This window comes from Ambystoma mexicanum, chromosome 7p (assembly GCF_040938575.1).
Source record: "Ambystoma mexicanum isolate Mex_15411 chromosome 7p, UKY_AmexF1_1, whole genome shotgun sequence".
Taxonomy (NCBI): domain Eukaryota; kingdom Metazoa; phylum Chordata; class Amphibia; order Caudata; family Ambystomatidae; genus Ambystoma; species Ambystoma mexicanum.
In genome coordinates this window covers 2,818,804-3,107,161 of record NC_090939.1, presented here as the reverse complement: position 1 = coordinate 3,107,161, position 288,358 = coordinate 2,818,804, and positions in this window count along the sequence as shown.

Below are 288,358 nucleotides of genomic sequence, written 5' to 3'. Positions count from 1 at the left end.
GAGGCAGGGACACACTGGCAGCAAGGCAGGTGCCATCACTTACCCCAGAGGCAGGGAGTCACTGGCAACAAGACAGGTGCCATCACTTACTACAGAGGCAGGAACACACTGGCAACAAGACAGGTGCCATCACTTACTACAGAGGCAGGAACACACTGGCAACAAGGCAGGTGCCATCACTTACCCCAGAGGCAGGGACACATTGGAAAGAAGGCAGGTGCCATCACTTACCCCAGAGGCAGGGACACACTGGCAACAAGACAGGTGCCATCACTTACTACAGAGGCAGGAACACACTGGCAACAAGACAGGTGCCATCACTTACTACAGAGGCAGGAACACACTGGCAACAAGGCAGGTGCCATCACTTACTACAGAGGCAGGAACACACTGGCAACAAGGCAGGTGCCATCACTTACCCCAGAGGCAGGGACACGCTGGCAACAAGACAGGTGTCATCACTTACCCCAGAGGCAGGGACACACTGGCAACAAGGCAGGTGCCATCACTTACCCCAGAGGCAAGTGCACACTGGCAACAGGCAGATGCCATCACTTACCCCAGAGGCAGGGACACACTGGCAACAGGGCAGGTACCATCACTTACTACAGAGGCTGGGACACAATGGCAACAAGACAGGTGCCATCACTTACTACAGAGGCAAGGACACACTGGCAACAAGACAGGTGCCATCACTTACTACAGAGGCAGGGATACACTGGCAACAGGACAGGTGCCATCACTTACTACAGAGGCAGGCATACACTGGCAACAAAACAGGTGCCATCACTTACTACAGAGGCAGGTGCCATCACTTACCCCAGAGGCAGGGACACACTGGCAACAATGCAGGTGCCATCACTTAATACAGAGGCAGGTGCACACTGACAACAAGACAGGTGCCATCACTTACTACAGAGGCAGGAACTCATTGGCAACAAGGCAGGTGCCATCACTTACTACAGAGGCAGAGACACACTGGCAACAAGACATGTGCCATCACTTACTATAGAAGCAGGGATACACTGGCAACAAGTCAGGTGCCATCACTTACTACAGATGCAGGGATACACTGGCAACGAAGCAGGTGCCATCACTTACTACAGAGGCAGGTGCACACTGACAACAAGACAGGTGCCATCACTTACTACAGATGCAGGAACTCACTGGCAACAAGGCAGGTGCCATCACTTACTACAGAGGCAGAGACACACTGGTAACAAGACAGGTGGCATCACTTACTACAGAGGCAGGGACACACTGGCAACGAGGCAGGTGCCATCACTTACCCCAGAGGCAGGGAGACACTGGCAACAAGACAGGTGCCATCACTTACTACAGAGGCAGGGACACACTGGCAGCAAGGCAGGTGCCATCACTTACTACAGAGGCAGGGACACACTAGCAACGAGGCAGGTGCCATCACTTACCCCAGAGGCAGGGACACACTGGCAATGAGGCAGGTGCCATCACTTACCCCAGAGGCAGGGACACACTGGCAACGAGGCAGGTGCCATCATTTACCCCAGAGGCAGGGACACACTGGCAACAAGACAGATGCCATCACTTGCTACAGAGACAGGAACATACTGGCAACAAGGCAGTTGCCATCACTTACTACAGAGGCAGGAACACACTGGCAACAAGGCAGGTGCCATCACTTACTACAGAGGCAGAGACACACTGGCAACAAGACATGTGCCATCACTTACTACAGAGGCAGAGACACACTGGCAACGAGACAAGCACCATCACTTATACAGAGGCAGGGACACACTGGCAGCAAGGCAGGTGCCATCACTTACCCCAGAGGCAGGGACACACTGGCAACAAGGCAGGCACCATCACTTACCCCTGAGGCAGGGAGACACTGGCAACAAGGCAGGTGCCATCGCTTACCCAAGAGGCAGAGACACACTGGCAACAAGACAGGCGCCATCACTTACTACAGAGGCAGGGACACACTGGCAGCAAGGCAGGTTCCATCACTTACCCCAGAGGCAGGGAGTCACTGGCAACAAGACAGGTGCCATCACTTACTACAGAGGCAGGAACACACTGGCAACAAGACAGGTGCCATCACTTACTACAGAGGCAGGAACACACTGGCAACAAGGCAGGTGCCATCACTTACCCCAGAGGCAGGGACACATTGGCAAGAAGACAGGTGCCATCACTTACCCCAGAGGCAGGGACACACTGGCAACAAGACAGGTGCCATCACTTACTACAGAGGCAGGAACACACTGGCAACAAGACAGGTGCCATCACTTACTACAGAGGCAGGAACACACTGGCAACAAGGCAGGTGCCATCACTTACTACAGAGGCAGGAACACACTGGCAACAAGGCAGGTGCCATCACTTACCCCAGAGGCAGGGACACACTGGCAACAAGACAGGTGTCATCACTTACCCCAGAGGCAGGGACACACTGGCAACAAGGCAGGCGCCATCACTTACTACAGAGGCAGGGACACACTGGCAGCAAGGCAGGTGCCACCACTTACCCCAGAGGCAGGGAGTCACTGGCAACAAGACAGGTGCCATCACTTACTACAGAGGCAGGAACACACTGGCAACAAGACAGGTGCCATCACTTACTACAGAGGCAGGAACACACTGGCAACAAGGCAGGTGCCATCACTTACCCCAGAGGCAGGGACACATTGGCAAGAAGACAGGTGCCATCACTTACCCCAGAGGCAGGGACACACTGGCAACAAGACAGGTGCCATCACTTACTACAGAGGCAGGAACACACTGGCAACAAGACAGGTGCCATCACTTACTACAGAGGCAGGAACACACTGGCAACAAGGCAGGTGCCATCACTTACTACAGAGGCAGGAACACACTGGCAACAAGGCAGGTGCCATCACTTACCCCAGAGGCAGGGACACACTGGCAACAAGACAGGTGTCATCACTTACCCCAGAGGCAGGGACACACTGGCAACAAGGCAGGTGCCATCACTTACCCCAGAGGCAAGTGCACACTGGCAACAGGCAGATGCCATCACTTACCCCAGAGGCAGGGACACACTGGCAACAGGGCAGGTACCATCACTTACTACAGAGGCAGGGACACAATGGCAACAAGACAGGTGCCATCACTTACTACAGAGGCAAAGACACACTGGCAACAAGACAGGTGCCATCACTTACTACAGAGGCAGGCATACACTGGCAACAAGACAGGTGCCATCACTTACTACAGAGGCAGGTGCCATCACTTACCCCAGAGGCAGGGACACACTGGCAACAAGACAGGCGCCATCCCTTACCCCAGAGGCAGGGACACACTGGCAACAAGACAGGTGCCATCACTTACTACAGGGGCAGGGACACATTGGCAACAAGACAGGTGCCATCACTTACTACAGAGGCAGGGACACACTGGCAACAAGGCAGGTGCCATCACTTACCCCAGAGGCAGGGATACACTGGCAACAAGACAGGTGCCATCACTTACTACAGAGGCAGGGATACACTGGCAACAAGACAAGTGCCATCACTTACTACAGAGGCAGGGACACACTGGCAACAAGACAGGTGCCATCACTTACTACAGAGGCAGGAACACACTGGCAACAAGGCAGGTGCCATCACTTACTACAGAGGCAGGAACACACTGGCAACAAGACAGGTGCCATCACTTACTACAGAGGCAGAGACACTGCCAACAAGACAGGTGCCATCACTTACTACAGAGGCAGGGACACACTGGCAACAGGGCAGGTGCCATCACTTATTACAGAGGCAGGGACACACTGGCAACAAGACAGGTGCCATCACTTACTACAGAGGCAAAGACACACTGGCAACAAGACAGGTGCCATCACTTACTACAGAGGCAGGGATACACTGGCAACAGGACAGGTGCCATCACTTACTACAGAGGGAGGCATACACTGGCAACAAGACAGGTGCCATCACTTACTAAAGAGGCAGGTGCCATCACTTACCCCAGAGGCAGGGACACACTGGCAACAAGACAGGCGCCATCCCTTACCCCAGAGGCAGGGACACATTGGCAACAAGACAGGTGCCATCACTTACTACAGAGGCAGGGACACACTGGCAACAAGACAGGTGCCATCACTTACTACAGAGGCAGGGACACACTGGCAACAAGGCAGGTGCCATCACTTACCCCAGAGGCAGGGATACACTGGCAACAAGACAGGTGCCATCACTTACTACAGAGGCAGGGATACACTGGCAACAAAACAGGTGCCATCACTTATTACAGAGGCAGGGACACACTGGCAACAATACAGGTGCCATCACTTACTACAGAGGCAGGAACACACTGGCAACAAGGCAGGTGCCATCACTTACTACAGAGGCAGGAACACACTGGCAACAAGACAGGTGCCATCACTTACTACAGAGGCAGAGACACTGGCAACAAGACAGGTGCCATCACTTACTACAGAGGCAGGGACACACTGGCAACGAGGCAGGTGCCATCACTTACCCCAGAGGCAGGGAGACACTGGCAACGAGGCAGGTGCCATCACTTACCCCACAGGCAGGGAGACACTGGCAGCAAGGCAGGTGCCATCACTTACTACAGAGGCAAGAACACACTGACAACAAGGCAGGTGCCATCACTTACCCCAGAGGCAGGGACACACTGGCAACGAATCAGGTGCCATCACTTACCCAGGAGGCAGGGACACACTGGCAATGAGGCAGGTGCCATCACTTACCCCAGAGGCAGGGACACACTGGCAACAATGCAGGTTCCATCACTTAATACAGAGGCAGGTGCACACTGACAACAAGACAGGTGCCATCACTTACTACAGAGGCAGGAACTCACTGGCAACAAGGCAGGTGCCATCACTTACTACAGAGGCAGAGACACACTGGCAACAAGACATGTGCCATCACTTACTATAGAAGCAGGGATACACTGGCAACAAGTCAGGTGCCATCACTTACTACAGATGCAGGGATACACTGGCAACGAAGCAGGTGCCATCACTTACTACAGAGGCAGGTGCACACTGACAACAAGACAGGTGCCATCACTTACTACAGATGCAGGAACTCACTGGCAACAAGGCAGGTGCCATCACTTACTACAGAGGCAGAGACACACTGGTAACAAGACAGGTGCCATCACTTACTACAGAGGCAGGGACACACTGGCAACGAGGCAGGTGCCATCACTTACCCCAGAGGCAGGGAGACACTGGCAACAAGACAGGTGCCATCACTTACTACAGAGGCAGGGACACACTGGCAGCAAGGCAGGTGCCATCACTTACTACAGAGGCAGGGACACACTAGCAACGAGGCAGGTGCCATCACTTACCCCAGAGGCAGGGACACACTGGCAATGAGTCAGGTGCCATCACTTACCCCAGAGGCAGGGACACACTGGCAACGAGGCAGTTGCCATCATTTACCCCAGAGGCAGGGACACACTGGCAACAAGACAGATGCCATCACTTGCTACAGAGACAGGAACATACTGGCAACAAGGCAGTTGCCATCACTTACTACAGAGGCAGGAACACACTGGCAACAAGGCAGGTGCCATCACTTACTACAGAGGGAGAGACACACTGGCAACAAGACATGTGCCATCACTTACTACAGAGGCAGAGACACACTGGCAACGAGACAAGCACCATCACTTATACAGAGGCAGGGACACACTGGCAGCAAGGCAGGTGCCATCACTTACCCCAGAGGCAGGGACACACTGGCAACAAGGCAGGCACCATCACTTACCCCTGAGGCAGGGAGACACTGGCAACAAGGCAGGTGCCATCGCTTACCCAAGAGGCAGAGACACACTGGCAACAAGACAGGCGCCATCACTTACTACAGAGGCAGGGACACACTGGCAGCAAGGCAGGTGCCATCACTTACCCCAGAGGCAGGGAGTCACTGGCAACAAGACAGGTGCCATCACTTACTACAGAGGCAGGAACACACTGGCAACAAGACAGGTGCCATCACTTACTACAGAGGCAGGAACACACTGGCAACAAGGCAGGTGCCATCACTTACCCCAGAGGCAGGGACACATTGGAAAGAAGGCAGGTGCCATCACTTACCCCAGAGGCAGGGACACACTGGCAACAAGACAGGTGCCATCACTTACTACAGAGGCAGGAACACACTGGCAACAAGACAGGTGCCATCACTTACTACAGAGGCAGGAACACACTGGCAACAAGGCAGGTGCCATCACTTACTACAGAGGCAGGAACACACTGGCAACAAGGCAGGTGCCATCACTTACCCCAGAGGCAGGGACACGCTGGCAACAAGACAGGTGTCATCACTTACCCCAGAGGCAGGGACACACTGGCAACAAGGCAGGTGCCATCACTTACCCCAGAGGCAAGTGCACACTGGCAACAGGCAGATGCCATCACTTACCCCAGAGGCAGGGACACACTGGCAACAGGGCAGGTACCATCACTTACTACAGAGGCTGGGACACAATGGCAACAAGACAGGTGCCATCACTTACTACAGAGGCAAGGACACACTGGCAACAAGACAGGTGCCATCACTTACTACAGAGGCAGGGATACACTGGCAACAGGACAGGTGCCATCACTTACTACAGAGGCAGGCATACACTGGCAACAAAACAGGTGCCATCACTTACTACAGAGGCAGGTGCCATCACTTACCCCAGAGGCAGGGACACACTGGCAACAAGACAGGCGCCATCCCTTACCCCAGAGGCAGGGACACACTGGCAACCAACAGAGGAGGTGCCATCACTTACCCCATAGGCAGGGACACACTGGCAACAAGGTAGGTGCCATCACTTACCCCAGAGGCAGGAACACACTGGCAACAAGACAGATGCCATCACTTACCCGAGAGGCAGGGACACACTGGCAACAAGACAGGTGCCATCACTTACCCCAGAGGCAGGGACACACTGGCAATGAGGCAGGTGCCATCACTTACCCCAGAGGCAAGTGCACACTGGCAACAAGGCAGGTGCCATCACTTACTACAGAGGCAGGGACAAACTGGCAGCAAGGCAGGTGCCATCACTTACTACAGAGGCAGGGACACACTAGCAACGAGGCAGGTGCCATCACTTACCCCAGAGGCAGGGACACACTGGCAATGAGGCAGGTGCCATCACTTACCCCAGAGGCAGGGACACACTGGCAACGAGGCAGGTGCCATCACTTACCCCAGAGGCAGGGACACACTGGCAACAAGACAGATGCCATTACTTGCTACAGAGACAGGAACATACTGGCAACAAGGCAGGTGCCATCACTTACTACAGAGGCAGGAACACACTGGCAACAAGGCAGGTGCCATCACTTACTACAGAGGCAGAGACACACTGGCAACAAGACATGTGCCATCACTTACTACAGAGGCAGAGACACACTGGCAACGAGACAAGCACCATCACTTATACAGAGGCAGGGACACACTGGCAGCAAGGCAGGTGCCATCACTTACCCCAGAGGAAGGGACACACTGGCAACAAGGCAGGCGCCATCACTTACCCCTGAGGCAGGGAGACACTGGCAACAAGGCAGGTGCCATCGCTTACCCAAGAGGCAGAGACACACTGGCAACAAGACAGGCGCCATCACCTACTACAGAGGCAGGGACACACTGGCAGCAAGGCAGGTGCCATCACTTACCCCAGAGGCAGGGAGTCACTGGCAACAAGACAGGTGCCATCACTTACTACAGAGGCAGGAACACACTGGCAACAAGACAGGTGCCATCACTTACTACAGAGGCAGGAACACACTGGCAACAAGGCAGGTGCCATCACTTACCCCAGAGGCAGGGACACATTGGCAAGAAGACAGGTGCCATCACTTACCCCAGAGGCAGGGACACACTGGCAACAAGACAGGTGCCATCACTTACCCCAGAGGCAGGAACACACTGGCAACAAGACAGGTGCCATCACTTACTACAGAGGCAGGAACACACTGGCAACAAGACAGATGCCATCACTTACAATAGAGGCTGGTACACCCTGGCAACAACACAGGTGCCATCACTTACTACAGAGGCAGGGACACACTGGCAACCAACAGAGGAGGTGCCCTCACTTACCCCAGAGGCAGGGACACACTGGCAACAAGGTAGGTGCCATCACTTACCCCAGAGGCAGGAACACACTGGCAACAAGACAGATGCCATCACTTACCCCAGAGGCAGGGACACACTGGCAACTTGACAGGTGCCATCACTTACCCCAGAGGCAGGGACACACTGGCAATGAGGCAGGTGCCATCACTTACCCCAGAGGCAAGTGCACACTGGCAACAAGGCAGGTGCCATCACTTACTACAGAGGCAGGTGCACACTGGCAACAAGGCAGGTGGCATCACTTACCCCAGAGGCAGGGAGACACTGGCAACAAGACAGGTGCCATCACTTACTACAGAGGCAGGAACACACTGGCAACAAAGCGGGTGCCATCACTCACTACAGAGGCAAGAACACACTGGCAACAAGACAGGTGCCATCACTTACTACAGAGGCAGAGACACACTGGTAACAAGACAGGTGCCATCACTTACTACAGAGGCAGGGACACACTGGCAACGAGGCAGGTGCCATCACTTACCCCAGAGGCAGGGAGACACTGGCAGCAAGACAGGTGCCATCACTTACTACAGAGGCAGGGACACACTGGCAGCAAGGCAGGTGCCATCACTTACTACAGAGGCAGGGACACACTAGCAACGAGGCAGGTGCCATCACTTACCCCAGAGGCAGGGACACACTGGCAATGAGGCAGGTGCCATCACTTACCCCAGAGGCAGGGACACACTGGCAACAAGACAGATGCCATCACTTGCTACAGAGACAGGAACATACTGGCAACAAGGCAGGTGCCATCACTTACTACAGAGGCAGGAACACACTGGCAACAAGGCAGGTGCCATCACTTACTACAGAGGCAGAGACACACTGGCAACAAGACATGTGCCATCACTTACTACAGAGGCAGAGACACTCTGGCAACGAGACAAGCACCATCACTTATAAAGAGGCAGGGACACACTGGCAGCAAGGCAGGTGCCATCACTTACCCCAGAGGCAGGGACACACTGGCAACAAGGCAGGCGCCATCACTTACCCCTGAGGCAGGGAGACACTGGCAACAAGGCAGGTGCCATCGCTTACCAAAGAGGCAGAGACACACTGGCAACAAGACAGGCGCCATCACCTACTACAGAGGCAGGGACACACTGGCAGCAAGGCAGGTGCCATCACTTACCCCAGAGGCAGGGAGTCACTTGCAACAAGACAGGTGCCATCACTTACTACAGAGGCAGGAACACACTGGCAACAAGACAGGTGCCATCACTTACTACAGAGGCAGGAACACACTGGCAACAAGGCAGGTGCCATCACTTACCCCAGAGGCAGGGACACATTGGCAATAAGACAGGTGCCATCACTTACCCCAGAGGCAGGGACACACTGGCAACAAGACAGGTGCCATCACTTACTACAGAGGCAGGAACACACTGGCAACAAGACAGGTGCCATCACTTACTACAGAGGCAGGAACACACTGGCAACAAGGCAGGTGCCATCACTTACTACAGAGGCAGGAACACACTGGCAACAAGGCAGGTGCATTCACTTACCCCAGAGGCAGGGACACACTGGCAACAAGACAGGTGTCATCACTTACCCCAGAGGCAGGGACACACTGGCAACAAGGCAGGCGCCATCACTTACTACAGAGGCAGGGACACACTGGCAGCAAGGCAGGTGCCATCACTTACCCCAGAGGCAGGGAGTCACTGGCAACAAGACAGGTGCCATCACTTACTACAGAGGCAGGAACACACTGGCAACAAAACAGGTGCCATCACTTACTACAGAGGCAGGAACACACTGGCAACAAGGCAGGTGCCATCACTTACCCCAGAGGCAGGGACACATTGGCAAGAAGACAGGTGCCATCACTTACCCCAGAGGCAGGGACACACTGGCAACAAGACAGGTGCCATCACTTACTACAGAGGCAGGAACACACTGGCAACAAGACAGGTGCCATCACTTACTACAGAGGCAGGAACACACTGGCAACAAGGCAGGTGCCATCACTTACTACAGAGGCAGGAACACACTGGCAACAAGGCAGGTGCCATCACTTACCCCAGAGGCAGGGACACACTGGCAACAAGACAGGTGTCATCACTTACCCCAGAGGCAGGGACACACTGGCAACAAGGCAGGTGCCATCCCTTACCCCAGAGGCAAGTGCACACTGGCAACAGGCAGATGCCATCACTTACCCCAGAGGCAGGGACACACTGGCAACAGGGCAGGTACCATCACTTACTACAGAGGCAGGGACACAATTGCAACAAGACAGGTGCCATCACTTACTACAGAGGCAAAGACACACTGGCAACAAGACAGGTGCCATCACTTACTACAGAGGCAGGCATACACTGGCAACAAGACAGGTGCCATCACTTACTACAGAGGCAGGTGCCATCACTTACCCCAGAGGCAGGGACACACTGGCAACAAGACAGGCGCCATCCCTTACCCCAGAGGCAGGGACACACTGGCAACAAGACAGGTGCCATCACTTACTACAGGGGCAGGGACACATTGGCAACAAGACAGGTGCCATCACTTACTACAGAGGCAGGGACACACTGGCAACAGGGCAGGTGCCATCACTTACTACAGAGGCAGGGACACACTGGCAACAAGACAGGTGCCATCACTTACTACAGAGGCAAAGACACACTGGCAACAAGACAGGTGCCATCACTTACTACAGAGGCAGGGATACACTGGCAACAGGACAGGTGACATCACTTACTACAGAGGGAGGCATACACTGGCAACAAGACAGGTGCCATCACTTACTAAAGAGGCAGGTGCCATCACTTACACCAGAGGCAGGGACACACTGGCAACAAGACAGGCGCCATCCCTTACCCCAGAGGCAGGGACACACTGGCAACAAGACAGGTGCCATCACTTACTACAGAGGCAGGGACACACTGGCAACAAGACAGGTGCCATCACTTACTACAGAGGCAGGGACACACTGGCAACAAGGCAGGTGCCATCACTTACCCCAGAGGCAGGGATACACTGGCAACAAGACAGGTGCCATCACTTACTACAGAGGCAGGGATACACTGGCAACAAGACAGGTGCCATCACTTATTACAGAGGCAGGGACACACTGGCAACAAGACAGGTGCCATCACTTACTACAGAGGCAGGAACACACTGGCAACAAGGCAGGTGCCATCACTTACTACAGAGGCAGGAACACACTGGCAACAAGACAGGTGCCATCACTTACTACAGAGGCAGAGACACTGGCAACAAAACAGGTGCCATCACTTACTACAGAGGCAGGGACACACTGGCAACGAGGCAGGTGCCATCACTTACCCCAGAGGCAGGGAGACACTGGCAACGAGGCAGGTGCCATCACTTACCCCAGAGGCAGGGAGACACTGGCAGCAAGGCAGGTGCCATCACTTACTACAGAGGCAGGAACACACTGACAACAAGGCAGGTGCCATCACTTACCCCAGAGGCAGGGACACACTGGCAACGAATCAGGTGCCATCACTTACCCCAGAGGCAGGGACACACTGGCAATGAGGCAGGTGCCATCACTTACCCCAGAGGCAGGGACACACTGGCAACAATGCAGGTGCCATCACTTAATACAGAGGCAGGTGCACACTGACAACAAGACAGGTGCCATCACTTACTACAGAGGCAGGAACTCACTGGCAACAAGGCAGGTGCCATCACTTACTACAGAGGCAGAGACACACTGGCAACAAGACATGTGCCATCACTTACTATAGAAGCAGGGATACACTGGCAACAAGTCAGGTGCCATCACTTACTACAGATGCAGGGATACACTGGCAACGAAGCAGGTGCCATCACTTACTACAGAGGCAGGTGCACACTGACAACAAGACAGGTGCCATCACTTACTACAGAGGCAGGAACTCACTGGCAACAAGGCAGGTGCCATCACTTACTACAGAGGCAGAGACACACTGGTAACAAGACAGGTGCCATCACTTACTACAGAGGCAGGGACACACTGGCAACGAGGCAGGTGCCATCACTTACCCCAGAGGCAGGGACACACTGGCAGCAAGGCAGGTGCCATCACTTACTACAGAGGCAGTGACACACTAGCAACGAGGCAGGTGCCATCACTTACCCCAGAGGCAGGGACACACTGGCAATGAGGCAGGTGCCATCACTTACCCCAGAGGCAGGGACACACTGGCAACGAGGCAGGTGCCATCATTTACCCCAGAGGCAGGGACACACTGGCAACAAGACAGATGCCATCACTTGCTACAGAGACAGGAACATACTGGCAACAAGGCGGTTGCCATCACTTACTACAGAGGCAGGAACACACTGGCAACAAGGCAGGTGCCATCACTTACTACAGAGGCAGAGACACACTGGCAACAAGACATGTGCCATCACTTACTACAGAGGCAGAGACACACTGGCAACGAGACAAGCACCATCACTTATACAGAGGCAGGGACACACTGGCAGCAAGGCAGGTGCCATCACTTACCCCAGAGGCAGGGACACACTGGCAACAAGGCAGGCACCATCACTTACCCCTGAGGCAGGGAGACACTGGCAACAAGGCAGGTGCGATCGCTTACCCAAGAGGCAGAGACACACTGGCAACAAGACAGGCGCCATCACTTACTACAGAGGCAGGGACACACTGGCAGCAAGGCAGGTGCCATCACTTACCCCAGAGGCAGGGAGTCACTGGCAACAAGACAGGTGCCATCACTTACTACAGAGGCAGGAACACACTGGCAACAAGACAGGTGCCATCACTTACTACAGAGGCAGGAACACACTGGCAACAAGGTAGGTGCCATCACTTACCCCAGAGGCAGGGATACACTGGCAACAAGACAGGTGCCATCACTTACTACAGAGGCAGGGATACACTGGCAACAAGACAGGTGCCATCACTTACTACAGAGGCAGGGACACACTGGCAACAAGACAGGTGCCATCACTTACTACAGAGGCAGGAACACACTGGCAACAAGGCAGGTGCCATCACTTTCTACAGAGGCAGGAACACACTGGCAACAAGACAGGTGCCATCACTTACTACAGAGGCAGGGACACACTGGCAATGAGGCAGGTGCCATCACTTACCCCAGAGGCAGGGACACACTGGCAACAATGCAGGTGCCATCACTTAATACAGAGGCAGGTGCACACTGACAACAAGACAGGTGCCATCACTTACTACAGAGGCAGGAACTCACTGGCAACAAGGCAGGTGCCATCACTTACTACAGAGGCAGAGACACACTGGCAACAAGACATGTGCCATCACTTACTATAGAAGCAGGGATACACTGGCAACAAGTCAGGTGCCATCACTTACTACAGATGCAGGGATACACTGGCAACGAAGCAGGTGCCATCACTTACCCCAGAGGCAGGGACACACTGACAACAAGGCAGGTGCCATCACTTACCCCAGAGGCAGGAACACACTGACAACAAGGCAGGTGCCATCACTTACCCCAGAGGCAGGGACACACTGGCAACAAAGCAGGTGCCATCACTTACCCCAGAGGCAGGGACACACTGGCAACGAGGCAGGTGCCATCACTTACCCCAGAGGCAGGGACACACTGGCAACAATGCAGGTGCCATCACTTAATACAGAGGCAGGTGCACACTGGCAACAAGACAGGTGCCATCACTTACTACAGAGGCAGAGACACTGGCAACAAGACAGGTGCCATCACTTACTACAGAGGCAGGGATACACTGGCAACAAGACAGGTGCCATCACTTACTACAGAGGCAGGGATACACTGGCAACAAGACAGGTGCCATCACTTACTACAGAGGCAGGGACACACTGGCAACAAGACAGGTGCCATCACTTACTACAGAGGCAGGAACACACTGGCAACAAGGCAGGTGCCATCACTTACTACAGAGGCAGGAACACACTGGCAACAAGACAGGTGCCATCACTTACTACAGAGGCAGAGACACTGGCAACAAGACAGGTGCCATCACTTACTACAGAGGCAGGGGCACACTGGCAATGAGGCAGGTGCCATCACTTACCCCAGAGGCAGGGAGACACTGACAATAAGGCAGGTGCCATCACTTACCCCAGAGGCAGGGAGACACTGGCAGCAAGGCAGGTGCCATCACTTACAACAGAGGCAGGAACACACTGACAACAAGGCAGGTGCCATCACTTACCCCAGAGGCAGGGACACACTGGCAACGAAGCAGGTGCCATCACTTACCCCAGAGGCAGGGACACACTGGCAACGAGGCAGGTGCCATCACTTACCCCAGAGGCAGGGACACACTGGCAACAATGCAGGTGCCATCCCTTAATACAGAGGCAGGTGCACACTGACAACAAGACAGGTGCCATCACTTACTACAGAGGCAGGAACTCACTGGCAACAAGGCAGGTGCCATCACTTACTACAGAGGCAGAGACACACTGGCAACAAGACATGTGCCATCACTTACTACAGAGGCAGAGACACACTGGAAACGAGACAGGTGCCATCACTTACTACAGAGGCAGAGATACACTGGAAACGAGACAGGCGCCATCACTTAATACAGAGGCAGGAACACACTGGCAGCAAGGCAGGTGCCATCACTTACTACAAAGGCAGAGACACACTGGCAACAAGACAGGTGCCATCACTTACTACAGAGGCAGGGACACACTGGCAACGACGCAGGTGCCATCACCTACCCCAGAGGCAGGGAGACACTGGCAACAAGACAGGTGCCATCACTTACTACAGAGGCAGGGAGACACTGGCAACAAGACAGGTGCCATCACTTACTACAGAGGCAGGAACACACTGGCAACAAGACAGGTGCCATCACTTACCCCAGAGGCAGGGACACACTGGCAATGAGGCAGGTGCCATCACTTACCCCAGAGGCAGGGACACACTGGCAACAAGGCAGGTGCCATTACTTACCCAAGAGGTAGGGACACACTGGCAACGAGGCAGGTGCCATCACTTACCTCAGAGGCAGGAACACACTGGCAACAAGGCAGGTGCCATTACTTACTAGAGAGGCAGAGACACACTGGCAACAAGACATGTGCCATCACTTACTACAGAGGCAGAGACACACTGGCAACGAGACAGGCGCCATCACTTACTACAGAGGCAGGGACACACTGGCAACAAGGCAGGAGCCATTACTTACTACAGAGGCAGAGACACACTGGCAACAAGACAGGTGCCATCACTTACTACAGAGGCAGGAACACACTGGCAACGAGACAGGCACCATCACTTACCCCAGAGGCAGGGACACACTGGCAACAAGGCAGGAACCATCACTTACCCCAGAGGCAGGGAGACACTGGCAACAAGGCAGGAGCCATCACTTACCCCAGAGGCAGGGAGACACTGGCAACGAGACAGGCACCATCACTTACTACAGAGGCAGGGACACACTGGCAGCGAGACAGGCACCATCACTTACTACAGAGGCAGGGACACACTGGCAACAAGACAGGTGCCATCACTTACTACAGAGGCAGGGACACACTGGCAACAAGACAGGTGCCATCACTTACTACAGAGGCAGGGATACACAGGCAACAAGACAGGTGCCATCACGTACCACAGAGGCAGGGAGACACTGGCATTGAGACAGGCACCATCACTTACTACAGAGGCAGGGACACACTGGCAGCGAGACAGGCACCATCACTTACTACAGAGGCAGGGACACACTGGCAGCAAGGCAGGCGCCATCACTTACCCCAGAGGCAGGGACACACTGGCAACAAGGCAGGCGCCATCACTTACCCCTGAGGCAGGGAGACACTGGCAACAAGGCAGGTGCCATCACTTACCCCAGAGGTAGAGACACACTGGCAACAAGACAGGCGCCATTACTTACTACAGAGGCAGGGACACACTGGCAGCAAGGCAGGTGCCATCACTTACCCCAGAGGCAGGGAGTCACTGGCAACAAGACAGGTGCCATCACTTACTACAGAGGCAGTAACACACTGGCAACAAGGCAGGTGCCAATACTTACTACAGAGGCAGGAACACACTGACAACAAGACAGGTGCCATCACTTACTACAGAGGCAGGAACTCACTGGCAACAAGGCAGGTGCCATCACTTACTACAGAGGCAGAGACACACTGGCAACAAGACAGGCGCCATCCCTTACCCCAGAGGCAGGGATACACGGGCAACAAGTCAGGTGCCATCACTTACTACAGATGCAGGGATACACTGGCAACGAAGCAGGTGCCATCACTTACTACAGAGGCAGGTGCACACTGACAACAAGACAGGTGCCATCACTTACTACAGAGGCAGGAACTCACTGGCAACAAGGCAGGTGCCATCACTTACTACAGAGGCAGAGACACACTGGTAACAAGACAGGTGGCATCACTTACTACAGAGGCAGGGACACACTGGCAACGAGGCAGGTGCCATCACTTACCCCAGAGGCAGGGAGACACTGGCAACAAGACAGGTGCCATCACTTACTACAGAGGCAGGGACACACTGGCAGCAAGGCAGGTGCCATCACTTACTACAGAGGCAGGGACACACTAGCAACGAGGCAGGTGCCATCACTTACCCCAGAGGCAGGGACACACTGGCAATGAGGCAGGTGCCATCACTTACCCCAGAGGCAGGGACACACTGGCAACGAGGCAGGTGCCATCATTTACCCCAGAGGCAGGGACACACTGGCAACAAGACAGATGCCATCACTTGCTACAGAGACAGGAACATACTGGCAACAAGGCGGTTGCCATCACTTACTACAGAGGCAGGAACACACTGGCAACAAGGCAGGTGCCATCACTTACTACAGAGGCAGAGACACACTGGCAACAAGACATGTGCCATCACTTACTACAGAGGCAGAGACACACTGGCAACGAGACAAGCACCATCACTTATACAGAGGCAGGGACACACTGGCAGCAAGGCAGGTGCCATCACTTACCCCAGAGGCAGGGACACACTGGCAACAAGGCAGGCACCATCACTTACCCCTGAGGCAGGGAGACACTGGCAACAAGGCAGGTGCCATCGCTTACCCAAGAGGCAGAGACACACTGGCAACAAGACAGGCGCCATCACTTACTACAGAGGCAGGGACACACTGGCAGCAAGGCAGGTGCCATCACTTACCCCAGAGGCAGGGAGTCACTGGCAACAAGACAGGTGCCATCACTTACTACAGAGGCAGGAACACACTGGCAACAAGACAGGTGCCATCACTTACTACAGAGGCAGGAACACACTGGCAACAAGGCAGGTGCCATCACTTACCCCAGAGGCAGGGACACATTGGAAAGAAGGCAGGTGCCATCACTTACCCCAGAGGCAGGGACACACTGGCAACAAGACAGGTGCCATCACTTACTACAGAGGCAGGAACACACTGGCAACAAGACAGGTGCCATCACTTACTACAGAGGCAGGAACACACTGGCAACAAGGCAGGTGCCATCACTTACTACAGAGGCAGGAACACACTGGCAACAAGGCAGGTGCCATCACTTACCCCAGAGGCAGGGACACACTGGCAACAAGACAGGTGTCATCACTTACTCCAGAGGCAGGGACACACTGGCAACAAGGCAGGTGCCATCACTTACCCCAGAGGCAAGTGCACACTGGCAACAGGCAGATGCCATCACTTACCCCAGAGGCAGGGACACACTGGCAACAGGGCAGGTACCATCACTTACTACAGAGGCAGGGACACAATGGCAACAAGACAGGTGCCATCACTTACTACAGAGGCAGGGATACACTGGCAACAGGACAGGTGCCATCACTTACTACAGAGGCAGGAACACACTGGCAACAAGGCAGGTGCCATCACTTACTACAGAGGCAGGAACACACTGGCAACAAGGCAGGTGCCATCACTTACCCCAGAGGCAGGGACACACTGGCAACAAGACAGGTGTCATCACTTACTCCAGAGGCAGGGACACACTGGCAACAAGGCAGGTGCCATCACTTACCCCAGAGGCAAGTGCACACTGGCAACAGGCAGATGCCATCACTTACCCCAGAGGCAGGGACACACTGGCAACAAGACAGGTGCCATCACTTACTACAGAGGCAAAGACACACTGGCAACAAGACAGGTGCCATCACTTACTACAGAGGCAGGGATACACTGGCAACAGGACAGGTGCCATCACTTACTACAGAGGCAGGCATACACTGGCAACAAGACAGGTGCCATCACTTACTACAGAGGCAGGTGCCATCACTTACCCCAGAGGCAGGGACACACTGGCAACAAGACAGGCGCCATCCCTTACCCCAGAGGCAGGGACACACTGGCAACAAGACAGGTGCCATCACTTACTACAGAGGCAGGGATACACTGGCAACAAGACACGTGCCATCACTTACTACAGAGGCAGGGACACACTTATGCCCACACAGCCTGACCACCACAACCATGCCTTTACAGAGCCACGCGCAGTACAAGTTCTGCATTTAGCCTCTCCTTTGATTGCTTTTGCCTATCTATAATCGCACTTAGCCTACATATGGTTGCTCTGACTAGCCTAGAGGCACCCTGCACCCAGATTTGCATTTAGCCTGTCTTTGACTGCATTTAGCCTATCTCTGATTGCATTTAGCCTGTCTCTGATGGCATTTAGCCTGTCTCTGATTGCATTTAGCCTGTCTCTGACTGCATTTAGCCTGTCTCTGACTGCATTTAGCCTGTCTATGATTGCATTTAGCTTGTCTCTGACTGCATTTAGCCTGTCTCTGACGGCATTTAGCCTGTCTCTGACGGCATTTAGCCTGTCTCTGACTGCATTTAGCCTGTCTCTGACGGCATTTAGCCTGTCTCTGACTGCATTTAGCCTGTCTCTGATTGCATTTAGCCTGTCTCTGACTGCATTTAGCCTATCTCTGATTGCATTTAGCCTGTCTCTGATTGCATTTAGCCTGTCACTGACTGCATTTAGCCTATCTCTGATTGCATTTAGCCTGTCTCTGTTTGCATTTAGCCTGTCTCTGACTGCATTTAGCCTGTCTCTGATTGCATCTAGCCTGTCACTGATTGCACTTAGCCTACATATGATTGCCCTGTCTAGCCTAGAGGTACCTGACTCTTGCAAACCAACTGCTCGCGCCTAAAACCAGGTCACAATGATACTAACTTTTATTTACCTGTCAGCCTTTTGGACCACAATGCCAAAAGTAAACCACCAACCGAGGCCTACACTACAGGGCATACCGTCCGTGGATGAAGGACTCTTAACTCCCCCCTTAGAGCCCAGCCATCAATCCTCACACTCACTTATTACCCACCAATCGCTAACATACCTCCCCTGTGACATTGCAAGTAGAAACGCAAAACTACGTTCAAGATTACCTAGAATTTACGAACCATTAGCTAGACTCAATACCTCTTGCAATAGAAGTAACACTAACATCCGAAACACTCCTCATATAAAGATTGACCTCCATCGCAATAACCGCCCAAATAAGCAGCCCAATGCTAATAATAGCATACCTAAAAAGAAAAGTAATGCCACCCAGGCCACAGCAAAGCCGAACATCCAACTGAAGTGCGCTCTTATTAATGCCAGGTCACTATTAGCACACGCTACCGAAATTGCGGATCTCATTCAAATAGGAGACTATGACATCCTCGCCATAACAGAAACTTGGCTGCACCAAGCTGCAGGACCTGCCCTAATGCTTGCCTTACCCCATAATTACACCATACTCAGAGAAGATAGAGTCAACTCTCGAGGAGGTGGCCTAGCTATTATTGCTAAAAATAATCTCACCCTAAAAATTGAACCAAGTTCAACGACTAACTCCTGCGAATCATTAACTGCTAAACTCCTCGCATCTCCCTCTCAAACTATTACTATTCACCTTATCTATAGACCACCAGGCCCTATTGGCACGTTCGAGGAGGACATTTCCACGATCCTCTCAAACAACCTAAAAACTTCATCCCAAGCTATCCTGCTAGGAGACCTAAACCTAGGCTACAATGACCCTAAAGACCTGCAAGCAACTAATGTCACTAATGTCATCTCAGAACTAGGCTTCTCCCAAAAAATCCTACAACCCACACACGAAAAAGGCCGTATACTTGACTGGGTTGCTGACTATAACTGCAATACAACGATTGTCGATATCACCCCACAAATCTGGACAGATCATGCACTGATAACTTTCCTCCTAAATGTTAACTTGGCCCTACCTATTGAAATTGCTCTGGCTCCCCCCTTGCCAACCAGAAACAAAAAACTTATAACTACAGAAAAACTGCTACCACTCATCCTCCCCAGACTAAACTCTCTACCTGACTTATTGGACACCTCATCACTAGTAAATGAATTCAACTCTTCCATGGCTACAGCTCTAGATACTATTGCCCCACTGAAACTTAGAAAGAGTAAGCCCAGAGCCCACCTAAACACCTGGTTTACTCCTCACCTCAAATCTCTAAGACTTGAAAAACGCAAATGCGAATCTGCCTGGCGACTAACCCCAACAGAGACAAATAAAATTGCACTCATCAATGCCTCCAAGATTTACAAAAATGAAATAAAGAAAGCAAAAAGAGAGAACTTCAACAACAGAATACTGCAGGCCAAATCTGGAACGAAAGAACTATTCCTTATACTAAAGGAACTAGAAAACCCCATTCCTGTCCAGGATAACTGCGACAAAAATAAAATATGGTGCTCGAACATCAAAAAAGCACTAAATGACAAAATTGCCACACTCCAAACAAAAATTGAGATAAAGAAACAGAATATTCCACCCTCAACCAACCTAAGAGGCAAACCTCCAACCAGCACTAAACCAGACCATAAATTTAACTTCTCGAAAGTAACTATACTTGAAACCGAAAAGATAATACTTTCACTCAAGCCATCCAATTGCCGAGGCGACCTATGCCCAGCCCAACTAATAAAAGACGCGGCCAGAGACCTCTCCCCATTCATTTCTAAGCTTATTAATGCCTCCTTTGCCTCAGGCACTATACCAGATAACCTCAAGCAATCTTGGGTCCTCCCCCTCCTAAAAAAAAAAACATTGGACCCATCCATCCCGACTAACTACAGGCCTATCACAACGGTACCCTTCCTATTAAAAATCCTAGACAGGGTAGCCTACCTGCAGATCCAAAAACATCTGGAGCTGCACCACCTTCTAGGCACAAGACAATCAGGTTTCAGACCTCAGCATGGAACTGAAACCGCGCTCATCGATCTTAAAACTCAGGTCGATGAGCTGAGAGACACCGGAAAGATGGCCCTACTCCTCTTACTGGACCTCTCTGCAGCCTTCGACATGGTGGATCATGATGTGCTTTGCACCCACCTAGAAACAGCTGCCCACTTCTCCACACATGCCATCGCATGGATCAAATCATTCCTAACCGGTAGAACTATGAGAGTCTTCTCTACTTCTGCTGCTGCTGACCCTGTATCCATCACATGTGGAGTCCCACAGGGTTCTTGTGTCTCCCCCACTATGTACAACATCTTCACGAAGCCCTTGTTCGATGATCTAGATAATCTGGGTGTCACCTACACTAACTATGCGGATGACACTCAGATTCTCATACCACTCTCAGGGGATTATGAACAAGATTTGGCCTTGGTGAATAAGATTTATCTCATCATTCAGGCATGGATGGCCACCCACGGGCTATGCCTGAATGATGACAAAACGGAACTCATCATACTGGGGAACACACAAAACATCAAAAGATTAAAAGAAGAATACTCCTCCTTCGTCATAGACGGTAACACTATCAAGGTAGCAAAAGAGGTAAAAACATTAGGGTTTTACCTTGATTCCCACCTCTCCCTAACCAAACAGGTGAGCGCAATGGCATCCAGCACCGCATATACCTGCAAGCTGATTAGAGCCGCAAAACCATACCTATCCACTGCCAACTGCCTAACCCTTGCTCGAGCATTAGTGCTGTCGAAATTGGACTACTGCAACGCACTCTATATAGGGGCCAATAAACATACGCTGCAAAAGATTCAAACACTACAGAACAATGCTCTTAGAGCTGCCTTAGGAATTCCAAGAAGGGAGCATATTTCAGAGGCTAGAAGACAATCCAACTGGCTCTCCACAGCGGACAAAATCAAACTCAAGACAGCTTCTCTAACTTTCAAAAGTATCAACCATCTAGCACCCAAATACCTAGCTGTTAGATTCAACAGAAAAATCTCAACTAGACCCACCAGAGAAGCATACTCCAACCAGTTAGTGATACCCCCATTTAAACTAAGTACGGCCGGAGGAAACAGCTTCCCGGTCAAAGCTGCCCAGCTTTGGAACTCCCTCCCGTCCGGCTTGAGATCTCCCCAATCCTACGCTCTCTTCAGATCTAACTGTATCAATTGGATCAAAGAAAATGACCGATAGTCCTGCCCTACACCAACATAACCACTGTTCTACAGACGTACTATGTACATAATTATATACTCTCTATCTTCCTACTGCATATTTCCTGTATATATTATGTTATATGTATATATTATGCACAATGTATATTCTCCTTACTGTCCTGCATTATGTAATTTCTACGATGTATAACTACCACTTGTAAACATGCGTAACCTGTAAAGTTTAAAGTATCCTTGAACAGCGCGCCCGGTTACCTTCGGGTCTGGTGCGCGCTATAAATAATAAACAAACAAACAAACAAACACTGGCAACAAGACAGGTGCCATCACTTACTACAGAGGCAGGAACACACTGGCAACAAGGCAGGTGCCATCACTTACTACAGAAGCAGGAACACACTGGCAACAAGACAGGTGCCATCACTTACTACAGAGGCAGAGACACTGGCAACAAGACAGGTGCCATCACTTACTACAGAGGCAGGGACACACTGGCAACAGGGCAGGTGCCATCACTTACTACAGAGGCAGGGACACACCGGCAACAAGACAGGTGCCATCACTTACTACAGAGGCAGGGACACACTGGCGACAAGGCAGGTGCCATCACTTACCCCAGAGGCAGGGATACACTGGCAACAAGACAGGTGCCATCACTTACTACAGAGGCAGGGATACACTGGCAACAAGACAGGTGCCATCACTTACTACAGAGGCAGGGACACACTGGCAACAAGACAGGTGCCATCACTTACTACAGAGGCAGGGACACACTGGCAACAAGACAGGTGCCATCACTTACTACAGAGGCAGGAACACACTGGCAACAAGGCAGGTGCCATCACTTACTACAGAGGCAGGAACACACTGGCAACAAGACAACTGCCATCACTTACTAGAGATGCAGGGACACACTGGCAACGGGGAAGGTGCCATCACTTACTACAGAGGCAGGGACACACTGGCAACAAGACAGGTGCCATCACTTACTACAGAGGCAAAGACACACTGGCAACAAGACAGGTGCCATCACTTACTACAGAGGCAGGGATACACTGGCAACAGGACAGGTGCCATCACTTACTACAGAGGGAGGCATACACTGGCAACAAGACAGGTGCCATCACTTACTACAGAGGCAGGTGCCATCACTTACCCCAGAGGCAGGGACACACTGGCAACAAGACAGGCGCCATCCCTTACCCCAGAGGCAGGGACACACTGGCAACAAGACAGGTGCTATCACTTACTACAGAGGCAGGGACACACTGGCAACAAGGCAGGTGCCATCACTTACCCCAGAGGCAGGGATACACTGGCAACAAGACAGGTGCCATCACTTACTACAGAGGCAGGGATACACTGGCAACAAGACAGGTGCCATCACTTACTACAGAGGCAGGGACACACTGGCAACAAGACAGGTGCCATCACTTACTACAGAGGCAGGAACACACTGGCAACAAGGCAGGTGCCATCACTTACTACAGACACAGGAACACACTGGCAACAAGACAGGTGCCATCACTTACTACATAGGCAGAGACACTGGCAACAAGACAGGTGCCATCACTTACTACAGAGGCAGGGACACACTGGCAACGAGGCAGGTGCCATCACTTACCCCAGAGGCAGGGACACACTGGCAACGAGGCAGGTGTCATCACTTACCCCAGAGGCAGGGACACACTGGCAACAATGCAGGTGCCATCACTTAATACAGAGGCAGGTGCACACTGACAACAAGACAGGTGCCATCACTTAATACAGAGGCAGGGACACACTGGCAACAAGACAGGTGCCATCGCTTACTACAGAGGCAGGGACACACTGGCAACAAGGCAGGTGCCATCACTTACCCCAGAGGCAGGGATACACTGGCAACAAGACAGGTGCCATCACTTACTACAGAGGCAGGGATACACTGGCAACAAGACAGGTGCCATCACTTACTACAGAGGCAGGGACACACTGGCAACAAGACAGGTGCCATCACTTACTACAGAGGCAGGAACACACTGGCAACAAGGCAGGTGCCATCACTTACTACAGAGGCAGGAACACACTGGCAACAAGACAGGTGCAATCACTTACTACAGAGGCAGAGACACCCTGGCAACAAGACAACTGCCATCACTTACTAGAGATGCAGGGACACACTGGCAACGGGGAAGGTGCCATCACTTACTACAGAGGCAGGGACACACTGGCAACAAGACAGGTGCCATCACTTACTACAGAGGCAAAGACACACTGGCAACAAGACAGGTGCCATCACTTACTACAGAGGCAGGGATACACTGGCAACAGGACAGGTGCCATCACTTACTACAGAGGGAGGCATACACTGGCAACAAGACAGGTGCCATCACTTACTACAGAGGCAGGTGCCATCACTTACGCCAGAGGCAGGGACACACTGGCAACAAGACAGGCGCCATCCCTTACCCCAGAGGCAGGGACACACTGGCAACAAGACAGGTGCCATCACTTACTACATAGGCAGGGACACACAGGCACCAAGACAGGTGCCATCACTACAGAGGCAGGGACACACTGGCAACAAGGCAGGTGCCATCACTTACCCCAGAGGCAGGGACACACTGGCAACAAGACAGGTGCCATCACTTACTACATAGGCAGGGACACACAGGCACCAAGACAGGTGCCATCACTACAGAGGCAGGGACACACTGGCAACAAGGCAGGTGCCATCACTTACTACAGAGGCAGGAACACACTGGCAACAAGGCAGGTGCCATCACTTACTACAGAGGCAGGAACTCACTGGCAACAAGGCAGGTGCCATCACTTACTACAGAGGCAGAGACACACTGGCAACAAGACATGTGAAATCACTTACTATAGAGGCAGGGATACACTGGCAACAAGACAGGTGCCATCACTTACTACAGATGCAGGGATACACTGGCAACGAAGCAGGTGCCATCACTTACCCCAGAGGCAGGGACACACTGACAACAAGGCAGGTGCCATCACTTACCCCAGAGGCAGGGACACACTGGCAACGAGACAGGTGCCATCACTTACTACAGAGGCAGGAACACACTGGCAACAAGACAGGTGCCATCACTTACTACAGAGGCAGGAACACACTGGCAACAAGGCAGGTGCCATCACTTACTGCAGAGGCAGGAACACACTGGCAACAAGGCAGGTGCCATCACTTACCCCAGAGGCAGGGACACACTGGCAACAAGACAGGTGTCATCACTTACCCCAGAGGCAGGGACACACTGGCAACAAGGCAGGTGCCATCACTTACCCCAGAGGCAAGTGCACACTGTCAACAGGCAGGTGCCATCACTTACCCCAGAGGCAGGGACACACTGGCAACAGGGCAGCTGCCATCACTTACTACAGAGGCAGGGACACACTGGCAACAAGACAGGTGCCATCACTTACTACAGAGGCAAAGACACACTGGCAACAAGACAGGTGCCATCACTTACTACAGAGGCAGGGATACACTGGCAACAGGACAGGTGACATCACTTACTACAGAGGCAGGGATACACTGGCAACAAGACAGGTGCCATCACTTACTACAGAGGCAGGTGCCATCACTTACCCCAGAGGCAGGGACACACTGGCAACAAGACAGGCGCCATCCCTTACCCCAGAGGCAGGGACACACTGGCAACAAGACAGGTGCCATCACTTACTACAGAGGCAGGGACACACTGGCAACAAGACAGGTGCCATCACTTACTACAGAGGCAGGGACACACTGGCAACAAAGCAGGTGCCATCACTTACCCCAGAGGCAGGGATACACTGGCAACAAGACAGGTGCCATCACTTACTACATAGGCAGTGATACACTGGCAACAAGACAGGTGCCATCACTTACTACAGAGGCAGGGACACACTGGCAACAAGACAGGTGCCATCATTTACTACAGAGGCAGGAACACTCTGGCAACAAGGCAGGTGCCATCACTTACTACAGAGGCAGGAACACACTGGCAACAAGACAGGTGCCATCACTTACTACAGAGGCAGAGACACTGGCAACAAGACAGGTGCCATCACTTACTACAGAGGCAGGGACACACTGGCAACGAGGCAGGTGCCATCACTTACCCCAGAGGCAGGGAGACACTGGCAACGAGGCAGGTGCCATCACTTACCCCAGAGGCAGGGAGACACTGGCGGCAAGGCAGGTGCCATCACTTACTACAGAGGCAGGAACACACTGACAACAAGGCAGGTGCCATCACTTACCCCAGAGGCAGGGACACACTGGCAACGAAGCAGGTGCCATCACTTACCCCAGAGGCAGGGACACACTGGCAACGAGGCAGGTGCTATCACTTACCCCAGAGGCAGGGACACACTGGCAACAATGCAGGTGCCATCACTTAATACAGAGGCAGGTGCACACTGACAACAAGACAGGTGCCATCACTTACTACAGAGGCAGGAACTCACTGGCAACAAGGCAGGTGCCATCACCTACTACAGAGGCAGAGACACACTGGCAACAAGACATGTGCCATCACTTACTACAGAGACAGAGACACACTGGAAACGAAATAGGTGCCATTACTTACTACAGAGGCAGGGATACACTGGCAACAAGACAGGTGCCATCACTTACCCCAGAGGCAGGGACACAATGGCAACAAGGCAGGAGCCATCACTTACCCCAGAGGCAGGGACACACTGGCAACAAGACAGGTGCCATCACTTGCTTCAGAGGCAGGAACACACTGGCAACAAGGCAGGTGCCATCACTTACTACAGAGGCAGAGACACACTGGCAACAAGACATGTGCCATCACTTACTACAGAGGCAGAGACACACTGGCAACAAGACAGGCACCATCACTTACTACAGAGGCAGGGACACACTGGCAGCAAGGCAGGAGCCATCACTTACCCCAGAGGCAGGGACACACTGGCAGCAAGGCAGGTGCCAACACTTACCCCAGAGGCAGGGAGTCACTGGCAACAAGACAGGTGCCATAACTTACTACAGAGGCAGGAACACACTGGCAACAAGGCAGGTGCCATCACTTACCCCAGAGGCAGGGATACACTGGCAACAAGACAGGTGCCATCACTTACTACAGAGGCAGGGATACACTGGCAACAAGACAGGTGCCATCACTTACTACAGAGGCAGGGACACACTGGCAACAAGACAGGTGCCATCACTTACTACAGAGGCAGGAACACACTGGCAACAAGGCAGGTGCCATCACTTACTACAGACACAGGAACACACTGGCAACAAGACAGGTGCCATCACTTACTACATAGGCAGAGACACTGGCAACAAGACAGGTGCCATCACTTACTACAGAGGCAGGGACACACTGGCAACGAGGCAGGTGCCATCACTTACCCCAGAGGCAGGGACACACTGGCAACGAGGCAGGTGTCATCACTTACCCCAGAGGCAGGGACACACTGGCAACAATGCAGGTGCCATCACTTAATACAGAGGCAGGTGCACACTGACAACAAGACAGGTGCCATCACTTAATACAGAGGCAGGGACACACTGGCAACAAGACAGGTGCCATCGCTTACTACAGAGGCAGGGACACACTGGCAACAAGGCAGGTGCCATCACTTACCCCAGAGGCAGGGATACACTGGCAACAAGACAGGTGCCATCACTTACTACAGAGGCAGGGATACACTGGCAACAAGACAGGTGCCATCACTTACTACAGAGGCAGGGACACACTGGCAACAAGACAGGTGCCATCACTTACTACAGAGGCAGGAACACACTGGCAACAAGGCAGGTGCCATCACTTACTACAGAGGCAGGAACACACTGGCAACAAGACAGGTGCAATCACTTACTACAGAGGCAGAGACACCCTGGCAACAAGACAACTGCCATCACTTACTAGAGATGCAGGGACACACTGGCAACGGGGAAGGTGCCATCACTTACTACAGAGGCAGGGACACACTGGCAACAAGACAGGTGCCATCACTTACTACAGAGGCAAAGACACACTGGCAACAAGACAGGTGCCATCACTTACTACAGAGGCAGGGATACACTGGCAACAGGACAGGTGCCATCACTTACTACAGAGGGAGGCATACACTGGCAACAAGACAGGTGCCATCACTTACTACAGAGGCAGGTGCCATCACTTACACCAGAGGCAGGGACACACTGGCAACAAGACAGGCGCCATCCCTTACCCCAGAGGCAGGGACACACTGGCAACAAGACAGGTGCCATCACTTACTACATAGGCAGGGACACACAGGCACCAAGACAGGTGCCATCACTACAGAGGCAGGGACACACTGGCAACAAGGCAGGTGCCATCACTTACCCCAGAGGCAGGGACACACTGGCAACAAGACAGGTGCCATCACTTACTACATAGGCAGGGACACACAGGCACCAAGACAGGTGCCATCACTACAGAGGCAGGGACACACTGGCAACAAGGCAGGTGCCATCACTTACTACAGAGGCAGGAACACACTGGCAACAAGGCAGGTGCCATCACTTACTACAGACGCAGGAACACACTGGCAACAAGACAGGTGCCATCACTTACTACATAGGCAGAGACACTGGCAACAAGACAGGTGCCATCACTTACTACAGAGGCAGGGACACACTGGCAACGAGGCAGGTGCCATCACTTACCCCAGAGGCAGGGACACACTGGCAACGAGGCAGGTGTCATCACTTACCCCAGAGGCAGGGACACACTGGCAACAATGCAGGTGCCATCACTTAATACAGAGGCAGGTGCACACTGACAACAAGACAGGTGCCATCACTTACTACAGAGGCAGGAACTCACTGGCAACAAGGCAGGTGCCATCACTTACTACAGAGGCAGAGACACACTGGCAACAAGACATGTGAAATCACTTACTATAGAGGCAGGGATACACTGGCAACAAGACAGGTGCCATCACTTACTACAGATGCAGGGATACACTGGCAACGAAGCAGGTGCCATCACTTACCCCAGAGGCAGGGACACACTGACAACAAGGCAGGTGCCATCACTTACCCCAGAGGCAGGGACACACTGGCAACGAGACAGGTGCCATCACTTACTACAGAGGCAGGAACACACTGGCAACAAGACAGGTGCCATCACTTACTACAGAGGCAGGAACACACTGGCAACAAGGCAGGTGCCATCACTTACTGCAGAGGCAGGAACACACTGGCAACAAGGCAGGTGCCATCACTTACCCCAGAGGCAGGGACACACTGGCAACAAGACAGGTGTCATCACTTACCCCAGAGGCAGGGACACACTGGCAACAAGGCAGGTGCCATCACTTACCCCAGAGGCAAGTGCACACTGTCAACAGGCAGGTGCCATCACTTACCCCAGAGGCAGGGACACACTGGCAACAGGGCAGCTGCCATCACTTACTACAGAGGCAGGGACACACTGGCAACAAGACAGGTGCCATCACTTACTACAGAGGCAAAGACACACTGGCAACAAGACAGGTGCCATCACTTACTACAGAGGCAGGGATACACTGGCAACAGGACAGGTGACATCACTTACTACAGAGGCAGGGATACACTGGCAACAAGACAGGTGCCATCACTTACTACAGAGGCAGGTGCCATCACTTACCCCAGAGGCAGGGACACACTGGCAACAAGACAGGCGCCATCCCTTACCCCAGAGGCAGGGACACACTGGCAACAAGACAGGTGCCATCACTTACTACAGAGGCAGGGACACACTGGCAACAAGACAGGTGCCATCACTTACTACAGAGGCAGGGACACACTGGCAACAAAGCAGGTGCCATCACTTACCCCAGAGGCAGGGATACACTGGCAACAAGACAGGTGCCATCACTTACTACATAGGCAGTGATACACTGGCAACAAGACAGGTGCCATCACTTACTACAGAGGCAGGGACACACTGGCAACAAGACAGGTGCCATCATTTACTACAGAGGCAGGAACACTCTGGCAACAAGGCAGGTGCCATCACTTACTACAGAGGCAGGAACACACTGGCAACAAGACAGGTGCCATCACTTACTACAGAGGCAGAGACACTGGCAACAAGACAGGTGCCATCACTTACTACAGAGGCAGGGACACACTGGCAACGAGGCAGGTGCCATCACTTACCCCAGAGGCAGGGAGACACTGGCAACGAGGCAGGTGCCATCACTTACCCCAGAGGCAGGGAGACACTGGCGGCAAGGCAGGTGCCATCACTTACTACAGAGGCAGGAACACACTGACAACAAGGCAGGTGCCATCACTTACCCCAGAGGCAGGGACACACTGGCAACGAAGCAGGTGCCATCACTTACCCCAGAGGCAGGGACACACTGGCAACGAGGCAGGTGCTATCACTTACCCCAGAGGCAGGGACACACTGGCAACAATGCAGGTGCCATCACTTAATACAGAGGCAGGTGCACACTGACAACAAGACAGGTGCCATCACTTACTACAGAGGCAGGAACTCACTGGCAACAAGGCAGGTGCCATCACCTACTACAGAGGCAGAGACACACTGGCAACAAGACATGTGCCATCACTTACTACAGAGACAGAGACACACTGGAAACGAAATAGGTGCCATTACTTACTACAGAGGCAGGGATACACTGGCAACAAGACAGGTGCCATCACTTACCCCAGAGGCAGGGACACAATGGCAACAAGGCAGGAGCCATCACTTACCCCAGAGGCAGGGACACACTGGCAACAAGACAGGTGCCATCACTTGCTTCAGAGGCAGGAACACACTGGCAACAAGGCAGGTGCCATCACTTACTACAGAGGCAGAGACACACTGGCAACAAGACATGTGCCATCACTTACTACAGAGGCAGAGACACACTGGCAACAAGACAGGCACCATCACTTACTACAGAGGCAGGGACACACTGGCAGCAAGGCAGGAGCCATCACTTACCCCAGAGGCAGGGACACACTGGCAGCAAGGCAGGTGCCAACACTTACCCCAGAGGCAGGGAGTCACTGGCAACAAGACAGGTGCCATAACTTACTACAGAGGCAGGAACACACTGGCAACAAGACAGGTGCCATCACTTACTACAGAGGCAGGAACGCACTGGCAACAAGGCAGGTGCCATCACTTACCCCAGAGGCAGGGACACACTGGCAAGAAGACAGGTGCTAACACTTACCCCAGAGGCAGTGACACACTGGCAACAAGACAGGTGCCATCACTTACTACAGAGGCAGGAACACACTGGCAACAAGACAGGTGCCATCACTTACTACAGAGGCAGGAACACACTGGCAACAAGGCAGGTGCCATCACTTACCCCAGAGGCAGGGACACACTGGCAACAAGACAGGTGTCATCACTTACCCCAGAGGCAGGGACACACTGGCAACAAGGCAGGTGCCATCACTTACCCCAGAGGCAAGTGCACACTGGCATCAGGCAGGTGCCATCACTTACCCCAGAGGCAGGGACACACTGGCAAAAGGGCAGGTGCCATCACTTACTACAGAGGCAGGGACACACTGGCAACAAGACAGGTGCCATTACTTACTACAGAGGCAAAGACACACCGGCAACAAGACAGGTGCCATCACTTACTACAGAGGCAGGGATACACTGGCAACAGGACAGGTGCCATCACTTACTACAGAGGCAGGCATACACTGGCAACAAGACAGGTGCCATCACTTACTACAGAGGCAGGTGCCATCACTTACCCCAGAGGCAGGGACACACTGGCAACAAGACAGGCGGCATCCCTTACCCCAGAGGCAGGGACCCACTGGCAACAAGACAGGTGCCATCACTTAATACAGAGGCAGGGACACACTCGCAACAAGACAGGTGCCATCGCTTACTACAGAGGCAGGGACACACTGGCAACAAGGCAGGTGCCATCACTTACCCCAGAGGCAGGGATACACTGGCAACAAGACAGGTGCCATCACTTACTACAGAGGCAGGGATACACTGGCAACAAGACAGGTGCCATCACTTACTACAGAGGCAGGGATACACTGGCAACAAGACAGGTGCCATCACTTACTACAGAGGCAGGGACACACTGGCAACAAGACAGGTGCCATCACTTACTACAGAGGCAGGAACACACTGGCAACAAGGCAGGTGCCATCACTTACTACAGAGGCAGGGACACACTGGCAGCAAGGCAGGAGCCATCACTTACCCCAGAGGCAGGGACACACTGGCAGCAAGGCAGGTGCCAACACTTACCCCAGAGGCAGGGAGTCACTGGCAACAAGACAGGTGCCATCACTTACTACAGAGGCAGGAACACACTGGCAACAAGACAGGTGCCATCACTTACTACAGAGGCAGGAACGCACTGGCAACAAGGCAGGTGCCATCACTTACCCCAGAGGCAGGGACACACTGGCAAGAAGACAGGTGCTATCACTTACCCCAGAGGCAGTGACACACTGGCAACAAGACAGGTGCCATCACTTACTACAGAGGCAGGAACACACTGGCAACAAGACAGGTGGCATCACTTACTACAGAGGCAGGAACACACTGGCAACAAGGCAGGTGCCATCACTTACTACAGAGGCAGGAACACACTGGCAACAAGGCAGGTGCCATCACTTACCCCAGAGGCAGGGACACACTGGCAACAAGACAGGTGTCATCACTTACCCCAGAGGCAGGGACACACTGGCAACAAGGCAGGTGCCATCACTTACCCCAGAGGCAAGTGCACACTGGCAACAGGCAGGTGCCATCACTTACCCCAGAGGCAGTGACACACTGGCAAAAGGGCAGGTGCCATCACTTACTACAGAGGCAGGGACACACTGGCAACAAGACAGGTGCCATTACTTACTACAGAGGCAAAGACACACCGGCAACAAGACAGGTGCCATCACTTACTACAGAGGCAGGGATACACTGGCAACAGGACAGGTGCCATCACTTACTACAGAGGCAGGCATACACTGGCAACAAGACAGGTGCCATCACTTACTACAGAGGCAGGTGCCATCACTTACCCCAGAGGCAGGGACACACTGGCAACAAGACAGGCGGCATCCCTTACCCCAGAGGCAGGGACCCACTGGCAACAAGACAGGTGCCATCACTTAATACAGAGGCAGGGACACACTGGCAACAAGACAGGTGCCATCGCTTACTACAGAGGCAGGGACACACTGGCAACAAGGCAGGTGCCATCACTTACCCCAGAGGCAGGGATACACTGGCAACAAGACAGGTGCCATCACTTACTACAGAGGCAGGGATACACTGGCAACAAGACAGGTGCCATCACTTACTACAGAGGCAGGGACACACTGGCAACAAGACAGGTGCCATCACTTACTACAGAGGCAGGAACACACTGGCAACAAGGCAGGTGCCATCACTTACTACAGAGGCAGGAACACACTGGCAACAAGACAGGTGCCATCACTTACTACAGAGGCAGAGACACACTGGCAACAAGACAACTGCCATCACTTACTAGAGATGCAGGGACACACTGGCAACGGGGAAGGTGCCATCACTTACTACAGAGGCAGGGACACACTGGCAACAAGACAGGTGCCATCACTTACTACAGAGGCAAAGACACACTGGCAACAAGACAGGTGCCATCACTTACTACAGAGGCAGGGATACACTGGCAACAGGACAGGTGCCATCACTTACTACAGAGGGAGGCATACACTGGCAACAAGACAGGTGCCATCACTTACTACAGAGGCAGGTGCCATCACTTACCCCAGAGGCAGGGACACACTGGCAACAAGACAGGCGCCATCCCTTACCCCAGAGGCAGGGACACACTGGCAACAAGACAGGTGCCATCACTTACCCCAGAGGCAGGGATACACTGGCAACAAGACAGGTGCCATCACTTACTACAGAGGCAGGGATACACTGGCAACAAGACAGGTGCCATCACTTACTACAGAGGCAGGGACACACTGGCACCAAGACAGGTGCCATCACTACAGAGGCAGGGACACACTGGCAACAAGGCAGGTGCCATCACTTACCCCAGAGGCAGGGATACACTGGCAACAAGACAGGTGCCATCACTTACTACAGAGGCAGGGATACACTGGCAACAAGACAGGTGCCATCACTTACTACAGAGGCAGGGACACACTGGCAACAAGACAGGTGCCATCACTTACTACAGAGGCAGGAACACACTGGCAACAAGGCAGGTGCCATCACTTACTACAGACGCAGGAACACACTGGCAACAAGACAGGTGCCATCACTTACTACATAGGCAGAGACACTGGCAACAAGACAGGTGCCATCACTTACTACAGAGGCAGGGACACACTGGCAACGAGGCAGGTGACATCACTTACCCCAGAGGCAGGGACACACTGGCAACGAGGCAGGTGTCATCACTTACCCCAGAGGCAGGGACACACTGGCAACAATGCAGGTGCCATCACTTAATACAGAGGCAGGTGCACACTGACAACAAGACAGGTGCCATCACTTACTACAGAGGCAGGAACTCACTGGCAACAAGGCAGGTGCCATCACTTACTACAGAGGCAGAGACACACTGGCAACAAGACATGTGAAATCACTTACTATAGAGGCAGGGATACACTGGCAACAAGACAGGTGCCATCACTTACTACAGATGCAGGGATACACTGGCAACAAAGCAGGTGCCATCACTTACCCCAGAGGCAGGGACACACTGACAACAAGGCAGGTGCCATCACTTACCCCAGAGGCAGGGACACACTGGCAACGAGACAGGTGCCATCACTTACTACAGAGGCAGGAACACACTGGCAACAAGACAGGTGCCATCACTTACTACAGAGGCAGGAACACACTGGCAACAAGGCAGGTGCCATCACTTACTACAGAGGCAGGGACACACTGGCAACAAAGCAGGTGCCATCACTTACCCCAGAGGCAGGGATACACTGGCAACAAGACAGGTGCCATCACTTACTACAGAGGCAGGGATACACTGGCAACAAGACAGGTGCCATCACTTACTACAGAGGCAGGGACACACTGGCAACAAGACAGGTGCCATCATTTACTACAGAGGCAGGAACACTCTGGCAACAAGGCAGGTGGCATCACTTACTACAGAGGCAGGAACACACTGGCAACAAGACAGGTGCCATCACTTACTACAGAGGCAGAGACACTGGCAACAAGACAGGTGCCATCACTTACTACAGAGATGGGACACACTGGCAACGAGGCAGGTGCCATCACTTACCCCAGAGGCAGGGAGACACTGGCAACGAGGCAGGTGCCATCACTTACCCCAGAGGCAGGGAGACACTGGCGGCAAGGCAGGTGCCATCACTTACTACAGAGGCAGGAACACACTGACAACAAGGCAGGTGCCATCACTTACCCCAGAGGCAGGGACACACTGGCAACGAAGCAGGTGCCATCACTTACCCCAGAGGCAGGGACACACTGGCAACGAGGCATGTGCCATCACTTACCCCAGAGGCAGGGACACACTGGCAACAATGCAGGTGCCATCACTTAATACAGAGGCAGGTGCACACTGACAACAAGACAGGTGCCATCACTTACTACAGAGGCAGGAACTCACTGGCAACAAGGCAGGTGCCATCACCTACTACAGAGGCAGAGACACACTGGCAACAAGACATGTGCCATCACTTACTACAGAGACAGAGACACACTGGAAACGAAATAGGTGCCATTACTTACTACAGAGGCAGGGATACACTGGCAACAAGACAGGTGCCATCACTTACCCCAGAGGCAGGGACACACTGGCAACAAGGCAGGAGCCATCACTTACCCCAGAGGCAGGGACACACTGGCAACAAGACAGGTGCCATCACTTGCTTCAGAGGCAGGAACACACTGGCAACAAGGCAGGTGCCATCACTTACTACAGAGGCAGAGACACACTGGCAACAAGACATGTGCCATCACTTACTACAGAGGCAGAGACACACTGGCAACAAGACAGGCACCATCACTTACTACAGAGGCAGGGACACACTGGCAGCAAGGCAGGAGCCATCACTTACCCCAGAGGCAGGGACACACTGGCAGCAAGGCAGGTGCCAACACTTACCCCAGAGGCAGGGAGTCACTGGCAACAAGACAGGTGCCATCACTTACTACAGAGGCAGGAACACACTGGCAACAAGACAGGTGCCATCACTTACTACAGAGGCAGGAACGCACTGGCAACAAGGCAGGTGCCATCACTTACCCCAGAGGCAGGGACACACTGGCAAGAAGACAGGTGCTATCACTTACCCCAGAGGCAGTGACACACTGGCAACAAGACAGGTGCCATCACTTACTACAGAGGCAGGAACAAACTGGCAACAAGACAGGTGCCATCACTTACTACAGAGGCAGGAACACACTGGCAACAAGGCAGGTGCCATCACTTACCCCAGAGGCAGGGACACACTGGCAACAAGACAGGTGTCATCACTTACCCCAGAGGCAGGGACACACTGGCAACAAGGCAGGTGCCATCACTTACCCCAGAGGCAAGTGCACACTGGCATCAGGCAGGTGCCATCACTTACCCCAGAGGCAGGGACACACTGGCAAAAGGGCAGGTGCCATCACTTACTACAGAGGCAGGGACACACTGGCAACAAGACAGGTGCCATTACTTACTACAGAGGCAAAGACACACCGGCAACAAGACAGGTGCCATCACTTACTACAGAGGCAGGGATACACTGGCAACAGGACAGGTGCCATCACTTACTACAGAGGCAGGCATACACTGGCAACAAGACAGGTGCCATCACTTACTACAGAGGCAGGTGCCATCACTTACCCCAGAGGCAGGGACACACTGGCAACAAGACAGGCGGCATCCCTTACCCCAGAGGCAGGGACCCACTGGCAACAAGACAGGTGCCATCGCTTACTACAGAGGCAGGGACACACTGGCAACAAGGCAGGTGCCATCACTTACCCCAGAGGCAGGGATACACTGGCAACAAGACAGGTGCCATCACTTACTACAGAGGCAGGGATACACTGGCAACAAGACAGGTGCCATCACTTACTACAGAGGCAGGGACACACTGGCAACAAGACAGGTGCCATCACTTACTACAGAGGCAGGAACACACTGGCAACAAGGCAGGTGCCATCACTTACTACAGAGGCAGGAACACACTGGCAACAAGACAGGTGCCATCACTTACTACAGTGGCAGAGACACACTGGCAACAAGACAACTGCCATCACTTACTAGAGATGCAGGGACACACTGGCAACAGGGAAGGTGCCATCACTTACTACAGAGGCAGGGACACACTGGCAACAAGACAGGTGCCATCACTTACTACAGAGGCAAAGACACACTGGCAACAAGACAGGTGCCATCACTTACTACAGAGGCAGGGATACACTGGCAACAGGACAGGTGCCATCACTTACTACAGAGGCAGGTGCCATCACTTACCCCAGAGGCAGGGACACACTGGCAACAAGACAGGCGCCATCCCTTACCCCAGAGGCAGGGACACACTGGCAACAAGACAGGTGCCATCACTTACTACAGAGGGAGGCATACACTGGCAACAAGACAGGTGCCATCACTTACTACAGAGGCAGGTGCCATCACTTACCCCAGAGGCAGGGACACACTGGCAACAAGACAGGCGCCATCCCTTACCCCAGAGGCAGGGACACACTGGCAACAAGACAGGTGCCATCACTTACTACATAGGCAGGGACACACTGGCAACAAGACAGGTGCCATCACTACAGAGGCAGGGACACACTGGCAACAAGGCAGGTGCCATCACTTACCCCAGAGGCAGGGATACACTGGCAACAAGACAGGTGCCATCACTTACTACAGAGGCAGGGATACACTGGCAACAAGACAGGTGCCATCACTTACTACAGAGGCAGGGACACACTGGCAACAAGACAGGTGCCATCACTTACTACAGAGGCAGGAACACACTGGCAACAAGGCAGGTGCCATCACTTACTACAGACGCAGGAACACACTGGCAACAAGACAGGTGCCATCACTTACTACATAGGCAGAGACACTGGCAACAGGACAGGTGCCATCACTTACTACAGAGGCAGGGACACACTGGCAACGAGGCAGGGGCCATCACTTACCCCAGAGGCAGGGACACACTGGCAACGAGGCAGGTGTCATCACTTACCCCAGAGGCAGGGACACACTGGCAACAATGCAGGTGCCATCACTTAATACAGAGGCAGGTGCACACTGACAACACGACAGGTGCCATCACTTACTACAGAGGCAGGAACTCACTGGCAACAAGGCAGGTGCCATCACTTACTACAGAGGCAGAGACACACTGGCAACAAGACATGTGAAATCACTTACTATAGAGGCAGGGATACACTGGCAACAAGACAGGTGCCATCACTTACTACAGATGCAGGGATACACTGGCAACGAAGCAGGTGCCATCACTTACCCCAGAGGCAGGGACACACTGACAACAAGGCAGGTGCCATCACTTACCCCAGAGGCAGGAACACACTGACAACAAGGCAGGTGCCATCACTTACCCCAGAGGCAGGGACACACTGGCAACAAAGCAGGTGCCATCACTTACCCCAGAGGCAGGGACACACTGGCAACGAGGCAGGTACCATCACTTACCCCAGAGGCAGGGAAACACTGGCAACAAGACAGGTGCCATCACTTACTACAGAGGCAGGGATACACAGGCAACAAGACAGGTGCCATCACGTACTACAGAGGCAGGTGCCATCACTTACCCCAGAGGCAGGGACACACTGGCAACAAGACAGGTGCCATCCCTTACCCCAGGGGCAGAGACACACTGGCACCAAGACAGGTACCATCACTTACCCCAGACGCAGGGAGACACTGGCAACGAGACAGGCACCATCACTTACTACAGAGGCAGGGACACACTGGCAGCGAGACAGGCACCATCACTTACTACAGAGGCAGGGACACACTGGCAGCAAGGCAGGCGCCATCACTTACCCCAGAGGCAGGGACACACTGGCAACAAGGCAGGCGCTATCACTTACCCCTGAGGCAGGGAGACACTGGCAACAAGGCAGGTGCCATCACTTACCCCAGAGGCAGAGACACACTGGCAACAAGACAGGCGCCATTACTTACTACAGAGGCAGGGACACACTGGCAGCAAGGCAGGTGCCATCACTTACCCCAGAGGCAGGGAGTCACTGGCAACAAGACAGGTGCCATCACTTACTACAGAGGCAGGAACACACTGGCAACAAGACAGGTGCCATCACTTACTACAGAGGCAGGAACACACTGGCAACAAGGCAGGTGCATCACTTACCCCAGAGGCAGGGACACACTGGCAAGAAGAGAGGTGCCATCACTTATCCCAGAGGCAGGGACACACTGGCAACAAGACAGGTGCCATCAATTACTACAGAGGCAGGAACACACTGGCAACAAGACAGGTGCCATCACTTACTACAGAGGCAGGAACACACTGGCAACAAGGCAGGTGCCATCACTTACTGCAGAGGCAGGAACACACTTGCAACAAGGCAGGTGCCATCACTTACCCCAGAGGCAGGGACACACTGGCAACAAGACAGGTGTCATCACTTACCCCAGAGGCAGGGACACACTGGCAACAAGGCAGGTACCATCACTTACCCCAGAGGCAAGTGCACATTGTCAACAGGCAGGTGCCATCACTTACCCCAGAGGCAGGGACACACTGGCAACAGGGCAGGTGCCATCACTTACTACAGAGGCAGGGACACACTGGCAACAAGACAGGTGCCATCACTTACTACAGAGGCAAAGACACACTGGCAACAAGACAGGTGCCATCACTTACTACAGAGGCAGGGATACACTGGCAACAGGACAGGTGCCATCACTTACTACAGAGGCAGGGATACACTGTCAACAAGACAGGTGCCATCACTTACTACAGAGGCAGGTGCCATCACTTACCCCAGAGGCAGGGACACACTGGCAAGAAGACAGGCGCCATCCCTTACCCCAGAGGCAGGGACACACTGGCAACAAGACAGGTGCCATCACTTACTACAGAGGCAGGGACACACTGGCAACAAGACAGGTGCCATCACTTACTACAGAGGCAGGGAAACACTGGCAACAAGGCAGGTGCCATCACTTACCCCAGAGGCAGGGATACACTGGCAACAAGACAGGTGCCATCACTTACTACAGAGGCAGGGATACACTGGCAACAAGACAGGTGCCATCACTTACTACAGAGGCAGGGACACACTGGCAACAAGACAGGTGCCATCATTTACTACAGAGGCAGGAACACACTGGCAACAAGGCAGGTGCCATCACTTACTACAGAGGCAGGAACACACTGGCAACAAGACAGGTGCCATCACTTACTACAGAGGCAGAGACACTGGCAACAAGAAAGGTGCCTTCACTTACTATAGAGGCAGGGACACACTGGCAACGAGGCAGGTGCCATCACTTACCCCAGAGGCAGGGAGACAATGGCAACGAGGCAGGTGACATCACTTACCCCAGATGCAGGGAGACACTGGCAGCAAGGCAGGTGCCATCACTTACTACAGAGGCAGGAACACACTGGCAACAAGGCAGGTGCCATCACTTACTACAGAGGCAGGAACACACTGGCAACAAGACAGGTGCCATCACTTACTACAGAGGTAGAGACACACTGGAAACGAGATAGGTGCTATCACTTACTACAGAGGCAGGGATACACTGGCAACAAGACAGGTGCCATCACTTACTACAGAGGCAGGGATACACTGGCAACAAGACAGGTGCCATCACTTACTACAGAGGCAGGGATACACTGGCAACAAGACAGGTGCCATCACTTACTACAGAGGCAGGGACACACTGGCAACAAGGCAGGTGCCATCCCTTATTACAGAGGCAGGAACACACTGGCAACAAGACAGGTGCCATCACTTACTACAGAGGCAGGGACAAACTGGCAATGAGGCAGGTGCCATCACTTACCCCAGAGGCAGTGAGACACTGGCAACGAGGCAGGTGCCATCACTTACCCCAGAGGCAGGGAGACACTGGCAGCAAGGCAGGTGCCATCACTTACTACAGAGGCAGGAACACACTGGCAACAAGGCAGGTACCATCACTTACCCCAGAGGCAAGTGCACATTGTCAACAGGCAGGTGCCATCACTTACCCCAGAGGCAGGGACACACTGGCAACAGGGCAGGTGCCATCACTTACTACAGAGGCAGGGACACACTGGCAACAAGACAGGTGCCATCACTTACTACAGAGGCAGGGATACACTGGCAACAGGACAGGTGCCATCACTTACTACAGAGGCAGGGATACACTGTCAACAAGACAGGTGCCATCACTTACTACAGAGGCAGGTGCCATCACTTACCCCAGAGGCAGGGACACACTGGCAACAAGACAGGCGCCATCCCTTACCCCAGAGGCAGGGACACACTGGCAACAAGACAGGTGCCATCACTTACTACAGAGGCAGGGACACACTGGCAACAAGACAGGTGCCATCACTTACTACAGAGGCAGGGAAACACTGGCAACAAGGCAGGTGCCATCACTTACCCCAGAGGCAGGGATACACTGGCAACAAGACAGGTGCCATCACTTACTACAGAGGCAGGGATACACTGGCAACAAGACAGGTGCCATCACTTACTACAGAGGCAGGGACACACTGGCAACAAGACAGGTGCCATCATTTACTACAGAGGCAGGAACACACTGGCAACAAGGCAGGTGCCATCACTTACTACAGAGGCAGGAACACACTGGCAACAAGACAGGTGCCATCACTTACTACAGAGGCAGAGACACTGGCAACAAGAAAGGTGCCTTCACTTACTATAGAGGCAGGGACACACTGGCAACGAGGCAGGTGCCATCACTTACCCCAGAGGCAGGGAGACAATGGCAACGAGGCAGGTGACATCACTTACCCCAGATGCAGGGAGACACTGGCAGCAAGGCAGGTGCCATCACTTACTACAGAGGCAGGAACACACTGGCAACAAGGCAGGTGCCATCACTTACTACAGAGGCAGGAACACACTGGCAACAAGACAGGTGCCATCACTTACTACAGAGGTAGAGACACACTGGAAACGAGATAGGTGCTATCACTTACTACAGAGGCAGGGATACACTGGCAACAAGACAGGTGCCATCACTTACTACAGAGGCAGGGATACACTGGCAACAAGACAGGTGCCATCACTTACTACAGAGGCAGGGATACACTGGCAACAAGACAGGTGCCATCACTTACTACAGAGGCAGGGACACACTGGCAACAAGGCAGGTGCCATCCCTTATTACAGAGGCAGGAACACACTGGCAACAAGACAGGTGCCATCACTTACTACAGAGGCAGGGACAAACTGGCAATGAGGCAGGTGCCATCACTTACCCCAGAGGCAGTGAGACACTGGCAACGAGGCAGGTGCCATCACTTACCCCAGAGGCAGGGAGACACTGGCAGCAAGGCAGGTGCCATCACTTACTACAGAGGCAGGAACACACTGACAACAAGGCAGGTGCCATCACTTACCCCAGAGGCAAGGACACACTGGCAACGAAGCAGGTGCCATCACTTACCCCAGAGGCAGGGACACACTGGCAACGAGGCAGGTGCCATCACTTACCCCAGGGGCAGGGACACACTGGCAACAATGCAGGTGCCATCACTTAATACAGAGGCAGGTGCACACTGACAACAAGACAGGTGCCATCACTTACTACAGAGGCAGGAACTCACTGGCAACAAGGCAGGTGCCATCACTTACTACAGAGGCAGAGACACACTGGCAACAAGACATGTGCCATCACTTACTACAGAGGCAGAGACACAATGGAAACGAGACAGGTGCCATCACTTACTACAGAGGCAGAGACACACTGGAAACGAGACAGGCGCCATCACTTACTACAGAGGCAGGAACACACTGGCAGCAAGGCAGGTGCCATCACTTACTACAGAGGCAGAGACACACTGGCAACAAGACAGGTGCCATCACTTACTACAGAGGCAGGGACACACTGGCAACGGGGCAGGTGCCATCACTTACCGCAGAGGCAGGGAGAAAACTGGCAACAAGACAGGTGCCATCACTTACTACAGAAGCAGGGAGACACTGGCAACAAGACAGGTGCCATCACTTACTACAGAGGCAGGAACACACTGGCAACAAGACAGGTTCCATCACTTACCCCAGAGGCAGGGATTCACTGGCAACGAGGCAGGTGCCATCACTTACCCCAGCGGCAGGGACACACTGGCAACAAGGCAGGTGCCATCACTTACCCAAGAGGTAGGGACACACTGGCAACGAGGCAGGTGCCATCACTTACCTCAGAGGCAGGGACACACTGGCAACAAGACAGGTGCCATCACTTGCTTCAGAGGCAGGAACACACTGTCAACAAGGTAGGTGCCATCACTTACTACAGAGGCAGAGACACACTGGCAACAAGACATGTGCCATCACTTACTACAGAGGCAGAGACACACTGGCAACAAGACAGGCACCATCACTTACTACAGAGGCAGGGACACACTGGCAGCAAGGCAGGCGCCATCACTTACCCCAGAGGCAGGGACACACTGGCAACAAGGCAGGAGCCATCATTTACCCCAGAGGCAGGGACACACTGGCAGCAAGGCAGGTGCCATCACTTACCCCAGAGGCAGGGAGTCACTGGCAACAAGACAGGTGCCATCACTTACTACAGAGGCAGGAACACACTGGCAACAAGACAGGTGCCATCACTTACCCCAGAGGCAGGGACACACTGGCAACGAGGCAGGTACCATCACTTACCCCAGAGGCAGGGAAACACTGGCAACAAGACAGGTGCCATCACTTACTACAGAGGCAGGGATACACAGGCAACAAGACAGGTGCCATCACGTACTACAGAGGCAGGTGCCATCACTTACCCCAGAGGCAGGGACACACTGGCAACAAGACAGGTGCCATCCCTTACCCCAGGGGCAGAGACACACTGGCACCAAGACAGGTACCATCACTTACCCCAGACGCAGGGAGACACTGGCAACGAGACAGGCACCATCACTTACTACAGAGGCAGGGACACACTGGCAGCGAGACAGGCACCATCACTTACTACAGAGGCAGGGACACACTGGCAGCAAGGCAGGCGCCATCACTTACCCCAGAGGCAGGGACACACTGGCAACAAGGCAGGCGCTATCACTTACCCCTGAGGCAGGGAGACACTGGCAACAAGGCAGGTGCCATCACTTACCCCAGAGGCAGAGACACACTGGCAACAAGACAGGCGCCATTACTTACTACAGAGGCAGGGACACACTGGCAGCAAGGCAGGTGCCATCACTTACCCCAGAGGCAGGGAGTCACTGGCAACAAGACAGGTGCCATCACTTACTACAGAGGCAGGAACACACTGGCAACAAGACAGGTGCCATCACTTACTACAGAGGCAGGAACACACTGGCAACAAGGCAGGTGCATCACTTACCCCAGAGGCAGGGACACACTGGCAAGAAGAGAGGTGCCATCACTTATCCCAGAGGCAGGGACACACTGGCAACAAGACAGGTGCCATCAATTACTACAGAGGCAGGAACACACTGGCAACAAGACAGGTGCCATCACTTACTACAGAGGCAGGAACACACTGGCAACAAGGCAGGTGCCATCACTTACTGCAGAGGCAGGAACACACTTGCAACAAGGCAGGTGCCATCACTTACCCCAGAGGCAGGGACACACTGGCAACAAGACAGGTGTCATCACTTACCCCAGAGGCAGGGACACACTGGCAACAAGGCAGGTACCATCACTTACCCCAGAGGCAAGTGCACATTGTCAACAGGCAGGTGCCATCACTTACCCCAGAGGCAGGGACACACTGGCAACAGGGCAGGTGCCATCACTTACTACAGAGGCAGGGACACACTGGCAACAAGACAGGTGCCATCACTTACTACAGAGGCAAAGACACACTGGCAACAAGACAGGTGCCATCACTTACTACAGAGGCAGGGATACACTGGCAACAGGACAGGTGCCATCACTTACTACAGAGGCAGGGATACACTGTCAACAAGACAGGTGCCATCACTTACTACAGAGGCAGGTGCCATCACTTACCCCAGAGGCAGGGACACACTGGCAAGAAGACAGGCGCCATCCCTTACCCCAGAGGCAGGGACACACTGGCAACAAGACAGGTGCCATCACTTACTACAGAGGCAGGGACACACTGGCAACAAGACAGGTGCCATCACTTACTACAGAGGCAGGGAAACACTGGCAACAAGGCAGGTGCCATCACTTACCCCAGAGGCAGGGATACACTGGCAACAAGACAGGTGCCATCACTTACTACAGAGGCAGGGATACACTGGCAACAAGACAGGTGCCATCACTTACTACAGAGGCAGGGACACACTGGCAACAAGACAGGTGCCATCATTTACTACAGAGGCAGGAACACACTGGCAACAAGGCAGGTGCCATCACTTACTACAGAGGCAGGAACACACTGGCAACAAGACAGGTGCCATCACTTACTACAGAGGCAGAGACACTGGCAACAAGAAAGGTGCCTTCACTTACTATAGAGGCAGGGACACACTGGCAACGAGGCAGGTGCCATCACTTACCCCAGAGGCAGGGAGACAATGGCAACGAGGCAGGTGACATCACTTACCCCAGATGCAGGGAGACACTGGCAGCAAGGCAGGTGCCATCACTTACTACAGAGGCAGGAACACACTGGCAACAAGGCAGGTGCCATCACTTACTACAGAGGCAGGAACACACTGGCAACAAGACAGGTGCCATCACTTACTACAGAGGTAGAGACACACTGGAAACGAGATAGGTGCTATCACTTACTACAGAGGCAGGGATACACTGGCAACAAGACAGGTGCCATCACTTACTACAGAGGCAGGGATACACTGGCAACAAGACAGGTGCCATCACTTACTACAGAGGCAGGGATACACTGGCAACAAGACAGGTGCCATCACTTACTACAGAGGCAGGGACACACTGGCAACAAGGCAGGTGCCATCCCTTATTACAGAGGCAGGAACACACTGGCAACAAGACAGGTGCCATCACTTACTACAGAGGCAGGGACAAACTGGCAATGAGGCAGGTGCCATCACTTACCCCAGAGGCAGTGAGACACTGGCAACGAGGCAGGTGCCATCACTTACCCCAGAGGCAGGGAGACACTGGCAGCAAGGCAGGTGCCATCACTTACTACAGAGGCAGGAACACACTGGCAACAAGGCAGGTACCATCACTTACCCCAGAGGCAAGTGCACATTGTCAACAGGCAGGTGCCATCACTTACCCCAGAGGCAGGGACACACTGGCAACAGGGCAGGTGCCATCACTTACTACAGAGGCAGGGACACACTGGCAACAAGACAGGTGCCATCACTTACTACAGAGGCAGGGATACACTGGCAACAGGACAGGTGCCATCACTTACTACAGAGGCAGGGATACACTGTCAACAAGACAGGTGCCATCACTTACTACAGAGGCAGGTGCCATCACTTACCCCAGAGGCAGGGACACACTGGCAACAAGACAGGCGCCATCCCTTACCCCAGAGGCAGGGACACACTGGCAACAAGACAGGTGCCATCACTTACTACAGAGGCAGGGACACACTGGCAACAAGACAGGTGCCATCACTTACTACAGAGGCAGGGAAACACTGGCAACAAGGCAGGTGCCATCACTTACCCCAGAGGCAGGGATACACTGGCAACAAGACAGGTGCCATCACTTACTACAGAGGCAGGGATACACTGGCAACAAGACAGGTGCCATCACTTACTACAGAGGCAGGGACACACTGGCAACAAGACAGGTGCCATCATTTACTACAGAGGCAGGAACACACTGGCAACAAGGCAGGTGCCATCACTTACTACAGAGGCAGGAACACACTGGCAACAAGACAGGTGCCATCACTTACTACAGAGGCAGAGACACTGGCAACAAGAAAGGTGCCTTCACTTACTATAGAGGCAGGGACACACTGGCAACGAGGCAGGTGCCATCACTTACCCCAGAGGCAGGGAGACAATGGCAACGAGGCAGGTGACATCACTTACCCCAGATGCAGGGAGACACTGGCAGCAAGGCAGGTGCCATCACTTACTACAGAGGCAGGAACACACTGGCAACAAGGCAGGTGCCATCACTTACTACAGAGGCAGGAACACACTGGCAACAAGACAGGTGCCATCACTTACTACAGAGGTAGAGACACACTGGAAACGAGATAGGTGCTATCACTTACTACAGAGGCAGGGATACACTGGCAACAAGACAGGTGCCATCACTTACTACAGAGGCAGGGATACACTGGCAACAAGACAGGTGCCATCACTTACTACAGAGGCAGGGATACACTGGCAACAAGACAGGTGCCATCACTTACTACAGAGGCAGGGACACACTGGCAACAAGGCAGGTGCCATCCCTTATTACAGAGGCAGGAACACACTGGCAACAAGACAGGTGCCATCACTTACTACAGAGGCAGGGACAAACTGGCAATGAGGCAGGTGCCATCACTTACCCCAGAGGCAGTGAGACACTGGCAACGAGGCAGGTGCCATCACTTACCCCAGAGGCAGGGAGACACTGGCAGCAAGGCAGGTGCCATCACTTACTACAGAGGCAGGAACACACTGACAACAAGGCAGGTGCCATCACTTACCCCAGAGGCAAGGACACACTGGCAACGAAGCAGGTGCCATCACTTACCCCAGAGGCAGGGACACACTGGCAACGAGGCAGGTGCCATCACTTACCCCAGGGGCAGGGACACACTGGCAACAATGCAGGTGCCATCACTTAATACAGAGGCAGGTGCACACTGACAACAAGACAGGTGCCATCACTTACTACAGAGGCAGGAACTCACTGGCAACAAGGCAGGTGCCATCACTTACTACAGAGGCAGAGACACACTGGCAACAAGACATGTGCCATCACTTACTACAGAGGCAGAGACACAATGGAAACGAGACAGGTGCCATCACTTACTACAGAGGCAGAGACACACTGGAAACGAGACAGGCGCCATCACTTACTACAGAGGCAGGAACACACTGGCAGCAAGGCAGGTGCCATCACTTACTACAGAGGCAGAGACACACTGGCAACAAGACAGGTGCCATCACTTACTACAGAGGCAGGGACACACTGGCAACGGGGCAGGTGCCATCACTTACCGCAGAGGCAGGGAGAAAACTGGCAACAAGACAGGTGCCATCACTTACTACAGAAGCAGGGAGACACTGGCAACAAGACAGGTGCCATCACTTACTACAGAGGCAGGAACACACTGGCAACAAGACAGGTTCCATCACTTACCCCAGAGGCAGGGATTCACTGGCAACGAGGCAGGTGCCATCACTTACCCCAGCGGCAGGGACACACTGGCAACAAGGCAGGTGCCATCACTTACCCAAGAGGTAGGGACACACTGGCAACGAGGCAGGTGCCATCACTTACCTCAGAGGCAGGGACACACTGGCAACAAGACAGGTGCCATCACTTGCTTCAGAGGCAGGAACACACTGTCAACAAGGTAGGTGCCATCACTTACTACAGAGGCAGAGACACACTGGCAACAAGACATGTGCCATCACTTACTACAGAGGCAGAGACACACTGGCAACAAGACAGGCACCATCACTTACTACAGAGGCAGGGACACACTGGCAGCAAGGCAGGCGCCATCACTTACCCCAGAGGCAGGGACACACTGGCAACAAGGCAGGAGCCATCATTTACCCCAGAGGCAGGGACACACTGGCAGCAAGGCAGGTGCCATCACTTACCCCAGAGGCAGGGAGTCACTGGCAACAAGACAGGTGCCATCACTTACTACAGAGGCAGGAACACACTGGCAACAAGACAGGTGCCATCACTTACTACAGAGGCAGGAACACACTGGCAACAAGGCAGGTGCCATCACTTACCCCAGAGGCAGGGACACACTGGCAAGAAGACAGGTGCCATCACTTACCCCAGAGGAAGGGACACACTGGCAACAAGACAGGTGCCATCACTTACTACAGAGGCAGACACACTGGCAACAAGACAGGTGCCATCACTTACTACAGAGGCAGGAACACACTGGCAACAAGGCAATTGCCATCACTTACTAAAGAGGCAGGCACACACTGGCAACAAGGCAGGTGCCATCACTTACCCCAGAGGCAGGGACACACTGGCAACAAGACAGGTGTCATCCCTTACCCCAGAGGCAGGGACACACTGGCAACAAGGCAGGTGCCATCACTTACCCCAGAGGCAAGTGCACACTGGCAACAGGCAGGTGCCATCACTTACCCCAGAGGCAGGGACACACTGGCAACAGGGCAGGTGCCATCACTTACTACAGAGGCAGGGACACACTGGCAACAAGACAGGTGCCATCACTTACTACAGAGGCAAAGACACACTGGCAACAAGACAGGTGCCATCACTTACTACAGAGGCAGGCGTACACTGGCAACAGGACAGGTGCCATCACTTACTACAGAGGCAGGCATACACTGGCAACAAGACAGGTGCCATCACTTACTACAGAGGCAGGTGCCATCACTTACCCCAGAGGCAGGGACACACTGGCAACAAGACAGGAGGCATCCCTTACCCCAGAGGCAGGGACACACCGGCAACAAGACAGGTGCCATCACTTACTACAGAGGCAGGGACACACTGGCAACAAGACAGGTGCCATCGCTTACTACAGAGGCAGGGACACACTGGCAACAAGGCAGGTGCCATCACTTACCCCAGAGGCAGGGATACACTGGCAACAAGACAGGTGCCATCACTTACTACAGAGGCAGGGATACACTGGCAACAAGACAGGTGCCATCACTTACTACAGAGGCAGGGACACACTGGCAACAAGACAGGTGCCATCACTTACTACAGAGGCAGGAACACACTGGCAACAAGGCAGGTGCCATCACTTACTACAGAGGCAGGAACACACTGGCAACAAGACAGGTGCCATCACTTACTACAGAGGCAGAGACACACTGGCAACAAGGCAACTGCCATCACTTACTACAGATGCAGGGACACACTGGCAACAGGGCAGGTGCCATCACTTACTACAGAGGCAGGGACACACTGGCAACAAGACAGGTGCCATCAATTACTACAGAGGCAAAGACACACTGGCAACAAGACAGGTGCCATCACTTACTACAGAGGCAGGGATACACTGGCAAAAGGACAGGTGCCATCACTTACTACAGAGGGAGGCATACACTGGCAACAAGACAGGTGCCATCACTTACTACAGAGGCAGGTGCCATCACTTACCCCAGAGGCAGGGACACACTGGCAACAAGACAGGCGCCATCCCTTACCCCAGAGGCAGGGACACACTGGCAACAAGACAGGTGCCATCACTTACTACAGAGGCAGGGACACACTGGCAACAAGACAGGTGCCATCACTTACTACAGAGGCAGGGACACACTGGCAACAAGGCAGGTGCCATCACTTACCCCAGAGGCAGGGTTACACTGGCAACAAGATAGGTGCCATCACTTACTACAGAGGCAGGGATACACTGGCAACAAGACAGGTGCCATCACTTACTACTGAGGCAGGGATACACTGGCAACAAGACAGGTGCCATCACTTACTACAGAGGCAGGGACACACTGGCAATGAGGCAGGTGCCATCACTTACCCCAGAGGCAGGGACACACTGGCAACAATGCAGGTGCCATCACTTAATACAGAGGCAGGTGCACACTGACAACAAGACAGGTGCCATCACTTACTACAGAGGCAGGAACTCACTGGCAACAAGGCAGGTGCCATCACTTACTACAGAGGCAGAGACACACTGACAACAAGACAGGTGCCATCACTTACTACAGAGGCAGGGAGACACTGGCAACGAGGCAGGTGCCATCACTTACCCCAGAGTCAGGGCGACACTGGCAACAAGACAGGTGCCATCACTTACTACAGAGGCAGGGAGACACTGGCAACAAGACAGGTGCCATCACTTACTACAGAGGCAGGAAAACACTGGCAACAAGACAGGTGCCATCACTTACCCCAGAGGCAGGGATTCACTGGCAACGAGGCAGGTGCCATCACTTACCCCAGAGGCAGGGACACACTGGCAACAAGGCAGGTGCCATCACTTACCCAAGAGGTAGGGACACACTGGCAACGAGGCAGGTGCCATCACTTACCCCAGAGGCAGGGACACACTGGCAACAAGACAGGTGCCATCACTTGCTTCAGAGGCAGGAAAACACTGGCAACAAGGCAGGTGCCATCACTTACTACAGAGGCAGAGACATACTGGCAATAAGACATGTGCCATCACTTACTACAGAGGCAGAGACACACTGGAAACAAGACAGGCACCATCACTTACTACAGAGGCAGGGACACACTGGCAGCAAGGCAGGCGCCATCACTTACCCCAGAGGCAGGGACACACTGGCAACAAGGCAGGAGCCCTCACTTACCCCAGAGGCAGGGAGACACTGGCAACAGGGCAGGAGCCATCACTTACCCCAGAGGCAGGGAGACACTGGCAACGAGACAGGCACCATCACTTACTACAGAGGCAGGGACACACTGGCAGCGAGACAGGCACCATAACTTACTACAGAGGCAGGGACACACTGGCAACAAGGCAGGAGCCATCACTTACCCCAGAGGCAGGGAGACACTGGCAACACGGCAGGAGCCATCACTTACCCCAGAGGCAGGGAGACACTGGCAACGAGACAGGCACCATCACTTACTACAGAGGCAGGTGCCATCACTTACCCCAGAGGCAGGGACACACTGGCAACAAGACAGGCGCCATCCCTTACCCCAGAGGCAGGGACACACTGGCAACAAGACAGGTGCCATCACTTACTACAGGGGCAGGGACACACTGGCAACAAGACAGGTGCCATCACTTACTACAGAGGCAGGGACACACTGGCAACAAGGCAGGTGCCATCACTTACCCCAGAGGCAGGGATACACTGGCAACAAGACAGGTGCCATCACTTACCCCAGAGGCAGGGACACACTGGCAACAAGGCAGGTGCCATCACTTACCCCAGAGGCAAATGCACACTGGCAACAGGCAGGTGCCATCACTTACCCCAGAGGCAGGGACACACTGGCAACAGGGCAGGTGCCATCACTTACTACAGAGGCAGGGACACACTGGCAACAAGACAGGTGCCATCACTTACTACAGAGGCAAAGACACACTGGCAACAAGACAGGTGCCATCACTTACTACAGAGGCAGGCGTACACTGGCAACAGGACAGGTGCCATCACTTACTACAGAGACAGGCATACACTGGCAACAAGACAGGTGCCATCACTTACTACAGAGGCAGGTGCCATCACTTACCCCAGAGGCAGGGACACACTGGCAACAAGACAGGAGGCATCCCTTACCCCAGAGGCAGGGACACACCGGCAACAAGACAGGTGCCATCACTTACTACAGAGGCAGGGACACACAGGCAACAAGACAGGTGCCATCGCTTACTACAGAGGCAGGGACACACTGGCAACAAGGCAGGTGCCATCACTTACCCCAGAGGCAGGGATACACTGGCAACAAGACAGGTGCCATCACTTACTACAGAGGCAGGGACACACTGGCAACAAGACAGGTGCCATCACTTACTACAGAGGCAGGAACACACTGGCAACAAGGCAGGTGCCATCACTTACTACAGAGGCAGGAACACACTGGCAACAAGACAGGTGCCATCACTTACTACAGAGGCAGAGACACACTGGCAACAAGGCAACTGCCATCACTTACTACAGATGCAGGGACACACTGGCAACAGGGCAGGTGCCATCACTTACTACAGAGGCAGGGACACACTGGCAACAAGACAGGTGCCATCAATTACTACAGAGGCAAAGACACACTGGCAACAAGACAGGTGCCATCACTTACTACAGAGGCAGGGATACACTGGCAAAAGGACAGGTGCCATCACTTACTACAGAGGGAGGCATACACTGGCAACAAGACAGGTGCCATCACTTACTACAGAGGCAGGTGCCATCACTTACCCCAGAGGCAGGGACACACTGGCAACAAGACAGGTGCCATCCCTTACCCCAGAGGCAGGGACACACTGGCAACAAGACAGGTGCCATCACTTATGTAGGGGAGGACTGGCCGCGAGGCCCTCCTCACCTGCAGCCTTCTCCCCAGGTGAGGACCATGACTCGGTGGGCGTCCCCTCATGCCACCCGGGCCCAGGTGGAGGAGGGTTCACCCGCCGACGACATTGCCCACACGTATCCGTTCCCTGCATATACCAAAATTCAGTTAGGCCTAGAAGCCATCTTGTCTAGCAAACATGGCGTGAGTTCAGCACACTGTAACGAGGCCCCCACCTTTGGAGGGCCTTTCATGCATCTCTGCCGCCGCAGTAGCCCTGGTAGATCCGCTGCGAGCGCGTTCCCATGAGAAAGTCGGGTATGAGCTAACCCGAGATGCTAACACTGTAACATTTTATCGTTCACAATGTAATATTGCACCTCGCACGACCTGGTCCACGAGGCCGGGGTGACGGGAAAAAAGCTGAAGCATCACTATCTGAAGAAAGTAGAAAATAATTCAAGTATTGGTATTAACAAACTACCTCTGTTTAAACAGATCCTGTAAACTGTGAATAAACCATAAAGATGTAACGTTGCATGATACCAAGGTCTGGACTAGTGCTGCTATAACCACAGAGAAAGATGTCGACCAAATGTATAGCCTTTATCTGTATAAGTGTTCTCATATATGTTTTCTTAAATCACCTAAAGCAGCGAGCATCAATCTCTGTAGGCCATAACCTAGAACTACCTCGTGTAACGACTAATGTACATAAAATAATCACACCATGTAGTAAATATAATGTTAGGTAATGAAAAGGTACTCGGACCGACTGTATTAAAGAAATGTGTAACGAAATTGAAATATATATGTGTGTATTAAATAACATCAAAATAAGGCGGAACATTATAAAAGTTCTGCATTCAAAAGTTAGCAACGCACGAGGAAAAAACCTTTGTGAATATATGCAAGGCCATTCTCCCTCCCACCCTACCAAGCCTGCCAGATAAAGAAGCTAAGGCATGTGCCGCGCTCCCTCACCTCCCCCAACCAAGCTGGAGCCGCTTCAGAGAGTCAGAGGCCCCGGTACCGCACCCAAGGCCACAGCCCGCCACCTGTGTTATTTACAGCACGGTAATAAACCCACGTTTGAATCTACTGATCTACCAGCACCCTCTCGTAAATCTCACAACCCCCACTAGACCACCCCAAGAATCATGACCCCGTGCAAAGACGACCCCCATCACTGGGACAAGACACAGAGACCCATTTATATAATAACTTCTAACGCGGCAGACAGACATGTATCATTCGGCTCAGGCCCCAGAGCCCAGCCCCTCGACCTAAAATACCGGTCAATAGGACACAGGTAAATCTCACCCCAACCGACAACCACCGGACCTCTCACGAGGTGCATTCCTCATGTGTTGCGTTTATTTTATAAGACAAACTGCTGAGCGATTTATTGATGAACTTAGATGTCGTTTCTTGAATAACTGCAGTGTGCATGGCCTAGGGCAAACGAGTCAGGAAAGGTATTCATCTTTGTCACAGGCTGCCCCAGCATACCAACACCGCTCGGATGACCTCAAGCTGGCCTGCCAGGCCCAACCCAACCCACGAGGCTGACCAGTGACGTCCTCACGCCAAGACCAACCACGCTGCAGCAACACCTATAGTTAGTCGACGCCACCCAATCCCAATTAACTTGTGCCCCCTATAGTGTGTAGGTTCTGATGACGTTTTTTGTATTAGAAATACGCCTGTCTTTGCTATTGTCAGACAGAGCGCTCTCGGAGGTTGCAGAGTTCTTTGCATGCCCTATTCTTTGGCTAAACTCCCACTTACGCTCACCCGCACTCTGTCTTGGTCTTATTCCCACTACGGGAGAGTCCCTTATTGTCTCTCATTGCGGGGAGGATCGTGCTGAATTTGGGGGCGCTTCCTTTCAGTGGTGACCCCGATAGCGTGATATCCCCAAATTATTTTTCCTAACTCCTTTTTAACGACCCCCTTGTGGCACGAGAATCTCCGGTCGAGAAGGGATACGCACGGTGAGCCGGCTCCGGGAGGCTGCCCGCCAACGGCGACCGGCACAATAAGAAGTGCGCACTCAATGAGAAAGGGTACGGGATCCCGATTGGAAAAAAATCCCCTTTGAGTGCCGCTCGCCGGAGCCAGGGGCTGACCGTTGAGTTACCGGTGACACTGCCTGGACGGACCCAGTTTCGGAGACTATCGGTTCAAGACGGGCACGTGAGTACTGAGTGCGAGCGATCGTAAAGGGGTAGGGAGGGGAAATTGTGAACAGAAGAACGGGGACAGGTAGAGGAGAAGAATAACGGGGGTCTACTAAAGACGGGTCTTGAAACTTTCTTTATCTTTTCTTTGCATATGGCCATTAGGAGTAAGAAATAAGTGAAGTGGTAGAAGTGACGGAAACCTAGCTCCGAAAGGGGGTGGAAGGCGGCGCCGCATAGTGCTATCTAAACTAGTACTGGGAATATATGAAGAAGTAAGAAATAAGTTATTGGTGTCTGGCAAAGGGAGATACCGGGAATATTTTTTAGTGATTGCTACTCTCTCTATTTCTTTTTTCCATTCCACGGGGCAGGGGGAGAAAGCGAAAAGGGTATAAGATAAATATACTTGTAGAAGAACTATAAAATAGGGAGCACATTTGTAGGAGTGGGGATTAAGTAGTGGCACGTACAGACGTGAACACAGTAACCTTAGCAGAAGAACAGGGACAGCTGGCCAGGGAGGAAAGGGAGGAAAAAAGACGAGGTGTGAGTGGGAAAGCATTGTGAAGGGTGCGCGCACCGTGTGAGTATTGGAGACGAACGGTTGACCGCGAGGTGGTGCCAGAGAGTGTTGACCATAACTAGTAATTGATCAGTTGCAAGTGAAATCACATGAGAGTGTATGGGAATGGGAAGGAGATGAGCTATGGTGAGTGAGAAAGGATTTGCGCAGTGAATAAAATTGGGTGATAATCTTTGAGACGTCCGCTCTTGTCTGTGCCATAAAGGTATACATACACATATCTACACCTAACTAAAAGTAAAGAAGGTGGACACGGCTGTGTTAGTGATTTAGAGTATGGGGGCAGAAACTCCCTTGTCACATATTTGTAAGAGCTTACCGGGATACGCTGAACGAATAAATAAATATCACGATCAATGGGTAACAGAATTGAAAGGGGAGGGTCTGCCCCAGATTTGGCCCGAGGGAGGGTCTTTTGACAAAAGCGTTCTTGATATGGTACGAGCATGCATTAGCCTCAAGTATAAGGGGAAACAATGGCAAAATAGGAAGGAGATATTAGACCTCTGGAGATTGTTTGAGGAAGTACCCCCACCCAAAGCTCCGGCACCAAATATTGATCTACCTTCCACCACAGATAATCCACTGATGGTTCCAAGAGAGGAAAAGGAACAGCTAAGTACAGAACAACCTGCGGAGGTGATTAGTTTGTACCCGATATTACCTAAACCAGCCCCCGCAGCAGGATATAGCGACCCTACTTATGTGCCTCCCCCCACAACTGGTACACCACAAAGACCAACAGCCCCCCCGCCATACGAAAGCACCAGAGAGCGCGCCCAGGGAAGCACACAGAGGGTGGATATAGAGAAGCTAACGAGTGACTTAGAGTCGAGGCTTACTGTGGCAAGGGATGAACTCTCAAGAATAAAAGACATATGTGAGCGCACGGCGTGCGCCCCTACACAATCAGGACGCACGTCTAGAGCGTCGAGCGAAAGTAGACAAATTGAGGAAGGATGGAAAAAGGGGGAAATACTGTTCAGGATTGAGGAAGAGCCGACACGAATAATAGAGGTAGGAGCAGTAGAAGGGAGCATTGGTGATGTACCACGAGAGAGAGGGATCAGAGAGGACTTGTTATGTGATGTCAGAGGAGGGTTGGATGAGAGTGATAGGTTGAGTATGGCAGTAGGAGGGGAAAGCGAGGAGGTGGACGGTGCATGTTCGCTAGGGACTATAGACGACGAATGGATGGGACGACTAAGAAATAGGGTGGGGAAGATGGCGTCATTGGAGTCAGCAGCGACTAAGGAAAGGGAGGGTGCAACTGCAAAAGGGAAGTTACAACTTCCATTGATACACAGAGGGGGGGGGAGACCAAACTATATACCATGGGCTCAGATGGATAAGGCTAATTTAATGAAATTATTGCCCCAGCTGTCAGGAGGGGCGAGCAAGTGGATATATGCATTTGAGAAACACACCGCCGGCATACCGTTGGCAGTAGGCGATGTGAAAAGCCTACTAGTAACCGCAGTAGGAGATCAAGCGGACAGAGTATGGGCTAAGGCTGGTTTCCCGGCCGTGACGTTAGACTGTGATCGCCATGATGGGGCTTCCTTTAATACCGTACGAGCAAGGGTGTGGGACGCACTGCGGGAGACATTCCCAGATACCCCTGATTTACAGTCAGTAATGCAATGTACAATGAATGACGGGGAGGATGCTATGGATTACATTCTCCGGGTGCAGGAGATGTGGAGAGCGGAAACGGGCACGCCCTGGCACCAATCCACATCTCTATTTTATTTTATCATTAAGAGAGGGCTCCCAAAAGAGGTGCAGAAGGCACTCGATAAAATAGCGGGCGTTGAGGCAAAGGGGTGGCCAGAGATCCAAAGTATAATAGTGCACCATTGCAAAAGGATCAAAGAGAGAGAGAGGGAAGTAGCACAGAAAAGGTTGGCAGACGAGGCAAAGTTGGTACAATCAAAACTGGTGAAGGTTGCAGCAGCGGTAGCAGGTCTCCCACTCATGAGGGAGGGAGACGAAGGAGAGGAGGGGCAAATAGCAATACAAGGAAGAATAGCAGCAAATTGGGCAGGACAAGGACAACGACAGTGGACTGAGCAGGAGCAGAACGGAGGTCCAACGTGGCAAGAGTGGGCCCCAAGAGGGGGAAGAGGTGGGTACAGGGGCCGAAGAGGAGGACAAGGGTATGGAGGAATGGGAGGAAATGGGTGGCAGGGTCCCAGAGGTCCACAGGGGAGCTGCTGGAATTGTGGGAGATGGGGGCACTACTCAAGAGAGTGCAGGAGCAGACAAAACAACGGGTTCCAGGAGACAGAGCAGTACGGTCACCCCCACCCAGGAAGCCCCTACGGCCTCCCCATGGGACAATACCAGCAACCAGAAAATGCAGGACAAAGAAGTAACGCACAACTACACGGACATCAGTACAGAACACAAAACCACCCACAGAATAATGACAATATGCAATACACGCCAGGTAACACTTTCGCCACAGTAGCTAATGGAGCGCCTGCCCCCACACCTTACAGCGGGGTGTCAGTAGTTTCGGGGAACATTTTTGATCAAGGGGGGGCAATGAGACACCCCGCATAGGACAGCCCACAGAGAGCACTTGCGTGTCCAGTACTATCTACGACCCACAATGCATCAGAGGAACCATTGATAGGAGCGCAGATAGGAGACAAGCAGTTCATATTCATGGTGGATTCGGGAGCGGAGAAATCATGCATTAGAGAGGGCCGGTTCCCGTTATCTAATTTTTTTTTTTTTTTTTTTTTATTACGAGTGTATAATCACCGTGGTGATTTTTACAAGAAGATGAACAAGAAACGCTCCTCAGTTCTAACAATTATCTGTCAAACTGTCTAACTGTGGCCAGGCCCGTTAAGACGCGGGTACATGTGCGAAAATCTGATCCAATATTTTTGTGGCTGCAATAGACCAAGATGTTCTCAAGCCTCCTATTAGGCGCTCCCACCAGAGCTCTTCCTCCCTCAGGTAGGAGTTTTTTAAGTGATGGAGAATGTATGATGATCTAAATTTGTCAGTACCAGGACACAGTAATAAAAGGTGCCGTAATGTTTCGCTTTGTTCAATGTTATTGCAGAAGCGACAAGTGTTTGATGTTGAGAGGCCCCTTCTGTACAGAATCTCATTTGTAGGTAGCAAATTTAGCCTCGCACGAAGTAAGATGTTCCTGGTTTTTTTGTCTGGGTGCTTTATCAGGAAGGGTTGGAGTACATTCAGTTTTCTGTTTGTTGGTGGAAGGTGGCTAGTTGACTTGTACTCAGATGCCTTTTCCAGTGTATTTATCCAGTCCAATTCTTCTAGTCGGGTTTTAGTTTTTGTCGGATTCCCCAGAAGTTCTTCAGTCGAGCTGCCGCAGATATCCAGTTGCTGTAAACACATTTGCTCCCATTTAGACGATAACATGGATTTGTTTGAAGTCATCTCTTCATGGACCATCCGGAAAATTGCAGAGGAAGAAGGATCTATTATTTTCCGATATAGCATAACTGACGCTCTTATCACAATTGACTCTAAGGAGGAAAGGGAAAGTTCACGTCTAATCAGAGCAATCGGAGTAGAAGATGGCATGTTCAGTACTGAGCGCCAGAACTGACTCTCCAGTCTGGCCCATATGAAGTGAGGTAAAGATGGCATGGCCTCAGCTCCATAGGTGATGGCCGGGATAACTTTGCCCCTGTAGAATTTGAGTAGTGGCAACAATGAAAAACGTCCATATTTGTTATCCAGTATTTTTGCTTGCGAGGCTAGAGATTTCATTTTTTCAGACAGATGGTGCTGCATCGCTGAGTCCTTGGCCGTGGAATCAATAAGGACTCCAAGATATTTAAATTCAGCCACTTGTTCGATTTTGTTTGTGGCCAAATACCACGAAATATTCTTCTTCTTTGTCTTTTTTTGATTCTTTCCGAATACCATTATCTTCGTTTTCTGTTTGTTTACTTCTAGATCGTTGGCGGCTGTATATGTAATCAATGCAGTCAGTTGCCGTTGTAAACCAATTGGGGTCTGGTCCAATTGAATGAGGTCGTCTGCATACAGGAGTCTCGAGATCTTCTCCTTGCCCAGTTCTGGGGGAAATACTCGTGAGCTGGTTAGAGAGTCTTTATAGTCCCCAAAATAGGACAGAAAAAGGGCTGGTGCTAGAGGGCAACCTTGTTTGACCCCTCTGTCTGTTGTTATGGATGACGAGAGTAGGCCACTGGTGTTCAGTCGTACCTGCATTGATGTGGCAGCATGCAGTGCCTTGATGGGATTCAGGATCTCCTGAGGGCAGTCCCAACTGGAAAGTTTTCCCCAGAGCTTCCTTCGGTTGACCAGATCGAAGGCCTGGGACAGATCTATAAATGCCAGAAACAGGTTCCGATTTTTTTCGCGGGCTTTTGCTTTTAGGAGGCTGAGGATAAAGATGTTTATACTAGTTCCTACTCCTTTTTTAAACCCCGATTGGAGAGGGTCATTACAAGGTGCACTTTTTGCCCACTGATTGAAGTGATCCAGCAGAAGGGAGCCATAAACTTTCCCTATAACATCAAGGAGGGCCACCGGGCGAAAATTTCTAGGGTCGTCCTTCCTTCCTTTTTTGAATATGGGAATAATGACTCCTGTGGTCCAAGTGGGCGGGATTGAGCGGGAGGTGGTGCATTTGTAGAAGATTATGCTCAGCAGGTTTGCCCATTCTTCTGGTGCGGATTTCAAGTTCTCATTTGACAAACCGTCAGGCCCAGGAGCCCTTGATTTCTTTAACTTGAGTATTTTATCCAGAATTTCGGCTCTGTCCGAAAGGTCGACCCACCTCGCTGTCGTCTGGGGATTTAAAGGTCCTTCCTCAGAGTCTGGAGATTTGAAGAGTGATGAGTAGAACCCAGTCCATGCTGGTTCCGATATGCTGTTTACCATCATTGTAGATGCCTCCTTAGCTCGTGGGTTAACCAGACTCCAAAAGTCTCTAGAATTGGATTTTCCGATTTGTTCTAACATGTTTTCAGAGTCTTGTTGATGTAATTTCAAACGGTGGCCCCGTAGCCAGTTTTTGTAGGCTCTTGTTGTCTCCTCCATGTAAGCCCTAGCAGCGGGCGAGTTATTTCTTGCAGCCATTCTTTTAGCTCTGCGAAGAATGTTTCGCTGTGCCACCAAAAGCGAGTCAAAAGTATGTGCGTGGTAGGTCTGGGTTGTATTAGGCCCCTTCGATCTTTTTAACGAGGCTCTGTAAGGTTCCAAAAATGGTCTGTAGTCCACCTTTGCGGCCTCCTTACCGCTTTCATACAAACGGGTAATTTCTTGAATGTTGGTCCGTGAGATCCTTACCCGGTTTCCTTTCCCCACCGGTTCAATTCTTTCACAGTAATGATCTGTATCTGGTTTTGTGGAGGCCCATTTAATGGCCAACAGGTTGTGATCGCTTTGCTGTGACTGGTAAATGTTGAAGTCTATCAGCCGGGCTAACAGCAACTCAGAGACAAATATATAGTCTATTGTTGAGCTGGTCAAACCTCTTTTCCATGTTGGTAGAGAGATAGAATCAAGAAATATAGTTGCCGAGTTGAAAAGATGTCTGGCCGTCATTAGCTTCTGCCAGGCCAAGCCTTGTTTACAAGGCTTACTCTGTGCGGGGTCTGTGCTGTTGTTATTAACCAATGGGCACTTGATGTTTAAGTCCCCACATATTATAACATCGCATACCCCGAACTCTAAGTAGACTGAGTCCAGTGTGGAGGTTACTATGTCAAACAGTGAGGTCTGTTGAATCCCTTTGTGGTTCCAATAGATCGACATCACCAGCAGGGGGGTGCATGTTTGATGTTCTTCCCCAGCCTCCTTTCGTTGCCACGAGATAAGTACCGCGATGGCGTATGGGGTCTTCAAGATGGTTTTGGTTATTACTAAACCCACACCCATCCGGACTGCAACAATTAGGCCTGATGAGGGTCTTCCTTTAGGGCCCACTAATGCTTCTGAGAAGGCAATCTCAAAACCATCCAATGTAGGTTTGGATTGTAACCAAACTTCTTGGAGGCATAAGATGTCATAGTCCCCTAAGTTAATGTCTCCAGAAGTTGTCAAATGTGAGAACCCTCTTGTGTTCCATGTTGCCAGAGACAGTTGTTGTTGGTTTTGGTCAATTTTTGTAGGTTCTGATGGCTATCTCTGGAGGCGTGTGGATAAAACTTTTGGTAGCCAGGCCCATGAAGACGATTCCAAAGACGGTCTGGACTGAGTCACTTTTTGAGTCTCTTCTAAGGTTGTAGGAACCTCAAAATTAGCGGAGATACTAGGGGGATTTGCTTTCCCCTGAGGAATAGAGTTGATCGAATTGGGCTTAAGGGTAGCTGGTGATTTCTTTGCGGAATTTTCCTTTGAGTTAGTGGGCTGACATTCTTCGTTTGATCTTTCCTCCCATGTACGATCCTTTGACTTGTCATTGACTATTCTGTATGGTCCGGTTATTGTTAACTCAAACCCTTGTTTGAATAGTTGTTCCTCTGCTGCTAGAAGTGCTGTAATCACCTCAGCTGATGATATGTATAGCAGACAGTATGCTGTATGGTCCTTGTGGAAAGGTTCCACCGTTGTGAGGTCCTCTGATTTTAAGTTTCTTAAAGAGGAGATACTATGTAGCAGTCTCAACACCGTGCGTCTATTTAGTACCATATATTTTTGGTTCCCAGACCGTTGACGTATCTTGGCCACTGGGTTCTTGTTGTGATGTTTCGAGTCTTGGTGCGGCTTCTTCGTATGGTGGAATCTATGATCCCTATTCTCGTATTGTTTGTATTCTTGAGGTCCCTTTCTCTTATAGAAATGCGTCAAGTCTTTAGAATTATCCGGTAGGTCAGATTTTGATTGAGTATGAGCTCTTGATCTATACGTCGCTTGAGGCCGATGAGGAGGTGGAACCACTTCACGATTTTGTTCAGAACACTTTTCAGTAAATTTCCTGGATTGATCCCCTTGAGTGCTACGTAGAGATTTAAAACGCTCATCCAGTGAGCTGAAGCCTGAAAGGTCTCTCGTAACTGACTGTTGGTTGTATATCATCTTAGTTAGATGAGAGTTCGCCCCTTTCTGTTTATCCGGGGAGTCGTCAAAGTGTTGACTTATATCCATCAAGTCCTTTTGCATAAGAAAGTCTTCTTGTGTTTTTGGTGACTGCGATGGAACTTCTAGATGTACCTCTGTGTCTGTCACTTTTGATGTCACTGATTTCATCCCTCCCCAACTTTGGGGCGTCTTTGGTAGGGTATCTTTATGTTGGAGTTCACATTGCGGCGTTACTGGAGATGTTTTAAACAAAGGAGCCGGCTTGAGGCATGTGTGCGTTTTGAGAGTCTGTTGCTTTGATCTCATGTCCAAATTCCCCACGGAACTCGGCCCTTGTTTGTGACCTGGGCCTTGGGTGAGTTTCGGTCCTAAGTTGTCTTTCTGTGGAAGGATGGCGTCTAAACAAATTACATCGTTTACGCTCAAGTTGTTAGATGTCAGATTTGCTCTGATTGGCAGTGTGTTGAGAGAGCCTGACGTGGAGGGTAAGCCCACTTTTGGCCTTGTCCCACAATCAATGTATGATACGTCGTTGCACGGAGTGACAGGTGATGTTGTTTGGGTACTTATATCCATCCCTGGCCTATCTTTGTTGGTTTTTCTTAAGCTTGATAAGGCGTCCGTGAACTCAACTTGCTGGAGCTGCAAAGCACCAATTGAGTCAGATTTTCTTTTCTCTAAAGCGTTGATGTAACCTTCTAAGTAGATAAGCTTAGAGTTCATCATCGCGAAGATGGAAGTATGGTCTTTCAAAGAATCGTTTATTGCCTCATAGAGTTTGCAGAAAGGTGCTAGAGCGATGGTTACAGCAGACATGATGTACATGAAATCCGCTTTTTTTGACGGAGTTTCCTTAGGGATAGTGTAAGAAGCCTCACTTGATCTTCTATTAGATGCGGAACTCACAGGTGTTGCAGGCGGCCATAGCCGTGGCAGTTCCTTTGTTTTCTGTTGAGAGGTCGTCAACCTTGGGGTGGAACCCTCTCGGGGGTCCAGCAGGCCCTCTTTGTTTCCATTATCCTCATGTACTTCCCTGGCCGAGGGAGCTACCAAAGGGGTGGACTTATATCCCGAGTTGCTTTTCTCAAGAGGGAACTCCTTCATATTTGGGCTGTCAGCTAGCCCCAAACTATTTAGATCCGGTGACATTGGTGGAGGTGGTATTGGTCCTGAGCTGTCTGGCTGGGGTAAGAAGTTCTTGCTTCCCAGTAAAGGTTCAATTAAAGGCTCAGCTTCCAAGAAGTTCCCACTTCCCAGTAGAGGTTCAATTAAAGGCTCAGTCTCCAAGAAGTTCCCACTTCCCAGTAGAGGTTCAATAGAAGGCTCAGCTTCCAAAACAGTTGGAGCTTCGCTGTGAGACTCTTGGATTTCGCCACAGGGCTCATTATGCACTGGTGATGGTGGTGGAGTTACCAATTTCTCTATCCCAGTTTTTTGTAATTCCAAGATCGTTGGTGAGCCTGGTGGTCCAAAGTTAGGAGTATCTATTGGGTGCGCCTTTGTGTGAGTTGTTGGAGCCATGAACCCACAGCTAGAGGAATTCTTCTGGGAGTCCGATGTTGCAGTGAGTAGAGGTTCTAAGAGAACTTCCAAGAGGTCTGCGTCTGAAATTTCCCCAAGTCCTGCATGGTGCAATTTCTTTTTGGCTTGTCTGTGAAAAAGCGTTTTTAGTGAGTTTTCCAAACGCTGACTCGCCATTGGGGTCGCTAGTCTCGGAGGTTTTTTTGCAGCTATTCGCTTGGTAGACTTTGGAAGGTCGAAGTTTTTCTTAGAAAGCAGTCTGAATGGGATTCCATGTAATTGGCGAGTTGGATCCCCCTGTTTACTACCCCTCCTCAGGTCTATAGATTTGGCAACCTCAGGATCGATGGGCTCAGGACTTATGGGGGCCAAAGGCGAGAGGGTTAGTGCGGGGCAGGTTGAGATCGTCTCAACTGAATATTCAAGAGTCTTGTCCCCTCCCTCTGGCGACTTTTGGCCGTTTTTTTCGTAAATGGGCAATTCAGCACGTTCTGCTGATGGTGAAGAAAGTTTATTGTGAACTTGAGCCTTTGTTAGAATTTGCAGTAGGGGCTCTGTCACAATGTCCGTGACCGCCTGATGGCGCTGTGGGGCTGCTAAGCCAGGAGGAGTCAAGTTTAAGGGCTTCTCTGCCCCGGAGACTCTGGTTTCCTCATCCGGATGCTGGAGCGTACACGGAAGTCCCACGAGTGCTGCAGGACCAGTGCAGCCCAATCTCGGCTCCCCCCGGTCAACGACCCGGGAGGCCTCCCCTCCTCCGAGGGACGGCTCCTCCGCGTCGTCCACCGGGACCAGACACCGGGCCCCAGTCTGCCCAGCTCCTGCGCAAGACCGTCCGCGCTCGGCCCCAGCCTCCGACAGCTGTTCAGGCAAGGCTTTCCCGCAGCTCCGTTGATCCGGGGAGCCGCGGCTAGCCCCGCCGCCAGTCCTGCTCGTGAACTCTTTGTCGGCGCCATCCGACCCCGGCCCCACCCGGTCTCCGGCCCGGGGGGCCTCCCCTCCTACGAGGGGGAGACCCCCCACGCCGTCCACCGATGCAGCCGAAGATCGTGGCATCGTGAGACCTCTGGGGCTGGAGCCCCTCACCGGCTCTAGGGTAAGAATGCTACGATGCTCCAGTCGCCTCGATCTACCAGCGGCGTCCTCTGCCATTGGGAACCCAGAGGTATCTAATAGAACGTTAGAGACGCAGGGGTTCTCTGGGGCTGTAATTGAAGTTCCTTACACAGAGGCATTGGATGTGACAGTGGGGGGTAAAACAGTGAAAGCACCCTTACTGTACTATGAACACTCTCCCATTAATTTGCTGGGGAGAGATCTCTTAAGCAAACTAAACATGACAATATCATTCACAGGGAGCGGTATCGTATGTTCGACGCCAGGCATATGCCCCCTCCGCATATTAGCAGTAATACACGGCCACACAATCATGCAAGAGATCAGAGGGTTACCAAGAAACGAGGAGATGTTTGTTGAGGGCATGAGAACATTGGCTCTCATAGTACCAGAACTAAAAAGAATGGATTGGAGGATTCCAGCCGAATTCCTCTTCCGCCCCATAGCAAGCCCCGACACTGCTCCCGGGTCAGTGCTATCGTTGGATTTACACGCAGTACACGTGTCAGCAAACAGAATATGTGTGATTGGCGTTGACATGGAAGGATGTGAGTGGCGGACAGTACTGTGTACAAATGCAAATATCCCACTGCGGGAGCTATCGGACGAGGAGCTATTTTCTGACACTGAGACAGATGGCGAAATAGTGATGGAACTAGCAATGCCGTGCGACATTGTAGTTACAGCCAGAAAAACTAAAGTTGAATTAATGGCAGTAGTAGGAGCACCACATGCATTTTTTGATGACGACATGAGGTTAGTACCCACTAACATATGGACAAATGGCCCCCATGATGTGGGGTTATTACATGGGGTTCAGCCTGTGGTAATAAAACTGAAACAGGGAGCAATTCTACCCCGGGTAAAACAATATCCATTGTCACGCGAAGCGGAAGAAGGGATCAGAGAGACACTAGATGCACTGCTAGCACAAGGAATAATAGTGCCCTCAAACTCCCCATGCAACACATGCATTTACCCGATTAAAAAGGCGAAGGGAGGTTCATGGAGGATGATACAAGATTTACGCCCACTCAATGATGTGATTCAGAAGGAGTTCCCTTTAGTCCCGAACCCGGCGACAATACTGTGCAACATTCCAAAAACGGCATCCCACTTCACAGTTATTGACTTGAAAAATGCATTTTTCTCGATTCCCTTAGCAGAAGAGAGCAGGTACTTAACAGCGTTTACACTAGGGGGGAGGAGGTTCGAACACTGCAGACTACCACAAGGATATTGCGAGAGCCCAAGCATATTCAACAGGGTACTACACGAAGATCTGGGGAATTTGTCTGTAGAAAGCACAGTGATTCAGTACGTTGATGATTTATTGGTTTGTGCACAAACTGAGGAGGAGTGTAGAAAGGACTCAATAACACTCCTGACATTATTGGCCAATAAAGGGTACAAGGTGGACAAGGGGAAGTTACAATACTGTCTGACAGAGGTCCTATACTTGGGACAGCTAATATCAAAGGATGGCAAGCGGATCATACCAGACAGGGCACAGGCGATTAGAACAGTTGGGGAGCCCAAAACAGTAAAAGAGATGCAGAAATTTCTGGGTATGTGCAACTATTGCCGAGCATGGATATTGGATTATGCAGCGTACACAAGGCCCTTGTTACAGGCACTAAAAGAAGCACAGCAGGAAAACAAACACATAGAATGGACAGAAGAGATGAACACAGCATTTAACTCACTAAAAGAGCTGATATCAAGCGCTCCAGTACTGGCAAATCCAGACTATGGGCGCGAATTCTTCTTATTTTCACACTGCAAAGGAACACTGATGACAGCAGTACTGACACAAAAGACATCGTTAGGGCACAAACCACTGGCTTACTATAGTGGCACCCTAGACGCAGTAATGCAAGGTCATTTCGCGTGCGAGCAATCCCTAGCTGCAGCCGCGTTCGCGATTGAGAAAAGTGCCACGATAGTGATGGGCTGTCCTGTGACACTGTTTGTGGAACACTCACTCTTTGCAATATTAGAGCGATCAAAGAGCACATTGACGACACAACGCGCCACAGCATATGAAATAATACTGTCCAGCGCAAACATCCATATAGTAAGATGTAAAACAGTGAACCCGGCCACATTCATCACAGAGGCGTGCACCGTAGAGGACATGCAGAACCACAACTGCGCTACGTACACAGGTGACGAAGGTCAGGATCAAGTGATTTTTGAGAATGCCCTGAACGAGGGAGAGGTGTATTTCGTGGACGGGTCAGCATCAATAGACATGGAGACAGGAGAGAAACATGTGGGTATGGCAGTTGTACGATTAGAGGAAGATGAATACGAGACACTAGTGCAACACCGCCTCCCATCACACTATTCAGCCCAAGCAGCAGAACTAATAGCGCTAATAGAAGCATTGCATGCCGCCAAGGGGTGCGCAGTGACAATATATACAGACTCAGCATACATGACAACAACAGTACACGGCGGGTTGGCACGGTGGGGGCGGAGAGGGTTTCGACGAGCAGATGGAACACCGGTTCAGCATGCAGAATTATTGAAAGAACTGATTGAGGCCCTGCAAGACCCCACGGCAGTGGCCATCGTAAAATGCCAAGCCCACACCACAAATACAGATTTTATATCTTTGGGGAACGCGGCAGCAGACGCCGCTGCCAAAGAAGCTTCGTATTTACAGAAAGGTGAAGTAGGAGAGTACATGTTGCACCACACAGCAAGCCAAGAGGTCCCCACAGGATACAACATGATGCCCACACAGGAAATAATAGAGCTGCAAGAGGGAGCTAGTGCAGAAGAAAAATTGTTGTGGACTAAGAGGGGATGCAGCAAATCGCCGACTGATTTATTGTGGCGACAAAAAAGTTCAGGAAAAGCGGTGATGCCAGTTACATTGTTAGAAATAGCATTTCAACAACTACACTTTCCCGCACATAACGCAAAGCAACACATAATGGCGGACATACAAGAAGATTGGTTTGCACCTTGCCTCCATGAACACATCACAAGGCTGGCTTTAGAATGCACGACATGTCAGATTTACAACTCAGGTATGACGTTGCGCACACTAAGAGGAACGATACCAAAACCAAATGGCCCATTCAGAGAGCTCCACATTGATTATGTAGACATGGGAGAAAGATGTAACGGGGCTCGCTACATGATTGTGGTTGTATGTCCATTTTCGAGGTGGGTGGAGTCAGGCCCCTGTGCGCGCCCTGATGCGAAGGGCGCCGCGAAGTTCCTAGTACGGGAAGTATTCCCGCGCTGGGGGATTTGCGAAGTTATTCGCTCAGACAACGGCACGCATTTTGTTAATGAACTGTTCAAGGAAGTGACTACGCTATTGGGAATAAAGCACAAATTATGTTCGATTTATCATCCTCAAAGTAATGGCGTAGTGGAAAAGATGAACGGTCTGTTAAAAAGCAGATTGTCAAAACTGTGTTTTTCCCTTAAAAAGACCTGGATGTACTGCCTGCCTTTGGCCCTGTTTGAGTTACGAAATCAGCCAAGTAAAGACCACCATTTGTCCCCGCATGAGATCGTCACGGGAAGGAGAATGCACACAGCGCATTCGCCTCTCCGTGAACGTTCTGATGCACACAGAAGTGCAGCGATATTGGGAGAGGAGTTCACAGAGTACTTGAAAAAACTGACACGGGCAGCGCGCGTAATTGCGAAACAACTAGCCCCCCCCTCTACAAGAGAGGAGGGGAACACAACAGAAACAGAGACACTGCCTGAAAAACCATTACAACTAATGCCTGGTGACCTTATATATGTCAGAAGTTTTGTGCGAAGGTGGAATGCGCCACGTTTCCATGGCCCTTATGAGGTAGTGTTTTGCACACCCACAGCAGTAAAGGTGAAGGGCCTACGATACTGGGTGCATTTGACAGACGTACGCAGAGCCTATAGCGCCGTGGAAGGTGAGGTGCAGGACGAGGCACAGGCAACTGCGGACAATGAAGTTGTGCAGAATGAATGATGGGAATTTTTGTGTGCATTAAGTGATGAACATTGAAAGCGACTGGCGCACGACAAGTGTACTGAAATAAATATGTATATATATATATAATTTTTTACAACTTTTGAAGGTTTTTGTGGGTTTTTTTTGGTTTTGGAGAAGTTTTTTTTTCTCTCGACTTTCCTTTTTATATATGAAATAATGTACGGATAGTAATGATTGTAAAGTTACCTTGTCTGTGGACACACCCCCTCCCTCACCCACTCCCATACTTTGTCGAAACAATGTCACAACGTTAGAAATGTTTACATGCTTGTACTTAATGCACTTTTATGTTTCAAACAGGATTTATTATGGCATCGAATGGGCAGCCTGCAACTAATAGATTTGTTAGATTTAGAGAAATGTTAGTAGATAGATTGACATATTCATACGAATGTGGTTTATCAATGTGTGTTATTGTGTTCTTCATCTCAATATTTTGCCTGGTGACATATTGGTTCATAGCGTTCATCTCTATCGAGATGAACGAGGGGGGAGGGGGGAGTAACACCACCCTTGCCCCTGGCACGCATTCAATTACAAGTATGAATATTAGAGAAGGTGATTTTTTGGTCTGGAATGGATCACACTTTGAATGGGGTTACTATACTGCACCACCCACTGCTGCCCTGTCACAATCAAGAAATAAAGATATGGAAAATGACACAATGTCCCTACCTGAAATATATAACAGCCCCACTACCCTTCCCGCCCCGATACAAAACAGCGATTTGTTGTTTATTGAGGAAAATGGAAAAGTAATTACGATGACAGAACACAAGTTCCTATATGAGGAATTGGAAAAGGGGGGTGGGAATGAGAAAGGGGGGCCTATTATTTCACCTATCGAAACTAAAAGGTATAGGAGGGGGGAGAAAAGTAGGCGAAGAAGAGAGACAAGTAGGAGGGGGTATGATGAGTATTATGGGTTAGGATTAGACAAGATGGAAGACCCACGACACCCCCACCAAGCAAATAAATGGTATGCAGATATGAGTACAACAGCTAAACAGACAACCAATGAAAGCTGTTATGTCTGTTCGCTCATCCCCCATGCATCAGGCACACCCAAAGTGTTGTTGCCAAGAGAATTGCCCATTGTGGATGCCCAATGTCTCCTTCATCTCACGCTGTGTAGAATAAAAAACACCTTCCAAGCACACGATGTCTCTTTCAAAATGATACAGGACAACAAGACGTGCTATTCAAAAGCGTCTGGAGTGGTCTGTCGTAAAGAACCTTTCTTTGCAATACAAGGGACGCTGTTTTCCGAAAACAAATGGAAAGATGAAGAAGTACTGTGCAAAGCGGAAGCACTGAAAGGTGTCCAACCAGACAAGCTGCGGTGGATGGAAAAAACGTGCTTACCAATATGGAAAGAACACATCTCTAAACTAACATGGGTAACAGCGATGGAGAAACCCTTCAAGCTACAAAGTGAAATACAAAACGAACTATGTTTCAAGGGAGAAGGAAAAGTGACAATGGGAACGAATAAAAACTGTAACAAAACTCTCACCATCCCAGACATGAAAAAAGGAACAGCAGCACTAATGGACACATACTGGGTATGCGGGAATCAGGCTTACTTGCACCTTCCCCAGGCATGGAGTGGCAGCTGCTCAATGGCCACTTTGCATTCGGCCCTAATGGTGATTCCAGAAAGTCACGTCGACGAAAATAAAAGGACGCAAGGAAACGTGAACCAGGATGTGACTTCTCCCACTGCAAAAGCGCACCTCTATGTCCTGTCCTCCAGAGGGAAAGAAGAGGAGCTATCACGGAACAAGCGAGCATCGAACTACATATCACAAGCATCATCCGATTTATTGGCACAGATCCCAGACAGGTATCGCCTGTTCAGCTCCGTGGAAACATTTTTTGCCTCACTAGTTTCAAGTGTCCAAGCAAGAGCAAATGCAAAATGGCTCCAGATCACACGGTGGGAACTGATTCAGCTGGCCAATGACACTGAAGAAGGGTTCAACATAATAAAGGTGGAACTACGAGCTCTGCGACTAATGACCATGCAGAACAGGTATGTTCTGGACCTGTTAACAGCAATCGATGGAGGTGTTTGCCGAAAAATAGGAAGTGCGTGCTGCACGTTCGTACCTTCTGAAGACGCAGAAAATGGGTCCCTGTCCCACGTCATTGAAGCAGTACATAACCTGGGAGAGAAGATGAAGATGGAAGGTGGGGCTAAAGATAGCTCATGGTTCGACAATATCTTCTCCTGGGTTCCCTCATGGCTTGGAATGGCAATGAAGTTCTTGATACCAGTTGTGGTGGTCCTCCTCGTGGTGTTCTGCCTGTGCCAGGTGGGCCTCCGATGTTGTGCTAACGCAGTCCCTAACGGTGCAATGATGATGGTGACAATGGGCAACTCTGGTGGTACAATTAAGGCGACACAAGAAGTACATGTACAGACAGGAACAGATAACACTCCCAGGTACCAGTTAGTGCCTATGTACCGTGATAAGTACATAGTAGATAAACTATGGCACACCACTATCAAAGAACCACGAGACGTGGAACTGGAATGGTATGAGGAGGTCTGGGTAGACTTGGAACAAACTGGTGACTGTATATATTTAACATGTACACCAGATGAGTATGCTAGAAGAGGTGAGAGCTTGAGGGGGGTATGCAGAGCCTGGATGCCTAGAAAAGGAACACCTGCATGGGATGACGCAGTGATAGAGGAGCAAGAATGTAGAAGATTAGAAGAGCTAAAGAATTCGTTACTTTAGTAACGAAAGGGGGGAAATGTAGGGGAGGACTGGCCGCGAGGCCCTCCTCACCTGCAGCCTTCTCCCCAGGTGAGGACCATGACTCGGTGGGCGTCCCCTCATGCCACCCGGGCCCAGGTGGAGGAGGGTTCACCCGCCGACGACATTGCCCACACGTATCCGTTCCCTGCATATACCAAAATTCAGTTAGGCCTAGAAGCCATCTTGTCTAGCAAACATGGCGTGAGTTCAGCACACTGTAACGAGGCCCCCACCTTTGGAGGGCCTTTCATGCATCTCTGCCGCCGCAGTAGCCCTGGTAGATCCGCTGCGAGCGCGTTCCCATGAGAAAGTCGGGTATGAGCTAACCCGAGATGCTAACACTGTAACATTTTATCGTTCACAATGTAATATTGCACCTCGCACGACCTGGTCCACGAGGCCGGGGTGACGGGAAAAAAGCTGAAGCATCACTATCTGAAGAAAGTAGAAAATAATTCAAGTATTGGTATTAACGAACTACCTCTGTTTAAACAGATCCTGTAAACTGTGAATAAACCATAAAGATGTAACGTTGCATGATACCAAGGTCTGGACTAGTGCTGCTATAACCACAGAGAAAGATGTCGACCAAATGTATAGCCTTTATCTGTATAAGTGTTCTCATATATGTTTTCTTAAATCACCTAAAGCAGCGAGCATCAATCTCTGTAGGCCATAACCTAGAACTACCTCGTGTAACGACTAATGTACATAAAATAATCACACCATGTAGTAAATATAATGTTAGGTAATGAAAAGGTACTCGGACCGACTGTATTAAAGAAATGTGTAACGAAATTGAAATATATATGTGTGTATTAAATAACATCAAAATAAGGCGGAACATTATAAAAGTTCTGCATTCAAAAGTTAGCAACGCACGAGGAAAAAACCTTTGTGAATATATGCAAGGCCATTCTCCCTCCCACCCTACCAAGCCTGCCAGATAAAGAAGCTAAGGCATGTGCCGCGCTCCCTCACCTCCCCCAACCAAGCTGGAGCCGCTTCAGAGAGTCAGAGGCCCCGGTACCGCACCCAAGGCCACAGCCCGCCACCTGTGTTATTTACAGCACGGTAATAAACCCACGTTTGAATCTACTGATCTACCAGCACCCTCTCGTAAATCTCACAACCCCCCCTAGACCACCCCAAGAATCATGACCCCGTGCAAAGACGACCCCAATCACTGGGACAAGACACAGAGACCCATTTATATAATAACTTCTAACGCGGCAGACAGACATGTATCATTCGGCTCAGGCCCCAGAGCCCAGCCCCTCGACCTAAAATACCGGTCAATAGGACACAGGTAAATCTCACCCCAACCGACAACCACCGGACCTCTCACGAGGTGCATTCCTCATGTGTTGCGTTTATTTTATAAGACAAACTGCTGAGCGATTTATTGATGAACTTAGATGTCGTTTCTTGAATAACTGCAGTGTGCATGGCCTAGGGCAAACGAGTCAGGAAAGGTATTCATCTTTGTCACAGGCTGCCCCAGCATACCAACACCGCTCGGATGACCTCAAGCTGGCCTGCCAGGCCCAACCCAACCCACGAGGCTGACCAGTGACGTCCTCACGCCAAGACCAACCACGCTGCAGCAACACCTATAGTTAGTCGACGCCACCCAATCCCAATTAACTTGTGCCCCCTATAGTGTGTAGGTTCTGATGACGTTTTTTGTATTAGAAATACGCCTGTCTTTGCTTTTGTCAGACAGAGCGCTCTCGGAGGTTGCAGAGTTCTTTGCATGCCCTATTCTTTGGATAAACTCCCACTTACGCTCACCCGCACTCTGTCTTGGTCTTATTCCCACTACGGGAGAGTCCCTTATTGTCTCTCATTGCGGGGAGGATCGTGCTGAATTTGGGGGCGCTTCCTTTCACTTACTACAGAGGCAGGGACACACTGGCAACAAGACAGGTGCCATCACTTACTACAGAGGAAGGGACACACTGGCAACAAGGCAGGTGCCATCACTTACCCCAGAGGCAGGGTTACACTGGCAACAAGATAGGTGCCATCACTTACTACAGAGGCAGGGATACACTGGCAACAAGACAGGTGCCATCACTTACTACAGAGGCAGGGATACACTGGCAACAAGACAGGTGCCATCACTTACTACAGAGGCAGGGACACACTGGCAATGAGGCAGGTGCCATCACTTACCCCAGAGGCAGGGACACACTGGCAACAATGCAGGTGCCATCACTTAATACAGAGGCAGGTGCACACTGACAACAAGACAGGTGCCATCACTTACTACAGAGGCAGGAACTCACTGGCAACAAGGCAGGTGCCATCACTTACTACAGAGGCAGAGACACACTGGCAACAAGACAGGTGCCATCACTTACTACAGAGGCAGGGAGACACTGGCAACGAGGCAGGTGCCATCACTTACCCCAGAGTCAGGGAGACACTGGCAACAAGACAGGTGCCATCACTTACTACAGAGGCAGGGAGACACTGGCAACAAGACAGGTGCCATCACTTACTACAGAGGCAGGAAAACACTGGCAACAAGACAGGTGCCATCACTTACCCCAGAGGCAGGGATTCACTGGCAACGAGGCAGGTGCCATCACTTACCCCAGAGGCAGGGACACACTGGCAACAAGGCAGGTGCCATCACTTACCCAAGAGGTAGGGACACACTGGCAACGAGGCAGGTGCCATCACTTACCCCAGAGGCAGGGACACACTGGCAACAAGACAGGTGCCATCACTTGCTTCAGAGGCAGGAACACACTGGCAACAAGTCAGGTGCCATCACTTACTACAGAGGCAGAGACACACTGGCAACAAGACATGTGCCATCACTTACTACAGAGGCAGAGACACACTGGAAACAAGACAGGCACCATCACTTACTACAGAGGCAGGGACACACTGGCAGCAAGGCAGGCGCCATCACTTACCCCAGAGGCAGGGACACACTGGCAACAAGGCAGGAGCCCTCACTTACCCCAGAGGCATGGAGACACTGGCAACAGGGCAGGAGCCATCACTTACCCCAGAGGCAGGGAGACACTGGCAACGAGACAGGCACCATCACTTACTACAGAGGCAGGGACACACTGGCAGCGAGACAGGCACCATAACTTACTACAGAGGCAGGGACACACTGGCAACAAGGCAGGAGCCATCACTTACCCCAGAGGCAGGGAGACACTGGCAACACGGCAGGAGCCATCACTTACCCCAGAGGCAGGGAGACACTGGCAACGAGACAGGCACCATCACTTACTACAGAGGCAGGTGCCATCACTTACCCCAGAGGCAGGGACACACTGGCAACAAGACAGGCGCCATCCCTTACCCCAGAGGCAGGGACACACTGGCAACAAGACAGGTGCCATCACTTACTACAGGGGCAGGGACACACTGGCAACAAGACAGGTGCCATCACTTACTACAGAGGCAGGGACACACTGGCAACAAGGCAGGTGCCATCACTTACCCCAGAGGCAGGGATACACTGGCAACAAGACAGGTGCCATCACTTACTACAGAGGCAGGTATACACTGGCAACAAGACACGTGCCATCACTTACTACAGAGGCAGGGACACACTGGCAACAAGACAGGTGCCATCACTTACTACAGAGGCAGGAACACACTGGCAACAAGGCAGGTGCCATCACTTACTACAGAAGCAGGAACACACTGGCAACAAGACAGGTGCCATCACTTACTACAGAGGCAGAGACACTGGCAACAAGACAGGTGCCATCACTTACTACAGAGGCAGGGACACACTGGCAACAGGGCAGCTGCCATCACTTACTACAGAGGCAGGGACACACCGGCAACAAGACAGGTGCCATCACTTACTACAGAGGCAAAGACACACAGGCAACAAGACAGGGCCATCACTTACTACAGAGGCAGGGATACACTGGCAACAGGACAGGTGCCATCACTTACTACAGAGGGAGGCATACACTGGCAACAAGACAGGTGCCATCACTTACTAAAGAGGCAGGTGCCATCACTTACCCCAGAGGCAGGGACACACTGGCAACAAGACAGGCGCCATCCCTTACCCCAGAGGCAGGTACACACTGGCAACAAGACAGGTGCCATCACTTACTACAGAGGCAGGGACACACTGGCAACAAGACAGGTGCCATCACTTACTACAGAGGCAGGGACACACTGGCAACAAGGCAGGTGCCATCACTTACCCCAGAGGCAGGGATACACTGGCAACAAGACAGGTGCCATCACTTACTACAGAGGCAGGGATACACTGGCAACAAGACAGGTGCCATCACTTACTACAGAGGCAGGGACACACTGGCAACAAGACAGGTGCCATCACTTACTACAGAGGCAGGAACACACTGGCAACAAGGCAGGTGCCATCACTTACTACAGAGGCAGGAACACACTGGCAACAAGACAGGTGCCATCACTTACTACAGAGGCAGAGACACTGGCAACAAGACAGGTGCCATCACTTACTACAGAGGCAGGGACACACTGGCAATGAGGCAGGTGCCATCACTTACCCCAGAGGCAGGGACACACTGGCAACAATGCAGGTGCCATCACTTAATACAGAGGCAGGTGCACACTGACAACAAGACAGGTGCCATCACTTACTACAGAGACAGGAACTCACTGGCAACAAGGCAGGTGCCATCACTTACTACAGAGGCAGAGACACACTGGCAACAAGACATGTGCCATCACTTACTATAGAAGCAGGGATACACTGGCAACAAGTCAGGTGCCATCACTTACTACAGATGCAGGGATACACTGGCAACGAAGCAGGTGCCATCACTTACCCCAGAGGCAGGGACACACTGACAACAAGGCAGGTGCCATCACTTACCCCAGAGGCAGGAACACACTGACAACAAGGCAGGTGCCATCACTTACCCCAGAGGCAGGGACACACTGGCAACAAAGCAGGTGCCATCACTTACCCCAGAGGCAGGGACACACTGGCAACGAGGCAGGTGCGATCACTTACCCCAGAGGCAGGGACACACTGGCAACAATGCAGGTGCCATCACTTACTACAGAGGCAGGAACTCACTGGCAACAAGGCAGGTGCCATCACTTACTACAGAGGCAGAGACACACTGGCAACAAGACATGTGCCATCACTTACTACAGAGGCAGAGACACACTGGAAACGAGACAGGTGCCATCATTTACTACAGAGGCAGGGATACACTGGCAACAAGACAGGTGCCATCACTTACTACAGAGGCAGGGACACACTGGCAACAAGACAGGTGCCATCACTTACTACAGAGGCAGGAACACACTGGCAACAAGGCAGGTGCCATCACTTACTACAGAGGCAGGAACACACTGGCAACAAGACAGGTGCCATCACTTACTACAGAGGCAGAGACACTGGCAACAAGACAGGTGCCATCACTTACTACAGAGGCAGGGGCACACTGGCATTGAGGCAGGTGCCATCACTTACCCCAGAGGCAGGGAGACACTGACAACAAGGCAGGTGCCATCACTTACCCCAGAGGCAGGGAGACACTGGCAGCAAGGCAGGTGCCATCACTTACAACAGAGGCAGGAAGACACTGGCAACAAGACAGGTGCCATCACTTACCCCAGAGGCAGGGACACAATGGCAACAAGGCAGGAGCCATCACTTACCCCAGAGGCAGGGACACACTGGCAACAAGACAGGTGCCATCACTTGCTTCAGAGGCAGGAACACACTGGCAACAAGACAGGTGCCATCACTTACTACAGAGGCAGAGACACACTGGCAACAAGACATGTGCCATCACTTACTACAGAGGCAGAGACACACTGGCAACAAGACAGGCACCATCACTTACTACAGAGGCAGGGACACACTGGCAGCAAGGCAGGAGCCATCACTTACCCCAGAGGCAGGGACACACTGGCAGCAAGGCAGGTGCCAACACTTACCCCAGAGGCAGGGAGTCACTGGCAACAAGACAGGTGCCATAACTTACTACAGAGGCAGGAACACACTGGCAACAAGACAGGTGCCATCACTTACTACAGAGGCAGGAACGCACTGGCAACAAGGCAGGTGCCATCACTTACCCCAGAGGCAGGGACACACTGGCAAGAAGACAGGTGCTATCACTTACCCCAGAGGCAGTGACACACTGGCAACAAGACAGGTGCCATCACTTACTACAGAGGCAGGAACACACTGGCAACAAGACAGGTGCCATCACTTACTACAGAGGCAGGAACACACTGGCAACAAGGCAGGTGCCATCACTTACCCCAGAGGCAGGGACACACTGGCAACAAGACAGGTGTCATCACTTATTACAGAGGCAGGGACACACTGGCAACCAGGCAGGTGCCATCACTTACCCCAGAGGCAAGTGCACACTGGCATCAGGCAGGTGCCATCACTTACCCCAGAGGCAGGGACACACTGGCAAAAGGGCAGGTGCCATCACTTACTACAGAGGCAGGGACACACTGGCAACAAGACAGGTGCCATTACTTACTACAGAGGCAAAGACACACCGGCAACAAGACAGGTGCCATCACTTACTACAGAGGCAGGGATACACTGGCAACAGGACAGGTGCCATCACTTACTACAGAGGCAGGCATACACTGGCAACAAGACAGGTGCCATCACTTACTACAGAGGCAGGTGCCATCACTTACCCCAGAGGCAGGGACACACTGGCAACAAGACAGGCGGCATCCCTTACCCCAGAGGCAGGGACCCACTGGCAACAAGACAGGTGCCATCACTTAATACAGAGGCAGGGACACACTCGCAACAAGACAGGTGCCATCGCTTACTACAGAGGCAGGGACACACTGGCAACAAGGCAGGTGCCATCACTTACCCCAGAGGCAGGGATACACTGGCAACAAGACAGGTGCCATCACTTACTACAGAGGCAGGGATACACTGGCAACAAGACAGGTGCCATCACTTACTACAGAGGCAGGGATACACTGGCAACAAGACAGGTGCCATCCCTTACTACAGAGGCAGGGACACACTGGCAACAAGACAGGTGCCATCACTTACTACAGAGGCAGGAACACACTGGCAACAAGGCAGGTGCCATCACTTACTACAGAGGCAGGGACACACTGGCAGCAAGGCAGGAGCCATCACTTACCCCAGAGGCAGGGACACACTGGCAGCAAGGCAGGTGCCAACACTTACCCCAGAGGCAGGGAGTCACTGGCAACAAGACAGGTGCCATCACTTACTACAGAGGCAGGAACACACTGGCAACAAGACAGGTGCCATCACTTACTACAGAGGCAGGAACGCACTGGCAACAAGGCAGGTGCCATCACTTACCCCAGAGGCAGGGACACACTGGCAAGAAGACAGGTGCTATCACTTACCCCAGAGGCAGTGACACACTGGCAACAAGACAGGTGCCATCACTTACTACAGAGGCAGGAACACACTGGCAACAAGACAGGTGGCATCACTTACTACAGAGGCAGGAACACACTGGCAACAAGGCAGGTGCCATCACTTACTACAGAGGCAGGAACACACTGGCAACAAGGCAGGTGCCATCACTTACCCCAGAGGCAGGGACACACTGGCAACAAGACAGGTGTCATCACTTACCCCAGAGGCAGGGACACACTGGCAACAAGGCAGGTGCCATCACTTACCCCAGAGGCAAGTGCACACTGGCAACAGGCAGGTGCCATCACTTACCCCAGAGGCAGGGACACACTGGCAAAAGGGCAGGTGCCATCACTTACTACAGAGGCAGGGACACACTGGCAACAAGACAGGTGCCATTACTTACTACAGAGGCAAAGACACACCGGCAACAAGACAGGTGCCATCACTTACTACAGAGGCAGGGATACACTGGCAACAGGACAGGTGCCATCACTTACTACAGAGGCAGGCATACACTGGCAACAAGACAGGTGCCATCACTTACTACAGAGGCAGGTGCCATCACTTACCCCAGAGGCAGGGACACACTGGCAACAAGACAGGCGGCATCCCTTACCCCAGAGGCAGGGACCCACTGGCAACAAGACAGGTGCCATCACTTAATACAGAGGCAGGGACACACTGGCAACAAGACAGGTGCCATCGCTTACTACAGAGGCAGGGACACACTGGCAACAAGGCAGGTGCCATCACTTACCCCAGAGGCAGGGATACACTGGCAACAAGACAGGTGCCATCACTTACTACAGAGGCAGGGATACACTGGCAACAAGACAGGTGCCATCACTTACTACAGAGGCAGGGACACACTGGCAACAAGACAGGTGCCATCACTTACTACAGAGGCAGGAACACACTGGCAACAAGGCAGGTGCCATCACTTACTACAGAGGCAGGAACACACTGGCAACAAGACAGGTGCCATCACTTACTACAGAGGCAGAGACACACTGGCAACAAGACAACTGCCATCACTTACTAGAGATGCAGGGACACACTGGCAACGGGGAAGGTGCCATCACTTACTACAGAGGCAGGGACACACTGGCAACAAGACAGGTGCCATCACTTACTACAGAGGCAAAGACACACTGGCAACAAGACAGGTGCCATCACTTACTACAGAGGCAGGGATACACTGGCAACAGGACAGGTGCCATCACTTACTACAGAGGGAGGTGTACACTGGCAACAAGACAGGTGCCATCACTTACTACAGAGGCAGGTGCCATCACTTACCCCAGAGGCAGGGACACACTGGCAACAAGACAGGCGCCATCCCTTACCCCAGAGGCAGGGACACACTGGCAACAAGACAGGTGCCATCACTTACTACATAGGCAGGGACACACTGGCACCAAGACAGGTGCCATCACTACAGAGGCAGGGACACACTGGCAACAAGGCAGGTGCCATCACTTACCCCAGAGGCAGGGATACACTGGCAACAAGACAGGTGCCATCACTTACTACAGAGGCAGGGATACACTGGCAACAAGACAGGTGCCATCACTTACTACAGAGGCAGGGACACACTGGCAACAAGACAGGTGCCATCACTTACTACAGAGGCAGGAACACACTGGCAACAAGGCAGGTGCCATCACTTAGTACAGACGCAGGAACACACTGGCAACAAGACAGGTGCCATCACTTACTACATAGGCAGAGACACTGGCAACAAGACAGGTGCCATCACTTACTACAGAGGCAGGGACACACTGGCAACGAGGCAGGTGACATCACTTACCCCAGAGGCAGGGACACACTGGCAACGAGGCAGGTGTCATCACTTACCCCAGAGGCAGGGAATCACTGGCAACAATGCAGGTGCCATCACTTAATACAGAGGCAGGTGCACACTGACAACAAGACAGGTGCCATCACTTACTACAGAGGCAGGAACTCACTGGCAACAAGGCAGGTGCCATCACTTACTACAGAGGCAGAGACACACTGGCAACAAGACATGTGAAATCACTTACTATAGAGGCAGGGATACACTGGCAACAAGACAGGTGCCATCACTTACTACAGATGCAGGGATACACTGGCAACGAAGCAGGTGCTATCACTTACCCCAGAGGCAGGGACACACTGACAACAAGGCAGGTGCCATCACTTACCCCAGAGGCAGGGACACACTGGCAACGAGACAGGTGCCATCACTTACTACAGAGGCAGGAACACACTGGCAACAAGACAGGTGCCATCACTTACTACAGAGGCAGGAACACACTGGCAACAAGGCAGGTGCCATCACTTACTGCAGAGGCAGGAACACACTGGCAACAAGGCAGGTGCCATCACTTACCCCAGAGGCAGGGACACACTGGCAACAAGACAGGTGTCATCACTTACCCCAGAGGCAGGGACACACTGGCAACAAGGCAGGTGCCATCACTTACCCCAGAGGCAAGTGCACACTGTCAACAGGCAGGTGCCATCACTTACCCCAGAGGCAGGGACACACTGGCAACAGGGCAGCTGCCATCACTTACTACAGAGGCAGGGACACACTGGCAACAAGACAGGTGCCATCACTTACTACAGAGGCAAAGACACACTGGCAACAAGACAGGTGCCATCACTTACTACAGAGGCAGGGATACACTGGCAACAGGACAGGTGGCATCACTTACTACAGAGGCAGGGATACACTGGCAACAAGACAGGTGCCATCACTTACTACAGAGGCAGGTGCCATCACTTACCCCAGAGGCAGGGACACACTGGCAACAAGACAGGCGCCATCCCTTACCCCAGAGGCAGGGACACACTGGCAACAAGACAGGTGCCATCACTTACTACAGAGGCAGGGACACACTGGCAACAAGACAGGTGCCATCACTTACTACAGAGGCAGGGACACACTGGCAACAAAGCAGGTGCCATCACTTACCCCAGAGGCAGGGATACACTGGCAACAAGACAGGTGCCATCACTTACTACAGAGGCAGGGATACACTGGCAACAAGACAGGTGCCATCACTTACTACAGAGGCAGGGACACACTGGCAACAAGACAGGTGCCATCATTTACTACAGAGGCAGGAACACTCTGGCAACAAGGCAGGTGCCATCACTTACTACAGAGGCAGGAACACACTGGCAACAAGACAGGTGCCATCACTTACTACAGAGGCAGAGACACTGGCAACAAGACAGGTGCCATCACTTACTACAGAGATGGGACACACTGGCAACGAGGCAGGTGCCATCACTTACCCCAGAGGCAGGGAGACACTGGCAACGAGGCAGGTGCCATCACTTACCCCAGAGGCAGGGAGACACTGGCGGCAAGGCAGGTGCCATCACTTACTACAGAGGCAGGAACACACTGACAACAAGGCAGGTGCCATCACTTACCCCAGAGGCAGGGACACACTGGCAACGAAGCAGGTGCCATCACTTACCCCAGAGGCAGGGACACACTGGCAACGAGGCATGTGCCATCACTTACCCCAGAGGCAGGGACACACTGGCAACAATGCAGGTGCCATCACTTAATACAGAGGCAGGTGCACACTGACAACAAGACAGGTGCCATCACTTACTACAGAGGCAGGAACTCACTGGCAACAAGGCAGGTGCCATCACCTACTACAGAGGCAGAGACACACTGGCAACAAGACATGTGCCATCACTTACTACAGAGACAGAGACACACTGGAAACGAAATAGGTGCCATTACTTACTACAGAGGCAGGGATACACTGGCAACAAGACAGGTGCCATCACTTACCCCAGAGGCAGGGACACACTGGCAACAAGGCAGGAGCCATCACTTACCCCAGAGGCAGGGACACACTGGCAACAAGACAGGTGCCATCACTTGCTTCAGAGGCAGGAACACACTGGCAACAAGGCAGGTGCCATCACTTACTACAGAGGCAGAGACACACTGGCAACAAGACATGTGCCATCACTTACTACAGAGGCAGAGACACACTGGCAACAAGACAGGCACCATCACTTACTACAGAGGCAGGGACACACTGGCAGCAAGGCAGGAGCCATCACTTACCCCAGAGGCAGGGACACACTGGCAGCAAGGCAGGTGCCAACACTTACCCCAGAGGCAGGGAGTCACTGGCAACAAGACAGGTGCCATCACTTACTACAGAGGCAGGAACACACTGGCAACAAGACAGGTGCCATCACTTACTACAGAGGCAGAGACACACTGGAAACGAAATAGGTGCCATTACTTACTACAGAGGCAGGGATACACTGGCAACAAGACAGGTGCCATCACTTACCCCAGAGGCAGGGACACACTGGCAACAAGGCAGGAGCCATCACTTACCCCAGAGGCAGGGACACACTGGCAACAAGACAGGTGCCATCACTTGCTTCAGAGGCAGGAACACACTGGCAACAACATAACACAAAATGTTACCCTTATGTGTTGCTCATGCGCCCAAGTTGTTTTTACTCCATACAGATGGAGAAAGAAATAAAGTACCACACAAGATTTGTGTTTTGATTCACCAATATTTATATAGAAAACTGTTGCCCTTTAGTGATATATAGAAAACTGTTGCCCTTTAGTGATGACACGTGTTTCAACGTAACCAACGTCTTTCTCAAATCAGGGCCAATGTAACCGTCCTCTTAAATGTTCTCAAAAGCTTGAATCCAGTCATGGGTTAAATCCCGTGTCCCTCTATTTCCTCAAAGGGACGACTTTGAGGAAATAGAGGGACACGGGATTTAACCCATGACTGGATTCAAGCTTTTGAGAACATTTAAGAGGACGGTTACATTGGCCCTGATTTGAGAAAGACGTTGGTTACGTTGAAACACGTGTCATCACTAAAGGGCAACAGTTTTCTATATATCACTAAAGGGCAACAGTTTTCTATATAAATATTGGTGAATCAAAACACAAATCTTGTGTGGTACTTTATTTCTTTCTCCATCTGTATGGAGTAAAAACAACTTGGGCGCATGAGCAACACATAAGGGTAACATTTTGTGTTATGGTCTTTTCCTAGTGGAGTAGAGGAATTATAGGACTCCACGGTTACCCTAATTACACATGCGACCTTAACTGTATGAACACAAAAGATAAAAAGGGCGCAGAGTTCTTCGACAGTACCAAAAAATAGATTCCTCACCTTTTTGTCACACTGGCAACAAGGCAGGTGCCATCACTTACTACAGAGGCAGAGACACACTGGCAACAAGACATGTGCCATCACTTACTACAGAGGCAGAGACACACTGGCAACAAGACAGGCACCATCACTTACTACAGAGGCAGGGACACACTGGCAGCAAGGCAGGAGCCATCACTTACCCCAGAGGCAGGGACACACTGGCAGCAAGGCAGGTGCCAACACTTACCCCAGAGGCAGGGAGTCACTGGCAACAAGACAGGTGCCATCACTTACTACAGAGGCAGGAACACACTGGCAACAAGACAGGTGCCATCACTTACTACAGAGGCAGGAACGCACTGGCAACAAGGCAGGTGCCATCACTTACCCCAGAGGCAGGGACACACTGGCAAGAAGACAGGTGCTATCACTTACCCCAGAGGCAGTGACACACTGGCAACAAGACAGGTGCCATCACTTACTACAGAGGCAGGAACAAACTGGCAACAAGACAGGTGCCATCACTTACTACAGAGGCAGGAACACACTGGCAACAAGGCAGGTGCCATCACTTACCCCAGAGGCAGGGACACACTGGCAACAAGACAGGTGTCATCACTTACCCCAGAGGCAGGGACACACTGGCAACAAGGCAGGTGCCATCACTTACCCCAGAGGCAAGTGCACACTGGCATCAGGCAGGTGCCATCACTTACCCCAGAGGCAGGGACACACTGGCAAAAGGCAGGTGCCATCACTTACTACAGAGGCAGGGACACACTGGCAACAAGACAGGTGCCATTACTTACTACAGAGGCAAAGACACACCGGCAACAAGACAGGTGCCATCACTTACTACAGAGGCAGGGATACACTGGCAACAGGACAGGTGCCATCACTTACTACAGAGGCAGGCATACACTGGCAACAAGACAGGTGCCATCACTTACTACAGAGGCAGGTGCCATCACTTACCCCAGAGGCAGGGACACACTGGCAACAAGACAGGCGGCATCCCTTACCCCAGAGGCAGGGACCCACTGGCAACAAGACAGGTGCCATCGCTTACTACAGAGGCAGGGACACACTGGCAACAAGGCAGGTGCCATCACTTACCCCAGAGGCAGGGATACACTGGCAACAAGACAGGTGCCATCACTTACTACAGAGGCAGGGATACACTGGCAACAAGACAGGTGCCATCACTTACTACAGAGGCAGGGACACACTGGCAACAAGACAGGTGCCATCACTTACTACAGAGGCAGGAACACACTGGCAACAAGGCAGGTGCCATCACTTACTACAGAGGCAGGAACACACTGGCAACAAGACAGGTGCCATCACTTACTACAGTGGCAGAGACACACTGGCAACAAGACAACTGCCATCACTTACTAGAGATGCAGGGACACACTGGCAACAGGGAAGGTGCCATCACTTACTACAGAGGCAGGGACACACTGGCAACAAGACAGGTGCCATCACTTACTACAGAGGCAAAGACACACTGGCAACAAGACAGGTGCCATCACTTACTACAGAGGCAGGGATACACTGGCAACAGGACAGGTGCCATCACTTACTACAGAGGCAGGTGCCATCACTTACCCCAGAGGCAGGGACACACTGGCAACAAGACAGGCGCCATCCCTTACCCCAGAGGCAGGGACACACTGGCAACAAGACAGGTGCCATCACTTACTACAGAGGGAGGCATACACTGGCAACAAGACAGGTGCCATCACTTACTACAGAGGCAGGTGCCATCACTTACCCCAGAGGCAGGGACACACTGGCAACAAGACAGGCGCCATCCCTTACCCCAGAGGCAGGGACACACTGGCAACAAGACAGGTGCCATCACTTACTACATAGGCAGGGACACACTGGCAACAAGACAGGTGCCATCACTACAGAGGCAGGGACACACTGGCAACAAGGCAGGTGCCATCACTTACCCCAGAGGCAGGGATACACTGGCAACAAGACAGGTGCCATCACTTACTACAGAGGCAGGGATACACTGGCAACAAGACAGGTGCCATCACTTACTACAGAGGCAGGGACACACTGGCAACAAGACAGGTGCCATCACTTACTACAGAGGCAGGAACACACTGGCAACAAGGCAGGTGCCATCACTTACTACAGACGCAGGAACACACTGGCAACAAGACAGGTGCCATCACTTACTACGTAGGCAGAGACACTGGCAACAAGACAGGTGCCATCACTTACTACAGAGGCAGGGACACACTGGCAACGAGGCAGGGGCCATCACTTACCCCAGAGGCAGGGACACACTGGCAACGAGGCAGGTGTCATCACTTACCCCAGAGGCAGGGACACACTGGCAACAATGCAGGTGCCATCACTTAATACAGAGGCAGGTGCACACTGACAACACGACAGGTGCCATCACTTACTACAGAGGCAGGAACTCACTGGCAACAAGGCAGGTGCCATCACTTACTACAGAGGCAGAGACACACTGGCAACAAGACATGTGAAATCACTTACTATAGAGGCAGGGATACACTGGCAACAAGACAGGTGCCATCACTTACTACAGATGCAGGGATACACTGGCAACGAAGCAGGTGCCATCACTTACCCCAGAGGCAGGGACACACTGACAACAAGGCAGGTGCCATCACTTACCCCAGAGGCAGGAACACACTGACAACAAGGCAGGTGCCATCACTTACCCCAGAGGCAGGGACACACTGGCAACAAAGCAGGTGCCATCACTTACCCCAGAGGCAGGGACACACTGGCAACGAGGCAGGTACCATCACTTACCCCAGAGGCAGGGAAACACTGGCAACAAGACAGGTGCCATCACTTACTACAGAGGCAGGGATACACAGGCAACAAGACAGGTGCCATCACGTACTACAGAGGCAGGTGCCATCACTTACCCCAGAGGCAGGGACACACTGGCAACAAGACAGGTGCCATCCCTTACCCCAGGGGCAGAGACACACTGGCACCAAGACAGGTACCATCACTTACCCCAGACGCAGGGAGACACTGGCAACGAGACAGGCACCATCACTTACTACAGAGGCAGGGACACACTGGCAGCGAGACAGGCACCATCACTTACTACAGAGGCAGGGACACACTGGCAGCAAGGCAGGCGCCATCACTTACCCCAGAGGCAGGGACACACTGGCAACAAGGCAGGCGCTATCACTTACCCCTGAGGCAGGGAGACACTGGCAACAAGGCAGGTGCCATCACTTACCCCAGAGGCAGAGACACACTGGCAACAAGACAGGCGCCATTACTTACTACAGAGGCAGGGACACACTGGCAGCAAGGCAGGTGCCATCACTTACCCCAGAGGCAGGGAGTCACTGGCAACAAGACAGGTGCCATCACTTACTACAGAGGCAGGAACACACTGGCAACAAGACAGGTGCCATCACTTACTACAGAGGCAGGAACACACTGGCAACAAGGCAGGTGCATCACTTACCCCAGAGGCAGGGACACACTGGCAAGAAGAGAGGTGCCATCACTTATCCCAGAGGCAGGGACACACTGGCAACAAGACAGGTGCCATCACTTACTACAGAGGCAGGAACACACTGGCAACAAGACAGGTGCCATCACTTACTACAGAGGCAGGAACACACTGGCAACAAGGCAGGTGCCATCACTTACTGCAGAGGCGGGAACACACTGGCAACAAGGCAGGTGCCATCACTTACCCCAGAGGCAGGGACACACTGGCAACAAGACAGGTGTCATCACTTACCCCAGAGGCAGGGACACACTGGCAACAAGGCAGGTACCATCACTTACCCCAGAGGCAAGTGCACATTGTCAACAGGCAGGTGCCATCACTTACCCCAGAGGCAGGGACACACTGGCAACAGGGCAGGTGCCATCACTTACTACAGAGGCAGGGACACACTGGCAACAAGACAGGTGCCATCACTTACTACAGAGGCAAAGACACACTGGCAACAAGACAGGTGCCATCACTTACTACAGAGGCAGGGATACACTGGCAACAGGACAGGTGCCATCACTTACTACAGAGGCAGGGATACACTGGCAACAAGACAGGTGCCATCACTTACTACAGAGGCAGGTGCCATCACTTACCCCAGAGGCAGGGACACACTGGCAACAAGACAGGCGCCATCCCTTACCCCAGAGGCAGGGACACACTGGCAACAAGACAGGTGCCATCACTTACTACAGAGGCAGGGACACACTGGCAACAAGGCAGGTGCCATCACTTACCCCAGAGGCAGGGATACACTGGCAACAAGACAGGTGCCATCACTTACTACAGAGGCAGGGATACACTGGCAACAAGACAGGTGCCATCACTTACTACAGAGGCAGGGACACACTGGCAACAAGACAGGTGCCATCATTTACTACAGAGGCAGGAACACACTGGCAACAAGGCAGGTGCCATCACTTACTACAGAGGCAGGAACACACTGGCAACAAGACAGGTGCCATCACTTACTACAGAGGCAGAGACACTGGCAACAAGAAAGGTGCCTTCACTTACTATAGAGGCAGGGACACACTGGCAACGAGGCAGGTGCCATCACTTACCCCAGAGGCAGGGAGACAATGGCAACGAGGCAGGTGACATCACTTACCCCAGATGCAGGGAGACACTGGCAGCAAGGCAGGTGCCATCACTTACTACAGAGGCAGGAACACACTGGCAACAAGGCAGGTGCCATCACTTACTACAGAGGCAGGAACACACTGGCAACAAGACAGGTGCCATCACTTACTACAGAGGTAGAGACACACTGGAAACGAGATAGGTGCTATCACTTACTACAGAGGCAGGGATACACTGGCAACAAGACAGGTGCCATCACTTACTACAGAGGCAGGGATACACTGGCAACAAGACAGGTGCCATCACTTACTACAGAGGCAGGGATACACTGGCAACAAGACAGGTGCCATCACTTACTACAGAGGCAGGGACACACTGGCAACAAGGCAGGTGCCATCCCTTATTACAGAGGCAGGAACACACTGGCAACAAGACAGGTGCCATCACTTACTACAGAGGCAGAGACACTGGCAACAAGACAGGTGCCATCACTTACTACAGAGGCAGGGACAAACTGGCAATGAGGCAGGTGCCATCACTTACCCCAGAGGCAGGGAGACACTGGCAACGAGGCAGGTGCCATCACTTACCCCAGAGGCAGGGAGACACTGGCAGCAAGGCAGGTGCCATCACTTACTACAGAGGCAGGAACACACTGACAACAAGGCAGGTGCCATCACTTACCCCAGAGGCAGGGACACACTGGCAACGAAGCAGGTGCCATCACTTACCCCAGAGGCAGGGACACACTGGCAACGAGGCAGGTGCCATCACTTACCCCAGGGGCAGGGACACACTGGCAACAATGCAGGTGCCATCACTCAATACAGAGGCAGGTGCACACTGACAACAAGACAGGTGCCATCACTTACTACAGAGGCAGGAACTCACTGGCAACAAGGCAGGTGCCATCACTTACTACAGAGGCAGAGACACACTGGCAACAAGACATGTGCCATCACTTACTACAGAGGCAGAGACACAATGGAAACGAGACAGGTGCCATCACTTACTACAGAGGCAGAGACACACTGGAAACGAGACAGGCGCCATCACTTACTACAGAGGCAGGAACACACTGGCAGCAAGGCAGGTGCCATCACTTACTACAGAGGCAGAGACACACTGGCAACAAGACAGGTGCCATCACTTACTACAGAGGCAGGGACACACTGGCAACGGGGCAGGTGCCATCACTTACCGCAGAGGCAGGGAGAAAACTGGCAACAAGACAGGTGCCATCACTTACTACAGAAGCAGGGAGACACTGGCAACAAGACAGGTGCCATCACTTACTACAGAGGCAGGAACACACTGGCAACAAGACAGGTTCCATCACTTACCCCAGAGGCAGGGATTCACTGGCAACGAGGCAGGTGCCATCACTTACCCCAGCGGCAGGGACACACTGGCAACAAGGCAGGTGCCATCACTTACCCAAGAGGTAGGGACACACTGGCAACGAGGCAGGTGCCATCACTTACCTCAGAGGCAGGGACACACTGGCAACAAGACAGGTGCCATCACTTGCTTCAGAGGCAGGAACACACTGGCAACAAGGTAGGTGCCATCACTTACTACAGAGGCAGAGACACACTGGCAACAAGACATGTGCCATCACTTACTACAGAGTCAGAGACACACTGGCAACAAGACAGGCACCATCACTTACTACAGAGGCAGGGACACACTGGCAGCAAGGCAGGCGCCATCACTTACCCCAGAGGCAGGGACACACTGGCAACAAGGCAGGAGCCATCATTTACCCCAGAGGCAGGGACACACTGGCAGCAAGGCAGGTGCCATCACTTACCCCAGAGGCAGGGAGTCACTGGCAACAAGACAGGTGCCATCACTTACTACAGAGGCAGGAACACACTGGCAACAAGACAGGTGCCATCACTTACTACAGAGGCAGGAACACACTGGCAACAAGGCAGGTGCCATCACTTACCCCAGAGGCAGGGACACACTGGCAACAAGACAGGTGCCATCACTTACTACAGAGGCAGACACACTGGCAACAAGACAGGTGCCATCACTTACTACAGAGGCAGGAACACACTGGCAACAAGGCAATTGCCATCACTTACTAAAGAGGCAGGCACACACTGGCAACAAGGCAGGTGCCATCACTTACCCCAGAGGCAGGGACACACTGGCAACAAGACAGGTGTCATCCCTTACCCCAGAGGCAGGGACACACTGGCAACAAGGCAGGTGCCATCACTTACCCCAGAGGCAAGTGCACACTGGCAACAGGCAGGTGCCATCACTTACCCCAGAGGCAGGGACACACTGGCAACAGGGCAGGTGCCATCACTTACTACAGAGGCAGGGACACACTGGCAACAAGACAGGTGCCATCACTTACTACAGAGGCAAAGACTCACTGGCAACAAGACAGGTGCCATCACTTACTACAGAGGCAGGCGTACACTGGCAACAGGACAGGTGCCATCACTTACTACAGAGGCAGGCATACACTGGCAACAAGACAGGTGCCATCACTTACTACAGAGGCAGGTGCCATCACTTACCCAGGAGGCAGGGACACACTGGCAACAAGACAGGAGGCATCCCTTACCCCAGAGGCAGGGACACACCGGCAACAAGACAGGTGCCATCACTTACTACAGAGGCAGGGACACACTGGCAACAAGACAGGTGCCATCGCTTACTACAGAGGCAGGGACACACTGGCAACAAGGCAGGTGCCATCACTTACCCCAGAGGCAGGGATACACTGGCAACAAGACAGGTGCCATCACTTACTACAGAGGCAGGGATACACTGGCAACAAGACAGGTGCCATCACTTACTACAGAGGCAGGGACACACTGGCAACAAGACAGGTGCCATCACTTACTACAGAGGCAGGAACACACTGGCAACAAGGCAGGTGCCATCACTTACTACAGAGGCAGGAACACACTGGCAACAAGACAGGTGCCATCACTTACTACAGAGGCAGAGACACACTGGCAACAAGGCAACTGCCATCACTTACTACAGATGCAGGGACACACTGGCAACAGGGCAGGTGCCATCACTTACTACAGAGGCAGGGACACACTGGCAACAAGACAGGTGCCATCAATTACTACAGAGGCAAAGACACACTGGCAACAAGACAGGTGCCATCACTTACTACAGAGGCAGGGATACACTGGCAAAAGGACAGGTGCCATCACTTACTACAGAGGGAGGCATACACTGGCAACAAGACAGGTGCCATCACTTACTACAGAGGCAGGTGCCATCACTTACCCCAGAGGCAGGGACACACTGGCAACAAGACAGGCGCCATCCCTTACCCCAGAGGCAGGGACACACTGGCAACAAGACAGGTGCCATCACTTACTACAGAGGCAGGGACACACTGGCAACAAGACAGGTGCCATCACTTACTACAGAGGCAGGGACACACTGGCAACAAGGCAGGTGCCATCACTTACCCCAGAGGCAGGGTTACACTGGCAACAAGATAGGTGCCATCACTTACTACAGAGGCAGGGATACACTGGCAACAAGACAGGTGCCATCACTTACTACTGAGGCAGGGATACACTGGCAACAAGACATGTGCCATCACTTACTACAGAGGCAGGGACACACTGGCAATGAGGCAGGTGCCATCACTTACCCCAGAGGCAGGGACACACTGGCAACAATGCAGGTGCCATCACTTAATACAGAGGCAGGTGCACACTGACAACAAGACAGGTGCCATCACTTACTACAGAGGCAGGAACTCACTGGCAACAAGGCAGGTGCCATCACTTACTACAGAGGCAGAGACACACTGACAACAAGACAGGTGCCATCACTTACTACAGAGGCAGGGAGACACTGGCAACGAGGCAGGTGCCATCACTTACCCCAGAGTCAGGGAGACACTGGCAACAAGACAGGTGCCATCACTTACTACAGAGGCAGGGAGACACTGGCAACAAGACAGGTGCCATCACTTACTACAGAGGCAGGAAAACACTGGCAACAAGACAGGTGCCATCACTTACCCCAGAGGCAGGGATTCACTGGCAACGAGGCAGGTGCCATCACTTACCCCAGAGGCAGGGACACACTGGCAACAAGGCAGGTGCCATCACTTACCCAAGAGGTAGGGACAAACTGGCAACGAGGCAGGTGCCATCACTTACCCCAGAGGCAGGGACACACTGGCAACAAGACAGGTGCCATCACTTGCTTCAGAGGCAGGAACACACTGGCAACAAGGCAGGTGCCATCACTTACTACAGAGGCAGAGACATACTGGCAATAAGACATGTGCCATCACTTACTACAGAGGCAGAGACACACTGGAAACAAGACAGGCACCATCACTTACTACAGAGGCAGGGACACACTGGCAGCAAGGCAGGCGCCATCACTTACCCCAGAGGCAGGGACACACTGGCAACAAGGCAGGAGCCCTCACTTACCCCAGAGGCAGGGAGACACTGGCAACAGGGCAGGAGCCATCACTTACCCCAGAGGCAGGGAGACACTGGCAACGAGACAGGCACCATCACTTACTACAGAGGCAGGGACACACTGGCAGCGAGACAGGCACCATAACTTACTACAGAGGCAGGGACACACTGGCAACAAGGCAGGAGCCATCACTTACCCCAGAGGCAGGGAGACACTGGCAACACGGAAGGAGCGATCACTTACCCCAGAGGCAGGGAGACACTGGCAACGAGACAGGCACCATCACTTACTACAGAGGCAGGTGCCATCACTTACCCCAGAGGCAGGGACACACTGGCAACAAGACAGGCGCCATCCCTTACCCCAGAGGCAGGGACACACTGGCAACAAGACAGGTGCCATCACTTACTACAGGGGCAGGGACACACTGGCAACAAGACAGGTGCCATCACTTACTACAGAGGCAGGGACACACTGGCAACAAGGCAGGTGCCATCACTTACCCCAGAGGCAGGGATACACTGGCAACAAGACAGGTGCCATCACTTACCCCAGAGGCAGGGACACACTGGCAACAAGGCAGGTGCCATCACTTACCCCAGAGGCAAATGCACACTGGCAACAGGCAGGTGCCATCACTTACCCCAGAGGCAGGGACACACTGGCAACAGGGCAGGTGCCATCACTTACTACAGAGGCAGGGACACACTGGCAACAAGACAGGTGTCATCACTTACTACAGAGGCAAAGACACACTGGCAACAAGACAGGTGCCATCACTTACTACAGAGGCAGGCGTACACTGGCAACAGGACAGGTGCCATCACTTACTACAGAGGCAGGCATACACTGGCAACAAGACAGGTGCCATCACTTACTACAGAGGCAGGTGCCATCACTTACCCCAGAGGCAGGGACACACTGGCAACAAGACAGGAGGCATCCCTTACCCCAGAGGCAGGGACACACTGGCAACAAGGCAGGTGCCATCACTTACCCCAGAGGCAGGGATACACTGGCAACAAGACAGGTGCCATCACTTACTACAGAGGCAGGGACACACTGGCAACAAGACAGGTGCCATCACTTACTACAGAGGCAGGAACACACTGGCAACAAGGCAGGTGCCATCACTTACTACAGAGGCAGGAACACACTGGCAACAAGACAGGTGCCATCACTTACTACAGAGGCAGAGACACACTGGCAACAAGGCAACTGCCATCACTTACTACAGATGCAGGGACACACTGGCAACAGGGCAGGTGCCATCACTTACTACAGAGGCAGGGACACACTGGCAACAAGACAGGTGCCATCAATTACTACAGAGGCAAAGACACACTGGCAACAAGACAGGTGCCATCACTTACTACAGAGGCAGGGATACACTGGCAAAAGGACAGGTGCCATCACTTACTACAGAGGGAGGCATACACTGGCAACAAGACAGGTGCCATCACTTACTACAGAGGCAGGTGCCATCACTTACCCCAGAGGCAGGGACACACTGGCAACAAGACAGGTGCCATCCCTTACCCCAGAGGCAGGGACACACTGGCAACAAGACAGGTGCCATCACTTACTACAGAGGCAGGGACACACTGGCAACAAGACAGGTGCCATCACTTACTACAGAGGCAGGGACACACTGGCAACAAGGCAGGTGCCATCACTTACCCCAGAGGCAGGGTTACACTGGCAACAAGATAGGTGCCATCACTTACTACAGAGGCAGGGATACACTGGCAACAAGACAGGTGCCATCACTTACTACAGAGGCAGGGATACACTGGCAACAAGACAGGTGCCATCACTTACTACAGAGGCAGGGACACACTGGCAATGAGGCAGGTGCCATCACTTACCCCAGAGGCAGGGACACACTGGCAACAATGCAGGTGCCATCACTTAATACAGAGGCAGGTGCACACTGACAACAAGACAGGTGCCATCACTTACTACAGAGGCAGGAACTCACTGGCAACAAGGCAGGTGCCATCACTTACTACAGAGGCAGAGACACACTGGCAACAAGACAGGTGCCATCACTTACTACAGAGGCAGGGAGACACTGGCAACGAGGCAGGTGCCATCACTTACCCCAGAGTCAGGGAGACACTGGCAACAAGACAGGTGCCATCACTTACTACAGAGGCAGGGAGACACTGGCAACAAGACAGGTGCCATCACTTACTACAGAGGCAGGAAAACACTGGCAACAAGACAGGTGCCATCACTTACCCCAGAGGCAGGGATTCACTGGCAACGAGGCAGGTGCCATCACTTACCCCAGAGGCAGGGACACACTGGCAACAAGGCAGGTGCCATCACTTACCCAAGAGGTAGGGACACACTGGCAACGAGGCAGGTGCCATCACTTACCCCAGAGGCAGGGACACACTGGCAACAAGACAGGTGCCATCACTTGCTTCAGAGGCAGGAACACACTGGCAACAAGTCAGGTGCCATCACTTACTACAGAGGCAGAGACACACTGGCAACAAGACATGTGCCATCACTTACTACAGAGGCAGAGACACACTGGAAACAAGACAGGCACCATCACTTACTACAGAGGCAGGGACACACTGGCAGCAAGGCAGGCGCCATCACTTACCCCAGAGGCAGGGACACACTGGCAACAAGGCAGGAGCCCTCACTTACCCCAGAGGCATGGAGACACTGGCAACAGGGCAGGAGCCATCACTTACCCCAGAGGCAGGGAGACACTGGCAACGAGACAGGCACCATCACTTACTACAGAGGCAGGGACACACTGGCAGCGAGACAGGCACCATAACTTACTACAGAGGCAGGGACACACTGGCAACAAGGCAGGAGCCATCACTTACCCCAGAGGCAGGGAGACACTGGCAACACGGCAGGAGCCATCACTTACCCCAGAGGCAGGGACACACTGGCAACAAGACAGGTGCCATCACTTACTACAGGGGCAGGGACACACTGGCAACAAGACAGGTGCCATCACTTACTACAGAGGCAGGGACACACTGGCAACAAGGCAGGTGCCATCACTTACCCCAGAGGCAGGGATACACTGGCAACAAGACAGGTGCCATCACTTACTACAGAGGCAGGTATACACTGGCAACAAGACACGTGCCATCACTTACTACAGAGGCAGGGACACACTGGCAACAGGGCAGCTGCCATCACTTACTACAGAGGCAGGGACACACCGGCAACAAGACAGGTGCCATCACTTACTACAGAGGCAAAGACACACAGGCAACAAGACAGGGCCATCACTTACTACAGAGGCAGGGACACACCGGCAACGAGACAGGCACCATCACTTACTACAGAGGCAGGTGCCATCACTTACCCCAGAGGCAGGGACACACTGGCAACAAGACAGGCGCCATCCCTTACCCCAGAGGCAGGGACACACTGGCAACAAGACAGGTGCCATCACTTACTACAGGGGCAGGGACACACTGGCAACAAGACAGGTGCCATCACTTACTACAGAGGCAGGGACACACTGGCAACAAGGCAGGTGCCATCACTTACCCCAGAGGCAGGGATACACTGGCAACAAGACAGGTGCCATCACTTACTACAGAGGCAGGTATACACTGGCAACAAGACACGTGCCATCACTTACTACAGAGGCAGGGACACACTGGCAACAAGACAGGTGCCATCACTTACTACAGAGGCAGGAACACACTGGCAACAAGGCAGGTGCCATCACTTACTACAGAAGCAGGAACACACTGGCAACAAGACAGGTGCCATCACTTACTACAGAGGCAGAGACACTGGCAACAACAAGACAGGTGCCATCACTTACTACAGAGGCAGGGACACACTGGCAACAGGGCAGCTGCCATCACTTACTACAGAGGCAGGGACACACCGGCAACAAGACAGGTGCCATCACTTACTACAGAGGCAAAGACACACAGGCAACAAGACAGGGCCATCACTTACTACAGAGGCAGGGATACACTGGCAACAGGACAGGTGCCATCACTTACTACAGAGGGAGGCATACACTGGCAACAAGACAGGTGCCATCACTTACTAAAGAGGCAGGTGCCATCACTTACCCCAGAGGCAGGGACACACTGGCAACAAGACAGGCGCCATCCCTTACCCCAGAGGCAGGTACACACTGGCAACAAGACAGGTGCCATCACTTACTACAGAGGCAGGGACACACTGGCAACAAGACAGGTGCCATCACTTACTACAGAGGCAGGGACACACTGGCAACAAGGCAGGTGCCATCACTTACCCCAGAGGCAGGGATACACTGGCAACAAGACAGGTGCCATCACTTACTACAGAGGCAGGGATACACTGGCAACAAGACAGGTGCCATCACTTACTACAGAGGCAGGGACACACTGGCAACAAGACAGGTGCCATCACTTACTACAGAGGCAGGAACACACTGGCAACAAGGCAGGTGCCATCACTTACTACAGAGGCAGGAACACACTGGCAACAAGACAGGTGCCATCACTTACTACAGAGGCAGAGACACTGGCAACAAGACAGGTGCCATCACTTACTACAGAGGCAGGGACACACTGGCAATGAGGCAGGTGCCATCACTTACCCCAGAGGCAGGGACACACTGGCAACAATGCAGGTGCCATCACTTAATACAGAGGCAGGTGCACACTGACAACAAGACAGGTGCCATCACTTACTACAGAGACAGGAACTCACTGGCAACAAGGCAGGTGCCATCACTTACTACAGAGGCAGAGACACACTGGCAACAAGACATGTGCCATCACTTACTATAGAAGCAGGGATACACTGGCAACAAGTCAGGTGCCATCACTTACTACAGATGCAGGGATACACTGGCAACGAAGCAGGTGCCATCACTTACCCCAGAGGCAGGGACACACTGACAACAAGGCAGGTGCCATCACTTACCCCAGAGGCAGGAACACACTGACAACAAGGCAGGTGCCATCACTTACCCCAGAGGCAGGGACACACTGGCAACAAAGCAGGTGCCATCACTTACCCCAGAGGCAGGGACACACTGGCAACGAGGCAGGTGCCATCACTTACCCCAGAGGCAGGGACACACTGGCAACAATGCAGGTGCCATCACTTACTACAGAGGCAGGAACTCACTGGCAACAAGGCAGGTGCCATCACTTACTACAGAGGCAGAGACACACTGGCAACAAGACATGTGCCATCACTTACTACAGAGGCAGAGACACACTGGAAACGAGACAGGTGCCATCATTTACTACAGAGGCAGGGATACACTGGCAACAAGACAGGTGCCATCACTTACTACAGAGGCAGGGACACACTGGCAACAAGACAGGTGCCATCACTTACTACAGAGGCAGGAACACACTGGCAACAAGGCAGGTGCCATCACTTACTACAGAGGCAGGAACACACTGGCAACAAGACAGGTGCCATCACTTACTACAGAGGCAGAGACACTGGCAACAAGACAGGTGCCATCACTTACTACAGAGGCAGGGGCACACTGGCATTGAGGCAGGTGCCATCACTTACCCCAGAGGCAGGGAGACACTGACAACAAGGCAGGTGCCATCACTTACCCCAGAGGCAGGGAGACACTGGCAGCAAGGCAGGTGCCATCACTTACAACAGAGGCAGGAAGACACTGACAACAAGGCAGGTGCCATCACTTACCCCAGAGGCAGGGACACACTGGCAAGGAAGCAGGTGCCATCACTTACCCCAGAGGCAGGGACACACTGGCAACGAGGCAGGTGCCATCACTTACCCCAGAGGCAGGGACACACTGGCAACAATGCAGGTGCCATCCCTTAATACAGAGGCAGGTGCACACTGACAACAAGACAGGTGCCATCACTTACTACAGAGGCAGGAACTCACTGGCAACAAGGCAGGTGCCATCACTTACTACAGAGGCAGAGACACACTGGCAACAAGACAGGTGCCATCACTTACTACAGAGGCAGGAACACACTGGCAACAAGACAGGTGCCATCACTTACCCCAGAGGCAGGGACACACTGGCAATGAGGCAGGTGCCATCACTTACCCCAGAGTCAGGGACACACTGGCAACAAGGCAGGTGCCATTACTTACCCAAGAGGTAGGGACACACTGGCAACGAGGCAGGTGCCATCACTTACCCCAGAGGCAGGGAGACACTGGCAGCAAGGCAGGTGCCATCACTTACAACAGAGGCAGGAAGACACTGACAACAAGGCAGGTGCCATCACTTACCCCAGAGGCAGGGACACACTGGCAACGAAGCAGGTGCCATCACTTACCCCAGAGGCAGGGTCACACTGGCAACGAGGCAGGTGCCATCACTTACCCCAGAGGCAGGGACACACTGGCAACAATGCAGGTGCCATCCCTTAATACAGAGGCAGGTGCACACTGACAACAAGACAGGTGCCATCACTTACTACAGAGGCAGGAACTCACTGGCAGCAAGGCAGGTGCCATCACTTACTACAGAGGCAGAGACACACTGGCAACAAGACATGTGCCATCACTTACTACAGAGGCAGAGACACACTGGAAACGAGACAGGTGCCATCACTTACTACAGAGGCAGAGATACAGTGGAAACGAGACAGGCGCCATCACTTAATACAGAGGCAGGAACACACTGGCAGCAAGGCAGGTGCCATCACTTACTACAAAGGCAGAGACACACTGGCAACAAGACAGGTGCCATCACTTACTACAGAGGCAGGGACACACTGGCAACGAGGCAGGTGCCATCACTTACCCCAGAGGCAGGGACACACTGGCAACAATGCAGGTGCCATCACTTAATACAGAGGCAGGTGCACACTGACAACAAGGCAGGTGCCATCACTTACTACAGAGGCAGGAACTCACTGGCAACAAGGCAGGTGCCATCACTTACTACAGAGGCAGAGACACACTGGCAACAAGACATGTGCCATCACTTACTACAGAGGCAGAGACACACTGGAAACGAGACAGGTGCCATCACTTACTACAGAGGCAGGGATACACTGGCAACAAGACAGGTGCCATCACTTACTACAGAGGCAGGGACACACTGGCAACAAGACAGGTGCCATCACTTACTACAGAGGCAGGAACACACTGGCAACAAGGCAGGTGCCATCACTTACTACAGAGGCAGGAACACACTGGCAACAAGACAGGTGCCATCACTTACTACAGAGGCAGAGACACTGGCAACAAGAGAGGTGCCATCACTTACTACAGAGGCAGGGGCACACTGGCAATGAGGCAGGTGCCATCACTTACCCCAGAGGCAGGGAGACAATGACAACAAGGCAGGTGCCATCACTTACCCCAGAGGCAGGGAGACACTGGCAGCAAGGCAGGTGCCATCACTTACAACAGAGGCAGGAAGACATTGACAACAAGGCAGGTGCCATCACTTACACCAGAGGCAGGGACACACTGGCAACGAAGCAGGTGCCATCACTTACCCCAGAGGCAGGGACACACTGGCAACGAGGCAGGTGCCATCACTTACCCCAGAGGCAGGGACACACTGGCAACAAGACAGGTGCCATCACTTACTACAGAGGCAGGACATCACTGGCAACAAGGCAGGTGCCATCACTTACTACAGAGGCAGAGACACACTGGCAACAAGACAGGTGCCATCACTTACTACAGAGGCAGGAACACACTGGCAACAAGACAGGTGCCATCACTTACTACAGAGGCAGGACATCACTGGCAACAAGGCAGGTGCCATCACTTACTACAGAGGCAGAGACACACTGGCAACAAGACATGTGCCATCACTTACTACAGAGGCAGAGACACACTGGAAACGAGACAGGTGCCATCACTTACTACAGAGGCAGAGATACACTGGAAACGAGACAGGCGCCATCACTTAATACAGAGGCAGGAACACACTGGCAGCAAGGCAGGTGCCATCACTTACTACAAAGGCAGAGACACACTGGCAACAAGACAGGTGCCATCACTTACTACAGAGGCAGGGACACACTGGCAACGACGCAGGTGCCATCACCTACCCCAGAGGCAGGGAGACACTGGCAACAAGACAGGTGCCATCACTTACTACAGAGGCAGGGAGACACTGGCAACAAGACAGGTGCCATCACTTACTACAGAGGCAGGAACACACTGGCAACAAGACAGGTGCCATCACTTACCCCAGAGGCAGGGACACACTGGCAATGAGGCAGGTGCCATCACTTACCCCAGAGGCAGGGACACACTGGCAACAAGGCAGGTGCCATTACTTACCCAAGAGGTAGGGACACACTGGCAACGAGGCAGGTGCCATCACTTACCTCAGAGGCAGGAACACACTGGCAACAAGGCAGGTGCCATTACTTACTACAGAGGCAGAGACACACTGGCAACAAGACATGTGCCATCACTTACTACAGAGGCAGAGACACACTGGCAACGAGACAGGCGCCATCACTTACTACAGAGGCAGGGACACACTGGCAACAAGGCAGGAGCCATTACTTACTACAGAGGCAGAGACACACTGGCAACAAGACATGTGCCATCACTTACTACAGAGGCAGAGACACACTGGCAACGAGACAGGCACCATCACTTACCCCAGAGGCAGGGACACACTGGCAACAAGGCAGGAGCCATCACTTACCCCAGAGGCAGGGAGACACTGGCAACAAGGCAGGAGCCATCACTTACCCCAGAGGCAGGGAGACACTGGCAACGAGACAGGCACCATCACTTACTACAGAGGCAGGGACACACTGGCAGCGAGACAGGCACCATCACTTACTACAGAGGCAGGGACACACTGGCAACAAGACAGGTGCCATCACTTACTACAGAGGCAGGGACACACTGGCAACAAGACAGGTGCCATCACTTACTACAGAGGCAGGGATACACAGGCAACAAGACAGGTGCCATCACGTACCACAGAGGCAGGTGCCATCACTTACCCCAGAGGCAGGGACACACTGGCAACAAGACAGGTGCCATCCCTTACCCCAGGGGCAGGGACACACTGGCACCAAGACAGGTACCATCACTTACCCCAGAGGCAGGGAGACACTGGCATTGAGACAGGCACCATCACTTACTACAGAGGCAGGGACACACTGGCAGCGAGACAGGCACCATCACTTACTACAGAGGCAGGGACACACTGGCAGCAAGGCAGGCGCCATCACTTACCCCAGAGGCAGGGACACACTGGCAACAAGGCAGGTGCCATCACTTACCCCTGAGGCAGGGAGACACTGGCAACAAGGCAGGTGCCATCACTTACCCCAGAGGTAGAGACACACTTGCAACAAGACAGGCGCCATTACTTACTACAGAGGCAGGGACACACTGGCAGCAAGGCAGGTGCCATCACTTACCCCAGAGGCAGGGAGTCACTGGCAACAAGACAGGTGCCATCACTTACTACAGAGGCAGGAACACACTGGCAACAAGACAGGTACCATCACTTACTACAGAGGCAGGAACACACTGGCAACAAGGCAGGTGCCATCACTTACCCCAGAGGCAGGGACACACTGGCAAGAAGACAGGTGCCATCACTTACCCCAGAGGCAGGGACACACTGGCAACGAGACAGGTGCCATCACTTACTACAGAGGCAGGAACACACTGGCAACAAGACAGGTGCCATCACTTACTACAGAGGCAGGAACACACTGGCAACAAGGCAGGTGCCATCACTTACTGCAGAGGCAGGAACACACTGGCAACAAGGCAGGTGCCATCACTTACCCCAGAGGCAGGGACACACTGGCAACAAGACAGGTGTCATCACTTACCCCAGAGGCAGGGACACACTGGCAACAAGGCAGGTGCCATCACTTACCCCAGAGGCAAGTGCACACTGTCAACAGGCAGGTGCCATCACTTACCCCAGAGGCAGGGACACACTGGCAACAGGGCAGGTGCCATCACTTACTACAGAGGCAGGGACACACTGGCAACAAGACAGGTGCCATCACTTACTACAGAGGCAAAGACACACTGGCAAGAAGACAGGTGCCATCACTTACTACAGAGGCAGGGATACACTGGCAACAGGACAGGTGACATCACTTACTACAGAGACAGGGATACACTGGCAACAAGACAGGTGCCATCACTTACTACAGAGGCAGGTGCCATCACTTACCCCAGAGGCAGGGACACACTGGCAACAAGACAGGCGCCATCCCTTACCCCAGAGGCAGGGACACACTGGCAACAAGACAGGTGCCATCACTTACTACAGAGGCAGGGACACACTGGCAACAAGACAGGGGCCATCACTTACTACAGAGGCAGGGACACACTGGCAACAAGGCAGGTGCCATCACTTACCCCAGAGGCAGGGATACACTGGCAACAAGACAGGTGCCATCACTTACTACAGAGGCAGGGATACACTGGCAACAAGACAGGTGCCATCACTTACTACAGAGGCAGGGACACACTGGCAGCAAGACAGGTGCCATCATTTACTACAGAGGCAGGAACACTCTGGCAACAAGGCAGGTGCCATCACTTACTACAGAGGCAGGAACACACTGGCAACAAGACAGGTGCCATCACTTACTACAGAGGCAGAGACACTGGCAACAAGACAGGTGCCATCACTTACTACAGAGGCAGGGACACACTGGCAACGAGGCAGGTGCCATCACTTACCCCAGAGGCAGGGAGACACTGGCAACGAGGCAGGTGCCATCACTTACCCCAGAGGCAGGGAGACACTGGCGGCAAGGCAGGTGCCATCACTTACTACAGAGGCAGGAACACACTGACAACAAGGCAGGTGCCATCACTTATCCCAGAGGCAGGGACACACTGGCAACGAGGCAGGTGCCATCACTTACCCCAGAGGCAGGGACACACTGGCAACAATGCAGGTGCCATCACTTAATACAGAGGCAGGTGCATACTGACAACAAGACAGGTGCCATCACTTACTACAGAGGCAGGAACTCACTGGCAACAAGGCAGGTGCCATCACCTACTACAGAGGCAGAGACACACTGGCAACAAGACATGTGCCATCACTTACTACAGAGACAGAGACACACTGGAAACGAGATAGGTGCCATTACTTACTACAGAGGCAGGGATACACTGGCAACAAGACAGGTGCCATCACTTACCCCAGAGGCAGGGACACACTGGCAACAAGGCAGGAGCCATCACTTACCCCAGAGGCAGGGACACACTGGCAACAAGACAGGTGCCATCACTTGCTTCAGAGGCAGGAACACACTGGCAACAAGGCAGGTGCCATCACTTACTACAGAGGCAGAGACACACTGGCAACAAGACATGTGCCATCACTTACTACAGAGGCAGAGACACACTGGCAACAAGACAGGCACCATCACTTACTACAGAGGCAGGGACACACTGGCAGCAAGGCAGGAGCCATCACTTACCCCAGAGGCAGGGACACACTGGCAGCAAGGCAGGTGCCATCACTTACCCCAGAGGCAGGGAGTCACTGGCAACAAGACAGGTGCCATCACTTACTACAGAGGCAGGAACACACTGGCAACAAGACAGGTGCCATCACTTACTACAGAGGCAGGAACACACTGGCAACAAGGCAGGTGCCATCAGTTACCCCAGAGGCAGGGACACACTGGCAAGAAGACAGGTGCTATCACTTACCCCAGAGGCAGGGACACACTGGCAACAAGACAGGTGCCATCACTTACTACAGATGCAGGAACACACTGGCAACAAGACAGGTGCCATCACTTACTACAGAGGCAGGAACACACTGGCAACAAGGCAGGTGCCATCACTTACTACAGAGGCAGGAACACACTGGCAACAAGGCAGGTGCCATCACTTACCCCAGAGGCAGGGACACACTGGCAACAATACAGGTGTCATCACTTACCCCAGAGGCAGGGACACACTGGCAACAAGGCAGGTGCCATCACTTACCCCAGAGGCAAGTGCACACTGGCAACAGGCAGGTGCCATCACTTACCCCAGAGGCAGGGACACACTGGCAAAAGGGCAGGTGCCATCACTTACTACAGAGGCAGGGACACACTGGCAACAAGACAGGTGCCATTACTTACTACAGAGGCAAAGACACACCGGCAACAAGACAGGTGCCATCACTTACTACAGAGGCAGGGATACACTGGCAACAGGACAGGTGCCATCACTTACTACAGAGGCAGGCATACACTGGCAACAAGACAGGTGCCATCACTTACTACAGAGGCAGGTGCCATCACTTACCCCAGAGGCAGGGACACACTGGCAACAAGACAGGCGGCATCCCTGACCCCAGAGGCAGGGACCCACTGGCAACAAGACAGGTGCCATCACTTAATACAGAGGCAGGGACACACTGGCAACAAGACAGGTGCCATCGCTTACTACAGAGGCAGGGACACACTGGCAACAAGGCAGGTGCCATCACTTACCCCAGAGGCAGGGATACACTGGCAACAAGACAGGTGCCATCACTTACTACAGAGGCAGGATACACTGGCAACAAGACAGGTGCCATCACTTACTACAGAGGCAGGGACACACTGGCAACAAGACAGGTGCCATCACTTACTACAGAGGCAGGAACACACTGGCAACAAGGCAGGTGCCATCACTTACTACAGAGGCAGGAACACACTGGCAACAAGACAGGTGCCATCACTTACTACAGAGGCAGAGACACACTGGCAACAAGACAACTGCCATCACTTACTAGAGATGCAGGGACACACTGGCAACGGGGAAGGTGCCATCACTTACTACAGAGGCAGGGACACACTGGCAACAAGACAGGTGCCATCACTTACTACAGAGGCAAAGACACACTGGCAACAAGACAGGTGCCATCACTTACTACAGAGGCAGGGATACACTGGCAACAGGACAGGTGCCATCACTTACTACAGAGGGAGGCATACACTGGCAACAAGACAGGTGCCATCACTTACTACAGAGGCAGGTGCCATCACTTACCCCAGAGGCAGGGACACACTGGCAACAAGACAGGCGCCATCCCTTTCCCCAGAGGCAGGGACACACTGGCAACAAGACAGGTGCCATCACTTACTACATAGGCAGGGACACACTGGCACCAAGACAGGTGCCATCACTACAGAGGCAGGGACACACTGGCAACAAGGCAGGTGCCATCACTTACCCCAGAGGCAGGGATACACTGGCAACAAGACAGGTGCCATCACTTACTACAGAGGCAGGGATATACTGGCAACAAGACAGGTGCCATCACTTACTACAGAGGCAGGGACACACTGGCAACAAGACAGGTGCCATCACTTACTAGAGAGGCAGGAACACACTGGCAACAAGGCAGGTGCCATCACTTACTACAGACGCAGGAACACACTGGCAACAAGACAGGTGCCATCACTTACTACATAGGCAGAGACACTGGCAACAAGACAGGTGCCATCACTTACTACAGAGGCAGGGACACACTGGCAACGAGGCAGGTGCCATCACTTACCCCAGAGGCAGGGACACACTGGCAACGAGGCAGGTGTCATCACTTACCCCAGAGGCAGGGACACACTGGCAACAAGACAGGTGTCATCACTTACCCCAGAGGCAGGGACACACTGGCAACAAGGCAGGTGCCATCACTTACCCCAGAGGCAAGTGCAAACTGGCAACAGGCAGGTGCCATCACTTACCCCAGAGGCAGGGACACACTGGCAAAAGGGCAGGTGCCATCACTTACTACAGAGGCAGGGACACACTGGCAACAAGACAGGTGCCATTACTTACTACAGAGGCAAAGACACACCGGCAACAAGACAGGTGCCATCACTTACTACAGAGGCAGGGATACACTGGCAACAGGACAGGTGCCATCACTTACTACAGAGGCAGGCATACACTGGCAACAAGACAGGTGCCATCACTTACTACAGAGGCAGGTGCCATCACTTACCCCAGAGGCAGGGACCCACTGGCAACAAGACAGGTGCCATCACTTAATACAGAGGCAGGGACACACTGGCAACAAGACAGGTGCCATCGCTTACTACAGAGGCAGGGACACACTGGCAACAAGGCAGGTGCCATCACTTACCCCAGAGGCAGGGATACACTGGCAACAAGACAGGTGCCATCACTTACTACAGAGGCAGGATACACTGGCAACAAGACAGGTGCCATCACTTACTACAGAGGCAGGGACACACTGGCAACAAGACAGGTGCCATCACTTACTACAGAGGCAGGAACACACTGGCAACAAGGCAGGTGCCATCACTTACTACAGAGGCAGGAACACACTGGCAACAAGACAGGTGCCATCACTTACAACAGAGGCAGAGACACACTGGCAACAAGACAACTGCCATCACTTACTAGAGATGCAGGGACACACTGGCAACGGGGAAGGTGCCATCACTTACTACAGAGGCAGGGACACACTGGCAACAAGACAGGTGCCATCACTTACTACAGAGGCAAAGACACACTGGCAACAAGACAGGTGCCATCACTTACTACAGAGGCAGGGATACACTGGCAACAGGACAGGTGCCATCACTTACTACAGAGGGAGGCATACACTGGCAACAAGACAGGTGCCATCACTTACTACAGAGGCAGGTGCCATCACTTACCCCAGAGGCAGGGACACACTGGCAACAAGACAGGCGCCATCCCTTACCCCAGAGGCAGGGACACACTGGCAACAAGACAGGTGCCATCACTTACTACATAGGCAGGGACACACTGGCACCAAGACAGGTGCCATCACTACAGAGGCAGGGACACACTGGCAACAAGGCAGGTGCCATCACTTACCCCAGAGGCAGGGATACACTGGCAACAAGACAGGTGCCATCACTTACTACAGAGGCAGGGATATACTGGCAACAAGACAGGTGCCATCACTTACTACAGAGGCAGGGACACACTGGCAACAAGACAGGTGCCATCACTTACTACAGAGGCAGGAACACACTGGCAACAAGGCAGGTGCCATCACTTACTACAGACGCAGGAACACACTGGCAACAAGACAGGTGCCATCACTTACTACATAGGCAGAGACACTGGCAACAAGACAGGTGCCATCACTTACTACAGAGGCAGGGACACACTGGCAACGAGGCAGGTGCCATCACTTACCCCAGAGGCAGGGACACACTGGCAACGAGGCAGGTGTCATCACTTACCCCAGAGGCAGGGACACACTGGCAACAATGCAGGTGCCATCACTTAATACAGAGGCAGGTGCACACTGACAACAAGACAGGTGCCATCACTTACTACAGAGGCAGGAACTCACTGGCAACAAGGCAGGTGCCATCACTTACTACAGAGGCAGAGACACACTGGCAACAAGACATGTGAAATCACTTACTATAGAGGCAGGGATACACTGGCAACAAGACAGGTGCCATCACTTACTACAGATGCAGGGATACACTGGCAACGAAGCAGGTGCCATCACTTACCCCAGAGGCAGGGACACACTGACAACAAGGCAGGTGCCATCACTTACCCCAGAGGCAGGGACACACTGGCAACGAGACAGGTGCCATCACTTACTACAGAGGCAGGAACACACTGGCAACAAGACAGGTGCCATCACTTACTACAGAGGCAGGAACACACTGGCAACAAGGCAGGTGCCATCACTTACTGCAGAGGCAGGAACACACTGGCAACAAGGCAGGTGCCATCACTTACCCCAGAGGCAGGGACACACTGGCAACAAGACAGGTGTCATCACTTACCCCAGAGGCAGGGACACACTGGCAACAAGGCAGGTGCCATCACTTACCCCAGAGGCAAGTGCACACTGTCAACAGGCAGGTGCCATCACTTACCCCAGAGGCAGGGACACACTGGCAACAGGGCAGGTGCCATCACTTACTACAGAGGCAGGGACACACTGGCAACAAGACAGGTGCCATCACTTACTACAGAGGCAAAGACACACTGGCAACAAGACAGGTGCCATCACTTACTACAGAGGCAGGGATACACTGGCAACAGGACAGGTGACATCACTTACTACAGAGGCAGGGATACACTGGCAACAAGACAGGTGCCATCACTTACTACAGAGGCAGGTGCCATCACTTACCCCAGAGGCAGGGACACACTGGCAACAAGACAGGCGCCATCCCTTACCCCAGAGGCAGGGACACACTGGCAACAAGACAGGTGCCATCACTTACTACAGAGGCAGGGACACACTGGCAACAAGACAGGTGCCATCACTTACTACAGAGGCAGGGACACACTGGCAACAAAGCAGGTGCCATCACTTACCCCAGAGGCAGGGATACACTGGCAACAAGACAGGTGCCATCACTTACTACAGAGGCAGGGATACACTGGCAACAAGACAGGTGCCATCACTTACTACAGAGGCAGGGACACACTGGCAACAAGACAGGTGCCATCATTTACTACAGAGGCAGGAACACTCTGGCAACAAGGCAGGTGCCATCACTTACTACAGAGGCAGGAACACACTGGCAACAAGACAGGTGCCATCACTTACTACAGAGGCAGAGACACTGGCAACAAGACAGGTGCCATCACTTACTACAGAGGCAGGGACACACTGGCAACGAGGCAGGTACCATCACTTACCCCAGAGGCAGGGAGACACTGGCAACGAGGCAGGTGCCATCACTTACCCCAGAGGCAGGGAGACACTGGCGGCAAGGCAGGTGCCATCACTTACTACAGAGGCAGGAACACACTGACAACAAGGCAGGTACCATCACTTACCCCAGAGGCAGGGACACACTGGCAACGAAGCAGGTGCCATCACTTACCCCAGAGGCAGGGACACACTGGCAACGAGGCAGGTGCCATCACTTACCCCAGAGGCAGGGACACACTGGCAACAATGCAGGTGCCATCACTTAATACAGAGGCAGGTGCACACTGACAACAAGACAGGTGCCATCACTTACTACAGAGGCAGGAACTCACTGGCAACAAGGCAGGTGCCATCACCTACTACAGAGGCAGAGACACACTGGCAACAAGACATGTGCCATCACTTACTACAGAGACAGAGACACACTGGAAACGAAATAGGTGCCATTACTTACTACAGAGGCAGGGATACACTGGCAACAAGACAGGTGCCATCACTTACCCCAGAGGCAGGGACACACTGGCAACAAGGCAGGAGCCATCACTTACCCCAGAGGCAGGGACACACTGGCAACAAGACAGGTGCCATCACTTGCTTCAGAGGCAGGAACACACTGGCAACAATGCAGGTGCCATCACTTACTACAGAGGCAGAGACACACTGGCAACAAGACATGTGCCATCACTTACTACAGAGGCAGAGACACACTGGCAACAAGACAGGCACCATCACTTACTACAGAGGCAGGGACACACTGGCAGCAAGGCAGGAGCCATCACTTACCCCAGAGGCAGGGACACACTGGCAGCAAGGCAGGTGCCAACACTTACCCCAGAGGCAGGGAGTCACTGGCAACAAGACAGGTGCCATCACTTACTACAGAGGCAGGAACACACTGGCAACAAGACAGGTGCCATCACTTACTACAGAGGCAGGAACGCACTGGCAACAAGGCAGGTGCCATCACTTACCCCAGAGGCAGGGACACACTGGCAAGAAGACAGGTGCTATCACTTACCCCAGAGGCAGTGACACACTGGCAACAAGACAGGTGCCATCACTTACTACAGAGGCAGGAACACACTGGCAACAAGACAGGTGCCATCACTTACTACAGAGGCAGGAACACACTGGCAACAAGGCAGGTGCCATCACTTACTACAGAGGCAGGAACACACTGGCAACAAGGCAGGTGCCATCACTTACCCCAGAGGCAGGGACACACTGGCAACAAGACAGGTGTCATCACTTACCCCAGAGGCAGGGACACACTGGCAACAAGGCAGGTGCCATCACTTACCCCAGAGGCAAGTGCACACTGGCAACAGGCAGGTGCCATCACTTACCCCAGAGGCAGGGACACACTGGCAAAAGGGCAGGTGCCATCACTTACTACAGAGGCAGGGACACACTGGCAACAAGACAGGTGCCATTACTTACTACAGAGGCAAAGACACACCGGCAACAAGACAGGTGCCATCACTTACTACAGAGGCAGGGATACACTGGCAACAGGACAGGTGCCATCACTTACTACAGAGGCAGGCATACACTGGCAACAAGACAGGTGCCATCACTTACTACAGAGGCAGGTGCCATCACTTACCCCAGAGGCAGGGACACACTGGCAACAAGACAGGCGGCATCCCTTACCCCAGAGGCAGGGACCCACTGGCAACAAGACAGGTGCCATCACTTAATACAGAGGCAGGGACACACTGGCAACAAGACAGGTGCCATCGCTTACTACAGAGGCAGGGACACACTGGCAACAAGGCAGGTGCCATCACTTACCCCAGAGGCAGGGATACACTGGCAACAAGACAGGTGCCATCACTTACTACAGAGGCAGGGATACACTGGCAACAAGACAGGTGCCATCACTTACTACAGAGGCAGGGACACACTGGCAACAAGACAGGTGCCATCACTTACTACAGAGGCAGGAACACACTGGCAACAAGGCAGGTGCCATCACTTACTACAGAGGCAGGAACACACTGGCAACAAGACAGGTGCCATCACTTACTACAGAGGCAGAGACACACTGGCAACAAGACAACTGCCATCACTTACTAGAGATGCAGGGACACACTGGCAACGGGGAAGGTGCCATCACTTACTACAGAGGCAGGGACACACTGGCAACAAGACAGGTGCCATCACTTACTACAGAGGCAAAGACACACTGGCAACAAGACAGGTGCCATCACTTACTACAGAGGCAGGGATACACTGGCAACAGGACAGGTGCCATCACTTACTACAGAGGGAGGCATACACTGGCAACAAGACAGGTGCCATCACTTACTACAGAGGCAGGTGCCATCACTTACCCCAGAGGCAGGGACACACTGGCAACAAGACAGGCGCCATCCCTTACCCCAGAGGCAGGGACACACTGGCAACAAGACAGGTGCCATCACTTACTACATAGGCAGGGACACACTGGCACCAAGACAGGTGCCATCACTACAGAGGCAGGGACACACTGGCAACAAGGCAGGTGCCAACACTAACCCCAGAGGCAGGGATACACTGGCAACAAGACAGGTGCCATCACTTACTACAGAGGCAGGGATACACTGGCAACAAGACAGGTGCCATCACTTACTACAGAGGCAGGGACACACTGGCAACAAGACAGGTGCCATCATATACTACAGAGGCAGGAACACTCTGGCAACAAGGCAGGTGCCATCACTTACTACAGAGGCAGGAACACACTGGCAACAAGACAGGTGCCATCACTTACTACAGAGGCAGAGACACTGGCAACAAGAGAGGTGCCATCACTTACTACAGAGGCAGGGGCACACTGGCAATGAGGCAGGTGCCATCACTTACCCCAGAGGCAGGGAGACAATGACAACAAGGCAGGTGCCATCACTTACCCCAGAGGCAGGGAGACACTGGCAGCAAGGCAGGTGCCATCACTTACAACAGAGGCAGGAAGACACTGACAACAAGGCAGGTGCCATCACTTACCCCAGAGGCAGGGACACACTGGCAACGAAGCAGGTGCCATCACTTACCCCAGAGGCAGGGACACACTGGCAACGAGGCAGGTGCCATCACTTACCCCAGAGGCAGGGACACACTGGCAACAAGACAGGTGCCATCACTTACTACAGAGGCAGGACATCACTGGCAACAAGGCAGGTGCCATCACTTACTACAGAGGCAGAGACACACTGGCAACAAGACAGGTGCCATCACTTACTACAGAGGCAGGAACACACTGGCAACAAGACAGGTGCCATCACTTACTACAGAGGCAGGACATCACTGGCAACAAGGCAGGTGCCATCACTTACTACAGAGGCAGAGACATACTGGCAACAAGACATGTGCCATCACTTACTACAGAGGCAGAGACACACTGGAAACGAGACAGGTGCCATCACTTACTACAGAGGCAGAGATACACTGGAAACGAGACAGGCGCCATCACTTAATACAGAGGCAGGAACACACTGGCAGCAAGGCAGGTGCCATCACTTACTACAAAGGCAGAGACACACTGGCAACAAGACAGGTGCCATCACTTACTACAGAGGCAGGGACACACTGGCAACGACGCAGGTGCCATCACCTACCCCAGAGGCAGGGAGACACTGGCAACAAGACAGGTGCCATCACTTACTACAGAGGCAGGGAGACACTGGCAACAAGACAGGTGCCATCACTTACTACAGAGGCAGGAACACACTGGCAACAAGACAGGTGCCATCACTTACCCCAGAGGCAGGGACACACTGGCAATGAGGCAGGTGCCATCACTTACCCCAGAGGCAGGGACACACTGGCAACAAGGCAGGTGCCATTACTTACCCAAGAGGTAGGGACACACTGGCAACGAGGCAGGTGCCATCACTTACCTCAGAGGCAGGAACACACTGGCAACAAGGCAGGTGCCATTACTTACTACAGAGGCAGAGACACACTGGCAACAAGACATGTGCCATCACTTACTACAGAGGCAGAGACACACTGGCAACGAGACAGGCGCCATCACTTACTACAGAGGCAGGGACACACTGGCAACAAGGCAGGAGCCATTACTTACTACAGAGGCAGAGACACACTGGCAACAAGACATGTGCCATCACTTACTACAGAGGCAGAGACACACTGGCAACGAGACAGGCACCATCACTTACCCCAGAGGCAGGGACACACTGGCAACAAGGCAGGAGCCATCACTTACCCCAGAGGCAGGGAGACACTGGCAACAAGGCAGGAGCCATCACTTACCCCAGAGGCAGGGAGACACTGGCAACGAGACAGGCACCATCACTTACTACAGAGGCAGGGACACACTGGCAGCGAGACAGGCACCATCACTTACTACAGAGGCAGGGACACACTGGCAACAAGACAGGTGCCATCACTTACTACAGAGGCAGGGACACACTGGCAACAAGACAGGTGCCAGCCATCACTTACTACAGAGGCAGGGATACACAGGCAACAAGACAGGTGCCATCACGTACCACAGAGGCAGGTGCCATCACTTACCCCAGAGGCAGGGACACACTGGCAACAAGACAGGTGCCATCCCTTACCCCAGGGGCAGGGACACACTGGCACCAAGACAGGTACCATCACTTACCCCAGAGGCAGGGAGACACTGGCATTGAGACAGGCACCATCACTTACTACAGAGGCAGGGACACACTGGCAGCGAGACAGGCACCATCACTTACTACAGAGGCAGGGACACACTGGCAGCAAGGCAGGCGCCATCACTTACCCCAGAGGCAGGGACACACTGGCAACAAGGCAGGTGCCATCACTTACCCCTGAGGCAGGGAAACACTGGCAACAAGGCAGGTGCCATCACTTACCCCAGAGGTAGAGACACACTTGCAACAAGACAGGCACCATTACTTACTACAGAGGCAGGGACACACTGGCAGCAAGGCAGGTGCCATCACTTACCCCAGAGGCAGGGAGTCACTGGCAACAAGACAGGTGCCATCACTTACTACAGAGGCAGGAACACACTGGCAACAAGACAGGTACCATCACTTACTACAGAGGCAGGAACACACTGGCAACAAGGCAGGTGCCATCACTTACCCCAGAGGCAGGGACACACTGGCAAGAAGACAGGTGCCATCACTTACCCCAGAGGCAGGGACACACTGGCAACGAGACAGGTGCCATCACTTACTACAGAGGCAGGAACACACTGGCAACAAGACAGGTGCCATCACTTACTACAGAGGCAGGAACACACTGGCAACAAGGCAGGTGCCATCACTTACTGCAGAGGCAGGAACACACTGGCAACAAGGCAGGTGCCATCACTTACCCCAGAGGCAGGGACACACTGGCAACAAGACAGGTGTCATCACTTACCCCAGAGGCAGGGACACACTGGCAACAAGGCAGGTGCCATCACTTACCCCAGAGGCAAGTGCACACTGTCAACAGGCAGGTGCCATCACTTACCCCAGAGGCAGGGACACACTGGCAACAGGGCAGGTGCCATCACTTACTACAGAGGCAGGGACACACTGGCAACAAGACAGGTGCCATCACTTACTACAGAGGCAAAGACACACTGGCAAGAAGACAGGTGCCATCACTTACTACAGAGGCAGGGATACACTGGCAACAGGACAGGTGACATCACTTACTACAGAGACAGGGATACACTGGCAACAAGACAGGTGCCATCACTTACTACAGAGGCAGGTGCCATCACTTACCCCAGAGGCAGGGACACACTGGCAACAAGACAGGCGCCATCCCTTACCCCAGAGGCAGGGACACACTGGCAACAAGACAGGTGCCATCACTTACTACAGAGGCAGGGACACACTGGCAACAAGACAGGGGCCATCACTTACTACAGAGGCAGGGACACACTGGCAACAAGGCAGGTGCCATCACTTACCCCAGAGGCAGGGATACACTGGCAACAAGACAGGTGCCATCACTTACTACAGAGGCAGGGATACACTGGCAACAAGACAGTTGCCATCACTTACTACAGAGGCAGGGACACACTGGCAGCAAGACAGGTGCCATCATTTACTACAGAGGCAGGAACACTCTGGCAACAAGGCAGGTGCCATCACTTACTACAGAGGCAGGAACACACTGGCAACAAGACAGGTGCCATCACTTACTACAGAGGCAGAGACACTGGCAACAAGACAGGTGCCATCACTTACTACAGAGGCAGGGACACACTGGCAACGAGGCAGGTGCCATCACTTACCCCAGAGGCAGGGAGACACTGGCAACGAGGCAGGTGCCATCACTTACCCCAGAGGCAGGGAGACACTGGCGGCAAGGCAGGTGCCATCACTTACTACAGAGGCAGGAACACACTGACAACAAGGCAGGTGCCATCACTTATCCCAGAGGCAGGGACACACTGGCAACGAAGCAGGTGCCATCACTTACCCCAGAGGCAGGGACACACTGGCAACGAGGCAGGTGCCATCACTTACCCCAGAGGCAGGGACACACTGGCAACAATGCAGGTGCCATCACTTAATACAGAGGCAGGTGCATACTGACAACAAGACAGGTGCCATCACTTACTACAGAGGCAGGAACTCACTGGCAACAAGGCAGGTGCCATCACCTACTACAGAGGCAGAGACACACTGGCAACAAGACATGTGCCATCACTTACTACAGAGACAGAGACACACTGGAAACGAGATAGGTGCCATTACTTACTACAGAGGCAGGGATACACTGGCAACAAGACAGGTGCCATCACTTACCCCAGAGGCAGGGACACACTGGCAACAAGGCAGGAGCCATCACTTACCCCAGAGGCAGGGACACACTGGCAACAAGACAGGTGCCATCACTTGCTTCAGAGGCAGGAACACACTGGCAACAAGGCAGGTGCCATCACTTACTACAGAGGCAGAGACACACTGGCAACAAGACATGTGCCATCACTTACTACAGAGGCAGAGACACACTGGCAACAAGACAGGCACCATCACTTACTACAGAGGCAGGGACACACTGGCAGCAAGGCAGGAGCCATCACTTACCCCAGAGGCAGGGACACACTGGCAGCAAGGCAGGTGCCATCACTTACCCCAGAGGCAGGGAGTCACTGGCAACAAGACAGGTGCCATCACTTACTACAGAGGCAGGAACACACTGGCAACAAGACAGGTGCCATCACTTACTACAGAGGCAGGAACACACTGGCAACAAGGCAGGTGCCATCAGTTACCCCAGAGGCAGGGACACACTGGCAAGAAGACAGGTGCTATCACTTACCCCAGAGGCAGGGACACACTGGCAACAAGACAGGTGCCATCACTTACTACAGATGCAGGAACACACTGGCAACAAGACAGGTGCCATCACTTACTACAGAGGCAGGAACACACTGGCAACAAGGCAGGTGCCATCACTTACTACAGAGGCAGGAACACACTGGCAACAAGGCAGGTGCCATCACTTACCCCAGAGGCAGGGACACACTGGCAACAATACAGGTGTCATCACTTACCCCAGAGGCAGGGACACACTGGCAACAAGGCAGGTGCCATCACTTACCCCAGAGGCAAGTGCACACTGGCAACAGGCAGGTGCCATCACTTACCCCAGAGGCAGGGACACACTGGCAAAAGGGCAGGTGCCATCACTTACTACAGAGGCAGGGACACACTGGCAACAAGACAGGTGCCATTACTTACTACAGAGGCAAAGACACACCGGCAACAAGACAGGTGCCATCACTTACTACAGAGGCAGGGATACACTGGCAACAGGACAGGTGCCATCACTTACTACAGAGGCAGGCATACACTGGCAACAAGACAGGTGCCATCACTTACTACAGAGGCAGGTGCCATCACTTACCCCAGAGGCAGGGACACACTGGCAACAAGACAGGCGGCATCCCTGACCCCAGAGGCAGGGACCCACTGGCAACAAGACAGGTGCCATCACTTAATACAGAGGCAGGGACACACTGGCAACAAGAAAGGTGCCATCGCTTACTACAGAGGCAGGGACACACTGGCAACAAGGCAGGTGCCATCACTTACCCCAGAGGCAGGGATACACTGGCAACAAGACAGGTGCCATCACTTACTACAGAGGCAGGATACACTGGCAACAAGACAGGTGCCATCACTTACTACAGAGGCAGGGACACACTGGCAACAAGACAGGTGCCATCACTTACTACAGAGGCAGGAACACACTGGCAACAAGGCAGGTGCCATCACTTACTACAGAGGCAGGAACACACTGGCAACAAGACAGGTGCCATCACTTACTACAGAGGCAGAGACACACTGGCAACAAGACAACTGCCATCACTTACTAGAGATGCAGGGACACACTGGCAACGGGGAAGGTGCCATCACTTACTACTGAGGCAGGGACACACTGGCAACAAGACAGGTGCCATCACTTACTACAGAGGCAAAGACACACTGGCAACAAGACAGGTGCCATCACTTACTACAGAGGCAGGGATACACTGGCAACAGGACAGGTGCCATCACTTACTACAGAGGGAGGCATACACTGGCAACAAGACAGGTGCCATCACTTACTACAGAGGCAGGTGCCATCACTTACCCCAGAGGCAGGGACACACTGGCAACAAGACAGGCGCCATCCCTTTCCCCAGAGGCAGGGACACACTGGCAACAAGACAGGTGCCATCACTTACTACATAGGCAGGGACACACTGGCACCAAGACAGGTGCCATCACTACAGAGGCAGGGACACACTGGCAACAAGGCAGGTGCCATCACTTACTACAGAGGCAGGGATACACTGGCAACAAGACAGGTGCCATCACTTACTACAGAGGCAGGGACACACTGGCAACAAGACAGGTGCCATCATATACTACAGAGGCAGGAACACTCTGGCAACAAGGCAGGTGCCATCACTTACTACAGAGGCAGGAACACACTGGCAACAAGACAGGTGCCATCACTTACTACAGAGGCAGAGACACTGGCAACAAGAGAGGTGCCATCACTTACTACAGAGGCAGGGGCACACTGGCAATGAGGCAGGTGCCATCACTTACCCCAGAGGCAGGGAGACAATGACAACACGGCAGGTGCCATCACTTACCCCAGAGGCAGGGAGACACTGGCAGCAAGGCAGGTGCCATCACTTACAACAGAGGCAGGAAGACACTGACAACAAGGCAGGTGCCATCACTTACCCCAGAGGCAGGGACACACTGGCAACGAAGCAGGTGCCATCACTTACCCCAGAGGCAGGGACACACTGGCAACGAGGCAGGTGCCATCACTTACCCCAGAGGCAGGGACACACTGGCAACAAGACAGGTGCCATCACTTACTACAGAGGCAGGACATCACTGGCAACAAGGCAGGTGCCATCACTTACTACAGAGGCAGAGACACACTGGCAACAAGACAGGTGCCATCACTTACTACAGAGGCAGGAACACACTGGCAACAAGACAGGTGCCATCACTTACTACAGAGGCAGGACATCACTGGCAACAAGGCAGGTGCCATCACTTACTACAGAGGCAGAGACACACTGGCAACAAGACATGTGCCATCACTTACTACAGAGGCAGAGACACACTGGAAACGAGACAGGTGCCATCACTTACTACAGAGGCAGAGATACACTGGAAACGAGACAGGCGCCATCACTTAATACAGAGGCAGGAACACACTGGCAGCAAGGCAGGTGCCATCACTTACTACAAAGGCAGAGACACACTGGCAACAAGACAGGTGCCATCACTTACTACAGAGGCAGGGACACACTGGCAACGACGCAGGTGCCATCACCTACCCCAGAGGCAGGGAGACACTGGCAACAAGACAGGTGCCATCACTTACTACAGAGGCAGGGAGACACTGGCAACAAGACAGGTGCCATCACTTACTACAGAGGCAGGAACACACTGGCAACAAGACAGGTGCCATCACTTACCCCAGAGGCAGGGACACACTGGCAATGAGGCAGGTGCCATCACTTACCCCAGAGGCAGGGACACACTGGCAACAAGGCAGGTGCCATTACTTACCCAAGAGGTAGGGACACACTGGCAACGAGGCAGGTGCCATCACTTACCTCAGAGGCAGGAACACACTGGCAACAAGGCAGGTGCCATTACTTACTACAGAGGCAGAGACACACTGGCAACAAGACATGTGCCATCACTTACTACAGAGGCAGAGACACACTGGCAACGAGACAGGCGCCATCACTTACTACAGAGGCAGGGACACACTGGCAACAAGGCAGGAGCCATTACTTACTACAGAGGCAGAGACACACTGGCAACAAGACATGTGCCATCACTTACTACAGAGGCAGAGACACACTGGCAACGAGACAGGCACCATCACTTACCCCAGAGGCAGGGACACACTGGCAACAAGGCAGGAGCCATCACTTACCCCAGAGGCAGGGAGACACTGGCAACAAGGCAGGAGCCATCACTTACCCCAGAGGCAGGGAGACACTGGCAACGAGACAGGCACCATCACTTACTACAGAGGCAGGGACACACTGGCAGCGAGACAGGCACCATCACTTACTACAGAGGCAGGGACACACTGGCAACAAGACAGGTGCCATCACTTACTACAGAGGCAGGGACACACTGGCAACAAGACAGGTGCCAGCCATCACTTACTACAGAGGCAGGGATACACAGGCAACAAGACAGGTGCCATCACGTACCACAGAGGCAGGTGCCATCACTTACCCCAGAGGCAGGGACACACTGGCAACAAGACAGGTGCCATCCCTTACCCCAGGGGCAGGGACACACTGGCACCAAGACAGGTACCATCACTTACCCCAGAGGCAGGGAGACACTGGCATTGAGACAGGCACCATCACTTACTACAGAGGCAGGGACACACTGGCAGCGAGACAGGCACCATCACTTACTACAGAGGCAGGGACACACTGGCAGCAAGGCAGGCGCCATCACTTACCCCAGAGGCAGGGACACACTGGCAACAAGGCAGGTGCCATCACTTACCCCTGAGGCAGGGAAACACTGGCAACAAGGCAGGTGCCATCACTTACCCCAGAGGTAGAGACACACTTGCAACAAGACAGGCACCATTACTTACTACAGAGGCAGGGACACACTGGCAGCAAGGCAGGTGCCATCACTTACCCCAGAGGCAGGGAGTCACTGGCAACAAGACAGGTGCCATCACTTACTACAGAGGCAGGAACACACTGGCAACAAGACAGGTACCATCACTTACTACAGAGGCAGGAACACACTGGCAACAAGGCAGGTGCCATCACTTACCCCAGAGGCAGGGACACACTGGCAAGAAGACAGGTGCCATCACTTACCCCAGAGGCAGGGACACACTGGCAACGAGACAGGTGCCATCACTTACTACAGAGGCAGGAACACACTGGCAACAAGACAGGTGCCATCACTTACTACAGAGGCAGGAACACACTGGCAACAAGGCAGGTGCCATCACTTACTGCAGAGGCAGGAACACACTGGCAACAAGGCAGGTGCCATCACTTACCCCAGAGGCAGGGACACACTGGCAACAAGACAGGTGTCATCACTTACCCCAGAGGCAGGGACACACTGGCAACAAGGCAGGTGCCATCACTTACCCCAGAGGCAAGTGCACACTGTCAACAGGCAGGTGCCATCACTTACCCCAGAGGCAGGGACACACTGGCAACAGGGCAGGTGCCATCACTTACTACAGAGGCAGGGACACACTGGCAACAAGACAGGTGCCATCACTTACTACAGAGGCAAAGACACACTGGCAAGAAGACAGGTGCCATCACTTACTACAGAGGCAGGGATACACTGGCAACAGGACAGGTGACATCACTTACTACAGAGACAGGGATACACTGGCAACAAGACAGGTGCCATCACTTACTACAGAGGCAGGTGCCATCACTTACCCCAGAGGCAGGGACACACTGGCAACAAGACAGGCGCCATCCCTTACCCCAGAGGCAGGGACACACTGGCAACAAGACAGGTGCCATCACTTACTACAGAGGCAGGGACACACTGGCAACAAGACAGGGGCCATCACTTACTACAGAGGCAGGGACACACTGGCAACAAGGCAGGTGCCATCACTTACCCCAGAGGCAGGGATACACTGGCAACAAGACAGGTGCCATCACTTACTACAGAGGCAGGGATACACTGGCAACAAGACAGTTGCCATCACTTACTACAGAGGCAGGGACACACTGGCAGCAAGACAGGTGCCATCATTTACTACAGAGGCAGGAACACTCTGGCAACAAGGCAGGTGCCATCACTTACTACAGAGGCAGGAACACACTGGCAACAAGACAGGTGCCATCACTTACTACAGAGGCAGAGACACTGGCAACAAGACAGGTGCCATCACTTACTACAGAGGCAGGGACACACTGGCAACGAGGCAGGTGCCATCACTTACCCCAGAGGCAGGGAGACACTGGCAACGAGGCAGGTGCCATCACTTACCCCAGAGGCAGGGAGACACTGGCGGCAAGGCAGGTGCCATCACTTACTACAGAGGCAGGAACACACTGACAACAAGGCAGGTGCCATCACTTATCCCAGAGGCAGGGACACACTGGCAACGAAGCAGGTGCCATCACTTACCCCAGAGGCAGGGACACACTGGCAACGAGGCAGGTGCCATCACTTACCCCAGAGGCAGGGACACACTGGCAACAATGCAGGTGCCATCACTTAATACAGAGGCAGGTGCATACTGACAACAAGACAGGTGCCATCACTTACTACAGAGGCAGGAACTCACTGGCAACAAGGCAGGTGCCATCACCTACTACAGAGGCAGAGACACACTGGCAACAAGACATGTGCCATCACTTACTACAGAGACAGAGACACACTGGAAACGAGATAGGTGCCATTACTTACTACAGAGGCAGGGATACACTGGCAACAAGACAGGTGCCATCACTTACCCCAGAGGCAGGGACACACTGGCAACAAGGCAGGAGCCATCACTTACCCCAGAGGCAGGGACACACTGGCAACAAGACAGGTGCCATCACTTGCTTCAGAGGCAGGAACACACTGGCAACAAGGCAGGTGCCATCACTTACTACAGAGGCAGAGACACACTGGCAACAAGACATGTGCCATCACTTACTACAGAGGCAGAGACACACTGGCAACAAGACAGGCACCATCACTTACTACAGAGGCAGGGACACACTGGCAGCAAGGCAGGAGCCATCACTTACCCCAGAGGCAGGGACACACTGGCAGCAAGGCAGGTGCCATCACTTACCCCAGAGGCAGGGAGTCACTGGCAACAAGACAGGTGCCATCACTTACTACAGAGGCAGGAACACACTGGCAACAAGACAGGTGCCATCACTTACTACAGAGGCAGGAACACACTGGCAACAAGGCAGGTGCCATCAGTTACCCCAGAGGCAGGGACACACTGGCAAGAAGACAGGTGCTATCACTTACCCCAGAGGCAGGGACACACTGGCAACAAGACAGGTGCCATCACTTACTACAGATGCAGGAACACACTGGCAACAAGACAGGTGCCATCACTTACTACAGAGGCAGGAACACACTGGCAACAAGGCAGGTGCCATCACTTACTACAGAGGCAGGAACACACTGGCAACAAGGCAGGTGCCATCACTTACCCCAGAGGCAGGGACACACTGGCAACAATACAGGTGTCATCACTTACCCCAGAGGCAGGGACACACTGGCAACAAGGCAGGTGCCATCACTTACCCCAGAGGCAAGTGCACACTGGCAACAGGCAGGTGCCATCACTTACCCCAGAGGCAGGGACACACTGGCAAAAGGGCAGGTGCCATCACTTACTACAGAGGCAGGGACACACTGGCAACAAGACAGGTGCCATTACTTACTACAGAGGCAAAGACACACCGGCAACAAGACAGGTGCCATCACTTACTACAGAGGCAGGGATACACTGGCAACAGGACAGGTGCCATCACTTACTACAGAGGCAGGCATACACTGGCAACAAGACAGGTGCCATCACTTACTACAGAGGCAGGTGCCATCACTTACCCCAGAGGCAGGGACACACTGGCAACAAGACAGGCGGCATCCCTGACCCCAGAGGCAGGGACCCACTGGCAACAAGACAGGTGCCATCACTTAATACAGAGGCAGGGACACACTGGCAACAAGACAGGTGCCATCGCTTACTACAGAGGCAGGGACACACTGGCAACAAGGCAGGTGCCATCACTTACCCCAGAGGCAGGGATACACTGGCAACAAGACAGGTGCCATCACTTACTACAGAGGCAGGATACACTGGCAACAAGACAGGTGCCATCACTTACTACAGAGGCAGGGACACACTGGCAACAAGACAGGTGCCATCACTTACTACAGAGGCAGGAACACACTGGCAACAAGGCAGGTGCCATCACTTACTACAGAGGCAGGAACACACTGGCAACAAGACAGGTGCCATCACTTACTACAGAGGCAGAGACACACTGGCAACAAGACAACTGCCATCACTTACTAGAGATGCAGGGACACACTGGCAACGGTGAAGGTGCCATCACTTACTACTGAGGCAGGGACACACTGGCAACAAGACAGGTGCCATCACTTACTACAGAGGCAAAGACACACTGGCAACAAGACAGGTGCCATCACTTACTACAGAGGCAGGGATACACTGGCAACAGGACAGGTGCCATCACTTACTACAGAGGGAGGCATACACTGGCAACAAGACAGGTGCCATCACTTACTACAGAGGCAGGTGCCATCACTTACCCCAGAGGCAGGGACACACTGGCAACAAGACAGGCGCCATCCCTTTCCCCAGAGGCAGGGACACACTGGCAACAAGACAGGTGCCATCACTTACTACATAGGCAGGGACACACTGGCACCAAGACAGGTGCCATCACTACAGAGGCAGGGACACACTGGCAACAAGGCAGGTGCCATCACTTACCCCAGAGGCAGGGATACACTGGCAACAAGACAGGTGCCATCACTTACTACAGAGGCAGGGATATACTGGCAACAAGACAGGTGCCATCACTTACTACAGAGGCAGGGACACACTGGCAACAAGACAGGTGCCATCACTTACTAGAGAGGCAGGAACACACTGGCAACAAGGCAGGTGCCATCACTTACTACAGACGCAGGAACACACTGGCAACAAGACAGGTGCCATCACTTACTACATAGGCAGAGACACTGGCAACAAGACAGGTGCCATCACTTACTACAGAGGCAGGGACACACTGGCAACGAGGCAGGTGCCATCACTTACCCCAGAGGCAGGGACACACTGGCAACGAGGCAGGTGTCATCACTTACCCCAGAGGCAGGGACACACTGGCAACAAGACAGGTGTCATCACTTACCCCAGAGGCAGGGACACACTGGCAACAAGGCAGGTGCCATCACTTACCCCAGAGGCAAGTGCACACTGGCAACAGGCAGGTGCCATCACTTACCCCAGAGGCAGGGACACACTGGCAAAAGGGCAGGTGCCATCACTTACTACAGAGGCAGGGACACACTGGCAACAAGACAGGTGCCATTACTTACTACAGAGGCAAAGACACACCGGCAACAAGACAGGTGCCATCACTTACTACAGAGGCAGGGATACACTGGCAACAGGACAGGTGCCATCACTTACTACAGAGGCAGGCATACACTGGCAACAAGACAGGTGCCATCACTTACTACAGAGGCAGGTGCCATCACTTACCCCAGAGGCAGGGACCCACTGGCAACAAGACAGGTGCCATCACTTAATACAGAGGCAGGGACACACTGGCAACAAGACAGGTGCATTCGCTTACTACAGAGGCAGGGACACACTGGCAACAAGGCAGGTGCCATCACTTACCCCAGAGGCAGGGATACACTGGCAACAAGACAGGTGCCATCACTTACTACAGAGGCAGGATACACTGGCAACAAGACAGGTGCCATCACTTACTACAGAGGCAGGGACACACTGGCAACAAGACAGGTGCCATCACTTACTACAGAGGCAGGAACACACTGGCAACAAGGCAGGTGCCATCACTTACTACAGAGGCAGGAACACACTGGCAACAAGACAGGTGCCATCACTTACTACAGAGGCAGAGACACACTGGCAACAAGACAACTGCCATCACTTACTAGAGATGCAGGGACACACTGGCAACGGGGAAGGTGCCATCACTTACTACAGAGGCAGGGACACACTGGCAACAAGACAGGTGCCATCACTTACTACAGAGGCAAAGACACACTGGCAACAAGACAGGTGCCATCACTTACTACAGAGGCAGGGATACACTGGCAACAGGACAGGTGCCATCACTTACTACAGAGGGAGGCATACACTGGCAACAAGACAGGTGCCATCACTTACTACAGAGGCAGGTGCCATCACTTACCCCAGAGGCAGGGACACACTGGCAACAAGACAGGCGCCATCCCTTACCCCAGAGGCAGGGACACACTGGCAACAAGACAGGTGCCATCACTTACTACATAGGCAGGGACACACTGGCACCAAGACAGGTGCCATCACTACAGAGGCAGGGACACACTGGCAACAAGGCAGGTGCCATCACTTACCCCAGAGGCAGGGATACACTGGCAACAAGACAGGTGCCATCACTTACTACAGAGGCAGGGATATACTGGCAACAAGACAGGTGCCATCACTTACTACAGAGGCAGGGACACACTGGCAACAAGACAGGTGCCATCACTTACTACAGAGGCAGGAACACACTGGCAACAAGGCAGGTGCCATCACTTACTACAGACACAGGAACACACTGGCAACAAGACAGGTGCCATCACTTACTACATAGGCAGAGACACTGGCAACAAGACAGGTGCCATCACTTACTACAGAGGCAGGGACACACTGGCAACGAGGCAGGTGCCATCACTTACCCCAGAGGCAGGGACACACTGGCAACGAGGCAGGTGTCATCACTTACCCCAGAGGCAGGGACACACTGGCAACAATGCAGGTGCCATCACTTAATACAGAGGCAGGTGCACACTGACAACAAGACAGGTGCCATCACTTACTACAGAGGCAGGAACTCACTGGCAACAAGGCAGGTGCCATCACTTACTACAGAGGCAGAGACACACTGGCAACAAGACATGTGAAATCACTTACTATAGAGGCAGGGATACACTGGCAACAAGACAGGTGCCATCACTTACTACAGATGCAGGGATACACTGGCAACGAAGCAGGTGCCATCACTTACCCCAGAGGCAGGGACACACTGACAACAAGGCAGGTGCCATCACTTACCCCAGAGGCAGGGACACACTGGCAACGAGACAGGTGCCATCACTTACTACAGAGGCAGGAACACACTGGCAACAAGACAGGTGCCATCACTTACTACAGAGGCAGGAACACACTGGCAACAAGGCAGGTGCCATCACTTACTGCAGAGGCAGGAACACACTGGCAACAAGGCAGGTGCCATCACTTACCCCAGAGGCAGGGACACACTGGCAACAAGACAGGTGTCATCACTTACCCCAGAGGCAGGGACACACTGGCAACAAGGCAGGTGCCATCACTTACCCCAGAGGCAAGTGCACACTGTCAACAGGCAGGTGCCATCACTTACCCCAGAGGCAGGGACACACTGGCAACAGGGCAGGTGCCATCACTTACTACAGAGGCAGGGACACACTGGCAACAAGACAGGTGCCATCACTTACTACAGAGGCAAAGACACACTGGCAACAAGACAGGTGCCATCACTTACTACAGAGGCAGGGATACACTGGCAACAGGACAGGTGACATCACTTACTACAGAGGCAGGGATACACTGGCAACAAGACAGGTGCCATCACTTACTACAGAGGCAGGTGCCATCACTTACCCCAGAGGCAGGGACACACTGGCAACAAGACAGGCGCCATCCCTTACCCCAGAGGCAGGGACACACTGGCAACAAGACAGGTGCCATCACTTACTACAGAGGCAGGGACACACTGGCAACAAGACAGGTGCCATCACTTACTACAGAGGCAGGGACACACTGGCAACAAAGCAGGTGCCATCACTTACCCCAGAGGCAGGGATACACTGGCAACAAGACAGGTGCCATCACTTACTACAGAGGCAGGGATACACTGGCAACAAGACAGGTGCCATCACTTACTACAGAGGCAGGGACACACTGGCAACAAGACAGGTGCCATCATTTACTACAGAGGCAGGAACACTCTGGCAACAAGGCAGGTGCCATCACTTACTACAGAGGCAGGAACACACTGGCAACAAGACAGGTGCCATCACTTACTACAGAGGCAGAGACACTGGCAACAAGACAGGTGCCATCACTTACTACAGAGGCAGGGACACACTGGCAACGAGGCAGGTGCCATCACTTACCCCAGAGGCAGGGAGACACTGGCAACGAGGCAGGTGCCATCACTTACCCCAGAGGCAGGGAGACACTGGCGGCAAGGCAGGTGCCATCACTTACTACAGAGGCAGGAACACACTGACAACAAGGCAGGTACCATCACTTACCCCAGAGGCAGGGACACACTGGCAACGAAGCAGGTGCCATCACTTACCCCAGAGGCAGGGACACACTGGCAACGAGGCAGGTGCCATCACTTACCCCAGAGGCAGGGACACACTGGCAACAATGCAGGTGCCATCACTTAATACAGAGGCAGGTGCACACTGACAACAAGACAGGTGCCATCACTTACTACAGAGGCAGGAACTCACTGGCAACAAGGCAGGTGCCATCACCTACTACAGAGGCAGAGACACACTGGCAACAAGACATGTGCCATCACTTACTACAGAGACAGAGACACACTGGAAACGAAATAGGTGCCATTACTTACTACAGAGGCAGGGATACACTGGCAACAAGACAGGTGCCATCACTTACCCCAGAGGCAGGGACACACTGGCAACAAGGCAGGAGCCATCACTTACCCCAGAGGCAGGGACACACTGGAAACAAGACAGGTGCCATCACTTGCTTCAGAGGCAGGAACACACTGGCAACAATGCAGGTGCCATCACTTACTACAGAGGCAGAGACACACTGGCAACAAGACATGTGCCATCACTTACTACAGAGGCAGAGACACACTGGCAACAAGACAGGCACCATCACTTACTACAGAGGCAGGGACACACTGGCAGCAAGGCAGGAGCCATCACTTACCCCAGAGGCAGGGACACACTGGCAGCAAGGCAGGTGCCAACACTTACCCCAGAGGCAGGGAGTCACTGGCAACAAGACAAGTGCCATCACTTACTACAGAGGCAGGAACACACTGGCAACAAGACAGGTGCCATCACTTACTACAGAGGCAGGAACGCACTGGCAACAAGGCAGGTGCCATCACTTACCCCAGAGGCAGGGACACACTGGCAAGAAGACAGGTGCTATCACTTACCCCAGAGGCAGTGACACACTGGCAACAAGACAGGTGCCATCACTTACTACAGAGGCAGGAACACACTGGCAACAAGACAGGTGCCATCACTTACTACAGAGGCAGGAACACACTGGCAACAAGGCAGGTGCCATCACTTACTACAGAGGCAGGAACACACTGGCAACAAGGCAGGTGCCATCACTTACCCCAGAGGCAGGGACACACTGGCAACAAGTTTTTTTTTTTTTTTTTTTTTTTTTTATTGGTTGGTTGATAATCAACCTTTCAATTTAATATACAACATAATTAATCACACATTAACCAAATAGATCAAGCTAAAAATCAGTATTCAGCAAAACCCAACGACCCCACCACTTCAACATTCAGTTATTTCTCATTAACAACAGAAAGTGATAAAATCACAATTCATATATATACATCATCTGAATTTTCATCTAAAATTAATTAATTCAAATAGAATCAAATTCCACATCATTAAAACCACTAATAAACCACCAGCAAGAGGGTATTGGTTGCAAAACACATGTCGTCCATTTCGAGGGAGATTAGATTATACATTCAATTATCTCGAGGTTTAGAGCTAGCAGAAATTGAACTGTAGCTATACGAACAGCTTGGAGAGGTGAAGAGAATATTCTAGACCAAAGTACATCTTTAGTTAGACAGTTATAATTTTCGTACAGTTTTTTGAAAAATTTACAGCGTAAATCCTTTAGTGAGGGGCACTCTACTATCAAATGTTTTAAAGTTTCCTCGCATTCTGGTAATTGACAAAACCGACAATTATTTTCTTGTTTTGTTATTTGGCCTCTTCGTGCTAAAATTTCTCTAGTGGGCCATAAATTAAGTCTAAATCGAAGGTAATTGTTTCTAAAATGGTGCGAGGGGAATTTCAGTAAATAAGAGGCCGCAACTCTCATTCTTTTCGTACCAAAAGGCAGGCCGCAATAATCTCTGTATTGCGAGCAAAGCTCTAGAGTGCAAATCCAGTCATGCTGATATAGCTTTCTTTGTGCACGGTTGGGATTAGTTAAAAGCAGTTCTATAGTTATATCGGCCTCTACTAACAGATTAATAACAAAATTTCTCCATTTTTTGGGAAAAAAATGTGTGGATTTCAACATATATATGGCCAGTATATAAGATAGATCTGAACAATTTGTGCACAGTAGAAATTTCCTCATTAGCGAACACAGTTTCCATGCATAAAAAACAAACATTGAGAGGACACCCAACTCATATCGTATCAAAGGCCCTGGGGTTGAATTCGGTAACTTAAGCACTGACCGCCAAAATTTTGCCTCCAATCGGTCCCAAAACACACGGTCTCTTGGTATTTTGGTTTCTGAGCCGTATGTTATTATTGGTAAGGCTTTTTGCGCATAATATAACAATATCTGAGAACATGTAAATTTACCAAATTTTTGCAAAAGGACTTTAGCTTGGCTTATTAGTGTTTGCAATTTTTGTTTTACATCCTGCACATAGGGTATATCACACTTCAGGTTGTTAATAATCACTCCTAGATATTTGTATTGTGGGGTGATAGAGATAAGCTCTTCCTGAAAGGTCCAGACAGACGATTTTAGAGGACGACATTTTTTTTTATTATTATAACATTGCATGATCTGTGTTTTGCTTAAGTTAATAGCCATATGATTTCTTTGAACATACAATGAAAGCCCTTGTATCAGCCTCTGTAAACCAGCCGGCGTTTTAGAAATTAAAATAAGATCATCCGCATATAATAACCATGCAATTTGATGAGATCCAAGTTTTGGCGCATCTGAGTTAATATCAATAAAATTCTTACCCATGTCCAGTATAAATAAATTAAAAATAGTGGCCGCCAGAATACAGCCCTGTTTCAAACCTCTAGCTGTCGTAATTTTAGAAGTTAGCTGCCCAGCTAAAGTGGTTCTTATTTGAATTGCGGTATTTGTATGAAAAAGCGCAATTAATTTAACTAATGAGCCAGGGCAGCCCATTTTAATCAATTTTCTAATTAGCAGGTGTCTATCGATTGAGTTAAAGGCCTCTTTAAAATCTACGAAAGCTAGAAACAAGGGCTGATTGAGATATTCACATTTAGCTTTAATCGCATTAATTGCTGTGATATTTATTGCCGTACCTTTCCCTGCCACAAATCCAGTTTGAAAGACATCAGTTTTACCAGCAGTTTCAATCCATGCTCGCAAGTCTCTAAGAATCAACCGAGCAAAAATCTTACCCGGTGTATCAAGGAGGGCAATCGGTCTATAATTTGACGGGTCTTGTCTATTACCCTTCTTGAATACCGGGACAATAATAGAGAGAGACCAAGATTTAGGCAGTTGTTGAGTGCGTATGATTGTAGTGTAAAGTTGATACAAAATCCTTGCCCATAGGTTCGGATCTTGTTTCATCATATGATTAGATATCCCATCTGGCCCAGGGGCACGCGAGTTACTAGATTTGGTAATATAAAATAAGATGTCTGTAACTGAGAATTGCAAGGTAAAGGCTCCTGGATCACACTGACTAAGTAGTGAATTTGTATTCTCAGGGCAGGCATACAAATTTGCATAATGTTCAACCCATTGGGCCTCTGCCACATCATTGATTTGTAGGGAAATCTGCGTGTTAGGGTTGGTCTTATTAATTAGTGCCCATATTTGCGCAGAGTTTTTTGATCCCATCTTTTGGAGCATGTGTTCTCCATCAGTTTGGTAAAGAATAGCTCGATGGGCCTTCATCCAATTTTTATGTTTTGTTTTCAATGATTTGAGGGCTTGCCATTTTATTTGGGAGGGCAAAGACAGAACTACCTTTTTTTCCCTTCTAAACCAGGACTTTTGTTGCTGTACTTCCTTGTTAAAAGAATGCAAGGGAGAGTACTTTGTCTTTACCTTATTTGTTGTAGCAAATGTATGCAACAAGTCACTATACTCTAGTGACTTTTTGGATCCTAATACCTTTTCATACACTATTGTTTTTTCAAAAACCCTGGCAAATTTTGCCAAATTGTGTTCAGTCCAGTGTACTCTATTCATACCTTGATTCACTAGTAGAGGATGATATGTATTATATATCTCCTCTTTTCTCTGTGTAGCCGTACAATGCCATTTCACATTCAATATGTTGTGATCACTATCCTCAGTAGAGATCACACAAAACAACTTAATATCAAGAAATAATTCTCGATTAACATAAATAAAATCAATAATTGCACCGGAGTGACCCCTTTTCCACGTATATTGTGGCGGGCTGTCGGCCGGACATGAACCATTTAGCATAACCAAGTTTTTCGACTCAATAAAGGAGTTCCATAAGACCAGTCTGCTATCCCTGCGATTATGGGGAATATCCAGACAGTGCAAATTTAAGTCACCAGCTAGAATAACATGCGGGTATATAGGGAGTTTGATGATCTCTGACCATAACTCTTCCAGATCGCTAAAAAATGTTTTGGTGGCTATTGCAACTGGATTCCAATATATATTTACAATCGCATATTTTTGTTCTCTTATAGTAATAATTATCAATTGGGTATACCGATTTGGCGCAGACTGGTGTTCTAGAACAACTTCAGAGGACTTGTTTAGGGCCACAAGGAGACCGGACATGGGCCGACCTTTCATAGAGCGTATTGCCGGATTAAAAACTATTTCAAAGTTATCCCACACTGGCCGCTCCGTAAGCCAGGTTTCTTGAAATAAAATGATATCATGCTGCGATAACTTGTTGGAACCATTCCTCAATAAATGCCCATGACCTCGAGTATTCCAACTTATCATAGACAAAAGTGGTGGAGGATGTTGCAAGATAAGTTATGACTGCTTTGATACAGAATGGAGCATTGGATGATAATTTTGATTACTCGACTGAGCACATACGCCCTGTCTCTGATTAGAAATATAAGGCTGCATTGATGTATTTTGCACCGCAGGAATAGGAACCTGATTTGACACATCAATGAGGAGCTCAAACCCTAATTCGTATATTTCTTGTTTTGCAAGCCACAAAGTGTTTAACACAACTCGTGAGAGCACCCAAAACCGTGCAACAGAGAGATCGTTATCATAAATAAATTCCACCAAATCAATATCGGAAGATTGCAGATCATCTAACGCAGGGATTTCAGCTAGAATTGCAAGTATACTAGAACGATTTAAGTCATACTTCACATAAGGTGTATCTCTGCACCGAATAATCAATGGGTATAGCGGTTGTTTGGATGATGTTTTCGGTTTTTTTGTTGATACTGATGGAAACTTGTCAGAATGAGGCCAGCGTGTACCCACAGAGTGATTTTGTTGTTGAGGATATATATCGACCTTTGCAACGGGGCCAACCGGATAATGGCGCGAATCATTTGCTTGTAAATGCGTGATATGCTGGTCAACCTCTAACTTCGTAGATAATGGAGCATTTTTGTGTAAGTTAGTCATATATTCTTCCACCACAATTTTAATTACTTGTTGTATTGGGATTTCGGATACATCAAATAAGGGTTGTTTGTTAGAAGATGTATCAACCGGATTAGTAGTAATTTTGAGGGGCACAGACATTTTTTTTAAAGAAGAGGGCCCAGGGATCAAGGGCGTAATAAGTGGTTGTGCCACATGATTATTTTCTGTATACACTGTTATGTGAGGTTTCTCTCGAATGTTAGGGTCTTTCGACATCTCAACCTGGTCATTCGAAGGTCGCTGTTTGGACATGTAATGATCAATCTCCTTTCTAATTTCGTTCCGTCTAGCTTCAGCATTCTTATCTATGATCAGCTCGAGAGAACAAGGTGATGGAGCTACAAAGGTATCACAATCTTTTACTTGTACCACTGGACATAAGGGTACTAAGGGGAGTGACGCTTGTGTGTTTGCCGCCTTATCCTGTTCAGCAGCCTCGACTAATGCGTCTAATGGGTCATAGGCTACTATCTGGGTCGGGCATGCCGTGGGCTGTGTACTAATTTTCTTGCCGTTAACCAAGAAGTTGTATTTTTTTTGTACTGCCTCTGCGGCCATGATGGATTGTTTCCTAGGCAAGGATAGGGCTTTAATAAAAGCTTTACTTGCCGAGGTTGTTGCTTTAGTTATGTTTTTAACATTTTTTGTTTTTTTACCACTCGGGTTCTGTTTTGGTTTAGATGTAATTTCGGGTGGCTTGGGTGCATTAGATGTAAAAATGTTAAACACTTGTTTGTCACCAAGGACAATCGGATCTGGAAGAGATTTGTCTTGTGGTTTTTCAGTTTTTTGGGAGAATGAGAAAACATCATGAATTACATTGGGAAAAGCAGGTAAAGGCGTAAATTTCAGAGGTTGTGATTGTGTACTGAACTCAATAGGGGATTTATCAGAATTAAGTGATTTCTCAGAATTTAATTTTGATTTTTTTCGGGAATTCATCTCAATACTGAGCTTAAGCGTAGCCTGCCAATGTAGTAATTTCTCAATCTGTTTATCATGTATCTGCAGTTTTCGATCAAGTGTTTCAAACAGCTTAAAAAGAGAGGAAATAGCCAAATTCATGGCATGCAACGTAGTCTCGATCAAAATGGACGGAGAAATAACTGGAGGCAAAATAGGGTCATCAGGTGGTTGAACTGAAACATCAGGAATACGTCTGGGGGTCGGAACAGCAAATGAAGCGACTAAACTATGTGCTGAGTCTGAGTAAATAAAAGAGACTTCGGGTAACTCTAATGAGTTCCGACAATCATCTCCTTCCAAGAGAGAAGAGTTTGAACTCAGTTCAATTATTGCAGGTTGAGAATCCACTAAACCTACACAGCTTTTAATCAGGGGGAGGGGAGAGGGAACATAACAACTATGTGGTAATGTACACCCACCCCGAACCCCCTCAGCAGGGCCCAAAGAATTCAGACATGGTGTTTGAGGCTCTTGATTTCTATTGGAATTGATATTGGACCCTGGGGATTCAGGTGCTTCACATATTACAGGCATTGTATGTGGCTCTTTTAAGAGGGGGATGACGCCCTCTTTAATAAGGGTGTTATCAGAGACTCCCAAGGAATTCTTTACATTAGAGGGTTGAGTGTTCGTATTAAATGTAAAGCAAGAGTCAATTGATTTCCCGGTGAAGTCACAGGATAGGGGTTTTGTCTCAAAGAAGTAGCGTTTTATATCCGCAGAAGATGTATGCCTATTAGAATTAGAGGCACTAACAGAATGATGTCTCCGAGGCGTACTACCCATTAAATTTCGTGTCTGAGTTTCTACATTGTCCTGGACCAATGTTGGGCCATTCATCTTTGTACTTCTTAAAGTACGCATGTCACCTTATAATAATACAGTCACCAAATGAGATATACAGTTAAGTTAAAATTTTGAATAAAGAAATGGTTATAAAAACAGGGTAAGTAGGTACTGCTAAAAAAAGATGATCCGATAACAAGATAAAAACTTTAAAAGTAAAATGTTATGCTGGAGTTTTTTTAAAATGCTTGGGACAGGACCTTAAATGTTATCTTGATCAGTAATTGCATGTAAACCTTTGCCGTCTAGGGAACGCCCGATGGCTTAAGGAGCAGCCTTAGTCCGTCTCTCCTCCCCAAAGACCGGCTTAATTAATAGTTAGTAATAATGGACCTGAATTTAGATGAATAAGTCATAAAACAATACTTTCCGCTAGCCGATCGCGCCGAACAGCCAAACAGCACCAGCCCTTCTGCCACCAGGGCTTACGCCGCTCGGGCGGCTTCACTGCTGATTTATGGCACTTCACTGTGTCACGTGAGCCAGTCACGTGATCCTCGGCGGCCCCGCCTCCTTCAAGACAGCAAGAGCCCTGTGCTCGCAGTGCTGTTCAGAGGGGGAGCGGCAGGCAATTCCCAGGTCAAACAATGAAACGTGGATCAGCGTTCTCCTCCTTCAACAAACAGGCAATTAAATGCCTTCAGTCAACGCCGCTCGGGCGGCTTCACTGCTGATTTATGGCACTTCACTGTGTCACGTGAGCCAGTCACGTGATCCTCGGCGGCCCCGCCTCCTTCAAGACAGCAAGAGCCCTGTGCTCGCAGTGCTGTTCAGAGGGGGAGCGGCAGGCAATTCCCAGGTCAAACAATGAAACGTGGATCAGCGTTCTCCTCCTTCAACAAACAGGCAATTAAATGCCTTCAGTCATCACTTACTACAGAGGCAGGGATACACTGGCAACAAGACAGGTGCCATCACTTACTACAGAGGCAGGGACACACTGGCAACAAGACAGGTGCCATCACTTACCCCAGAGGCAGGGACACACTGGCAACAAGGCAGGTGCCATCACTTACCCCAGAGGCAAGTGCACACTGGCAACAGGCAGGTGCCATCACTTACCCCAGAGGCAGGGACACACTGGCAAAAGGGCAGGTGCCATCACTTACTACAGAGGCAGGGACACACTGGCAACAAGACAGGTGCCATTACTTACTACAGAGGCAAAGACACACCGGCAACAAGACAGGTGCCATCACTTACTACAGAGGCAGGGATACACTGGCAACAGGACAGGTGCCATCACTTACTACAGAGGCAGGCATACACTGGCAACAAGACAGGTGCCATCACTTACTACAGAGGCAGGTGCCATCACTTACCCCAGAGGCAGGGACACACTGGCAACAAGACAGGCGGCATCCCTTACCCCAGAGGCAGGGACCCACTGGCAACAAGACAGGTGCCATCACTTAATACAGAGGCAGGGACACACTGGCAACAAGACAGGTGCCATCGCTTACTACAGAGGCAGGGACACACTGGCAACAAGGCAGGTGCCATCACTTACCCCAGAGGCAGGGATACACTGGCAACAAGACAGGTGCCATCACTTACTACAGAGGCAGGGATACACTGGCAACAAGACAGGTGCCATCACTTACTACAGAGGCAGGGACACACTGGCAACAAGACAGGTGCCATCACTTACTACAGAGGCAGGAACACACTGGCAACAAGGCAGGTGCCATCACTTACTACAGAGGCAGGAACACACTGGCAACAAGACAGGTGCCATCACTTACTACAGAGGCAGAGACACACTGGCAACAAGACAACTGCCATCACTTACTAGAGATGCAGGGACACACTGGCAACGGGGAAGGTGCCATCACTTACTACAGAGGCAGGGACACACTGGCAACAAGACAGGTGCCATCACTTACTACAGAGGCAAAGACACACTGGCAACAAGACAGGTGCCATCACTTACTACAGAGGCAGGGATACACTGGCAACAGGACAGGTGCCATCACTTACTACAGAGGGAGGCATACACTGGCAACAAGACAGGTGCCATCACTTACTACAGAGGCAGGTGCCATCACTTACCCCAGAGGCAGGGACACACTGGCAACAAGACAGGCGCCATCCCTTACCCCAGAGGCAGGGACACACTGGCAACAAGACAGGTGCCATCACTTACTACATAGGCAGGGACACACTGGCACCAAGACAGGTGCCATCACTACAGAGGCAGGGACACACTGGCAACAAGGCAGGTGCCATCACTAACCCCAGAGGCAGGGATACACTGGCAACAAGACAGGTGCCATCACTTACTACAGAGGCAGGGATACACTGGCAACAAGACAGGTGCCATCACTTACTACAGAGGCAGGGACACACTGGCAACAAGACAGGTGCCATCATATACTACAGAGGCAGGAACACTCTGGCAACAAGGCAGGTGCCATCACTTACTACAGAGGCAGGAACACACTGGCAACAAGACAGGTGCCATCACTTACTACAGAGGCAGAGACACTGGCAACAAGACAGGTGCCATCACTTACTACAGAGGCAGGGACACACTGGCAACGAGGCAGGTGCCATCACTTACCCCAGAGGCAGGGACACACTGGCAACAAGGCAGGTGCCATCACTTACCCCAGAGGCAAGTGCACACTGGCAACAGGCAGGTGCCATCACTTACCCCAGAGGCAGGGACACACTGGCAAAAGGGCAGGTGCCATCACTTACTACAGAGGCAGGGACACACTGGCAACAAGACAGGTGCCATTACTTACTACAGAGGCAAAGACACACCGGCAACAAGACAGGTGCCATCACTTACTACAGAGGCAGGGATACACTGGCAACAGGACAGGTGCCATCACTTACTACAGAGGCAGGCATACACTGGCAACAAGACAGGTGCCATCACTTACTACAGAGGCAGGTGCCATCACTTACCCCAGAGGCAGGGACACACTGGCAACAAGACAGGCGGCATCCCTTACCCCAGAGGCAGGGACCCACTGGCAACAAGACAGGTGCCATCACTTAATACAGAGGCAGGGACACACTGGCAACAAGACAGGTGCCATCGCTTACTACAGAGGCAGGGACACACTGGCAACAAGGCAGGTGCCATCACTTACCCCAGAGGCAGGGATACACTGGCAACAAGACAGGTGCCATCACTTACTACAGAGGCAGGTGCCATCACTTACCCCAGAGGCAGGGACACACTGGCAACAAGACAGGCGCCATCCCTTACCCCAGAGGCAGGGACACACTGGCAACAAGACAGGTGCCATCACTTACTACAGAGGCAGGGACACACTGGCAACAAGACAGGGGCCATCACTTACTACAGAGGCAGGGACACACTGGCAACAAGGCAGGTGCCATCACTTACCCCAGAGGCAGGGATACACTGGCAACAAGACAGGTGCCATCACTTACTACAGAGGCAGGGATACACTGGCAACAAGACAGGTGCCATCACTTACTACAGAGGCAGGGACACACTGGCAGCAAGACAGGTGCCATCATTTACTACAGAGGCAGGAACACTCTGGCAACAAGGCAGGTGCCATCACTTACTACAGAGGCAGGAACACACTGGCAACAAGACAGGTGCCATCACTTACTACAGAGGCAGAGACACTGGCAACAAGACAGGTGCCATCACTTACTACAGAGGCAGGGACACACTGGCAACAAGACAGGTGCCATCACTTACTACAGAGGCAGGAACACACTGGCAACAAGACAGGTGCCATCACTTACTACAGAGGCAGGAACACACTGGCAACAAGGCAGGTGCCATCACTTACTACAGAGGCAGGAACACACTGGCAACAAGGCAGGTGCCATCACTTACCCCAGAGGCAGGGACACACTGGCAACAAGACAGGTGTCATCACTTACCCCAGAGGCAGGGACACACTGGCAACAAGGCAGGTGCCATCACTTACCCCAGAGGCAAGTGCACACTGGCAACAGGCAGGTGCCATCACTTACCCCAGAGGCAGGGACACACTGGCAAAAGGGCAGGTGCCATCACTTACTACAGAGGCAGGGACACACTGGCAACAAGACAGGTGCCATTACTTACTACAGAGGCAAAGACACACCGGCAACAAGACAGGTGCCATCACTTACTACAGAGGCAGGGATACACTGGCAACAGGACAGGTGCCATCACTTACTACAGAGGCAGGCATACACTGGCAACAAGACAGGTGCCATCACTTACTACAGAGGCAGGTGCCATCACTTACCCCAGAGGCAGGGACACACTGGCAACAAGACAGGCGGCATCCCTTACCCCAGAGGCAGGGACCCACTGGCAACAAGACAGGTGCCATCACTTAATACAGAGGCAGGGACACACTGGCAACAAGACAGGTGCCATCGCTTACTACAGAGGCAGGGACACACTGGCAACAAGGCAGGTGCCATCACTTACCCCAGAGGCAGGGATACACTGGCAACAAGACAGGTGCCATCACTTACTACAGAGGCAGGGATACACTGGCAACAAGACAGGTGCCATCACTTACTACAGAGGCAGGGACACACTGGCAACAAGACAGGTGCCATCACTTACTACAGAGGCAGGAACACACTGGCAACAAGGCAGGTGCCATCACTTACTACAGAGGCAGGAACACACTGGCAACAAGACAGGTGCCATCACTTACTACAGAGGCAGAGACACACTGGCAACAAGACAACTGCCATCACTTACTAGAGATGCAGGGACACACTGGCAACGGGGAAGGTGCCATCACTTACTACAGAGGCAGGGACACACTGGCAACAAGACAGGTGCCATCACTTACTACAGAGGCAAAGACACACTGGCAACAAGACAGGTGCCATCACTTACTACAGAGGCAGGGATACACTGGCAACAGGACAGGTGCCATCACTTACTACAGAGGGAGGCATACACTGGCAACAAGACAGGTGCCATCACTTACTACAGAGGCAGGTGCCATCACTTACCCCAGAGGCAGGGACACACTGGCAACAAGACAGGCGCCATCCCTTACCCCAGAGGCAGGGACACACTGGCAACAAGACAGGTGCCATCACTTACTACATAGGCAGGGACACACTGGCACCAAGACAGGTGCCATCACTACAGAGGCAGGGACACACTGGCAACAAGGCAGGTGCCATCACTAACCCCAGAGGCAGGGATACACTGGCAACAAGACAGGTGCCATCACTTACTACAGAGGCAGGGATACACTGGCAACAAGACAGGTGCCATCACTTACTACAGAGGCAGGGACACACTGGCAACAAGACAGGTGCCATCATATACTACAGAGGCAGGAACACTCTGGCAACAAGGCAGGTGCCATCACTTACTACAGAGGCAGGAACACACTGGCAACAAGACAGGTGCCATCACTTACTACAGAGGCAGAGACACTGGCAACAAGACAGGTGCCATCACTTACTACAGAGGCAGGGACACACTGGCAACGAGGCAGGTGCCATCACTTACCCCAGAGGCAGGGACACACTGGCAACAAGGCAGGTGCCATCACTTACCCCAGAGGCAAGTGCACACTGGCAACAGGCAGGTGCCATCACTTACCCCAGAGGCAGGGACACACTGGCAAAAGGGCAGGTGCCATCACTTACTACAGAGGCAGGGACACACTGGCAACAAGACAGGTGCCATTACTTACTACAGAGGCAAAGACACACCGGCAACAAGACAGGTGCCATCACTTACTACAGAGGCAGGGATACACTGGCAACAGGACAGGTGCCATCACTTACTACAGAGGCAGGCATACACTGGCAACAAGACAGGTGCCATCACTTACTACAGAGGCAGGTGCCATCACTTACCCCAGAGGCAGGGACACACTGGCAACAAGACAGGCGGCATCCCTTACCCCAGAGGCAGGGACCCACTGGCAACAAGACAGGTGCCATCACTTAATACAGAGGCAGGGACACACTGGCAACAAGACAGGTGCCATCGCTTACTACAGAGGCAGGGACACACTGGCAACAAGGCAGGTGCCATCACTTACCCCAGAGGCAGGGATACACTGGCAACAAGACAGGTGCCATCACTTACTACAGAGGCAGGTGCCATCACTTACCCCAGAGGCAGGGACACACTGGCAACAAGACAGGCGCCATCCCTTACCCCAGAGGCAGGGACACACTGGCAACAAGACAGGTGCCATCACTTACTACAGAGGCAGGGACACACTGGCAACAAGACAGGGGCCATCACTTACTACAGAGGCAGGGACACACTGGCAACAAGGCAGGTGCCATCACTTACCCCAGAGGCAGGGATACACTGGCAACAAGACAGGTGCCATCACTTACTACAGAGGCAGGGATACACTGGCAACAAGACAGGTGCCATCACTTACTACAGAGGCAGGGACACACTGGCAGCAAGACAGGTGCCATCATTTACTACAGAGGCAGGAACACTCTGGCAACAAGGCAGGTGCCATCACTTACTACAGAGGCAGGAACACACTGGCAACAAGACAGGTGCCATCACTTACTACAGAGGCAGAGACACTGGCAACAAGACAGGTGCCATCACTTACTACAGAGGCAGGGACACACTGGCAACAAGACAGGTGCCATCACTTACTACAGAGGCAGGGACACACTGGCAACAAAGCAGGTGCCATCACTTACCCCAGAGGCAGGGATACACTGGCAACAAGACAGGTGCCATCACTTACTACAGAGGCAGGGATACACTGGCAACAAGACAGGTGCCATCACTTACTACAGAGGCAGGGACACACTGGCAACAAGACAGGTGCCATCATTTACTACAGAGGCAGGAACACTCTGGCAACAAGGCAGGTGCCATCACTTACTACAGAGGCAGGAACACACTGGCAACAAGACAGGTGCCATCACTTACTACAGAGGCAGAGACACTGGCAACAAGACAGGTGCCATCACTTACTACAGAGGCAGGGACACACTGGCAATGAGGCAGGTGCCATCACTTACCCCAGAGGCAGGGAGACACTGGCAACGAGGCAGGTGCCATCACTTACCCCAGAGGCAGGGAGACACTGGCGGCAAGGCAGGTGCCATCACTTACTACAGAGGCAGGAACACACTGACAACAAGGCAGGTACCATCACTTACCCCAGAGGCAGGGACACACTGGCAACGAAGCAGGTGCCATCACTTACCCCAGAGGCAGGGACACACTGGCAACGAGGCAGGTGCCATCACTTACCCCAGAGGCAGGGACACACTGGCAACAATGCAGGTGCCATCACTTAATACAGAGGCAGGTGCACACTGACAACAAGACAGGTGCCATCACTTACTACAGAGGCAGGAACTCACTGGCAACAAGGCAGGTGCCATCACCTACTACAGAGGCAGAGACACACTGGCAACAAGACATGTGCCATCACTTACTACAGAGACAGAGACACACTGGAAACGAAATAGGTGCCATTACTTACTACAGAGGCAGGGATACACTGGCAACAAGACAGGTGCCATCACTTACCCCAGAGGCAGGGACACACTGGCAACAAGGCAGGAGCCATCACTTACCCCAGAGGCAGGGACACACTGGCAACAAGACAGGTGCCATCACTTGCTTCAGAGGCAGGAACACACTGGCAACAATGCAGGTGCCATCACTTACTACAGAGGCAGAGACACACTGGCAACAAGACATGTGCCATCACTTACTACAGAGGCAGAGACACACTGGCAACACGACAGGCACCATCACTTACTACAGAGGCAGGGACACACTGGCAGCAAGGCAGGAGCCATCACTTACCCCAGAGGCAGGGACACACTGGCAGCAAGGCAGGTGCCAACACTTACCCCAGAGGCAGGGAGTCACTGGCAACAAGACAGGTGCCATCACTTACTACAGAGGCAGGAACACACTGGCAACAAGACAGGTGCCATCACTTACTACAGAGGCAGGAACGCACTGGCAACAAGGCAGGTGCCATCACTTACCCCAGAGGCAGGGACACACTGGCAAGAAGACAGGTGCTATCACTTACCCCAGAGGCAGTGACACACTGGCAACAAGACAGGTGCCATCACTTACTACAGAGGCAGGAACACACTGGCAACAAGACAGGTGCCATCACTTACTACAGAGGCAGGAACACACTGGCAACAAGGCAGGTGCCATCACTTACTACAGAGGCAGGAACACACTGGCAACAAGGCAGGTGCCATCACTTACCCCAGAGGCAGGGACACACTGGCAACAAGACAGGTGTCATCACTTACCCCAGAGGCAGGGACACACTGGCAACAAGGCAGGTGCCATCACTTACCCCAGAGGCAAGTGCACACTGGCAACAGGCAGGTGCCATCACTTACCCCAGAGGCAGGGACACACTGGCAAAAGGGCAGGTGCCATCACTTACTACAGAGGCAGGGACACACTGGCAACAAGACAGGTGCCATTACTTACTACAGAGGCAAAGACACACCGGCAACAAGACAGGTGCCATCACTTACTACAGAGGCAGGGATACACTGGCAACAGGACAGGTGCCATCACTTACTACAGAGGCAGGCATACACTGGCAACAAGACAGGTGCCATCACTTACTACAGAGGCAGGTGCCATCACTTACCCCAGAGGCAGGGACACACTGGCAACAAGACAGGCGGCATCCCTTACCCCAGAGGCAGGGACCCACTGGCAACAAGACAGGTGCCATCACTTAATACAGAGGCAGGGACACACTGGCAACAAGACAGGTGCCATCGCTTACTACAGAGGCAGGGACACACTGGCAACAAGGCAGGTGCCATCACTTACCCCAGAGGCAGGGATACACTGGCAACAAGACAGGTGCCATCACTTACTACAGAGGCAGGGATACACTGGCAACAAGACAGGTGCCATCACTTACTACAGAGGCAGGGACACACTGGCAACAAGACAGGTGCCATCACTTACTACAGAGGCAGGAACACACTGGCAACAAGGCAGGTGCCATCACTTACTACAGAGGCAGGAACACACTGGCAACAAGACAGGTGCCATCACTTACTACAGAGGCAGAGACACACTGGCAACAAGACAACTGCCATCACTTACTAGAGATGCAGGGACACACTGGCAACGGGGAAGGTGCCATCACTTACTACAGAGGCAGGGACACACTGGCAACAAGACAGGTGCCATCACTTACTACAGAGGCAAAGACACACTGGCAACAAGACAGGTGCCATCACTTACTACAGAGGCAGGGATACACTGGCAACAGGACAGGTGCCATCACTTACTACAGAGGGAGGCATACACTGGCAACAAGACAGGTGCCATCACTTACTACAGAGGCAGGTGCCATCACTTACCCCAGAGGCAGGGACACACTGGCAACAAGACAGGCGCCATCCCTTACCCCAGAGGCAGGGACACACTGGCAACAAGACAGGTGCCATCACTTACTACATAGGCAGGGACACACTGGCACCAAGACAGGTGCCATCACTACAGAGGCAGGGACACACTGGCAACAAGGCAGGTGCCATCACTAACCCCAGAGGCAGGGATACACTGGCAACAAGACAGGTGCCATCACTTACTACAGAGGCAGGGATACACTGGCAACAAGACAGGTGCCATCACTTACTACAGAGGCAGGGACACACTGGCAACAAGACAGGTGCCATCATATACTACAGAGGCAGGAACACTCTGGCAACAAGGCAGGTGCCATCACTTACTACAGAGGCAGGAACACACTGGCAACAAGACAGGTGCCATCACTTACTACAGAGGCAGAGACACTGGCAACAAGACAGGTGCCATCACTTACTACAGAGGCAGGGACACACTGGCAACGAGGCAGGTGCCATCACTTACCCCAGAGGCAGGGACACACTGGCAACAAGGCAGGTGCCATCACTTACCCCAGAGGCAAGTGCACACTGGCAACAGGCAGGTGCCATCACTTACCCCAGAGGCAGGGACACACTGGCAAAAGGGCAGGTGCCATCACTTACTACAGAGGCAGGGACACACTGGCAACAAGACAGGTGCCATTACTTACTACAGAGGCAAAGACACACCGGCAACAAGACAGGTGCCATCACTTACTACAGAGGCAGGGATACACTGGCAACAGGACAGGTGCCATCACTTACTACAGAGGCAGGCATACACTGGCAACAAGACAGGTGCCATCACTTACTACAGAGGCAGGTGCCATCACTTACCCCAGAGGCAGGGACACACTGGCAACAAGACAGGCGGCATCCCTTACCCCAGAGGCAGGGACCCACTGGCAACAAGACAGGTGCCATCACTTAATACAGAGGCAGGGACACACTGGCAACAAGACAGGTGCCATCGCTTACTACAGAGGCAGGGACACACTGGCAACAAGGCAGGTGCCATCACTTACCCCAGAGGCAGGGATACACTGGCAACAAGACAGGTGCCATCACTTACTACAGAGGCAGGTGCCATCACTTACCCCAGAGGCAGGGACACACTGGCAACAAGACAGGCGCCATCCCTTACCCCAGAGGCAGGGACACACTGGCAACAAGACAGGTGCCATCACTTACTACAGAGGCAGGGACACACTGGCAACAAGACAGGGGCCATCACTTACTACAGAGGCAGGGACACACTGGCAACAAGGCAGGTGCCATCACTTACCCCAGAGGCAGGGATACACTGGCAACAAGACAGGTGCCATCACTTACTACAGAGGCAGGGATACACTGGCAACAAGACAGGTGCCATCACTTACTACAGAGGCAGGGACACACTGGCAGCAAGACAGGTGCCATCATTTACTACAGAGGCAGGAACACTCTGGCAACAAGGCAGGTGCCATCACTTACTACAGAGGCAGGAACACACTGGCAACAAGACAGGTGCCATCACTTACTACAGAGGCAGAGACACTGGCAACAAGACAGGTGCCATCACTTACTACAGAGGCAGGGACACACTGGCAATGAGGCAGGTGCCATCACTTACCCCAGAGGCAGGGAGACACTGGCAACGAGGCAGGTGCCATCACTTACCCCAGAGGCAGGGAGACACTGGCGGCAAGGCAGGTGCCATCACTTACTACAGAGGCAGGAACACACTGACAACAAGGCAGGTGCCATCACTTATCCCAGAGGCAGGGACACACTGGCAACGAAGCAGGTGCCATCACTTACCCCAGAGGCAGGGACACACTGGCAACGAGGCAGGTGCCATCACTTACCCCAGAGGCAGGGACACACTGGCAACAATGCAGGTGCCATCACTTAATACAGAGGCAGGTGCATACTGACAACAAGACAGGTGCCATCACTTACTACAGAGGCAGGAACTCACTGGCAACAAGGCAGGTGCCATCACCTACTACAGAGGCAGAGACACACTGGCAACAAGACATGTGCCATCACTTACTACAGAGACAGAGACACACTGGAAACGAGATAGGTGCCATTACTTACTACAGAGGCAGGGATACACTGGCAACAAGACAGGTGCCATCACTTACCCCAGAGGCAGGGACACACTGGCAACAAGGCAGGAGCCATCACTTACCCCAGAGGCAGGGACACACTGGCAACAAGACAGGTGCCATCACTTGCTTCAGAGGCAGGAACACACTGGCAACAAGGCAGGTGCCATCACTTACTACAGAGACAGAGACACACTGGCAACAAGACATGTGCCATCACTTACTACAGAGGCAGAGACACACTGGCAACAAGACAGGCACCATCACTTACTACAGAGGCAGGGACACACTGGCAGCAAGGCAGGAGCCATCACTTACCCCAGAGGCAGGGACACACTGGCAGCAAGGCAGGTGCCATCACTTACCCCAGAGGCAGGGAGTCACTGGCAACAAGACAGGTGCCATCACTTACTACAGAGGCAGGAACACACTGGCAACAAGACAGGTGCCATCACTTACTACAGAGGCAGGAACACACTGGCAACAAGGCAGGTGCCATCACTTACCCCAGAGGCAGGGACACACTGGCAAGAAGACAGGTGCTATCACTTACCCCAGAGGCAGGGACACACTGGCAACAAGACAGGTGCCATCACTTACTACAGATGCAGGAACACACTGGCAACAAGACAGGTGCCATCACTTACTACAGAGGCAGGAACACACTGGCAACAAGGCAGGTGCCATCACTTACTACAGAGGCAGGAACACACTGGCAACAAGGCAGGTGCCATCACTTACCCCAGAGGCAGGGACACACTGGCAACAAGACAGGTGTCATCACTTACCCCAGAGGCAGGGACACACTGGCAACAAGGCAGGTGCCATCACTTACCCCAGAGGCAAGTGCACACTGGCAACAGGCAGGTGCCATCACTTACCCCAGAGGCAGGGACACACTGGCAAAAGGGCAGGTGCCATCACTTACTACAGAGGCAGGGACACACTGGCAACAAGACAGGTGCCATCATTTACTACAGAGGCAGGAACACTCTGGCAACAAGGCAGGTGCCATCACTTACTACAGAGGCAGGAACACACTGGCAACAAGACAGGTGCCATCACTTACTACAGAGGCAGAGACACTGGCAACAAGACAGGTGCCATCACTTACTACAGAGGCAGGGACACACTGGCAATGAGGCAGGTGCCATCACTTACCCCAGAGGCAGGGAGACACTGGCAACGAGGCAGGTGCCATCACTTACCCCAGAGGCAGGGAGACACTGGCGGCAAGGCAGGTGCCATCACTTACTACAGAGGCAGGAACACACTGACAACAAGGCAGGTACCATCACTTACCCCAGAGGCAGGGACACACTGGCAACGAAGCAGGTGCCATCACTTACCCCAGAGGCAGGGACACACTGGCAACGAGGCAGGTGCCATCACTTACCCCAGAGGCAGGGACACACTGGCAACAATGCAGGTGCCATCACTTAATACAGAGGCAGGTGCACACTGACAACAAGACAGGTGCCATCACTTACTACAGAGGCAGGAACTCACTGGCAACAAGGCAGGTGCCATCACCTACTACAGAGGCAGAGACACACTGGCAACAAGACATGTGCCATCACTTACTACAGAGACAGAGACACACTGGAAACGAAATAGGTGCCATTACTTACTACAGAGGCAGGGATACACTGGCAACAAGACAGGTGCCATCACTTACCCCAGAGGCAGGGACACACTGGCAACAAGGCAGGAGCCATCACTTACCCCAGAGGCAGGGACACACTGGCAACAAGACAGGTGCCATCACTTGCTTCAGAGGCAGGAACACACTGGCAACAATGCAGGTGCCATCACTTACTACAGAGGCAGAGACACACTGGCAACAAGACATGTGCCATCACTTACTACAGAGGCAGAGACACACTGGCAACACGACAGGCACCATCACTTACTACAGAGGCAGGGACACACTGGCAGCAAGGCAGGAGCCATCACTTACCCCAGAGGCAGGGACACACTGGCAGCAAGGCAGGTGCCAACACTTACCCCAGAGGCAGGGAGTCACTGGCAACAAGACAGGTGCCATCACTTACTACAGAGGCAGGAACACACTGGCAACAAGACAGGTGCCATCACTTACTACAGAGGCAGGAACGCACTGGCAACAAGGCAGGTGCCATCACTTACCCCAGAGGCAGGGACACACTGGCAAGAAGACAGGTGCTATCACTTACCCCAGAGGCAGTGACACACTGGCAACAAGACAGGTGCCATCACTTACTACAGAGGCAGGAACACACTGGCAACAAGACAGGTGCCATCACTTACTACAGAGGCAGGAACACACTGGCAACAAGGCAGGTGCCATCACTTACTACAGAGGCAGGAACACACTGGCAACAAGGCAGGTGCCATCACTTACCCCAGAGGCAGGGACACACTGGCAACAAGACAGGTGTCATCACTTACCCCAGAGGCAGGGACACACTGGCAACAAGGCAGGTGCCATCACTTACCCCAGAGGCAAGTGCACACTGGCAACAGGCAGGTGCCATCACTTACCCCAGAGGCAGGGACACACTGGCAAAAGGGCAGGTGCCATCACTTACTACAGAGGCAGGGACACACTGGCAACAAGACAGGTGCCATTACTTACTACAGAGGCAAAGACACACCGGCAACAAGACAGGTGCCATCACTTACTACAGAGGCAGGGATACACTGGCAACAGGACAGGTGCCATCACTTACTACAGAGGCAGGCATACACTGGCAACAAGACAGGTGCCATCACTTACTACAGAGGCAGGTGCCATCACTTACCCCAGAGGCAGGGACACACTGGCAACAAGACAGGCGGCATCCCTTACCCCAGAGGCAGGGACCCACTGGCAACAAGACAGGTGCCATCACTTAATACAGAGGCAGGGACACACTGGCAACAAGACAGGTGCCATCGCTTACTACAGAGGCAGGGACACACTGGCAACAAGGCAGGTGCCATCACTTACCCCAGAGGCAGGGATACACTGGCAACAAGACAGGTGCCATCACTTACTACAGAGGCAGGGATACACTGGCAACAAGACAGGTGCCATCACTTACTACAGAGGCAGGGACACACTGGCAACAAGACAGGTGCCATCACTTACTACAGAGGCAGGAACACACTGGCAACAAGGCAGGTGCCATCACTTACTACAGAGGCAGGAACACACTGGCAACAAGACAGGTGCCATCACTTACTACAGAGGCAGAGACACACTGGCAACAAGACAACTGCCATCACTTACTAGAGATGCAGGGACACACTGGCAACGGGGAAGGTGCCATCACTTACTACAGAGGCAGGGACACACTGGCAACAAGACAGGTGCCATCACTTACTACAGAGGCAAAGACACACTGGCAACAAGACAGGTGCCATCACTTACTACAGAGGCAGGGATACACTGGCAACAGGACAGGTGCCATCACTTACTACAGAGGGAGGCATACACTGGCAACAAGACAGGTGCCATCACTTACTACAGAGGCAGGTGCCATCACTTACCCCAGAGGCAGGGACACACTGGCAACAAGACAGGCGCCATCCCTTACCCCAGAGGCAGGGACACACTGGCAACAAGACAGGTGCCATCACTTACTACATAGGCAGGGACACACTGGCACCAAGACAGGTGCCATCACTACAGAGGCAGGGACACACTGGCAACAAGGCAGGTGCCATCACTAACCCCAGAGGCAGGGATACACTGGCAACAAGACAGGTGCCATCACTTACTACAGAGGCAGGGATACACTGGCAACAAGACAGGTGCCATCACTTACTACAGAGGCAGGGACACACTGGCAACAAGACAGGTGCCATCATATACTACAGAGGCAGGAACACTCTGGCAACAAGGCAGGTGCCATCACTTACTACAGAGGCAGGAACACACTGGCAACAAGACAGGTGCCATCACTTACTACAGAGGCAGAGACACTGGCAACAAGACAGGTGCCATCACTTACTACAGAGGCAGGGACACACTGGCAACGAGGCAGGTGCCATCACTTACCCCAGAGGCAGGGACACACTGGCAACAAGGCAGGTGCCATCACTTACCCCAGAGGCAAGTGCACACTGGCAACAGGCAGGTGCCATCACTTACCCCAGAGGCAGGGACACACTGGCAAAAGGGCAGGTGCCATCACTTACTACAGAGGCAGGGACACACTGGCAACAAGACAGGTGCCATTACTTACTACAGAGGCAAAGACACACCGGCAACAAGACAGGTGCCATCACTTACTACAGAGGCAGGGATACACTGGCAACAGGACAGGTGCCATCACTTACTACAGAGGCAGGCATACACTGGCAACAAGACAGGTGCCATCACTTACTACAGAGGCAGGTGCCATCACTTACCCCAGAGGCAGGGACACACTGGCAACAAGACAGGCGGCATCCCTTACCCCAGAGGCAGGGACCCACTGGCAACAAGACAGGTGCCATCACTTAATACAGAGGCAGGGACACACTGGCAACAAGACAGGTGCCATCGCTTACTACAGAGGCAGGGACACACTGGCAACAAGGCAGGTGCCATCACTTACCCCAGAGGCAGGGATACACTGGCAACAAGACAGGTGCCATCACTTACTACAGAGGCAGGTGCCATCACTTACCCCAGAGGCAGGGACACACTGGCAACAAGACAGGCGCCATCCCTTACCCCAGAGGCAGGGACACACTGGCAACAAGACAGGTGCCATCACTTACTACAGAGGCAGGGACACACTGGCAACAAGACAGGGGCCATCACTTACTACAGAGGCAGGGACACACTGGCAACAAGGCAGGTGCCATCACTTACCCCAGAGGCAGGGATACACTGGCAACAAGACAGGTGCCATCACTTACTACAGAGGCAGGGATACACTGGCAACAAGACAGGTGCCATCACTTACTACAGAGGCAGGGACACACTGGCAGCAAGACAGGTGCCATCATTTACTACAGAGGCAGGAACACTCTGGCAACAAGGCAGGTGCCATCACTTACTACAGAGGCAGGAACACACTGGCAACAAGACAGGTGCCATCACTTACTACAGAGGCAGAGACACTGGCAACAAGACAGGTGCCATCACTTACTACAGAGGCAGGGACACACTGGCAACGAGGCAGGTGCCATCACTTACCCCAGAGGCAGGGAGACACTGGCAACGAGGCAGGTGCCATCACTTACCCCAGAGGCAGGGAGACACTGGCGGCAAGGCAGGTGCCATCACTTACTACAGAGGCAGGAACACACTGACAACAAGGCAGGTGCCATCACTTATCCCAGAGGCAGGGACACACTGGCAACGAAGCAGGTGCCATCACTTACCCCAGAGGCAGGGACACACTGGCAACGAGGCAGGTGCCATCACTTACCCCAGAGGCAGGGACACACTGGCAACAATGCAGGTGCCATCACTTAATACAGAGGCAGGTGCATACTGACAACAAGACAGGTGCCATCACTTACTACAGAGGCAGGAACTCACTGGCAACAAGGCAGGTGCCATCACCTACTACAGAGGCAGAGACACACTGGCAACAAGACATGTGCCATCACTTACTACAGAGACAGAGACACACTGGAAACGAGATAGGTGCCATTACTTACTACAGAGGCAGGGATACACTGGCAACAAGACAGGTGCCATCACTTACCCCAGAGGCAGGGACACACTGGCAACAAGGCAGGAGCCATCACTTACCCCAGAGGCAGGGACACACTGGCAACAAGACAGGTGCCATCACTTGCTTCAGAGGCAGGAACACACTGGCAACAAGGCAGGTGCCATCACTTACTACAGAGACAGAGACACACTGGCAACAAGACATGTGCCATCACTTACTACAGAGGCAGAGACACACTGGCAACAAGACAGGCACCATCACTTACTACAGAGGCAGGGACACACTGGCAGCAAGGCAGGAGCCATCACTTACCCCAGAGGCAGGGACACACTGGCAGCAAGGCAGGTGCCATCACTTACCCCAGAGGCAGGGAGTCACTGGCAACAAGACAGGTGCCATCACTTACTACAGAGGCAGGAACACACTGGCAACAAGACAGGTGCCATCACTTACTACAGAGGCAGGAACACACTGGCAACAAGGCAGGTGCCATCACTTACCCCAGAGGCAGGGACACACTGGCAAGAAGACAGGTGCTATCACTTACCCCAGAGGCAGGGACACACTGGCAACAAGACAGGTGCCATCACTTACTACAGATGCAGGAACACACTGGCAACAAGACAGGTGCCATCACTTACTACAGAGGCAGGAACACACTGGCAACAAGGCAGGTGCCATCACTTACTACAGAGGCAGGAACACACTGGCAACAAGGCAGGTGCCATCACTTACCCCAGAGGCAGGGACACACTGGCAACAAGACAGGTGTCATCACTTACCCCAGAGGCAGGGACACACTGGCAACAAGGCAGGTGCCATCACTTACCCCAGAGGCAAGTGCACACTGGCAACAGGCAGGTGCCATCACTTACCCCAGAGGCAGGGACACACTGGCAAAAGGGCAGGTGCCATCACTTACTACAGAGGCAGGGACACACTGGCAACAAGACAGGTGCCATTACTTACTACAGAGGCAAAGACACACCGGCAACAAGACAGGTGCAATCACTTACTACAGAGGCAGGGATACACTGGCAACAGGACAGGTGCCATCACTTACTACAGAGGCAGGCATACACTGGCAACAAGACAGGTGCCATCACTTACTACAGAGGCAGGTGCCATCACTTACCCCAGAGGCAGGGACACACTGGCAACAAGACAGGCGGCATCCCTTACCCCAGAGGCAGGGACCCACTGGCAACAAGACAGGTGCCATCACTTAATACAGAGGCAGGGACACACTGGCAACAAGACAGGTGCCATCGCTTACTACAGAGGCAGGGACACACTGGCAACAAGGCAGGTGCCATCACTTACCCCAGAGGCAGGGATACACTGGCAACAAGACAGGTGCCATCACTTACTACAGAGGCAGGGATACACTGGCAACAAGACAGGTGCCATCACTTACTACAGAGGCAGGGACACACTGGCAACAAGACAGGTGCCATCACTTACTACAGAGGCAGGAACACACTGGCAACAAGGCAGGTGCCATCACTTACTACAGAGGCAGGAACACACTGGCAACAAGACAGGTGCCATCACTTACTACAGAGGCAGAGACACACTGGCAACAAGACAACTGCCATCACTTACTAGAGATGCAGGGACACACTGGCAACGGGGAAGGTGCCATCACTTACTACAGAGGCAGGGGCACACTGGCAACAAGACAGGTGCCATCACTTACTACAGAGGCAAAGACACACTGGCAACAAGACAGGTGCCATCACTTACTACAGAGGCAGGGATACACTGGCAACAGGACAGGTGCCATCACTTACTACAGAGGGAGGCATACACTGGCAACAAGACAGGTGCCATCACTTACTACAGAGGCAGGTGCCATCACTTACCCCAGAGGCAGGGACACACTGGCAACAAGACAGGCGCCATCCCTTACCCCAGAGGCAGGGACACACTGGCAACAAGACAGGTGCCATCACTTACTACATAGGCAGGGACACACTGGCAACAAGACAGGCGCCATCCCTTACCCCAGAGGCAGGGAGTCACTGGCAACAAGACAGGTGCCATCACTTACTACAGAGGCAGGAACACACTGGCAACAAGACAGGTGCCATCACTTACTACAGAGGCAGGAACACACTGGCAACAAGGCAGGTGCCATCACTTACCCCAGAGGCAGGGACACACTGGCAAGAAGACAGGTGCTATCACTTACCCCAGAGGCAGGGACACACTGGCAACAAGACAGGTGCCATCACTTACTACAGATGCAGGAACACACTGGCAACAAGACAGGTGCCATCACTTACTACAGAGGCAGGAACACACTGGCAACAAGGCAGGTGCCATCACTTACTACAGAGGCAGGAACACACTGGCAACAAGGCAGGTGCCATCACTTACCCCAGAGGCAGGGACACACTGGCAACAAGACAGGTGTCATCACTTACCCCAGAGGCAGGGACACACTGGCAACAAGGCAGGTGCCATCACTTACCCCAGAGGCAAGTGCACACTGGCAACAGGCAGGTGCCATCACTTACCCCAGAGGCAGGGACACACTGGCAAAAGGGCAGGTGCCATCACTTACTACAGAGGCAGGGACACACTGGCAACAAGACAGGTGCCATTACTTACTACAGAGGCAAAGACACACCGGCAACAAGACAGGTGCCATCACTTACTACAGAGGCAGGGATACACTGGCAACAGGACAGGTGCCATCACTTACTACAGAGGCAGGCATACACTGGCAACAAGACAGGTGCCATCACTTACTACAGAGGCAGGTGCCATCACTTACCCCAGAGGCAGGGACACACTGGCAACAAGACAGGCGGCATCCCTTACCCCAGAGGCAGGGACCCACTGGCAACAAGACAGGTGCCATCACTTAATACAGAGGCAGGGACACACTGGCAACAAGACAGGTGCCATCGCTTACTACAGAGGCAGGGACACACTGGCAACAAGGCAGGTGCCATCACTTACCCCAGAGGCAGGGATACACTGGCAACAAGACAGGTGCCATCACTTACTACAGAGGCAGGGATACACTGGCAACAAGACAGGTGCCATCACTTACTACAGAGGCAGGGACACACTGGCAACAAGACAGGTGCCATCACTTACTACAGAGGCAGGAACACACTGGCAACAAGGCAGGTGCCATCACTTACTACAGAGGCAGGAACACACTGGCAACAAGACAGGTGCCATCACTTACTACAGAGGCAGAGACACACTGGCAACAAGACAACTGCCATCACTTACTAGAGATGCAGGGACACACTGGCAACGGGGAAGGTGCCATCACTTACTACAGAGTCAGGGACACACTGGCAACAAGACAGGTGCCATCACTTACTACAGAGGCAAAGACACACTGGCAACAAGACAGGTGCCATCACTTACTACAGAGGCAGGGATACACTGGCAACAGGACAGGTGCCATCACTTACTACAGAGGGAGGCATACACTGGCAACAAGACAGGTGCCATCACTTACTACAGAGGCAGGTGCCATCACTTACCCCAGAGGCAGGGACACACTGGCAACAAGACAGGCGCCATCCCTTACCCCAGAGGCAGGGACACACTGGCAACAAGACAGGTGCCATCACTTACTACATAGGCAGGGACACACTGGCACCAAGACAGGTGCCATCACTACAGAGGCAGGGACACACTGGCAACAAGGCAGGTGCCATCACTTACCCCAGAGGCAGGGATACACTGGCAACAAGACAGGTGCCATCACTTACTACAGAGGCAGGGATACACTGGCAACAAGACAGGTGCCATCACTTACTACAGAGGCAGGGACACACTGGCAACAAGACAGGTGCCATCACTTACTACAGAGGCAGGAACACACTGGCAACAAGGCAGGTGCCATCACTTACTACAGACGCAGGAACACACTGGCAACAAGACAGGTGCCATCACTTACTACATAGGCAGAGACACTGGCAACAAGACAGGTGCCATCACTTACTACAGAGGCAGGGACACACTGGCAACGAGGCAGGTGCCATCACTTACCCCAGAGGCAGGGACACACTGGCAACGAGGCAGGTGTCATCACTTACCCCAGAGGCAGGGACACACTGGCAACAATGCAGGTGCCATCACTTAATACAGAGGCAGGTGCACACTGACAACAAGACAGGTGCCATCACTTACTACAGAGGCAGGAACTCACTGGCAACAAGGCAGGTGCCATCACTTACTACAGAGGCAGAGACACACTGGCAACAAGACATGTGAAATCACTTACTATAGAGGCAGGGATACACTGGCAACAAGACAGGTGCCATCACTTACTACAGATGCAGGGATACACTGGCAACGAAGCAGGTGCCATCACTTACCCCAGAGGCAGGGACACACTGACAACAAGGCAGGTGCCATCACTTACCCCAGAGGCAGGGACACACTGGCAACGAGACAGGTGCCATCACTTACTACAGAGGCAGGAACACACTGGCAACAAGACAGGTGCCATCACTTACTACAGAGGCAGGAACACACTGGCAACAAGGCAGGTGCCATCACTTACTGCAGAGGCAGGAACACACTGGCAACAAGGCAGGTGCCATCACTTACCCCAGAGGCAGGGACACACTGACAACAAGACAGGTGTCATCACTTACCCCAGAGGCAGGGACACACTGGCAACAAGGCAGGTGCCATCACTTACCCCAGAGGCAAGTGCACACTGTCAACAGGCAGGTGCCATCACTTACCCCAGAGGCAGGGACACACTGGCAACAGGGCAGGTGCCATCACTTACTACAGAGGCAGGGACACACTGGCAACAAGACAGGTGCCATCACTTACTACAGAGGCAAAGACACACTGGCAACAAGACAGGTGCCATCACTTACTACAGAGGCAGGGATACACTGGCAACAGGACAGGTGACATCACTTACTACAGAGGCAGGGATACACTGGCAACAAGACAGGTGCCATCACTTACTACAGAGGCAGGTGCCATCACTTACCCCAGAGGCAGGGACACACTGGCAACAAGACAGGCGCCATCCCTTACCCCAGAGGCAGGGACACACTGGCAACAAGACAGGTGCCATCACTTACTACAGAGGCAGGGACACACTGGCAACAAGACAGGTGCCATCACTTACTACAGAGGCAGGGACACACTGGCAACAAAGCAGGTGCCATCACTTACCCCAGAGGCAGGGATACACTGGCAACAAGACAGGTGCCATCACTTACTACAGAGGCAGGGATACACTGGCAACAAGACAGGTGCCATCACTTACTACAGAGGCAGGGACACACTGGCAACAAGACAGGTGCCATCATTTACTACAGAGGCAGGAACACTCTGGCAACAAGGCAGGTGCCATCACTTACTACAGAGGCAGGAACACACTGGCAACAAGACAGGTGCCATCACTTACTACAGAGGCAGAGACACTGGCAACAAGACAGGTGCCATCACTTACTACAGAGGCAGGGACACACTGGCAACAAGGCAGGTGCCATCACTTACCCCAGAGGAAGGGAGACACTGGCAACGAGGCAGGTGCCATCACTTACCCCAGAGGCAGGGAGACACTGGCGGCAAGGCAGGTGCCATCACTTACTACAGAGGCAGGAACACACTGACAACAAGGCAGGTGCCATCACTTACCCCAGAGGCAGGGACACACTGGCAACGAAGCAGGTGCCATCACTTACCCCAGAGGCAGGGACACACTGGCAACGAGGCAGGTGCCATCACTTACCCCAGAGGCAGGGACACACTGGCAACAATGCAGGTGCCATCACTTAATACAGAGGCAGGTGCACACTGACAACAAGACAGGTGCCATCACTTACTACAGAGGCAGGAACTCACTGGCAACAAGGCAGGTGCCATCACCTACTACAGAGGCAGAGACACACTGGCAACAAGACATGTGCCATCACTTACTACAGAAACAGAGACACACTGGAAACGAAATAGGTGCCATTACTTACTACAGAGGCAGGGATACACTGGCAACAAGACAGGTGCCATCACTTACCCCAGAGGCAGGGACACACTGGCAACAAGGCAGGAGCCATCACTTACCCCAGAGGCAGGGACACACTGGCAACAAGACAGGTGCCATCACTTGCTTCAGAGGCAGGAACACACTGGCAACAAGGCAGGTGCCATCACTTACTACAGAGGCAGAGACACACTGGCAACAAGACATGTGCCATCACTTACTACAGAGGCAGAGACACACTGGCAACAAGACAGGCACCATCACTTACTACAGAGGCAGGGACACACTGGCAGCAAGGCAGGTGCCAACACTTACCCCAGAGGCAGGGAGTCACTGGCAACAAGACAGGTGCCATCACTTACTACAGAGGCAGGAACACACTGGCAACAAGACAGGTGCCATCACTTACTACAGAGGCAGGAACGCACTGGCAACAAGGCAGGTGCCATCACTTACCCCAGAGGCAGGGACACACTGGCAAGAAGACAGGTGCTATCACTTACCCCAGAGGCAGTGACACACTGGCAACAAGACAGGTGCCATCACTTACTACAGAGGCAGGAACACACTGGCAACAAGACAGGTGCCATCACTTACTACAGAGGCAGGAACACACTGGCAACAAGGCAGGTGCCATCACTTACTACAGAGGCAGGAACACACTGGCAACAAGGCAGGTGCCATCACTTACCCCAGAGGCAGGGACACACTGGCAACAAGACAGGTGTCATCACTTACCCCAGAGGCAGGGACACACTGGCAACAAGGCAGGTGCCATCACTTACCCCAGAGGCAAGTGCACACTGGCAACAGGCAGGTGCCATCACTTACCCCAGAGGCAGGGACACACTGGCAAAAGGGCAGGTGCCATCACTTACTACAGAGGCAGGGACACACTGGCAACAAGACAGGTGCCATTACTTACTACAGAGGCAAAGACACACCGGCAACAAGACAGGTGCCATCACTTACTACAGAGGCAGGGATACACTGGCAACAGGACAGGTGCCATCACTTACTACAGAGGCAGGCATACACTGGCAACAAGACAGGTGCCATTACTTACTACAGAGGCAGGTGCCATCACTTACCCCAGAGGCAGGGACACACTGGCAACAAGACAGGCGGCATCCCTTACCCCAGAGGCAGGGACCCACTGGCAACAAGACAGGTGCCATCACTTAATACAGAGGCAGGGACACACTGGCAACAAGACAGGTGCCATCGCTTACTACAGAGGCAGGGACACACTGGCAACAAGGCAGGTGCCATCACTTACCCCAGAGGCAGGGATACACTGGCAACAAGACAGGTGCCATCACTTACTACAGAGGCAGGGATACACTGGCAACAAGACAGGTGCCATCACTTACTACAGAGGCAGGGACACACTGGCAACAAGACAGGTGCCATCACTTACTACAGAGGCAGGAACACACTGGCAACAAGGCAGGTGCCATCACTTACTACAGAGGCAGGAACACACTGGCAACAAGACAGGTGCCATCACTTACTACAGAGGCAGAGACACACTGGCAACAAGACAACTGCCATCACTTACTAGAGATGCAGGGACACACTGGCAACGGGGAAGGTGCCATCACTTACTACAGAGGCAGGGACACACTGGCAACAAGACAGGTGCCATCACTTACTACAGAGGCAAAGACACACTGGCAACAAGACAGGTGCCATCACTTACTACAGAGGCAGGGATACACTGGCAACAGGACAGGTGCCATCACTTACTACAGAGGGAGGCATACACTGGCAACAAGACAGGTGCCATCACTTACTACAGAGGCTGGTGCCATCACTTACCCCAGAGGCAGGGACACACTGGCAACAAGACAGGCGCCATCCCTTACCCCAGAGGCAGGGACACACTGGCAACAAGACAGGTGCCATCACTTACTACATAGGCAGGGACACACTGGCACCAAGACAGGTGCCATCACTACAGAGGCAGGGACACACTGGCAACAAGGCAGGTGCCATCACTTACCCCAGAGGCAGGGATACACTGGCAACAAGACAGGTGCCATCACTTACTACAGAGGCAGGGATACACTGGCAACAAGACAGGTGCCATCACTTACTACAGAGGCAGGGACACACTGGCAACAAGACAGGTGCCATCACTTACTACAGAGGCAGGAACACACTGGCAACAAGGCAGGTGCCATCACTTACTACAGACGCAGGAACACACTGGCAACAAGACAGGTGCCATCACTTACTACATAGGCAGAGACACTGGCAACAAGACAGGTGCCATCACTTACTACAGAGGCAGGGACACACTGGCAACGAGGCAGGTGCCATCACTTACCCCAGAGGCAGGGACACACTGGCAACGAGGCAGGTGTCATCACTTACCCCAGAGGCAGGGACACACTGGCAACAATGCAGGTGCCATCACTTAATACAGAGGCAGGTGCACACTGACAACAAGACAGGTGCCATCACTTACTACAGAGGCAGGAACTCACTGGCAACAAGGCAGGTGCCATCACTTACTACAGAGGCAGAGACACACTGGCAACAAGACATGTGAAATCACTTACTATAGAGGCAGGGATACACTGGCAACAAGACAGGTGCCATCACTTACTACAGATGCAGGGATACACTGGCAACGAAGCAGGTGCCATCACTTACCCCATAGGCAGGGACACACTGACAACAAGGCAGGTGCCATCACTTACCCCAGAGGCAGGGACACACTGGCAACGAGACAGGTGCCATCACTTACTACAGAGGCAGGAACACACTGGCAACAAGACAGGTGCCATCACTTACTACAGAGGCAGGAACACACTGGCAACAAGGCAGGTGCCATCACTTACTGCAGAGGCAGGAACACACTGGCAACAAGGCAGGCGCCATCACTTACCCCAAAGGCAGGGACACACTGGCAACAAGACAGGTGTCATCACTTACCCCAGAGGCAGGGACACACTGGCAACAAGGCAGGTGCCATCACTTACCCCAGAGGCAAGTGCACACTGTCAACAGGCAGGTGCCATCACTTACCCCAGAGGCAGGGACACACTGGCAACAGGGCAGGTGCCATCACTTACTACAGAGGCAGGGACACACTGGCAACAAGACAGGTGCCATCACTTACTACAGAGGCAAAGACACACTGGCAACAAGACAGGTGCCATCACTTACTACAGAGGCAGGGATACACTGGCAACAGGACAGGTGACATCACTTACTACAGAGGCAGGGATACACTGGCAACAAGACAGGTGCCATCACTTACTACAGAGGCAGGTGCCATCACTTACCCCAGAGGCAGGGACACACTGGCAACAAGACAGGCGCCATCCCTTACCCCAGAGGCAGGGACACACTGGCAACAAGACAGGTGCCATCACTTACTACAGAGGCAGGGACACACTGGCAACAAGACAGGTGCCATCACTTACTACAGAGGCAGGGACACACTGGCAACAAAGCAGGTGCCATCACTTACCCCAGAGGCAGGGATACACTGGCAACAAGACAGGTGCCATCACTTACTACAGAGGCAGGGATACACTGGCAACAAGACAGGCGCCATCACTTACTACAGAGGCAGGGACACACTGGCAACAAGACAGGTGCCATCATTTACTACAGAGGCAGGAACACTCTGGCAACAAGGCAGGTGCCATCACTTACTACAGAGGCAGGAACACACTGGCAACAAGACAGGTGCCATCACTTACTACAGAGGCAGAGACACTGGCAACAAGACAGGTGCCATCACTTACTACAGAGGCAGGGACACACTGGCAACGAGGCAGGTGCCATCACTTACCCCAGAGGCAGGGAGACACTGGCAACGAGGCAGGTGTCATCACTTACCCCAGAGGCAGGGACACACTGGCAACAAGGCAGGTGCCATCACTTACCCCAGAGGCAAGTGCACACTGGCATCAGGCAGGTGCCATCACTTACCCCAGAGGCAGGGACACACTGGCAAAAGGGCAAGTGCCATCACTTACTACAGAGGCAGGGACACACTGGCAACAAGACAGGTGCCATTACTTACTACAGAGGCAAAGACACACCGGCAACAAGACAGGTGCCATCACTTACTACAGAGGCAGGGATACACTGGCAACAGGACAGGTGCCATCACTTACTACAGAGGCAGGCATACACTGGCAACAAGACAGGTGCCATCACTTACTACAGAGGCAGGTGCCATCACTTACCCCAGAGGCAGGGACACACTGGCAACAAGACAGGCGGCATCCCTTACCCCAGAGGCAGGGACCCACTGGCAACAAGACAGGTGCCATCACTTAATACAGAGGCAGGGACACACTCGCAACAAGACAGGTGCCATCGCTTACTACAGAGGCAGGGACACACTGGCAACAAGGCAGGTGCCATCACTTACCCCAGAGGCAGGGATACACTGGCAACAAGACAGGTGCCATCACTTACTACAGAGGCAGGGATACACTGGCAACAAGACAGGTGCCATCACTTACTACAGAGGAAGGGACACACTGGCAACAAGACAGGTGCCATCACTTACTACAGAGGCAGGAACACACTGGCAACAAGGCAGGTGCCATCACTTACTACAGAGGCAGGAACACACTGGCAACAAGACAGGTGCCATCACTTACTACAGAGGCAGAGACACACTGGCAACAAGACAACTGCCATCACTTACTAGAGATGCAGGGACACACTGGCAACAGGGAAGGTGCCATCACTTACTACAGAGGCAGGGACACACTGGCAACAAGACAGGTGCCATCACTTACTACAGAGGCAAAGACACACTGGCAACAAGACAGGTGCCAGCACTTACTATAGATGCAGGGATACACTGGCAACAGGACAGGTGCCATCACTTACTACAGAGGGAGGCATACACTGGCAACAAGACAGGTGCCATCACTTACTACAGAGGCAGGTGCCATCACTTACCCCAGAGGCAGGGACACACTGGCAACAAGACAGGCGGCATCCCTTACCCCAGAGGCAGGGACCCACTGGCAACAAGACAGGTGCCATCACTTAATACAGAGGCAGGGACACACTCGCAACAAGACAGGTGCCATCGCTTACTACAGAGGCAGGGACACACTGGCAACAAGGCAGGTGCCATCACTTACCCCAGAGGCAGGGATACACTGGCACCAAGACAGGTGCCATCACTTACTACAGAGGCAGGGATACACTGGCAACAAGACAGGTGCCATCACTTACTACAGAGGAAGGGACACACTGGCAACAAGACAGGTGCCATCACTTACTACAGAGGCAGGAACACACTGGCAACAAGGCAGGTGCCATCACTTACTACAGAGGCAGGAACACACTGGCAACAAGACAGGTGCCATCACTTACTACAGAGGCAGAGACACACTGGCAACAAGACAACTGCCATCACTTACTAGAGATGCAGGGACACACTGGCAACAGGGAAGGTGCCATCACTTACTACAGAGGCAGGGACACACTGGCAACAAGACAGGTGCCATCACTTACTACAGAGGCAAAGACACACTGGCAACAAGACAGGTGCCATCACTTACTATAGAGGCAGGGATACAGTGGCAACAGGACAGGTGCCATCACTTACTACAGAGGGAGGCATACACTGGCAACAAGACAGGTGCCATCACTTACTACAGAGGCAGGTGCCATCACTTACCCCAGAGGCAGGGACACACTGGCAACAAGACAGGCGCCATCCCTTACCCCAGAGGCAGGGACACACTGGCAACAAGACAGGTGCCATCACTTACTACATAGGCAGGGACACACTGGCAACAAGACAGGTGCCATCACTACAGAGGCAGGGACACACTGGCAACAAGGCAGGTGCCATCACTTACCCCAGAGGCAGGGATACACTGGCAACAAGACAGGTGCCATCACTTACTACAGAGGCAGGGATACACTGGCAACAAGACAGGTGCCATCACTTACTACAGAGGCAGGGACACACTGGCAACAAGACAGGTGCCATCACTTACTACAGAGGCAGGAACACACTGGCAACAAGGCAGGTTCCATCACTTACTACAGATGCAGGAACACACTGGCAACAAGACAGGTGCCATCACTTACTACATAGGCAGAGACACTGGCAACAAGACAGGTGCCATCACTTACTACAGAGGCAGGGACACACTGGCAACGAGGCAGGTGCCATCACTTACCCCAGAGGCAGGGACACACTGGCAACGAGGCAGGTGTCATCACTTACCCCAGAGGCAGGGACACACTGGCAACAATGCAGGTGCCATCACTTAATACAGAGGCAGGTGCACACTGACAACACGACAGGTGCCATCACTTACTACAGAGGCAGGAACTCACTGGCAACAAGGCAGGTGCCATCACTTACTACAGAGGCAGAGACACACTGGCAACAAGACATGTGAAATCACTTACTATAGAGGCAGGGATACACTGGCAACAAGACAGGTGCCATCACTTACTACAGATGCAGGGATACACTGGCAACGAAGCAGGTGCCATCACTTACCCCAGAGGCAGGGACACACTGACAACAAGGCAGGTGCCATCACTTACCCCAGAGGCAGGAACACACTGACAACAAGGCATGTGCCATCACTTACCCCAGAGGCAGGGACACACTGGCAACAAAGCAGGTGCCATCACTTACCCCAGAGGCAGGGACACACTGGCAACGAGGCAGGTACCATCACTTACCCCAGAGGCAGGGAAACACTGGCAACAAGACAGGTGCCATCACTTAATACAGAGGCAGGGATACACAGGCAACAAGACAGGTGCCATCACGTACTACAGAGGCAGGTGCCATCACTTACCCCAGAGGCAGGGACACACTGGCAACAAGACAGGTGCCATCCCTTACCCCAGGGGCAGAGACACACTGGCACCAAGACAGGTACCATCACTTACCCCAGACGCAGGGAGACACTGGCAACGAGACAGGCACCATCACTTACTACAGAGGCAGGGACACACTGGCAGCGAGACAGGCACCATCACTTACTACAGAGGCAGGGACACACTGGCAGCAAGGCAGGCGCCATCACTTACCCCAGAGGCAGGGACACACTGGCAACAAGGCAGGCGCTATCACTTACCCCTGAGGCAGGGAGACACTGGCAACAAGGCAGGTGCCATCACTTACCCCAGAGGCAGAGACACACTGGCAACAAGACAGGCACCATTACTTACTACAGAGGCAGGGACACACTAGCAGCAAGGCAGGTGCCATCACTTACCCCAGAGGCAGGGAGTCACTGGCAACAAGACAGGTGCCATCACTTACTACAGAGGCAGGAACACACTGGCAACAAGACAGGTGCCATCACTTACTACAGAGGCAGGAACACACTGGCAACAAGGCAGGTGCATCACTTACCCCAGAGGCAGGGACACACTGGCAAGAAGACAGGTGCCATCACTTACCCCAGAGGCAGGGACACACTGGCAACAAGACAGGTGCCATCACTTACTACAGAGGCAGGAACACACTGGCAACAAGACAGGTGCCATCACTTACTACAGAGGCAGGAACACACTGGCAACAAGGCAGGTGCCATCACTTACTGCAGAGGCAGGAACACACTGGCAACAAGGCAGGTGCCATCACTTACCCCAGAGGCAGGGACACACTGGCAACAAGACAGGTGTCATCACTTACCCCAGAGGCAGGGACACACTGGCAACAAGGCAGGTACCATCACTTACCCCAGAGGCAAGTGCACATTGTCAACAGGCAGGTGCCATCACTTACCCCAGAGGCAGGGACACACTGGCAACAGGGCAGGTGCCATCACTTACTACAGAGGCAGGGACACACTGGCAACAAGACAGGTGCCATCACTTACTACAGAGGCAAAGACACACTGGCAACAAGACAGGTGCCATCACTTACTACAGAGGCAGGGATACACTGGCAACAGGACAGGTGCCATCACTTACTACAGAGGCAGGGATACACTGGCAACAAGACAGGTGCCATCACTTACTACAGAGGCAGGTGCCATCACTTACCCCAGAGGCAGGGACACACTGGCAACAAGACAGGCGCCATCCCTTACCCCAGAGGCAGGGACACACTGGCAACAAGACAGGTGCCATCACTTACTACAGAGGCAGGGACACACTGGCAACAAGACAGGTGCCATCACTTACTACAGAGGCAGGGAAACACTGGCAACAAGGCAGGTGCCATCACTTACCCCAGAGGCAGGGATACACTGGCAACAAGACAGGTGCCATCACTTACTACAGAGGCAGGGATACACTGGCAACAAGACAGGTGCCATCACTTACTACAGAGGCAGGGACACACTGGCAACAAGACAGGTGCCATCATTTACTACAGAGGCAGGAACACACTGGCAACAAGGCAGGTGCCATCACTTACTACAGAGGCAGGAACACACTGGCAACAAGACAGGTGCCATCACTTACTACAGAGGCAGAGACACTGGCAACAAGAAAGGTGCCTTCACTTACTATAGAGGCAGGGACACACTGGCAACGAGGCAGGTGCCATCACTTACCCCAGAGGCAGGGAGACAATGGCAACGAGGCAGGTGCCATCACTTACCCCAGATGCAGGGAGACACTGGCAGCAAGGCAGGTGCCATCACTTACTACAGAGGCAGGAACACACTGGCAACAAGGCAGGTGCCATCACTTACTACAGAGGCAGGAACACACTGGCAACAAGACAGGTGCCATCACTTACTACAGAGGTAGAGACACACTGGAAACGAGATAGGTGCTATCACTTACTACAGAGGCAGGGATACACTGGCAACAAGACAGGTGCCATCACTTACTACAGAGGCAGGGATACACTGGCAACAAGACAGGTGCCATCACTTACTACAGAGGCAGGGATACACTGGCAACAAGACAGGTGCCATCACTTACTACAGAGGCAGGGACACACTGGCAACAAGGCAGGTGCCATCCCTTATTACAGAGGCAGGAACACACTGGCAACAAGACAGGTGCCATCACTTACTACAGAGGCAGAGACACTGGCAACAAGACAGGTGCCATCACTTACTACAGAGGCAGGGAGACACTGGCAACGAGGCAGGTGCCATCACTTACCCCAGAGGCAGGGAGACACTGGCAGCAAGGCAGGTGCCATCACTTACTACAGAGGCAGGAACACACTGACAACAAGGCAGGTGCCATCACTTACCCCAGAGGCAGGGACACACTGGCAACGAAGCAGGTGCCATCACTTGCCCCAGGGGCAGGGACACACTGGCAACAATGCAGGTGCCATTACTTAATACAGAGGCAGGTGCACACTGACAACAAGACAGGTGCCATCACTTACTACAGAGGCAGGAACTCACTGGCAACAAGGCAGGTGCCATCACTTACTACAGAGGCAGAGACACACTGGCAACAAGACATGTGCCATCACTTACTACAGAGGCAGAGACACAATGGAAACGAGACAGGTGCCATCACTTACTACAGAGGCAGAGACACACTGGAAACGAGACAGGCGCCATCACTTACTACAGAGGCAGGAACACACTGGCAGCAAGGCAGGTGCCATCACTTACTACAGAGGCAGAGACACACTGGCAACAAGACAGGTGCCATCACTTACTACAGAGGCAGGGACACACTGGCAACGGGGCAGGTGCCATCACTTACCCCAGAGGCAGGGAGAAAACTGGCAACAAGACAGGTGCCATCACTTACTACAGAAGCAGGAACACACTGGCAACAAGACAGGTTCCATCACTTACCCCAGAGGCAGGGATTCACTGGCAACGAGGCAGGTGCCATCACTTACCCCAGCGGCAGGGACACACTGGCAACAAGGCAGGTGCCATCACTTACCCAAGAGGTAGGGACACACTGGCAACGAGGCAGGTGCCATCACTTACCTCAGAGGCAGGGACACACTGGCAACAAGACAGGTGCCATCACTTACTACAGAGGCAGAGACACACTGGCAACAAGACAACTGCCATCACTTACTAGAGATGCAGGGACACACTGGCAACAGGGAAGGTGCCATCACTTACTACAGAGGCAGGGACACACTGGCAACAAGACAGGTGCCATCACTTACTACAGAGGCAAAGACACACTGGCAACAAGACAGGTGCCATCACTTACTATAGAGGCAGGGATACAGTGGCAACAGGACAGGTGCCATCACTTACTACAGAGGGCGGCATACACTGGCAACAAGACAGGTGCCATCACTTACTACAGAGGCAGGTGCCATCACTTACCCCAGAGGCAGGGACACACTGGCAACAAGACAGGCGCCATCCCTTACCCCAGAGGCAGGGACACACTGGCAACAAGACAGGTGCCATCACTTACTACATAGGCAGGGACACACTGGCAACAAGACAGGTGCCATCACTACAGAGGCAGGGACACACTGGCAACAAGGCAGGTGCCATCACTTACCCCAGAGGCAGGGATACACTGGCAACAAGACAGGTGCCATCACTTACTACAGAGGCAGGGATACACTGGCAACAAGACAGGTGCCATCACTTACTACAGAGGCAGGGACACACTGGCAACAAGACAGGTGCCATCACTTACTACAGAGGCAGGAACACACTGGCAACAAGGCAGGTTCCATCACTTACTACAGACGCAGGAACACACTGGCAACAAGACAGGTGCCATCACTTACTACATAGGCAGAGACACTGGCAACAAGACAGGTGCCATCACTTACTACAGAGGCAGGGACACACTGGCAACGAGGCAGGTGCCATCACTTACCCCAGAGGCAGGGACACACTGGCAACGAGGCAGGTGTCATCACTTACCCCAGAGGCAGGGACACACTGGCAACAATGCAGGTGCCATCACTTAATACAGAGGCAGGTGCACACTGACAACACGACAGGTGCCATCACTTACTACAGAGGCAGGAACTCACTGGCAACAAGGCAGGTGCCATCACTTACTACAGAGGCAGAGACACACTGGCAACAAGACATGTGAAATCACTTACTATAGAGGCAGGGATACACTGGCAACAAGACAGGTGCCATCACTTACTACAGATGCAGGGATACACTGGCAACGAAGCAGGTGCCATCACTTACCCCAGAGGCAGGGACACACTGACAACAAGGCAGGTGCCATCACTTACCCCAGAGGCAGGAACACACTGACAACAAGGCATGTGCCATCACTTACCCCAGAGGCAGGGACACACTGGCAACAAAGCAGGTGCCATCACTTACCCCAGAGGCAGGGACACACTGGCAACGAGGCAGGTACCATCACTTACCCCAGAGGCAGGGAAACACTGGCAACAAGACAGGTGCCATCACTTAATACAGAGGCAGGGATACACAGGCAACAAGACAGGTGCCATCACGTACTACAGAGGCAGGTGCCATCACTTACCCCAGATGCAGGGACACACTGGCAACAAGACAGGTGCCATCCCTTACCCCAGGGGCAGAGACACACTGGCACCAAGACAGGTACCATCACTTACCCCAGACGCAGGGAGACACTGGCAACGAGACAGGCACCATCACTTACTACAGAGGCAGGGACACACTGGCAGCGAGACAGGCACCATCACTTACTACAGAGGCAGGGACACACTGGCAGCAAGGCAGGCGCCATCACTTACCCCAGAGGCAGGGACACACTGGCAACAAGGCAGGCGCTATCACTTACCCCTGAGGCAGGGAGACACTGGCAACAAGGCAGGTGCCATCACTTACCCCAGAGGCAGAGACACACTGGCAACAAGACAGGCACCATTACTTACTACAGAGGCAGGGACACACTAGCAGCAAGGCAGGTGCCATCACTTACCCCAGAGGCAGGGAGTCACTGGCAACAAGACAGGTGCCATCACTTACTACAGAGGCAGGAACACACTGGCAACAAGACAGGTGCCATCACTTACTACAGAGGCAGGAACACACTGGCAACAAGGCAGGTGCATCACTTACCCCAGAGGCAGGGACACACTGGCAAGAAGACAGGTGCCATCACTTACCCCAGAGGCAGGGACACACTGGCAACAAGACAGGTGCCATCACTTACTACAGAGGCAGGAACACACTGGCAACAAGACAGGTGCCATCACTTACTACAGAGGCAGGAACACACTGGCAACAAGGCAGGTGCCATCACTTACTGCAGAGGCAGGAACACACTGGCAACAAGGCAGGTGCCATCACTTACCCCAGAGGCAGGGACACACTGGCAACAAGACAGGTGTCATCACTTACCCCAGAGGCAGGGACACACTGGCAACAAGGCAGGTACCATCACTTACCCCAGAGGCAAGTGCACATTGTCAACAGGCAGGTGCCATCACTTACCCCAGAGGCAGGGACACACTGGCAACAGGGCAGGTGCCATCACTTACTACAGAGGCAGGGACACACTGGCAACAAGACAGGTGCCATCACTTACTACAGAGGCAAAGACACACTGGCAACAAGACAGGTGCCATCACTTACTACAGAGGCAGGGATACACTGGCAACAGGACAGGTGCCATCACTTACTACAGAGGCAGGGATACACTGGCAACAAGACAGGTGCCATCACTTACTACAGAGGCAGGTGCCATCACTTACCCCAGAGGCAGGGACACACTGGCAACAAGACAGGCGCCATCCCTTACCCCAGAGGCAGGGACACACTGGCAACAAGACAGGTGCCATCACTTACTACAGAGGCAGGGACACACTGGCAACAAGACAGGTGCCATCACTTACTACAGAGGCAGGGAAACACTGGCAACAAGGCAGGTGCCATCACTTACCCCAGAGGCAGGGATACACTGGAAACAAGACAGGTGCCATCACTTACCACAGAGGCAGGGATACACTGGCAACAAGACAGGTGCCATCACTTACTACAGAGGCAGGGACACACTGGCAACAAGACAGGTGCCATCATTTACTACAGAGGCAGGAACACACTGGCAACAAGGCAGGTGCCATCACTTACTACAGAGGCAGGAACACACTGGCAACAAGACAGGTGCCATCACTTACTACAGAGGCAGAGACACTGGCAACAAGAAAGGTGCCTTCACTTACTATAGAGGCAGGGACACACTGGCAACGAGGCAGGTGCCATCACTTACCCCAGAGGCAGGGAGACAATGGCAACGAGGCAGGTGCCATCACTTACCCCAGATGCAGGGAGACACTGGCAGCAAGGCAGGTGCCATCACTTACTACAGAGGCAGGAACACACTGGCAACAAGGCAGGTGCCATCACTTACTACAGAGGCAGGAACACACTGGCAACAAGACAGGTGCCATCACTTACTACAGAGGTAGAGACACACTGGAAACGAGATAGGTGCTATCACTTACTACAGAGGCAGGGATACACTGGCAACAAGACAGGTGCCATCACTTACTACAGAGGCAGGGATACACTGGCAACAAGACAGGTGCCATCACTTACTACAGAGGCAGGGATACACTGGCAACAAGACAGGTGCCATCACTTACTACAGAGGCAGGGACACACTGGCAACAAGGCAGGTGCCATCCCTTATTACAGAGGCAGGAACACACTGGCAACAAGACAGGTGCCATCACTTACTACAGAGGCAGAGACACTGGCAACAAGACAGGTGCCATCACTTACTACAGAGGCAGGGAGACACTGGCAACGAGGCAGGTGCCATCACTTACCCCAGAGGCAGGGAGACACTGGCAGCAAGGCAGGTGCCATCACTTACTACAGAGGCAGGAACACACTGACAACAAGGCAGGTGCCATCACTTACCCCAGAGGCAGGGACACACTGGCAACGAAGCAGGTGCCATCACTTGCCCCAGGGGCAGGGACACACTGGCAACAATGCAGGTGCCATTACTTAATACAGAGGCAGGTGCACACTGACAACAAGACAGGTGCCATCACTTACTACAGAGGCAGGAACTCACTGGCAACAAGGCAGGTGCCATCACTTACTACAGAGGCAGAGACACACTGGCAACAAGACATGTGCCATCACTTACTACAGAGGCAGAGACACAATGGAAACGAGACAGGTGCCATCACTTACTACAGAGGCAGAGACACACTGGAAACGAGACAGGCGCCATCACTTACTACAGAGGCAGGAACACACTGGCAGCAAGGCAGGTGCCATCACTTACTACAGAGGCAGAGACACACTGGCAACAAGACAGGTGCCATCACTTACTACAGAGGCAGGGACACACTGGCAACGGGGCAGGTGCCATCACTTACCCCAGAGGCAGGGAGAAAACTGGCAACAAGACAGGTGCCATCACTTACTACAGAAGCAGGGAGACACTGGCAACAAGACAGGTGCCATCACTTACTACAGAGGCAGGAACACACTGGCAACAAGACAGGTTCCATCACTTACCCCAGAGGCAGGGATTCACTGGCAACGAGGCAGGTGCCATCACTTACCCCAGCGGCAGGGACACACTGGCAACAAGGCAGGTGCCATCACTTACCCAAGAGGTAGGGACACACTGGCAACGAGGCAGGTGCCATCACTTACCTCAGAGGCAGGGACACACTGGCAACAAGACAGGTGCCATCACTTGCTTCAGAAGCAGGAACACACTGGCAAGAAGGTAGGTGCCATCACTTACTACAGAGGCAGAGACACACTGGCAACAAGACATGTGCCATCACTTACTACAGAGGCAGAGACACACTGGCAACAAGACAGGCACCATCACTTACTACAGAGGCAGGGACACACTGGCAGCAAGGCAGGCGCCATCACTTACCCCAGAGGCAGGGACACACTGGCAACAAAGCAGGAGCCATCATTTACCCCAGAGGCAGGGACACACTTGCAGCAAGGCAGGTGCCATCTCTTACCCCAGAGGCAGGGAGTCACTGGCAACAAGACAGGTGCCATCACTTACTACAGAGGCAGGAGCACACTGGCAACAAGACAGGTGCCATCACTTACTACAGAGGCAGGAACACACTGGCAACAAGGCAGGTGCCATCACTTACCCCAGAGGCAGGGACACACTGGCAAGAAGACAGGTGCCATCACTTACCCCAGAGGCAGGGACACACTGGCAACAAGACAGGTGCCATCACTTACTACAGAGGCAGGAACACACTGGCAACAAGACAGGTGCCATCACTTACTACAGAGGCAGGAACACACTGGCAACAAGGCAATTGCCATCACTTACTAAAGAGGCAGGCACACACTGGCAACAAGGCAGGTGCCATCACTTACCCCAGAGGCAGGGACACACTGGCAACAAGACAGGTGTCATCACTTACCCCAGAGGCAGGGACACACTGGCAACAAGGCAGGTGCCATCACTTACCCCAGAGGCAAGTGCACACTGGCAACAGGCAGGTGCCATCACTTACCCCAGAGGCAGGGACACACTGGCAACAGGGCAGGTGCCATCACTTACTACAGAGGCAGGGACACACTGGCAACAAGACAGGTGCCATCACTTACTACAGAGGCAAAGACCCACTGGCAACAAGACAGGTGCCATCACTTACTACAGAGGCAGGCGTACACTGGCAACAGGACAGGTGCCATCACTTACTACAGAGGCAGGCATACACTGGCAACAAGACAGGTGCCATCACTTACTACAGAGGCAGGTGCCATCACTTACCCCAGAGGCAGGGACACACTGGCAACAAGACAGGAGGCATCCCTTACCCCAGAGGCAGGGACACACCGGCAACAAGACAGGTGCCATCACTTACTAGAGAGGCAGGGACACACTGGCAACAAGACAGGTGCCATCGCTTACTACAGAGGCAGGGACACACTGGCAACAAGGCAGGTGTCATCACTTACCCCAGAGGCAGGGATACACTGGCAACAAGACAGGTGCCATCACTTACTACAGAGGCAGGGATACACTGGCAACAAGACAGGTGCCATCACTTACTACAGAGGCAGGGACACACTGGCAACAAGACAGGTGCCATCACTTACTACAGAGGCAGGAACACACTGGCAACAAGGCAGGTGCCATCACTTACTACAGAGGCAGGAACACACTGGCAACAAGACAGGTGCCATCACTTACTACAGAGGCAGAGACACACTGGCAACAAGGCAACTGCCATCACTTACTACAGATGCAGGGACACACTGGCAACAGGGCAGGTGCCATCACTTACTACAGAGGCAGGGACACACTGGCAACAAGACAGGTGCCATCAATTACTACAGAGGCAAAGACACACTGGCAACAAGACAGGTGCCATCACTTACTACAGAGGCAGGGATACACTGGCAAAAGGACAGGTGCCATCACTTACTACAGAGGGAGGCATACACTGGCAACAAGACAGGTGCCATCACTTACTACAGAGGCAGGTGCCATCACTTACCCCAGAGGCAGGGACACACTGGCAACAAGACAGGCGCCATCCCTTACCCCAGAGGCAGGGACACACTGGCAACAAGACAGGTGCCATCACTTACTACAGAGGCAGGGACACACTGGCAACAAGACAGGTGCCATCACTTACTACAGAGGCAGGGACACACTGGCAACAAGGCAGGTGCCATCACTTACCCCAGAGGCAGGGTTACACTGGCAACAAGATAGGTGCCATCACTTACTACTTAGGCAGGGATACACTGGCAACAAGACAGGTGCCATCACTTACTACAGAGGCAGGGACACACTGGCAATGAGGCAGGTGCCATCACTTACCCCAGAGGCAGGGACACACTGGCAACAATGCAGGTGCCATCACTTAATACAGAGGCAGGTGCACACTGACAACAAGACAGGTGCCATCACTTACTACAGAGGCAGGAACTCACTGGCAACAAGGCAGGTGCCATCACTTACTACAGAGGCAGAGACACACTGGCAACAAGACAGGTGCCATCACTTACTACAGAGGCAGGGAGACACTGGCAACGAGGCAGGTGCCATCACTTACCCCAGAGTCAGGGAGACACTGGCAACAAGACAGGTGCCATCACTTACTTCAGAGGCAGGGAGACACTGGCAACAAGACAGGTGCCATCACTTACTACAGAGGCAGGAAAACACTGGCAACAAGACAGGTGCCATCACTTACCCCAGAGGCAGGGATTCACTGGCAACGAGGCAGGTGCCATCACTTACCCCAGTGGCAGGGTCACACTGGCAACAAGGCAGGTGCCATCACTTACCCAAGAGGTAGGGACACACTGGCAACGAGGCAGGTGCCATCACTTACCTCAGAGGCAGGGTGTTAGGAGGTGGTTACATTTACTTCATTGAGTTTACAATCACATCAATTCAGCTGCTGCCATGTAACCTAGTTACCAAGGAACCTTTGTTGTTATGATTAAGCAAAGGTTCCACATTCTAGCAGCAGAGAGAGAGAGGATTGAGAGCAGGAGGACAGCCACAGCTGGGGGCCTTTCTCTTGGATGAACTAAAGAAATAAAGCCTCTCTATAAAGACAAGCATCAACGTGAAGCGTGGTCATTTACATATTAACATTGGCGACGAGGATTGGGCCAAGGAGAAAAGGCCCCCAGCAGCAGCAACACTGCAGCAATATTGATTACAGTTTGGATGCAAATGGACGGAGTGTTACACTAGATGTGTTGTGTAATAGCAGGCGAGAAACACGGCCATCCTCCTGGAGCGGAGTAAACCAGCAAAGCGCATTTTGGAGCGGAGCACCAAGAAAGAACACTGTCTCCAGACGCATCATGAAGTGGGTGACATCCCTACAAGGCCTGCAATATGATATGCTTCACATTAGTGGTGAAACCAACGTAGTTGCTGATGCCTTATCCAGATCAGTAGTGAGAGAAACAGTGTCTGAGGAGTCTCCTCTGACTCGTGAGAAAGGTGTTGAAATATTTCAGGTTCATGAGTCAGTAAAGAAAGAGGAGTGGGACAATGCATGTTCAGAGGATGAATTGTACCAGAGAGTTTTAACATTAGTGACGCAGAACAGAATAAGAAACTATATTGGTGATTTAGGCGGGTTTGCCAAAGTTAAGGAAGAACTCTGGATTGATAAAGGATACTTACATAGAGGACATCAGATGGTTGTACCTATTAAAATGTGAAAATTAATAATTGAGCTAGCTCATGTTGGGCATTTGGGACTGCCTAGAACCAAAGGCTTGGTTAGAGCCGAATTTTGGTGGCCTAATCTTGACAAAGACACTGAAGAAGTGGTCAACAATTGTTGTGATTGCATTGAAGGTAATAAGGGTCTCAGGATTCAAAAAGTACCCATGACTGTTAGAAAGCCATCCACAGTTCCATGGGATGAGGTTGCTTTAGACTTACTAGGGCCTTTCAATATCAAGGGTGGGAGAGACACCTATGTACTGGTTGTCATAGATTTATTATCCAAGTGGCCCGAAATATTTACACTAAGAGACATATCCAGCAGTAGCATCATTAAATGTTTGGAGCAATTATTTTGGAGAGAGGGATTCCCCAGAAAGTGTTTATCAGATAATGGGACCCAATTGGTTTCCAAGGAATTTAGAGAGTTCTTGAGTAACCATGGAATAGAACAAGTAACCACTTCATTATATCATCCCCAGACCAATGGGTGTGTAGAACGCTTCAACCGCACTCTCATGGATGCAATTAGAATTGCGGTAGCAACAGGAGGTGACTGGATCAGGACCATAATGGAGAGAACATTCCAATATAGACTAGCACCACACAGTGTTACGGGTGTATCCCCATTTGAACTATTAAGAGGGAGGAAACCTAACTCACACATGTGTCCAGGCTGGATGGGAAGGTCAAAATTCGTAGGAATAGATCTGGAGGGAGTGAGAGAGAAGATATTTGAATCTGGGGTCAGATCCAAGGAGCAATATGACAGGAAGAATGCTTGTAGAGAATTCAGTCTTGAGGAAGGTGATTGGATCAAGATCAAACTTCCCACCAAGGTGCGCAAAGGTGCATCCATATTTTCACAGCCCAAACAAGTTGTTAAAGATTTGGGATCTTCGGTGCTTGTTAAAGGGGGTGGGGTCTGGAACAAGGAGAGGATAGCAATTTGCAAAAAGGTAAACAACAACTTGTAACTGCACTGCAAGGTATTTAAAGCAATTTAATTATTTCTTCATATAGCGGTGTATCAGATACTATGTAAATAATGAACTACTTATGTTCAATGAAATCTATTATCTAGTTTAGGCAAATACTTATATTTTGGTAAAAGGAAGGGAGGTGTTAGGAGGTGGTTACATTTACTTCATTGAGTTTACAATCACATCAATTCAGCTGCTGCCATGTAACCTAGTAACCAAGGAACCTTTGTTGTTATGATTAAGCAAAGGTTCCACATTCTAGCAGCAGAGAGAGAGAGGATTGAGAGCAGGAGGACAGCCACAGCTGGGGGCCTTTCTCTTGGATGAACTAAAGAAATAAAGCCTCTCTATAAAGACAAGCATCAACGTGAAGCGTGGTCATTTACATATTAACAGAGGGACACACTGGCAACAAGACAGGTGCCATCACTTGCTTCAGAGGCAGGAACACACTGGCAACAAGGCAGGTGCCATCACTTACTACAGAGGCAGAGACACACTGGCAACAAGACATGTGCCATCACTTACTACAGAGGCAGAGACACACTGGAAACAAGACAGGCACCATCACTTACTACAGAGGCAGGGACACACTGGCAGCAAGGCAGGCGCCATCACTTACCCGAGAGGCAGGGACACACTGGCAACAAGGCAGGAGCCATCACTTACCACAGAGGCAGGGAGACACTGGCAACAGGGCAGGAGCCATCACTTACCCCAGAGGCAGGGAGACACTGGCAACGAGACAGGCACCATCACTTACTACAGAGGCAGGGACACACTGGCAGCGAGACAGGCACCATAACTTACTACAGAGGCAGGGACACACTGGCAACAAGGCAGGAGCCATCACTTACCCCAGAGGCAGGGAGACACTGGCAACACGGCAGGAGCCATCACTTACCCCAGAGGCAGGGAGACACTGGCAACGAGACAGGCACCATCACTTACTACAGAGGCAGGGACACACTGGCAGCGAGACAGGCACCATAACTTACTACAGAGGCAGGGAGACACTGGCAACAAGACAGGTGCCATCACTTATTACAGAGGCAGGAACACACTGGCAAAAAGGCAGGTGCCATCACTTACTACAGAGGCAGGAACACAATGGAAACAAGGCAGGTGCCATCACTTACACCAGAGGCAGGGAGACACTGGTAACAACACAGGTGCCATCACTTACTACACAGGCAGGAACACACTGGCAACAAGACAGGTGCCATCACTTACTACACAGGCAGGAACACACTGGCAAAAAGGCAGGTGCCATCACTTACTACAGAGGCAGGAACACACTGGCAACAAGGCAGGTGCCATCACTTACCCCAGAGGCAGGGACACACTGGCAACAAGACAGGTGCCATCACTTACCCCAGAGGCAGGGACACACTGGCAACAGGCAGGTGCCATCACTTACCCCAGAGGCAAGGGCACACTGGCAACAAGGTAAGTGCCATCACTTACCCCAGAGGCAGGGACACACTGGCAACAAGGCAGGTGCCATCACTTACTACAGAGGCAGGGACACACTGGCAACAAGACAGGTGCCATCACTTACTACAGAGGCAGGGACACACTGGCAACAAGACAGGTGCCATCACTTACTACAGAGACAGGGATACACTGGCAACAAGACAGGTGCCATCACGTACTACAGAGGCAGGTGCCATCACTTACCCCAGAGGCAGGGACACACTGGCAACAAGACAGGCGCCATCCCTTACCCCAGGGGCAGGGACACACTGGCAACAAGACAGGTGTCATCACTTACCCCAGAGGCAGGGACACACTGGCAACAAGGCAGGTGCCATCACTTACCCCAGAGGCAAGTGCACACTGGCATCAGGCAGGTGCCATCACTTACCCCAGAGGCAGGGACACACTGGCAAAAGGGCAGGTGCCATCACTTACTACAGAGGCAGGGACACACTGGCAACAAGACAGGTGCCATTACTTACTACAGAGGCAAAGACACACCGGCAACAAGACAGGTGCCATCACTTACTACAGAGCCAGGGATACACTGGCAACAGGACAGGTGCCATCACTTACTACAGAGGCAGGCATACACTGGCAACAAGACAGGTGCCATCACTTACTAAAGAGGCAGGTGCCTTCACTTACCCCAGAGGCAGGGACACACTGGCAACAAGACAGGCGGCATCCCTTACCCCAGAGGCAGGGACCCACTGGCAACAAGACAGGTGCCATCACTTAATACAGAGGCAGGGATACACTCGCAACAAGACAGGTGCCATCGCTTACTACAGAGGCAGGGACACACTGGCAACAAGGCAGGTGCCATCACTTACCCCAGAGGCAGGGATACACTGGCAACAAGACAGGTGCCATCACTTACTACAGAGGCAGGGATACACTGGCAACAAGACAGGTGCCATCACTTACTACAGAGGAAGGGACACACTGGCAACAAGACAGGTGCCATCACTTACTACAGAGGCAGGAACACACTGGCAACAAGGCAGGTGCCATCACTTACTACAGAGGCAGGAACACACTGGCAACAAGACAGGTGCCATCACTTACTACAGAGGCAGAGACACACTGGCAACAAGACAACTGCCATCACTTACTAGAGATGCAGGGACACACTGGCAACAGGGAAGGTGCCATCACTTACTACAGAGGCAGGGACACACTGGCAACAAGACAGGTGCCATCACTTACTACAGAGGCAAAGACACACTGGCAACAAGACAGGTGCCATCACTTACTACAGAAGCAGGGATACACTGGCAACAGGACAGGTGCCATCACTTACTACAGAGGGAGGCATACACTGGCAACAAGACAGGTGCCATCACTTACCCCAGAGGCAGGGACACACTGGCAACAAGACAGGCGCCATCCCTTACCCCAGAGGCAGGGACACACTGGCAACAAGACAGGTGCCATCACTTACCCCAGAGGCAGGGACACACTGGCAACAAGACAGGCGCCATCCCTTACCCCAGAGGCAGGGACACACTGGCAACAAGACAGGTGCCATCACTTACTACATAGGCAGGGACACACTGGCAACAAGACAGGTGCCATCACTACAGAGGCAGGGACACACTGGCAACAAGGCAGGTGCCATCACTTACCCCAGAGGCAGGGATACACTGGCAACAAGACAGGTGCCATCACTTACTATAGAGGCAGGGATACACTGGCAACAAGACAGGTGCCATCACTTACTACAGAGGCAGGGACACACTGGCAACAAGACAGGTGCCATCCCTTACTACAGAGGCAGGAACACACTGGCAACAAGGCAGGTGCCATCACTTACTACAGACGCAGGAACACACTGGCAACAAGACAGGTGCCATCACTTACTACATAGGCAGAGACACTGGCAACAAGACAGGTGCCATCACTTACTACAGAGGCAGGGACACACTGGCAACGAGGCAGGTGCCATCACTTACCCCAGAGGCAGGGACACACTGGCAACGAGGCAGGTGTCATCACTTACCCCAGAGGCAGGGACACACTGGCAACAATGCAGGTGCCATCACTTAATACAGAGGCAGGTGCACACTGACAACACGACAGGTGCCATCACTTACTACAGAGGCAGGAACTCACTGGCAACAAGGCAGGTGCCATCACTTACTACAGAGGCAGAGACACACTGGCAACAAGACATGTGAAATCACTTACTATAGAGGCAGGGATACACTGGCAACAAGACAGGTGCCATCACTTACTACAGATGCAGGGATACACAGGCAACGAAGCAGGGGCCATCACTTACCCCAGAGGCAGGGACACACTGACAACAAGGCAGGTGCCATCACTTACCCCAGTGGCAGGAACACACTGACAACAAGGCAGGTGCCATCACTTACCCCAGAGGCAGGGACACACTGGCAACAAAGCAGGTGCCATCACTTACCCCAGAGGCAGGGACACACTGGCAACGAGGCAGGTACCATCACTTACCCCAGAGGCAGGGAAACACTGGCAACAAGACAGGTGCCATCACTTACTACAGAGGCAGGGATACACAGGCAACAAGACAGGGGCCATCACGTACTACAGAGGCAGGTGCCATCACTTACCCCAGAGGCAGGGACACACTGGCAACAAGACAGGTGCCATCCCTTACCCCAGTGGCAGAGACACACTGGCACCAAGACAGGTACCATCACTTACCCCAGACGCAGGGAGACACTGGCAACGAGACAGGCACCATCACTTACTACAGAGGCAGGGACACACTGGCAGCGAGACAGGCACCATCACTTACTACAGAGGCAGGGACACACTGGCAGCAAGGCAGGCGCCATCACTTACCCCAGAGGCAGGGACACACTGGCAACAAGGCAGGCGCTATCACTTACCCCTGAGGCAGGGAGACACTGGCAACAAGGCAGGTGCCATCACTTACCCCAGAGGCAGAGACACACTGGCAACAAGACAGGCACCATTACTTACTACAGAGGCAGGGACACACTGGCAGCAAGGCAGGTGCCATCACTTACCCCAGAGGCAGGGAGTCACTGGCAACAAGACAGGTGCCATCACTTACTACAGAGGCAGGAACACACTGGCAACAAGACAGGTGCCATCACTTACTACAGAGGCAGGAACACACTGGCAACAAGGCAGGTGCATCACTTACCCCAGAGGCAGGGACACACTGGCAACAAGACAGGTGCCATCACTTACCCCAGAGGCAGGGACACACTGGCAACAAGACAGGGGCCATCACTTACTACAGAGGCAGGAACACACTAGCAACAAGACAGGTGCCATCACTTACTACAGAGGCAGGAACACACTGGCAACAAGGCAGGTGCCATCACTTACTGCAGAGGCAGGAACACACTGGTCACAAGGCAGGTGCCATCACTTACCCCAGAGGCAGGGACACACTGGCAACAAGACAGGTGTCATCACTTACCCCAGAGGCAGGGACACACTGGCAACAAGGCAGGTACCATCACTTACCCCAGTGGCAAGTGCACATTGTCAACAGGCAGGTGCCATCACTTACCCCAGAGGCAGGGACACACTGGCAACAGGGCAGGTGCCATCACTTACTACAGAGGCAGGGACACACTGGCAACAAGACAGGTGCCATCACTTACTACAGAGGCAAAGACACACTGGCAACAGGACAGGTGCCATCACTTACTACAGAGGCAGGGATACACTTGCAACAAGACAGGTGCCATCACTTACTACAGAGGCAGGTGCCATCACTTACCCCAGAGGCAGGGACACACTGGCAACAAGACAGGCGCCATCCCTTACCCCAGAGGCAGGGACACACTGGCAACAAGACAGGTGCCATCACTTACTACAGAGGCAGGGACACACTGGCAACAAGACAGGTGCCATCACTTACTACAGAGGCAGGGAAACACTGGCAACAAGGCAGGTGCCATCACTTACCCCAGAGGCAGGGATACACTGGCAACAAGACAGGTGCCATCACTTACTACAGAGGCAGGGATACACTGGCAACAAGACAGGTGCCATCACTTACTACAGAGGCAGGGACACACTGGCAACAAGACAGGTGCCATCATTTACTACAGAGGCAGGAACACACTGGCAACAAGGCAGGTGCCATCACTTACTACAGAGGCAGAGACACTGGCAACAAGACAGGTGCCATCACTTACTACAGAGGCAGAGACACTGGCAACAAGAAAGGTGCCTTCACTTACTATAGAGGCAGGGACACACTGGCAACGAGGCAGGTGCCATCACTTACCCCAGAGGCAGGGAGACAATGGCAACGAGGCAGGTGCCATCACTTACCCCAGATGCAGGGAGACACTGGCAGCAAGGCAGGTGCCATCACTTACTACAGAGGCAGGAACACACTGGCAACAAGACAGGTGCCATCACTTACTACAGAGGTAGAGACACACTGGAAACGAGATAGGTGCTATCACTTACTACAGAGGCAGGGATACACTGGCAACAAGACAGGTGCCATCACTTACTACAGAGGCAGGGATACACTGGCAACAAGACAGGTGCCATCACTTACTACAGAGGCAGGGATACACTGGCAACAAGACAGGTGCCATCACTTACTACAGAGGCAGGGACACACTGGCAACAAGGCAGGTGCCATCCCTTATTACAGAGGCAGGAACACACTGGCAACAAGACAGGTGCCATCACTTACTACAGAGGCAGAGACACTGGCAACAAGACAGGTGCCATCACTTACTACAGAGGCAGGGACAAACTGGCAATGAGGCAGGTGCCATCACTTACCCCAGAGGCAGGGAGACACTGGCAACGAGGCAGGTGCCATCACTTACCCCAGAGGCAGGGAGACACTGGCAGCAAGGCAGGTGCCATCACTTACTACAGAGGCAGGAACACACTGACAACAAGGCAGGTGCCATCACTTACCCCAGAGGCAGGGACACACTGGCAACGAGGCAGGTGCCATCACTTACCCCAGGGGCAGGGACACACTGGCAACAATGCAGGTGCCATCACTTAATACAGAGGCAGGTGCACACTGACAACAAGACAGGTGCCATCACTTACTACAGAGGCAGGAACTCACTGGCAACAAGGCAGGTGCCATCACTTACTACAGAGGCAGAGACACACTGGCAACAAGACATGTGCCATCACTTACTACAGAGGCAGAGACACAATGGAAACGAGACAGGTGCCATCACTTACTACAGAGGCAGAGACACACTGGAAACGAGACAGGCGCCATCACTTTCTACAGAGGCAGGAACACACTGGCAGCAAGGCAGGTGCCATCACTTACTACAGAGGCAGAGACACACTGGCAACAAGACAGGTGCCATCACTTACTACAGAGGCAGGGACACACTGGCAACGGGGCAGGTGCCATCACTTACCCCAGAGGCAGGGAGAAAACTGGCAACAAGACAGGTGCCATCACTTACTACAGAAGCAGGGAGACGCTGGCAACAAGACAGGTGCCATCACTTACTACAGAGGCAGGAACACACTGGCAACAAGACAGGTTCCATCACTTACCCCAGAGGCAGGGATTCACTGGCAACGAGGCAGGTGCCATCACTTACCCCAGCGGCAGGGACACACTGGCAACAAGGCAGGTGCCATCACTTACCCAAGAGGTAGGGACACACTGGCAACGAGGCAGGTGCCATCACTTACCTCAGAGGCAGGTACACACTGGCAACAAGACAGGTGCCATCACTTGCTTCAGAGGCAGGAACACACTGGCAACAAGGTAGGTGCCATCACTTACTACAGAGGCAGAGACACACTGGCAACAAGACATGTGCCATCACTTACTACAGAGGCAGAGACACACTGGCAACAAGACAGGCACCATCACTTACTACAGAGGCAGGGACACACTGGCAGCAAGGCAGGCGCCATCACTTACCCCAGAGGCAGGGACACACTGGCAACAAGGCAGGAGCCATCATTTACCCCAGAGGCAGGGACACACTGGCAGCAAGGCAGGTGCCATCACTTACCCCAGAGGCAGGGAGTCACTGGCAACAAGACAGGTGCCATCACTTACTACAGAGGCAGGAACACACTGGCAACAAGACAGGTGCCATCACTTACTACAGAGGCAGGAACACACTGGCAACAAGGCAGGTGCCATCACTTACCCCAGAGGCAGGGACACACTGGCAAGAAGACAGGTGCCATCACTTACCCCAGAGGCAGGGACACACTGGCAACAAGACAGGTGCTATCACTTACTACAGAGGCAGGAACACACTGGCAACAAGACAGGTGCCATCACTTACTACAGAGGCAGGAACACACTGGCAACAAGGCAATTGCCATCACTTACTAAAGAGGCAGGCACACACTGGCAACAAGGCAGGTGCCATCACTTACCCCAGAGGCAGGGACACACTGGCAACAAGACAGGTGTCATCACTTACCCCAGAGGCAGGGACACACTGGCAACAAGGCAGGTGCCATCACTTACCCCAGAGGCAAGTGCACACTGGCAACAGGCAGGTGCCATCACTTACCCCAGAGGCAGGGACACACTGGCAACAGGGCAGGTGCCATCACTTACTACAGAGGCAGGGACACACTGGCAACAAGACAGGTGCCATCACTTACTACAGAGGCAAAGACACACTGGCAACAAGACAGGTGCCATCACTTACTACAGAGGCAGGCGTACACTGGCAACAGGACAGGTGCCATCACTTACTACAGAGGCAGGCATACACTGGCAACAAGACAGGTGCCATCACTTACTACAGAGGCAGGTGCCATCACTTACCCCAGAGGCAGGGACACACTGGCAACAAGACAGGAGGTATCCCTTACCCCAGAGGCAGGGACACACCGGCAACAAGACAGGTGCCATCACTTACTAGAGAGGCAGGGACACACTGGCAACAAGACAGGTGCCATCGCTTACTACAGAGGCAGGGACACACTGGCAACAAGGCAGGTGTCATCACTTACCCCAGAGGCAGGGATACACTGGCAACAAGACAGGTGCCATCACTTACTACAGAGGCAGGGATACACTGGCAACAAGACAGGTGCCATCACTTACTACAGAGGCAGGGACACACTGGCAACAAGACAGGTGCCATCACTTACTACAGAGGCAGGAACACACTGGCAACAAGGCAGGTGCCATCACTTACTACAGAGGCAGGAACACACTGGCAACAAGACAGGTGCCATCACTTACTACAGAGGCAGAGACACACTGGCAACAAGGCAACTGCCATCACTTACTACAGATGCAGGGACACACTGGCAACAGGGCAGGTGCCATCACTTACTACAGAGGCAGGGACACACTGGCAACAAGACAGGTGCCATCAATTACTACAGAGGCAAAGACACACTGGCAACAAGACAGGTGCCATCACTTACTACAGAGGCAGGGATACACTGGCAAAAGGACAGGTGCCATCACTTACTACAGAGGGAGGCATACACTGGCAACAAGACAGGTGCCATCACTTACTACAGAGGCAGGTGCCATCACTTACCCCAGAGGCAGGGACACACTGGCAACAAGACAGGCGCCATCCCTTACCCCAGAGGCAGGGACACACTGGCAACAAGACAGGTGCCATCACTTACTACAGAGGCAGGGACACACTGGCAACAAGACAGGTGCCATCACTTACTACAGAGGCAGGGACACACTGGCAACAAGGCAGGTGCCATCACTTACCCCAGAGGCAGGGTTACACTGGCAACAAGATAGGTGCCATCACTTACTACAGAGGCAGGGATACACTGGCAACAAGACAGGTGCCATCACTTACTACAGAGGCAGGGATACACTGGCAACAAGACAGGTGCCATCACTTACTACAGAGGCAGGGACACACTGGCAATGAGGCAGGTGCCATCACTTACCCCAGAGGCAGGGACACACTGGCAACAATGCAGGTGCCATCACTTAATACAGAGGCAGGTGCACACTGACAACAAGACAGGTGCCATCACTTACTACAGAGGCAGGAACTCACTGGCAACAAGGCAGGTGCCATCACTTACTACAGAGGCAGAGACACACTGGCAACAAGACAGGTGCCATCACTTACTAGAGAGGCAGGGAGACACTGGCAACGAGGCAGGTGCCATCACTTACCCCAGAGTCAGGGAGACACTGGCAACAAGACAGGTGCCATCACTTACTACAGAGGCAGGGAGACACTGGCAACAAGACAGGTGCCATCACTTACTACAGAGGCAGGAAAACACTGGCAACAAGACAGGTGCCATCACTGACCCCAGAGGCAGGGATTCACTGGCAACGAGGCAGGTGCCATCACTTACCCCAGAGGCAGGGACACACTGGCAACAAGGCAGGTGCCATCACTTACCCAAGAGGTAGGGACACACTGGCAACGAGGCAGGTGCCATCACTTACCCCAGAGGCAGGGACACACTGGCAACAAGACAGGTGCCATCACTTGCTTCAGAGGCAGGAACACACTGGCAACAAGGCAGGTGCCATCACTTACTACAGAGGCAGAGACACACTGGCAACAAGACATGTGCCATCACTTACTACAGAGGCAGAGACACACTGGAAACAAGACAGGCACCATCACTTACTACAGAGGCAGGGACACACTGGCAGCAAGGCAGGCGCCATCACTTACCCCAGAGGCAGGGACACACTGGCAACAAGGCAGGAGCCATCACTTACCCCAGAGGCAGGGAGACACTGGCAACAGGGCAGGAGCCATCACTTACCCCAGAGGCAGGGAGACACTGGCAACGAGACAGGCACCATCACTTACTACAGAGGCAGGGACACACTGGCAGCGAGACAGGCACCATAACTTACTACAGAGGCAGGGACACACTGGCAACAAGGCAGGATCCATCACTTACCCCAGAGGCAGGGAGACACTGGCAACACGGCAGGAGCCATCACTTACCCCAGAGGCAGGGAGACACTGGCAACGAGACAGGCACCATCACTTACTACAGAGGCAGGGACACACTGGCAGCGAGACAGGCACCATAACTTACTACAGAGGCAGGGAGACACTGGCAACAAGACAGGTGCCATCACTTATTACAGAGGCAGGAACACACTGGCAAAAAGGCAGGTGCCATCACTTACTACAGAGGCAGGAACACAATGGCAACAAGGCAGGTGCCATCACTTACACCAGAGGCAGGGAGACACTGGTAACAACACAGGTGCCATCACTTACTACACAGGCAGGAACACACTGGCAACAAGACAGGTGCCATCACTTACTACACAGGCAGGAACACACTGGCAAAAAGGCAGGTGCCATCACTTACTACAGAGGCAGGGACACACTGGCAACAAGACAGGTGCCATCACTTACCCCAGAGGCAGGGACACACTGGCAACAGGCAGGTGCCATCACTTACCCCAGAGGCAGGGACACACTGGCAACAAGACAGGTGCCATCACTTGCTTCAGAGGCAGGAACACACTGGCAACAAGGCAGGTGCCATCACTTACTACAGAGGCAGAGACACACTGGCAACAAGACATGTGCCATCACTTACTACAGAGGCAGAGACACACTGGAAACAAGACAGGCACCATCACTTACTACAGAGGCAGGGACACACTGGCAGCAAGGCAGGCGCCATCACTTACCCCAGAGGCAGGGACACACTGGCAACAAGGCAGGAGCCATCACTTACCCCAGAGGCAGGGAGACACTGGCAACAGGGCAGGAGCCATCACTTACCCCAGAGGCAGGGAGACACTGGCAACGAGACAGGCACCATCACTTACTACAGAGGCAGGGACACACTGGCAGCGAGACAGGCACCATAACTTACTACAGAGGCAGGGACACACTGGCAACAAGGCAGGAGCCATCACTTACCCCAGAGGCAGGGAGACACTGGCAACACGGCAGGAGCCATCACTTACCCCAGAGGCAGGGAGACACTGGCAACGAGACAGGCACCATCACTTACTACAGAGGCAGGGACACACTGGCAGCGAGACAGGCACCATAACTTACTACAGAGGCAGGGAGACACTGGCAACAAGACATGTGCCATCACTTATTACAGAGGCAGGAACACACTGGCAAAAAGGCAGGTGCCATCACTTACTACAGAGGCAGGAACACAATGGCAACAAGGCAGGTGCCATCACTTACACCAGAGGCAGGGAGACACTGGTAACAAGACAGGTGCCATCACTTACTACACAGGCAGGAACACACTGGCAAAAAGGCAGGTGCCATCACTTACTACAGAGGCAGGAACACACTGGCAACAAGGCAGGTGCCATCACTTACCCCAGAGGCAGGGACACACTGGCAACAAGACAGGTGCCATCACTTACCCCAGAGGCAGGGACACACTGGCAACAGGCAGGTGCCATCACTTACCCCAGAGGCAAGGGCACACTGGCAACAAGGTAAGTGCCATCACTTACCCCAGAGGCAGGGACACACTGGCAACAAGGCAGGTGCCATCACTTACTACAGAGGCAGGGACACACTGGCAACAAGACAGGTGCCATCACTTACTACAGAGGCAGGGACACACTGGCAACAAGACAGGTGCCATCACTTACTACAGAGACAGGGATACACTGGCAACAAGACAGGTGCCATCACGTACTACAGAGGCAGGTGCCATCACTTACCCCCGAGGCAGGGAAACACTGGCAACAAGACAGGCGCCATCCCTTACCCCAGGGGCAGGGACACACTGGCACCAAGACAGGTGCCATCACTTACTACAGAGGCAGGGACATACTGGCAACAAGACAGGTGCCATCACTTACTACAGAGGCAGGGGCACACTGGCAACAAGACCGGTGCCATCACTTACCCCAGAGGCAGGGGTACACTGGCAATAAGACAGGTGCCATCACTTACTACAGAGGCAGGTGCCATCAATTACCCCAGAGGCAGGGACACACTGGCAACAAGACAGGTGTCATCACTTACTACAGAGGCAGGAACACACTGGCAACAAGACAGGTGCCATCACTTACTACAGAGGCAGGAACACACTGGCAACAAGGCAGGTGCCATCACTTACTACAGAGGCAGGGGCACACTGGCAACAAGACCGGTGCCATCACTTACCCCAGAGGCAGGGATACACTGGCAACAAGACAGGTGCCATCACTTACTACAGAGGCAGGTGCCATCAATTACCCCAGAGGCAGGGACACACTGGCAACAAGACAGGTGTCATCACTTACTACAGAGGCAGGAACACACTGGCAACAAGACAGGTGCCATCACTTACTACAGAGGCAGGAACACACTGGCAACAAGGCAGGTGCCATCACTTACTACAGAGGCAGGAACACACTGGCAACAAGACAGGTGCCATCACTTACTACAGAGGCAGAGACACACTGGCAACAAGACAGGTGCCATCACTTACTACAGAGGCAGGGATACACTGGCAAAAGGACAGGTGCCATCACTTACTACAGAGGGAGGCATACACTGGCAACAAGACAGGTGCCATCACTTACTACAGAGGCAGGTGCCATCACTTACCCCAGAGGCAGGGACACACTGGCAACAAGACAGGCGCCATCCCTTACCCCAGAGGCAGGGACACACTGGCACCAAGACAGGTGCCATCACTTACTACGGAGGCAGGGACACACTGGCAACAAGACAGGTGCCATCACTTACTACAGAGGCAGGGACACACTGGCAACAAGGCAGGTGCCATCACTTACCCCAGAGGCAGGGTTACACTGGCAACAAGATAGGTGCCATCACTTACTACAGAGGCAGGGATACACTGGCAACAAGACAGGTGCCATCACTTACTACAGAGGCAGGGATACACTGGCAACAAGACAGGTGCCATCACTTACTACAGAGGCAGGGACACACTGGCAATGAGGCAGGTGCCATCACTTACCCCAGAGGCAGGGACACACTGGCAACAATGCAGGTGCCATCACTTAATACAGAGGCAGGTGCACACTGACAACAAGACAGGTGCCATCACTTACTACAGAGGCAGGAACTCACTGGCAACAAGGCAGGTGCCATCACTTACGACAGAGGCAGAGACACACTGGCAACAAGACAGGTGCCATCACTTACTAGAGAGGCAGGGAGACACTGGCAACGAGGCAGGTGCCATCACTTACCCCAGAGTCAGGGAGACACTGGCAACAAGACAGGTGCCATCACTTACTACAGAGGCAGGGAGACACTGGCAACAAGACAGGTGCCATCACTTACTACAGAGGCAGGAAAACACTGGCAACAAGACAGGTGCCATCACTTACCCCAGAGGCAGGGATTCACTGGCAACGAGGCAGGTGCCATCACTTACCCCAGAGGCAGGGACACACTGGCAACAAGGCAGGTGCCATCACTTACCCAAGAGGTAGGGACACACTGGCAACGAGGCAGGTGCCATCACTTACCCCAGAGGCAGGGACACACTGGCAACAAGACAGGTGCCATCACTTGCTTCAGAGGCAGGAACACACTGGCAACAAGGCAGGTGCCATCACTTACTACAGAGGCAGAGACACACTGGCAACAAGACATGTGCCATCACTTACTACAGAGGCAGAGACACACTGGAAACAAGACAGGCACCATCACTTACTACAGAGGCAGGGACACACTGGCAGCAAGGCAGGCGCCATCACTTACCCCAGAGGCAGGGACACACTGGCAACAAGGCAGGAGCCATCACTTACCCCAGAGGCAGGGAGACACTGGCAACAGGGCAGGAGCCATCACTTACCCCAGAGGCAGGGAGACACTGGCAACGAGACAGGCACCATCACTTACTACAGAGGCAGGGACACACTGGCAGCGAGACAGGCACCATAACTTACTACAGAGGCAGGGACACACTGGCAACAAGGCAGGAGCCATCACTTACCCCAGAGGCAGGGAGACACTGGCAACACGGCAGGAGCCATCACTTACCCCAGAGGCAGGGAGACACTGGCAACGAGACAGGCACCATCACTTACTACAGAGGCAGGGACACACTGGCAGCGAGACAGGCACCATAACTTACTGCAGAGGCAGGGAGACACTGGCAACAAGACAGGTGCCATCTCTTATTACAGAGGCAGGAACACACTGGCAAAAAGGCAGGTGCCATCACTTACTACAGAGGCAGGAACACAATGGCAACAAGGCAGGTGCCATCACTTACACCAGAGGCAGGGAGACACTGGTAACAACACAGGTGCCATCACTTACTACACAGGCAGGAACACACTGGCAACAAGACAGGTGCCATCACTTACTACACAGGCAGGAACACACTGGCAAAAAGGCAGGTGCCATCACTTACTACAGAGGCAGGAACACACTGGCAACAAGGCAGGTGCCATCACTTACCCCAGAGGCAGGGACACACTGGCAACAAGACAGGTGCCATCACTTACCCCAGAGGCAGGGACACACTGGCAACAGGCAGGTGCCATCACTTACCCCAGAGGCAGGGACACACTGGCAACAAGACAGGTGCCATCACTTGCTTCAGAGGCAGGAACACACTGGCAACAAGGCAGGTGCCATCACTTACTACAGAGGCAGGAACACACTGGCAACAAGACAGGTGCCATCACTTACTACAGAGGTAGAGACACACTGGAAACGAGATAGGTGCTATCACTTACTACAGAGGCAGGGATACACTGGCAACAAGACAGGTGCCATCACTTACTACAGAGGCAGGGATACACTGGCAACAAGACAGGTGCCATCACTTACTACAGAGGCAGGGATACACTGGCAACAAGACAGGTGCCATCACTTACTACAGAGGCAGGGACACACTGGCAACAAGGCAGGTGCCATCCCTTATTACAGAGGCAGGAACACACTGGCAACAAGACAGGTGCCATCACTTACTACAGAGGCAGAGACACTGGCAACAAGACAGGTGCCATCACTTACTACAGAGGCAGGGACAAACTGGCAATGAGGCAGGTGCCATCACTTACCCCAGAGGCAGGGAGACACTGGCAACGAGGCAGGTGCCATCACTTACCCCAGAGGCAGGGAGACACTGGCAGCAAGGCAGGTGCCATCACTTACTACAGAGGCAGGAACACACTGACAACAAGGCAGGTGCCATCACTTACCCCAGAGGCAGGGACACACTGGCAACGAAGCAGGTGCCATCACTTACCCCAGAGGCAGGGACACACTGGCAACGAGGCAGGTGCCATCACTTACCCCAGGGGCAGGGACACACTGGCAACAATGCAGGTGCCATCACTTAATACAGAGGCAGGTGCACACTGACAACAAGACAGGTGCCATCACTTACTACAGAGGCAGGAACTCACTGGCAACAAGGCAGGTGCCATCACTTACTACAGAGGCAGAGACACACTGGCAACAAGACATGTGCCATCACTTACTACAGAGGCAGAGACACAATGGAAACGAGACAGGTGCCATCACTTACTACAGAGGCAGAGACACACTGGAAACGAGACAGGCGCCATCACTTTCTACAGAGGCAGGAACACACTGGCAGCAAGGCAGGTGCCATCACTTACTACAGAGGCAGAGACACACTGGCAACAAGACAGGTGCCATCACTTACTACAGAGGCAGGGACACACTGGCAACGGGGCAGGTGCCATCACTTACCCCAGAGGCAGGGAGAAAACTGGCAACAAGACAGGTGCCATCACTTACTACAGAAGCAGGGAGACACTGGCAACAAGACAGGTGCCATCACTTACTACAGAGGCAGGAACACACTGGCAACAAGACAGGTTCCATCACTTACCCCAGAGGCAGGGATTCACTGGCAACGAGGCAGGTGCCATCACTTACCCCAGCGGCAGGGACACACTGGCAACAAGGCAGGTGCCATCACTTACCCAAGAGGTAGGGACACACTGGCAACGAGGCAGGTGCCATCACTTGCCTCAGAGGCAGGGACACACTGGCAACAAGACAGGTGCCATCACTTGCTTCAGAGGCAGGAACACACTGGCAACAAGGTAGGTGCCATCACTTACTACAGAGGCAGAGACACACTGGCAACAAGACATGTGCCATCACTTACTACAGAGGCAGAGACACACTGGCAACAAGACAGGCACCATCACTTACTACAGAGGCAGGGACACACTGGCAGCAAGGCAGGCGCCATCACTTACCCCAGAGGCAGGGACACACTGGCAACAAGGCAGGAGCCATCATTTACCCCAGAGGCAGGGACACACTGGCAGCAAGGCAGGTGCCATCACTTACCCCAGAGGCAGGGAGTCACTGGCAACAAGACAGGTGCCATCACTTACTACAGAGGCAGGAACACACTGGCAGCAAGGCAGGCGCCATCACTTACCCCAGAGGCAGGGACACACTGGCAACAAGGCAGGAGCCATCATTTACCCCAGAGGCAGGGACACACTGGCAGCAAGGCAGGTGCCATCACTTACCCCAGAGGCAGGGAGTCACTGGCAACAAGGCAGGTGCCATCACTTACACCAGAGGCAGGGAGACACTGGTAACAAGACAGGTGCCATCACTTACTACACAGGCAGGAACACACTGGCAAAAAGGCAGGTGCCATCACTTACTACAGAGGCAGGAACACACTGGCAACAAGGCAGGTGCCATCACTTACCCCAGAGGCAGGGACACACTGGCAACAAGACAGGTGCCATCACTTACCCCAGAGGCAGGGACACACTGGCAACAGGCAGGTGCCATCACTTACCCCAGAGGCAAGGGCACACTGGCAACAAGGTAAGTGCCATCACTTACCCCAGAGGCAGGGACACACTGGCAACAAGGCAGGTGCCATCACTTACTACAGAGGCAGGGACACACTGGCAACAAGACAGGTGCCATCACTTACTACAGAGGCAGGGACACACTGGCAACAAGACAGGTGCCATCACTTACTACAGAGACAGGGATACACTGGCAACAAGACAGGTGCCATCACGTACTACAGAGGCAGGTGCCATCACTTACCCCAGAGGCAGGGAAACACTGGCAACAAGACAGGCGCCATCCCTTACCCCAGGGGCAGGGACACACTGGCACCAAGACAGGTGCCATCACTTACTACAGAGGCAGGGACATACTGGCAACAAGACAGGTGCCATCACTTACTACAGAGGCAGGGGCACACTGGCAACAAGACCGGTGCCATCACTTACCCCAGAGGCAGGGGTACACTGGCAATAAGACAGGTGCCATCACTTACTACAGAGGCAGGTGCCATCAATTACCCCAGAGGCAGGGACACACTGGCAACAAGACAGGTGTCATCACTTACTACAGAGGCAGGAACACACTGGCAACAAGACAGGTGCCATCACTTACTACAGAGGCAGGAACACACTGGCAACAAGGCAGGTGCCATCACTTACTACAGAGGCAGGGACATACTGGCAACAAGACAGGTGCCATCACTTACTACAGAGGCAGGGGCACACTGGCAACAAGACCGGTGCCATCACTTACCCCAGAGGCAGGGATACACTGGCAACAAGACAGGTGCCATCACTTACTACAGAGGCAGGTGCCATCAATTACCCCAGAGGCAGGGACACACTGGCAACAAGACAGGTGTCATCACTTACTACAGAGGCAGGAACACACTGGCAACAAGACAGGTGCCATCACTTACTACAGAGGCAGGAACACACTGGCAACAAGGCAGGTGCCATCACTTACTACAGAGGCAGGAACACACTGGCAACAAGACAGGTGCCATCACTTACTACAGAGGCAGAGACACACTGGCAACAAGACAGGTGCCATCACTTACTACAGAGGCAGGGATACACTGGCAAAAGGACAGGTGCCCTCACTTACTACAGAGGGAGGCATACACTGGCAACAAGACAGGTGCCATCACTTACTACAGAGGCAGGTGCCATCACTTACCCCAGAGGCAGGGACACACTGGCAACAAGACAGGCGCCATCCCTTACCCCAGAGGCAGGGACACACTGGCACCAAGACAGGTGCCATCACTTACTACGGAGGCAGGGACACACTGGCAACAAGACAGGTGCCATCACTTACTACAGAGGCAGGGACACACTGGCAACAAGGCAGGTGCCATCACTTACTACAGAGGCAGGGATACACTGGCAACAAGACAGGTGCCATCACTTACTACAGAGGCAGGGACACACTGGCAATGAGGCAGGTGCCATCACTTACCCCAGAGGCAGGGACACACTGGCAACAATGCAGGTGCCATCACTTAATACAGAGGCAGGTGCACACTGACAACAAGACAGGTGCCATCACTTACTACAGAGGCAGGAACTCACTGGCAACAAGGCAGGTGCCATCACTTACTACAGAGGCAGAGACACACTGGCAACAAGACAGGTGCCATCACTTACTAGAGAGGCAGGGAGACACTGGCAACGAGGCAGGTGCCATCACTTACCCCAGAGTCAGGGAGACACTGGCAACAAGACAGGTGCCATCACTTACTACAGAGGCAGGGAGACACTGGCAACAAGACAGGTGCCATCACTTACTACAGAGGCAGGAAAACACTGGCAACAAGACAGGTGCCATCACTTACCCCAGAGGCAGGGATTCACTGGCAACGAGGCAGGTGCCATCACTTACCCCAGAGGCAGGGACACACTGGCAACAAGGCAGGTGCCATCACTTACCCAAGAGGTAGGGACACACTGGCAACGAGGCAGGTGCCATCACTTACCCCAGAGGCAGGGACACACTGGCAACAAGACAGGTGCCATCACTTGCTTCAGAGGCAGGAACACACTGGCAACAAGGCAGGTGCCATCACTTACTACAGAGGCAGAGACACACTGGCAACAAGACATGTGCCATCACTTACTACAGAGGCAGAGACACACTGGAAACAAGACAGGCACCATCACTTACTACAGAGGCAGGGACACACTGGCAGCAAGGCAGGCGCCATCACTTACCCCAGAGGCAGGGACACACTGGCAACAAGGCAGGAGCCATCACTTACCCCAGAGGCAGGGAGACACTGGCAACAGGGCAGGAGCCATCACTTACCCCAGAGGCAGGGAGACACTGGCAACGAGACAGGCACCATCACTTACTACAGAGGCAGGGACACACTGGCAGCGAGACAGGCACCATAACTTACTACAGAGGCAGGGACACACTGGCAACAAGGCAGGAGCCATCACTTACCCCAGAGGCAGGGAGACACTGGCAACACGGCAGGAGCCATCACTTACCCCAGAGGCAGGGAGACACTGGCAACGAGACAGGCACCATCACTTACTACAGAGGCAGGGACACACTGGCAGCGAGACAGGCACCATAACTTACTACAGAGGCAGGGAGACACTGGCAACAAGACAGGTGCCATCTCTTATTACAGAGGCAGGAACACATTGGCAAAAAGGCAGGTGCCATCACTTACTACAGAGGCAGGAACACAATGGCAACAAGGCAGGTGCCATCACTTACACCAGAGGCAGGGAGACACTGGTAACAACACAGGTGCCATCACTTACTACACAGGCAGGAACACACTGGCAACAAGACAGGTGCCATCACTTACTACACAGGCAGGAACACACTGGCAAAAAGGCAGGTGCCATCACTTACTACAGAGGCAGGAACACACTGGCAACAAGGCAGGTGCCATCACTTACCCCAGAGGCAGGGACACACTGGCAACAAGACAGGTGCCATCACTTACCCCAGAGGCAGGGACACACTGGCAACAGGCAGGTGCCATCACTTACCCCAGAGGCAGGGACACACTGGCAACAAGACAGGTGCCATCACTTGCTTCAGAGGCAGGAACACACTGGCAACAAGGCAGGTGCCATCACTTACTACAGAGGCAGGAACACACTGGCAACAAGACAGGTGCCATCACTTACTACAGAGGTAGAGACACACTGGAAACGAGATAGGTGCTATCACTTACTACAGAGGCAGGGATACACTGGCAACAAGACAGGTGCCATCACTTACTACAGAGGCAGGGATACACTGGCAACAAGACAGGTGCCATCACTTACTACAGAGGCAGGGATACACTGGCAACAAGACAGGTGCCATCACTTACTACAGAGGCAGGGACACACTGGCAACAAGGCAGGTGCCATCCCTTATTACAGAGGCAGGAACACACTGGCAACAAGACAGGTGCCATCACTTACTACAGAGGCAGAGACACTGGCAACAAGACAGGTGCCATCACTTACTACAGAGGCAGGGACAAACTGGCAATGAGGCAGGTGCCATCACTTACCCCAGAGGCAGGGAGACACTGGCAACGAGGCAGGTGCCATCACTTACCCCAGAGGCAGGGAGACACTGGCAGCAAGGCAGGTGCCATCACTTACTACAGAGGCAGGAACACACTGACAACAAGGCAGGTGCCATCACTTACCCCAGAGGCAGGGACACACTGGCAACGAAGCAGGTGCCATCACTTACCCCAGAGGCAGGGACACACTGGCAACGAGGCAGGTGCCATCACTTACCCCAGGGGCAGGGACACACTGGCAACAATGCAGGTGCCATCACTTACTACAGAGGCAGGAACTCACTGGCAACAAGGCAGGTGCCATCACTTACTACAGAGGCAGAGACACACTGGCAACAAGACATGTGCCATCACTTACTACAGAGGCAGAGACACAATGGAAACGAGACAGGTGCCATCACTTACTACAGAGGCAGAGACACACTGGAAACGAGACAGGCGCCATCACTTTCTACAGAGGCAGGAACACACTGGCAGCAAGGCAGGTGCCATCACTTACTACAGAGGCAGAGACACACTGGCAACAAGACAGGTGCCATCACTTACTACAGAGGCAGGGACACACTGGCAACGGGGCAGGTGCCATCACTTACCCCAGAGGCAGGGAGAAAACTGGCAACAAGACAGGTGCCATCACTTACTACAGAAGCAGGGAGACACTGGCAACAAGACAGGTGCCATCACTTACTACAGAGGCAGGAACACACTGGCAACAAGACAGGTTCCATCACTTACCCCAGAGGCAGGGATTCACTGGCAACGAGGCAGGTGCCATCACTTACCCCAGCGGCAGGGACACACTGGCAACAAGGCAGGTGCCATCACTTACCCAAGAGGTAGGGACACACTGGCAACGAGGCAGGTGCCATCACTTACCTCAGAGGCAGGGACACACTGGCAACAAGACAGGTGCCATCACTTGCTTCAGAGGCAGGAACACACTGGCAACAAGGTAGGTGCCATCACTTACTACAGAGGCAGAGACACACTGGCAACAAGACATGTGCCATCACTTACTACAGAGGCAGAGACACACTGGCAACAAGACAGGCACCATCACTTACTACAGAGGCAGGGACACACTGGCAGCAAGGCAGGCGCCATCACTTACCCCAGAGGCAGGGACACACTGGCAACAAGGCAGGAGCCATCATTTACCCCAGAGGCAGGGACACACTGGCAGCAAGGCAGGTGCCATCACTTACCCCAGAGGCAGGGAGTCACTGGCAACAAGACAGGTGCCATCACTTACTACAGAGGCAGGAACACACTGGCAACAAGACAGGTGCCATCACTTACTACAGAGGCAGGAACACACTGGCAACAAGGCAGGTGCCATCACTTACCCCAGAGGCAGGGACACACTGGCAAGAAGACAGGTGCCATCACTTACCCCAGAGGCAGGGACACACTGGCAACAAGACAGGTGCTATCACTTACTACAGAGGCAGGAACACACTGGCAACAAGACAGGTGCCATCACTTACTACAGAGGCAGGAACACACTGGCAACAAGGCAATTGCCATCACTTACTAAAGAGGCAGGCACACACTGGCAACAAGGCAGGTGCCATCACTTACCCCAGAGGCAGGGACACACTGGCAACAAGACAGGTGTCATCACTTACCCCAGAGGCAGGGACACACTGGCAACAAGGCAGGTGCCATCACTTACCCCAGAGGCAAGTGCACACTGGCAACAGGCAGGTGCCATCACTTACCCCAGAGGCAGGGACACACTGGCAACAGGGCAGGTGCCATCACTTACTACAGAGGCAGGGACACACTGGCAACAAGACAGGTGCCATCACTTACTACCGAGGCAAAGACACACTGGCAACAAGACAGGTGCCATCACTTACTACAGAGGCAGGCGTACACTGGCAACAGGACAGGTGCCATCACTTACTACAGAGGCAGGCATACACTGGCAACAAGACAGGTGCCATCACTTACTACAGAGGCAGGTGCCATCACTTACCCCAGAGGCAGGGACACACTGGCAACAAGACAGGAGGCATCCTTTACCCCAGAGGCAGGGACACACCGGCAACAAGACAGGTGCCATCACTTACTAGAGAGGCAGGGACACACTGGCAACAAGACAGGTGCCATCCCTTACTACAGAGGCAGGGACACACTGGCAACAAGGCAGGTGTCATCACTTACCCCAGAGGCAGGGATACACTGGCAACAAGACAGGTGCCATCACTTACTACAGAGGCAGGGATACACTGGCAACAAGACAGGTGCCATCACTTACTACAGAGGCAGGGACACACTGGCAACAAGACAGGTGCCATCACTTACTACAGAGGCAGGACCACACTGGCAACAAGGCAGGTGCCATCACTTACTACAGAGGCAGGAACACACTGGCAACAAGACAGGTGCCATCACTTACTACAGAGGCAGAGACACACTGGCAACAAGGCAACTGCCATCACTTACTACAGATGCAGGGACACACTGGCAACAGGGCAGGTGCCATCACTTACTACAGAGGCAGGGACACACTGGCAACAAGACAGGTGCCATCAATTACTACAGAGGCAAAGACACACTGGCAACAAGACAGGTGCCATCACTTACTACAGAGGCAGGGATACACTGGCAAAAGGACAGGTGCCATCACTTACTACAGAGGGAGGCATACACTGGCAACAAGACAGGTGCCATCACTTACTACAGAGGCAGGTGCCATCACTTACCCCAGAGGCAGGGACACACTGGCAACAAGACAGGCGCCATCCCTTACCCCAGAGGCAGGGACACACTGGCAACAAGACAGGTGCCATCACTTACTACAGAGGCAGGGACACACTGGCAACAAGACAGGTGCCATCACTTACTACAGAGGCAGGGACACACTGGCAACAAGGCAGGTGCCATCACTTACCCCAGAGGCAGGGTTACACTGGCAACAAGATAGGTGCCATCACTTACTACAGAGGCAGGGATACACTGGCAACAAGACAGGTGCCATCACTTACTACAGAGGCAGGGATACACTGGCAACAAGACAGGTGCCATCACTTACTACAGAGGCAGGGACACACTGGCAATGAGGCAGGTGCCATCACCTACCCCAGAGGCAGGGACACACTGGCAACAATGCAGGTGCCATCACTTAATACAGAGGCAGGTGCACACTGACAACAAGACAGGTGCCATCACTTACTACAGAGGCAGGAACTCACTGGCAACAAGGCAGGTGCCATCACTTACTACAGAGGCAGAGACACACTGGCAACAAGACAGGTGCCATCACTTACTAGAGAGGCAGGGAGACACTGGCAACGAGGCAGGTGCCATCACTTACCCCAGAGTCAGGGAGACACTGGCAACAAGACAGGTGCCATCACTTACTACAGAGGCAGGGAGACACTGGCAACAAGACAGGTGCCATCACTTACTACAGAGGCAGGAAAACACTGGCAACAAGACAGGTGCCATCACTTACCCCAGAGGCAGGGATTCACTGGCAACGAGGCAGGTGCCATCACTTACCCCAGAGGCAGGGACACACTGGCAACAAGGCAGGTGCCATCACTTACCCAAGAGGTAGGGACACACTGGCAACGAGGCAGGTGCCATCACTTACCCCAGAGGCAGGGACACACTGGCAACAAGACAGGTGCCATCACTTGCTTCAGAGGCAGGAACACACTGGCAACAAGGCAGGTGCCATCACTTACTACAGAGGCAGAGACACACTGGCAACAAGACATGTGCCATCACTTACTACAGAGACACACTGGAAACAAGACAGGCACCATCACTTACTACAGAGGCAGGGACACACTGGCAGCAAGGCAGGCGCCATCACTTACCCCAGAGGCAGGGACACACTGGCAACAAGGCAGGAGCCATCACTTACCCCAGAGGCAGGGAGACACTGGCAACAGGGCAGGAGCCATCACTTACCCCAGAGGCAGGGAGACACTGGCAACGAGACAGGCACCATCACTTACTACAGAGGCAGGGACACACTGGCAGCGAGACAGGCACCATAACTTACTACAGAGGCAGGGACACACTGGCAACAAGGCAGGAGCCATCACTTACCCCAGAGGCAGGGAGACACTGGCAACACGGCAGGAGCCATCACTTACCCCAGAGGCAGGGAGACACTGGCAACGAGACAGGCACCATCACTTACTACAGAGGCAGGGACACACTGGCAGCGAGACAGGCACCATAACTTACTACAGAGGCAGGGAGACACTGGCAACAAGACAGGTGCCATCACTTATTACAGAGGCAGGAACACACTGGCAAAAAGGCAGGTGCCATCACTTACTACAGAGGCAGGAACACAATGGCAACAAGGCAGGTGCCATCACTTACACCAGAGGCAGGGAGACACTGGTAACAACACAGGTGCCATCACTTACTACACAGGCAGGAACACACTGGCAACAAGACAGGTGCCATCACTTACTACACAGGCAGGAACACACTGGCAAAAAGGCAGGTGCCATCACTTACTACAGAGGCAGGAACACACTGGCAACAAGGCAGGTGCCATCACTTACCCCAGAGGCAGGGACACACTGGCAACAAGACAGGTGCCATCACTTACCCCAGAGGCAGGGACACACTGGCAACAGGCAGGTGCCATCACTTACCCCAGAGGCAGGGACACACTGGCAACAAGACAGGTGCCATCACTTGCTTCAGAGGCAGGAACACACTGGCAACAAGGCAGGTGCCATCACTTACTACAGAGGCAGAGACACACTGGCAACAAGACATGTGCCATCACTTACTACAGAGGCAGAGACACACTGGAAACAAGACAGGCACCATCACTTACTACAGAGGCAGGGACACACTGGCAGCAAGGCAGGCACCATCACTTACCCCAGAGGCAGGGACACACTGGCAACAAGGCAGGAGCCATCACTTACCCCAGAGGCAGGGAGACACTGGCAACAGGGCAGGAGCCATCACTTACCCCAGAGGCAGGGAGACACTGGCAACGAGACAGGCACCATCACTTACTACAGAGGCAGGGACACACTGGCAGCGAGACAGGCACCATAACTTACTACAGAGGCAGGGACACACTGGCAACAAGGCAGGAGCCATCACTTACCCCAGAGGCAGGGAGACACTGGCAACACGGCAGGATCCATCACTTACCCCAGAGGCAGGGAGACACTTGCAACGAGACAGGCACCATCACTTACTACAGAGGCAGGGACACACTGGCAGCGAGACAGGCACCATAACTTACTACAGAGGCAGGGAGACACTGGCAACAAGACAGGTGCCATCACTTATTACAGAGGCAGGAACACACTGGCAAAAAGGCAGGTGCCATTACTTACTACAGAGGCAGGAACACAATGGCAACAAGGCAGGTGCCATCACTTACACCAGAGGCAGGGAGACACTGGTAACAACACAGGTGCCATCACTTACTACACAGGCAGGAACACACTGGCAACAAGACAGGTGCCATCACTTACTACACAGGCAGGAACACACTGGCAAAAAGGCAGGTGCCATCACTTACTACAGAGGCAGGAACACACTGGCAACAAGGCAGGTGCCATCACTTACCCCAGAGGCAGGGACACACTGGCAACAAGACAGGTGCCATCACTTACCCCAGAGGCAGGGACACACTGGCAACAGGCAGGTGCCATCACTTACCCCAGAGGCAAGGGCACACTGGCAACAAGGTAAGTGCCATCACTTACCCCAGAGGCAGGGACACACTGGCAACAAGGCAGGTGCCATCACTTACTACAGAGGCAGGGACACACTGGCAACAAGACAGGTGCCATCACTTACTACAGAGGCAGGGACACACTGGCAACAAGACAGGTGCCATCACTTACTACAGAGACAGGGATACACTGGCAACAAGACAGGTGCCATCACGTACTACAGAGGCAGGTGCCATCACTTACCCCAGAGGCAGGGAAACACTGGCAACAAGACAGGCGCCATCCCTTACCCCAGGGGCAGGGACACACTGGCACCAAGACAGGTGCCATCACTTACTACAGAGGCAGGGACATACTGGCAACAAGACAGGTGCCATCACTTACTACAGAGGCAGGGGCACACTGGCAACAAGACCGGTGCCATCACTTACCCCAGAGGCAGGGGTACACTGGCAATAAGACAGGTGCCATCACTTACTACAGAGGCAGGGATACACTGGCAACAAGACAGGTGCCATCACTTACTACAGAGGCAGGTGCCATCAATTACCCCAGAGGCAGGGACACACTGGCAACAAGACAGGTGTCATCACTTACTACAGAGGCAGGAACACACTGGCAACAAGACAGGTGCCATCACTTACTACAGAGGCAGGAACACACTGGCAACAAGGCAGGTGCCATCACTTACTACAGAGGCAGGAACACACTGGCAACAAGACAGGTGCCATCACTTACTACAGAGGCAGAGACACACTGGCAACAAGACAGGTGCCATCACTTACTACAGAGGCAGGGATACACTGGCAAAAGGACAGGTGCCATCACTTACTACAGAGGGAGGCATACACTGGCAACAAGACAGGTGCCATCACTTACTACAGAGGCAGGTGCCATCACTTACCCCAGAGGCAGGGACACACTGGCAACAAGACAGGCGCCATCCCTTACCCCAGAGGCAGGGACACACTGGCAACAAGACAGGTGCCATCACTTACTACAGAGGCAGGGACACACTGGCAACAAGACAGGTGCCATCACTTACTACAGAGGCAGGGACACACTGGCAACAAGGCAGGTGCCATCACTTACCCCAGAGGCAGGGTTACACTGGCAACAAGATAGGTGCCATCACTTACTACAGAGGCAGGGATACACTGGCAACAAGACAGGTGCCATCACTTACTACAGAGGCAGGGACACACTGGCAATGAGGCAGGTGCCATCACTTACCCCAGAGGCAGGGACACACTGGCAACAATGCAGGTGCCATCACTTAATACAGAGGCAGGTGCACACTGACAACAAGACAGGTGCCATCACTTACTACAGAGGCAGGAACTCACTGGCAACAAGGCAGGTGCCATCACTTACTACAGAGGCAGAGACACACTGGCAACAAGACAGGTGCCATCACTTACTAGAGAGGCAGGGAGACACTGGCAACGAGGCAGGTGCCATCACTTACCCCAGAGTCAGGGAGACACTGGCAACAAGACAGGTGCCATCACTTACTACAGAGGCAGGGAGACACTGGCAACAAGACAGGTGCCATCACTTACTACAGAGGCAGGAAAACACTGGCAACAAGACAGGTGCCATCACTTACCCCAGAGGCAGGGCTTCACTGGCAACGAGGCAGGTGCCATCACTTACCCCAGAGGCAGGGACACACTGGCAACAAGGCAGGTGCCATCACTTACCCAAGAGGTAGGGACACACTGGCAACGAGGCAGGTGCCATCACTTACCCCAGAGGCAGGGACACACTGGCAACAAGACAGGTGCCATCACTTGCTTCAGAGGCAGGAACACACTGGCAACAAGGCAGGTGCCATCACTTACTACAGAGGCAGAGACACACTGGCAACAAGACATGTGCCATCACTTACTACAGAGGCAGAGACACACTGGAAACAAGACAGGCACCATCACTTACTACAGAGGCAGGGACACACTGGCAGCAAGGCAGGCGCCATCACTTACCCCAGAGGCAGGGACACACTGGCAACAAGGCAGGAGCCATCACTTACCCCAGAGGCAGGGAGACACTGGCAACAGGGCAGGAGCCATCACTTACCCCAGAGGCAGGGAGACACTGGCAACGAGACAGGCACCATCACTTACTACAGAGGCAGGGACACACTGGCAGCGAGACAGGCACCATAACTTACTACAGAGGCAGGGACACACTGGCAACAAGGCAGGAGCCATCACTTACCCCAGAGGCAGGGAGACACTGGCAACACGGCAGGAGCCATCACTTACCCCAGAGGCAGGGAGACACTGGCAACGAGACAGGCACCATCACTTACTACAGAGGCAGGGACACACTGGCAGCGAGACAGGCACCATAACTTACTACAGAGGCAGGGAGACACTGGCAACAAGACAGGTGCCATCACTTATTACAGAGGCAGGAACACACTGGCAAAAAGGCAGGTGCCATCACTTACTACAGAGGCAGGAACACAATGGCAACAAGGCAGGTGCCATCACTTACACCAGAGGCAGGGAGACACTGGTAACAACACAGGTGCCATCACTTACTACACAGGCAGGAACACACTGGCAACAAGACAGGTGCCATCACTTACTACACAGGCAGGAACACACTGGCAAAAAGGCAGGTGCCATCACTTACTACAGAGGCAGGAACACACTGGCAACAAGGCAGGTGCCATCACTTACCCCAGAGGCAGGGACACACTGGCAACAAGACAGGTGCCATCACTTACCCCAGAGGCAGGGACACACTGGCAACAGGCAGGTGCCATCACTTACCCCAGAGGCAGGGACACACTGGCAACAAGACAGGTGCCATCACTTGCTTCAGAGGCAGGAACACACTGGCAACAAGGCAGGTGCCATCACTTACTACAGAGGCAGAGACACACTGGCAACAAGACATGTGCCATCACTTACTACAGAGGCAGAGACACACTGGAAACAAGACAGGCACCATCACTTACTACAGAGGCAGGGACACACTGGCAGCAAGGCAGGCGCCATCACTTACCCCAGAGGCAGGGACACACTGGCAACAAGGCAGGAGCCATCACTTACCCCAGAGGCAGGGAGACACTGGCAACAGGGCAGGAGCCATCACTTACCCCAGAGGCAGGGAGACACTGGCAACGAGACAGGCACCATCACTTACTACAGAGGCAGGGACACACTGGCAGCGAGACAGGCACCATAACTTACTACAGAGGCAGGGAGACACTGGCAACAAGACAGGTGCCATCACTTATTACAGAGGCAGGAACACACTGGCAAAAAGGCAGGTGCCATCACTTACTACAGAGGCAGGAACACAATGGCAACAAGGCAGGTGCCATCACTTACACCAGAGGCAGGGAGACACTGGTAACAACACAGGTGCCATCACTTACTACACAGGCAGGAACACACTGGCAACAAGACAGGTGCCATCACTTACTACACAGGCAGGAACACACTGGCAAAAAGGCAGGTGCCATCACTTACTACAGAGGCAGGAACACACTGGCAACAAGGCAGGTGCCATCACTTACCCCAGAGGCAGGGACACACTGGCAACAAGACAGGTGCCATCACTTACCCCAGAGGCAGGGACACACTGGCAACAGGCAGGTGCCATCACTTACCCCAGAGGCAAGGGCACACTGGCAACAAGGTAAGTGCCATCACTTACCCCAGAGGCAGGGACACACTGGCAACAAGGCAGGTGCCATCACTTACTACAGAGGCAGGGACACACTGGCAACAAGACAGGTGCCATCACTTACTACAGAGGCAGGGACACACTGGCAACAAGACAGGTGCCATCACTTACTACAGAGACAGGGATACACTGGCAACAAGACAGGTGCCATCACGTACTACAGAGGCAGGTGCCATCACTTAACCCAGAGGCAGGGAAACACTGGCAACAAGACAGGCGCCATCCCTTACCCCAGGGGCAGGGACACACTGGCACCAAGACAGGTGCCATCACTTACTACAGAGGCAGGGACATACTGGCAACAAGACAGGTGCCATCACTTACTACAGAGGCAGGGGCACACTGGCAACAAGACCGGTGCCATCACTTACCCCAGAGGCAGGGGTACACTGGCAATAAGACAGGTGCCATCACTTACTACAGAGGCAGGGATACACTGGCAACAAGACAGGTGCCATCACTTACTACAGAGGCAGGTGCCATCAATTACCCCAGAGGCAGGGACACACTGGCAACAAGACAGGTGTCATCACTTACTACAGAGGCAGGAACACACTGGCAACAAGACAGGTGCCATCACTTACTACAGAGGCAGGAACACACTGGCAACAAGGCAGGTGCCATCACTTACTACAGAGGCAGGAACACACTGGCAACAAGACAGGTGCCATCACTTACTACAGAGGCAGAGACACACTGGCAACAAGACAGGTGCCATCACTTACTACAGAGGCAGGGACACACTGGCAACGAGGCAGGTGCCATCACTTATCTCAGAGGCAGGGAGACACTGGCAACAAGACAGGTGCCATCACTTACTACAGAGGCAGGAACACACTGGCAGCAAGGCAGGTGCCATCACTTACTACAGAGGCAGGGACACACTGACAACGAGGCAGGTGACATCACTTACCCCAGAGGCAGGGACACACTGGCAACGAGGCAGGTGCCATCACTTACCTCAGAGTCAGGGACACACTGGCAACGAGGCAGGTGCCATCACTTACCCCAGAGGCAGGGACACACTGGCAACAATGCAGGTGCCATCACTTACTACAGAGGCAGGTGCACACTGGTAACTAGACAGGTGCCATCACTCACTACAGAGGCAGGGACACACTGGCAACAAGACAGGTGCCATCACTTACTACAGAGGCAGGAACAAACTGGCAACAAGACAGGTGCCATCACTTACTCCAGAGGCAGGAACACACTGGCAACAAGGCAGGTGCCATCACTTACTACAGAGGCAGGAACACACTGGCAACAAGACAGGTGCCATCACTTACTACAGAGGCAGGGACACACTGGCAACAAGACAGGTGCCATCACTTACTACTGAGGCAGGGACACACTGTCAACAAGACAGGTGCCATCAATTACTACAGAGGCAGGGATACACTGGCAACAAGACAGGTGCCATCACGTACTACAGAGGCAGGTGCCATCCTTACCCCAGAGGAAGGGACACACTGGCAACAAGACAGGCGCCATCCCTTACCCCAGGGGCAGGGACACACTGGCACCAAGACAGGTGCCATCACTTACTACAGAGGCAGGGACACACTGGCAACAAGACAGGTGCCATCACTTACTACAGAGGCAGGGACACACCGGCAACAAGACCGGTGCCATCACTTACCCCAGAGGCAGGGGTACACTGGCAACAAGACAGGTGCCATCACTTACTACAGAGGCAGGGCTACACTGGCAACAAGACAGGTGCCATCACTTACTACAGAGGTAGAGACACACTGGCAACAAGACAGGTGCCATTACTTACTACAGAGGCAGGAACACACTGGCAACAAGACAGGTGCCATCACTTACCACAGAGGCAGGAAAACACTGGCAACAAGACAGGTGCCATCACTTACTACAGAGGCAGAGACACACTGGCAACAAGACAGGTGCCATCACTTACTACAGAGGCAGGGAGACACTGGCAACGAGGCAGGTGCCATCACTTACCCCAGAGTCAGGGAGACACTGGCAACAAGACAGGTGCCATCACTTACTACAGAGGCAGGGAGACACTGGCAACAAGACAGGTGCCATCACTTACTACAGAGGCAGGAAAACACTGGCAACAAGACAGGTGCCATCACTTACCCCAGAGGCAGGGATTCACTGGCAACGAGGCAGGTGCCATCACTTACCCCAGAGGCAGGGACACACTGGCAACAAGGCAGGTGCCATCACTTACCCAAGAGGTAGGGACACACTGGCAACGAGGCAGGTGCCATCACTTACCCCAGAGGCAGGGACACACTGGCAACAAGACAGGTGCCATCACTTGCTTCAGAGGCAGGAACACACTGGCAACAAGGCAGGTGCCATCACTTACTACAGAGGCAGAGACACACTGGCAACAAGACATGTGCCATCACTTACTACAGAGGCAGAGACACACTGGAAACAAGACAGGCACCATCACTTACTACAGAGGCAGGGACACACTGGCAGCAAGGCAGGCGCCATCACTTACCCCAGAGGCAGGGACACACTGGCAACAAGGCAGGAGCCATCACTTACCCCAGAGGCAGGGAGACACTGGCAACAGGGCAGGAGCCATCACTTACCCCAGAGGCAGGGAGACACTGGCAACGAGACAGGCACCATCACTTACTACAGAGGCAGGGACACACTGGCAGCGAGACAGGCACCATAACTTACTACAGAGGCAGGGACACACTGGCAACAAGGCAGGAGCCATCACTTACCCCAGAGGCAGGGAGACACTGGCAACACGGCAGGAGCCATCACTTACCCCAGAGGCAGGGAGACACTGGCAACAAGACAGGTGCCATCACTTATTACAGAGGCAGGAACACACTGGCAAAAAGGCAGGTGCCATCACTTACTACAGAGGCAGGAACACAATGGCAACAAGGCAGGTGCCATCACTTACACCAGAGGCAGGGAGACAATGGTAACAACACAGGTGCCATCACTTACTACACAGGCAGGAACTCACTGGCAACAAGACAGGTGCCATCACTTACTACACAGGCAGGAACACACTGGCAAAAAGGCAGGTGCCATCACTTACTACAGAGGCAGGAACACACTGGCAACAAGGCAGGTGCCATCACTTACCCCAGAGGCAGGGACACACTGGCAACAAGACAGGTGCCATCACTTACCCCAGAGGCAGGGACACACTGGCAACAGGCAGGTGCCATCACTTACCCCAGAGGCAAGGGCACACTGGCAACAAGGTAAGTGCCATCACTTACCCCAGAGGCAGGGACACACTGGCAACAAGGCAGGTGCCATCACTTACCCCAGAGGCAGGGACACACTGGCAACAAGGCAGGTGCCATCACTTACTACAGAGGCAGGGACACACTGGCAACAAGACAGGTGCCATCACTTACTACAGAGGCAGGGACACACTGGCAACAAGACAGGTGCCATCACTTACTACAGAGACAGGGATACACTGGCAACAAGACAGGTGCCATCACGTACTACAGAGGCAGGTGCCATCACTTACCCCAGAGGCAGGGACACACTGGCAACAAGACAGGCGCCATCCCTTACCCCAGGGGCAGGGACACACTGGCAACAAGACAGGTGTCATCACTTACCCCAGAGGCAGGGACACACTGGCAACAAGGCAGGTGCCATCACTTACCCCAGAGGCAGGGACACACTGGCAAAAGGGCAGGTGCCATCACTTACTACAGAGGCAGGGACACACTGGCAACAAGACAGGTGCCATTACTTACTACAGAGGCAAAGACACACCGGCAACAAGACAGGTGCCATCACTTACTACAGAGGCAGGGATACACTGGCAACAGGACAGGTGCCATCACTTACTACAGAGGCAGGCATACACTGGCAACAAGACAGGTGCCATCACTTACTACAGAGGCAGGTGCCATCACTTACCCCAGAGGCAGGGACACACTGGCAACAAGACAGGCGGCATCCCTTACCCCAGAGGCAGGGACCCACTGGCAACAAGACAGGTGCCATCACTTAATACAGAGGCAGGGACACACTCGCAACAAGACAGGTGCCATCGCTTACTACAGAGGCAGGGACACACTGGCAACAAGGCAGGTGCCATCACTTACCCCAGAGGCAGGGATACACTGGCAACAAGACAGGTGCCATCACTTACTACAGAGGCAGGGATACACTGGCAACAAGACAGGTGCCATCACTTACTACAGAGGAAGGGACACACTGGCAACAAGACAGGTGCCATCACTTACTACAGAGGCAGGAACACACTGGCAACAAGGCAGGTGCCATCACTTACTACAGAGGCAGGAACACACTGGCAACAAGACAGGTGCCATCACTTACTACAGAGGCAGAGACACACTGGCAACAAGACAACTGCCATCACTTACTAGAGATGCAGGGACACACTGGCAACAGGGAAGGTGCCATCACTTACTACAGAGGCAGGGACACACTGGCAACAAGACAGGTGCCATCACTTACTACAGAGGCAAAGACACACTGGCAACAAGACAGGTGCCATCACTTACTACAGAGGCAGGGATACACTGGCAACAGGACAGGTGCCATCACTTACTACAGAGGGAGGCATACACTGGCAACAAGACAGGTGCCATCACTTACTACAGAGGCAGGTGCCATCACTTACCCCAGAGGCAGGGACACACTGGCAACAAGACAGGCGCCATCCCTTACCCCAGAGGCAGGGACACACTGGCAACAAGACAGGTGCCATCACTTACTACATAGGCAGGGACACACTGGCAACAAGACAGGTGCCATCACTACAGAGGCAGGGACACACTGGCAACAAGGCAGGTGCCATCACTTACCCCAGAGGCAGGGATACACTGGCAACAAGACAGGTGCCATCACTTACTACAGAGGCAGGGATACACTGGCAACAAGACAGGTGCCATCACTTACTACAGAGGCAGGGACACACTGGCAACAAGACAGGTGCCATCACTTACTACAGAGGCAGGAACACACTGGCAACAAGGCAGGTGCCATCACTTACTACAGACGCAGGAACACACTGGCAACAAGGCAGGTGCCATCACTTACCCCAGAGGAAGGGACACACTGGCAAAAGGGCAGGTGCCATCACTTACTACAGAGGCAGGGACACACTGGCAACAAGACAGGTGCCATTACTTACTACAGAGGCAAAGACACACCGGCAACAAGACAGGTGCCATCACTTACTACAGAGGCAGGGATACACTGGCAACAGGACAGGTGCCATCACTTACTACAGAGGCAGGCATACACTGGCAACAAGACAGGTGCCATCACTTACTACAGAGGCAGGTGCCATCACTTACCCCAGAGGCAGGGACACACTGGCAACAAGACAGGCGGCATCCCTTACCCCAGAGGCAGGGACCCACTGGCAACAAGACAGGTGCCATCACTTAATACAGAGGCAGGGACACACTCGCAACAAGACAGGTGCCATCGCTTACAACAGAGGCAGGAACACACTGGCAACAAGGCAGGTGCCATCACTTACCCCAGAGGCAGGGATACACTGGCAACAAGACAGGTGCCATCACTTACTACAGAGGAAGGGACACACTGGCAACAAGACAGGTGCCATCACTTACTACAGAGGAAGGGACACACTGGCAACAAGACAGGTGCCATCACTTACTACAGAGGCAGGAACACACTGGCAACAAGGCAGGTGCCATCACTTACTACAGAGGCAGGAACACACTGGCAACAAGACAGGTGCCATCACTTACTACAGAGGCAGAGACACACTGGCAACAAGACAACTGCCATCACTTACTAGAGATGCAGGGACACACTGGCAACAGGGAAGGTGCCATCACTTACTACAGAGGCAGGGACACACTGGCAACAAGACAGGTGCCATCACTTACTACAGAGGCAAAGACACACTGGCAACAAGACAGGTGCCATCACTTACTACAGAGGCAGGGATACACTGGCAACAGGACAGGTGCCATCACTTACTACAGAGGGAGGCATACACTGGCAACAAGACAGGTGCCATCACTTACTACAGAGGCAGGTGCCATCACTTACCCCAGAGGCAGGGACACACTGGCAACAAGACAGGCGCCATCCTTTACCCCAGAGGCAGGGACACACTGGCAACAAGACAGGTGCCATCACTTACTACATAGGCAGGGACACACTGGCAACAAGACAGGTGCCATCACTACAGAGGCAGGGACACACTGGCAACAAGGCAGGTGCCATCACTTACCCCAGAGGCAGGGATACACTGGCAACAAGACAGGTGCCATCACTTACTACAGAGGCAGGGATACACTGGCAACAAGACAGGTGCCATCACTTACTACAGAGGCAGGGACACACTGGCAACAAGACAGGTGCCATCACTTACTACAGAGGCAGGAACACACTGGCAACAAGGCAGGTGCCATCACTTACTACAGACGCAGGAACACACTGGCAACAAGACAGGTGCCATCACTTACTACATAGGCAGAGACACTGGCAACAAGACAGGTGCCATCACTTACTACAGAGGCAGGGACACACTGGCAACGAGGCAGGTGCCATCACTTACCCCAGAGGCAGGGACACACTGGCAACGAGGCAGGTGTCATCACTTACCCCAGAGGCAGGGACACACTGGCAACAATGCAGGTGCCATCACTTAATACAGAGGCAGGTGCACACTGACAACACGACAGGTGCCATCACTTACTACAGAGGCAGGAACTCACTGGCAACAAGGCAGGTGCCATCACTTACTACAGAGGCAGAGACACACTGGCAACAAGACATGTGAAATCACTTACTATAGAGGCAGGGATACACTGGCAACAAGACAGGTGCCATCACTTACTACAGATGCAGGGATACACTGGCAACGAAGCAGGTGCCATCACTTACCCCAGAGGCAGGGACACACTGACAACAAGGCAGGTGCCATCACTTACCCCAGAGGCAGGAACACACTGACAACAAGGCAGGTGCCATCACTTACCCCAGAGGCAGGGACACACTGGCAACAAAGCAGGTGCCATCACTTACCCCAGAGGCAGGGACACACTGGCAACGAGGCAGGTACCATCACTTACCCCAGAGGCAGGGAAACACTGGCAACAAGACAGGTGCCATCACTTACTACAGAGGCAGGGATACACAGGCAACAAGACAGGTGCCATCACGTACTACAGAGGCAGGTGCCATCACTTACCCCAGAGGCAGGGACACACTGGCAACAAGACGGGTGCCATCCCTTACCCCAGGGGCAGAGACACACTGGCACCAAGACAGGTACCATCACTTACCCCAGACGCAGGGAGACACTGGCAACGAGACAGGCACCATCACTTACTACAGAGGCAGGGACACACTGGCAGCGAGACAGGCACCATCACTTACTACAGAGGCAGGGACACACTGGCAGCAAGGCAGGCGCCATCACTTACCCCAGAGGCAGGGACACACTGGCAACAAGGCAGGCGCTATCACTTACCCCTGAGGCAGGGAGACACTGGCAACAAGGCAGGTGCCATCACTTACCCCAGAGGCAGAGACACACTGGCAACAAGACAGGCACCATTACTTACTACAGAGGCAGGTACACACTGGCAGCAAGGCAGGTGCCATCACTTACCCCAGAGGCAGGGAGTCACTGGCAACAAGACAGGTGCCATCACTTACTACAGAGGCAGGAACACACTGGCAACAAGACAGATGCCATCACTTACTACAGAGGCAGGAACACACTGGCAACAAGGCAGGTGCATCACTTACCCCAGAGGCAGGGACACACTGGCAAGAAGACAGGTGCCATCACTTACCCCAGAGGCAGGGACACACTGGCAACAAGACAGGTGCCATCACTTACTACAGAGGCAGAGACACACTGGCAACAAGACATGTGCCATCACTTACTACAGAGGCAGAGACACACTGGAAACAAGACAGGCACCATCACTTACTACAGAGGCAGGGACACACTGGCAGCAAGGCAGGCGCCATCACTTACCCCAGAGGCAGGGACACACTGGCAACAAGGCAGGAGCCATCACTTACCCCAGAGGCAGGGAGACACTGGCAACAGGGCAGGAGCCATCACTTACCCCAGAGGCAGGGAGACACTGGCAACGAGACAGGCACCATCACTTACTACAGAGGCAGGGACACACTGGCAGCGAGACAGGCACCATAACTTACTACAGAGGCAGGGAGACACTGGCAACAAGACAGGTGCCATCACTTATTACAGAGGCAGGAACACACTGGCAAAAAGGCAGGTGCCATCACTTACTACAGAGGCAGGAACACAATGGCAACAAGGCAGGTGCCATCACTTACACCAGAGGCAGGGAGACACTGGTAACAACACAGGTGCCATCACTTACTACACAGGCAGGAACACACTGGCAACAAGACAGGTGCCATCACTTACTACACAGGCAGGAACACACTGGCAAAAAGGCAGGTGCCATCACTTACTACAGAGGCAGGAACACACTGGCAACAAGGCAGGTGCCATCACTTACCCCAGAGGCAGGGACACACTGGCAACAAGACAGGTGCCATCACTTACCCCAGAGGCAGGGACACACTGGCAACAGGCAGGTGCCATCACTTACCCCAGAGGCAAGGGCACACTGGCAACAAGGTAAGTGCCATCACTTACCCCAGAGGCAGGGACACACTGGCAACAAGGCAGATGCCATCACTTACTACAGAGGCAGGGACACACTGGCAACAAGACAGGTGCCATCACTTACTACAGAGGCAGGGACACACTGGCAACAAGACAGGTGCCATCACTTACTACAGAGACAGGGATACACTGGCAACAAGACAGGTGCCATCACGTACTACAGAGGCAGGTGCCATCACTTAACCCAGAGGCAGGGAAACACTGGCAACAAGACAGGCGCCATCCCTTACCCCAGGGGCAGGGACACACTGGCACCAAGACAGGTGCCATCACTTACTACAGAGGCAGGGACATACTGGCAACAAGACAGGTGCCATCACTTACTACAGAGGCAGGGGCACACTGGCAACAAGACCGGTGCCATCACTTACCCCAGAGGCAGGGGTACACTGGCAATAAGACAGGTGCCATCACTTACTACAGAGGCAGGGATACACTGGCAACAAGACAGGTGCCATCACTTACTACAGAGGCAGGTGCCATCAATTACCCCAGAGGCAGGGACACACTGGCAACAAGACAGGTGTCATCACTTACTACAGAGGCAGGAACACACTGGCAACAAGACAGGTGCCATCACTTACTACAGAGGCAGGAACACACTGGCAACAAGGCAGGTGCCATCACTTACTACAGAGGCAGGAACACACTGGCAACAAGACAGGTGCCATCACTTACTACAGAGGCAGAGACACACTGGCAACAAGACAGGTGCCATCACTTACTACAGAGGCAGGGACACACTGGCAACGAGGCAGGTGCCATCACTTATCTCAGAGGCAGGGAGACACTGGCAACAAGACAGGTGCCATCACTTACTACAGAGGCAGGAACACACTGGCAGCAAGGCAGGTGCCATCACTTACTACAGAGGCAGGGACACACTGACAACGAGGCAGGTGACATCACTTACCCCAGAGGCAGGGACACACTGGCAACGAGGCAGGTGCCATCACTTACCTCAGAGTCAGGGACACACTGGCAACGAGGCAGGTGCCATCACTTACCCCAGAGGCAGGGACACACTGGCAACAATGCAGGTGCCATCACTTACTACAGAGGCAGGTGCACACTGGCAACTAGACAGGTGCCATCACTCACTACAGAGGCAGGGACACACTGGCAACAAGACAGGTGCCATCACTTACTACAGAGGCAGGAACAAACTGGCAACAAGACAGGTGCCATCACTTACTCCAGAGGCAGGAACACACTGGCAACAAGGCAGGTGCCATCACTTACTACAGAGGCAGGAACACACTGGCAACAAGACAGGTGCCATCACTTACTACAGAGGCAGGGACACACTGGCAACAAGACAGGTGCCATCACTTACTACTGAGGCAGGGACACACTGTCAACAAGACAGGTGCCATCAATTACTACAGAGGCAGGGATACACTGGCAACAAGACAGGTGCCATCACGTACTACAGAGGCAGGTGCCATCCTTACCCCAGAGGAAGGGACACACTGGCAACAAGACAGGCGCCATCCCTTACCCCAGGGGCAGGGACACACTGGCACCAAGACAGGTGCCATCACTTACTACAGAGGCAGGGACACACTGGCAACAAGACAGGTGCCATCACTTACTACAGAGGCAGGGACACACCGGCAACAAGACCGGTGCCATCACTTACCCCAGAGGCAGGGGTACACTGGCAACAAGACAGGTGCCATCACTTACTACAGAGGCAGGGCTACACTGGCAACAAGACAGGTGCCATCACTTACTACAGAGGTAGAGACACACTGGCAACAAGACAGGTGCCATTACTTACTACAGAGGCAGGAACACACTGGCAACAAGACAGGTGCCATCACTTACCACAGAGGCAGGAAAACACTGGCAACAAGACAGGTGCCATCACTTACTACAGAGGCAGAGACACACTGGCAACAAGACAGGTGCCATCACTTACTACAGAGGCAGGGAGACACTGGCAACGAGGCAGGTGCCATCACTTACCCCAGAGTCAGGGAGACACTGGCAACAAGACAGGTGCCATCACTTACTACAGAGGCAGGGAGACACTGGCAACAAGACAGGTGCCATCACTTACTACAGAGGCAGGAAAACACTGGCAACAAGACAGGTGCCATCACTTACCCCAGAGGCAGGGATTCACTGGCAACGAGGCAGGTGCCATCACTTACCCCAGAGGCAGGGACACACTGGCAACAAGGCAGGTGCCATCACTTACCCAAGAGGTAGGGACACACTGGCAACGAGGCAGGTGCCATCACTTACCCCAGAGGCAGGGACACACTGGCAACAAGACAGGTGCCATCACTTGCTTCAGAGGCAGGAACACACTGGCAACAAGGCAGGTGCCATCACTTACTACAGAGGCAGAGACACACTGGCAACAAGACATGTGCCATCACTTACTACAGAGGCAGAGACACACTGGAAACAAGACAGGCACCATCACTTACTACAGAGGCAGGGACACACTGGCAGCAAGGCAGGCGCCATCACTTACCCCAGAGGCAGGGACACACTGGCAACAAGGCAGGAGCCATCACTTACCCCAGAGGCAGGGAGACACTGGCAACAGGGCAGGAGCCATCACTTACCCCAGAGGCAGGGAGACACTGGCAACGAGACAGGCACCATCACTTACTACAGAGGCAGGGACACACTGGCAGCGAGACAGGCACCATAACTTACTACAGAGGCAGGGACACACTGGCAACAAGGCAGGAGCCATCACTTACCCCAGAGGCAGGGAGACACTGGCAACACGGCAGGAGCCATCACTTACCCCAGAGGCAGGGAGACACTGGCAACAAGACAGGTGCCATCACTTATTACAGAGGCAGGAACACACTGGCAAAAAGGCAGGTGCCATCACTTACTACAGAGGCAGGAACACAATGGCAACAAGGCAGGTGCCATCACTTACACCAGAGGCAGGGAGACAATGGTAACAACACAGGTGCCATCACTTACTACACAGGCAGGAACTCACTGGCAACAAGACAGGTGCCATCACTTACTACACAGGCAGGAACACACTGGCAAAAAGGCAGGTGCCATCACTTACTACAGAGGCAGGAACACACTGGCAACAAGGCAGGTGCCATCACTTACCCCAGAGGCAGGGACACACTGGCAACAAGACAGGTGCCATCACTTACCCCAGAGGCAGGGACACACTGGCAACAGGCAGGTGCCATCACTTACCCCAGAGGCAAGGGCACACTGGCAACAAGGTAAGTGCCATCACTTACCCCAGAGGCTGGGACACACTGGCAACAAGGCAGGTGCCATCACTTACCCCAGAGGCAGGGACACACTGGCAACAAGGCAGGTGCCATCACTTACTACAGAGGCAGGGACACACTGGCAACAAGACAGGTGCCATCACTTACTACAGAGGCAGGGACACACTGGCAACAAGACAGGTGCCATCACTTACTACAGAGACAGGGATACACTGGCAACAAGACAGGTGCCATCACGTACTACAGAGGCAGGTGCCATCACTTACCCCAGAGGCAGGGACACACTGGCAACAAGACAGGCGCCATCCCTTACCCCAGGGGCAGGGACACACTGGCAACAAGACAGGTGTCATCACTTACCCCAGAGGCAGGGACACACTGGCAACAAGGCAGGTGCCATCACTTACCCCAGAGGCAGGGACACACTGGCAAAAGGGCAGGTGCCATCACTTACTACAGAGGCAGGGACACACTGGCAACAAGACAGGTGCCATTACTTACTACAGAGGCAAAGACACACCGGCAACAAGACAGGTGCCATCACTTACTACAGAGGCAGGGATACACTGGCAACAGGACAGGTGCCATCACTTACTACAGAGGCAGGCATACACTGGCAACAAGACAGGTGCCATCACTTACTACAGAGGCAGGTGCCATCACTTACCCCAGAGGCAGGGACACACTGGCAACAAGACAGGCGGCATCCCTTACCCCAGAGGCAGGGACCCACTGGCAACAAGACAGGTGCCATCACTTAATACAGAGGCAGGGACACACTGGCAACAAGACAGGTGCCATCGCTTACTACAGAGGCAGGGACACACTGGCAACAAGGCAGGTGCCATCACTTACCCCAGAGGCAGGGATACACTGGCAACAAGACAGGTGCCATCACTTACTACAGAGGCAGGGATACACTGGCAACAAGACAGGTGCCATCACTTACTACAGAGGAAGGGACACACTGGCAACAAGACAGGTGACATCACTTACTACAGAGGCAGGAACACACTGGCAACAAGGCAGGTGCCATCACTTACTACAGAGGCAGGAACACACTGGCAACAAGACAGGTGCCATCACTTACTACAGAGGCAGAGACACACTGGCAACAAGACAACTGCCATCACTTACTAGAGATGCAGGGACACACTGGCAACAGGGAAGGTGCCATCACTTACTACAGAGGCAGGGACACACTGGCAACAAGACAGGTGCCATCACTTACTACAGAGGCAAAGACACACTGGCAACAAGACAGGTGCCATCACTTACTACAGAGGCAGGGATACACTGGCAACAGGACAGGTGCCATCACTTACTACAGAGGGAGGCATACACTGGCAACAAGACAGGTGCCATCACTTACTACAGAGGCAGGTGCCATCACTTACCCCAGAGGCAGGGACACACTGGCAACAAGACAGGCGCCATCCCTTACCCCAGAGGCAGGGACACACTGGCAACAAGACAGGTGCCATCACTTACTACATAGGCAGGGACACACTGGCAACAAGACAGGTGCCATCACTACAGAGGCAGGGACACACTGGCAACAAGGCAGGTGCCATCACTTACCCCAGAGGCAGGGATACACTGGCAACAAGACAGGTGCCATCACTTACTACAGAGGCAGGGATACACTGGCAACAAGACAGGTGCCATCACTTACTACAGAGGCAGGGACACACTGGCAACAAGACAGGTGCCATCACTTACTACAGAGGCAGGAACACACTGGCAACAAGGCAGGTGCCATCACTTACTACAGACGCAGGAACACACTGGCAACAAGGCAGGTGCCATCACTTACCCCAGAGGAAGGGACACACTGGCAAAAGGGCAGGTGCCATCACTTACTACAGAGGCAGGGACACACTGGCAACAAGACAGGTGCCATTACTTACTACAGAGGCAAAGACACACCGGCAACAAGACAGGTGCCATCACTTACTACAGAGGCAGGGATACACTGGCAACAGGACAGGTGCCATCACTTACTACAGAGGCAGGCATACACTGGCAACAAGACAGGTGCCATCACTTACTACAGAGGCAGGTGCCATCACTTACCCCAGAGGCAGGGACACACTGGCAACAAGACAGGCGGCATCCCTTACCCCAGAGGCAGGGACCCACTGGCAACAAGACAGGTGCCATCACTTAATACAGAGGCAGGGACACACTCGCAACAAGACAGGTGCCATCGCTTACAACAGAGGCAGGAACACACTGGCAACAAGGCAGGTGCCATCACTTACCCCAGAGGCAGGGATACACTGGCAACAAGACAGGTGCCATCACTTACTACAGAGGCAGGGATACACTGGCAACAAGACAGGTGCCATCACTTACTACAGAGGAAGGGACACACTGGCAACAAGACAGGTGCCATCACTTACTACAGAGGCAGGAACACACTGGCAACAAGGCAGGTGCCATCACTTACTACAGAGGCAGGAACACACTGGCAACAAGACAGGTGCCATCACTTACTACAGAGGCAGAGACACACTGGCAACAAGACAACTGCCATCACTTACTAGAGATGCAGGGACACACTGGCAACAGGGAAGGTGCCATCACTTACTACAGAGGCAGGGACACACTGGCAACAAGACAGGTGCCATCACTTACTACAGAGGCAAAGACACACTGGCAACAAGACAGGTGCCATCACTTACTACAGAGGCAGGGATACACTGGCAACAGGACAGGTGCCATCACTTACTACAGAGGGAGGCATACACTGGCAACAAGACAGGTGCCATCACTTACTACAGAGGCAGGTGCCATCACTTACCCCAGAGGCAGGGACACACTGGCAACAAGACAGGCGCCATCCCTTACCCCAGAGGCAGGGACACACTGGCAACAAGACAGGTGCCATCACTTACTACATAGGCAGGGACACACTGGCAACAAGACAGGTGCCATCACTACAGAGGCAGGGACACACTGGCAACAAGGCAGGTGCCATCACTTACCCCAGAGGCAGGGATACACTGGCAACAAGACAGGTGCCATCACTTACTACAGAGGCAGGGATACACTGGCAACAAGACAGGTGCCATCACTTACTACAGAGGCAGGGACACACTGGCAACAAGACAGGTGCCATCACTTACTACAGAGGCAGGAACACACTGGCAACAAGGCAGGTGCCATCACTTACTACAGACGCAGGAACACACTGGCAACAAGACAGGTGCCATCACTTACTACATAGGCAGAGACACTGGCAACAAGACAGGTGCCATCACTTACTACAGAGGCAGGGACACACTGGCAACGAGGCAGGTGCCATCACTTACCCCAGAGGCAGGGACACACTGGCAACGAGGCAGGTGTCATCACTTACCCCAGAGGCAGGGACACACTGGCAACAATGCAGGTGCCATCACTTAATACAGAGGCAGGTGCACACTGACAACACGACAGGTGCCATCACTTACTACAGAGGCAGGAACTCACTGGCAACAAGGCAGGTGCCATCACTTACTACAGAGGCAGAGACACACTGGCAACAAGACATGTGAAATCACTTACTATAGAGGCAGGGATACACTGGCAACAAGACAGGTGCCATCACTTACTACAGATGCAGGGATACACTGGCAACGAAGCAGGTACCATCACTTACCCCAGAGGCAGGGACACACTGACAACAAGGCAGGTGCCATCACTTACCCCAGAGGCAGGAACACACTGACAACAAGGCAGGTGCCATCACTTACCCCAGAGGCAGGGACACACTGGCAACAAAGCAGGTGCCATCACTTACCCCAGAGGCAGGGACACACTGGCAACGATGCAGGTACCATCACTTACCCCAGAGGCAGGGAAACACTGGCAACAAGACAGGTGCCATCACTTACTACAGAGGCAGGGATACACAGGCAACAAGACAGGTGCCATCACGTACTACAGAGGCAGGTGCCATCACTTACCCCAGAGGCAGGGACACACTGGCAACAAGACAGGTGCCATCCCTTACCCCAGGGGCAGAGACACACTGGCACCAAGACAGGTACCATCACTTACCCCAGACGCAGGGAGACACTGGCAACGAGACAGGCACCATCACTTACTACAGAGGCAGGGACACACTGGCAGCGAGACAGGCACCATCACTTACTACAGAGGCAGGGACACACTGGCAGCAAGGCAGGCGCCATCACTTACCCCAGAGGCAGGGACACACTGGCAACAAGGCAGGCGCTATCACTTACCCCTGAGGCAGGGAGACACTGGCAACAAGGCAGGTGCCATCACTTACCCCAGAGGCAGAGACACACTGGCAACAAGACAGGCACCATTACTTACTACAGAGGCAGGTACACACTGGCAGCAAGGCAGGTGCCATCACTTACCCCAGAGGCAGGGAGTCACTGGCAACAAGACAGGTGCCATCACTTACTACAGAGGCAGGAACACACTGGCAACAAGACAGATGCCATCACTTACTACAGAGGCAGGAACACACTGGCAACAAGGCAGGTGCATCACTTACCCCAGAGGCAGGGACACACTGGCAAGAAGACAGGTGCCATCACTTACCCCAGAGGCAGGGACACACTGGCAACAAGACAGGTGCCATCACTTACTACAGAGGCAGGAACACACTGGCAACAAGACAGGTGCCATCACTTACTACAGAGGCAGGAACACACTGGCAATAAGGCAGGTGCCATCACTTACTGCAGAGGCAGGAACACACTGGCAACAAGGCAGGTGCCATCACTTACCCCAGAGGCAGGGACACACTGGCAACAAGACAGGTGTCATCACTTACCCCAGAGGCAGGGACACACTGGCAACAAGGCAGGTACCATCACTTACCCCAGAGGCAAGTGCACATTGTCAACAGGCAGGTGCCATCACTTACCCCAGAGGCAGGGACACACTGGCAACAGGGCAGGTGCCATCACTTACTACAGAGGCAGGGACACACTGGCAACAAGACAGGTGCCATCACTTACTACAGAGGCAAAGACACACTGGCAACAAGACAGGTGCCATCACTTACTACAGAGGCAGGGATACACTGGCAACAGGACAGGTGCCATCACTTACTACAGAGGCAGGGATACACTGGCAACAAGACAGGTGCCATCACTTACTACAGAGGCAGGTGCCATCACTTACCCCAGAGGCAGGGACACACTGGCAACAAGACAGGCGCCATCCCTTACCCCAGAGGCAGGGACACACTGGCAACAAGACAGGTGCCATCACTTACTACAGAGGCAGGGACACACTGGCAACAAGACAGGTGCCATCACTTACTACAGAGGCAGGGAAACACTGGCAACAAGGCAGGTGCCATCACTTACCCCAGAGGCAGGGATTCACTGGCAACAAGACAGGTGCCATCACTTACTACAGAGGCAGGGATACACTGGCAACAAGACAGGTGCCATCACTTACTACAGAGGCAGGGACACACTGGGAACAAGACAGGTGCCATCATTTACTACAGAGGCAGGAACACACTGGCAACAAGGCAGGTGCCATCACTTACTACAGAGGCAGGAACACACTGGCAACAAGAAAGGTGCCTTCACTTACTATAGAGGCAGGGACACACTGGCAACGAGGCAGTTGCCATCACTTACCCCAGAGGCAGGGAGACAATGGCAACGAGGCAGGTGCCATCACTTACCCCAGATGCAGGGAGACACTGGCAGAAAGGCAGGTGCCATCACTTACTACAGAGGCAGGAACACACTGGCAACAAGGCAGGTGCCATCACTTACTACAGAGGCAGGAACACACTGGCAACAAGACAGGTGCCATCACTTACTACAGAGGTAGAGACACACTGGAAACGAGATAGGTGCTATCACTCACTACAGAGGCAGGGATACACTGGCAACAAGACAGGTGCCATCACTTACTACAGAGGCAGGGATACACTGGCAACAAGACAGGTGCCATCACTTACTACAGAGGCAGGGATACACTGGCAACAAGACAGGTGCCATCACTTACTACAGAGGCAGGGACACACTGGCAACAAGGCAGGTGCCATCCCTTATTACAGAGGCAGGAACACACTGGCAACAAGACAGGTGCCATCACTTACTACAGAGGCAGAGACACTGGCAACAAGACAGGTGCCATCACTTACTACAGAGGCAGGGACAAACTGGCAATGAGGCAGGTGCCATCACTTACCCCAGAGGCAGGGAGACACTGGCAACAAGGCAGGTGCCATCACTTACCCCAGAGGCAGGGAGACACTGGCAGCAAGGCAGGTGCCATCACTTACTACAGAGGCAGGAACACACTGACAACAAGGCAGGTGCCATCACTTACCCCAGAGGCAGGGACACACTGGCAACGAAGCAGGTGCCATCACTTACACCAGAGGCAGGGACACACTGGCAACGAGGCAGGTGCCATCACTTACCCCAGGGGCAGGGACACACTGGCAACAATGCAGGTGCCATCACTTAATACAGAGGCAGGTGCACACTGACAACAAGACAGGTGCCATCACTTACTACAGAGGCAGGAACTCACTGGCAACAAGGCAGGTGCCATCACTTACTACAGAGGCAGAGACACACTGGCAACAAGACATGTGCCATCACTTACTACAGAGGCAGAGACACAATGGAAACGAGACAGGTGCCATCACTTACTACAGAGGCAGAGACACACTGGAAACGAGACAGGCGCCATCACTTACTACAGAGGCAGGAACACACTGGCAGCAAGGCAGGTGCCATCACTTACTACAGAGGCAGAGACACACTGGCAACAAGACAGGTGCCATCACTTACTACAGAGGCAGGGACACACTGGCAACGGGGCAGGTGCCATCACTTAACCCAGAGGCAGGGAGAAAACTGGCAACAAGACAGGTGCCATCACTTACTACAGAAGCAGGGAGACACTGGCAACAAGACAGGTGCCATCACTTACTACAGAGGCAGGAACACACTGGCAACAAGACAGGTTCCATCACTTACCCCAGAGGCAGGGATTCACTGGCAACGAGGCAGGTGCCATCACTTACCCCAGCGGCAGGGACACACTGGCAACAAGGCAGGTGCCATCACTTACCCAAGAGGTAGGGACACACTGGCAACAAGACAGGTGCCATCACTTGCTTCAGAGTCAGGAACACACTGGCAACAAGGTAGGTGCCATCACTTACTACAGAGGCAGAGACACACTGGCAACAGGACAGGCACCATCACTTACTACAGAGGCAGGGACACACTGGAAGCAAGGCAGGCGCCATCACTTACCCCAGAGGCAGGGACACACTGGCAACAAGGCAGGAGCCATCATTTACCCCAGAGGCAGGGACACACTGGCAGCAAGGCAGGTGCCATCACTTACCCCAGAGGCAGGGAGTCACTGGCAACAAGACAGGTGCCATCACTTACTACAGAGGCAGGAACACACTGGCAACAAGACAGGTGCCATCACTTACTACAGAGGCAGGAACACACTGGCAACAAGGCAATTGCCATCACTTACTAAAGAGGCAGGCACACACTGGCAACAAGGCAGGTGCCATCACTTACCCCAGAGGCAGGGACACACTGGCAACAAGACAGGTGTCATCACTTACCCCAGAGGCAGGGACACACTGGCAACAAGGCAGGTGCCATCACTTACCCCAGAGGCAAGTGCACACTGGCAACAGGCAGGTGCCATCACTTACCCCAGAGGCAGGGACACACTGGCAACAGGGCAGGTGCCATCACTTACTACAGAGGCAGGGACACACTGGCAACAAGACAGGTGCCATCACTTACTACAGAGGCAAAGACACACTGGCAACAAGACAGGTGCCATCACTTACTACAGAGGCAGGCGTACACTGGCAACAGGACAGGTGCCATCACTTACTACAGAGGCAGGCATACACTGGCAACAAGACAGGTGCCATCACTTACTACAGAGGAAGGTGCCATCACTTACCCCAGAGGCAGGGACACACTGGCAACAAGACAGGAGGCATCCCTTACCCCAGAGGCAGGGACACACCGGCAACAAGACAGGTGCCATCACTTACTAGAGAGGCAGGGACACACTGGCAACAAGACAGGTGCCATCGCTTACTACAGAGGCAGGGACACACTGGCAACAAGGCAGGTGTCATCACTTACCCCAGAGGCAGGGATACACTGGCAACAAGACAGGTGCCATCACTTACTACAGAGGCAGGGATACACTGGCAACAAGACAGGTGCCATCACTTACTACAGAGGCAGGGACACACTGGCAACAAGACAGGTGCCATCACTTACTACAGAGGCAGGAACACACTGGCAACAAGGCAGGTGCCATCACTTACTACAGAGGCAGGAACACACTGGCAACAAGACAGGTGCCATCACTTACTACAGAGGCAGAGACACACTGGCAACAAGGCAACTGCCATCACTTACTACAGATGCAGGGACACACTGGCAACAGGGCAGGTGCCATCACTTACTACAGAGGCAGGGACACACTGGCAACAAGACAGGTGCCATCAATTACTACAGAGGCAAAGACACACTGGCAACAAGACAGGTGCCATCACTTACTACAGAGGCAGGGATACACTGGCAAAAGGACAGGTGCCATCACTTACTACAGAGGGAGGCATACACTGGCAACAAGACAGGTGCCATCACTTACTACAGAGGCAGGTGCCATCACTTACCCCAGAGGCAGGGACACACTGGCAACAAGACAGGCGCCATCCCTTACCCCAGAGGCAGGGACACACTGGCAACAAGACAGGTGCCATCACTTACTACAGAGGCAGGGACACACTGGCAACAAGACAGGTGCCATCACTTACTACAGAGGCAGGGACACACTGGCAACAAGGCAGGTGCCATTACTTACCCCAGAGGCAGGGTTACACTGGCAACAAGATAGGTGCCATCACTTACTACAGAGGCAGGGATACACTGGCAACAAGACAGGTGCCATCACTTACTACAGAGGCAGGTATACACTGGCAACAAGACAGGTGCCATCACTTACTACAGAGGCAGGGACACACTGGCAATGAGGCAGGTGCCATCACTTACCCCAGAGGCAGGGACACACTGGCAACAATGCAGGTGCCATCACTTAATACAGAGGCAGGTGCACACTGACAACAAGACAGGTGCCATCACTTACTACAGAGGCAGGAACTCACTGGCAACAAGGCAGGTGCCATCACTTACTACAGAGGCAGAGACACACTGGCAACAAGACAGGTGCCATCACTTACTACAGAGGCAGGGAGACACTGGCAACGAGGCAGGTGCCATCACTTAGCCCAGAGTCAGGGAGACACTGGCAACAAGACAGGTGCCATCACTTACTACAGAGGCAGGGAGACACTGGCAACAAGACAGGTGCCATCACTTACTACAGAGGCAGGAAAACACTGGCAACAAGACAGGTGCCATCACTTACCCCAGAGGCAGGGATTCACTGGCAACGAGGTAGGTGCCATCACTTACCCCAGAGGCAGGGACACACTGGCAACAAGGCAGGTGCCATCACTTACCCAAGAGGTAGGGACACACTGGCAACGAGGCAGGTGCCATCACTTACCCCAGAGGCAGGGACACACTGGCAACAAGACAGGTGCCATCACTTGCTTCAGAGGCAGGAACACACTGGCAACAAGGCAGGCACCATCACTTACTACAGAGGCAGGGACACACTGGCAGCAAGGCAGGCGCCATCACTTACCCCAGAGGCAGGGACACACTGGCAACAAGGCAGGAGCCATCACTTACCCCAGAGGCAGGGAGACACTGGCAACAGGGCAGGAGCCATCACTTACCCCAGAGGCAGGGAGACACTGGCAACGAGACAGGCACCATCACTTACTACAGAGGCAGGGACACACTGGCAGCGAGACAGGCACCATAACTTACTACAGAGGCAGGGACACACTGGCAACAAGGCAGGAGCCATCACTTACCCCAGAGGCAGGGAGACACTGGCAACACGGCAGGAGCCATCACTTACCCCAGAGGCAGGGAGACACTGGCAACGAGACAGGCACCATCACTTACTACAGAGGCAGGGACACACTGGCAGCGAGACAGGCACCATAACTTACTACAGAGGCAGGGAGACACTGGCAACAAGACAGGTGCCATCACTTATTACAGAGGCAGGAACACACTGGCAAAAAGGCAGGTGCCATCACTTACTACAGAGGCAGGAACACAATGGCAACAAGGCAGGTGCCATCACTTACACCAGAGGCAGGGAGACACTGGTAACAACACAGGTGCCATCACTTACTACACAGGCAGGAACACACTGGCAACAAGACAGGTGCCATCACTTACTACACAGGCAGGAACCCACTGGCAAAAAGGCAGGTGCCATCACTTACTACAGAGGCAGGAACACACTGGCAACAAGGCAGGTGCCATCACTTACCCCAGAGGCAGGGACACACTGGCAACAAGACAGGTGCCATCACTTACCCCAGAGGCAGGGACACACTGGCAACAGGCAGGTGCCATCACTTACTCCAGAGGCAAGGGCACACTGGCAACAAGGTAAGTGCCATCACTTACCCCAGAGGCAGGGACACACTGGCAACAAGGCAGGTGCCATCACTTACTACAGAGGCAGGGACACACTGGCAACAAGACAGGTGCCATCACTTACTACAGAGGCAGGGACACACTGGCAACAAGACAGGTGCCATCACTTACTACAGAGACAGGGATACACTGGCAACAAGACAGGTGCCATCACGTACTACAGAGGCAGGTGCCATCACTTACCCCAGAGGCAGGGACACACTGGCAACAAGACAGGCGCCATCCCTTACCCCAGGGGCAGGGACACACTGGCACCAAGACAGGTGCCATCACTTACTACAGAGGCAGGGACATACTGGCAACAAGACAGGTGCCATCACTTACTACAGAGGCAGGGGCACACTGGCAACAAGACCGGTGCCATCACTTACTACAGAGGCAGGGGTACACTGGCAACAAGACAGGTGCCATCACTTACTACAGAGGCAGGGATACACTGGCAACAAGACAGGTGCCATCACTTACTACAGAGGCAGGTGCCATCAATTACCCCAGAGGCAGGGACACACTGGCAACAAGACAGGTGCCATCACTTACTACAGAGGCAGGAACACACTGGCAACAAGGCAGGTGCCATCACTTACTACAGAGGCAGGAACACACTGGCAACAAGACAGGTGCCATCACTTACTACAGAGGCAGAGACACACTGGCAACAAGACAGGTGCCATCACTTACTACAGAGGCAGGGACACACTGGCAACGAGGCAGGTGCCATCACTTATCTCAGAGGCAGGGAGACACTGGCAACAAGACCGGTGCCATCACTTACTACAGAGGCAGGAACACACTGGCAGCAAGGCAGGTGCCATCACTTACTACAGAGGCAGGGACACACTAACAACGAGGCAGGTGACATCACTTACCCCAGAGGCAGGGACACACTGGCAACGAGGCAGGTGCCATCACTTACCTCAGAGTCAGGGACACACTGGCAACGAGGCAGGTGCCATCACTTACCCCAGAGGCAGGGACACACTGGCAACAATGCAGGTGCCATCACTTACTACAGAGGCAGGTGCACACTCAAGTGGCACAGCGAGTGGAGCGCTCGCTTTGACACCCGTGCAGAGCCTGCTAACGCAGGTTCGAATCCCGGCGGGGCCAAACTCAGCCTTTCATCCTTCCGAGGTCGATAAATGAGCACCACACACCGTGGGTAATAATAAGCAGCGCTCAGATACCTGAGGGTTCGTAGCGCTATATAAATGCCAAATTATTATTATTATTATTATTAATTAGACAGGTGCCATCACTCACTACAGAGGCAGGGACACACTGGCAACAAGACAGGTGCCATCACTTACTCCAGAGGCAGGAACACACTGGCAACAAGGCAGGTGCCATCACTTACTACAGAGGCAGGAACACACTGGCAACAAGACAGGTGCCATCACTTACTACAGAGGCAGGGACACACTGGCAACAAGACAGGTGCCATCACTTACTACTGAGGCAGGGACACACTGTCAACAAGACAGGTGCCATCAATTACTACAGAGGCAGGGACACACTGTCAACAAGACAGGTGCCATCAATTACTACAGAGGCAGGGACACACTGGCAACAAGACAGGTGCCATCACTTACTACTGAGGCAGGGACACACTGTCAACAAGACAGGTGCCATCAATTACTACAGAGGCAGGGATACACTGGCAACAAGACAGGTGCCATCACGTACTACAGAGGCAGGTGCCATCCTTACCCCAGAGGAAGGGACACACTGGCAACAAGACAGGCGCCATCCCTTACCCCAGGGGCAGGGACACACTGGCACCAAGACAGGTGCCATCACTTACTACAGAGGCAGGGACACACTGGCAACAAGACAGGTGCCATCACTTACTACAGAGGCAGGGACACACCGGCAACAAGACCGGTGCCATCACTTACCCCAGAGGCAGGGGTACACTGGCAACAAGACAGGTGCCATCACTTACTACAGAGGCAGGGATACACTGGCAACAAGACAGGTGCCATCACTTACTACAGAGGCAGGTGCCATCACTTACCCCAGAGGTAGAGACACACTGGCAACAAGACAGGTGCCATTACTTACTACAGAGGCAGGAACACACTGGCAACAAGACAGGTGCCATCACTTACCACAGAGGCAGGAAAACACTGGCAACAAGACAGGTGCCATCACTTACTACAGAGGCAGAGACACACTGGCAACAAGACAGGTGCCATCAATTACTACATAGGCAGGGAGACACTGGCAACGAGGCAGGTGCCATCACTTACCCCAGAGTCAGGGAGACACTGGCAACAAGACAGGTGCCATCACTTACTACAGAGGCAGGGAGACACTGGCAACAAGACAGGTGCCATCACTTACTACAGAGGCAGGAAAACACTGGCAACAAGACAGGTGCCATCACTTACCCCAGAGGCAGGGATTCACTGGCAACGAGGCAGGTGCCATCACTTACCCCAGAGGCAGGGACACACTGGCAACAAGGCAGGTGCCATCACTTACCCAAGAGGTAGGGACACACTGGCAACGAGGCAGGTGCCATCACTTACCCCAGAGGCAGGGACACACTGGCAACAAGACAGGTGCCATCACTTGCTTCAGAGGCAGGAACACACTGGCAACAAGGCAGGTGCCATCACTTACTACAGAGGCAGAGACACACTGGCAACAAGACATGTGCCATCACTTACTACAGAGGCAGAGACACACTGGAAACAAGACAGGCACCATCACTTACTACAGAGGCAGGGACACACTGGCAGCAAGGCAGGCGCCATCACTTACCCCAGAGGCAGGGACACACTGGCAACAAGGCAGGAGCCATCACTTACCCCAGAGGCAGGGAGACACTGGCAACAGTGCAGGAGCCATCACTTACCCCAGAGGCAGGGAGACACTGGCAACGAGACAGGCACCATCACTTACTACAGAGGCAGGGACACACTGGCAGCGAGACAGGCACCATAACTTACTACAGAGGCAGGGACACACTGGCAACAAGGCAGGAGCCATCACTTACCCCAGAGGCAGGGAGACACTGGCAACACGGCAGGAGCCATCACTTACCCCAGAGGCAGGGAGACACTGGCAACAAGACAGGTGCCATCACTTATTACAGAGGCAGGAACACACTGGCAAAAAGGCAGGTGCCATCACTTACTACAGAGGCAGGAACACAATGGCAACAAGGCAGGTGCCATCACTTACACCAGAGGCAGGGAGACACTGGTAACAACACAGGTGCCATCACTTACTACACAGGCAGGAACACACTGGCAACAAGACAGGTGCCATCACTTACTACACAGGCAGGAACACACTGGCAAAAAGGCAGGTGCCATCACTTACTACAGAGGCAGGAACACACTGGCAACAAGGCAGGTGCCATCACTTACCCCAGAGGCAGGGACACACTGGCAACAAGACAGGTGCCATCACTTACCCCAGAGGCAGGGACACACTGGCAACAGGCAGGTGCCATCACTTACCCCAGAGGCAAGGGCACACTGGCAACAAGGTAAGTGCCATCACTTACCCCAGAGGCAGGGACACACTGGCAACAAGGCAGGTGCCATCACTTACTACAGAGGCAGGGACACACTGGCAACAAGACAGGTGCCATCACCTACTACAGAGGCAGGGACACACTGGCAACAAGACAGGTGCCATCACTTACTACAGAGACAGGGATACACTGGCAACAAGACAGGTGCCATCACGTACTACAGAGGCAGGTGCCATCACTTACCCCAGAGGCAGGGACACACTGGCAACAAGACAGGCGCCATCCCTTACCCCAGGGGCAGGGACACACTGGCACCAAGACAGGTGCCATCACTTACTACAGAGGCAGGGACATACTGGCAACAAGACAGGTGCCATCACTTACTACAGAGGCAGGGGCACACTGGCAACAAGACCGGTGCCATTACTTACCCCAGAGGCAGGGGTACACTGGCAACAAGACAGGTGCCATCACTTACTACAGAGGCAGGGATACACTGGCAACAAGACAGGTGCCATCACTTACTACAGAGGCAGGTGCCATCAATTACCCCAGAGGCAGGGACACACTGGCAACAAGACAGGTGTCATCACTTACTACAGAGGCAGGAACACACTGGCAACAAGACAGGTGCCATCACTTACTACAGAGGCAGGAACACACTGGCAACAAGGCAGGTGCCATCACTTACTACAGAGGCAGGAACACACTGGCAACAAGACAGGTGCCATCACTTACTACAGAGGCAGAGACACACTGGCAACAAGACAGGTGCCATCACTTACTACAGAGGCAGGGACACACTGGCAACGAGGCAGGTGCCATCACTTATCTCAGAGGCAGGGAGACACTGGCAACAAGACAGGTGCCATCACTTACTACAGAGGCAGGAACACACTGGCAGCAAGGCAGGTGCCATCACTTACTACAGAGGCAGGGACACACTGACAACGAGGCAGGTGACATCACTTACCCCAGAGGCAGGGACACACTGGCAACGAGGCAGGTGCCATCACTTACCTCAGAGTCAGGGACACACTGGCAACGAGGCAGGTGCCATCACTTACCCCAGAGGCAGGGACACACTGGCAACAATGCAGGTGCCATCACTTACTACAGAGGCAGGTGCACACTGGCAACTAGACAGGTGCCATCACTCACTACAGAGGCAGGGACACACTGGCAACAAGACAGGTGCCATCACTTACTACAGAGGCAGGAACAAACTGAGAACAAGACAGGTGCCATCACTTACTCCAGAGGCAGGAACACACTGGCAACAAGGCAGGTGCCATCACTTACTACAGAGGCAGGAACACACTGGCAACAAGACAGGTGCCATCACTTACTACAGAGGCAGGGACACACTGGCAACAAGACAGGTGCCATCACTTACTACTGAGGCAGGGACACACTGTCAACAAGACAGGTGCCATCAATTACTACAGAGGCAGGGATACACTGGCAACAAGACAGGTGCCATCACGTACTACAGAGGCAGGTGCCATCCTTACCCCAGAGGAAGGGACACACTGGCAACAAGACAGGCGCCATCCCTTACCCCAGGGGCAGGGACACACTGGCACCAAGACAGGTGCCATCACTTACTACAGAGGCAGGGACACACTGGCAACAAGACAGGTGCCATCACTTACTACAGAGGCAGGGACACACCGACAACAAGACCGGTGCCATCACTTACCCCAGAGGCAGGGGTACACTGGCAACAAGACAGGTGCCATCACTTACTACAGAGGCAGGGATACACTGGCAACAAGACAGGTGCCATCACTTACTACAGAGGCAGGTGCCATCACTTACCCCAGAGGTAGAGACACACTGGCAACAAGACAGGTGCCATTACTTACTACAGAGGCAGGAACACACTGGCAACAAGACAGGTGCCATCACTTACCACAGAGGCAGGAAAACACTGGCAACAAGACAGGTGCCATCACTTACTACAGAGGCAGAGACACACTGGCAACAAGACAGGTGCCATCACTTACTATAGAGGCAGGGACACACTGGCAACGAGGCAGGTGCCATCACTTACCCCAGAGGCAGGGACACACTGGCAACAAGGCAGGAGCCATCACTTACCCCAGAGGCAGGGAGACACTGGCAACAGGGCAGGAGCCATCACTTACCCCAGAGGCAGGGAGACACTGGCAACGAGACAGGCACCATCACTTACTACAGAGGCAGGGACACACTGGCAGCGAGACAGGCACCATAACTTACTACAGAGGCAGGGACACACTGGCAACAAGGCAGGAGCCATCACTTACCCCAGAGGCAGGGAGACACTGGCAACACGGCAGGAGCCATCACTTACCCCAGAGGCAGGGAGACACTGGCAACAAGACAGGTGCCATCACTTATTACAGAGGCAGGAACACACTGGCAAAAAGGCAGGTGCCATCACTTACTACAGAGGCAGGAACACAATTGCAACCAGGCAGGTACCATCACTTACACCAGAGGCAGGGAGACACTGGTAACAACACAGGTGCCATCACTTACTACACAGGCAGGAACACACTGGCAACAAGACAGGTGCCATCACTTACTACACAGGCAGGAAAACACATATGCAAAAAGGCAGGTGCCATCACTTACTACAGAGGCAGGAACACACTGGCAACAAGGCAGGTGCCATCACTTACCCCAGAGGCAGGGACACACTGGCAACAAGACAGGTGCCATCACTTACCCCAGAGGCAAGGGCACACTGGCAACAAGGTAAGTGCCATCACTTACCCCAGAGGCAGGGACACACTGGCAACAAGGCAGGTGCCATCACTTACTACAGAGGCAGGGACACACTGGCAACAAGACAGGTGCCATCACTTACTACAGAGGCAGGGCACACTGGCAACAAGGTAAGTGCCATCACTTACCCCAGAGGCAGGGACACACTGGCAACAAGGCAGGTGCCATCACTTACTACAGAGGCAGGGACACACTGGCAACAAGACAGGTGCCATCACTTACTACAGAGGCAGGGACACACTGGCAACAAGACAGGTGCCATCACTTACTACAGAGACAGGGATACACTGGCAACAAGACAGGTGCCATCACGTACTACAGAGGCAGGTACCATCACTTACCCCAGAGGCAGGGACACACTGGCAACAAGACAGGCGCCATCCCTTACCCCAGGGGCAGGGACACACTGGCACCAAGACAGGTGCCATCACTTACTACAGAGGCAGGGACATACTGGCAACAAGACAGGTGCCATCACTTACTACAGAGGCAGGGGCACACTGGCAACAAGACCAGTGCCATTACTTACCCCAGAGGTGGGGTACACTGGCAACAAGACAGGTGCCATCACTTACTACAGAGGCAGGGATACACTGGCAACAAGACAGGTGCCATCACTTACTACAGAGGCAGGTGCCATCAATTACCCCAGAGGCAGGGACACACTGGCAACAAGACAGGTGTCATCACTTACTACAGAGGCAGGAACACACTGGCAACAAGACAGGTGCCATCACTTACTACAGAGGCAGGAACACACTGGCAACAAGGCAGGTGCCATCACTTACTACAGAGGCAGGAACACACTGGCAACAAGACAGGTGCCATCACTTACTACAGAGGCAGAGACACACTGGCAACAAGACAGGTGCCATCACTTACTACAGAGGCAGGGACACACTGGCAACGAGGCAGGTGCCATCACTTATCTCAGAGGCAGGGAGACACTGGCAACAAGACAGGTGCCATCACTTACTACAGAGGCAGGAACACACTGGCAGCAAGGCAGGTGCCATCACTTACTACAGAGGCAGGGACACACTGACAACGAGGCAGGTGACATCACTTACCCCAGAGGCAGGGACACACTGGCAACGAGGCAGGTGCCATCACTTACCTCAGAGTCAGGGACACACTGGCAACGAGGCAGGTGCCATCACTTACCCCAGAGGCAGGGACACACTGGCAACAATGCAGGTGCCATCACTTACTACAGAGGCAGGTGCACACTGGCAACTAGACAGGTGCCATCACTCACTACAGAGGCAGGGACACACTGGCAACAAGACAGGTGCCATCACTTACTACAGAGGCAGGAACAAACTGGCAACAAGACAGGTGCCATCACTTACTCCAGAGGCAGGAACACACTGGCAACAAGGCAGGTGCCATCACTTACTACAGAGGCAGGAACACACTGGCAACAAGACAGGTGCCATCACTTACTACAGAGGCAGGGACACACTGGCAACAAGACAGGTGCCATCACTTACTACTGAGGCAGGGACACACTGTCAACAAGACAGGTGCCATCAATTACTACAGAGGCAGGGATACACTGGCAACAAGACAGGTGCCATCACGTACTACAGAGGCAGGTGCCATCCTTACCCCAGAGGAAGGGACACACTGGCAACAAGACAGGCGCCATCCCTTACCCCAGGGGCAGGGACACACTGGCACCAAGACAGGTGCCATCACTTACTACAGAGGCAGGGACACACTGGCAACAAGACAGGTGCCATCACTTACTACAGAGGCAGGGACACACCGGCAACAAGACCGGTGCCATCACTTACCCCAGAGGCAGGGGTACACTGGCAACAAGACAGGTGCCATCACTTACTACAGAGGCAGGGATACACTGGCAACAAGACAGGTGCCATCACTTACTACAGAGGCAGGTGCCATCACTTACCCCAGAGGTAGAGACACACTGGCAACAAGACAGGTGCCATTACTTACTACAGAGGCAGGAACACACTGGCAACAAGACAGGTGCCATCACTTACCACAGAGGCAGGAAAACACTGGCAACAAGACAGGTGCCATCACTTACTACAGAGGCAGAGACACACTGGCAACAAGACAGGTGCCATCACTTACTACAGAGGCAGGGACACACTGGCAACGAGGCAGGTGCCATCACTTATCTCAGAGGCAGGGAGACACTGGCAACAAGACAGGTGCCATCACTTACTACAGAGGCAGGAACACACTGGCAGCAAGGCAGGTGCCATCACTTACTACAGAGGCAGGGACACACTGACAACGAGGCAGGTGACATCACTTACCCCAGAGGCAGGGACACACTGGCAACGAGGCAGGTGCCATCACTTACCTCAGAGTCAGGGACACACTGGCAACGAGGCAGGTGCCATCACTTACCCCAGAGGCAGGGACACACTGGCAACAATGCAGGTGCCATCACTTACTACAGAGGCAGGTGCACACTGGCAACTAGACAGGTGCCATCACTCACTACAGAGGCAGGGACACACTGGCAACAAGACAGGTGCCATCACTTACTACAGAGGCAGGAACAAACTGGCAACAAGACAGGTGCCATCACTTACTCCAGAGGCAGGAACACACTGGCAACAAGGCAGGTGCCATCACTTACTACAGAGGCAGGAACACACTGGCAACAAGACAGGTGCCATCACTTACTACAGAGGCAGGGACACACTGGCAACAAGACAGGTGCCATCACTTACTACTGAGGCAGGGACACACTGTCAACAAGACAGGTGCCATCAATTACTACAGAGGCAGGGATACACTGGCAACAAGACAGGTGCCATCACGTACTACAGAGGCAGGTGCCATCCTTACCCCAGAGGAAGGGACACACTGGCAACAAGACAGGCGCCATCCCTTACCCCAGGGGCAGGGACACACTGGCACCAAGACAGGTGCCATCACTTACTACAGAGGCAGGGACACACTGGCAACAAGACAGGTGCCATCACTTACTACAGAGGCAGGTGCCATCACTTACCCCAGAGGTAGAGACACACTGGCAACAAGACAGGTGCCATTACTTACTACAGAGGCAGGAACACACTGGCAACAAGACAGGTGCCATCACTTACCACAGAGGCAGGAAAACACTGGCAACAAGACAGGTGCCATCACTTACTACAGAGGCAGAGACACACTGGCAACAAGACAGGTGCCATCACTTACTATAGAGGCAGGGACACACTGGCAACGAGGCAGGTGCCATCACTTACCCCAGAGGCAGGGAGACACTGGCAACAAGACAGGTGGCATCACTTACTACAGAGGCAGGGACACACTGGCAGCAAGGCAGGTGCCATCACTTACTACAGAGGCAGGGACACACTGACAACGAGGCAGGTGACATCACTTACCCCAGAGGTAGGGACACATTGGCAACGAGGCAGGTACCATCACTTACCTAAGAGGCAAGGACACACTGACAACGAGGCAGGTGCCATCACTTACCCCAGAGGCAGGGACACACTGGCAACAATGCAGGTGCCATCACTTACTACAGAGGCAGGTGCGCACTGGCAACTAGACAGGTGCCATCACTTACTACAGAGGCAGGAACACACTGGCAACAAGGCAGGTGCCATCACTTACTACAGAGGCAGAGACACACTGGCAACAAGACATGTGCCATCACTTACTACAGCGGCAGAGACACACTGGTAACGAGACAGGCGGCATCACTTACTACAGAGGCAGGGACACACTGGCATCAAGGCAGGTGCCATCACTTACTACACAGGCAGGAACACACTGGCAACAAGACAGGTGCCATCACTTACTACAGAGGCAGAGACACACTGGCAACAAGACAGGTGCCATCACTTAGTACAGAGGCAGGGACACACTGGCAACGAGGCAGGTGCCATCACTTACTACAGAGGCAGGTACCATCACTTACCCCAGAGGCAGCGACACACTGGCAACAAGACAGGTGCCATCACTTACTACAGAGGCAGGGACACACTGGCAACAAGACAGGTGCCATCACTTACTACAGAGGCAGGGACACACTGGCAACAAAGCAGGTGCCATCACTTACCCCAGAGGCAGGGATACACTGGCAACAAGACAGGTGCCATCGCTTACTACAGAAGCAGGGATACACTGGCAACAAGACAGGTGCCATCACTTACTACAGAGGCAGTTGCCATCACTTACCCCAGAGGCAGGGACACACTGGCAACACGACAGGTGCCATCACTTACTACAGAGGCAGGAACAAACTGGCAACAAGACAGGTGCCATCACTTACTACAGAGGCAGGAACACACTGGCAACAAGGCAGGTGCCATCACTTACTACAGAGGCAGGTACACACTGACAACGAGGCAGGTGACATCACTTACCCCAGAGGCAGGGACACACTGGCAACGAGACAGGTGCCATCACTTACCCCAAAGGCAGGGACACACTGGCAACGAGGCAGGTGCCATCACTTACCCCAGAGGCAGGGACACACTAGCAACAATGCAGGTGCCATCACTTACCCCAGAGGCAGGGACACACTAGCAACAATGCAGGTGCCATCACTTACTACAGAGGCAGGTGCTCACTGGCAACAAGACAGGTGCCATCACTTACTACAGATGCAGGAACACACTGGCAACAAGGCAGGTGCCATCACTTACTACAGAGGCAGAGACACACTGGCAACAAGACATGTGCCATCACTTACTACAGAGGCAGAGACACACTGGCAACGAGACAGGCGTCATCACTTACTACAGAGGCAGGGACACACTAGCAGCAAGGCAGGTGCCATCACCTACTACAGAGGCAAGAACACACTGGCAACAAGACAGGTGCCATCACTTACTACAGAGGCAGAGACACACTGGCAACAAGACAGGCGCCATCACTTACTACAGAGGCAGGGACACACTGCCAACGAGGCAGGTGCCATCACTTACTACAAAGGTAGGGTCCATCACTTACCCCAGAGGCAGGGACACACTGGCAACAAACAGGCGCCATCCCTTACCCCAGAGGCAGGGACACACTGGCAGCAAGGCAGGTGCCATCACTTACTACAGAGGCAGGAACACACTGGCAACAAGACAGGTACCATCACTTACTACAGAGGCAGGAACACACTGGCAACAAGGCAGGTGCCATCACTTACTACAGAGGCAGAGACACACTGGCAACAAGACATGTGCCATCACTTACTACAGAGGCAGTTTACAGACTTCCTTTCAGCCAGAACAGACGGTGAGGTTTTCCTAATATACGCCTCAAGCAGACCTGTATGGATGGACAGCGACCAGCATTGCTCAGCACACACTAGGACTGGCGTAGGAGGTGATAAGAGGATCACTGGCAACGAGGCAGGTGCCATCACTTACCCCAAAGGCCGGGACACACTGGCAACGAGGCAGGTGCCATCACTTACCCCAGAGGCAGGGACACACTAGCAACAATGCAGGTGCCATCACTTACCCCAGAGGCAGGGACACACTGGCAACAATGCAGGTGCCATCACTTACTACAGAGGCAGGGACACACTGGCAGCAAGGCAGGTGCCATCACTTACTACAGAGGCAGGAACACACTGGCAACAAGACAGGTACCATCACTTACTACAGAGGCAGGAACACATTGGCAACAAGGCAGGTGCCATCACTTACTACAGAGGCAGAGAGTACACTGGCAACAAGACATGTGCCATCACTTACTACAGAGGCAGGGACACACTGGCAACGAGGCAGGTGCCATCACTTACCCCAGAGGCAGGGAGACACTGGCAGCAAGGCAGGTGCCATCACTTACCCCAGAGGCAGGGACACACTGGCAACGAGACAGGCACCATCACTTACTACAGAGGCAGGGACACACTGGCAGCAAGGCAGGTGCCATCACTTACTACAGAGGCAGGGACACACTGGCAACAAGACAGGTGCCATCACTTACCCCAGAGGCAGGGACACACTGGCAACAGGCAGGTGCCATCACTTACCCCAGAGGCAAGGGCACACTGGCAACAAGGCAGGTGCCATCACTTACCCCAGAGGCAGGGACACACTGGCAACAAGGCAGGTGCCATCACTTACTACAGAGGCAGGGACACACTGGCAACAAGACAGGTGCCATCACTTACTACAGAGGCAGGGACACACTGGCAACAAGACAGGTGCCATCACTTACTACAGAGGCAGGGATACACTGGCAACAAGACAGGTGCCATCACGTACTACAGAGGCAGGTGCCATCACTTACCCCAGAGGCAGGGACACACTGGCAACAAGACAGGCGCCATCCCTTACCCCAGGGGCAGGGACACACTGGCACCAAGACAGGTACCATCACTTACCCCAGAGGCAGGGAGACACTGGCAACGAGACAGGCACCATCACTTACTACAGAGGCAGGGACACACTGGCATCAAGGCAGGTGCCATCACTTACTACACAGGCAGGAACACACTGGCAACAAGACAGGTGCCATCACTTACTACAGAGGCATAGACACACTGGCAACAAGACAGGTGCCATCACTTAGTACAGAGGCAGGGACACACTGGCAACGAGGCAGGTGCCATCACTTACTACAGAGGCAGGTACCATCACTTACCCCAGAGGCAGCGACACACTGGCAACAAGACAGGTGCCATCACTTACTACAGAGGCAGGGACACACTGGCAACAAGACAGGTGCCATCACTTACTACAGAGGCAGGGACACACTGGCAACAAAGCAGGTGCCATCACTTACCCCAGAGGCAGGGATACACTGGCAACAAGACAGGTGCCATCGCTTACTACAGAAGCAGGGATACACTGGCAACAAGACAGGTGCCATCACTTACTACAGAGGCAGTTGCCATCACTTACCCCAGAGGCAGGGACACACTGGCAACACGACAGGTGCCATCACTTACTACAGAGGCAGGAACAAACTGGCAACAAGACAGGTGCCATCACTTACTACAGAGGCAGGAACACACTGGCAACAAGGCAGGTGCCATCACTTACTACAGAGGCAGGTACACACTGACAACGAGGCAGGTGACATCACTTACCCCAGAGGCAGGGACACACTGGCAACGAGACAGGTGCCATCACTTACCCCAAAGGCAGGGACACACTGGCAACGAGGCAGGTGCCATCACTTACCCCAGAGGCAGGGACACACTAGTAACAATGCAGGTGCCATCACTTACCCCAGAGGCAGGGACACACTAGCAACAATGCAGGTGCCATCACTTACTACAGAGGCAGGTGCTCACTGGCAACAAGACAGGTGCCATCACTTACTACAGATGCAGGAACACACTGGCAACAAGGCAGGTGCCATCACTTACTACAGAGGCAGAGACACACTGGCAACAAGACATGTGCCATCACTTACTACAGAGGCAGAGACACACTGGCACCGAGACAGGCGTCATCACTTACTACAGAGGCAGGGACACACTAGCAGCAAGGCAGGTGCCATCACCTACTACAGAGGCAAGAACACACTGGCAACAAGACAGGTGCCATCACTTACTACAGAGGCAGAGACACACTGGCAACAAGACAGGCGCCATCACTTACTACAGAGGCAGGGACACACTGCCAACGAGGCAGGTGCCATCACTTACTACAAAGGTAGGGTCCATCACTTACCCCAGAGGCAGGGAAACACTGGCAACAAACAGGCGCCATCCCTTACCCCAGAGGCAGGGACACACTGGCAGCAAGGCAGGTGCCATCACTTACTACAGAGGCAGGAACACACTGGCAACAAGACAGGTACCATCACTTACTACAGAGGCAGGAACACACTGGCAACAAGGCAGGTGCCATCACTTACTACAGAGGCAGAGACACACTGGCAACAAGACATGTGCCATCACTTACTACAGAGGCAGTTTACAGACTTCCTTTCAGCCAGAACAGACGGTGAGGTTTTCCTAATATACGCCTCAAGCAGACCTGTATGGATGGACAGCGACCAGCATTGCTCAGCACACACTAGGACTGGCGTAGGAGGTGATAAGAGGATCACTGGCAAAGAGGCAGGTGCCATAACTTACCCCAAAGGCCGGGACACACTGGCAACGAGGCAGGTGCCATCACTTACCCCAGAGGCAGGGACAAACTAGCAACAATGCAGGTGCCATCACTTACCCCAGAGGCAGGGACACACTGGCAACAATGCAGGTGCCATCACTTACTACAGAGGCAGGGACACACTGGCAGCAAGGCAGGTGCCATCACTTACTACAGAGGCAGGAACACACTGGCAACAAGACAGGTACCATCACTTACTACAGAGGCAGGAACACATTGGCAACAAGGCAGGTGCCATCACTTACTACAGAGGCAGAGACACACTGGCAACAAGACATGTGCCATCACTTACTACAGAGGCAGGGACACACTGGCAACGAGGCAGGTGCCATCACTTACCCCAGAGGCAGGGAGACACTGGCAACGAGTCAGGCACCATCACTTACTACAGAGGCAGGGACACACTGGCAGCAAGGCAGGTGCCATCACTTACCCCAGAGGCAGGGACACACTGGCAACAAGGCAGGAGCCATCACTTACCCCAGAGGCAGGGAGACACTGGCAACAAGGCAGGTGCCATCACTTACCCCAGAGGCAGGGACACACTGGCAACGAGACAGGCACCATCACTTACTACAGAGGCAGGGACACACTGGCAGCAAGGCAGGTGCCATCACTTACTACAGAGGCAGGGACACACTGGCAACAAGACAGGTGCCATCACTTACCCCAGAGGCAGGGACACACTGGCAACAGGCAGGTGCCATCACTTACCCCAGAGGCAAGGGCACACTGGCAACAAGGCAGGTGCCATCACTTACCCCAGAGGCAGGGACACACTGGCAACAAGGCAGGTGCCATCACTTACTACAGAGGCAGGGACACACTGGCAACAAGACAGGTGCCATCACTTACTACAGAGGCAGGGACACACTGGCAACAAGACAGGTGCCATCACTTACTACAGAGGCAGGGATACACTGGCAACAAGACAGGTGCCATCACGTACTACAGAGGCAGGTGCCATCACTTACCCCAGAGGCAGGGACACACTGGCAACAAGACAGGCGCCATCCCTTACCCCAGGGGCAGGGACACACTGGCACCAAGACAGGTACCATCACTTACCCCAGAGGCAGGGAGACACTGGCAACGAGACAGGCACCATCACTTACTACAGAGGCAGGGACACACTGGCAGCGAGACAGGCACCATCACTTACTACAGAGGCAGGGACACAGTGGCAGCAAGGCAGGCGCCATCACTTACCCCAGAGGCAGGGACACACTGACAACAAGGCAGGCGCCATCACTTACCCCTGAGGCAGGGAGACACTGGCAACAAGGCAGGTGCCATCACTTACCCCAGAGGCAGAGACACACTGGCAACAAGACAGGCGCCATTACTTACTACAGAGGCAGGGACACACTGGCAGCAAGGCAGGTGCCATCACTTACCCCAGAGGCAGGGAGTCACTGGCAACAAGACAGGTGCCATCACTTACTACAGAGGCAGGAACACATGGCAACAAGACAGGTGCCATCACTTACTACAGAGGCAGGAACACACTGGCAACAAGGCAGGTGCCATCACTTACTGCAGAGGCAGGAACACACTGGCAACAAGGCAGGTGTCATCACTTACCCCAGAGGCAGGAACACACTGGCAACAAGGCAGGTGCCATCACTTACCCCAAAGGCAAGTGCACACTGGCAACAGGCAGGTGCCATCACTTACCCCAGAGGCAGGAACACACTGGCAACAGGGCAGGTGCCATCACTTACTACAGAGGCAGGGACACAATGGCAACAAGACAGGTGCCATCACTTACTACAGAGGCAAAGACACACTGGCAACAAGACAGGTGCCATCACTTACTACAGAGGCAGGGATACACTGGCAACAGGACAGGTGCCATCACTTACTACAGAGGCAGGGATACACTGGCAACAAGACAGGTGCCATCACTTACTACAGAGGCAGGTGCCATCACATACCCCAGAGGCAGGGACACACTGGCTACAAGACAGGTGCCATCACTTACTACAGAGGCAGGGACACACTGGCGACAAGACAGGTGCCATCACTTACTACAGAGGCAGGGACACACTGGCAACAAGGCAGGTGCCATCACTTACCCCAGAGGCAGGGATACACTGGCAACAAGACAGGTGCCATCACTTACTACAGAGGCAGGGGCACACTGGCAACAAGGCAGGTGCCATCACTTACCCCAAAGGCAAGTGCACACTGGCAACAGGCAGGTGCCATCACTTACCCCAGAGGCAGGGACACACTGGCAACAGGGCAGGTGCCATCACTTACTACAGAGACAGGGACACACTGGCAACAAGACAGGTGCCATCACTTACTACAGAGGCAAAGACACACTGGCAACAAGACAGGTGCCATCACTTACTACAGAGGCAGGGATACACTGGCAACAGGACAGGTGCCATCACTTACTACAGAGGCAGGGATACACTGGCAACAAGACAGGTGCCATCACTTACTACAGAGGCAGGTGCCATCACTTACCCCAGAGGCAGGGACACACTGGCAACAAGACAGGCGCCATCCCTTACCCCAGAGGCAGGGACACACTGGCAACATGACAGGTGCCATCACTTACTACAGAGGCAGGGACACACTGGCAACAAGACAGGTGCCATCACTTACTACAGAGGCAGGGACACACTGGCAACAAGGCAGGTGCCATCACTTACCCCAGAGGCAGGGATACACTGGCAACAAGACAGGTGCCATCACTTACTAAAGAGGCAGGGATACACTGGCAACAAGACATTTGCCATCACTTACTACAGAGGCAGGGACACACTGGCAACAAGACAGGTGCCATCACTTACTACAGAGGCAGGAACACACTGGCAACAAGGCAGGTGCCATCACTTACTACAGAGGCAGGAACACACTGGCAACAAGACAGGTGCCATCACTTACTACAGAGGCAGAGACACTGGCAACAAGACAGGTGCCATCACTTACTACAGAGGCAGGGACACACTGGCAACGAGGCAGGTGCCATCACTTATCCCAGAGGCAGGGAGACACTGGCAACGAAGCAGGTGCCATCACTTACCCCAGAGGCAGGGAGACACTGGCAGCAAGGCAGGTGCCATCACTTACTACAGAGGCAGGAACACACTGACAAAAAGGCAGGATGCCTCACTTACCCCAGAGGCAGGGACACACTGGCAACGAAGCAGGTGCCATCACTTACCCCAGAGGCAGGGACACACTGGCAACGAGGCAGGTGCCATCACTTACCCCAGAGGCAGGGACACACTGGCAACAATGCAGGTGCCATCACTTAATACAGAGGCAGGTGCACACTGACAACAAGACAGGTGACATCACTTACTACAGAGGCAGGAACTCACTGGCAACAAGGCAGGTGCCATCACTTACTACAGAGGCAGAGACACACTGGCAACAAGACATGTGCCATCACTTACTACAGAGGCAGAGACACACTGGAAACGAGACAGGTGCCATCACTTACTACAGAGGCAGGGATACACTGGCAACAAGACAGGAGCCATCACTTACTACAGAGGCAGGGATACACTGGCAACAAGACAATTGCCATCACTTACTACAGAGGCAGGGACACACTGGCAACAAGACAGGTGCCATCACTTACTACAGAGGCAGGAACACACTGGCAACAAGGCAGGTGCCATCACTTACTACAGAGGCAGGTACCATCACTTACCCCAGAGGCAGCGACACACTGGCAACGAGGCAGGTGCCATCACTTACTACAGAGGCAGGTACCACCACTTACCCCAGAGGCAGCGACACACTGGCAACAAGACAGGTGCCATCACTTACTACAGAGGCAGGGACACACTGGCAACAAGACAGGTGCCATCACTTACTACAGAGGCAGGGACACACTGGCAACAAAGCAGGTGCCATCACTTACCCCAGAGGCAGGGATACACTGGCAACAAGACAGGTGCCATCGCTTACTACAGAAGCAGGGATACACTGGCAACAAGACAGGTGCCATCACTTACTACAGAGGCAGTTGCCATCACTTACTCCAGAGGCAGGGACACACTGGCAACACGACAGGTGCCATCACTTACTACAGAGGCAGGAACAAACTGGCAACAAGACAGGTGCCATCACTTACTACAGAGGCAGGAACACACTGGCAACAAGGCAGGTGCCATCACTTACTACAGAGGCAGGTACACACTGACAACGAGGCAGGTGACATCACTTACCCCAGAGGCAGGGACACACTGGCAACAAGACAGGTGCCATCACTTACCCCAAAGGCAGGGACACACTGGCAATGAGGCAGGTGCCATCACTTACCCCAGAGGCAGGGACACACTAGTAACAATGCAGGTGCCATCACTTACCCCAGAGGCAGGGACACACTAGCAACAATGCAGGTGCCATCACTTACTACAGAGGCAGGTGCTCACTGGCAACAAGACAGGTGCCATCACTTACTACAGATGCAGGAACACACTGGCAACAAGGCAGGTGCCATCACTTACTACAGAGGCAGAGACACACTGGCAACAAGACATGTGCCATCACTTACTACAGAGGCAGAGACACACTGGCAACGAGACAGGCGTCATCACTTACTACAGAGGCAGGGACACACTAGCAGCAAGGCAGGTGCCAACACCTACTACAGAGGCAAGAACACACTGGCAACAAGACAGGTGCCATCACTTACTACAGAGGCAGAGACACACTGGCAACAAGACAGGCGCCATCACTTACTAAAGAGGCAGGGACACACTGCCAACGAGGCAGGTGCCATCACTTACTACAAAGGTAGGGTCCATCACTTACCCCAGAGGCAGGGAAACACTGGCAACAAACAGGCGCCATCCCTTACCCCAGAGGCAGGGACACACTGGCAGCAAGGCAGGTGCCATCACTTACTACAGAGGCAGGAACACACTGGCAACAAGACAGGTACCATCACTTACTACAGAGGCAGGAACACACTGGCAACAAGGCAGGTGCCATCACTTACTACAGAGGCAGAGACACACTGGCAACAAGACATGTGCCATCACTTACTACAGAGGCAGTTTACAGACTTCCTTTCAGCCAGAACAGACGGTGAGGTTTTCCTAATATACGCCTCAAGCAGACCTGTATGGATGGACAGCGACCAGCATTGCTCAGCACACACTAGGACTGGCGTAGGAGGTGATAAGAGGATCACTGGCAAAGAGGCAGGTGCCATAACTTACCCCAAAGGCCGGGACACACTGGCAACGAGGCAGGTGCCATCACTTACCCCAGAGGCAGGGACACACTAGCAACAATGCAGGTGCCATCACTTACCCCAGAGGCAGGGACACACTGGCAACAATGCAGGTGCCATCACTTACTACAGAGGCAGGGACACACTGGCAGCAAGGCAGGTGCCATCACTTACTACAGAGGCAGGAACACACTGGCAACAAGACAGGTACCATCACTTACTACAGAGGCAGGAACACATTGGCAACAAGGCAGGTGCCATCACTTACTACAGAGGCAGAGACACACTGGCAACAAGACATGTGCCATCACTTACTACAGAGGCAGGGACACACTGGCAACGAGGCAGGTGCCATCACTTACCCCAGAGGCAGGGAGACACTGGCAACGAGTCAGGCACCATCACTTACTACAGAGGCAGGGACACACTGGCAGCAAGGCAGGTGCCATCACTTACACCAGAGGCAGGGACACACTGGCAACAAGGCAGGAGCCATCACTTACCCCAGAGGCAGGGAGACACTGGCAACAAGGCAGGTGCCATCACTTACCCCTGAGGCAGGGACACACTGGCAACGAGACAGGCACCATCACTTACTACAGAGGCAGGGACACACTGGCAGCAAGGCAGGTGCCATCACTTACTACAGAGGCAGGGACACACTGGCAACAAGACAGGTGCCATCACTTACCCCAGAGGCAGGGACACACTGGCAACAGGCAGGTGCCATCACTTACCCCAGAGGCAAGGGCACACTGGCAACAAGGCAGGTGCCATCACTTACCCCAGAGGCAGGGACACACTGGCAACAAGGCAGGTGCCATCACTTACTACAGAGGCAGGGACACACTGGCAACAAGACAGGTGCCATCACTTACTACAGAGGCAGGGACACACTGGCAACAAGACAGGTGCCATCACTTACTACAGAGGCAGGGATACACTGGCAACAAGACAGGTGCCATCACGTACTACAGAGGCAGGTGCCATCACTTACCCCAGAGGCAGGGACACACTGGCAACAAGACAGGCGCCATCCCTTACCCCAGGGGCAGGGACACACTGGCACCAAGACAGGTACCATCACTTACCCCAGAGGCAGGGAGACACTGGCAACGAGACAGGCACCATCACTTACTACAGAGGCAGGGACACACTGGCAGCGAGACAGGCACCATCACTTACTACAGAGGCAGGGACACAGTGGCAGCAAGGCAGGCGCCATCACTTACCCCAGAGGCAGGGACACACTGACAACAAGGCAGGCGCCATCACTTACCCCTGAGGCAGGGAGACACTGGCAACAAGGCAGGTGCCATCACTTACCCCAGAGGCAGAGACACACTGGCAACAAGACAGGCGCCATTACTTACTACAGAGGCAGGGACACACTGGCAGCAAGGCAGGTGCCATCACTTACCCCAGAGGCAGGGAGTCACTGGCAACAAGACAGGTGCCATCACTTACTACAGAGGCAGGAACACACTGGCAACAAGACAGGTGCCATCACTTACTACAGAGGCAGGAACACACTGGCAACAAGGCAGGTGCCATCACTTACTGCAGAGGCAGGAACACACTGGCAACAAGGCAGGTGTCATCACTTACCCCAGAGGCAGGAACACACTGGCAACAAGGCAGGTGCCATCACTTACCCCAAAGGCAAGTGCACACTGGCAACAGGCAGGTGCCATCACTTACCCCAGAGGCAGGAACACACTGGCAACAGGGCAGGTGCCATCACTTACTACAGAGGCAGGGACACAATGGCAACAAGACAGGTGCCATCACTTACTACAGAGGCAAAGACACACTGGCAACAAGACAGGTGCCATCACTTACTACAGAGGCAGGGATACACTGGAAACAGGACAGGTGCCATCACTTACTACAGAGGCAGGGATACACTGGCAACAAGACAGGTGCCATCACTTACTACAGAGGCAGGTGCCATCACATACCCCAGAGGCAGGGACACACTGGCTACAAGACAGGTGCCATCACTTACTACAGAGGCAGGGACACACTGGCGACAAGACAGGTGCCATCACTTACTACAGAGGCAGGGACACACTGGCAACAAGGCAGGTGCCATCACTTACCCCAGAGGCAGGGATACACTGGCAACAAGACAGGTGCCATCACTTACTACAGAGGCAGGGGCACACTGGCAACAAGGCAGGTGCCATCACTTACCCCAAAGGCAAGTGCACACTGGCAACAGGCAGGTGCCATCACTTACCCCAGAGGCAGGGACACACTGGCAACAGGGCAGGTGCCATCACTTACTACAGAGACAGGGACACACTGGCAACAAGACAGGTGCCATCACTTACTACAGAGGCAGGGATACACTGGCAACAGGACAGGTGCCATCACTTACTACAGAGGCAGGGATACACTGGCAACAAGACAGGTGCCATCACTTACTACAGAGGCAGGTGCCATCACTTACCCCAGAGGCAGGGACACACTGGCAACAAGACAGGCGCCATCCCTTACCCGAGAGGCAGGGACACACTGGCAACAAGACAGGTGCCATCACTTACTACAGAGGCAGGGACACACTGGCAACAAGACAGGTGCCATCACTTACTACAGAGGCAGGGACACACTGGCAACAAGGCAGGTGCCATCACTTACCCCAGAGGCAGGGATACACTGGCAACAAGACAGGTGCCATCACTTACTACAGAGGCAGGGATACACTGGCAACAGGACAGGTGCCATCACTTACTACAGAGGCAGGGATACACTGGCAACAAGACAGGTGCCATCACTTACTACAGAGGCAGGTGCCATCACTTACCCCAGAGGCAGGGACACACTGGCAACAAGACAGGCGCCATCCCTTACCCCAGAGGCAGGGACACACTGGCAACAAGACAGGTGCCATCACTTACTACAGAGGCAGGGACACACTGGCAACAAGACAGGTGCCATCACTTACTACAGAGGCAGGGACACACTGGCAACAAGGCAGGTGCCATCACTTACCCCAGAGGCAGGGATACACTGGCAACAAGACAGGTGCCATCACTTACTAAAGAGGCAGGGATACACTGGCAACAAGACATTTGCCATCACTTACTACAGAGGCAGGGACACACTGGCAACAAGACAGGTGCCATCACTTACTACAGAGGCAGGAACACACTGGCAACAAGGCAGGTGCCATCACTTACTACAGAGGCAGGAACACACTGGCAACAAGACAGGTGCCATCACTTACTACAGAGGCAGAGACACTGGCAACAAGACAGGTGCCATCACTTACTACAGAGGCAGGGACACACTGGCAACGAGGCAGGTGCCATCACTTATCCCAGAGGCAGGGAGACACTGGCAACGAAGCAGGTGCCATCACTTACCCCAGAGGCAGGGAGACACTGGCAGCAAGGCAGGTGCCATCACTTACTACAGAGGCAGGAACACACTGACAAAAAGGCAGGATGCCTCACTTACCCCAGAGGCAGGGACACACTGGCAACGAAGCAGGTGCCATCACTTACCCCAGAGGCAGGGACACACTGGCAACGAGGCAGGTGCCATCACTTACCCCAGAGGCAGGGACACACTGGCAACAATGCAGGTGCCATCACTTAATACAGAGGCAGGTGCACACTGACAACAAGACAGGTGACATCACTTACTACAGAGGCAGGAACTCACTGGCAACAAGGCAGGTGCCATCACTTACTACAGAGGCAGAGACACACTGGCAACAAGACATGTGCCATCACTTACTACAGAGGCAGAGACACACTGGAAACGAGACAGGTGCCATCACTTACTACAGAGGCAGGGATACACTGGCAACAAGACAGGAGCCATCACTTACTACAGAGGCAGGGATACACTGGCAACAAGACAATTGCCATCACTTACTACAGAGGCAGGGACACACTGGCAACAAGACAGGTGCCATCACTTACTACAGAGGCAGGAACACACTGGCAACAAGGCAGGTGCCATCACTTACTACAGAGGCAGGAACACACTGGCAACAAGACAGGTGCCATCACTTACTACAGAGGCAGAGACACTGGCAACAAGACAGGTGCCATCACTTACAACAGAGGCAGGGACAAACTGGCAACGAGGCAGGTGCCATCACTTACCCCAGAGGCAGGGAGACACTGGCAACGAGGCAGATGCCATCACTTACCCCAGAGGCAGGGAGACACTGGCAGCAAGGCCGGTGCCATCACTTACTACAGAGGCAGGAACACACTGACAACAAGGCAGGTGCCATCACTTACCCCAGAGGCAGGGACACACTGGCAACAAAGCAGGTGCCATCACTTACCCCAGAGGCAGGGACACACTGGCAACGAGGCAGGTGCCATCACTTACCCCAGGGGCAGGGACACACTGGCAACAATGCAGGTGACATCACTTAATACAGAGGCAGGTGCACACTGACAACAAGACAGGTGCCATCACTTACTACAGAGGCAGGAACTCACTGGCAACAAGGCAGGTGCCATCACTTACTACAGAGGCAGAGACACACTGGCAACAAGACATGTGCCATCACCTACTACAGAGGCAGAGACACACTGGAAACGAGACAGGTGCCATCGCTTACTACAGAGGCAGAGACACACTGGAAACAAGACAGGCGCCATCACTTACCCCAGAGGCAGGGATACACTGGCAACAAGACATGTGCCATCGCTTACTACAGAAGCAGGGATACACTGGCAACAAGACAGGTGCCATCACTTACTACAGAGGCAGTTGCCATCACTTACCCCAGAGGCAGGGACACACTGGCAACACGACAGGTGCCATCACTTACTACAGAGGCAGGAACAAACTGGCAACAAGACAGGTGCCATCACTTACTACAGAGGCAGGAACACACTGGCAACAAGGCAGGTGCCATCACTTACTACAGAGGCAGGTACACACTGACAACGAGGCAGGTGACATCACTTACCCCAGAGGCAGGGACACACTGGCAACGAGACAGGTGCCATCACTTACCCCAAAGGCAGGGACACACTGGCAACGAGGCAGGTGCCATCACTTACCCCAGAGGCAGGGACACACTAGCAACAATGCAGGTGCCATCACTTACCCCAGAGGCAGGGACACACTAGCAACAATGCAGGTGCCATCACTTACTACAGAGGCAGGTGCTCACTGGCAACAAGACAGGTGCCATCACTTACTACAGATGCAGGAACACACTGGCAACAAGGCAGGTGCCATCACTTACTACAGAGGCAGAGACACACTGGCAACAAGACATGTGCCATCACTTACTACAGAGGCAGAGACACACTGGCAACGAGACAGGCGTCATCACTTACTACAGAGGCAGGGACACACTAGCAGCAAGGCAGGTGCCATCACCTACTACAGAGGCAAGAACACACTGGCAACAAGACAGGTGCCATCACTTACTACAGAGGCAGAGACACACTGGCAACAAGACAGGCGCCATCACTTACTACAGAGGCAGGGACACACTGCCAACGAGGCAGGTGCCATCACTTACTACAAAGGTAGGGTCCATCACTTACCCCAGAGGCAGGGACACACTGGCAACAAACAGGCGCCATCCCTTACCCCAGAGGCAGGGACAAACTGGCAGCAAGGCAGGTGCCATCACTTACTACAGAGGCAGGAACACACTGGCAACAAGACAGGTACCATCACTTACTACAGAGGCAGGAACACACTGGCAACAAGGCAGGTGCCATCACTTACTACAGAGGCAGAGACACACTGGCAACAAGACATGTGCCATCACTTACTACAGAGGCAGTTTACAGACTTCCTTTCAGCCAGAACAGACGGTGAGGTTTTCCTAATATACGCCTCAAGCAGACCTGTATGGATGGACAGCGACCAGCATTGCTCAGCACACACTAGGACTGGCGTAGGAGGTGATAAGAGGATCATTGGCAACGAGGCAGGTGTCATCACTTACCCCAAAGGCCGGGACACACTGGCAACGAGGCAGGTGCCATCACTTACCCCAGAGGCAGGGACACACTAGCAACAATGCAGGTGCCATCACTTACCCCAGAGGCAGGGACACACTGGCAACAATGCAGGTGCCATCACTTACTACAGAGGCAGGGACACACTGGCAGCAAGGCAGGTGCCATCACTTACTACAGAGGCAGGAACACACTGGCAACAAGACAGGTACCATCACTTACTACAGAGGCAGGAACACATTGGCAACAAGGCAGGTGCCATCACTTACTACAGAGGCAGAGACACACTGGCAACAAGACATGTGCCATCACTTACTACAGAGGCAGGGACACACTGGCAACGAGGCAGGTGCCATCACTTACCCCAGAGGCAGGGAGACACTGGCAACGAGTCAGGCACCATCACTTACTACAGAGGCAGGGACACACTGGCAGCAAGGCAGGTGCCATCACTTACCCCAGAGGCAGGGACACACTGGCAACAAGGCAGGAGCCATCACTTACCCCAGAGGCAGGGAGACACTGGCAACAAGGCAGGTGCCATCACTTACCCCAGAGGCAGGGACACACTGGCAACGAGACAGGCACCATCACTTACTACAGAGGCAGGGACACACTGGCAGCAAGGCAGGTGCCATCACTTACTACAGAGGCAGGGACACACTGGCAACAAGACAGGTGCCATCACTTACCCCAGAGGCAGGGACACACTGGCAACAGGCAGGTGCCATCACTTACCCCAGAGGCAAGGGCACACTGGCAACAAGGCAGGTGCCATCACTTACCCCAGAGGCAGGGACACACTGGCAACAAGGCAGGTGCCATCACTTACCCCAGAGGCAGGGACACACTGGCAACAAGGCAGGTGCCATCACTTACTACAGAGGCAGGGACACACTGGCAACAAGACAGGTGCCATCACTTACTACAGAGGCAGGGACACACTGGCAACAAGACAGGTGCCATCACTTACTACAGAGGCAGGGATACACTGGCAACAAGACAGGTGCCATCACGTACTACAGAGGCAGGTGCCATCACTTACCCCAGAGGCAGGGACACACTGGCAACAAGACAGGCGCCATCCCTTACCCCAGGGGCAGGGACACACTGGCACCAAGACAGGTACCAACACTTACCCCAGAGGCAGGGAGACACTGGCAACGAGACAGGCACCATCACTTACTACAGAGGCAGGGACACACTGGCATCAAGGCAGGTGCCATCACTTACTACACAGGCAGGAACACACTGGCAACAAGACAGGTGCCATCACTTACTACAGAGGCATAGACACACTGGCAACAAGACAGGTGCCATCACTTAGTACAGAGGCAGGGACACACTGGCAACGAGGCAGGTGCCATCACTTACTACAGAGGCAGGTACCATCACTTACCCCAGAGGCAGCGACACACTGGCAACAAGACAGGTGCCATCACTTACTACAGAGGCAGGGACACACTGGCAACAAGACAGGTGCCATCACTTACTACAGAGGCAGGGACACACTGGCAACAAAGCAGGTGCCATCACTTACCCCAGAGGCAGGGATACACTGGCAACAAGACAGGTGCCATCGCTTACTACAGAAGCAGGGATACACTGGCAACAAGACAGGTGCCATCACTTACTACAGAGGCAGTTGCCATCACTTACCCCAGAGGCAGGGACACACTGGCAACACGACAGGTGCCATCACTTACTACAGAGGCAGGAACAAACTGGCAACAAGACAGGTGCCATCACTTACTACAGAGGCAGGAACACACTGGCAACAAGGCAGGTGCCATCACTTACTACAGAGGCAGGTACACACTGACAACGAGGCAGGTGACATCACTTACCCCAGAGGCAGGGACACACTGGCAACGAGACAGGTGCCATCACTTACCCCAAAGGCAGGGACACACTGGCAACGAGGCAGGTGCCATCACTTACCCCAGAGGCAGGGACACACTAGCAACAATGCAGGTGCCATCACTTACCCCAGAGGCAGGGACACGCTAGCAACAATGCAGGTGCCATCACTTACTACAGAGGCAGGTGCTCACTGGCAACAAGACAGGTGCCATCACTTACTACAGATGCAGGAACACACTGGCAACAAGGCAGGTGCCATCACTTACTACAGAGGCAGAGACACACTGGCAACAAGACATGTGCCATCACTTACTACAGAGGCAGAGACACACTGGCAACGAGACAGGCGTCATCACTTACTACAGAGGCAGGGACACACTAGCAGCAAGGCAGGTGCCATCACCTACTACAGAGGCAAGAACACACTGGCAACAAGACAGGTGCCATCACTTACTACAGAGGCAGAGACACACTGGCAACAAGACAGGCGCCATCACTTACTACAGAGGCAGGGACACACTGCCAACGAGGCAGGTGCCATCACTTACTACAAAGGTAGGGTCCATCACTTACCCCAGAGGCAGGGAAACACTGGCAACAAACAGGCGCCATCCCTTACCCCAGAGGCAGGGACACACTGGCAGCAAGGCAGGTGCCATCACTTACTACAGAGGCAGGAACACACTGGCAACAAGACAGGTACCATCACTTACTACAGAGGCAGGAACACACTGGCAACAAGGCAGGTGCCATCACTTACTACAGAGGCAGAGACACACTGGCAACAAGACATGTGCCATCACTTACTACAGAGGCAGTTTACAGACTTCCTTTCAGCCAGAACAGACGGTGAGGTTTTCCTAATATACGCCTCAAGCAGACCTGTATGGATGGACAGCGACCAGCATTGCTCAGCACACACTAGGACTGGCGTAGGAGGTGATAAGAGGATCACTGGCAAAGAGGCAGGTGCCATAACTTACCCCAAAGGCCGGGACACACTGGCAACGAGGCAGGTGCCATCACTTACCCCAGAGGCAGGGACACACTAGCAACAATGCAGGTGCCATCACTTACCCCAGAGGCAGGGACACACTGGCAACAATGCAGGTGCCATCACTTACTACAGAGGCAGGGACACACTGGCAGCAAGGCAGGTGCCATCACTTACTACAGAGGCAGGAACACACTGGCAACAAGACAGGTACCATCACTTACTACAGAGGCAGGAACACATTGGCAACAAGGCAGGTGCCATCACTTACTACAGAGGCAGAGACACACTGGCAACAAGACATGTGCCATCACTTACTACAGAGGCAGGGACACACTGGCAACGAGGCAGGTGCCATCACTTACCCCAGAGGCAGGGAGACACTGGCAACGAGTCAGGCACCATCACTTACTACAGAGGCAGGGACACACTGGCAGCAAGGCAGGTGCCATCACTTACCCCAGAGGCAGGGACACACTGGCAACAAGGCAGGAGCCATCACTTACCCCAGAGGCAGGGAGACACTGGCAACAAGGCAGGTGCCATCACTTACCCCAGAGGCAGGGACACACTGGCAACGAGACAGTCACCATCACTTACTACAGAGGCAGGGACACACTGGCAGCAAGGCAGGTGCCATCACTTACTACAGAGGCAGGGACACACTGGCAACAAGACAGGTGCCATCACTTACCCCAGAGGCAGGGACACACTGGCAACAGGCAGGTGCCATCACTTACCCCAGAGGCAAGGGCACACTGGCAACAAGGCAGGTGCCATCACTTACCCCAGAGGCAGGGACACACTGGCAACAAGGCAGGTGCCATCACTTACTACAGAGGCAGGGACACACTGGCAACAAGACAGGTGCCATCACTTACTACAGAGGCAGGGACACACTGGCAACCAGACAGGTGCCATCACTTACTCAGAGGCAGGGATACACTGGCAACAAGACAGGTGCCATCACGTACTACAGAGGCAGGTGCCATCACTTACCCCAGAGGCAGGGACACACTGGCAACAAGACAGGCGCCATCCCTTACCCCAGGGGCAGGGACACACTGGCACCAAGACAGGTACCATCACTTACCCCAGAGGCAGGGAGACACTGGCAACGAGACAGGCACCATCACTTACTACAGAGGCAGGGACACACTGGCAGCGAGACAGGCACCATCACTTACTACAGAGGCAGGGACACAGTGGCAGCAAGGCAGGCGCCATCACTTACCCCAGAGGCAGGGACACACTGACAACAAGGCAGGCGCCATCACTTACCCCTGAGGCAGGGAGACACTGGCAACAAGGCAGGTGCCATCACTTACCCCAGAGGCAGAGACACACTGGCAACAAGACAGGCGCCATTACTTACTACAGAGGCAGGGACACACTGGCAGCAAGGCAGGTGCCATCACTTACCCCAGAGGCAGGGAGTCACTGGCAACAAGACAGGTGCCATCACTTACTACAGAGGCAGGAACACACTGGCAACAAGACAGGTGCCATCACTTACTACAGAGGCAGGAACACACTGGCAACAAGGCAGATGCCATCACTTACTGCAGAGGCAGGAACACACTGGCAACAAGGCAGGTGTCATCACTTACCCCAGAGGCAGGAACACACTGGCAACAAGGCAGGTGCCATCACTTACCCCAAAGGCAAGTGCACACTGGCAACAGGCAGGTGCCATCACTTACCCCAGAGGCAGGAACACACTGGCAACAGGGCAGGTGCCATCACTTACTACAGAGGCAGGGACACAATGGCAACAAGACAGGTGCCATCACTTACTACAGAGGCAAAGACACACTGGCAACAAGACAGGTGCCATCACTTACTACAGAGGCAGGGATACACTGGCAACAGGACAGGTGCCATCACTTACTACAGAGGCAGGGATACACTGGCAACAAGACAGGTGCATCACTTACTACAGAGGCAGGTGCCATCACATACCCCAGAGGCAGGGACACACTGGCTACAAGACAGGTGCCATCACTTACTACAGAGGCAGGGACACACTGGCGACAAGACAGGTGCCATCACTTACTACAGAGGCAGGGACACACTGGCAACAAGGCAGGTGCCATCACTTACCCCAGAGGCAGGGATACACTGGCAACAAGACAGGTGCCATCACTTACTACAGAGGCAGGGGCACACTGGCAACAAGGCAGGTGCCATCACTTACCCCAAAGGCAAGTGCACACTGGCAACAGTCAGGTGCCATCACTTACCCCAGAGGCAGGGACACACTGGCAACAGGGCAGGTGCCATCACTTACTACAGAGGCAGGGACACACTGGCAACAAGACAGGTGCCATCACTTACTACAGAGGCAAAGACACACTGGCAACAAGACAGGTGCCATCACTTACTACAGAGGCAGGGATACACTGGCAACAGGACAGGTGCCATCACTTACTACAGAGGCAGGGATACACTGGCAACAAGACAGGTGCCATCACTTACTACAGAGGCAGGTGCCATCACTTACCCCAGAGGCAGGGACACACTGGCAACAAGACAGGCGCCATCCCTTACCCCAGAGGGAGGGACACACTGGCAACAAGACAGGTGCCATCACTTACTACAGAGGCAGGGACACACTGGCAACAAGACAGGTGCCATCACTTACTACAGAGGCAGGGACACACTGGCAACAAGGCAGGTGCCATCACTTACCCCAGAGGCAGGGATACACTGGCAACAAGACAGGTGCCATCACTTACTAAAGAGGCAGGGATACACTGGCAACAAGACATTTGCCATCACTTACTACAGAGGCAGGGACACACTGGCAACAAGACAGGTGCCATCACTTACTACAGAGGCAGGAACACACTGGCAACAAGGCAGGTGCCATCACTTACTACAGAGGCAGGAACACACTGGCAACAAGACAGGTGCCATCACTTACTACAGAGGCAGAGACACTGGCAACAAGACAGGTGCCATCACTTACTACAGAGGCAGGGACACACTGGCAACGAGGCAGGTGCCATCACTTATCCCAGAGGCAGGGAGACACTGGCAACGAAGCAGGTGCCATCACTTACCCCAGAGGCAGGGAGACACTGGCAGCAAGGCAGGTGCCATCACTTACTACAGAGGCAGGAACACACTGACAAAAAGGCAGGATGCCTCACTTACCCCAGAGGCAGGGACACACTGGCAACGAAGCAGGTGCCATCACTTACCCCAGAGGCAGGGACACACTGGCAACGAGGCAGGTGCCATCACTTACCCCAGAGGCAGGGACACACTGGCAACAATGCAGGTGCCATCACTTAATACAGAGGCAGGTGCACACTGACAGCAAGACAGGTGACATCACTTACTACAGAGGCAGGAACTCACTGGCAACAAGGCAGGTGCCATCACTTACTACAGAGGCAGAGACACACTGGCAACAAGACATGTGCCATCACTTACTACAGAGGCAGAGACACACTGGAAACGAGACAGGTGCCATCACTTACTACAGAGGCAGGGATACACTGGCAACAAGACAGGAGCCATCACTTACTACAGAGGCAGGGATACACTGGCAACAAGACAGGTGCCATCACTTACTACAGAGGCAGGGACACACTGGCAACAAGACAGGTGCCATCACTTACTACAGAGGCAGGAACACACTGGCAACAAGGCAGGTGCCATCACTTACTACAGAGGCAGGAACACACTGGCAACAAGACAGGTGCCATCACTTACTACAGAGGCAGAGACACTGGCAACAAGACAGGTGCCATCACTTACAACAGAGGCAGGGACAAACTGGCAACGAGGCAGGTGCCATCACTTACCCCAGAGGCAGGGAGACACTGGCAACGAGGCAGATGCCATCACTTACCCCAGAGGCAGGGAGACACTGGCAGCAAGGCCGGTGCCATCACTTACTACAGAGGCAGGAACACACTGACAACAAGGCAGGTGCCATCACTTACCCCAGAGGCAGGGACACACTGGCAACAAAGCAGGTGCCATCACTTACCCCAGAGGCAGGGACACACTGGCAACGAGGCAGGTGCCATCACTTACCCCAGGGGCAGGGACACACTGGCAACAATGCAGGTGACATCACTTAATACAGAGGCAGGTGCACACTGACAACAAGACAGGTGCCATCACTTACTACAGAGGCAGGAACTCACTGGCAACAAGGCAGGTGCCATCACTTACTACAGAGGCAGAGACACACTGGCAACAAGACATGTGCCATCACTTACTACAGAGGCAGAGACACACTGGAAACGAGACAGGTGCCATCGCTTACTACAGAGGCAGAGACACACTGGAAACAAGACAGGCGCCATCACTTACCCCAGAGGCAGGGATACACTGGCAACAAGACAGGTGCCATCGCTTACTACAGAAGCAGGGATACACTGGCAACAAGACAGGTGCCATCACTTACTACAGAGGCAGTTGCCATCACTTACCCCAGAGGCAGGGACACACTGGCAACACGACAGGTGCCATCACTTACTACAGAGGCAGGAACAAACTGGCAACAAGACAGGTGCCATCACTTACTACAGAGGCAGGAACACACTGGCAACAAGGCAGGTGCCATCACTTACTACAGAGGCAGGTACACACTGACAACGAGGCAGGTGACATCACTTACCCCAGAGGCAGGGACACACTGGCAACGAGACAGGTGCCATCACTTACCCCAAAGGCAGGGACACACTGGCAACGAGGCAGGTGCCATCACTTACCCCAGAGGCAGGGACACACTAGCAACAATGCAGGTGCCATCACTTACCCCAGAGGCAGGGACACACTAGCAACAATGCAGGTGCCATCACTTACTACAGAGGCAGGTGCTCACTGGCAACAAGACAGGTGCCATCACTTACTACAGATGCAGGAACACACTGGCAACAAGGCAGGTGCCATCACTTACTACAGAGGCAGAGACACACTGGCAACAAGACATGTGCCATCACTTACTACAGAGGCAGAGACACACTGGCAACGAGACAGGTGTCATCACTTACTACAGAGGCAGGGACACACTAGCAGCAAGGCAGGTGCCATCACCTACAACAGAGGCAAGAACACACTGGCAACAAGACAGGTGCCATCACTTACTACAGAGGCAGAGACACACTGGCAACAAGACAGGCGCCATCACTTACTACAGAGGCAGGGACACACTGCCAACGAGGCAGGTGCCATCACTTACTGCAAAGGTAGGGTCCATCACTTACCCCAGAGGCAGGGACACACTGGCAACAAACAGGCGCCATCCCTTACCCCAGAGGCAGGGACACACTGGCAGCAAGGCAGGTGCCATCACTTACTACAGAGGCAGGAACACACTGGCAACAAGACAGGTACCATCACTTACTACAGAGGCAGGAACACACTGGCAACAAGGCAGGTGCCATCACTTACTACAGAGGCAGAGACACACTGGCAACAAGACATGTGCCATCACTTACTACAGAGGCAGTTTACAGACTTCCTTTCAGCCAGAACAGACGGTGAGGTTTTCCTAATATACGCCTCAAGAAGACCTGTATGGATGGACAGCGACCAGCATTGCTCAGCACACACTAGGACTGGCGTAGGAGGTGATAAGAGGATCACTGGCAACGAGGCAGGTGCCATCACTTACCCCAAAGGCAGGGACACACTGGCAACGAGGCAGGTGCCATCACTTACCCCAGAGGCAGGGACACACTAGCAACAATGCAGGTGCCATCACTTACCCCAGAGGCAGGGACACACTGGCAACAATGCAGGTGCCATCACTTACTACAGAGGCAGGGACACACTGGCAGCAAGGCAGGTGCCATCACTTACTACAGAGGCAGGAACACACTGGCAACAAGACAGGTACCATCACTTACTACAGAGGCAGGAACACATTGGCAACAAGGCAGGTGCCATCACTTACTACAGAGGCAGAGACACACTGGCAACAAGACATGTGCCATCACTTACTACAGAGGCAGGGACACACTGGCAACGAGGCAGGTGCCATCACTTACCCCAGAGGCAGGGAGACACTGGCAACGAGTCAGGCACCATCACTTACTACAGAGGCAGGGACACACTGGCAGCAAGGCAGGTGCCATCACTTACCCCAGAGGCAGGGACACACTGGCAACAAGGCAGGAGCCATCACTTACCCCAGAGGCAGGGAGACACTGGCAACAAGGCAGGTGCCATCACTTACCCCAGAGGCAGAGACACACTGGCAACGAGACAGGCACCATCACTTACTACAGAGGCAGGGACACACTGGCAGCAAGGCAGGTGCCATCACTTACTACAGAGGCAGGGACACACTGGCAACAAGACAGGTGCCATCACTTACCCCAGAGGCAGGGACACACTGGCAACAGGCAGGTGCCATCACTTACCCCAGAGGCAAGGGCACACTGGCAACAAGGCAGGTGCCATCACTTACCCCAGAGGCAGGGACACACTGGCAACAAGGCAGGTGCCATCACTTACTACAGAGGCAGGGACACACTGGCAACAAGACAGGTGCCATCACTTACTACAGAGGCAGGGACACACTGGCAACAAGACAGGTGCCATCACTTACTACAGAGGCAGGGATACACTGGCAACAAGACAGGTGCCATCACGTACTACAGAGGCAGGTGCCATCACTTACCCCAGAGGCAGGGACACACTGGCAACAAGACAGGCGCCATCCCTTACCCCAGGGGCAGGGACACACTGGCACCAAGACAGGTACCATCACTTACCCCAGAGGCAGGGAGACACTGGCAACGAGACAGGCACCATAACTTACTACAGAGGCAGGGACACACTAGCAGCGAGACAGGCACCATCACTTACTACAGAGGCAGGGACACAGTGGCAGCAAGGCAGGCGCCATCACTTACCCCAGAGGCAGGGACACACTGACAACAAGGCAGGCGCCATCACTTACCCCTGAGGCAGGGAGACACTGGCAACAAGGCAGGTGCCATCACTTACCCCAGAGGCAGAGACACACTGGCAACAAGACAGGCGCCATTACTTACTACAGAGGCAGGGACACACTGGCAGCAAGGCAGGTGCCATCACTTACCCCAGAGGCAGGGAGTCACTGGCAACAAGACAGGTGCCATCACTTACTACAGAGGCAGGAACACACTGGCAACAAGACAGGTGCCATCACTTACTACAGAGGCAGGAACACACTGGCAACAAGGCAGGTGCCATCACTTACTGCAGAGGCAGGAACACACTGGCAACAAGGCAGGTGTCATCACTTACCCCAGAGGCAGGAACACACTGGCAACAAGGCAGGTGCCATCACTTACCCCAAAGGCAAGTGCACACTGGCAACAGGCAGGTGCCATCACTTACCCCAGAGGCAGGAACACACTGGCAACAGGGCAGGTGCCATCACTTACTACGGAGGCAGGGACACAATGGCAACAAGACAGGTGCCATCACTTACTACAGAGGCAAAGACACACTGGCAACAAGACAGGTGCCATCACTTACTACAGAGGCAGGGATACACTGGCAACAGGACAGGTGCCATCACTTACTACAGAGGCAGGGATACACTGGCAACAAGACAGGTGCCATCACTTACTACAGAGGCAGGTGCAATCACTTACCCCAGAGGCAGGGACACACTGGCAACAAGACAGGCGCCATCCCTTACCCCAGAGGCAGGGACACACTGGCAACAAGACAGGTGCCATCACTTACTAAAGAGGCAGGGACACACTGGCAACAAGACAGGTGCCATCACTTACTACAGAGGCAGGGACACACTGGCAACAAGGCAGGTGCCATCACTTACCCCAGAGGCAGGGATACACTGGCAACAAGACAGGTGCCATCACTTACTACAGAGGCAGGGGCACACTGGCAACAAGGCAGGTGCCATCACTTACCCCAAAGGCAAGTGCACACTGGCAACAGGCAGGTGCCATCACTTACCCCAGAGGCAGGGACACACTGGCAACAGGGCAGGTGCCATCACTTACTACAGAGGCAGGGACACACTGGCAACAAGACAGGTGCCATCACTTACTACAGAGGCAAAGACACACTGGCAACAAGACAGGTGCCATCACTTACTACAGAGGCAGGGATACACTGGCAACAGGACAGGTGCCATCACTTACTACAGAGGCAGGGATACACTGGCAACAAGACAGGTGCCATCACTTACTACAGAGGCAGGTGCCATCACTTACCCCAGAGGCAGGGACACACTGGCAACAAGACAGGCGCCATCCCTTACCCCAGAGGCAGGGACACACTGGCAACAAGACAGGTGCCATCACTTACTACAGAGGCAGGGACACACTGGCAACAAGACAGGTGCCATCACTTACTACAGAGGCAGGGACACACTGGCAACAAGGCAGGTGCCATCACTTACCCCAGAGGCAGGGATACACTGGCAACAAGACAGGTGCCATCACTTACTAAAGAGGCAGGGATACACTGGCAACAAGACATTTTCCATCACTTACTACAGAGGCAGGGACACACTGCCAACAAGACAGGTGCCATCACTTACTACAGAGGCAGGAACACACTGGCAACAAGGCACGTGCCATCACTTACTACAGAGGCAGGAACACACTGGCAACAAGACAGGTGCCATCACTTACTACAGAGGCAGAGACACTGGCAACAAGACAGGTGCCATCACTTACTACAGAGGCAGGGACACAATGGCAACGAGGCAGGTGCCATCACTTATCCCAGAGGCAGGGAGACACTGGCAACGAGGCAGGTGCCATCACTTACCCCAGAGGCAGGGAGACACTGGCAGCAAGGCAGGTGCCATCACTTACTACAGAGGCAGGAACACACTGACAAAAAGGCAGGATGCCTCACTTACCCCAGAGGCAGGGACACACTGGCAACGAAGCAGGTGCCATCACTTACCCCAGAGGCAGGGACACACTGACAACAAGACAGGTGCCATCACTTACTACAGAGGCAGGGACACACTGGCAACGAGGCAGGTGCCATCACTTACCCCAGAGGCAGGGACACACTGGCAACAATGCAGTTGCCATCACTTAATACAGAGGCAGGTGCACACTGACAACAAGACAGGTGACATCACTTACTACAGAGGCAGAAACACACTGGCAACAAGGCAGGTGCCATCACTTACTACAGAGGCAGAGACACACTGGCAACAAGACATGTGCCATCACTTACTACAGAGGCAGAGACACACTGGAAACGAGACAGGTGCCATCACTTACTACAGAGGCAGGGATACACTGGCAACAAGACAGCAGCCATCACTTACTACAGAGGCAGGGATACACTGGCAACAAGACAGGTGCCATCACTTACTACAGAGGCAGGGACACACTGGCAACAAGACAGGTGCCATCACTTACTACAGAGGCAGGAACACACTGGCAACAAGGCAGGTGCCATCACTTACTACAGAGGCAGGAACACACTGGCAACAAGACAGGTGCCATCACTTACTACAGAGGCAGAGACACTGGCAACAAGACAGGTGCCATCACTTACAACAGAGGCAGGGACAAACTGGCAACGAGGCAGGTGCCATCACTTACCCCAGAGGCAGGGAGACACTGGCAACGAGGCAGATGCCATCACTTACCCCAGAGGCAGGGAGACACTGGCAGCAAGGCCGGTGCCATCACTTACTACAGAGGCAGGAACACACTGACAACAAGGCAGGTGCCATCACTTACCCCAGAGGCAGGGACACACTGGCAACAAAGCAGGTGCCATCACTTACCCCAGAGGCAGGGACACACTGGCAACGAGGCAGGTGCCATCACTTACCCCAGGGGCAGGGACACACTGGCAACAATGCAGGTGACATCACTTAATACAGAGGCAGGTGCACACTGACAACAAGACAGGTGCCATCACTTACTACAGAGGCAGGAACTCACTGGCAACAAGGCAGGTGCCATCACTTACTACAGAGGCAGAGACACACTGGCAACAAGACATGTGCCATCACTTACTACAGAGGCAGAGACACACTGGAAACGAGACAGGTGCCATCGCTTACTACAGAGGCAGAGACACATTGGAAACAAGACAGGCACCATCACTTACTACAGAGGCAGGAACACACTGGCAGCAAGGCAGGTGCCATCACTTACTACAGAGGCAGAGACACACTGGCAACAAGACAGGTGCCATCACTTACTACAGAGGCAGGGACACACTGGCAACGAGGCAGGTGCCATCACTTACCCCAGAGACAGTGAGACACTGGCAACAAGACAGGTGCCATCACTTACTACAGAGGCAGGGAGACACTGGCAACAAGACAGGTGCCATCACTTACTACAGAGGCAGGAACACACTGGCAACAAGACAGGTGCCATCACTTACCCCAGAGGCAGGGATTCACTGGCAACGAGGCAGGTGCCATCACTTACCCCAGAGGCAGGGACACACTGGCAACAAGGCAGGTGCCATCACTTACCCAAGAGGCAGGGACACACTGGCAACGAGGCAGGTGCCATCACTTACCTCAGAAGCAGGGACACACTGGCAACAAGACAGGTGCCATCACTTGCTTCAGAGTCAGGAACACACTGGCAACAAGGCAGGTGCCATCACTTACTACAGAGGCAGAGACACACTGGCAACGAGACAGGCACCATCACTTACTAGCGAGGCAGGACACACTGGCAGCGAGACAGGAACCATCAATTACTACAAAGGAAGGGACACACTGGCAGCAAGGCAGGTGCCATCACTTACCCCAGAGGCAGGGAGACACTGGCAATAAGACAGGTGCCATCACTTATTACAGAGGCAGGAACACACTGGCAACAAGGCAGGTGCCATCACTTACTACAGAGGCAGGAACACACTGGCAACAAGGCAGGTGCCATCACTTACACCAGAGGCAGGGAGACACTGGCAACAACACAGGTGCCATCACTTACTACACAGGCAGGAACACACTGGCAACAAGACAGGTGCCATCACTTTCAACAAAGGCAGGAACACACTGGTAAAAAGGCAGGTGCCATCACTTACTACAGAGGCAGGAACACACTGGCAACAAGGCAGGTGCCATCACTTACCCCAGAGGCAGGGACACACTGGCAACAGGCAGGTGCCATCACTTACCCCAGAGGCAAGGGCACACTGGCAACAAGGTAGGTGCCATCACTTACCCCAGAGGCAGGGACACACTGGCAACAAGGCAGGTGCCATCACTTACTACAGAGGCAGGGACACACTGGCAACAAGACAGGTGCCATCACTTACTACAGAGGCAGGGACACACTGGCAACAAGACAGGTGCCATCACTTACTACAGAGGCAGGGATACACTGGCAACAAGACAGGTGCCATCACGTACTACAGAGGCAGGTGCCATCACTTACCCCAGAGGCAGGGACACACTGGCAACAAGTGCCATCCCTTACCCCAGGGGCAGGGACACACTGGCACCAAGACAGGTGCCATCACTTACTACAGAGGCAGGGACACACTGGCAGCAAGACAGATGCCATCACTTACTACAGAGGCAGGGACACACTGGCAACAAGACCGGTGCCATCAAATACCCCAGAGGCAGGGGTACACTGGCAACAAGACAGGTGCCATCACTTACTACAGAGGCATGGATACACTGGCAACAAGACAGGTGCCATCACTTACTACAGAGGCAGGTGCCATCACTTACCCCAGAGGTAGGGACACACTGGCAACGAGGCAGATGCCATCACTTACCCCAGAGGCAGGGAGACACTGGCAGCAAGGCCGGTGCCATCACTTACTACAGAGGCAGGAACACACTGACAACAAGGCAGGTGCCATCACTTACCCCAGAGGCAGGGACACACTGGCAACAAAGCAGGTGCCATCACTTACCCCAGAGGCAGGGACACACTGGCAACGAGGCAGGTGCCATCACTTACCCCAGGGGCAGGGACACACTGGCAACAATGCAGGTGACATCACGTAATACAGAGGCAGGTGCACACTGACAACAAGACAGGTGCCATCACTTACTACAGAGGCAGGAACTCACTGGCAACAAGGCAGGTGCCATCACTTACTACAGAGGCAGAGACACACTGGCAACAAGACATGTGCCATCACTTACTACAGAGGCAGAGACACACTGGAAACGAGACAGGTGCCATCACTTACTACAGAGGCAGTGATACACTGGCAACAAGACAGGAGCCATCACTTACTACAGAGGCAGGGATACACTGGCAACAAGACAGGTGCCATCACTTACTACAGAGGCAGGGACACACTGGCAACAAGACAGGTGCCATCACTTACTACAGAGGCAGGAACACACTGGCAACAAGGCAGGTGCCATCACTTACTACAGAGGCAGGAACACACTGGCAACAAGACAGGTGCCATCACTTACTACAGAGGCAGAGACACTGGCAACAAGACAGGTGCCATCACTTACAACAGAGGCAGGGACAAACTGGCAACGAGGCAGGTGCCATCACTTACCCCAGAGGCAGGGAGACACTGGCAACGAGGCAGATGCCATCACTTACCCCAGAGGCAGGGAGACACTGGCAGCAAGGCCGGTGCCATCACTTACTACAGAGGCAGGAACACACCGCCAACAAGGCAGGTGCCATCACTTACCCCAGAGGCAGGGACACACTGGCAACAAAGCAGGTGCCATCACTTACCCCAGAGGCAGGGACACACTGGCAACGAGGCAGGTGCCATCACTTACCCCAGGGGCAGGGACACACTGGCAACAATGCAGGTGACATCACTTAATACAGAGGCAGGTGCACACTGACAACAAGACAGGTGCCATCACTTACTACAGAGGCAGGAACTCACTGGCAACAAGGCAGGTGCCATCGCTTACTACAGAGGCAGAGACACACTGGAAACAAGACAGGCGCCATCACTTACTACAGAGGCAGGAACACACTGGCAGCAAGGCAGGTGCCATCACTTACTACAGAGGCAGAGACACACTGGCAACAAGACAGGTGCCATCACTTACTACAGAGGCAGGGACACACTGGCAACGAGGCAGGTGCCATCACTTACCCCAGAGACAGGGAGACACTGGCAACAAGACAGGTGCCATCACTTACTACAGAGGCAGGGAGACACTGGCAACAAGACAGGTGCCATCACTTACTACAGAGGCAGGAACACACTGGCAACAAGACAGGTGCCATCACTTAACCCAGAGGCAGGGATTCACTGGCAACGAGGCAGGTGCCATCACTTACCCCAGAGGCAGGGACACACTGGCAACAAGGCAGGTGCCATCACTTACCCAAGAGGTAGGGACACACTGGCAACGAGGCAGGTGCCATCACTTACCTCAGAAGCAGGGACACACTGGCAACAAGACAGGTGCCATCACTTGCTTCAGAGTCAGGAACACACTGGCAACAAGGCAGGTGCCATCACTTACTACAGAGGCAGAGGCACACTGGCAACAAGACATGTGCCATCACTTACTACAGAGGCAGAGACACACTGGCAACAAGACAGGCACCATCACTTACTACAGAGGCAGGGACACACTGGCAGCAAGGCAGGCGCCATCACTTACCCCAGAGGCAGGGACACACTGGCAACAAGGCAGGAGCCATCACTTACCCCAGAGGCAGGGAGACACTAGCAACAAGGCAGGAGCCATCACTTACCCCAGAGGCAGGGAGACACTGGCAACGAGACAGGCACCATCACTTACTAGAGAGGCAGGGACACACTGACAGCGAGACAGGAACCATCACTTACTACAGAGGCAGGGACACACTGGCAGCAAGGCAGGTGCCATCACTTACCCCAGAGGAAGGGAGACACTGGCAACAAGACAGGTGCCATCACTTATTACAGAGGCAGGAACAAACTGGCAACAAGGCAGGTGCCATCACTTACTACAGAGGCAGGAACACACTGGCAACAAGGCAGGTGCCATCACTTACACCAGAGGCAGGGAGACACTGGCAACAACACAGGTGCCATCACTTACTACACAGGCAGGAACACACTGGCAACAAGACAGGTGCCATCACTTACAACAAAGGCAGGAACACACTGGCAAAAAGGCAGGTGCCATCACTTACTACAGAGGCATGAACACACTGGCAACAAGGCAGGTGCCATCACTTACCCCAGAGGCAGGGACACACTGGCAACAGGCAGGTGCCATCACTTACCCCAGAGGCAAGGGCACACTGGCAACAAGGTAGGTGCCATCACTTACCCCAGAGGCAGGGACACACTCGCAACAAGGCAGGTGACATCACTTACTACAGAGGCAGGGACACACTGGCAACAAGACAGGTGCCATCACTTACTACAGAGGCAGGGACACACTGGCAACAAGACAGGTGCCATCACTTACTACAGAGGCAGGGATACACTGGCAACAAGACAGGTGCCATCACGTACTACAGAGGCAGGTGCCATCACTTACCCCAGAGGCAGGGACACACTGGCAACAAGTGCCATCCCTTACCCCAGGGGCAGGGACACACTGGCACCAAGACAGGTGCCATCACTTACTACAGAGGCAGGGACACACTGGCAGCAAGACAGATGCCATCACTTACTACATAGGCAGGGACACACTGGCAACAAGACCGGTGCCATCAAATACCCCAGAGGCAGGGGTACACTGGAAACAAGACAGGTGCCATCACTTACTACAGAGGCATGGATACACTGGCAACAAGACAGGTGCCATCACCTACTACAGAGGCAGGTGCCATCACTTACCCCAGAGGTAGGGACACACTGGCAACAAGACAGGTGCCATCACTTACTACAGAGGCAGGAACACACTGGCAACAAGACAGGTGCCATCACTTACTACAGAGGCAGGAACACACTGGCAACAAGGCAGGTGCCATCACTTACTACAGAGGCAGGAACACACTGGCAACAAGACAGGTGCCATCACTTACTACAGAGGCAGAGACACACTGGCAACAAGACAGGTGCCATCACTTACTACAGAGGCAGGGACACACTGGCAACGAGGCAGGTGCCATCACTTACCCCAGAGGCAGGGAGACACTGGCAACAAGACAGGTGCCATCACTTACTACAGAGGCAGGGACACACTGGCAACGAGGCAGGTGCCATCACTTACCTCAGAGGCAGGGACACACTGCAACGAGGCAGGTGCCATCACTTACCCCAGAGGCAGTGACACACTGGCAACAATGCAGGTGCCATCACTTACACCAGAGGCAGGGACACACTGGCAACAATGCAGGTGCCATCACTTACTACAGAGGCAGGTGCACACTGGCAACTAGACAGGTGCCATCACTTACTACAGAGGCAGGGACACACTGGCAACAACACAGGTGCCATCACTTACTACAGAGGCAGGGACACACTGGCAACAAGACAGGTGCCATCACTTACTACTGAGGCAGGGACACACTGTCAACAAGACAGGTGCCATCAATTACTACAGAGGCAGGGATACACTGGCAACAAGACAGGTGCCATCAAGTACTACAGAGGCAGGTGCCATCCTTACCCCAGAGGAAGGGACACACTGGCAACAAGACAGGCGCCATCCCTTACCCCAGGGGCAGGGACACACTGGCACCAAGACAGGTGCCATCACTTACTACAGAGGCAGGGACACACTGGCAACAAGACAGGTGCCATCACTTACTACAGAGGCAGGGACACACCGGCAACAAGACCGGTGCCATCACTTACCCCAGAGGAAGGGGTACACTGGCAACAAGACAGGTGCCATCACTTACTACAGAGGCAGGGATACACTGGCAACAAGACAGGTGCCATCACTTACTACAGAGGCAGGTGCCATCACTTACCCCAGAGGTAGAGACACACTGGCAACAAGACAGGTGCCATTACTTACTACAGAGGCAGGAACACACTGGCAACAAGACAGGTGCCATCACTTACCACAGAGGCAGGAAAACACTGGCAACAAGACAGGTGCCATCACTTACTACAGAGGCAGAGACACACTGGCAACAAGACAGGTGCCATCACTTACTATAGAGGCAGGGACACACTGGCAACGAGGCAGGTGCCATCACTTACCCCAGAGGCAGGGACACACTGGCAACAAGGCAGGAGCCATCACTTACCCCAGAGGCAGGGAGACACTGGCAACAGGGCAGGAGCCATCACTTACCCCAGAGGCAGGGAGACACTGGCAACGAGACAGGCACCATCACTTACTACAGAGGCAGGGACACACTGGCAGCGAGACAGGCACCATAACTTACTACAGAGGCAGGGACACACTGGCAACAAGGCAGGAGCCATCACTTACCCCAGAGGCAGGGAGACACTGGCAACACGGCAGGAGCCATCACTTACCCCAGAGGCAGGGAGACACTGGCAACAAGACAGGTGCCATCACTTATTACAGAGGCAGGAACACACTGGCAAAAAGGCAGGTGCCATCACTTACTTACTACAGAGGCAGGAACACAATGGCAACAAGGCAGGTGCCATCACTTACACCAGAGGCAGGGAGACACTGGTAACAACACAGGTGCCATCACTTACTACACAGGCAGGAACACACTGGCAACAAGACAGGTGCCATCACTTACTACACAGGCAGGAACACACTGGCAAAAAGGCAGGTGCCATCACTTACTACAGAGGCAGGAACACACTGGCAACAAGGCAGGTGCCATCACTTACCCCAGAGGCAGGGACACACTGGCAACAAGACAGGTGCCATCACTTACCCCAAAGGCAGGGACACACTGGCAACAGGCAGGTGCCATCACTTATCCCAGAGGCAAGGTCACACTGGCAACAAGGTAAGTGCCATCACTTACCCCAGAGGCAGGGACACACTGGCAACAAGGCAGGTGCCATCACTTACTACAGAGGCAGGGACACACTGGCAACAAGACAGGTTCCATCACTTACTACAGAGGCAGGGACACACTGGCAACAAGACAGGTGCCATCACTTACTACAGAGACAGGGATGCACTGGTAAAAAGACAGGTGCCATCACGTACTACAGAGGCAGGTACCATCACTTACCCCAGAGGCAGGGACACACTGGCAACAAGACAGGCGCCATCCCTTACCCCAGGGGCAGGGACACACTGGCACCAAGACAGGTGCCATCACTTACTACAGAGGCAGGGACATACTGGCAACAAGACAGGTGCCATCACTTACTACAGAGGCAGGGGCACACTGGCAACAAGACCAGTGCCATTACTTACCCCAGAGGTGGGGTACACTGGCAACAAGACAGGTGCCATCACTTACTACAGAGGCAGGGATACACTGGCAACAAGACAGGTGCCATCACTTACTACAGAGGCAGGTGCCATCAATTACCCCAGAGGCAGGGACACACTGGCAACAAGACAGGTGTCATCACTTACTACAGAGGCAGGAACACACTGGCAACAAGACAGGTGCCATCACTTACTACAGAGGCAGGAACACACTGGCAACAAGGCAGGTGCCATCACTTACTACAGAGGCAGGAACAAACTGGCAACAAGACAGGTGCCATCACTTACTGCAGAGGCAGGAACACACTGGCAACAAGGCAGGTGCCATCACTTACTACAGAGGCAGGAACACACTGGCAACAAGACAGGTGCCATCACTTACTACAGAGGCAGGAACACACTGGCAGCAAGGCAGGTGCCATCACTTACTACAGAGGCAGGGACACACTGACAACGAGGCAGGTGACATCACTTACCCCAGAGGCAGGGACACACTGGCAACGAGGCAGGTGCCATCACTTACCTCAGAGTCAGGGACACACTGGCAACGAGGCAGGTGCCATCACTTACCCCAGAGGCAGGGACACACTGGCAACAATGCAGGTGCCATCACTTACTACAGAGGCAGGTGCACACTGGCAACTAGACAGGTGCCATCACTCACTACAGAGGCAGGGACACACTGGCAACAAGACAGGTGCCATCACTTACTACAGAGGCAGGAACAAACTGGCAACAAGACAGGTGCCATCACTTACTCCAGAGGCAGGAACACACTGGCAACAAGGCAGGTGCCATCACTTACTACAGAGGCAGGAACACACTGGCAACAAGACAGGTGCCATCACTTACTACAGAGGCAGGGACACACTGGCAACAAGACAGGTGCCATCACTTACTACTGAGGCAGGGACACACTGTCAACAAGACAGGTGCCATCAATTACTACAGAGGCAGGGATACACTGGCAACAAGACAGGTGCCATCACTTACTACAGAGGCAGGTGCCATCCTTACCCCAGAGGAAGGGACACACTGGCAACAAGACAGGCGCCATCCCTTACCCCAGGGGCAGGGACACACTGGCACCAAGACAGGTGCCATCACTTACTACAGAGGCAGGGACACACTGGCAACAAGACAGGTGCCATCACTTACTACAGAGGCAGGGACACACCGGCAACAAGACCGGTGCCATCACTTACCCCAGAGGCAGGGGTACACTGGCAACAAGACAGGTGCCATCACTTACTACAGAGGCAGGGATACACTGGCAACAAGACAGGTGCCATCACTTACTACAGAGGCAGGTGCCATCACTTACCCCAGAGGTAGAGACACACTGGCAACAAGACAGGTGCCATTACTTACTACAGAGGCAGGAACACACTGGCAACAAGACAGGTGCCATCACTTACCACAGAGGCAGGAAAACACTGGCAACAAGACAGGTGCCATCACTTACTACAGAGGCAGAGACACACTGGCAACAAGACAGGTGCCATCACTTACTATAGAGGCAGGGACACACTGGCAACGAGGCAGGTGCCATCACTTACCCCAGAGGCAGGGATACACTGGCAACAAGACAGGTGGCATCACTTACTACAGAGGCAGGGACACACTGGCAGCAAGGCAGGTGCCATCACTTACTACAGAGGCAGGGACACACTGACAACGAGGCAGGTGACATCACTTACCCCAGAGGTAGGGACACATTGGCAACGAGGCAGGTGCCATCACTTACCTCAGAGGCAAGGACACACTGGCAACGAGGCAGGTGCCATCACTTACCCCAGAGGCAGGGACACACTGGCAACAATGCAGGTGCCATCACTTACTACAGAGGCAGGTGCGCACTGGCAACTAGACAGGTGCCATCACTTACTACAGAGGCAGGAACACACTGGCAACAAGGCAGGTGCCATCACTTACTACAGAGGCAGAGACACACTGGCAACAAGACATGTGCCATCACTTACTACAGCGGCAGAGACACACTGGTAACGAGACAGGCGGCATCACTTACTACAGAGGCAGGGACACACTGGCATCAAGGCAGGTGCCATCACTTACTACACAGGCAGGAACACACTGGCAACAAGACAGGTGCCATCACTTACTACAGAGGCAGAGACACACTGGCAACAAGACAGGTGCCATCACTTAGTACAGAGGCAGGGACACACTGGCAACGAGGCAGGTGCCATCACTTACTACAGAGGCAGGTACCATCACTTACCCCAGAGGCAGCGACACACTGGCAACAAGACAGGTGCCATCACTTACTACAGAGGCAGGGACACACTGGCAACAAGACAGGTGCCATCACTTACTACATAGGCAGGGACACACTGGCAACAAAGCAGGTGCCATCACTTACCCCAGAGGCAGGGATACACTGGCAACAAGACAGGTGCCATCGCTTACTACAGAAGCAGGGATACACTGGCAACAAGACAGGTGCCATCACTTACTACAGAGGCAGTTGCCATCACTTACCCCAGAGGCAGGGACACACTGGCAACACGACAGGTGCCATCACTTACTACAGAGGCAGGAACAAACTGGCAACAAGACAGGTGCCATCACTTACTACAGAGGCAGGAACACACTGGCAACAAGGCAGGTGCCATCACTTACTACAGAGGCAGGTACACACTGACAACGAGGCAGGTGACATCACTTACCCCAGAGGCAGGGACACACTGGCAACGAGACAGGTGCCATCACTTACCCCAAAGGCAGGGACACACTGGCAACGAGGCAGGTGCCATCACTTACCCCAGAGGCAGGGACACACTAGCAACAATGCAGGTGCCATCACTTACCCCAGAGGCAGGGACACACTAGCAACAATGCAGGTGCCATCACTTACTACAGAGGCAGGTGCTCACTGGCAACAAGACAGGTGCCATCATTTACTACAGATGCAGGAACACACTGGCAACAAGGCAGGTGCCATCACTTACTACAGAGGCAGAGACACACTGGCAACAAGACATGTGCCATCACTTACTACAGAGGCAGAGACACACTGGCAACGAGACAGGCGTCATCACTTACTACAGAGGCAGGGACACACTGCCAACGAGACAGGTGCCATCACCTACTACAGAGGCAAGAACACACTGGCAACAAGACAGGTGCCATCACTTACTACAGAGGCAGAGACACACTGGCAACAAGACAGGCGCCATCACTTACTACAGAGGCAGGGACACACTGCCAACGAGGCAGGTGCCATCACTTACTACAAAGGTAGGGTCCATCACTTACCCCAGAGGCAGGGACACACTGGCAACAAACAGGCACCATCCCTTACCCCAGAGGCAGGGACACACTGGCAGCAAGGCAGGTGCCATCACTTACTACAGAGGCAGGAACACACTGGCAACAAGACAGGTACCATCACTTACTACAGAGGCAGGAACACACTGGCAACAAGGCAGGTGCCATCACTTACTACAGAGGCAGAGACACACTGGCAACAAGACATGTGCCATCACTTACTACAGAGGCAGTTTACAGACTTCCTTTCAGCCAGAACAGACGGTGAGGTTTTCCTAATATACGCCTCAAGCAGACCTGTATGGATGGACAGCGACCAGCATTGCTCAGCACACACTAGGACTGGCGTAGGAGGTGATAAGAGGATCACTGGCAACGAGGCAGGTGCCATCACTTACCCCAAAGGCCGGGACACACTGGCAACGAGGCAGGTGCCATCACTTACCCCAGAGGCAGGGACACACTAGCAACAATGCAGGTGCCATCACTTACCCCAGAGGCAGGGACACACTGGCAACAATGCAGGTGCCATCACTTACTACAGAGGCAGGGACACACTGGCAGCAAGGCAGGTGCCATCACTTACTACAGAGGCAGGGACACACTGGCAACAAGACAGGTGCCATCACTTACTACAGAGGCAGGGACACACTGGCAACAAGACAGGTGCCATCACTTACTACAGAGGCAGGGATACACTGGCAACAAGACAGGTGCCATCACGTACTACAGAGGCAGGTGCCATCACTTACTACAGAGGCAGAGACACACTGGCAACAAGACATGTGCCATCACTTACTACAGAGGCAGGGACACACTGGCAACGAGGCAGGTGCCATCACTTACCCCAGAGGCAGGGAGACACTGGCAGCAAGGCAGGTGCCATCTCTTACCCCAGAGGCAGGGACACACTGGCAACGAGACAGGCACCATCACTTACTACAGAGGCAGGGACACACTGGCAGCAAGGCAGGTGCCATCACTTACTACAGAGGCAGGGACACACTGGCAACAAGACAGGTGCCATCACTTACCCCAGAGGCAGGGACACACTGGCAGCAGGCAGGTGCCATCACTTACCCCAGAGGCAAGGGCACACTGGCAACAAGGCAGGTGCCATCACTTACCCCAGAGGCAGGGACACACTGGCAACAAGGCAGGTGCCATCACTTACTACAGAGGCAGGGACACACTGGCAACAAGACAGGTGCCATCACTTACTACAGAGGCAGGGACACACTGGCAACAAGACAGGTGCCATCACTTACTACAGAGGCAGGGATACACTGGCAACAAGACAGGTGCCATCACGTACTACAGAGGCAGGTGCCATCACTTACCCCAGAGGCAGGGACACACTGGCAACAAGACAGGCGCCATCCCTTACCCCAGGGGCAGGGACACACTGGCACCAAGACAGGTACCATCACTTACCCCAGAGGCAGGGAGACACTGGCAACGAGACAGGCACCATCACTTACTACAGAGGCAGGGACACACTGGCATCAAGGCAGGTGCCATCACTTACTACACAGGCAGGAACACACTGGCAACAAGACAGGTGCCATCACTTACTACAGAGGCATAGACACACTGGCAACAAGACAGGTGCCATCACTTAGTACAGAGGCAGGGACACACTGGCAACGAGGCAGGTGCCATCACTTACTACAGAGGCAGGTACCATCACTTACCCCAGAGGCAGCGACACACTGGCAACAAGACAGGTGCCATCACTTACTACAGAGGCAGGGACACACTGGCAACAAGACAGGTGCCATCACTTACTACAGAGGCAGGGACACACTGGCAACAAAGCAGGTGCCATCACTTACCCCAGAGGCAGGGATACACTGGCAACAAGACAGGTGCCATCGCTTACTACAGAAGCAGGGATACACTGGCAACAAGACAGGTGCCATCACTTACTACAGAGGCAGTTGCCATCACTTACCCCAGAGGCAGGGACACACTGGCAACACGACAGGTGCCATCACTTACTACAGAGGCAGGAACAAACTGGCAACAAGACAGGTGCCATCACTTACTACAGAGGCAGGAACACACTGGCAACAAGGCAGGTGCCATCACTTACTACAGAGGCAGGTACACACTGACAACGAGGCAGGTGACATCACTTACCCCAGAGGCAGGGACACACTGGCAACGAGACAGGTGCCATCACTTACCCCAAAGGCAGGGACACACTGGCAACGAGGCAGGTGCCATCACTTACCCCAGAGGCAGGGACACACTAGTAACAATGCAGGTGCCATCACTTACCCCAGAGGCAGGGACACACTAGCAACAATGCAGGTGCCATCACTTACTACAGAGGCAGGTGCTCACTGGCAACAAGACAGGTGCCATCACTTACTACAGATGCAGGAACACACTGGCAACAAGGCAGGTGCCATCACTTACTACAGAGGCAGAGACACACTGGCAACAAGACATGTGCCATCACTTACTACAGAGGCAGAGACACACTGGCACCGAGACAGGCGTCATCACTTACTACAGAGGCAGGGACACACTAGCAGCAAGGCAGGTGCCATCACCTACTACAGAGGCAAGAACACACTGGCAACAAGACAGGTGCCATCACTTACTACAGAGGCAGAGACACACTGGCAACAAGACAGGCGCCATCACTTACTACAGAGGCAGGGACACACTGCCAACGAGGCAGGTGCCATCACTTACTACAAAGGTAGGGTCCATCACTTACCCCAGAGGCAGGGAAACACTGGCAACAAACAGGCGCCATCCCTTACCCCAGAGGCAGGGACACACTGGCAGCAAGGCAGGTGCCATCACTTACTACAGAGGCAGGAACACACTGGCAACAAGACAGGTACCATCACTTACTACAGAGGCAGGAACACACTGGCAACAAGGCAGGTGCCATCACTTACTACAGAGGCAGAGACACACTGGCAACAAGACATGTGCCATCACTTACTACAGAGGCAGTTTACAGACTTCCTTTCAGCCAGAACAGACGGTGAGGTTTTCCTAATATACGCCTCAAGCAGACCTGTATGGATGGACAGCGACCAGCATTGCTCAGCACACACTAGGACTGGCGTAGGAGGTGATAAGAGGATCACTGGCAAAGAGGCAGGTGCCATAACTTACCCCAAAGGCCGGGACACACTGGCAACGAGGCAGGTGCCATCACTTACCCCAGAGGCAGGGACACACTAGCAACAATGCAGGTGCCATCACTTACCCCAGAGGCAGGGACACACTGGCAACAATGCAGGTGCCATCACTTACTACAGAGGCAGGGACACACTGGCAGCAAGGCAGGTGCCATCACTTACTACAGAGGCAGGAACACACTGGCAACAAGACAGGTACCATCACTTACTACAGAGGCAGGTGCCATCACATACCCCAGAGGCAGGGACACACTGGCTACAAGACAGGTGCCATCACTTACTACAGAGGCAGGGACACACTGGCGACAAGACAGGTGCCATCACTTACTACAGAGGCAGGGACACACTGGCAACAAGGCAGGTGCCATCACTTACCCCAGAGGCAGGGATACACTGGCAACAAGACAGGTGCCATCACTTACTACAGAGGCAGGGGCACACTGGCAACAAGGCAGGTGCCATCACTTACCCCAAAGGCAAGTGCACACTGGCAACAGGCAGGTGCCATCACTTACCCCAGAGGCAGGGACACACTGGCAACAGGGCAGGTGCCATCACTTACTACAGAGACAGGGACACACTGGCAACAAGACAGGTGCCATCACTTACTACAGAGGCAAAGACACACTGGCAACAAGACAGGTGCCATCACTTACTACAGAGGCAGGGATACACTGGCAACAGGACAGGTGCCATCACTTACTACAGAGGCAGGGATACACTGGCAACAAGACAGGTGCCATCACTTACTACAGAGGCAGGTGCCATCACTTACCCCAGAGGCAGGGACACACTGGCAACAAGACAGGCGCCATCCCTTACCCCAGAGGCAGGGACACACTGGCAACAAGACAGGTGCCATCACTTACTACAGAGGTAGGGACACACTGGCAACAAGACAGGTGCCATCACTTACTACAGAGGCAGGGACACACTGGCAACAAGGCAGGTGCCATCACTTACCCCAGAGGCAGGGATACACTGGCAACAAGACAGGTGCCATCACTTACTAAAGAGGCAGGGATACACTGGCAACAAGACATTTGCCATCACTTACTACAGAGGCAGGGACACACTGGCAACAAGACAGGTGCCATCACTTACTACAGAGGCAGGAACACACTGGCAACAAGGCAGGTGCCATCACTTACTACAGAGGCAGGAACACACTGGCAACAAGACAGGTGCCATCACTTACTACAGAGGCAGAGACACTGGCAACAAGACAGGTGCCATCACTTACTACAGAGGCAGGGACACACTGGCAACGAGGCAGGTGCCATCACTTATCCCAGAGGCAGGGAGACACTGGCAACGAAGCAGGTGCCATCACTTACCCCAGAGGCAGGGAGACACTGGCAGCAAGGCAGGTGCCATCACTTACTACAGAGGCAGGAACACACTGACAAAAAGGCAGGATGCCTCACTTACCCCAGAGGCAGGGACACACTGGCAACGAAGCAGGTGCCATCACTTACCCCAGAGGCAGGGACACACTGGCAACGAGGCAGGTGCCATCACTTACCCCAGAGGCAGGGACACACTGGCAACAATGCAGGTGCCATCACTTAATACAGAGGCAGGTGCACACTGACAACAAGACAGGTGACATCACTTACTACAGAGGCAGGAACTCACTGGCAACAAGGCAGGTGCCATCACTTACTACAGAGGCAGAGACACACTGGCAACAAGACATGTGCCATCACTTACTACAGAGGCAGAGACACACTGGAAACGAGACAGGTGCCATCACTTACTACAGAGGCAGGGATACACTGGCAACAAGACAGGAGCCATCACTTACTACAGAGGCAGGGATACACTGGCAACAAGACAATTGCCATCACTTACTACAGAGGCAGGGACACACTGGCAACAAGACAGGTGCCATCACTTACTACAGAGGCAGGAACACACTGGCAACAAGGCAGGTGCCATCACTTACTACAGAGGCAGGTACCATCACTTACCCCAGAGGCAGCGACACACTGGCAACGAGGCAGGTGCCATCACTTACTACAGAGGCAGGTACCACCACTTACCCCAGAGGCAGCGACACACTGGCAACAAGACAGGTGCCATCACTTACTACAGAGGCAGGGACACACTGGCAACAAGACAGGTGCCATCACTTACTACAGAGGCAGGGACACACTGGCAACAAAGCAGGTGCCATCACTTACCCCAGAGGCAGGGATACACTGGCAACAAGACAGGTGCCATCGCTTACTACAGAAGCAGGGATACACTGGCAACAAGACAGGTGCCATCACTTACTACAGAGGCAGTTGCCATCACTTACCCCAGAGGCAGGGACACACTGGCAACACGACAGGTGCCATCACTTACTACAGAGGCAGGAACAAACTGGCAACAAGACAGGTGCCATCACTTACTACAGAGGCAGGAACACACTGGCAACAAGGCAGGTGCCATCACTTACTACAGAGGCAGGTACACACTGACAACGAGGCAGGTGACATCACTTACCCCAGAGGCAGGGACACACTGGCAACGAGACAGGTGCCATCACTTACCCCAAAGGCAGGGACACACTGGCAACGAGGCAGGTGCCATCACTTACCCCAGAGGCAGGGACACACTAGTAACAATGCAGGTGCCATCACTTACCCCAGAGGCAGGGACACACTAGCAACAATGCAGGTGCCATCACTTACTACAGAGGCAGGTGCTCACTGGCAACAAGACAGGTGCCATCACTTACTACAGATGCAGGAACACACTGGCAACAAGGCAGGTGCCATCACTTACTACAGAGGCAGAGACACACTGGCAACAAGACATGTGCCATCACTTACTACAGAGGCAGAGACACACTGGCAACGAGACAGGCGTCATCACTTACTACAGAGGCAGGGACACACTAGCAGCAAGGCAGGTGCCATCACCTACTACAGAGGCAAGAACACACTGGCAACAAGACAGGTGCCATCACTTACTACAGAGGCAGAGACACACTGGCAACAAGACAGGCGCCATCACTTACTACAGAGGCAGGGACACACTGCCAACGAGGCAGGTGCCATCACTTACTACAAAGGTAGGGTCCATCACTTACCCCAGAGGCAGGGAAACACTGGCAACAAACAGGCGCCATCCCTTACCCCAGAGGCAGGGACACACTGGCAGCAAGGCAGGTGCCATCACTTACTACAGAGGCAGGAACACACTGGCAACAAGACAGGTACCATCACTTACTACAGAGGCAGGAACACACTGGCAACAAGGCAGGTGCCATCACTTACTACAGAGGCAGAGACACACTGGCAACAAGACATGTGCCATCACTTACTACAGAGGCAGTTTACAGACTTCCTTTCAGCCAGAACAGACGGTGAGGTTTTCCTAATATACGCCTCAAGCAGACCTGTATGGATGGACAGCGACCAGCATTGCTCAGCACACACTAGGACTGGCGTAGGAGGTGATAAGAGGATCACTGGCAAAGAGGCAGGTGCCATAACTTACCCCAAAGGCCGGGACACACTGGCAACGAGGCAGGTGCCATCACTTACCCCAGAGGCAGGGACACACTAGCAACAATGCAGGTGCCATCACTTACCCCAGAGGCAGGGACACACTGGCAACAATGCAGGTGCCATCACTTACTACAGAGGCAGGGACACACTGGCAGCAAGGCAGGTGCCATCACTTACTACAGAGGCAGGAACACACTGGCAACAAGACAGGTACCATCACTTACTACAGAGGCAGGAACACATTGGCAACAAGGCAGGTGCCATCACTTACTACAGAGGCAGAGACACACTGGCAACAAGACATGTGCCATCACTTACTACAGAGGCAGGGACACACTGGCAACGAGGCAGGTGCCATCACTTACCCCAGAGGCAGGGAGACACTGGCAACGAGTCAGGCACCATCACTTACTACAGAGGCAGGGACACACTGGCAGCAAGGCAGGTGCCATCACTTACCCCAGAGGCAGGGACACACTGGCAACAAGGCAGGAGCCATCACTTACCCCAGAGGCAGGGAGACACTGGCAACAAGGCAGGTGCCATCACTTACCCCAGAGGCAGGGACACACTGGCAACGAGACAGGCACCATCACTTACTACAGAGGCAGGGACACACTGGCAGCAAGGCAGGTGCCATCACTTACTACAGAGGCAGGGACACACTGGCAACAAGACAGGTGCCATCACTTACCCCAGAGGCAGGGACACACTGGCAACAGGCAGGTGCCATCACTTACCCCAGAGGCAAGGGCACACTGGCAACAAGGCAGGTGCCATCACTTACCCCAGAGGCAGGGACACACTGGCAACAAGGCAGGTGCCATCACTTACTACAGAGGCAGGGACACACTGGCAACAAGACAGGTGCCATCACTTACTACAGAGGCAGGGACACACTGGCAACAAGACAGGTGCCATCACTTACTACAGAGGCAGGGATACACTGGCAACAAGACAGGTGCCATCACGTACTACAGAGGCAGGTGCCATCACTTACCCCAGAGGCAGGGACACACTGGCAACAAGACAGGTGCCATCACTTACCCCAGAGGCAGGGACACACTAGCAACAATGCAGGTGCCATCACTTACTACAGAGGCAGGTGCTCACTGGCAACAAGACAGGTGCCATCACTTACTACAGATGCAGGAACACACTGGCAACAAGACATGTGCCATCACTTACTACAGAGGCAGAGACACACTGGCAACGAGACAGGCGTCATCACTTACTACAGAGGCAGGGACACACTGCCAACGAGACAGGT